Source organism: Gavia stellata, chromosome 28, assembly GCF_030936135.1.
Source record: "Gavia stellata isolate bGavSte3 chromosome 28, bGavSte3.hap2, whole genome shotgun sequence".
In the NCBI taxonomy this organism is placed as follows: Eukaryota; Metazoa; Chordata; class Aves; order Gaviiformes; family Gaviidae; genus Gavia; species Gavia stellata.
This window is the reverse complement of record NC_082621.1, coordinates 350482-613801: the sequence shown is the minus strand read 5'-3', so window position 1 is coordinate 613801 and position 263320 is coordinate 350482. Positions and strand designations below refer to the sequence as shown.

The 263320-nt window shown below is 57.2% G+C and overlaps 32 protein-coding genes across 66 annotated transcripts in view; 21 read left to right on the top strand and 11 right to left on the bottom strand.

Annotated features, from left to right (window-relative positions):
- The window catches only part of STAT3 (signal transducer and activator of transcription 3), an 18048-nt gene extending 15970 nt beyond the window's left edge, over positions 1-2078 (bottom strand). The window contains exon 1 of the mRNA XM_059830551.1: positions 2044-2078. The gene's annotated coding sequence lies outside the window, so the exon portion shown is untranslated. The remainder of the gene's footprint in view (positions 1-2043) is intronic.
- Positions 2079-4344: 2266 nt separating this feature from the next.
- On the bottom strand, positions 4345-21293 carry CAVIN1 (caveolae associated protein 1). Its single transcript, XM_059830303.1, has 2 exons — positions 20705-21293; positions 4345-5470 (listed from the first exon to the last, which is right to left on the bottom strand). Exons 1-2 carry the CDS (start codon positions 21122-21124, stop codon positions 4805-4807), a joined length of 1086 nt encoding a protein of 361 aa, XP_059686286.1. The 5' UTR covers positions 21125-21293; the 3' UTR covers positions 4345-4804.
- Positions 21294-25978: 4685 nt separating this feature from the next.
- On the top strand, positions 25979-56114 carry ATP6V0A1 (ATPase H+ transporting V0 subunit a1). Of its 28 annotated transcripts, none has more exons than XM_059830279.1 (22): positions 25979-26100; positions 26303-26381; positions 26691-26788; positions 27360-27488; positions 32371-32453; positions 33296-33422; positions 34740-34822; positions 35470-35563; positions 36929-37141; positions 37858-38008; positions 38235-38374; positions 39181-39338; positions 39778-39868; positions 40683-40801; positions 41118-41334; positions 41946-42053; positions 42791-42865; positions 45055-45162; positions 45806-45823; positions 47677-47794; positions 48265-48436; positions 54368-54497. In XM_059830279.1, exons 1-22 carry the CDS (start codon positions 25984-25986, stop codon positions 54459-54461), a joined length of 2592 nt encoding a protein of 863 aa, XP_059686262.1. In that variant the 5' UTR covers positions 25979-25983; the 3' UTR covers positions 54462-54497. The 28 variants fall into 28 exon arrangements, with proteins under 28 accessions (XP_059686262.1, XP_059686255.1, XP_059686260.1 ...); XM_059830272.1 differs by having other exon boundaries at positions 33296-33515; XM_059830277.1 differs by having other exon boundaries at positions 32350-32453.
- Positions 56115-58603: 2489 nt separating this feature from the next.
- Positions 58604-62039, top strand: NAGLU (N-acetyl-alpha-glucosaminidase). Its single transcript, XM_059830527.1, has 6 exons — positions 58604-59037; positions 59205-59352; positions 59433-59579; positions 59778-59863; positions 60109-60365; positions 60614-62039. The coding sequence occupies exons 1-6, from the start codon at positions 58604-58606 to the stop codon at positions 61828-61830; spliced, it is 2289 nt and encodes a 762-aa protein (XP_059686510.1). The 3' UTR covers positions 61831-62039.
- Positions 62040-63087: 1048 nt separating this feature from the next.
- On the top strand, positions 63088-64794 carry HSD17B1 (hydroxysteroid 17-beta dehydrogenase 1). Its single transcript, XM_059830584.1, has 6 exons — positions 63088-63184; positions 63357-63518; positions 63818-63997; positions 64095-64188; positions 64322-64505; positions 64624-64794. The coding sequence occupies exons 1-6, from the start codon at positions 63088-63090 to the stop codon at positions 64792-64794; spliced, it is 888 nt and encodes a 295-aa protein (XP_059686567.1).
- Positions 64795-65359: 565 nt separating this feature from the next.
- On the top strand, positions 65360-70683 carry COASY (Coenzyme A synthase). The gene is made up of 9 exons (XM_059830149.1): positions 65360-65981; positions 66426-66640; positions 67168-67299; positions 67585-67774; positions 68204-68268; positions 69102-69186; positions 69835-69932; positions 70024-70170; positions 70490-70683. Exons 1-9 carry the CDS (start codon positions 65360-65362, stop codon positions 70544-70546), a joined length of 1611 nt encoding a protein of 536 aa, XP_059686132.1. The 3' UTR covers positions 70547-70683.
- Positions 70684-72934: 2251 nt separating this feature from the next.
- On the top strand, positions 72935-77946 carry MLX (MAX dimerization protein MLX). Of its 2 annotated transcripts, XM_059830532.1 has the most exons (8): positions 72935-72979; positions 73387-73423; positions 73583-73672; positions 74182-74288; positions 74551-74650; positions 74923-75022; positions 75455-75656; positions 76227-77946. In XM_059830532.1, the coding sequence occupies exons 1-8, from the start codon at positions 72935-72937 to the stop codon at positions 76281-76283; spliced, it is 738 nt and encodes a 245-aa protein (XP_059686515.1). In that variant the 3' UTR covers positions 76284-77946. The 2 variants fall into 2 exon arrangements, with proteins under 2 accessions (XP_059686515.1, XP_059686516.1); XM_059830533.1 differs by lacking the exon at positions 73583-73672.
- Positions 77947-78153: 207 nt separating this feature from the next.
- PSMC3IP (PSMC3 interacting protein) lies at positions 78154-80689 on the bottom strand. 2 transcript variants are annotated; one of them, XM_059830535.1, is made up of 8 exons: positions 80656-80689; positions 80463-80569; positions 80300-80389; positions 80121-80232; positions 79854-79999; positions 79321-79374; positions 78734-78793; positions 78154-78634 (listed from the first exon to the last, which is right to left on the bottom strand). In XM_059830535.1, exons 1-8 carry the CDS (start codon positions 80687-80689, stop codon positions 78575-78577), a joined length of 663 nt encoding a protein of 220 aa, XP_059686518.1. In that variant the 3' UTR covers positions 78154-78574. The 2 variants fall into 2 exon arrangements, with proteins under 2 accessions (XP_059686518.1, XP_059686519.1); XM_059830536.1 differs by having other exon boundaries at positions 80671-80689.
- Positions 80690-81299: 610 nt separating this feature from the next.
- On the bottom strand, positions 81300-89603 carry RETREG3 (reticulophagy regulator family member 3). The gene is made up of 9 exons (XM_059830531.1): positions 89422-89603; positions 88319-88425; positions 87065-87095; positions 85905-86031; positions 85097-85181; positions 84535-84672; positions 83947-84026; positions 83452-83584; positions 81300-82926 (listed from the first exon to the last, which is right to left on the bottom strand). The coding sequence occupies exons 1-9, from the start codon at positions 89601-89603 to the stop codon at positions 82493-82495; spliced, it is 1317 nt and encodes a 438-aa protein (XP_059686514.1). The 3' UTR covers positions 81300-82492.
- Positions 89604-89886: 283 nt separating this feature from the next.
- TUBG1 (tubulin gamma 1) lies at positions 89887-97902 on the top strand. 2 transcript variants are annotated; one of them, XM_059830530.1, is made up of 11 exons: positions 89887-89947; positions 90267-90379; positions 90992-91159; positions 91385-91453; positions 92729-92808; positions 93409-93535; positions 94331-94417; positions 94670-94819; positions 96138-96290; positions 96609-96770; positions 97217-97902. In XM_059830530.1, exons 1-11 carry the CDS (start codon positions 89899-89901, stop codon positions 97412-97414), a joined length of 1356 nt encoding a protein of 451 aa, XP_059686513.1. In that variant the 5' UTR covers positions 89887-89898; the 3' UTR covers positions 97415-97902. The 2 variants fall into 2 exon arrangements, with proteins under 2 accessions (XP_059686513.1, XP_059686512.1); XM_059830529.1 differs by having other exon boundaries at positions 91385-91480.
- A 1700-nt stretch (positions 97903-99602) lies between these two features.
- PLEKHH3 (pleckstrin homology, MyTH4 and FERM domain containing H3) lies at positions 99603-106480 on the bottom strand. Its single transcript, XM_059830525.1, has 13 exons — positions 106331-106480; positions 103922-103977; positions 103155-103243; positions 102761-102955; positions 102403-102560; positions 102121-102244; positions 101624-101921; positions 101308-101515; positions 100932-101068; positions 100686-100806; positions 100138-100587; positions 99874-100065; positions 99603-99785 (listed from the first exon to the last, which is right to left on the bottom strand). The coding sequence occupies exons 1-13, from the start codon at positions 106478-106480 to the stop codon at positions 99603-99605; spliced, it is 2361 nt and encodes a 786-aa protein (XP_059686508.1).
- A 2931-nt stretch (positions 106481-109411) lies between these two features.
- On the bottom strand, positions 109412-111548 carry CCR10 (C-C motif chemokine receptor 10). Its single transcript, XM_059830148.1, has 2 exons — positions 111537-111548; positions 109412-110494 (listed from the first exon to the last, which is right to left on the bottom strand). Exons 1-2 carry the CDS (start codon positions 111546-111548, stop codon positions 109412-109414), a joined length of 1095 nt encoding a protein of 364 aa, XP_059686131.1.
- A 2605-nt stretch (positions 111549-114153) lies between these two features.
- CNTNAP1 (contactin associated protein 1) lies at positions 114154-122317 on the top strand. Its single transcript, XM_059830524.1, has 24 exons — positions 114154-114232; positions 115587-115688; positions 115960-116153; positions 116253-116400; positions 116648-116851; positions 116922-117106; positions 117192-117335; positions 117680-117941; positions 118021-118170; positions 118239-118410; positions 118502-118608; positions 118715-118834; positions 118978-119181; positions 119286-119442; positions 119588-119715; positions 119850-120017; positions 120099-120317; positions 120395-120634; positions 120737-120973; positions 121147-121274; positions 121412-121505; positions 121625-121858; positions 121982-122029; positions 122127-122317. Exons 1-24 carry the CDS (start codon positions 114154-114156, stop codon positions 122315-122317), a joined length of 3915 nt encoding a protein of 1304 aa, XP_059686507.1.
- Positions 122318-125692: 3375 nt separating this feature from the next.
- Positions 125693-139718, bottom strand: EZH1 (enhancer of zeste 1 polycomb repressive complex 2 subunit). The gene is made up of 20 exons (XM_059830528.1): positions 139700-139718; positions 138641-138761; positions 137916-138044; positions 137488-137607; positions 136305-136425; positions 135506-135679; positions 134486-134588; positions 134052-134215; positions 133108-133199; positions 132148-132328; positions 131054-131250; positions 130511-130602; positions 129880-129920; positions 129235-129360; positions 128028-128206; positions 127247-127342; positions 126756-126837; positions 126524-126604; positions 126050-126134; positions 125693-125931 (listed from the first exon to the last, which is right to left on the bottom strand). Exons 1-20 carry the CDS (start codon positions 139708-139710, stop codon positions 125871-125873), a joined length of 2256 nt encoding a protein of 751 aa, XP_059686511.1. The 5' UTR covers positions 139711-139718; the 3' UTR covers positions 125693-125870.
- Positions 139719-144451: 4733 nt separating this feature from the next.
- On the top strand, positions 144452-146995 carry RAMP2 (receptor activity modifying protein 2). Its single transcript, XM_059830537.1, has 4 exons — positions 144452-144549; positions 145666-145776; positions 146159-146261; positions 146722-146995. Exons 1-4 carry the CDS (start codon positions 144489-144491, stop codon positions 146975-146977), a joined length of 531 nt encoding a protein of 176 aa, XP_059686520.1. The 5' UTR covers positions 144452-144488; the 3' UTR covers positions 146978-146995.
- Positions 146996-147655: 660 nt separating this feature from the next.
- VPS25 (vacuolar protein sorting 25 homolog) lies at positions 147656-150622 on the top strand. Its single transcript, XM_059830538.1, has 6 exons — positions 147656-147702; positions 147908-148053; positions 148157-148210; positions 148676-148764; positions 149289-149364; positions 149933-150622. Exons 1-6 carry the CDS (start codon positions 147656-147658, stop codon positions 150043-150045), a joined length of 525 nt encoding a protein of 174 aa, XP_059686521.1. The 3' UTR covers positions 150046-150622.
- Positions 150623-157501: 6879 nt separating this feature from the next.
- Positions 157502-170805, top strand: WNK4 (WNK lysine deficient protein kinase 4). The gene is made up of 19 exons (XM_059830146.1): positions 157502-157948; positions 163995-164167; positions 164707-164927; positions 165033-165190; positions 165837-165925; positions 166003-166222; positions 166300-166624; positions 166816-166946; positions 167018-167085; positions 167178-167319; positions 167388-167504; positions 167580-167735; positions 168060-168117; positions 168260-168412; positions 168590-169176; positions 169425-169521; positions 169638-170040; positions 170258-170460; positions 170621-170805. Exons 1-19 carry the CDS (start codon positions 157502-157504, stop codon positions 170803-170805), a joined length of 3933 nt encoding a protein of 1310 aa, XP_059686129.1.
- An 838-nt stretch (positions 170806-171643) lies between these two features.
- On the bottom strand, positions 171644-172431 carry LOC132319561 (cytochrome c oxidase assembly factor 3 homolog, mitochondrial). The gene is made up of 2 exons (XM_059830593.1): positions 172224-172431; positions 171644-172135 (listed from the first exon to the last, which is right to left on the bottom strand). The coding sequence occupies exons 1-2, from the start codon at positions 172423-172425 to the stop codon at positions 172023-172025; spliced, it is 315 nt and encodes a 104-aa protein (XP_059686576.1). The 5' UTR covers positions 172426-172431; the 3' UTR covers positions 171644-172022.
- Positions 172432-172926: 495 nt separating this feature from the next.
- Positions 172927-177493, top strand: CNTD1 (cyclin N-terminal domain containing 1). Its single transcript, XM_009815857.2, has 7 exons — positions 172927-173098; positions 173201-173276; positions 173515-173689; positions 174196-174358; positions 174854-174998; positions 175403-175499; positions 176095-177493. Exons 1-7 carry the CDS (start codon positions 172927-172929, stop codon positions 176254-176256), a joined length of 990 nt encoding a protein of 329 aa, XP_009814159.1. The 3' UTR covers positions 176257-177493.
- Positions 177494-177541: 48 nt separating this feature from the next.
- BECN1 (beclin 1) lies at positions 177542-181995 on the bottom strand. Of its 3 annotated transcripts, XM_059830381.1 has the most exons (11): positions 181869-181995; positions 181713-181780; positions 181575-181633; positions 180980-181070; positions 180571-180707; positions 179859-180053; positions 179494-179640; positions 178831-178980; positions 178685-178745; positions 178091-178233; positions 177542-177740 (listed from the first exon to the last, which is right to left on the bottom strand). In XM_059830381.1, exons 1-11 carry the CDS (start codon positions 181993-181995, stop codon positions 177572-177574), a joined length of 1347 nt encoding a protein of 448 aa, XP_059686364.1. In that variant the 3' UTR covers positions 177542-177571. The 3 variants fall into 3 exon arrangements, with proteins under 3 accessions (XP_059686364.1, XP_059686365.1, XP_059686366.1); XM_059830382.1 differs by lacking the exon at positions 178091-178233 and having other exon boundaries at positions 177669-177740; XM_059830383.1 differs by lacking the exons at positions 178091-178233; positions 180571-180707; positions 180980-181070 and having other exon boundaries at positions 177669-177740.
- A 266-nt stretch (positions 181996-182261) lies between these two features.
- PSME3 (proteasome activator subunit 3) lies at positions 182262-188916 on the top strand. Its single transcript, XM_059830416.1, has 11 exons — positions 182262-182342; positions 183041-183073; positions 183400-183462; positions 183962-184066; positions 184374-184422; positions 185055-185167; positions 185701-185769; positions 186011-186078; positions 186241-186295; positions 186551-186637; positions 187152-188916. The coding sequence occupies exons 1-11, from the start codon at positions 182301-182303 to the stop codon at positions 187230-187232; spliced, it is 765 nt and encodes a 254-aa protein (XP_059686399.1). The 5' UTR covers positions 182262-182300; the 3' UTR covers positions 187233-188916.
- A 4714-nt stretch (positions 188917-193630) lies between these two features.
- LOC104263087 (membrane primary amine oxidase-like) lies at positions 193631-195772 on the top strand. Its single transcript, XM_059830145.1, has 2 exons — positions 193631-195197; positions 195720-195772. Exons 1-2 carry the CDS (start codon positions 193631-193633, stop codon positions 195770-195772), a joined length of 1620 nt encoding a protein of 539 aa, XP_059686128.1.
- Positions 195773-197951: 2179 nt separating this feature from the next.
- On the top strand, positions 197952-202741 carry LOC104263655 (membrane primary amine oxidase-like). Its single transcript, XM_059830144.1, has 4 exons — positions 197952-199521; positions 201268-201553; positions 201781-201910; positions 202457-202741. The coding sequence occupies exons 1-4, from the start codon at positions 197952-197954 to the stop codon at positions 202739-202741; spliced, it is 2271 nt and encodes a 756-aa protein (XP_059686127.1).
- Positions 202742-204313: 1572 nt separating this feature from the next.
- LOC104260156 (membrane primary amine oxidase-like) lies at positions 204314-207663 on the top strand. Its single transcript, XM_059830505.1, has 4 exons — positions 204314-205883; positions 205982-206267; positions 207070-207199; positions 207361-207663. The coding sequence occupies exons 1-4, from the start codon at positions 204314-204316 to the stop codon at positions 207661-207663; spliced, it is 2289 nt and encodes a 762-aa protein (XP_059686488.1).
- A 4835-nt stretch (positions 207664-212498) lies between these two features.
- Positions 212499-216293, top strand: G6PC1 (glucose-6-phosphatase catalytic subunit 1). The gene is made up of 5 exons (XM_009813895.2): positions 212499-212728; positions 213899-214008; positions 214789-214897; positions 215128-215243; positions 215782-216293. Exons 1-5 carry the CDS (start codon positions 212499-212501, stop codon positions 216291-216293), a joined length of 1077 nt encoding a protein of 358 aa, XP_009812197.2.
- Positions 216294-220785: 4492 nt separating this feature from the next.
- LOC104258713 (putative protein PTGES3L) lies at positions 220786-228147 on the bottom strand. 2 transcript variants are annotated; one of them, XM_059830433.1, is made up of 17 exons: positions 228128-228147; positions 227597-227710; positions 227400-227466; positions 226975-227073; positions 226469-226558; positions 226306-226359; positions 225350-225472; positions 225091-225250; positions 224508-224565; positions 223999-224155; positions 223785-223901; positions 222952-223082; positions 222709-222775; positions 222423-222514; positions 221880-221934; positions 221181-221275; positions 220786-221007 (listed from the first exon to the last, which is right to left on the bottom strand). In XM_059830433.1, the coding sequence occupies exons 1-17, from the start codon at positions 228133-228135 to the stop codon at positions 220872-220874; spliced, it is 1623 nt and encodes a 540-aa protein (XP_059686416.1). In that variant the 5' UTR covers positions 228136-228147; the 3' UTR covers positions 220786-220871. The 2 variants fall into 2 exon arrangements, with proteins under 2 accessions (XP_059686416.1, XP_059686417.1); XM_059830434.1 differs by lacking the exons at positions 220786-221007; positions 221181-221275; positions 221880-221934; ... (6 more) ...; positions 225091-225250; positions 225350-225472 and adding an exon at positions 226006-226051.
- Positions 228148-228489: 342 nt separating this feature from the next.
- Positions 228490-233311, top strand: RUNDC1 (RUN domain containing 1). The gene is made up of 5 exons (XM_059830432.1): positions 228490-228831; positions 229679-229837; positions 230118-230316; positions 230577-230684; positions 231701-233311. Exons 1-5 carry the CDS (start codon positions 228490-228492, stop codon positions 232564-232566), a joined length of 1674 nt encoding a protein of 557 aa, XP_059686415.1. The 3' UTR covers positions 232567-233311.
- A 438-nt stretch (positions 233312-233749) lies between these two features.
- Positions 233750-236092, top strand: RPL27 (ribosomal protein L27). Its single transcript, XM_059830491.1, has 5 exons — positions 233750-233784; positions 233886-233968; positions 234208-234377; positions 235022-235132; positions 236003-236092. The coding sequence occupies exons 2-5, from the start codon at positions 233888-233890 to the stop codon at positions 236049-236051; spliced, it is 411 nt and encodes a 136-aa protein (XP_059686474.1). The 5' UTR covers positions 233750-233784; positions 233886-233887; the 3' UTR covers positions 236052-236092.
- A 901-nt stretch (positions 236093-236993) lies between these two features.
- On the top strand, positions 236994-240292 carry LOC104262662 (interferon-induced 35 kDa protein). Of its 2 annotated transcripts, none has more exons than XM_059830542.1 (9): positions 236994-237039; positions 237159-237254; positions 237533-237691; positions 238035-238112; positions 238455-238599; positions 238833-238966; positions 239196-239385; positions 239668-239774; positions 240003-240292. In XM_059830542.1, exons 1-9 carry the CDS (start codon positions 237025-237027, stop codon positions 240192-240194), a joined length of 1116 nt encoding a protein of 371 aa, XP_059686525.1. In that variant the 5' UTR covers positions 236994-237024; the 3' UTR covers positions 240195-240292. The 2 variants fall into 2 exon arrangements, with proteins under 2 accessions (XP_059686525.1, XP_059686524.1); XM_059830541.1 differs by having other exon boundaries at positions 238035-238148.
- Positions 240293-240861: 569 nt separating this feature from the next.
- Positions 240862-241451, top strand: IFI35 (interferon induced protein 35). Its single transcript, XM_059830143.1, has 2 exons — positions 240862-241039; positions 241220-241451. Exons 1-2 carry the CDS (start codon positions 240862-240864, stop codon positions 241360-241362), a joined length of 321 nt encoding a protein of 106 aa, XP_059686126.1. The 3' UTR covers positions 241363-241451.
- Positions 241452-242264: 813 nt separating this feature from the next.
- Positions 242265-246943, top strand: LOC132319515 (uncharacterized). The gene is made up of 3 exons (XM_059830490.1): positions 242265-245206; positions 245548-245756; positions 246243-246943. The coding sequence occupies exons 1-3, from the start codon at positions 242312-242314 to the stop codon at positions 246310-246312; spliced, it is 3174 nt and encodes a 1057-aa protein (XP_059686473.1). The 5' UTR covers positions 242265-242311; the 3' UTR covers positions 246313-246943.
- A 360-nt stretch (positions 246944-247303) lies between these two features.
- VAT1 (vesicle amine transport 1) lies at positions 247304-256909 on the bottom strand. Its single transcript, XM_059830507.1, has 6 exons — positions 256586-256909; positions 254691-254898; positions 254163-254333; positions 253988-254077; positions 252780-253021; positions 247304-251703 (listed from the first exon to the last, which is right to left on the bottom strand). Exons 1-6 carry the CDS (start codon positions 256907-256909, stop codon positions 251602-251604), a joined length of 1137 nt encoding a protein of 378 aa, XP_059686490.1. The 3' UTR covers positions 247304-251601.
- Between the last annotated feature and the right edge of the window lie 6411 nt (positions 256910-263320).

The window sequence follows — 263320 nt, the reverse complement described above, 5'->3', positions numbered from 1 at the left end:
TGTGCTGAGTTCCCTGATCAACCCACACACCACAGCTGGCTGTTCCTCATCGCAGCTCTCCAGGGTCCATCCTAACACATAACTCCTGCTGCAGGAGCTGAATAACACAGTCACCACGCGCTCAGGGCAGAGGATGCCCAGCCACACACCCCTCCTGTCCTCTGCCACCACTGCTCCAGCAGCTCTGAAGATCCATGGGAAACAGCAGAAGAGGCTGCACCGGGAGTGACAGTGATAGCAATCGCCTTCAGGGTGGAAATGGGGGTCAACTGCCCCGGTGTGCACACACAGGCAGGGCCAGCGCCCTGCAGATGCAGAAGGGACCTTCTCAAGAGCCAGCCCAGGGCAGCCCACCCTCCCCACCTGGGACACCACCCCTGCTCCTGCCGCGCTCCAACAGACACACACAGGCGTGCACACGCAGGAACAAGAGTCATGCACACCCTGGGACAGCGCTGGGCTGAGTGGCAGGAAGGTGACGGGGCAGAGCGCAGGCTGGCAGCGGGCAGGAGTAGTGGGCACAGCTGTCGGCCCCCACAGAGCACTCGGGCATCTCAGCCACATGGCTCAAATCTTCACCTGAGATGCAGGACCCGATAGCTCTGCTCCACACCCACTCCTTGGCCACTCTGCATCGCACCTACTGCCTGCAGGGACAGTTATCGAACCAAAGCCTGGTCCAGGCAGAAGATCCCAAGCAAGACACTGCCGAGCAGTTCTATTCAAGGGATGGGTAAAGCTGCAGCCCTGAGCTCACAGCTCTACTAGAGACATCAATCAGGTCTTCAAGCCTTGGTCTGCCCAGGTGCAGGACCCTCAGCCAGGCTTTCAGTCTTGGTTATGAGTCATTTCATCAGCATGAAAATCCCACCACTGGGACAGGCTGCATCAACATCTGTCCTAAAGCCTTGCTCAGGCGATCTCGAGTTTGTGGCCCAAGTGCCATCCTACAGTTAAACGCGCAAAGCGCGCGGACTGAGTGACAGCCCACCATCCTGCCTCAATGCAACCAGACCAGGCAGGAGCTCCTCTAGCCCTGCCAGTCCGGACGTTTTTCCCTCTCTGAGAAGCCTATTTAGGCTTTGAACCTTTTGTTGGAGTTTGCATGGCATAAGCACGCTTCACCAACAGACCCAGCTCTGCAAGGGTGCCTGGGGAGCGGGGACGCAGCGTGCAGTGCACGACGATGCCAGTGCCTCAGAGTCTCACCAGCTTCTGGGAGCTGCCCCTGCCCAGCAAGGACTTGCTCGGCACCTGCTGGGAACTGTGGGAAGGAAAGAAATCCCATTTGCTGTAAGACCAGAGGATTAGGTTAATTGGTACCTCCCTAATTACGACTCCCTGGGAACACAGGGTGCTGCCCCCACCTGCTGTCAGGCGCCCCGCTCACAGCGGCACCGGCCTCGGCCCCACCGTGGGACCCGCCGCAGCGGGAGGGAGCTGCCGCCTCCCAGCAAAAGTGAAACCGCCGGGTGTCCGCGGCGCCGGCCCCGACGGCAGGGACAGGCCCCGAACCGACGGGGGAGGCTCCCGGGGAAAGACCCCCTGCGAGCGGCTGGGGCTGCGCCCCCCGCCCCCGGCCCCGCAGACACCCGACAAGCCCGGGGCGCTGCGGGAGCAGCCCCCCCGGGCGCGGGCCGAGGTGCCGCGGGGACAGCAGCCGTGCCCGCCCCGTCCCCGGGCCGCTCGACCGCCCCCACGACGGCTCGGGCCCACCGAGGTGGGCAGCCCCGGCCCCGCGGCAGCGCACAGCCCGAAGCCGGCGGCACCAGCCCCACGCCCCGGGGCCGCAGGACGGCCAGCGGCAGGCCCCGGCACCGCCGGCCCTTGGCGGCCAGCGGCCCAACAGCCCCAACGGGACACCGGCACCGCGGCCGCTGGCACCCAGCCCCGGGCCTGCGCAGCCGGGGCCCTGACACCCGGCTCCCCGGTGCCGGCCAGCCCCCGCGTCCAGCACCAACGGGCCCGGGCACCCGGCGGCCCTGGCCGCGCCCCCCGGCACCTGGTCCCGGAACCGACAGCCCCGGGCCCCCCCGCGCTCACCGGCGGTCCCGGACGGGGCGGGGCGGGGCGGCAGCTCCCGGTGCCGGCGACGATCGCGTCCGGACCCTGCCCGAGTGACGAGAAACCTGCTGCCCGCCCGGCCCCGCCCCGCCCCGCCGCGTCACGCCGAGCCCAGCCAACGGCGGCGCGGCGCTCCCGCTGCCCCGCGAGGGACGGGCCCTGACGGCCAATCAGCGCGGCCGCCCCGCAGCTCGTCACGGCTCGCGGCGGCGCGGGGGGGCTGCCCCGTGCCGGCTGTTCCCGGACGGCGCCGCCTCCCGCCGCGGGGCGGCGCTGGGGAGGGGGCGGTGCAGGGCGGCGCGGCGGGGGGGGCGGCGGCTGCCGGGAACGGCCGTGCGGGAAACCCGGCTGAGTTCCGGGCAGCGCCCTGACGTCAGCGCGCGGCCCGCGGCCGCCGCCACCGCCTCTTAAAGGGGCAGCGCCGGCCCGGGCGGGCCCTGCGCTCCGCGCCGGGGCCCGCCAGCGACCCCGCCTGGGGCAACGCGTACCGGCCCCGCCTGGGGCCGCAGGCCCCGGCCCGCGCGGGGCGGTCTCCCCCGCCCTCTGGCCACCCCTCGCGCGTCCCCGCGGCGCGGCCGGCGCCATGAAGAGGCCGCACGCTGGTGGTTTAGAAAAGAGACTTTATTAGTTGCGCTGCTCGCCGGGACGCAGCCGCGGGAACGGCCGGGGGCTCGTCCGGGCTCCCGCCGCCCCGGCCCCGCGCTGCGCTGCGCCCGTCCGGGCCCGGGGAGCTTCGTGCCCTCGGCGCCGGCTGCCGCGCCCCCGCTGCTCCGTGGGAAGACACACCCACGTGAGAGCCGCCCGTGGGCCCGCCAGAGGCTGTGCGCGGGGCAGGTGGCCCGCGGGCTGCGGGCCCGCGCGGGGCCGGGAACCGCCGAGCTGCCTGCCCCGCGGGCAGGAGGGCTGGCGGGGCCCGACCGGGAGCCTCGGGGCCGGCGGTGCCGCGGGGCTGCCTGCAGCCGCCCCCCCGCCTGCCGCTGGCCGGCACACGGGACGGGCAGGGGCGCACCTTCTCCGGGGACGGCGGCTGCGGCAGCGGGGCCCTGGGGAGGCACCTCCGGGGGCCCGGCAGGGCGGGCAGCGGGGCCCTGGGGCCGCGGGCAGGCTGGGTGCACTAGACAGTAAGAAGGAAAATGCTTCTTGGAGGAAAAGCAAGTTTATATACTCGGTTATGTCAGCAACAGCAGCCCTCCCCGCTGCGGGGGAGCGGGCTGGGGAGGAAAGCGACTGCGCTCACGGGAAGGGCTGGGCCCCGCGAGCAGGCGGGGATGACCACCACCAGGTCCCTGCCTCGCCTGCCCGCCGGGATCAGCCTCCCCGGGCGCATCCGCGGCTCCCCAGGCGAAGCAGCCGAGGCGCGCCGCCTCCTGCCTCGCTGCCCGCTCCGGCAGGGCCGGGTCGTGCTGCGGCGGTGGCTGCCTACATGAGAGCCGGAGCGCGGCAGCCCAGGCCGAGCCGGGGCAGTGCCCGCAAGCCGCGGTGTGCTACCCCAGCGCTGCCCTGCTGCAGGGGACAGAGCAAAGCTGCAGAAAGCGGGAAACGGGGAGGAAAGCGCAGGACGGGGGCACCAGCCTGAGCCGTGCCGGGACCCCTGGAGGAAGCAGATGCTCAGAAGTACTCAAGGTCCGGTGCTGGACCGGTGTCAAGGCCGCTCTCTAACAGTCAAGAGCCCCACATGGCATCAGCACATCCCATATCCCATCTGGAAACAACTTGCAGCCGCTGGTGGCTGCTCCAACACTGCTGCCTGCACGTCCCCTCTCCCTGGGCAGCTGCCGCCACCCCTGCAGGTGGAGGGACCAGATCCAGCACCCCCCCTCCGCGGTGCTCCCTGCCTCGGCAAGGACTTGCCCATGGCCACTGGGCCTCTGGCCCTGGGTTTGTAACCCAGGCAGGGGAGCGTGTGGCCACGTGTGACCTGCGCTGCTCGTGCCGCGGCCCCAGGGCTGTCGCAGCGACGGCCCCAGCGCAGCGGGGAGGAGCAGCGGGCCCCACTGTGTGATGCCACGTGGGCACCCACGGCAGTCCCAGCTGCAGGGCAGCTTTGTGGCAAAGCCATCCTAGGTACCGCCACGTAATCCAGTCCTCGGGAGGGCAGAGAGGAGCAGACCCGCTTGCCTGCCACACAGCTGGCTCAGCTTTGCCCGTACTCTGCCCATCAACAGGACTTGCTCAGCTCTTCCCTCCCGCACACTGGATGCATCACAGTTCATCTGCTCTCCCAAAGGGGCGGCCAGCTTGGTGCTGGGAGTCCTCCTGCGTGCGGGGATGGCCACGCAGCCTGGTACAGGGAGCTGGGGTGGCGTGGGCCAGTGGGCTGCTTGGCAGGAAGCTTTCTTGACACCAGGTCTTTGCTTATGGAGGACACTTGAGCTTTCCAGGTGTACAGCCGTTTATCTTGGTTTTAGCACTCTCCAGCTGGGCTGGGTCCCCGTCACCCAAAGCCCGTCTTCAGGTCTGGTGCTAGAAGCCTCTCACACAGCCTGCAGCAGGAATGGTCTCCAAGGGTGATTTAACAGTGTAAGAAAAACAGTCCCGTGTTCCTAACGTTTCTGTGTGCTAAAACTAAAATATAAAATACACCTTGTCCTAGCAGGCAGGGGATTGGCGTCGGCTCTGCAGGGTAGTAAAGATGCATTGTGTACACTTCCCCTGGGGCACCAGGGCAGAGAGAGATCTCAAAATGTGAATGATTACGTGTTCAGCCGTCGTCCACAACCCTTCCGTGCTACAGCCTGTCCTACTCGCTGTCACTCTTGTCCACCAGTACCGCGTCAGACTCCTCCGTGATCTCCAGCAGCGTGTGCATCTCGGGGCTCTCCCCACGCAGCAGATCCGAGTTTTCTCCCTCCTCTCCACCAACTTCCACCAGCTCTGTGGCTTTCACTTCCACCTCACCCTCTCTTATTTTCTTGACATGGAAAGTGAAGGGTGGCACTTTGTAGACGGCTGTCTTGGACCTGGCATAGATGGTGTGGTCAGGGGTGAAAGACTTCCTCAACTTGTCCCGAGAGGTCTTCATCTTCTCTCTCCTTTCATTAGTCACAATCTTGGTGCCCAGTTTGTTCATCCTCTTCTCCAGGTTGTGGCGGGTCTTCTCCAAGTTGTGGCGGGTCTTCTCCAGGTTTTCCTTGGTCTTTAGCTTAGTCTTCTCCATCTTCTCCTTTGAGAATGCCTTCTTAAAGTCATCCACTCTCTTCATGCCACTCCTTTTGATGCGCTCTGCCCGTGACTCTTCAATAATCTCTTCAATCTCCACCTCTTCATCCGAGGAGAGCTGGATGTGGTCCTCCTCTGCATGGTCCTCACCCACAGGCACCTCCTCGCCCTCGCCTTCCTTCTCTAGCTTTTCACCCTCCTTCAGAGACTTGCTGATGCTCAGTTTAGATGGGAGCTTCACTTCATCCTGCAAGACACAGAGTGGAGCCAGTGAGACACACACACCCAGCCTCTCCAGCCTCGGGAGCCAGCCCCCCCCCCCCCGCCCCGGGCAGTGCCGCAAAGCAGAAGCGCAGCTACGATTAATACGATTCATGGTTAAACCGACCCAGGCGACGTCAGGCCTGCACTCATCTTAGTGCACCTGATAAGTTACTGTAAAGAGGATCTGCTCTACCCGCAGCAGCTTAGGGCTCTGCTATATTTAAGCTCAGGTATACCAGCTCTGCTCTCTCTGGGCTGGTTCCAAACCCATCCGTGACTCCAGCAGTGCAGCAAGAGGCAGGCCAGCACTAAAACTGGAGACTTTTCCCTTCCTCCCCTGCCCCTGTCATAGTCCCATTCCCTCCAGTTTCATCTTCATCCCAGGACCTGGCCATCGCACACCTCCCGCTCCCGGCCCCAGCAAAGCCCCCGCCCGCACCCTGCGGTGGAGTGGTGCAGGGAACCCACTGGAGCGATGCTGTGCCCCTTTGCTCGCCAGCGCCTGCCCAGAGCACCTTCCCGTCCCCGCCCAGCCCACAGCGTCTCAGCTTCCCTCCCACGGGTGGTCTTCTCTTGGTAAGACTGCCAGCCATCCCCAGGTCTGCAGCCTGGCCAGGGTCCGGCCCGCGGTGGCCTCAGGCGCAGCACAGGGCTGCAGATGGCAGCACAGTCCGGAGCCGTGTGTCCGGCCAGACCGCCCGGCGTGCACACGCTGGCCTGGCCAACCCCAGTCTGTGCTCAGACTTTCCCAAGGCCTCCAGGATCCAGATGTAGGGCTGGGACATCTCTTGGGATACAGCAGGCTGCTCTGTTTTTCCCATTTCTCCACTGGGGAGTAAGTTAGGGAATTTGTCCGAGCCTGTATCTGAGGGCAGCAGAGACGGTGCTGCAAGGTTACGCTCGCTCTCCTCCGGACAGGGGGTGAGTTCATTCAGCTTCTCCACTCTCCCAGGTCAGCCAAGTTTCTGATCCCAGTGGCAGAGGAAAAGCATGTGCCCAGGAGAGGGGCACAGGTCTGGAGTGGGATTGGTTTTCATCTGAGCAGCACATAGCGTGCGTCCCTGCTGCAATGAATCACCTCTCTGTTCCCAGGACAGGCTGGAAATAGCCCATCACTGTATGAAGCGTCACAGCTGCCAGGCTGCAGCCCACGGCTCAGAAATTTATTGCCCAAGTGGTTTTAATCTATGGAGCTGGGTGGGAGAGGCATGGAGCTGCCGAGACGAGATGAGCACTGTCAGAAAACCAGCAGCAGCCAAAAGGCAGTGTGTGGAATGGGCACGCAGAGAGCGGAGCTGCCGGGCTGAGGTTTGGAGGAAAACCTGGGCAGCAGGACAGCCAGGCGCCGTTCCCAGCTCCAGGGCAGACAGAAGCTGAACAGAGCAAGGGTGGGGGATCGCAGTCAAACACTGGCAGGAGCAGGGCCCAGTGAAATCAAGGGGCAGACCTCAGGGTACCCCAGGCCTGAGTGCTTGAAGTATGTTGCAAACGCCAGCAGTGACTCGCCTTCCTCTGGCTCAGGGATGCCGGGAGCAGAGCTGCCCTGTGTCCCAGAAGGGTGAATTTGCCATGGTGTCTGCTGTGCAATGTGGCACACTCTGTGTGTCACGTTTGCACAGCAGTAGCCACTGCACCAACGCAGCCATGAGCTAACGAGCTATGCAGATGTCAAGAGCCAGGACACTCATGATGGTCAAACCATCAAAACAAGTGCTGAGGCCTGGCCCCAAAGAGCCGTGCTGAGTCCAGCCCCACTTCTACGCAGGTTTCTTCAGCGCTGCTGCGGCAGAGGACATCCCAATCCCTTGCACAGTGTCGGAAGGGACAGCGTGTTCACACGCCCGCGCCCTGAGCACTCTCCCAACACCGCACCAACGCGCTGCTGCTCTGGCTGAGCAAGGTCACCGCTACGCTGCTGCTCCGGCCTGAGCCCCTGGTCGGAGGCAGGACAGGACGCTCCCTCTGCAGACACAGGGCTGCTCGGCTCAGCCAGCTACACTGTCCCCAGCTCCTCCTTCCCTTACACCACTTGAGAACTGCCATGAGCTTATTGAATACATGACTCCAGCACAGCTTCACCTGGGAAAACTTTGTGAACAATGAGAAGTCAGCTCCACAGAGCACTGGGCTCAGTGACGGCGACACAGGCTGCAGTGTCCGTGGTCAAAACGCAGAGTCTGCCAGAGCAGGGGTTTCGTTCTGGGTTTTATTCAGAGCAGAGAGCTGCACTGGGCAAAGCTCTTCACCCTCTGGATCACAGCTCAGGTTCCAAATACTTTCTGGAGATTAAGGTGAAGCAGCCAACATATGTTTTCTTCATTTGATTAGCCACTTCAGGAGAAAACAATACACATGCTCTCCAGAGGGTCGGGTCAGTCCAGAACAAATCCACATCACTAGGAAGGCAGGGATCCTGTTCACAACAACACCTGCTGGAGCAATCCCAGAGACTCCCGGGGACCCTGCCCTGCCGAGCCGAGAACATCAGGAACTCCAGCCACTTCCTTCCCTCGAGTCAACACAATGAGCCAGAACAAAGGCATCCCCCTCTCGCCTGGCATGACTGTCACTGGAAACAGGCCATATCCTGCAAACTCAGATACTTATCAGCCCCTTGTTAGCTCCAGAACATGTGGGTGCACAAAGAAACACCACCTCAAAAACTCCATGTCTGCCACGTAAATAACAACCTTTCCTCGTGTTACACCAGCAAATCCATCTTCTGACCAAATTTGCTGATGTGGCTGAATGGGCTGCACCAGCAACACACCCCTCCGACCTCGGCAGCATCCTGCAACTGCTTTCCTCACAACTGTGAAGACATGGCCAGCAGCAGCTCCTGGCACACAGGACAGCTGGAGCAACCCTGTTAGGGTGGTGGTGCAGCTTTCTGTAATCCCTGCCACTTAATCCTGAGAACAGCAATTACTCGGCTGTTTGATCCTATCTCCCACAGATTGCACTCATGTACAGACCCACACTTGCGCTGTCCCGTGCACTGTCACCGCAGGCAGCTGCCCTAGGCCCAGCCCAGCGACACTCATGGGCTTGAGACTGTGCTCATGCCTCTTTCAGGAGGCATCCTAATTGCTCAAATACAGAGGCAAAGACGGAGCACATCTATTCCCACAAGTAAGGATGCCTACAATCCCAGCTTCCCCCCTTGAGACTGTTTCCGAGAGCTTTTCTCCAGCTGTGCTTGGGAAACCTTTGCAATTTTCACCCAGCCCCTTTCCTGCAAGGCCAGGGTGATGGGGGTAGCGTGCCTGCTGCAGGGCTGTCAGGCCAGCCGAGGGCCCCTAGATAGTGCGTCTCTCTTTCCTATGCCTGGTATAATTCCTGCATTTTTTTCCCCTGATTCTTCTTCAATCTGATTGCTTATCTGAGCCGCAGATAACCAGCTGGAGGACAGCTGGTGGATTTTTAGCACTGTGTGCCGTGGGTCACTTTCCTGACTCAAAGCCCTCCTGCACCTAGGGAGCATTCCTGCTGATTTAGCGGGTTCTGGTGTATGCACAGGACAGCTTGTGCGAGAACAACCACAGCTCTGGCACATCTTAATGGGGATGAGTACAATGCTGCTGAGCATCCCTCACATGCAGCTCCTCACCCACACCCAGGCACTGCCCAAATGTTAGTAAGGGTCTCCTCCTCCCTGCTTGAGAGGTGTTTCTGCTGTGGGGAAGGGGAGCTGCCCGATTGGGGCAGAATGTGCCTGCAGACCCAGCCACTTCTGCCTGCAGTGGAGGACAATGGGACCTCGCTGGAACAATCAAGAATCATCCACGGTCTAGGGGTGGCTGCTACACAAATCCCTGCTCTGGGCAAGGCACTATGGTCTGTGCACTATTTCACTCATGACTCATCCAGATGAGGCACATTTTTAACACCAGGCATTCCAACTACTCTATTTTTACTGGGAAAATGCTGACCCTTGAAGTGGGAGAGTCCAAAATCCTGGGTTTGGAATCCCTGCCTCTTGGGGTGTTCAAACCCTGGCTCCCAGTCAGCGAACGCAAACCAGTTCTGTTCTCTAAGACAGCTTGAATCCAGCTGGCACAAAGACAGCGGGTAAACAAGATTTCCCAGAAGATTTTTATACCAGCAGAAGAAAAATCTTCCTGCTCTGTGCACAAAGCAGAGCTACATCCAGCAGAAGGACAGGCAGCGTCTGCCTGTGTGCTGGGACTGAGCTCGCTGCCCTCTGATGTGCTTCACAGAAAGGTTTAGTTCCGATTCAAGTTCTATGCTTCTTTTACCTTACATTTGCAATGTTTTCCCCCCAGCCCATTTCACAATCCGATGTGTACAGCGGTGCTGTCCCTTCAGCACAGAGACCTCCCCAGGGAAGCAATTTACTTCGGGAAGCTCCGTCCCACTGGCAGAGCATATGGGACAGGCAGCCTGTCTGTCTGCAGACCTTGTGGGTGCCCGGAGGGGCCCCAGCACCCATACCGAGCATTGAAGGCAGCTGGCTGCCAGCTGACAGGGTGCTGGGCTGCTCTGTATTCCTCCTACTTCAAACAATCCAGTGCTGTTAGATTTGCCAGGCAGACCGGCCTCTGCCTTGCTCCACGAAGTGGGCTTTTTATCTGACGTTGTTTTCAAGCCCGAGTTCTCTCGCAGTGAGTCACGCAGGCAGCCCCGTATGGTCATGTACTCCCCGCCTGGTTGCTACAACACATGTAAACACTTCCCCTGTCATATAAAAGGCCAATGAGACACAAAGCTGAGCTGCATTCCCAGCCCAGCAGAGCTCTTCAAGCCCTGCAGAATTACCAGCAAATCCGGGGAACATTTCCAAAATGCGAGAGGGGCTCCTGGATTGCTCTGGAAGAGGCTCTTATTGTCAGTGTGTAAAAAACAGAGTTCCAGAACTCCCAACCACTCTGATCTCCAGTTTGAAGGTTTAATGGAGGATTTTTCACATGCGCATGCTAATCAGATATGTAATTAATTTCGTTCAGTTATTTTTACACAATTGCAACAGCACAAACAGTTGAGTTTGGTTGACATGCAGCCGAAACATGCAGAACATGACCAGCTCACATCCCCACGCTCTGCTATGACCAAAAAGGGCTGATCCCAGCTGCTGCTGGGTGAGCTGGAGCTTGCTACATCTCCTGCACCACGCCAGCCCTTCCTCTGCCCACTCAGGGCAGATCACACAAGCTCTGGCCTAGGGGAAGACTGAGGGAGGATTAAAAGCATCTGGGCATAAGACAGCCTTCCAGGTCAGATCGAGCCCTGCCAGAGAAGAAAAAGTTCTGCACTCCCATTGCCACAATAATTGTTTTGCTCTGCCAGTCCTTAAACGATGCTTTTCTGTGATGACCTTCCATCAGTGTCACGGGAAAGAGGATTCGGTTATTCTTGAGTAACAGCAGCACACCTGATAAGCACCCACAGCCTAGCAGAGCTCAGGGATGTAAAGATGCCCTGTGCAGAAAAGAGGAGGGCTGTGCTTTCTTCTCCCATGCCTTCTTGGAACAGACTTTTTCTGTGGAGACTATAATCGCTATCAGAATCTCTTGCTATATCACAAAAACCCGCCTTTTTAAAAAATCTTGTTACTCTCCTTGAAAAGGAGTTTTCCCTGGCAGCTTCCCCCAGAGACCCAGGCTGAGTTCACCGTCACCTGGCTCCTGGGAGAGTCCTGTCCACCGACCAACGTGGCTGTTCCCACCGGACAGTTCTGCACACACCACAGGGTGACCACACAAAGTGCAGGCAAGTGGAACTCCAGTAGACCCACAATAAGAGGAAGGCTAACAGGGCGCTATGCTGTTACCAGAGGCCCTTGTGGCTTGAGATAAGCATTAGATAAACAGCAGTTAAAGTCCCCATCGGCTCCAGTATGCATGCAGAAGCCTAGCTCCTAGTGAACAGCGCTGGGGGCTGCCGCTGAACAGAAATGGATGTTGCAGTGCCTACCTGAGACAACTGTAGTTTTATATCACACAGTTTGTGCTCTCTGCCTGTCTTTTATCTATTTAAAACAACTTCAAACCATTTCATAAACACTTATAAACTAAACCTTACAAGAAGCCTGAGGAAGTAGGTATTATCTTGTCTGTATTGCAGAGGGAGAAACTGAGGCTCAGAAAACAGGTAGGATTTGCCCAGTCACAGCAGAGGCCAGCAGAGCCAAATACTCCTGGCTGGTAGCCCTTCATGCAAGCCATACAGCAATTCCTCCCTCCCAGATCGTAGAGGTAGCACACGACAAGTCCTGTAATGCCTGCGAGAAAATCACAGCTCCTCACCATCCATTATATCTAGGGCAGCAGCACGCAGCAAGCAGTAAGCAGATTAGTCAACAAGCAGAGGCATTTCTGCCAACTGAAAGATCAGCCGTGCAGGTCTGAAGGCTTGCAGCAGCCACAAACAGGCAGAGAGGCAAAGGCTCTGGAATCAGCAGCTTTCAGAGTTTCAGAAGAGGTTCAAAGCAATCTTCAGGGGGTACTCCCGCTGAGGCCCTAAACTGCTGCCTCCTCGCATGTCTTCTGCTGATTTGGGCCATGGCACTTTCCGCAGCGCGGGCAGAGGGAACCGTTCCTGGAGACGGCTCAGAGGGCAGTCCCTGGTGAAGACTCAAAGCGCACACTCTGGATCTTCTCAGGCTAAGATGAGGAAAACTGTGTTTCAATGGCCAGAGGAAAGGAAACACAATGGAAAAACTTACCTGTCGCAGCTGGGAATCTGATCAGGAACGTCGCCAACAAAGTAATCCAGATTAGCATGAGAACAGGCAGAGAGAAAAGGCACATGGGTATGTTTTAGTAAAGGGAGAAGCCAGGTAGCAAAATTTGACAGAAAAGACAGTCAGCAAAGATTTATTAGAAGGAAGAGTGTCCTCCTCTAATTTACGGCAGGTCCTAGGAGATGCAGAAACCCTTCTATGGTTGCAGGCACTTTTATACTGAACACTGCCATAGGGCCAGATTCTGCTCTCTTTGCACACTGCTGTTCACAGAGTGATTTGATGTCAGCTGTTCTGGAGATATCTCTGATTTCTGTGGTGTAGCTGAAGGCAGAGTTTGCTTGTATGTGTAAGATTATGAAAATATAGTGATTTTAAAACCCTCTGTCTATTAATTCAAATACACAAGCTGGAGAGATCGAAACAGCCAGGTGTGACTCCACAACTCCATCCGCTGGTTTTGTCAACACGCTGACCATACCCTAAACCAACGCTGGACAATACCCAGCAGCTTACAGACTTCTATACCCAGTGACACAGGAAACACGCTCACCCCAAAATCAAAACCTCTCTTTTCTGCTAAATACACCCTGAGGACAGGGGGTGGCTACTCAGCACCCCTAGCAGCCGCTGGCATATAAAATTAACCCCTCCATATGCAATAGGGATGGCCTCGACTCTTATGTTCCAAAGGTTGGACACATTTTTTCTCCAATAGTGCCAAGAGGTCCATAAAAAGAGAATCCTCGAGTCCTTAGAGAGAAGACTACTGAATCTTGCAGTAGGAAGTCACCAAAGAATACTGCTGAGACAAAGGAAAATATCTGAAATGTGAGGGGGAAAAGCAAAATAGGTTGGGATTAGGTAAATGTTAAAGGGATGAGCTAGTTTGTTCTCAAGTAGTATCTCCCTGACTAGCAGAAGTCCTTCTACCCTCTGTAACTTTGTGTATTGTGCAATCATCTTGGCACTTTTTTCTATCAGGTGCATCAGTTACTCTGTGTCCTGGAAGCTATGTCCTAAAAGGCTGTATCTTCATTAGCTGGTGAGAATGAGCAGCATGGTACAGGCACTGGAGCTAGTTCAAACCTGATGGTGAAAAGCAAGGGAGGAATGGTGCAGGGAGAGGAGGAGGCTGTGTTTGGAAAAGTGCTTTTGCCTAACAGTGAGTCAGAAGAAAGGCAGGGCTGTAGGAAACAGAGAAGTAAATATATTGCAGAGTGAGAAGGCTTTTTTTTTTTCCCCTCTGACAGCAGAAGAAAGTTTTGATCCTATTATCAGTCTGTTTGTACAACTGGCTTTACTCTCAGAACTGCTCCTCCCGGATAAACCTGTCTCAACTGATTAATAACTCCAGAGTTATTTCTGAACAGCAAACCAGTAAAGATGGAGTTTGCATTACAGATGATTTGCAGATAGATCTCTGCTGATACTGACATTTGCATCCTCACATAAAGCTATAGACTAAACATCCTGAGACTTTTATTCTAAATATTTGATTTTCCCTCACTGACACTAAGCATCTTTGTTTCTGGTTTTTGTCTTATCTTGCAGCTGGACAGTGGACCCACAAGTCTTCAGGTACTTTGTAAGTGGTAGAAGATCTTGAAGAATCAAGAGGACAGCATTATCCCAAACAGGATAAGAGAGGGCTAAGCATGTTGCCGAAAAGCTTATGAGTCATTGCCATGCTTTACATGGGTCACAGATGCATCACAGTATATCAGAGTGGCGACTGCATAGTTCTCTACTCATTACTTAGATAGGGACAGCACATCACACTTCTGGGCAATGTAGCGAGAAGCAGCTTCAACAAAGATACAGGAAAAGCCCTCAATTTCACCAAGTCTGCGCCTAGGTCAAGCAGTACGTTCTTTGGAAAAATGGCTGTGTTAGACCGAGCGTGGCTGCTCACTCCTCGCGCCCTCCAGCCCAGCAGAAACGGCATGCCCTGTCTGGAGCTGGGACGGGGTGACAGCGTGCAGTGAGTCACCCACAGCAGGCTCAGTGCCTGCCTTGCGAGCAATGCTGGATGCAGAGGGACGCATGCCAACTACTGAGCATTCACATTTACATAAGATGGGGAAAATGGAGATAACATGCACGAGTACCACTTCTCCCACGATGCTCACACCCTTCCAGTGTTCTGCAGTGCCTACAACACTAAGCAGCTTTTACCATCTACCAGTCAAACTCCCACCCAGGGTACACTGGAGAGTAATGGAACTGTGTCTTTTCAGAGAGAGGCATGGTCCAAGCACTGACTGGCTTCTTGAGTTCTTTGGTTTCTAATCCCAGACCTGCAAACTTGGTTACATGCATCCTTGGAGAGTTTTTCCTGCTGTGTGTCCTTGATGGGTTAACTTATTTTTGCTGAGGGCTCGTATCTAGCTTAAGAATGGGAAAATGAGCCACAATCTCACTGGAAACTAGAGCACTCCAGCCACCTAGCCCAGTAGGCACGGCCAGCAAATTCTGCACTTCATTATAATCCCATGTGCAGTGGCCCCACTGGCATCACAGAGACATCATGATGGATGCTTAGATCCACTACTGATAGGCACAAGAGAGGCCTGAGAGAGGAATATGTGATCAGAAGGAGTATTACCTTTGATTTTATTTTCATGAACCATTAATCATCCAATCTAACCCTATCCCAACTGGCAGAGCAGCCTCTGGCCCTTTGCTCTGAGACAATTTATTGCTGCACAGCTCAGTATGTAACTATAATGCTGAAAGGATTTCAGCAAAGCAAACAGTCCTGGCACTAACTGCTTATAAATAATACCTGAGCAATGAAATATTAATGCAGTTGATTCCAGGCTGCAACAGAGAAATCCATGCTCCAGAGCTGTCTTTTGGTAGAAAGACTGATAATCTGCACTAGAAAAATCCTGGAAGTGAGAGCTATTAACACCCTGAAATTTTTTTGTGCCTACAAAGGGAGCTGCTTTTGAGTGGATTCACAGCAAAATGAAACCAGCCTTTTATTTTAAAGTATTATCAGAAAAGAAATATAAAAAACACTGGCTGCTGCAATGCAAATCTCTGCAGTGAACCCCTGGGAAAAACTCATGCTTCATACAGTGCTGCTCCAGATACAGAGACAGACTCAAGTTCAAGCACAGAGCTCTCCCAAGCACACGGAGCCAAGGTCTTGCAGGAAAAGCGTAACATGGGTGCCTAGTGCCCATGCCTATCCCCAGTACTATCACTCAAATTTTATTTGAAATTTTTATTTATTCTTTAACGCTTGTAGTTGGGCAAGCTCCACTGAATCCAAGGCATGCAACCCACACAGGCTGTTCTTTGGGCCTGCGGATCGCGCTGGCTCTCATGAACCCTCTGCTGTCATTAGGCTTACAAGGTTTTTGTTTCAGAATGATTAATTTGAAACAAAACCATAGCTCGGGGCAGCTGACATACTGTTTAGGAGGTGGAGAAAGGCTGCAGCCCAGGGGCAGTGGGTGCGGCAGCTGCAGTACACGGGTTTGTACGCCCTGTGCTCCCTGCCCCGTGCTTCTCATCAGACCCCTGAGCTCATATTCTTTTCCACGCTCTATTTTGAGGAGCACACACCTAAAAATGAGGCACTTCAGGTCTGGCCTCCGAATCTGTCACGTTAACATGTGGGTTTGAAATTCATCCCTCCTCCCCATGATCAACAATCTTGTTGCTCTCGTCCGTATAAGGCCCACTCAAGGCACAAAAGCCAAGCTGTGCTATTTATATTTCCTCGTCCAGCCCTACCTACCCTACACATTGTGTGGCTGAGATTCACGTCCTATCCTGCTCTCCTAACCGCCCGACCCTTCCCAGAGAAAGTCCACGTCTCACGAGGCTCTGAGCAGCCGCTGGAGGCACCTGAAGAGCAGAGGAGCCCCGCGGGAGCCCCTGAATCTGCCAGCATGGGGAGCAGCCCATCCGCACACCATCGACAAAGGCAGCTCTCTTTCCAACAAACAATGCCGCAAATCACGAGCCAGACTTCCCTCGAACTCGGCGCCCACATAAGCCTCAAAATAAAGGACCAGCACACTTCAGAAATTCAGTACTCAATATGTGTGCTGATTGCCTGGCTGTAAGAAAGTCAGGCCTTTGACATTTGCAGGAATAAGTTTAGTTGTTTAAAAATGTTTGGAGGCAAAATGCTGTGCTTACGTAAGTGCTGACACGTGCCATTCTTCAGATGAGCGTGGCACCCCGTCTGGTTTTAAAGCAGTAGCTTTTTGCATGGGACATCCATTACTTAACCATGAACTGTAGTAAGCAGCCCCAGATTCTTGTATCCTAAAACCAGGAGATTTGGGATGAAGTCACTTTCGTTTGTTTTTATTAGCAATCACTCTAACCAAATTTGTTGGTGTCCTAATTTCTCTGAAAGACAGGAGCCCAGGACAGACGGCACAAAGGAAGCACTGAGGAGCTCTGTTCCTGTGGGCTGCTAATAAGTGCACGTAGTCATCTGACATCAGACTTTTTAGGAAGGCAAGTCCTGTTTATGGTAAGAGTACTGAACTTCTGTTTACACAGCAGCTTGTCAAATGTCTGTCACCTTTGCTTTTGCTAGGCTTGTTTTCAAAACAAAAAGATGTGGTAATTTGGAGGGGGGTTGTTTTTTTCAGATTTTATTCTCAAGAATCGATCTAATTCTCTGCGTTAAGTGGGTACAAAAACTCTTACCTCGGTGAAATCAGACCAGCTCCTGGCAAAATCAGGTAAAAGTGTATTTGAGAGAGTGAGCAAGTCAGAAAGCACACACAGGTATATATGTGACTGTGAGTAATAGCCCGTAAACATTCTGCTTAACGCCTCGCCCTTAGCAGGCCCCAGTGGAAGTGACTTTCAGTTCTGCACTTTTTCCCCCAAAGTTTGAAACTACGAGGGCAGATGTGTTTTACGCTCATCTCGACAGGTCAAGCTTTCCCTGAATAAAATTTGATTTTCATTTCCTCCTAATCTAACAGCTAACAAAATACAACTCTTGCATGTAGTTCGACCTCTTCTCCCAAGGTGCCAAAAGGTCTTATTTGCACTCCTGAAATAGTCCCTCCATAACTGCCGGAGACTCAGTATACAACACTAAGAGAATAATCAAACGTCTATAACCAGTAAAGAGCTGATTTATCTTTACCTCCTTTCACCTCTTCATGCCACAGAATCATGCAATATTAAATCCCTATAGAGCATGACTACTGTTTTACTCAGCAATCTTGCTTGAAAATAGCCACTGCTGGTTTTATGTAATATTTTATGTCTCTTAAGATGAGTTTATCTCTTGTTCTCCAAAAGAAAAGACTAATAAATCTTTGCGCTTTTAGCCATAGCAACTGAAAATGCAATTGCACAGGAAAGTTAATCACAGGTTTCCAAAGACAGCTTTTTCTGAGTTAAAAGTAGTAATAATGTTGCTCACCATCACAGAATTAATTACATTATCAAGAAAGTAACTAACATAAACTTTGCTAGGTGGTGGGTCTTGAGAAGTGAAACACTGAATTAGAAAAGAGTTATTTTGTATTTTTTTTTTTAAATAATAGACACAGTTAGGAAAACACAGTGAATTTTCCTCACTTAAACTCCCAGGGTGGACCCCATCATAAAGTTTTGCTTTTATAGACTCTTGATACATTTTTTTAAAATTTCAGGATTATTAATACTGAAACACAGAAGGATATTAGTAATCCAGCAGGAATCAACAAGGCTTCTTGCAACAAATAGCATTGTTCAATATCGGTAAAGCAGCTGAACATCATTCTCAATTTGATAAATGCCTTTACAATGTACACACAAAATATGACTTCTTTCTGTATAGAGTTTTATCATTTAAATGTGTTAGCATTATCTGTTTTGCATAATCCCAGACAAAGTACCACTCTTGTCACTGATGTGCCTAGAATTACTGACTGTGATAAAATATTCATATGAATAAATTGGGACACAAAATTGTAACCTGATATTTTTGCAAATCTGCTGTGCAATTCCCACAGTCAGCCTGTGTTAGGAATTTCTGAAGAATGACATCTCCATAATTACAGTAAGACACAAACTCTAAAAATCCTGTCCCTCCCAGGAAAAAACAAAGCAAAATAAAAACCCCCAAAGCCAAAAGCAAAACTTCCGAGATCCCCCAAAATGCGTAACTTCTTCAGAATAAAAGGTCTCCACAAATAAGAGAGACTCCTATATAGGACAGATTATTATTCCTTACACCAAGCCATACAATTCAGGTTTCTGTACAATGAAAATTACATGATGATGTTGTTATGGAGTGCAATCTACAGAATAATGCAACTATTAAGCAACTCTATTTTCTAGATGAGAAATAATAATTAACATAGTTCTGAGACAGACTGTAGATTGATATAATCTAGAAACATTCTCTGTTGACCAAAAATCTATGTTTCCATCATACACAGGAAAGACCGGTTACACTATTGCAGAGGACTGCAAAAATATACCCCATTCTTCCAGGGGATTCCCTGTGGTCCATGTCTGCCAATCAAATTCTCATTGTATGGGTCTGTCTTTGCCACAGTAATGCAGCGCAAGAGTACTATTGATAAAAGTATTTGTTACTCAGGCACATTAATATTATTAGTGGCCTATTTCTTTCTAGTATTCAAACATCAAAAGCCCATCATGGATTTTGTTTTCCAGTTTAAGCACCAAATTAAGAGATAATCAAGAGTTTCTCCTCCAAAGAAGACCTTCTTTCGCTTCAGCAGTGCCTGTCACAGGCCTGCATGCCTGCTGCCACACCTTCCGTCTCCCCAGAACTGGGTCCTTACCCTTCGTGGTAAAGTCTACTCAGGCGTCCTGCAGAAGCGCGAGGATTTCCGTCAGGCTCAAAAGGCTCCATTTCACATGAAGCAAACCTGGAGAATTTCTCACTTGTGCTCTGTGGCCTCACAGTCAAATCACACTAAATTCCATGCCGGGAAATTGTTCTGAATTACAAATAATCCTTTTTTTTTTCCTAATATCTTCATGATTCACAAAATCCCTGCTGTAGTCCCTTGTCAACTGATCACTCAGAGGCTGTTCTGTCCTCATTACATCAGCAAGAGTGTTGCCCCTGATTATCTTTAGAAGCAGGATTGCTTTTTCATATTCAAAGAGAAACTCTACTCAACATTCATAAGCAACAGCAAACCAAAATTAACAGCTCACAAAATGACAATCTGCCAACGTTCAGGATGCTTCCAAAGGACCTAGAAGCTTGCCAACTTCCTACCTATTTCTGTAACCCACAAGGAATGTTATGTTTAAACAATTCCCTTCACTCTTCTCATTTTGCAATGTTTGTTGCTTCTGCAGTACGTTTACAGTTCTATTTTATTTTTCCATGGACAGATCCATCCTCCCCCAAAAGCCTGATACAAAGAGCTTGTAATAAATACGTATTTAAAACTGGTTAGGTTGCCGGTATGATCTGAATAGGCTTGAGTATTTTAGCCTTTCAGGCATGATAAAACTACAAATGCTTAAGCTCTGAATCAGAGTTACACAGTCCCCCGTACTTGTTAGATTCCTGAGCCTATTATGATCAGCTCTCCCTTCAAACCCTGTAGTAAGAAGCGTTTTCCCTTTTTTTCTGTTTTTCTTCTCTCTCTTCCTGTGATCAGCACTAGATGCTTCTCTATTTGTCCCTGACGCTGTCTATTATTAACCCAGAGGCTTCTAACTGAATCATTAACTATTTCACTCACTTTTCTTCCGTGGCCCAATATAAGAGTTTGCTCTGATAAGGAAAACTAACTCCAGACAGGAAAACTGATGGAAACATATTCCTCTCTTTCTTCTTGTTTAATATTAAAGAAAAAATCCAACGCTTAGCACAGGGGTTGAACATCAAGCAAATCAAAGCTGTTATTGAAACACGACAACTAGAAGATTCAAGACTCGCAGGTTGCAGAAAAAAGAACGTGGAAATCTGTACAAGCACAACGGTAAAGGCAGACCCAAGTACTACTGAGCTCAAGGAGCTGTTCTGTATTTTCTCTAATGTCTCTGTCTGTCCTAGTCTGTGAGATTAACCCCGATGCTGGGGTTACTGACTCTTGTTGTTATCAGATGCATGTCACAAATCTGAAATATTATCGCTCTCCACGTAGCAATACACATGCTGCCTCTCAGTAGAAAAGACGTTGGCAGACGGATTTACAATGCCCCCTTCCAGAACCCAGTGCATTCTTGTTCTTTTTTTAGCTAAGCAGTAAAATCAGGTTATTTTGATACTTCTGGTCCATTGCAATGAGTGCTTAGGGCCATTCTCACTATCTTCCTTAAAATTCCTGTTAAATGTAGCAAGTCTATCAAACCTTGTCTTAGAACACATAGACAACGTTGAATCATGAATGAGAGAGCTACTTCAGACCCGCCTCAATTTGGACCGCCAGGCAGTCAGGAGAGTTTGGGAGAGTAATGGACCAACCATGCAGTGTAACAGAACCCTTAGCAAAGAAGACACCCACTAACAGGACATAAAGAAGTTATGAAACAGCTCCTTACCTGGTAGATCATGACTTTGAAGTTTCTGCGTTTCAGGAGCTCCGCTTCGTTGGCCTCCAGCTTCTTTATCTGCCCAGCTTGCTTTTCCAGGTTCTGCCGAACGGTTTTCACATTGACGCTCACCTTGCGCACTTTTTCCAGCATCTTGTTCACAGTGTTGCTGGTGGTGGTGTGTGCCTTTGTCAGCTTGGTTAATTCTCCTTGGATGCTGGTCACTGCGCTATCCATCTCTTGCTGTCTCTCCTCCAGCTGTGTTTGGGTCAGCTGGATCTGATCCACTGCTCCAATGATCTTGTCCAGAAGGGTCAGCACCATCACACCATTGATCTGGTCTGATTTGATGGGTTCTTCAGGCACTTGCTCCTCAGAGGCCTCAGAAGCAGTTGGTGGTTCAATAATTTGCAAAGTAGTATCCTCCATGATCACTTGGGAGTCCTGGCTAGCAAAGCCCGGAGAAGCTGTCACTACAGGGAGAGAGAGGAGGGAAAACTAAACCCGAGCCTCAGCTAAACTCTGCACTGGGAGACACGCCAGAAATGGAGAGCACAGTGTGTGGATGTCTGTGCTGAAATTCAAATGGCACAGCTCTGCAAAGCCGTCCAGTGAAACTGCCCTGCAAAATTTTCCAGGCTTGCAGGTCATTGGCTGACTCCACCTCAGCTATATAAAAGGAGCCCGCTGCCAAATGCCTGATGACCCACCCTTTCTGAAATGATTAAAATAGTTGGAGGGGAGGCGATGGCTTTGCATGCAAACACAGGCACAGCTCAGAGAGGAATGCAAAGCTCTGAAACTACAACCACCTCTTCTTTACCGTAAGTCTAAAGGCACTATAAGTAATGAGAGGAAAAAACAAAAACCTTGAGTAAACGGTTCGGGAAGCTGCTGCAAAGAAAGCAACCCCATCTGGGCACAGCTGTATATATTAGAGGAAGGCTGGTTTAAACAACTGCACACGTTAAGGTTCAGCTGGAAAATTCAGATCTTTTGCCAATAGTTAGCTTTTTTCCAGGACTATGAGAGCCCGATTTTCAATATTTTAACGAAAGGCTACAATTTGGATTGAGTAGTTATGGCACATAACTACTGGATCATAAAAAGGCACACTCCCATGTGTGTGAATGTACACAACAGACATACACATGATATATACAGTGTGCACCAGGTCTCTATGCAGATTTAACACAGAAATAAGTATAATTCACTCCTGAAGTGAAGCAGCTGGGCACTCCCACCTAAAAGCAGCTATCTCAGCCCTGCAATCCTCTATCCATCAACAAATCTAGTCACTAGACTTTTAAATGTGGGACATGCTTCAGCATATGCCATGCAAAAATGTACTTGTAAGCAACGCCCATATACATCGTGTTTCATAATGCTTTATTGGTAAAAAAAATACTAACTGTTTCAGAACTTAATAGAGCACACATTGCTTGGGAAAACACGGGGAGGAAATAATCCTTATTTTGCTAACTTTAAACCTCAGTATTGACAAAAAGCAATTCACAGTCTTATACAGTGTTGGCAGAAGTTTATGCCTCGTGGAGCCATCATCAGCTTACTGCCTTAGAAGACACTTGGGAGGTGCTACCAAAGGCTGTCTACAACAACCCAGCAGGACCAAGCACAGGAACGTGAAGAAGGAAAATTCAGATCTTGAGAGCGACCCTGACTGAGACTCTCGTCACTGTCACTGGTGTTGGCTCAGCCAAAGGAAATCAAGCTCCCGGGGACAGATCTGCTGTGAAGCCTCTGCTGGTTTGGGCGGCAGAAAGCCCTTCCAGGCTCAGCTGAAGGGCTGTGGGCAGACTGGGAAGGCTGCAGTTTCCCTCTTGTCCTGTAGCCTTGACAACAAGCAATTCATACTCAGCACATCCTGCCTCCCGACGCCCTTGCAATTTGCCACAGGCTGGCAATTAAAACAAATGCTCTACAACACTCGGTTTCTCCAGGTTCACAGCCTACCTCCAGAAATGCTTAATTCCAAGCATATAAGCAGGGAAACCTGCAACGCACAAACAGATGCACAGGAACATTGTTCAATGATGAATGCTCACGACCGTCAGCACTTTCTGCGCCCCTGTGTTCTCTACCATGTGACAGCTCGCTTTTTACTGTTGTTGTACCCACACTGCACCATTGATCTAGATTTGGTTTCACTGTGCATCAGTAAACTGTGCTGCACCGCTTCCACAATAGCTATTATGTCACGTATTAAAAATAGGTTGCTTTTCTATACCCTGTTTTTTCCTGGAGGGACCTTTTTCCTGAGGATTTATTTCCAGTGTTTGCTGCTGATGAGTCAGTTCCATGAAAAAAATCCTCACTCCAGCCAGATAGCGTTGAGGGTCTGCAGTTGTTTCTCACTGCGGATATCTGCTTCAGAGTGGGTTTCCACAGATATCTGCTGTGGAGTACCACATACAGGACAGAATGCAGACCAGTGCTCTCTTTTTAGGTCTGCCATCTATTCCATGTGTGACTTCAGTGCAATCTCTGTGCCTTCGTTTCCCCATTTGGGAATAATTAAAAAAAAAATCAGACTGAGTCAGTCCATCTAGATAGAATCTGATAAAACAAGAGAACAGGAATTTATGTTTGGTCTCAATACTCCATAGAAGAGACAAAGTGCCACACTCAGTGCTTGCTGTGCACGCAGCAATCACACCCCAGGCTAAAATGCGATGAGTAATTTTCTATGTTAGGACTAACTTCATTTCAGCCATTTTCTGCCATGAGACATACCCGGAAAAGCCAATAGGTGGCAAACTGCAGCCTCCCCTTTGGAGCCTTCACACTGACTTGAGCGCACAGGACAGTGAAATCCGTCTCAATCTCTTCTAGCGCGAACGATTTCTTGCTGCTCTCATTGAACGGTGGATATAGTTTGATCTTTGGCTCTTCCACGCTTGCGCTATGCCTTAGCTATTACTGATCATTCCAATATCCCAGCGATTTTATAGCACCACTACTGAATTCTTTACATGGACATGGAACAGACAGTCCAAACAAAAACTAGCACATTTCAGCTTCAAAGAAAAACTCCGTCAGACGTATGCAGGACAACAAAGGAATACAATGTGCAGCATCTGCTTCTACATCAGTCCGTGGAAGTTCCTGTGACTAAAGGAAACGGCTCAGCTCACTAACTTCTTAAATAGCAAGATACAGCTGCTTAGGGCCTGTCAGAAATAAGAAATAGCCTTGGCTTGCAGTGGACAGACTCTCTGTTAAATTTCACCAAGTGCAGTTGACAGAATTTGTCCCTTTGCGCGTAGCTTAAGCACAGTGGGAACAGACTGGACAGAGAAAAAGAAAGAAAATTATCCTCTGTTTTCCAAGGACCTGGGGATAACTACAGGGGGAGGAAACGTGCAGTATGTGTGCAACTATCTGTACTGTTAGATGCATCCCACAGATGAGGAGAATTCAGCTTTATAGGCCACTGCCAGTGCAATACATTTCACAGGCACCAAACTCATTTAATGACAAATTAAGATACATGTTATTTAACCTTCTAACTTGCTCACTTTTTCATAATCAATTTGACAGATGTCAAATATCAGAATAAAACCAAAATCTGAGAGTGTTACCAGCCCTGCCACTGCCTTTTCCATCACGCAGCACCACTAGCCTCACTAACACGTCCTGAGTCTGCCGGCATAGGGTGTCGTTCGCCATGACTGCAGCCCACCACGCTGACCCGTACGATGTCATTATTTCCTTACATATCTGCAGGTGGTATTTTGTCTTGTAGGAGTTCTTAGGAGCAGTATTTGGAATTTGTTCTTCTGAGCTTGAGCAGCACCCACACACCCATCGGTGCCCCTCTGTCAGAGCATTACAAATAAGCACATGGTAATAACTCCAGCATCCTCCACTCCAAAGGAGGCAAATGCCTGTCCAAATCCCAAAGGGGCATCACACCTCCACTTTGCTCTGCACAATTAGGGGCTTTCAAAACAAAGACAACCGTGTGAAAAGGGATCTGTAGTTCAATCATATTTTCGCTATTGCAAAAGCTCTGCTTTTAATCATATCAAAACCAAGCATTTTCTCAAAGACACAGTCAGTAATTAGAAGTACTTAGAAGTTTAGTGTATTTTAAATTAAGTATCTGTGATTTTTGGCTTCCTTCCCAAGGAACCGCATTTCCATTAACAGCCTAGTGCAGAAAACCCCTGATAGACAGGGAGGATTTTTGTATGTAATTGGATTTCTGTGTTATATGTGCTATACCCATGGGTTAGCTGTCGGGCTGCTGGAGGGAATTGCCTCCGTTGACGCGTGCTTGTACAACACCTGGATGTAACCTCGAAGAGCTATTTTTTGCTCTTTCATTCCCCATAATTCTACTGACTTCAAGAAGGAAACTCTTACTTTGGGCCAGCTGGAGTGAGAAGGCAGCGAGGCGGATGCGCTCGAGGCAGGAGCGCCCAGCTGTGCCGCGGTGCCGGGAACAGGGCTCGGCCGAGCCGCCCGGCCCAGACCCTGCGCTGCAGGAACCGGCGGAAGGCGTCAGGCCAGGCACGGGCCAGGCAGGCGGCTCCGGGGGGAGCTCCCCGCCGCAGCCCCGGCCGGGCGCGGCAGAGCCCAGGAGGCCCCCGGGGGCCGCCCCCTCCAGCCCCGAGGTCGGGGGAGACCGCCCGCGCCAGCGGCCCCGGGCTCCCCAGGACCGTACCTGTGGCCGCCGCTGCTCCCCGCGGCCGCCTCACGGAGACGAGGGCCGGGACCCGCCGGCGAGTGCGGGCCGCGCCCTCGCGCCTCGGCCACGCTGCCAGTGACGTCACTGGCTGCGTCACGGCGCCACCAATGGCGTCCGGGGCGGGCAGGTGACGCCACCAGCCCCCCCGGAGGCGCGGGCCCGGCGGGGCCGGGTGACAGGGCCGGCTCCATCCCGCCCCGCGCCGTCACTTCCGGTGCGGGCCCAGCCGAGGCGCGCCGTCGCTAGGAGACGTGTCCGCGTGACACCGCCCCGCGTGCGCGGTGACGTCAGGGACGGGAGCCGCCGCGGATCAGCTGGCGGCGGCCGCTGCGGGCCCGGGCTTCGCGGGGGCTGCGGCAGGTAACATGGCGGGGCGGCGGCGGCCCACCGCGGCCGGGCCGGGGATGGGGCCCACCGCGCCGGCCGCCCTCCCGTCTGGCAGCTGCAGCCGGGGCCGCGGGCGGGCGGGAGCGGCGGGGAGGCCGCGGCGGCCCGGCCGGGCCCTGCCCCGTCCCCCCCGCGCTCCGTCCTCACGGCCCTTCTCCTCAGAGACCGCGGCGGGGCCGGCGCCGCCATGGGGGAGCTGTTCCGCAGCGAGGAGATGACCCTGGCCCAGCTCTTCCTGCAGTCCGAGGCCGCGTACTGCTGTGTCAGCGAGCTGGGCGAGCTGGGGAAGGTCCAGTTCCGCGACGTGAGTGCCCGCCGCCCCTCGCAGGGACCACCCCGGGGCGCCGAGAACGGCGACTGCCGCCGCCGCCGCCGCCGGAAAAAGGCGAAGGGGGGCCCGGCGACGCCCGCCCCTCGCTCCCGGGGCGGCTCGGGCCCCGCTGCCGGCGGCTGCCGCTGCGGCTGTGCTGGCGGGCGCCGCTGAGGAGACGTGTCTCTCTCTGCAGCTGAACCCGGACGTGAACGTGTTCCAGCGCAAGTTCGTTAACGAAGTCCGGAGGTGTGAAGAGATGGACCGAAAGCTGAGTACGTTTCTCTCTGGGTTTTGGTACGGCTCTAACTCTGTAGCTTTTGCAGAGACAGTCAGCGCAGGCTAAACCTGCAAGGCAGCGTTAGAAAACAGGTTGCTGACGGGAGGAGTGAGGGCTGCCTTTCTTCTCCGGTTCAGCCAGTCAGACTGCCTCCAGGGCTTCGCTTCCTGCTGAAAGGCGGCTTTAACCGAATGAGATGATCTTGGAATGGGAGGTGGAAGAATTCACAGCTGCTGATCGGGCTAGGTGACAGTCTGACATTGAGGTATCTTTTTAGTTAACATTAACAGCGTTGTCTTTCCAGGGTTTGTTGAGAAGGAGATTAAAAAAGCAAATATTCCTATCATGGACACTGGTGAAAACCCGGAGGTGCCTTTTCCACGTGACATGATTGACTTGGAGGTAATGATGTGTGTTAAGACTCAAGTAGTATTTGACTCTAGATGGGAACTGGGGAAATTAGCTCCATTGGTAGATACCCATTGAATTCAGTGGCAAAGGTGCATTAACCATAGTCCCCAGCTGTCACTTGAAACGCTAGCTCTACTAGCTCACATCAGGTTGATTTTGATTCACAAGCATTGTTTTGCTTGTGCATTTATCCAAATACAGTTAGAAGTGAAAGTATTTAAAAGGAATTTCACCCATTTAAATGAGTCAAAAGCTGTTGGAACTGCATGGTTTATGGTGGGTCTGTGTTGAAGTTGATGAGGGTTTTTAATGATTTGAAGAACACTGTATAAATCCAGTCTATAGAAGACAGGCTGAGTATGAAAAGCTTCAAGTTGCCTGAAGAGAATGTTGCAAATCTGGATCTGTGTACCGTAGCAGACTAGAGACGCGTCTGTAATTGCGTGCAAATTGCGTGGGGATGTAAAGCATCTTGCCTACTTTCTTGGTTTAATAGACTTAACAGCACTTATTTATGGAATTGCTTTAAGTCCTTCTTCCTTCTCCTTTTCCCATCTTGCAGGCAAACTTTGAGAAAATTGAAAATGAGCTTAAAGAAATCAACACAAACCAGGAAGCTCTGAAGAGAAACTTCTTGGAGCTGACAGAATTAAAATTTATACTGCGTAAAACTCAGCAATTTTTTGATGAGGTCAGAATACCGGGGGTGGGTTAACACTTGGGGAGCTGGTTCTTCTCCCACAAATGACCATTTTTATTCTCAAATATATTTTTAGTTGCTGTTTTGGACAGCAGGGCCATTTTTATGCTTTGTTTAAGAAACCTTCTCAAATTATTTTCCATTTTTCATGCAGTACGCATAGCTACCCATGGTTTATCTCTTTGGATGTTGTTTTGGGTTTGTTTTAGTTAAACAATTGTTTGACTAAAAATCGTGTAAAATAATTAAGATGCTAGTAGTTTCTAAAGCACATCAACAGACCAAAAATTTGGTGGTACAGTGAGCGCTTTCTTCAGTGGGTAAGAGTTTCTTTGGTACGTATGCAGATAAACAGTCATGCCTCGCTTACACAGAGGAATTACAATCAAGCTTAATTTCTCTTCAGCCTTTGAAATGTTATATGGAGATTACTCATTAGGGTCATAATACAAAGTCCACTGAAGTAATAGGTTATTTACTTATTTATTTGAGCCTTTGATCAAACCCTAAGGTTTTCAGAGGTAAGTTCTGGAGCAAAGCTGCCATTCACAATCTTCAACATTTTGTCAAATACCAGCTAGGCCAGAAACTGGTAACTGTTTCACTGGACCTGAGAAGAGCTTCTGTGATGTCATTCATGATACAGACAGGAAGCCTGCATGGGAGAAGATGTAATCCTTCATTGTAAAGCTTAAGTATCTCAGAGTCTAGAGAGTTTTCTCAAAGAGCTCCTATATGGTTTTTAGAACACTAAGGACATGTTTTTGCTGAGTACGTGTCCCGTTTCCTCTAACCCAAGGATTTGATCAAAGAGCTTTTAACGGATATGGCTTCTGGCCTTTACAAGGGCTGTGATCAAGTAGAGCTGGGCTCCTGCAAACTTCAGACCGTTTATCTAACGGTTTGGTTTTTGGGTTTTTGGCACAGGATGCTGCTTGTTCAGGCATTAAGGTTGTTCCCGTGCCAACACAAGTCTTAGTCCCTGCTGACATAGATACTGCTGCTAGTGCGATCGGTTGATGGGTCGTGGGGTTGGTTTCAGTACAAAAAAATCTTGTCTTCGAGTGTTGAATTTTCACTTGCAAGTTGCTGGGTCTCCTTGGACAAACAGCGTTAACCTGATAGTCTGTTACTTAGCTGCATTCAGGTGCCACTGCCTGCCTGTTCTGAGTATTGAGTAAACCCAAGTACAGCTAGTGCTGTGCACTTTTTTACTAATTACTGTCCTCTCTGATGAGAGCTGCCTACGGCTTTTCTTCAAGTACAGTATGATCATACTAAATTTAAAGATCTAAATCGATTTTCTACTGAAACAATCTACATCAGGTCACCCACAAAAGGGAACTCTTGTCAGACTTAAATGAACTGGCCACGGAAAGTTTAGATGTATTCCTGCTCCTGTTCGATAACTGTTTTCTGTAACAATAAAACAAAACACGAGAAATAAAATGTACAGCTATGTGTAAAAGCAACCTGAACAGCTCATGTGTGAAGTTCAGTAAAGCATAAGTGTTAAACATTTAAAACTGTTTAGTTCACACTGTAAACCGCAAACGGCTGTGTGCGAGAGATCCGACTAGTCCAGGACTTTTGAGCCTTGTTCAATCTGCTTATTATCCCAAAGTAGTGAACGCTTAATTTCTTCACGCTGTCATTTGCACAGTACCTTCAACACTTGAAGACTTCATAACTTGTAATTAAGATTGTGTTATTCATAGTAATAAGTTGCACAAGGAATGGCTTACTATCCAAAGTACTTTGTCTGTGGCATTCACTCTGGTCTCCAGACTTGGAGCGCTGGGGGAGGGAGGATGGCAAAATTTTTTCACTTGTTCTTCTTACGACTGTTCTAGTCAAAGTAGCCATTTCTTGTTTCAACATACCATGTTGATGATTATGCTCCTTTTCTCAGTCTTCTTGTCTTTGCTTATGAAGAACAGTATGAGCTGGAGAGATTTCTCTGAGAGTTTTGCCTAGAGTGTGAGCGTAAAAGAAGACTGGAAAAGTAATGGTTAATGGCATGCAGTCCCCTGTCTCTCTTTCCTCGAACTCTTCTCACCATCTGCTTTTCTCTTTGTTTTGCATCTGTCATTTCTGTCTCGGCACTGTGTTAATAAGTTAGATGGTGAAATGAATCCTTTTTAGTTCTTGTGAAAATTGATTTTTCTTTTTTTTTTTTTGTGAACTGGAAGTGGCTTGAATTGTATGGCATTGTGTGTAGCAAACCAGAGCCATTACAGAACAGAACTATAATCAAGAGTAGGGAAAATGAACCTGTTTTTCAGGCCTTGAGATTAAAGGTGCTGATCTGGGTGAACAATAAGCAATTTAAAAATGTTTAATAATGAAAGGTCTGCATTCTAATTACTGTCATGCAAATGCTTGGGTTGTTGAAATCCTGAACGACCTGAAGTAGTAAAAAATACTTCACAATAACTTTGATATTCCACTCGCTGCTGCTGAAAACTCTTATTCAAAGTAAATTTCTTACAGTCTTGTTTTTTCTGCATTGTAGTTGGATAGCTCTTTCATTTCCACATAGCCTCTCAATATTTTATTTCTGTTGAATCTTAGAACACTGCTTTAGTTATCCTTCCAGAACCAGAGCTGATGTTGCTACGCCATTTCCTTTCTAGAAAGGGTGTGATCATCAAATTGAAGTAGTTGAGAGATGAATTTAAAGAACATAGGATTTTGTTTTGTAAATAATCCTTGTGTAAGTAAGTTCTTGTTTAGTAAAACTAGTCTAATCCAAATTTATTCTAAGCTGCTTTGTCTTTAATTTCAACCCCTCTAAGCAGGACTTGTCTTTGTTTTAGACAGTGTCCTGAATAAAGGACGCATAGCCCAAAATGGTCAGAGGTAATATTAAACAATTATTAGAATTACTCTCAAGTGAGCCGGATCCAAAGTCTTCACATGTGCTATCCTTCTTTTTTGTATGTTTCATATGCTAAAAATGTGGTGCACCTCACAAAAATTATCACAGAGAGTGTCTTGATTACCGATAAATACAATACAAGCCTCTTACAATTGTAACTTTCTTACTGTTTTTCAACATCCTGAAATCTAGATATCAAACAATCACTGGTATGTTTAGTCTGTGTGTTTTGTTTCGGGGTACCAAACTTTCTTATTTTGGTTGTGTTGTCTATGAAGCAAAATTTTCATTCCGTTTTTGATGTTGCAATAAGTTGCCTTAAAGTTGGAAGGATCAGAAATTCTTCATGTTGGCTTTCCGAACTAAATTAAGGGCTCCCTTACTTTTGTAACATCTGCCAGCTAAAGCAAGTGTGTGTACCAGCAATTGAGCTGCATTTGATGTCAGCCTTGCAAAAACTTTTCTTGTATATGGTAAATACGTTTATTTGACATGCAAGTAAAATGTTACAGAGTTTTTCACTAAAATTATGATGCAACTATTGCACAAATAAAGAAACTATGGCTGAGTCATTAAATTTGCTATATACTTTTGCAAGGCTGCGCGCTGTGTGTGTGCATGCATTTGACATGTTCTGGGGTCAAACTCTACCTTCAAGTCTATTTTAGCAAGTTCCTTGATAGCTCTGTGCGGAAGACCTCCTGTATACTACAGAGGGTAGAATTTGGCCCTCTGTTTGTGCTAAGGAACTATAATTTTCGTCATTTCACTATATAAGCTGCAGAGGTAGAAATAACTGTGACACGGGGTTGAACAAAGTATGAAGATGGTGCACAAGAGGATTTGATTTGAGCATCCTTCCTGACTTGAATTGCTGACGCTTACAAGCTATATTCCCAAGAATTTTAGCCTGCAAATTAGTTGCAATGAAGGACAGTATAAATCTGCATCCTATTTTAATGCCTGGCTAGTCAAAGAATGAGCAACATCAAATTGCCCTAAGCAATGCATCTTATGTGTCTGGCAATAATAAATAAAGTGAATAAGGATAAATATCTTGAATAATTAATAGATTTAATCAGTAAGCTTGTTTTTAAGCTGAAAGTATTGTGTGTGGAGGGAGAAATTTATAAAGCCAGTAAAGAAAATTAGCATCCAGTACTTCCAGGTTTTGTTACTGATTCAGACCCTGTATCTGTGCTGATGTGGCAAGTAACATGGAATCAATCAAACTATCGTCACCTAATTCCGAAATGAATGAGGTATTGCCTTTGCTTTGGAGTGTGGCAGAAGGCTGACACGTACAGGATATGCAGGTCTTGTGTAACTTGTTGTAGGGTTCCAACCTTGTGAGGTTGCAAGCTGCCCTAAGGTCAGTAAAACTGTCTGTGGAAGACTTACCTGGGCATTGTTCTTCCTGTTGCATAGAACAAGACTCCCAGGCTACTTTACATGCAAGTACAATTTTCCAGGCACCTCTTAGAAACGCGTTTTGCGTCTTTAATATGCAGAAAATGCACAAGTAGTGCCAGAGGGAATCAGCATCTACCTTCACATTTTTCTCCATTTAAGGTCTAGGGAAAGATAAGAGAAAGGTGTGTCACTCTGGTTTGTGCCATTAAAAAATGGTTCTTGGGAACATCACTTGTATTTAAAACTTGATACATTTTTTGGAATTCTGCCTTTCTTCAGACTTACATACCCCACAGCCCCTTCGTTCTGTTGCAGCAATCTTCAGACCTTTCTTGTATGGAAGCTTAGCTGAGCCATTCCACTTTTCCTCTTGTTTTTCTCCTTCCTTGTGTGATTCTTGCTGTCTTTTCTATCATCTAGTTCCTCTTTCTGCTGTCTTATGTTCATTCTTTCTTTTTCTTTCCTTTTTTTTTTGTCTCCTCAAACTATCTTCTGGTTCCTCGTTCCCTGCATGCCACTAACTAGTTTCATTAGATATTAATTGATTTGTGAATTCAGGCTGAATTGCATCATCAGCAGATGGCGGATCCAGACCTGTTGGAGGAATCCTCTTCGCTCCTGGAACCAAGCGAGATGGGAAGAGGTGCCCCGCTACGACTTGGGTAATGGCAATTTGTGCTTTCTTCTGCCCAGTGTTAGGGTTGCTGGCTTACATTCATCCTGTGGCATCCGCAATGATTTGAGCGCAGTTGTGGAACTTTCCAGACTGGCATGTCAAGCGGATGAAGGCTGATCTAAAACTAGCTGTTGGTCTCTGGTTTTGTCCCCGTGTATATTAACTTCCCAGTTCATATTAGTGCTTTGCACGTTTCTCTGTGCACAAAAAATTTTATTAGTTTGTTCCTTGTAAATCTGTTCTGGTTGATTTTTTTTTTTTTTCAGACATTCTGACCTCTCACAGCTTTGTTGAAACTAGTAACTACTGTTGGCACACAATACTCCGAAAAATCTGCATAGTTCTATATCCTCTTCATTAGCTGCTTCCAGGCTGTCTTCGTATGTGTGTAATTCTTTATCTGGAGGTAGGGGTTTGAACCAGTGAGGTCTTCGGAAGCACGTGCCTAGAGCATAGTCCATGGTAGCCGTGACTGCTATAATCCTTGCCACGTAATGTACCTGGAACCTATTGAAACGAAGACTAGCAGGCATAGAAACTGTATGTCTAAATGCATTTGTTTCTCCTTTAACCAGTGATTATTTTTTTTTTAATAGACGATATCATTCTGTTAAAAGGCATAGCTTGTGCTGTAGTGCAGTCGTTTTTGTTGTGTTTTTATCGCTATGTATTTAGAGGACCTTCCGTTTTGCTTAAAGAACTAATTTCAAAATAAGATTTTTGTAGCTTTCGGTCTGATGCTAAACTCCAGTTGCCATCAGTGTTTTGGCTGTCAGGCTATGTATTCTTTTAGGTGCAGAACTTACGTTTATGCTGTCCCCTTTACAGGTTTGTGGCTGGTGTGATCAACCGTGAGCGAATCCCCACGTTTGAGCGCATGCTGTGGCGAGTGTGCCGAGGGAACGTATTCCTGCGTCAAGCAGAAATTGAAAATCCCCTGGAGGATCCTGTAACGGTAAAAGGAACTATTGTTTTCAGCAGCAAAAGTCTTAGATGTGTAAAAGGATTTTCCTGTAGATCTAAGCCTTTATCCCTCAATGAGCTCCATGCAGTCAAACGTTTGTGCTGCACCTCTTCACAGTACCTACTCGCATCCTCTGAGGCTTTAGTGACAAATGCTTTCCCATTTTATCAAAACAAAAATAGCAGGGTGGATGGTGAATGCTGTTGAGAAGGGGGTAAACCAACTCAAAATTTGGACTGCAGCAGGGTATAATTGTTTCTGTGGCACAAACTACAAGTGCAACTCCTGTATGCAGTTCTGAGTAAGTAGTAATCCTCCTTGGAAGAGGCTCTTTTGGACATTAGCAGTGTAACATCTATAGCTCATTTACTCTGAACTTGGACCTTTGGTTTTTCTTAATATGCTAACCAGTAATTTAAACATCTGCCTGAGAATTGTTGGCTTTACTACAAATACAAAGAGCAAATGTTGTGATTGGGCCTGTTTTTACATTCAGTGTCTTCTTTGCTCAAATCAACGGACAATGCCCAAACTTCGGGAACTCTTGCTCTTAACCAGTAAAAAGAAAGGCTGTATGTAGGCTGCACTGGAACAAAGGCAGAAGAGTTGAAACTCAGTAACTGCCTCTTTGTTTCTCGTGTAAGGCTGACTTCTTCTCTTGTCCCACTGACTGCTGGTAGTTGACCTGTTGAATTATCTGTCCACTAGGAGAGACTTTGTTCTTATTGTGCAACACTTCCTTAAATTGAGGTTACACCTAGTGTAATTATTCTTGAAACATTACGTTAAAATTTCCTAAGTAAGGTAGAACAATAACTTGTCAACAAATGCAGGAAAGGGGACCTGGCTACCAGCATGAAAACAGCTGTACAAAGAATTTGCTGTTGGCCTCTCTGGAGAGTCGATGTTGTTAAACTCCGCTTCATCTTATTTTCATTCACACTTTAGCTTTTTGCTTGATTCTGTAGGTGACCTGACTGCAGTAAGTGCTGATAAATATTTCATTGCATCTGTTCTTTTGGAGATCTTCCCAGGTTTTCCTGTTTATTGTATTACATAGAATAGATAACAGATAATCTAGAACATTTTGCTTCAGTAAACACAAGTATGGTAGGGGTATTCTATACTGAGGCTAAGGAAATTGACCGTTTCAGTGTTGTTAAGGTAGATTTTTGACTCACTGTGCAGATGTGAGCTCTGTATGTACACATTCAGAGGAAGGAAAAGTAGAACTCTGTTGTAATTTGCTATAATGCTAATTTCTGTAAATAGCTGAGCTATTACAGTATACTCTTTCTTTTGTTCTAGGGGGATTATGTGCACAAGTCTGTGTTTATCATCTTTTTCCAAGGTGACCAGCTGAAAAACAGAGTCAAGAAGATATGTGAAGGGTATGAAAGTCTTAGAGCTGGGCAGCTCTCTCAAATACGTAAAACACATCGACATGAGTTAATATCGATATTTTTCAACTCCTTATTTCACAATGACTGTAGGAGTACATATTTTGACAGCAAATAAAACATATCATAAGTAGCTGGAACATATTTTACAGTCAAACTAGCCACTCCCCTAGCCTGTAATGCTCAAAGCAGATGACTACTTTGCTAGAGAATGCCTAAAAATAAGGGAGTTCAGGTGTTATCTCTCGGACAGACCTAGTGGGATGTCAGCAGGCGATATTCTCACAGGGAAGACCAACAGTGACTGCTTCTAGCAGCAGCTGCATTGACATGATAGCAGCACCCTGAACTGGGATGGCTAATCAAATTCGTGACAGTGCCTTTGAGACACTGTCAGTACAGGGAATAGAGGATTTTCTCCCACTTCCATTTTCTTGAGCATTCAGCTTCTGTTTTGGCCTGAAGCAAGCTTCTGTACCTATTTGATTTAAAGACTGAAACTCTGCTTGGCAGTCTTTGCTGATCAGAAACTTCTCTTGAGGCGCTCCTTGCTTTATTTCTGTGTTCAGCCATCTGTTGCCCTGACTGGTTTATCTTCTTTCCATCTTTGTCACTAAGGTGGCTTGCATGTCTTTCAGATTCCGTGCCTCCCTCTACCCATGCCCAGAAACACCACAGGAGCGGAAGGAAATGGCTTCTGGTGTCAATACCAGAATTGATGATCTTCAGATGGTAAAATAACTGGGGTCAATGCCCTTTTTTTTCTCTAATAATAGAGTTGAAAACATCTTTGGATCCTATTGAAACAAGAGAATTTTTGGTCCTATTAGATGGCCATATTTTCAGCTCCAGGTAGCTTGAGACCAGCAGCTCAACAGTGCAAGAAGGATGTTTGGGGACTGTCTGCTCAGTTGTTTTCTTTGTCAGGGTTTAGGATGGTGGGGTGGTTTGATCTTTCTGGAGGACTGAGAAGTTAATTATATATATGTAAGTACAGTATCAACAGAGAACTGCATACCAGGGAGCAGAGAGGAATATGCATGTGTAAAGAGGTACCATGTTTTCCAATTCTGAAAGCATGCTTGTATCATTGCCTTTTTAATCTGCAAGAACTTTGAAAACATTTAAACTTATTTCCAAGTTGAGATAACAATGCTAACTTTAACTTAGCTATTCTTTTTTCTGCCTGTCTTCATATTTTCACGTTGTGCTGTCCTCAAGAGCTTCTGCTTTACAACTAATCTCTTGTGCAGCAGCCTGAGTGTTGGTAAAAAGTAATCAGTACACAAAACTACTGGGTGCCAGCTCTGAAATATTTGATGCTTGCTTCAAGGAAGAAAGGCAGTGTGTTATAATGCAGAAAAAATTAAGGTATTTGAGGCAAAAAATAAGAAAAGATTCAGAAATTGAAAGGAAAAATGGTTGAATTTGGACTGCTTATTTGATACGGAAGCTGTCTCAAGCTGGGAATTGTATAGTGCAGCTGTTTAGTAATTTTAAAGTAGACAAGAACTCAGAAGCAATTTAACTAGTAAGATTCAAAGCTGCATGTGCCCTATGTCCTCCCTTTCCCTGGAGTCTAAGACTTTCCAGTCTGGAAATCTGACTTGGCATGAGTTAGATATGTTCCAGTTGGAAAACACCCTCAGTAGAAAACACTTTCTCCTTTTCCCTTCAGTAAAAAAGTCTTTCATTGTAATCTTTGTGTGTTTTCTTAAGGCAATGTACACCTCATTTTTAGAACTCTTCTCTGCTCTTTTAACCTGGGTGGAGGAAAAAATGTTCTCTGTGATCTCTGAACAGTTAGTTGTTTGAAATACCCGCTGACCTTGGAGTTGGAGGAGGAAAGTAGTCAAAAAGTATCCCTGAAAAGAAGTCTTAAGACTTTCTAGCAGAACTAATTAATATGGAGAGTAAAGCATATATTGCAGGCATGCGGCCGTCTTGTGCATGGGATGGGGGAGAGGGGCTCATCCATCCATCCTCTGGTGGGTAAGGCTTGTCTTGTTGGTCAGCCCAATTTCACTGTGCACTTCTGTACACTTTGAGTTTTGGTCAATGATTTTGCCTGATCTTTATCCTACTTCTCTATGAAAGGTGCTGAACCAAACAGAGGATCATCGCCAAAGGGTTTTGCAGGCAGCCGCTAAAAATATCCGTGTCTGGTTCATCAAAGTACGCAAGATGAAGGCCATCTACCATACGCTGAATCTGTGCAATATCGATGTGACACAGAAGTGCTTGATTGCTGAAGTCTGGTGTCCTGTTGCTGACCTCGATTCTATCCAGTTTGCTCTCAGGAGAGGCACTGTGAGTAACTGCTGTACTGCTCCTGTCTGTTGCTGTTCAAGCAGACTAGCAACTGTCAGCAAACACGGCATGGATTAATTGATTTTTCCAAACTGCGAGTCTCTGAAAACCATCCCCTTGGGCTGTTTGAGTCCTCACAGAGGACAGTTTATTTAACATGCAGGAATCATGGCTTATAGATAAACTTTGTAACAAGTATGTTGTGTAAAGCTTTAAGTTCAGGAAAATGCTGTAATGGTACGGCATTTTCCTGTGTTTGAGTCCTTCGGCACATTTAGTTAACGTGACGATGCTTTGTAGTCCTGCTGTTTGGATTTATAGTGGAACTTATTGAAAGGAGCTATCCAGGACATTAGCAAGCTCACCCTCTGCTCAGATAGACAGGTAATAGAGTTGGGTGTCTTGAAGTCCTTTCATTTGCTGTTTTAAAAAATGGAACAAACTATTGCAGGAGTTTTCTTGTCTGTCCTAATCAGACAACGTTCATCCTTACTACAAGTGCTTCTCCTCCTGTGATACAAAGTGGAGAGCAGTGGAAACTTGGCAGCCTTCCTCAGCTGCTCAAGTATATTTTTCATCATGCAAGCACACTACAAAAATGCATGCTTGTAGCTTTCCAAATGCTAACAAGAATGCCAACAAGAAAGTAGTGTTGTACTCTGTCCTCCAGTGCTCTAAAGGTGGGTTTTCTAATCTTCCTTTTTTTTTTTAAACAGGAGCACAGTGGATCCACTGTCCCATCTATTTTAAACAGGATGCAAACCAATCAGACCCCACCAACATACAACAAAACTAACAAGTTTACTTCTGGCTTTCAAAATATTGTTGATGCTTACGGCATTGGAACATATCGGGAAATAAATCCAGGTAAATTCATACTTACAAAAGTCCTAGACATCTATCTCCATTTTTCAGTCATGGTGTTTCTCTGTATTGTCTGTCCTGTGTGAAAATTTCTAACAGAGTACTTAACACCTTTCAGAAGCAGAGGAGAAGCCTGGGAATTCTATTGCTAAATTGCATAAATTGTACTGTGCTAAGTCTGGGCTTACTCAAGAACAGTGCACTAGGAGCTTCATCTTTTCTCTTGCAGCACCATATACGATCATTACCTTCCCGTTTCTGTTTGCTGTGATGTTTGGAGATTTTGGCCATGGAATCCTGATGACTCTGATTGCTGTCTGGATGGTGCTTAGGGAAAGTCGTATTCTGTCACAGAAGAGTGACAATGAGGTAAAGTGGCAGGTCATGCTGAGCTTTGCATTTAAAACAAAGAGTTGCAGCTTGGTTTACTCACATCCTTCCCCCCTTGAGTTGAGAATGCCCATCTCTCCTTATATTTGAAATTTGTGAAGCACACAGACAGAGTGAGAAGCTTGCAGATTACAGACTGAGTAGCATCGTTTCGTAACAGTAGTGAGGTCCTTTGGTTTTCCTTTCAGGTGTTTATAGGAAATTATTCCTTTCAGTTGTTTGAAGGAAATTGTTTATGAAGTGTAGTAGATAAGCTGTTGTAAACAAATCACCGAAAACTTGGTTGGGTCATAAAGGGGTTCAGTCACTGCAAAACTCCTAATTTCTGTACGTGTGTATCATATCTCCAAGGTTCTTCCTATTTGCTGATCTAGGTGGGTTTTGCTTGCTCAGGGCTTAAGTTGACAGGAGGTGAACCAGGGTTAAGATACATTAACAGAGCATGGAGAAAGCTGAACGCTGCCTAGTTCCAAACTAATGCTGCCAGCTGGGGACTTGCATCAGTGTGTGGAGTGCAATTTATCCTCTTCAGCTAATCCCAGATCTCTGTGGACAGTCATGCAGCCTGTTTATCCTGTGTATTCAGATTCTGTTCTGCAGTGCCATCTCTTGCACCCTTAATACCTGCCATGGGGAAATAGAGACTTTGGGCTTTTAGTCCGTATGACTGATATTGTTTGTCCTGCAACTGACTGATTTTACTGTTTCATCTTTATGAGAGACCTTCCTTGTTCTTATGGACTTCCTTTGTTCCTTTTCTGGTTTTTGGGTTTTTTTTATACCAGATGTTCAACATGGTTTTTAGTGGTCGATACATCATTCTGCTGATGGGACTGTTCTCCACTTACACAGGCCTCATCTACAATGACTGCTTCTCCAAGTCTCTTAATATGTTCGGTTCATCATGGAGTGTCCGGCCGATGTTCTCAAAAGGCAATTGGTCGTGAGTAAATAGTTGGTAACTAGATAAAGGGTGACAGTGAGAAGCAGGTGACTTATCTTTCCCCATTGCCCTCCCAACACAGGAAAACAAAATTCTGAACTCAGGCTTATGTAGAATTGGAAGAGAAGTGTAAATGTGATCTAGCCTTTTTTTTTTTTTTTCCAGGAAACTTGTAAAGATGTAGTTTAGCACCTTTCTCCTCATAGAAATAGGAAGATTCCAGTCCTCTGCATCTTTCTTCCTTGTGAGATTGAGTAATGGGTCAAGAGACAGGTTTATTATTAATTCGGAAAAATCTCTAGGACCATGCAGGAACCTTAAAGTTCTCTCAATTTGAGATATTCCTTGCTCTCACAAGGGAAAAATGGTATTAGTTTTTACAGAAAGAGGAGAGTGTTGCTTGTGTTAATGTTTGTGTAATCTACTTATACCCAAACAGAGATGCCTTGCTTGAGAATACTCCTCTGCTTCAGCTGAACCCTGCTATTCCAGGGGTGTTTGGTGGACCCTACCCCTTTGGCATTGACCCGGTGAGAGCTCTTCCTTTGCTGTCCTTTAAGAACACCCTCTGTGTCAACAGAAAGAAAAGTGCCTGTCCAGTTCACTGTGAAAGATTTCCACACCCCAGCCATTCCCTTAGCAAACTGTTTATCAATGTTGGAAATGCTCCTGAATGATAAAATTACTTCAGTTCCTGTTGAGACGCTAGATTCAGGATAGAGAGACTTGTTCTCAGGTCTATTAAAAGCTTCTTTCTCACCCTTTCTAACCTGCAGTATTTTAATCCAATCTGGTTAGACTTGCAAATCACTTTATGAAGTTACTTTTTTACCTTGCGGTAAGTTTTTATGTATTTTTTTCAGTCACTCTTGGAAATGTAAGTTTCTGAGTAATCCTGTCATTTTGTATCTGCCTACATCAATAACACTGCTCCTAACACTGCTTAGAATATTCAATACAAAACTTGCGTGTATTCCACATTGAAGAGGAAGTGCAGAAAATGAGAACTATGTGTAATTGTTCATTTAAATGGATAATCATACCCTTTTCTGTCAAGGATGCAGCTCCCTTTTTCCTTCAACTTTTGCCTACCATAAAAACAAGCAAGGTTTGATTCCTGCTCCGACGGTGGGATCAGTTGCTCTAAGACAGTGTTCCTAGCAGAGAAGGTGGTCTGCTCATTTTCCCAAAAGATATGTGTGACAAACACATCTTTAAAAAAACCTGCTCTTACAGCCTAATACTTCCTGGATGGTTAATACTGTTTAGCTTAAAGTGAACTTTTCATTCTCCTCTGTTTTTCTTTCACTCGGTGTTTGGCTGACTCAGTGTTGTTTTTCACAGATTTGGAATATTGCCAGCAATAAGCTGGCCTTCCTCAATTCCTTTAAGATGAAAATGTCTGTGATTCTTGGCATTATCCACATGCTTTTTGGTGTCACATTGAGTCTTCTCAACCATATGTAAGCGTTTTGCTCTGTTTTTCTCATGGAGGGGGGTAACTTCTTTGGGTGTAATGTTTGTATTAGTTTAAGACGCAGGAGCCTATCAAGACTTTAACTTCTGACTGAAGGGTGCAATACATTTGTTTCTGTCTGCGTATGTAGAACTATGCATGTCAAGTAATTACTGTGTTTAAGCCCCAGCTATTGTTGAAATGCTGAGCCCCTGCAGTTTTGTTCCAAAGATGCTCTTCACATTCTCATTAAAAGTTTCTGCCTTACATATGCCTAATGCTAACCAAATGTAATTTTAAACTCTCTTTTTTTCTTTCTGTAGCTATTTTAAGAAGCCACTGAACATATACCTTGGATTTATTCCAGAAATTATTTTCATGTCATCACTGTTTGGATACCTTGTTATTCTAATTTTCTACAAATGGACAGCTTACGATGCTCACACGTCAAAGGATGCGCCAAGCCTTTTAATACATTTTATCAACATGTTTCTGTTCTCCTATAGTGATACCAGTAACAAGATGCTTTACAAAGGGCAGGTGCGTGCTCTTGCTAGGATAAGATCAGAGATCCATCGTGATATTAGAGTCTTGCATTGACCTTAATAATTGTGAAATCAAGTGTGAAACTATTTTCCTCTGTGATAGAGGAAATGTGGCATCGTTTCCAAAGCCTGATACTATGTAATGTTAAAGAAGGAAGGAATAATCCCTACACCAGGAATTTCTATCAATCTGAACATAAGACAGCTGTGGCTCCAGAACATTTGGATCCAGACTTTTAGTGGAAAGTGATTAGGAATATTGTCCTGCATCTGCAGTGTGGTGCCTCTAAGCTTAGCTAAGACACTAATGCTGTTTCATCCCAGCACTATCAGACACCTGCTAAACTGTCATTCCCTGCAGAACCTTTTGGATTTTTCCTTTATCTAAACCAGTATCAGCATTACATGCTGTGTATAGTCAGATGGGGCAGCTGCAAGCAGACATTAAGTACAGCACATCTTGCTGTTCCAGGAGGAGAGATAGTGAAGCGTCCATGTACTCTGGGAATTCAGTCGTTCAACGTCGCATAAGACCTCTTGGTAGGTTTTGTGTGTGTTTGAGCATGGACTGCCACTAAATCATCTGAGACTTGTTTCTTTTTACAGCAAGGGCTCCAGTGTTTCCTCGTGGTGGTGGCGTTACTCTGTGTGCCGTGGATGCTGGTAGCTAAACCCCTGGTCCTTCGCCATCAGTATTTGAGGAGAAAGCACTTGGTGGGTGACTACCTCTTATATTTTCAATATGAAAACTAATTACGGTTGAAAAGCTATGTTCTCCATCTTGTTCTTGGGTGTGTAGGTTCACACTGCATTATGACCTGTAAAACGTTTTTGCATATTCCTAGACATAAAGGCAGGTGGGTTTTACTGGAGACAAAGTATTGCTTGCCTGCTTCTCAGATCTGGATCCAGCATCAAATCTGCTTTTAAAACCCCTGTATATTGGTAATGATAAAAACAATGTATCTGGCTTGGGCTTTGTCAGCTGGTTTAGGAACACTGTCGTACTAGTTGCTGGATGCACATCTGTGCCTTCACTAGGCTAACAATGTAAAAGCAGAGATTTAAGCTTAATTGGCTGGCAGACTTAGCCATCTTTGTTAAAGCGGTTTGGATGGTAAAAAATAACAATTAAAAGGAAAAAATAGACTTATGCAGTCATTTTGTGAGAGGTTGTCTTCTGGGGTACTCTCTAGGTTTCCAACTGTACTGTAAAGTATCTATATAAAATGCAGGAACCTGGCACACGTGCACTGAGGATACTTGAAAATTCTCCCTGCATGTATGGCAGACAGCTTTTAGGATGTTAAGTGAGTCAAAGATCAGTTCAGTTAAAGACACTCCCTCTCCCTTCTCTGACCATCTTTCATCCTCCCATGTCCCCTCCATTCGTCTCCCTTTCTCTTTTTGTTTTCTTCCTCCTCCCTTTCTTTTCTTCCATTCACTATCAGGAAGGGCAACCCGTGGAGGCCCAAGTCAGCACAGTCCCGAACGAGCAGGCACTAGAGGCAGCAGCGGCTGCAACAGTGAGTGGATTTAAAAATCACCTGATGGATTTAAAGATGGGAGTTGGCTTTCTATCTAATTATCAAGAGAGCATGGAATGTATCTGAATTTCATAAGGGAGTGACAACTGCACCTTTAGGGTGAAAAACACTTTCTCTTGGAAAGAGCAAAGTTCTGCAAAATTGATACATTCTGGAAGAACTACCAGGCTGAAGGATAATAGTTATGTGTGCACAGAATGCAGAGACACTTCTTTGCAGGAGTGCTGCTGAAATCAAAACCTGCAGAGCAGCACAAGAATACCTTGCTACCACATCCCCCCAGGTTAAGTTCCCCTTTTTTCCTTTTCTTGCGTATTTGTTTAAGATAGATTAGGATTCTTCTCAGTGAAGCATTTCTGTTCACATTATGTGTTCCCAAACATCATGTTTATGTGATGGCCTCCCAACAACTTCATATCAGTAATTACTGGATTTTTGACACCTGTGCCCTTGTAGACACTTACTTGAAACTATTATAAAACGGTTGTGCACAAATAAGCCTCTCGGAAGTGTGGGTTTTTTCTACTTATTTGTGTCTAAACCTATAGACAGCCCTTTACTGCTAAAGCTTTTATGGCAGAGTGAAGATTGCAGCAGCTCCCAAAACTTGGTCCCTTCCCCAGTACTGCATATTTCAACTTGGTTTTGGTTGTGAATGCTGCCTAGCTAGGAAGCGTAAATCTCGCAAACTATGTGAAGTACATTGTGCACTCCACATGTCTAAGGCGCTGCGAGGCACTTTTTAGCTGTTGGCCAGTGTTTCTGTCATGACATTTTAAATAGCCTCACAGAAATGTCAGAAATGAAAATGGATCTTTTGTGCATAATCCGTTCAGTGTATTAAGTGTGTCTCAATACAAGAAGCTGTGAGGGAAGGTCTTTGTATGAGGTGTGGTTAGAAGTATAAAGTAAACGATTAGAGCTTTTGAAGCCATGTTTAGATTGGATAGTTTACAGAGAACGGATAGAAGTCAAGTGTGAGGGAAAAGCTGCAAAAGTGCAAATTCACGCAGGCTAGAAATACATAAATAGAATACCGATACTAGTCATCAGTAACTTGTAATGTTTCAAAGATGCTGAAAATCCTAATAAAAGCATTTTCTTACTTGTAAATGTTTTTTTTTTTTTAATTTTATTTCTATTCTCAGAGTGCTAAAGCTGAATGCAGGGCTTTTCTTTCCATTTGTGGCATTTCAGTTTGCCTCTCTAAGTGGGTCAGACTCACAGGTCTTAATTTATAGTCCCTCAGATCAGTCATGAGCATTTTCTGTCTTTGGAGCTCCTAGAGGGAGATAGAAATCCTGCTGTACAGTGCACAGAGCTGCTGGCTGAACAGAAATCCAAAGACAGTGATGTGCACATTAGGCCTCCGTTGTCCAACATGCGTTTACGATGCATATAAGCTCTGCTTGAGGGCACTGTCAGATGATCAACAGGTTTGTGCATCCTTTCTTGGTGGTAAGACAGTATGGAGGAGGAAGCCTGCCATAAATCAGATGTTAACTGTGCAGTGATTACAGTTGCCAAGTGAGAAGAGCTCTTGACTCTTTCAAAGATTCAACTCGGTTTGTGGATTATTCTTTTCTATTTGGAGTGCAATGGAGTTACAGCTAAGGGTCAGATGCTGAATGTCAGAACAAATGTCTAAAAAAGGAACGTAGAATTTCCAAGTAAGGGAAAGTCTGATTTCCCATGTGCAGTGTTAGTATGCCTGACACTGGTGGGGAGTGTATGTGTGTATGTATATTTGTATCAGTCTGTTCTGCTTTGAGTTCCCACTATGTGACTCGTTTCATTTACAACAGCAGTGGTGTTTCAGTGCTTGTCCAGCAGCTGCTGGGCAAAACCTTGGTCTGTTGCACGTCAGTGCCAGCAAATGTCCTCTTGAGAGATGTGCCTTTTATTTTACTTAGGGTTGCAGTTACTTTGTAGAAATGTATCAAGTATTCATTCAGACAGACTTTTTTTCCCCCCAACCCTAGCAGGAATCAGCATCTTTCCCATCCAAGCTGGGAAATAGAATTGTACAGCTGGCTTAACCTGGGCCTTAATACTTAATATTTTGCTTTCTTCTGTGAGCTGCTGCTGCACGTGGAGTCATAAGAAACATGCGCTCTTGCAGTAAAACACAAACAACACTTTGCTCTTTCTTTTTCTGCATGTGTTAGGGAACGCACAACTTTGGTGGGATCCGAGTGGGCAATGGACCAACTGAGGAGGATGCTGAGATCATTCAACATGACCAGTTATCTACCCACTCCGAGGAGGGGGAAGAGGTAAGCACCTGACCATCCTCCTTCTCAGGGCAGTGCAGAACGTGCTAGCTTTTTGACTATATTTACTGATTTCCAAGCTGTTTAAAACTAAATAGCAACATTTTCAGTGAAGTGTTTTCATAGCAGTTTTCATACAGACTATCTCTCAGTCATTCCCAGGACTCCAGAAAAAGCAATATAATTTGCATATAAAGGGAAATGTGGCTCTGTTTGTTCCCATTACAAAGAACCAGCATCTTAGGGGCTACACGGTAAGAGTTGCACAGTACTCCCAGATGGCACGTGCAGCTTATGCTCTGGCTGAAGTGCAGTGCAGTTGTGCTACCTGCTTCTCCAGTGTCAGCGAAAATCCAGGGGCTGTATTTCTGCAGCAGTGAAATCTCGTTTGTATATTCATTTTGACTGCCGGGGGTAATATTATTTGGTTTTCCTTACCTCTGGTAGAGAAGAAAAGGGAGTCAATCTCATGTAGTTTGGGAGTATTCTGATGCCTGTTAACAATTCTTCAGCGGTATCTTGCCTCTGTAGAGCATGGGATGTGTTACTGCTTTACTGTGTCATGTTTAGAAGGGAATTATTGAATGTGTGCATGATTAATGTTGTGATTGAGACACGGCACTAAATGTAAACTTATGTTTTCAAGCCTACAGAGGACGAGGTGGTAAGACTACAGCCAGCTTTGCGTTCATGTGTATCTGGACTGTTTCCCATTGGTGTAAAACACATGCTGAATCAAACATTAAGTCATGACATCTTGTTTTCCAAAAGATCTAGCTATTTACATGTTACAGGCCATTTTTAATTCTTCATGCATACATGCCCATTAACAGACCTTTAATTACTTCATCTACACAGCTTGTTTGTCTTATCCTCTGTCTGCAGATCTTTCTTAGTTTACCTGGAAAGCTCTTAAGCTGGAAGTCTGAAACTGAAAAGTTTCTGCTTTTAAACTTCCGAAGAAGTATCGTTTTGCCTTATGTTGTGTGTTTGGTAATTCTGCACTGCAACAAACTGTTTAAAGATATTTTTTGCCAAACTATCTGCCCTTTTAAGGATGATACTGGTTGTTGCCAGTCAGCAAATACAGCAAAACCAGTCCGGTTTCATACAGTTCAACAACTCAACTAACCAGTATCTTTCTGTAAAAGAGAAGCTCTGTTCTGAGAAACTGCTCATTCGTGAACACTTGTAACAAGTACGAGTATTAAAGAAATGTTTTTTTTAGGAATACTCATGCAGGATTGATTGTAGGTTTCAGCACTGTCAGGTAACCAATTTTAATACAAAAAATATAAATGCCATGAAAATAGAGTAGCTTCACAACACTGGTACTGTTGTAAATTGTGCTGAAAGTGGTTTTGCTTCGAGATCTCGTATGCATAGGTCCATCTAGAGTTGAGGGGGATGCGGAAACAGTGTGCTGGTGTACCTGTTAATTCTATGTATCACTAAACCTGTGAAAAATGTGTAAAACTACAAATACTGTGCCATAACAATCCTGCTGATTCTCTCACTGCCTAGCATAGTGGTAACTCTCTCCAGCAGTTGCATGTGGCTGTAAATTGTCATTGTTTAAATATTTGTCACATTCCATTTACTGCACACTGACTTGCCACGTGTGCTGAGAGGTGGTACTGTTCACTGGGGCAGGCTTTATTAAAGACCTTTGCAGTTCGCATTCTGTGGAGAAAGAACTGGGCTTCTGACAGTTTATTTAATGTAATTGTTTGAAATATTTACTGCCCTGGATATACTAGGGGAGAAATAAGAATATAAATAGCTTTCTGTGCATGCTTAGCGCATTAGTCACTTGCTGTATTTAAAACATCATGTTCACTTAACTTAAATATGAGCAGTTTCTGAAGCGTGGATTAAATCCAAAAGGTAGGGAATGCTTTCCCAAGCTGCAGAATAAGAAACTGTCCTACATGGCAGCCTTCCTTATAAGTTGTTCTTTTATTATTTCTGAAAATTACCAAGACACAGAGACTTTGCCAATGAATGGTGCACAGATATCACTTTTTCAAGATTGCTTTGTGCATTATTTTTGCTTTCAAAAAGGGCAAGTTCATATCTTGCAAAATGCTCTTGTTGATCCTGTAGCAAAGGTGCATACACAGTATCCACTTGGAATACTGTCTCCTTTTTCATAGTGGTACATACAGTTTACCGGTGAATTCATATGAATACCATCTTGTTGCTGAACAGTCTTTTCCTGGCAAAATCCATGGCTGAATTTGAAATATCTTACTTTCATATGCTAGAATGTGAAAACAATAATATTCAAGCCGCAGCAGTGAACTATCATTCTACGAAACCTAGCAAGACAAGAGAATTCATTTTTCATTTATAAAACTTGACATGCTAAACCAGGAGAAGACAGTATCAGTGTCTAACTTCAAACATGGTGTCCTTGGTAATAGCACCAGGTAGTGTGCTCGTTGTCCCCAGTCGGCCAACCCTTGCTGCTTGCGAGGCTCGCAGCTCTCTTCATTTTCTGTGTTCTCTTTGCAGTTTGACTTTGGCGATACTGTGGTGTACCAGGCTATCCACACCATTGAATATTGCCTGGGGTGCATTTCAAACACTGCATCCTACTTGAGGCTCTGGGCCCTCAGCTTAGCCCATGCACGTGAGTATTCCTTATGGAATGGAGGTTTGGATCTGTGTCTCTGATCACCCTGGGCAGGCAGTAGGTGAAAGGCAGGAATGCAGGTAGCCTCCCCGGAGCTCAGCTGTCAAGCACTGCTAGAGAAGGATGGAACTGTGTGTGCATTAGCTGGGACTGATCAAGTCTAAGCACCAGTGTCTACTTGCATAGCGCTCTGCTAAAAGCTGTCTGGATCTAGAAGGGAGGGATGGAGTTGAAAGTGCTGAATAAAGCCAAGAGCTGCTGAGCAAGGACTCTGCACAGTGTGCAACAGTTGGAGGCAATGTCCTGACATACTTTGCTGCAAAAGCTGTTGTCCCTCTTAAGTTTCCCACCTCACTGTAGTGGGAGTTTGCTTGACTTTTGGTTTTGCTTTATAAGTAAACTGCAACGACCCTCCATTCTTGCTGAATGTTCTGAAATGAGCCCTCTTCTCCCCTTTCTCCTGGTAGAGCTCTCAGAGGTGCTCTGGACCATGGTGATCCACATTGGCCTCAGCGTGAGGAGTCTGGGCGGAGGCTTTGGCCTCTTCTTCATATTTGCTGCTTTCGCTACCCTGACAGTAGCAATTCTCCTGGTCATGGAGGGACTGTCTGCTTTTCTCCATGCTCTTCGCTTGCACTGGTGAGTTACTGGAACATGCAGAGATTTCAAAGCTCTTCATATCAAGAAAATTGATGTCACCTGGACTGTGTAGAAATGCCATCTTCTAGAAAATTGTATTGACCCTAAAACAGGAAAGCTAAGGCTATAAAACTGGGGTAGTGGATAATATTGAGCCAAGATGAGCAATGTTCAGAAGTGCTGGAGTACCACAAATCTACCTAAACATCTAAATGTCCTACAGCAGATGTGCTCTGACAGCAGAAAGTCTTTAAAAGGATCTGAGATTTCAGTCTTTTTTCTAGTGATACACTGCTCTCTCCTGATTGTATGCATAAACGTTGCTTAGAAATTGTGGAGAGTAACTGATCTCTGCTTAAAAATAAGTTAGACTAAAGCTTTGTGAACACTGGGATGGGAAAGCTGTGCTGGATGGATGAGCGTGCTTGTGGCTTTCAGTAGGACTTTAGTGTTCTGTCTTTTGCCTGGTTCTAATGTTTGTTTTCCTTAGTGTGCAAGAGCTACTGACTGCAGCTTCCTTCAGGTGGTCTTGCTAATCTTCGTAAGACCTTGCGTTGAACGGGGACAGCTTTTCCTGTCTGCCCTTTGGGGTGCTGTGGAATAGTAGCCATTTCTTGCTGGTCTTGCTTATCGGCAGATGCTTTTGTAGCCCCTTTCCTGTGATTTGTAAGCTCCTGTGTATGCAGACAGCCAGTAAACAAGAAGAAATTGCTAACTAGAGTGCTTATTGCTTTCTCTGCACCCAAATATGGAAAGTGTTCAAGAGCTTTCTCTAATCCGTATTTAAGAGCGCTCGTTGTTCCACTTCAGATCCTCTGGTTAGTGCACTGGGGGATCAAAGGAGCAGCGTGGGAATGGGTTTTGCTCACCTAGGGTTCCCTTCAGCCTAAAGTGTAGGGGAGGGGGAGTATGTCTGTACCTTTCCTGGACAGTTTGGGTTGCTGCCATCTCTTAAGGTAGTTTGTTTCCTGGTAGGTCAGGAGAAGAAAGTAAAGTCCCATGAAGTTCACAAGGAATATTCTGTCTTGCTTAAATGGGAGAAAAAGGTTGTTAGCAGTTTTTAAAAGTAGTTCTGCAAGTGAAAAAGGAAGTCAGTGACTTAAAAAAAAAAAAAAAAAAAAATCAGCCCTGTTGCACTTTTACCCTGCTTCTGGGGAAGGAACACTTTGTCCCTTTGCCCTCTCCGTTGGCAGCCGGTGGGGTGCAGGCTGGAGTGTCCTGGAGTGCCTGGCTCTTTGTAGCTCCAGTGAGTCGAGCTTCACCCGGGGATTCAGAGGAGTAGCCATCTTGTGCTGAGGGAGCCCATGGGGGGGCCGCTGCTGAAAATGGCTGCTGGATGGTGCTTCTGTTTTTCCTGGCATCCAGCCGAGAAATCTTCATACCAGTCACTTGAGAACTTCTTGCTGACTGGCTGGTGTTTCCTCATCCTCATCCTGCTGTCACTGTACTATGCCATTGCATCAGTGGGGAAGAAAGAGCTCTGCAAACCCTGCCTGGTATTATCGCTAGCAGTCCAAGAAGAGCAGAGAGTAAGCAGTACTCTTAACGCCATATGTGGTGGTTTTGATCTGCAATTGCTTGTGAATTAGTGGATTTTCAAAGTCTTGCTTCTCTGGAATGCAGTGCTGCATGGCACATCTCTGAACAATAGCAGGTGAATGGTTCTGAACGCCTTTTCTTCTTGGCAGGCTCTGTGTTTTCTTTTTTACCCAAAGGGATGGGCTAAGATAAGAAAGCATGCTTTTCTGGAGATACCTGTCTTGCGTTAATAACCACAAACGGCACTTACAGATACCACTCACAGAGCACCTGGAACAAGTGTGAACTGGAGGTTGCAGTTCAGCCAAGGGGTGGCTTTTCACGTTGCCAGGCTATCTCTAAAGGGTGATTAAAAAATTGTTTGGAAATGTGTCAAGGGAATATGCATGTCACTGAAATGGCAAGCAAACAGAGAAAGCCAGCTGGGCAATAGCAATAAGCACATGGATCCCTGTTGCCGTGCAGGGCACTTGCTGGGGAGCTGTGGAACTATGAAGTCGTATTTTCCCTAAACATGTTTCAAACTTGTAAAATTTTAATACACATTCTCTAAGAGAAAATCTGTTCAAGCTTAGAGCCTGAGAAGCAAGTTTAAGGCCATATTTCAGATTGCAAGTAATCTGCTGAAATTATTTTGGGTTTGTTGGATTTTCGTTACCACAGTGGCGAGTAAGACACCGGCAGTTGTTCAGAAGAACATACTGTTAACATTCCTTTTTGGTTCTGAACGTGAAATCAGGATGTTTCCAATGGTAGGTGTTCCCTTTTTAGAAGGAGGGAGGGGGGGTCAAATACAGCTGTCCTGGGAGAAGCAGATTGGATTTTCTGGCTGTGGGACAAGTCACCTATCAGGAATTCTGAAGGTGTGGGTGGTTCAGCCTTCCTGGAAAGGAGGAGGAATTTAGCATGTGTCTTACTGGTCAGGAAAAAAGCACAGATTGTTCCATGTGCTCTGCCTATCAGTCCCAAATGAGGAAGATTTATTTAGTGCCTTTTCAGAAAGTATGCATTCTTTCAGCAGGCTGGGTTTTTCTGGGGTGGAGGAAGCACTCAGTGCTGCCAAGATTGCAAGGTTGTGTATTGGAGGTCTCTTGGAGCTCGGTAGCTGTCTGAGCTATACCCCACACCGTGCTGTTAACTCCTTTTACTGTAGAGTCACTGTTCTGAAATATTTTACCTTTCTATTTGCTTTTCAGTAATGTAGTTTGACATGAATGTTTAGATTAAAGTAGCTTGCCTTTTTTAAGCTAGTCAGCTCTTCTAACGTGCGTAAACGTAGACTTTGCCCAAAAGGAGACGTTTGTAACTGGATTCAAAGGGTCCCAACATCATGGGTTGATGCAGGAATATGGTTTCAGTGGAGCTGTTTTCCTGTGTAAAGCAGAATTTTAGTCCCAGTTCTAGGCCTGATTTGGAACTGGAAGCTATTCTCCCTAGAATATGTCCGCAGACCAGGCCACAGCTAGAAAGAACGGGTAGCAGTGGGCATAATACAAAGCAAATCAGGTTAATGCAGAGCAGTGAAAAGTGGGGTTTATGTTGCTCTGTAGGAGAGAGGTTGGTGCTAAATGAGCATCGTGATGTAGGGGGTTCAGTTGCAGAGTCTGGAGCAGTTAAACCATGTTATTCAGACTTGGCTCTGGTTACCCAAGTGTGTCTCTCAGGCAGTCTCCCACCCCTCAGTCCGTGTCCATCGGTGTGGAGCGGATGGGTCCTTGCCATACGTGACTACAGGTTTGGCAAACACAGAGAACTGTGTTCTGCTGCTTTTGCTAAAGGTTTCAGTCTGTTCTCTGCCTGAGGTGTAGTGTCAGCGGCTTCCTTGGCAGGTGTGTGCGCCTCATCATGGCCATACTTGATACAGACATAAACGTGATTTTTTTTTTATCATGGGTTGCTTGAGCTGTTTGCCACTGGTCCGTAAACATCCCCAGAATGAGCCTAGCCCCTTGGAGGCAGTGAAACGGATCCAAAGCAGTGCTGTCAGCTGTGCAGCGTTAGGGGCAGCTGAAGGCAGGCAGCTCACGCAATGTCTGTTTTGTTCTGAATGGCAAAGTTGGAGAGTGCTGTGGGTCTGTGCAAGGGACACCAAAATAGATTTCAAACACAGCAAATGTGGTCAACCTCAACCGTGCGGAATAAATAAAAAGCAGCAATTATGCAGTGCTTCGTGGACGACTGTTCTCGGCTGTAAACTGACAATGGACAGGCAGACCCCCCTCTGCCCAGGCAGAGCTCCTGGCCCGCTGCCACCCAAGGGGGAGTGCTGCTTTCCGAGAGGCGTGGGCGTGCTGGAGTTGCATCCCATTCGTGATCCAGTGAGCAGCAGTGGGGGTGGTGAAGCCCAGCGCCCCACCCGCGTGCCAGAATTTTATTTTTCTTTGTAAAGGTCATGAGCCAGAGCTTGTCTTTAGTGCGACCATCAGAGCACACTACTGCTCTAAAAGGCAGTCTCCAGTAAGCACAGGACAGAATGACCCGTGGTGTGGCGTATGAAACTGCTGTCCTTTTTGGGAAAGAGTAACTGCAACAATCTACACCAACACCCCTGTCGCTTTCTGACTGTAAGGTATGCTTTAGGCTGCCTTCTTTGAGGTGTGCTCTGAATCGGCATCGGCACTCACCTTTAAGAACAAAAATACCGAGTAGGAATTTGCACTTGTACTAAATGCAAGTTAGGGTTCCTCTTCAACAACTGTCTCTGCAGTTGCTTCCCACAGAACTGTGAGCTGCCTAGTCTTCCAGACAGTGCGGGTACTCTGTGACTCTGTTGGGTTGGAAAATCCACATAACTACAGTCCAACAAACACTTAAGCTAATTATTAATACAAAAAAGCTGAAGAGTGGGTTTTCTTGAATGCTGACTGCCAGAAAGCTTTCTGGTCTGTTTATTTACAGTGCAGTGCAACTGTCTAGTAAATTCTTCCGCAGGACTTCATCACTGATGAGAGAGGCACAGTGCAAAGTTTAGCAATAGAGCTGGTACACATGACAGCCAGTGATCCTGGAAACAGCAGTGTCTCATACCAAAAAAGGACCTTGGATTCTGGGTGTTCCTGTAGACAACTGCAGAAAAAACACAGAGAACGTTTAAGCCATGAATATTTGGTTAAATAAACTTTTTCACTAGTTCCCTAACCTTACAACAGCCTCTCCTCGAGCTTCAGGCATCCAGTTGTGGCCAGTTGTAACCGAGTGTGTCCAAAAGGAGCTTTCAGATGTCAGGGCCAGCTGGAACAGTTAATCATCAGGGTTAAAATTTCATTTACAGTGGGTTCTGTGTGACTCAGATACCCAACCCTCTGCCTCTTATTTCCTTTTGCTTACAAAATAGTCACTTAGTCACAGGATACTTAGGGAGATTATCAGGGTTCCTGAAAAACTGGAGCATATTGGCAAGGAGCCCTTCCTCCCACGCGGAAAATCCTGCTCATCCTAGGGATTCCTCTGCAGGGAAGTCTGCGTATCTGCATGAACAGGCAGCAGAAGATATGAGCAAAAAGCCTTTTCCTGAACGTTCGCCTCCTGAGCTCTGTTGGGAAATCACTTTTTGTCAGCTGAAATGCCAGCAGCTTTGGAGTTTACCATGATTCCTGATTTGGAAAAAAATAATTAAAGTCTGCCTTTTTGTGCTTCATAAAAATACTTCTCCTGATTTGTGTTAAATTGCTGCACAGTTTGCTGTCACTTGATTCCTACAGAGACTTTGTGTTTTTTAGTGGATCACGCGATGGAAAGTGTTTCTCATGAGGCTCATGAAACACTGTTCTTGTTTTTACTGTGAATCATGGGATTATTTTTTTCTTTCCCTATTTGGCTGTTGCTGACCATTGGACAGTTCTCTAGAATAATTCTTTTTTTAAACTGGGTTTATTAGGGGAAGCAGGCAAACAAGGCTAAGTTAATGTTCAGCTGGAGACAACAGGCACATCTCTAGCTCCGCAGAAGCAGTCATGTGGGGATAAACCAAATATGTTTAAGTAAATAAACAGAAGTAGCTGATGGAGGAAGTCTGAGCACAGCATCACACTGTTGGGGTTTGTTCTGACTAAAATGTGAACTTTAGTAATGAGATCTTCTAGAAAATGCTGTGTACTCCTAGGTGCTTCTCAGTGATACCGCCGTTAGGGAGTTCATCCTATTTTTGTTGCCCTTTTATTGGCCGTGTGGGGGTGGGATCAAAGTACCTGGACGATTCTCCTCTGCTCCGCTCCAGAAACGTCAAACAAAAATTTGGGGTTTGTGCCAATAGATACGCTGCAATGTAATACCATTTTTTAAAGCTTTATTTTTTTTATAGTTAATCATACTTTTAATGGAGTTCTTGCTAATTGCTAACTCGTATCTGAGAGCTGCATTTTTAATGAACACACACTCTTCCCTCTCTTGCAGGATTGAGTTCCAGAACAAGTTCTACACTGGCACTGGATTCAAGTTTCTCCCTTTCTCCTTTGATACCATCCGTGAGGGGAGGTTTGACGATTAAAGATCCCTCCACTCAAGCAGTGTTAAACATAGTGTGTTTATGGCTAGCTCTCTCCCGTGTGTCTGAGTTGCTTGTAATCCTCCCCTAGTGAAAATAACTTATTGCAGCACCCTCGAGTGTTACCGTGGCGTTTCAAAGCCAAGAGCTTTGACATTCTCGGGTAATGAGTGACACTGGATCAAAGAAACTTTTCCTTCCTTAAGTTTACCACTGAAGATACTAAGTGCATGAAGTGTCTGAGTTTGGTGTGTAATAGTGTACTTCTGGTGTTGTGAATTCCCTGGCAGGCTTATCGGGGCGGTATGAGAGCAATGCAGCTATGGCTGAGTGGGCATACAAGCACATGGAGAAAAGGCGTAACAACTTCAGCTTGCACAAGGCTTGCTGCTTGGGAGGAGATACTTTTTTTTAAGAAAGTTTTACATGTGGATCCTCTGTGTGTCTGGCTCTGATGTAAACAAATTAGGAGCAGTGGGCAGTTGACAATCCAGGGTGTGCTTCTCCTACCTCCAGGGCTTCCACATGTGCCATGTTTTAATCTGACAAAAACAGTGTCTCATCCCCTGCAGGGATTCAACTCTTTGAACTCTGGCTGGGATTCGAGGAGCCGATATGAAGGGGTAGGACTCAGCCTCAGCTAAGTGTATGGTGGCTCTGTGTTTGCTCTAGTGATGGGGAAACACCTTGTCCTTTGCAAGAAAGGCTGTTCCTTTCCTCCCTGGAGGAAAGGTCCTTTAACTTGTGCACCTGCGCACTCATATCCCAGGCAAAGCCCCGAGTCCAGCAGCGCAGGCCCCTTCCACCTCTTGTTTCTGGAGGCAGTGGTGAGGACAGGGGGCTCAGGCACAGGGGGCTTGGCTGCCCTGCTGTGGCCTGGGGCGAGCTGCCATGCAAGCTGTCATCTCGGGTACTGACCGCTGGCAGTGGAACTTGGGTTTTTTGTTTAAAACCAAAGCCCTGAAGCTGTAGAGTCCTAGAGGCACATCCAGATAATGCCTGCATAGACTCTGCATCAGTGGAGGCAGCTTTTGCAAAGGTGGAGGTACCAGTGACATACGTTGTCATGTACACTTGGGGTCTAAGGAGCCCTTTAAGGGAGAACAGAGGCTGAGTCTTCCCTAAATAGTTCCATGGCAGTGGAGTCTCGGTATTTCCCCACAGTAGCTGTTGCTTTTTCTCCTGTGCAAAATGTGAATAATTTCTTGTCCTCCCCAACTCGATGTAGCTGTAGGAGCAGTGGAGGGGTGTGTGTTAGTGCTGTGTGTAACTGTCATGTTTAATTGTCACAGTGGATCTGAAGTATTTGTGTATGAACAAATTAGAACGATAATGAGAATCATTGTAACCTGGCATTGAAGATGAAATGCCACGCAGTGCAGGGCTGTTTAAAATTATGTGATAAAGGTGTGTGTGCACTGCACGCTGCAACGGGTGCGTGCACGGAGCAGGGGCATCCTTGTGCTGCGTGTGGGCAGCTTCTGGGTAATCGCTGTGTTTACAGGTAGAGTTGGCTGTATGTTTACAATGGTGTTTGCAGAATGCAAGATGAAATCAAAACTTGTTGCAAGTGGAGCAGTGACAGCAGTCCTCCTGCCCAGGTGAAACGCATTGCTGACAGTCACTGTATAAATTAAAGTAACTGCACAACAAGCACTGTGGCCTCTTTTTTCTGCTTTCCCGCACTGTCTGAAGGGTGTTCCTGGGCAGCGCCTCTTCTCTGTCGGACACTGGGCAGAGCCGCGAAAGCAGTCTAGGGGGAGCTGGGACCTTCAGCTTTCCTGCCCTGGGATCCTATCACCTTGATGGCCAGTACAATGGGGTGGGCAGAGCTGGTTTGTAAAATGAGAACGGCGTGCCTGTGCCTCGGCTGAAATGTCTCTGTGCTTATCAAGCCCTGGCTGACATCCTGAGCGAAGGCTGGCTGGGGCCAAGCAGGGGCCATTTTGTCCCGGAGCCTCCTCCCTGCCCAGATAAACCTGTTAACGGAGTGAAATGAGTGGTTATGCAGGAAGAAAAACTAAGGCTTGATTAAACCTGGCTGTTGTGGATGTCCTGTCGCGGGGACTGGGGCAAACATGCTCTGCCTGCTCAGGGCTGCTGGCCTGCTCCTGGCCCCCGAGCCTCAGGGCCTGCCCTCCCGTGGGGACTTGCTCCCCACCCGCGAGGGATGTGTTTACTCAGGCCTTTCCTGCAGGGCCTGGAGCTGCCTCAGGGGGTTTTTCCACATGTGCAGGAGGAGCGGAAGGGAGGTTTCTGTGGGGGTTCGGCAATTGTGTTTTTGAGGTTGTTGCAGCCCGGGGTGTTTCCCGTCTCCTGATGTCTCTGGGAGGGCGACGAGCCGGTCTGCGCTGCCCCTGCAGCTGGAGGACGCCTGCTCCTTGTCCTCCCGCACCCCTCGGGTGAGGAGACGGATCCCCCGCTGCTGCCAGTGCCAGCTGTGTCCAGGGGATGCTCTCCCCTTTCACCCGTTCCCCTGCTCTCTGGCACCACTCCCGTGTGCAATCACAGTATTTCTGCCCGTTTCCATGGCTCTGCTTGGCCACTTCCACGGCTCCGGAGCCACGCGGGCAGCCCTCGCCGCGGGCTGGCAGGGCAGGAGCCCCCGGCCCCATCCCTGGGCTGTGGGGGGGAGCCTCGGCCCCGCTGCGGAGCAGCCCTGAGCTCGTCCTTCCCTTCTGCGCCAGAGGAGGTGGCGTGGCTGTCCCCCACGGCAGGGTCTGTCCACGAAGCGCCCGCGAAGCACTCCTGCAGCCGAGAGAGACGCTGCACAGCCTCGGGCAAGCTCCTGCCGCTGCTCCCTGGAGGGGTTCGCCTCTGCGCCCCCCCAGCAGCTCTGCGCAGAGGCCTGGCTGCGCTGCGGGACCTCTCCCGGCTGCCGCCGCTCGCCGTCTCCCCCGCTGGCGCCCCGTTGCCCGCCCGGGCGCCCCCCGTGCCCCCGCCGCAGCGGGCAGCTGCCTGCACGGTCTCTGCCCGGGCTGACGGAGGGCGAGCGCGGGGCCCGTCTGCTGGGGCGGCCCCCGCTGCACCCGCGCGGGGGCCCGAGGGCGCACAGCCGCTGCCGGGCGCGACGGCCACGGGTGCGCAGCGGGGCTGGGGTGAAGCCTCCCCTCGGGGTTCCTCCCCCGACTCCCCGCGGGTCCGCGCCCGCCCGCCCGCTCCGGCAGCAAGGGCTGGGCCCCTCCAGGCGCGGAGCACCCACCCGCCTGCGCCCCGGAGCGGGGGCCGGGCCCCGGGCCCCGGGCCGCTCCGGACGGCAGCCGGGCCTCCCGCCGCCCCAGGGCACCGGCGGCGGCGCCGCTGCCCGGTCTCGCAGCGCCCCCTTCAGGCTGGAGCGGTCCCCGGCCCGGCGGCTGCGGGGCATCGGCGGGGCTGAGCCGGCCCCGGTGGGCGCAGCCCGGGGAGCGGTCCCGCGGCCCCGCAGAGGGCCTCGGTCGATCCCGGGAGCCCGGAGCCGGGCAGCGCCGCCTCCCCGGGCTGGCGGATGCTCCGGGACCGCCGCGGCCTGGTTCGGCCCGCGGGTGCGGAGCCGTCGCGGGTGAAACATGGGCTATGAAAAGAGCCCGGAGCCACCGGTGCCAGCCCCGGCGCTGCCCGGCCCCTCCGCCCCGCCCCGGCCGGGCAGCCCCGGCGTCTCCTGCTCCCCGCGGCGGGTCCCGCTGCCCCAGGCAGGAGCTGCAGCCTCGGCCCCGCCAGCCCGCCCGGCGCCTGCCCGGGCACCCAGAGCGGGCGGGGAAGGGACCGCGGTGGTCCCGGGGCACCGGCAGCGCCGGCCTCCAGCCGCAGCCCGTCCGAGCTGCCAGCACCAGCTCTGCCCGTTGCCTCCCGTCCCGTTCGCTCCGGGTGCCAGGCGGGGCGAGGCGGGGCGCTGGGCCGGGGCGGGGCAGGGCAGGGCAGGGCAGGGCAGGGCCCCGCCCGCGGAACCGGCCCCGCCCGCCCCGTCCCGCTCCGCCCGCCCCGTCCCGCTCCGCCCGCCCCGTCCCGCTCCGCCCGCCCCGTCCCGCTCCGCCCGCCCCGTCCCGCTCCGCCCGCGGAACCGGCTCGGCCCCGCCCACCGCCCTCTCCCCATTGGCGGCCGGCGGCCCCGCCCGGCGGCCGGCGGCGCGGATTGGCGGAGCGCGGCGGCGCTGGGGCAGGAAGCGACGATGGCGGTGCGGCCGGGGCCGGGGCCGGTGTCGGTGTCGCCGTCGCCGGCGCTGTTGCAGCTGCTGCTGCTGCTGCTGGCGGCGGCGGCGGCGGCGGCGGCCGCGGCGCGGGCGGGCCCGGGGGACGCGCGGCAGGAGGCGGCGGTGCGGGCGCTGGCGCGGCGCCTGCTGGGCCCGCGGGCCGCCGCCGTGGCGCTGTCGGTGGAGGCGGCGCTGGCGGCGGGCGGGCCCGACACCTACCGGCTGCGCTCGCCGCCCGGCGCCGCCGTGGCCGTGGCCGTGACGGGCTCCAGCGGCGTGGCGGCGGCCGCCGGCCTGTACCGCTACCTGCGCGACTTCTGCGGCTGCCACCTCTCCTGGTCCGGGGCGCAGCTCCGCCTGCCCGACCCGCTGCCGCGGCTGCGGGCCGAGATCCGCGCCTCCGCCCCCGGCAGGTAACGGGGCCGCGGGGTCCCGCCGGGGCCGTCCCGTCCCGCGGGGGTGGGCTGGGCTCCGGGCGCTGCTCACGCCTCGTTAGCCAGGGACAAGGCGCCCTTACGTAACGGGAACGGGGCCGGGAACGGGGGGGCCCAGCCCGCAGCCTCCCGCCCGCTCCCCCCAGGTACCGCTACTACCAGAACGCCTGCACCCAGAGCTACTCCTACGCCTGGTGGGACTGGGCGCGCTGGGAGCGGGAGATCGACTGGATGGCCCTCAGCGGCATCAACCTGGCGCCGGCCTTCGTGGGGCAGGAGGCGGCCTGGCAGCGGGTTGAGTATCGGGGCCCGCGGGACCGGGCAGGGTAGCGGGGCGGCCGCGGGGCCGGCTGAGCTTCTGCCGCCACACACAGGTGTACCGCTCCCTGGGGCTGAACCAGTCGGAGATCGATGCGTACTTCACGGGGCCAGCGTTCCTGGCCTGGAACCGGATGGGCAACCTCCACGGCTGGGCAGGGCCACTGCCGCCAGCCTGGCACGTCAAGCAGCTTTACCTGCAGGTACCGGGGCACCGGGGCTGCCCGCCTGCCTGGGGCAGACCCCTGCGACCCCCTGCCCTGCTCCTTGGGGCCGAGACCAGGCTCACGGAGGCGTGGGGGCCAGTGCTCCCTTCCCCAAGCTCCAGCAGCGCCCAGGGGTCCCTTGCGGGGAGGTGTGGGCTCCTCTCCCCCGACTCCCTCCTGCCTTCTCTCTCCCAGTACCGGATCGTGGAGAGGATGCGCTCGCTGGGGATGATCACGGTGCTGCCGGCCTTCGCAGGCCACGTGCCCCAGGGGGTTCTTCGGTAGGTGCAGCCCCACAGACCCCACAGGGCAGATCAGCCCTGGCTGCAGCTCCCTCCCTGGTGTCTCAGCCCTGTGCCCTTCCCGGGATCCCACCTCCAGCCAGCGCCAGCTGCACAAGGGCGCTCCCGGGGCTGGCGCGGCTCCTGGCCCTCCTGTGCCCACCGTGGCTTCCCCGGGAGGTTGTCCTGTCCCTGCAGGGGCACGGCAGTCCTGTCCTGATCCCTGTCTCTGCCCTCTGGTGCAGGGTCTTCCCACGCATGAATGCCACTCGCCTTGAGGGATGGAGCCACTTCGACTGCATCTACTCGTGTACTTACCTGGTGGACCCGGAGGACCCCATGTTCCAGGTGATCGGGACCCTCTTCCTGAAGGAGCTGATCAAGGAGTTTGGCACAGACCACGTCTACAGCGCTGACACCTTCAACGAGATGACCCCCGTCTCCTCTGAACCCGCCTATCTCTCGAGGGTCAGCAACGCTGTCTTCAGGTCGATGACAGGAGGTGGGTCAGTGTGTGGTGCCAGCCCGGCTGTGGGGCTCTGGGTGGGGAGAGCCGGGGGCCAGGGGGGGAGGTGGAGGTGGAGGTGGGCTCAGCAGACCCCCTTGGTGTCAGACCCCCAAAGCCCCCTCTAAGAGGGGCGGTTGGTGGTCCCGGGGCCTTGTGGGACACCCACTGTGCTGGGAGCGTGGCGGCTGCACCGGTAGGGCCTGCCCGGAGGGGAGCCTCACTCCATGCACCTCTGTCCCCAGCTGACCCCGAGGCGCTGTGGCTGATGCAGGGCTGGCTCTTCCAGCACCAGCCGGACTTCTGGCAGCCGGCACAGGTGCGGGCCCTGCTGCACGGTGTGCCCCTAGGCAGGATGATCGTTCTCGACCTCTTTGCCGAGTCCAAGCCCGTCTACCAGTGGACAGAGTCCTTCTACGGGCAGCCCTTCATCTGGTGCATGCTGCACAACTTCGGGGGCAATCACGGCCTCTTCGGCACCGTGGAGGCCATCAACCATGGCCCCTTTGTGGCTCGCCGCTTCCCCAACTCCACCATGGTGGGCACTGGGCTGGTGCCTGAGGGCATCGAGCAGAATGACATGGTGTATGAGCTGATGAACGAGCTAGGCTGGCGCCAGGAGCCCCTTGACCTTCCCAGCTGGGTGACCCGCTATGCCGAGCGCCGCTACGGTGCCCCAAATGCTGCTGCGGCCAGTGCCTGGAGGCTGCTCCTCCGCAGCGTGTACAACTGCACTGGGGTCTGCGTCAACCACAACCACAGCCCGCTGGTGCGCCGGCCCTCCCTGCACATGGACACGGAGCTGTGGTACAATGCCAGCGATGTGTACGAGGCCTGGCGCCTGCTGCTGAGCGCCGGCGCGGAGCTGGGCTCCAGCCCCACCTTCCGCTATGACCTGGTGGATGTCACGCGGCAGGCGGCTCAGCAGCTGGTGAGCGACTACTACCTAAGCATCCGCCAGGCCTTCCAGAGCCACGCGCTGCCAGAGCTGCTGACAGCCGGCGGTGTGCTGGTCTACGACCTGCTGCCAGAGCTGGACAGCATCCTCTCCAGCCACAGCCTCTTCCTGCTGGGCCACTGGCTGGAGAGCGCCCGTGCCATGGCCACCAGCGACCGGGAGGCCGAGCAGTATGAGCTGAACGCCCGGAACCAGGTAACGCTCTGGGGACCCAGCGGAAACATCCTGGACTATGCCAACAAGCAGCTGGGGGGGCTGGTGCTGGACTACTATGGCGTGCGCTGGAGCCTCTTTGTCTCTGCCCTGGTGGAGAGCCTCAACTCGGGCCACCCCTTCCACCAGGACCAGTTCAACCAGGCTGTCTTCCAGGTGGAGAGAGGCTTCGTCTACAACAAGAAGCGCTACCCAGCCGTGCCGGCTGGGGACACGCTGGAGATCTCCAGGAAGCTGTTCCTCAAATACTACCCCAGCGCCCTGCGGCGCAGCCGAGCTGGGCCGGCATGACTTTGGGCTGTCCTTCCAGAGCCTCCCCCAGGAGGGAGGGCAGAGACCCCGCACCCTCCCGCGTCCAGGCTTCCACAGCTCCTGGCCTGATGGCTGTGTCCCAGCAATGCTGGAATGAAAGCGCGGAGCCCCTGTGGCCCCCAGCCAGCCTGGACCCGCCGTTTCCCCCACACAGGCAGCACGTGCCCTGAGAGGGGCTGGCAGCCAGATGCGGGACAGGCCCTGCCCCAGGGACCCGTCCTGCGCTGTGCTCTGTGCTTGGCCCTGCCAGCCCCACCTGGCTGCCCTGAGCCTGTCCTCGGGAAAGCTGGGCTGCCCCAGGCGTGCGCCCAGAGGCAAGGGCCCAGGGGAAGAGCTCTGCTGCCCTGGCACTTCCAGCTGGAAACTCAGCAGGAGCTGGGACTGTGCAGAGGAACAGGGCACGCCTGTCCCTGCCGCGGGGCCCTGGCTGGCTGGGACGGTGATGGCGGAGAAGCAGCCAGGGAGGTGGCAGCGGTGGGGGGGAGTGGAGCAGCCCCTGCCCCAAGGGGAAGTGGGGAACTGGCCTCACCCCTGGTGTGGTCCTGGGCCTCCCTGTGATCGGGCAGCTGCCTGCCCCGTGGACCCCAGTGCCTGCACGGCCCCTGCAGCTGCACAGCCCCAGCCACACTTGGTGCCTTTTGTATCAAAAGAGGCTTTGCAGAGTTCTCTGCGGTGGCGCTGGGGCCATGCTCCCTGGGATGGGGTTTTCTGGGCTTTCCCCCCCGCCCCGTTTGGGGCTCGGGCACAGCCCGGCCCTGATGCTGCCGGCCTGCGGAGCAATTAAAGGCCCGAATACTGAGCGTTCTTCTCTCCCGTGTTTGTCCATCTTCTCTCCCCAGCGCAGGACTTGTGCAAAACGCGGGGCAGGGGAGCGGTGCTCAGCCCCTGAGCCTGCATATAGCAGGAAAAACGCGCTTCCAGATGCATGCCGGCAGCTGGGGTGCCTGGCACAGCACGGCGCGGCTGGGGCTGGTCCCGGCTGGTGCCGACCCCCAGGGCTGCAGCTCCCCTTGTGCCCGAGAGCCGCCTCCCGCGGGGGCGTCCTGGCTCTGTGGGGTCTTTATCGAGGCAGCTGCGTGAGCATCAAGGTGCAGGGAGCCCCGAGCGCGGGTAGGGAGGTGGGTGGAGGGGCCTTGAGATAAGGCAGCAGACACAACACCCGTGGTGTGGGGCGGGGGAGACCCCCCTCCCAGCCCTCTTAAACGGTGCAGCTCCCTTGGCCGGCACTGCCTGTCCATGGAGAAAACCACGGTGCTGATCACGGGCTGCTCCTCGGGCATCGGCCTGGGGCTGGCCGTGCGCCTGGCGGCTGACACCACTCGCAGGTTCAAAGGTAAAGGGGCTACGCTGCACCGGGGGGGGCTGGCACCCCCCGGGGGTCTCCCAGGCCAGACCAGGCAGCGCCTTGCCGAGGACAGCCAGTGCCCGGGGGTGGGCTGGGGCCGGCGCCGGCCGAGCAGCTAGCTCAGTGGCACTGCTGCCCGTGGCCACACTCTCTCCCCCAGTGTACGCCACCATGCGCGACCTGGCCAAAGGCGAGCGGCTGCTGGAGCGCCTGGGGGGCTGCTGCCCCGACACGCTGGAGGTGCTGCAGCTCGACGTCACCGACCCATGCTCACTGGCAGCTGCCGTGCAGCAGGTGCAGGGGCAGCGGCTGGACGTTCTGGGTACGGCTCTTCTCGGTGCCCCTACCATCCCCGGGGGGGCTGGGGGGACCTCTCTGGGGTCGCTGACCTTCCCCAGGGCACCGCAGCAGGTGCCAAATCACGGGAGGTGCGGCAGTCCCGGGGCTGGGATGGGATGTAGTCAGCAGGGCAGGGGTGCAGGAGCTGGGTATGGGGATGCCAAGGGTCGCTGGCTCATCAACAGGGAAGGGCCCCGACATTCCTGCCTTCTGGCACCTCAACGGTGACAGGGAGTGGGTAGGGGGGTGCGGTGCCCAGCTCACCAGCACTGTGCCTGGCAGTCTGCAATGCGGGGGTAGGACTGATGGGCCCCCTGGAGACCTGCTCCGACCAAGCCATGAAGACCATCTTCGACGTGAACCTCTTTGGGGCCGTCCGCACCATCCAGGCGTTCCTGCCTGCCATGAAGCGCCGCAGGGCCGGGCGGATCATCATCTCCAGCAGCATCGGGGGGCTGCAAGGTGGGACCTGGCCCTGCTGCGGTGGGAACCCCGGCACCCTGCAGCATGGGGAGCCACGGGGAAGGGACCCGGTGCTCAGGGTGCGGCTCTGCCCCAGGGCTGCCCTTCAACGCTGTGTACTGTGCCAGCAAGTTTGCAGTGGAGGGGCTGTGTGAGAGCCTGGCCATTGTCCTGCAGCCCTTCAACATCCAGTGAGTCCCGGCAGCACCACAGGGGGCTGCGCTCCTCTTCCCCAGGCGCCGGGATGGAGGGATGCCGGGATGGGGGGGTACCATGGCAGCACATGCACTCGACTCAGAGCTGCTGCCCCACTCCCTCCTGCAGCCTGACGCTGGTGGAGTGTGGACCCGTCAACACCAGCTTCCTGGCCAACCTGCAGCGCCCAGACCCCGAGGGCAGCGAGCTGCAGGGCCTGGACGCCGAGACGCGGGGCCTCTACCACCGGTACCTGCGGCACTGCCAGAGCCTCTTCCACGACACGGCCCAGGAGGTGGAGGAGGTCCTGCAGGTCAGTCCCCGCAGGGTGGGGGTGAAGGGGTCTGGGAGGGGTCCGTGCCAGGGGGTGGCCGTGGGGCCCTGGCCCTGTGGCTGTGCCAGGGACAGGTCTGACCCCTCCGCGGTGCCAGGTGTTCCTGGAGGCCATCGGCACCCCCTGCCCTCCTCTGCGCTGTGTCACCACCCAGCTCTTCGCCCCACTCTCGCGCCTGAGGCTGGCCAGCCCCGATGGCTCCGCGTACGTCCGGGCCATGCACGACTTCGTGTTCGGCCGTGGCGAGGCCGGCGGGGACCAGCCCTGAGCGGAGCCGCCGTAACGCGGCGGGAGCCGCGCTGCGGTGCAGACCCCCGACCCTGCGGTGCCTGTCCCGGCCGGGGGGGCTCGGTCCCACCGTGTCGCCAATAAAGCCCTTTGCAGCCGCACGGCTCCCGGCTCCGTCCCTCTCGCCGCAGCCCCTCGCCGAGCAGCCCTGCCGGGCGGCTGGCCGGGGTTCAGCCCGGTCCCCGGGGGCTCCCCCTGCCCCCGCTCCGGGGTCCCGCGGGCGGTCCCCGGGATCCGGCCGTGCTCCGCGGGGCTGGCGGGGTCCGCGATGGCGCCGGGCCCGGGGGTACCCCGGGGGCACCCCGGTGCCACGCCGGTGCCGTCCGTGCGCCGTGCCGCGGGCGGGGGGCCGGGTCTGTCCGTCCCCGCCCGTCTCCTCCCTCCGCGGGCGGAGCCCGGGCCCGACGCGCGCCTGCACCGGCGGGCCCCGCGAGCTGCCTTCCCCGCCGCCGGGCACCGAGACGGGCGGCGGCCGGGCTCCCGCGAGAGGCGGACCCGGGGCCGCGGCGCGTTCCGGGGTGGCGGCGGCGGCTTCCGGCGGGGCCATGCCGCCCTTCGGCTCGGGGCTGCTGGTGCTGACGGCGCCGCTGGGCGCGCTGCCCCGGCGGGCGGCGGCGGCGCTGGCGGCGGCGGCGGGGGTGGTGGCGGGGCCGCTGTACGTGCACCTGCAGCCGGGGCTGCGCCTGTCCGCCCCCGCGCCGCGCCCCGCCGCGCCGCCCGCCTGCCCCGCGCTGCTCCGCGCCCTGGCCGCGCTCTACGCGGCGGCGGCGGCGCAGCGGGGCCTGGACCTGCGCGTCCTGCTGGGCCCCGGCCGCCGCCTGGCCCGGCCGCCCTGCGTCCTGCTGGCCGCCGCCGCCGAGGCGCCGGGGCCGCCGGGGCCGGTGCAGCTCGGCCTGCAGCACCTGGCCGCCGCCGCCTACGGCTGCCCGCCGCGCCTGCCCGCCCTGCTGCTGGGGGGCCCCGGGGAGGACCCCGAGGAGGGCGCCGGGGAGGACCCCGAGGAGGACGGCGGGGACCCCGGCGCGGCGCTTCCCGGCTTCTCCGACGTGGTGGTCGGCGGCACCTTCGACCGCCTCCACGGCGCCCACCGCCTCCTGCTCAGCGCCTGCTGCCTCCTGGCCCGGCGGCGGCTGCTGGCCGGGGTGGCCGACGGCGACCTGCTCCGCCGTGAGTCCTGGGGCGGCCGGCGCCGTGCTGGCACGGGGGGAGCCGGGTCGGGTGGCCCTACTGCGGGGACGGGGCCGGGGGGCCAGCCCGGTGCCGACCGGGCCAGGGCAGCGAGAGGGGCCAGCGCCGCGGCCGGCGTCCTGGGGGCCCCGTGGTGCGCAGGGTCCTGGTGGCCATGCACCCCAAGCGTGCTGTCCGGGCAGGGGGATGGTGGGGACCCGGCATCCCATCCGCGCCAGCAAGCGGGGCGTGCAGACGTGGAGCTGAGGGTGCAGTGGGGGCGAGGGGGGCCGGAGGAGGCAGCCTCCCAAGGTCACGGACGGGTTTTGTCTCCGTTGCCCCTTCTTGCTTTTTCGTCACTCTCCGCTTCCACGCTGGGAGCTGCGCGCTGCGCGCTGTTAAATGGACGCTCTCTTGCTTCTCCACCCTCCTGGTGCCCGGCAGACAAGGTCCTGATGGAGCTGATAGAGCCCTATGAGCTGCGAGCAGCAAAGCTGCGCGAGTTCCTGGAGGACGTGAAGCCCTCGCTGCGTTACGACATCGTGCCTCTGGTCGACCCCTACGGCCCCTCCGTCACAGACCCCGACCTGCAGTGCTTGGTGGTCAGCGAGGAGACCCGCAGGGGAGGGGAGGCCGTGAACAAGAAGAGACTTGAAAACGTAATGCCTGCACAGGAGCCCGGCGGGCTGCCCCTTCCTGCCCCCTCGCCCCTGCCTGCTGCTGGCCATGGGCAAATCAGGTCTCGGTGAGCAGCCGCGGCTGTTCGGTGCCCCAGCGTGCTGTGGCACGGGCTTGAAGGCAGGATGCCAGCGCATGCGTCTGCCAGCACCCTGCAGATGGGTGCTTTGTGCTGAGCTGCCCCAAGCCGCATGTGCCCCAAAGGGTGGTGCAGCAGCCTCTGTGTGCGGCACAACCCTGGGCAGTGCTGCCAGCCCTGCACTTGCGGAGGGTCGGGGTCAGACAGGCAGCTCTGTGGGCTCCCTTCCCTTCTTGGCTGCTGGGAATGTGCCCCTCGTGGGGACGGAGCTGCCCCCCCTCACGGGGACGGATCTGCCCCGTGGGGATGCTGGGGGTGGCCGTGGCCTCGTTTGTGCTGCTTCGTTCAGGCCTTGACCTCCCGCCAAGCCCCCTTCCATCCACTGCATCCCCGCGGCTGATGGCCCCTGCGGCTTTCTTCTCTCGGCAGGGGCTCCCTGAGCTGGCTCTGTATGAGATCTTGTTGATGAAGGACCCCGACCACAGTCAGAACGAGGAGGAGAAGATCAGCTCCTCCAGCCTCCGGCAGAGGCTGCTGGGGACGCTGCTGCGGCCCCCGCGGGTGAGGGGGGATGCTTGGAGAGCCGCGGGCTGCGATGGGAGCAGTGTGCCCGGGAGGAGGGGTGGCAGCCTCGGGGGCTGAAGAGCCAGCGTGTCCCTCTGCCACAGAGGGACAAGTTTCGGAGGACCGTCTGCCTGCCGCCTGTACTGGCCCCTGGCAGGAGCAGGCTCCTGCTCTGCAGTGCCAGGACCTTTCATGCCCGACTCCAGGCCAGGTGGTTGGGATCCTTCTCCAGCAGAGCCAGCGTCCTCTGTCTGCTGGCAACAGCTTTCCTTCTTCCCTTAGCAAGACCCTGCCTTGCCTTCGCGCCCGTACGTGATCGGCCTGACTGGAGGAACCGGGAGTGGGAAAACCTCCATTGCCAAACTCCTGGGACACCTGGGAGCATTCCTCATCGACGCTGACAAGCTGGGCCACACCGTCTATGTCCCCGGTGGCCCTGCCTACGAGCAGGTGGTGGCAGCCTTTGGGGCAGGTAGAGCCACCGAAGGCTGCGGGGAAGACTGGGAGGAGGCAGAGGAGGGAGGGGTGTGCCATCGTCTTAGCATGCCAGGGAGCCGTCCTGGCCTGTGCTCCCCTCCCTCCCTGTGAGTTTTGGGCTCCACACCACCCAGATGGGGCTCCGTAGCTGATTTAGTGATGCTTGGGCCCGAGCGAGGCAAGCCACTGCTTTCCCCAAGTCTTGGGTGTCCCATGTCAGAGCTACTGTAAACTGGCTGGTGTGGAAGGCTAAACAGGGCCTTGTTCTGGAGTAAGGTGATGAGCTGCCAGGTCAGGTCCTACAGCTCCTTTCTGGGTCCCTTTGAGAGCCCCATGCTGAAATCCTTTCACTCTGACCTAGGCTTGCCACAGGGAAGTGAGTTGGATTCATTCCTCCCAAGCCTGTTCTGCTTCTGTCTTGCAGAAATCTTGAATGAAGATGGGACAATCAACAGGAAAGTCCTTGGGGCCAAAGTGTTTGGAAACCAGGTGAGAGCAGCACAGAGACTGTCAATATTTAATCTCCTAAGTGGGGAGCTCTCCATCTGTGCTGAGGCTTTTTATTTTTCAGCCCTTTGAGCTGATGACGCCTTCCTGACTGTACTTTCTGGCAGTGACGTATGGACAGGGCAGGACACAGATCCTGCCTCTGTAGCCGAGTCAGCAGCTGTGCTGGACACACTCCTCTCACCCCGGCAGCTGCTGCTGCCTCCCCATCCCCATTCCCATCCACTCTGTCCCGCTCTTGTCCTTCACCCAGCACGGAGCAACAGCCCTGACGTGCGCGGAGCCGGCGCTTGCTGACCCTTGCGTGGTTTGGGCTTGCACCCAGTGGGGCTCAGTGACATGGCAGCCGAACCTGACCCTCTGCGCCTGGCTTTGTTGGCCGGGCCAGTGCTCAGCCCTTTGCTCAGGTCCTGCGGGCTGCCCCAGCCCAGGCATGAAGGCAGCTCAAGGGGTTCCCCCGAGACAGATGGGTCTCGCGTGGATGCTGCTGCGTGGGGAGCTTGCTGTGCTGTGGGGTGGGTCTTTGCAAAGCACCTCTTGCAGCAGAGACCGAGGTTCTGCTGTGCCTGGCAGGGCAAGGAAAATAATAGGAAAAAGCCTCGACCCCCTCAGCAGGCATGGGAGCCTCTCTTGCCAGCGTGGAAGCTTTCCTTCCTTGCGCTTAGCGAGCACGTGATGGGCCAGGTCCACCCCCCATGCTTTAGCAGGTTCTTTCTGGGTGCCCTCTGTGACTGCTGCTGCCACCAGCCGTCCCCTTGTTGGCTGCCCAGGGGTTCTGAAGGCGAGTAACCGATTCCTGTTGTGGTCCTTTCTAGGAGCAGCTGAAGAGTCTCACGGACATTGTGTGGCCTGAGATGGCCCGGATGGTCAAGGAGCAGATCAGGGAGGCAGATGCTCAAGGTAACTGGGACGGCTCCCATCACAGCACAAAGGTGGGAGCTGGGTGCGTGGTCTCATGCAGCACACCACAACCCAGAGCCCCTGGGAATCTGCTGCTTGTGGCAGCACCGTGAGTATTTTCCGTGCTCAGACCCCCCTCTTCTCTGTGGGACAGCTTGCTGGGGATTTTCACTAGCACATCTCTGAGCAAACCCCTCCACTCAGTTGGGCCAGCAGCTGGGACAGGTTTACCTCAAGCTTCCTACTCTGAAGGAGGGTGGAGGTTGCTTTCTCTTTCCCATGCGACTTCAAGTTTGGTTTTGGTGTAGTGCTCCAGCAGTGAGTCCGGTGTGTATTCCTTCTGGGAGCAGAATTTTTCCAGCTCTTGGGAGATGCTGTTGTTAGCTCGATAGGCATTTGGCTGAAGGCATTGGCTTGCCATGCCTGGGAGACCTGCCATCCCAGGTGTGCCCTTTAAGCAAACACAGCCTCTGCCTGCTGCTCTCTTTTCCATGTGAGGTTCTCTTGCTCAGCAGTAAAGCATGTGTGCTGCCAGTTTGCAGGAAGGCATGACTCTACGAGTATAAGTGGGCTGGCTGGGTTGGACCCTGAGCAGCAGTCACGCTGCCTTGCGATTGCCAGGTAATGACAAATGGCCTCGTTCCATAGGAAAGGCCGTGTGTGTGCTGGACGCTGCTGTGCTGCTGGAAGCTGGCTGGCAGGACATGGTCCATGAGGTGTGGACAGCCATCATCCCGGAGGAGGAGGTGGGCAATGTCCCTTGGGCCGTCGCTTGCTGCTGGCGCTGGTTCTCGGCTTCCCCTCCGAGTGCCTGAGTGTCCCCTCTGGTCCTGCCAGGCCGTGAAGCGCATCATGGCCAGGGACGGGCTGAGTGAGGAGGCTGCTCGCAGCCGGCTGCAGAGCCAGATGACCAACAGCCAAAGGGTGGAGCAGTCGCAGGTGGTGCTGTGCACGCTCTGGGAGCCCGATGTCACCCGCAAGCAGGTGAGCCCCGGGTTGGCTGCAGCACTGGGGTCTGCCTCAGGCAGCGAAGGGGGAGGCGGGTGACCGTAATGGGAACCGGAGGGCTCAGTGCTGTTCCCGGGTCACGCATGGTGTGCCTGGGCATGCCGCTCACCATTGAGGGTGCCTTTGGGTACGGCCACGAGGGACGACTTCAGGTATGTAGATGCAGCAGGGAAGGGACAGGAAGCGTCAGACCCTTGTGTGATGCTCCTGCCCCTGCCATGCTGTGGTGCCGCTTGCCTTGTCCCCGGCTCAGCCGTGGGCTCTGAGGTGCTGCCTGGTGCTGGTTCTCTGGCAGGTGGAGAAGGCCTGGGACCTCCTGCAGCAGCGCCTGGGCAGGGAGTGCAGCCTGTGAGGGGGTCGCGCTCCTCTTGACTGTCACGCGCTGACCGCACAGGTCACACACGGGCAGGACGGGAGGCGAGGGTCCCTGTCCTGGCACCACACGCCGTCACTGAGCCAGCCGTGCCAGGGAGGAGCGCAGCGCGGGGGCTGAACCCACCCGCCATGTCCAGCCCCGCGGAGGGCCCGGGGGCGTCCTGCCGTCCCCCGGTGAGGGGGGACACTGCAGCGGCTCCTCGGGCCAAAGGGCTGAGCCTGCGCGGGTGCCCGGACCTCCCTGTGTGACAGTAAAGAGGCTTCTCCCTCTGTGCGTGTCCGTGTGCTGGTGCTGTCCCCTGTGCCCCCCAGCCCGCCCTCGCAGGGGGCTGAGCCCCACCTCAGCAGCTGGCTCTGGGGCCCCGGCCCCTGCCCTGCCTGAGCCCCTGCCTGCCGCTGCCCGGCTCCCGCTGTGGGGCATCGCCCCCGGCTCTGGGGGACGCGGGGGTCCGGGGGGCTCCGGGCCCGGGGCGGGCCCCGTCCCCCTCTTGCCTCCCCCTCCCCGACCGCCGCCGGCAGCGGGGCCGCAGCCCCCGAGACACTCGGTGCCGCCGGGGGTCCCCACGGCCGGGGCCCCGCACGGTGCCGCCGGGTCCGTCCCGTGGGCGGGGGTGCCGGAGCGGCCGGTCCCGCCCCCGGCGCCCCGCCGTCATGTCACCGGGAGCACGAGACCGTCCCGCCCCGGTACCGGCCGGGGCAGAGCCGAGCCACGTGAGACGGGGGGGGCCGGGCCGGGCGGCGGGGCCGGCGTGGTACCGTACCGGTGCCGGTGTGCCGCCGAGCTGCGGAGCCGGCTCCCTGACCCCTTCGCCCCTCCAGCTGTCTCAGCATCCCCCGTTCCCCGCCGGTGCAGCCAGCGCGGCCGTTCCCGACCCCGGCAGGCACCAGGTGCGGTGGGTCTTGGGGCGAGTCCTCCCGCCGCCCCGGGTCCCGGTCCCCGCGGGGGCATCAGCCGGGCTGTGCGGCCCCCGGCCCTGACCGGCGCCTCTGGCGCGGGTACTCGGCAGAGCAGATGTACGAGCTGGTGGCCAACGTGGGGGAGTACCGGCTCTTCGGGCCCTGGTGCAGCCGGTCGACCGTGCTCTCCCGCCGCGGGCAGGTGCTGCGGGCAGAGCTCGAGGTCGGCTCCCCACCCCTCCCGGAGCGCTGCGTCTCCGAGGTCTTCCCGGGCTCCCGGCGGATCTGGGTAGGCAGGGCAGGACTGGGGTGCTGCCGGTCCCACTGGGGTGGGGGGTGTCAGGCTGCGCCCAGGGAGCCAGAGACCCCAACAGCTCTGTGAGGTGGGGACCTGGGGGGACATGGGGCGCTGGGACCGTCCCAGCCTGCGGATACGCTGGGCAGGCGCAGGGCTGGGCCCCGCACACTTTGGGAGCAGAGCGGCACCAGGCCACATCGCCCCAGCACCATCTCCCTGCCGCAGGCCGTCAGCCAGGGCTACCGCCTCTTCAGGCACCTGGAGACGCTGCTGGGCTGCCCGGACGGACGGACAGACGCCTGCCTGCTTGTTTGACTGCTTGGTGAGTGCGTCCCCCTGCACGGGGTCTGCCGGGGCAGGCAGGGCTGCAGGCAGCACAGGCTGCTGCTGTGTGGCGGGGGGCCGCCTGCCTGCCGTGACCCCCCCAGCACCTCCCCGCTCCCTGCCAGGTCTCCTTCGAGCTCAGGCCGGCGCTGCAGTCCCGGCTGGCCAGCCTGCTTCTGGACGAGGTGGCGGAGTGGGTGGCGTTGGCCTTCGAGGGTGGGCGCAGGCGCGTTGGGGCCTCAGGCAGTGGTCCTTTCCCGTCCGCACCGGCAGCGTGCCAGGCCTGAGGGTGCCCCGGCCGCGGCAGGAGATGCTCCTCGGCGCTCGGTCCCGGTTTCGGCCAGGCTCTGCCATCGTCCCTGCTCAGGGCCTCGTCCTATCGACGCCTGTTTAACCCACGCGAGAGACAATTTATTTTTCCGGCCCTGTGTGCGTTCCACGCTGCTGACGCCAGGACCAGCTGCCCCGCGGCTGCGCTGGCGGCCGCCGGCCCAAACGGCCTCCGTGAACGTTCGGTGTACGACGTCCCGGCAGTAACCCCGGGGTGGACGCTGCCCGCTCCGACTCACCGCCTCCCCGGGGGCTCAGGGTGGGGCCGCCCTTCCCCGCCGGCAGCCCCGCGCGGGCCCTCTGCCCGGCCCGAGGCGGGACGCCGGCATCCCCTGATCGTCAGGGCGGTTACGACAGCGCCGGGCACCGGCCGGGCCCAGGGCCTCGCGGGACGCGCCGGTCCCGCCTCGCCGGGAGGCGGCGCTGCCTGTGGGGGCGCCCCCTGGCGGCGCGGGGCGGACTGCGTTTCCCGTCGGCCCCCGCGGCGGTCACATGACCGGGGCGGGCGGAAGGAAGATGGCGGAGCCGCCCGGCGCCGCGGCCGAGGACTCGTGGGGGAAGGTGGGTCCGTTTGTCGGGCTCCGCGCCGGGCTCGGGACCGGGCCGGCCAGCTGGTCGCCGCTAAGGGCGCTCCGGGCGCGGGGGCGCTGGGTCGGGGCGGCGGGCACGAGTGCGGGCGGGCGGGCGGCGGGGCCGAGGCCGAGGGAAGGCGGGCGGGCGGGCTGAGCACCGGGTCGAGGCTAAAGGGTCGGGGAGAGCACGAGGGGAAGGGTCAAGGCCAGGGGCAGAAGCCAAAGGTCACTGAGCGTGCGGGAACCGCAGCTCGAGGGGCGAGGGGGGTGCTGCTCGGGCGGCCCGGGCTCCCGGCGGTCAGGGGGCTCCGGGGTCGAGCCGGGGCGCGGGGGCCGCAGTTTGCTGCCGCAGCCAAGCTGACGTCTCTCCTCCCGCCCGCCGTGGCCCTGCGCAAGGTGGACGCAGCCTACAGCGACAATGGCCTGGACTCGGGTAGGTGCCTGGGCAACGCCTGGCCCCGCGCGGTCACAGCAGCCACTTGTCATGAGCATGATGGTGACAGCGGCTGCCCGGTGACCGTCCACCCCATCCCTCTGCACCTGGTCACACGCTCCGGGTTTGTCACTTACTTTGTGAAACCTCTTCTTCCAGCCCTCTTTATGGAAAACGCTAGGAAAGGAAGCATAGTGTCACGAGCCAACAGTATCGGGTCCACCAGTGCCTCTTCTGTCCCCAATACAGGTGGGCCTGTGGGGTTTGTCCTCTGTGACTGTGGGTCTTTCTGCTCCCTGGGCTGCCCAGCATGTGGCAGGGCTTTCCAGCTCTCACCCCTGTGCCGAGGGTGCGAGCGTGGCTGCCTCTTGCTGGCTGGGCTGGATTTCCACCTCTAGGAGGGAGGGAAGGTGGTGGGGAACAGCATCAGGGTGTTGTAGTTTCCAGCAGTGTTTGGAGTAGGGAATCGGTCAGGTTTTGACGCCTTCCCAAGGGAGCTGCAGGCATCTTCCTCCTGCCCAGCTCCACAGGGAAAGGGAAAGTCTTGGCAGAGCCCCTTGGAGCGTTTGTCCTTGGCCCGACCTGCTGGAGCTGGCTGCCACCCTGGGGGCATGGGGCTGTCCTGGGCCTGTCCGCAGCCCATAGGGCCCAGATGGCACCCCGAGCTGTTGCCCTCTCTGTGCACCTCTGCCCCCTCCGTGCTTCGCGAGCTCACCAGTCAGGCTTCTTCACACTCAACGCGAGTTCTCTCCACGCAGATGATGAGGACAGTGATTATCACCAGGAGCCCTACAAGGAGTCGTACAAGGACCGGCGCAGGCGGGCGCACACCCAGGCGGAGCAGAAGAGGCGAGATGCCATCAAGGTAACCCGAGAGACTGTGTGTGCTGTCAGAGCACAGCGACTCACTGGTTCCTGGGGCCCTGCGGCACTCAGCACCCTGCTGTTTTCAGCACCTTCCCCTTTGTTTTGCTTCTGGATCTACCCTCCCCAGACACAAGTGTGCTGGGAGCCACCTTGGCTCTGGCTGGCTGCGTGGTGGGAGCTGGGATTTCACACGTTTTGAAACAACCAGCCTCACACGGCTGAACTCCAAATAAATGCACTCTGGCTCTGTTTCCCCACAGAAAGGCTACGATGACTTGCAGGCCATCGTTCCCACCTGTGAGCAGCAGGATTTCTCCATAGGCTGCCAGAAGCTGAGCAAGGCCATCGTCCTCCAGAAGAGTGAGTCTTGAGCGTGGGGAGAGAGAAGGGGGTGCTATCAACCCCCAAAACGCCTCACTAGAGCCATTCAGCGTGGAAGTTCTCCACTTTGGGACCTTCTGGTGTGATGATGCTCTGGGGGATCCCAGATGATGGCCACCTCCACCCACTCACCTCCCCGAGCAGAATCAGGGCAGCTGGGAGCTGATCCTGCCCAGGCTCGGGCACCTTCTGTGGGGATCTCAGGGGCTTGTATGTGCTCTTGAATCCTTACTCTGTCTTTTCATGCTCAGCCATTGACTACATCCAGTTCCTGCACAAGGAAAAGAAGAAGCAAGAAGAGGAAGTTTCTACCCTGAGGAAAGACGTGATGGCCTTGAAGATCATGAAAGTGTAAGGGAAGAGCTGTTGCTTACTGCCCTCTTCTTCCTGCTGTTTTCTCCCCATACTTTCAAGGCTCTGTGCGTGCACTCAGTGATTTGCAGACAGCCTGGCACCTGGAGTACCAAGCCTGTCCCTGCCTGCTGCCATCATTTCTCCCCCTGTGGCCCATTAGTTTGGGTCTGTCTTGGGTCAGTTGGTGGAGTTTAGTATAAAGGTGGATCTGAGTCAGAACATGAATCTGCTCCCAGTGTCAGGAGAGGCTGCAGCTTCCCAGTGTTTATTTACTTGCAGGATCTTTCGCAAACTCTTGGTCCTCCCCATCCCTGCAGCGGTTCTCAATGGCCAGTGACAGGCAGTGAGCTCTGCCCCTGCAGCTGAGCCGAAGCTGGGGGTGGGAGGCCTCACTCTGCTGCTGAACACGGGGCACTTGGTTTGTTTCAGGAACTATGAGCAGATTGTGAAAGCTCATCAGGACAACCCGAATGAGGGGAAGGACCAGGTCTCCGACGAGGTGAAGTTCAATGTTTTCCAAGGCATTATGGATTCCCTGTTCCAGTCCTTTAACTCCTCCATCTCAGTAACAAGTTTTCAGGAGCTCTCAGCTTGCGTCTTCAGCTGGATTGAGGAGCACTGCAAGCCCCAGGTAAGCGGGAGCTGTGGGTGGGCTGTTGCGATGGCAGAGGGAAACAGGGCAGAGGACATTGCGCACATCTGCACCCAGCTGGAGGGCAGGGCTGGGGGCAGCTGTCCCCTCTCCTGGGGCTTCCGAAAGGGCAGCGTGTGAGTGGTGCTGGACTGGGGCAGGACAGGGGCGTAGTGGGGATGGGAGACGGTGACCGAACTCTAGACTGGTTTGGTGCTGGAAGCTGGTCAGGGTGAAACAGAGTTCAGAAGGAGAGTCCTGCTTGGTCCCTATCGCTCCCTCAGAACACCTGAAGGTTTTCTGGGAATTAAGAAACCTCTGAGGGGGGCAGGTACGTGGGCAGGGCCAGGTCCCTTCTGTGCTGTGGCTGCCTGAGACCCTGCAGCCCAGGAACAGAGGTGGGAGCATTTCCCGTGCAGGTGTGGCAGTGTTTGGCACCGCCTGTGCCAGCTCCAGTGCCCGTGACGGGGGATGCCCGTGGCACGTGCCTCAGGCTCTTGCGGGAGTCACTGACCAGGGATGGGCCATTCTATCACTGGAACAACTGACTGTGTCTCCTCTCTGCCCCAGACGCTGCGGGACATTGTGATCGGGGTCCTGCACCAACTGACGAGTCAGCTCTACTGAGCCTTTCTGCTGCAGCACCAGCAGCTCCGGGGCTGCCGCTGCCTCCACACCCACGGGGATGGGGCATCTCCTGCCTGGGGGCCTGCGTGACGGGCGCCAGGAAGGGCTGGGCTGTCTCCCTCGTGGCTGTTCTTAAAGCTTGTCTGAATTATTTATTGTATTAACTATGAAACCAAAACAAGGCTGTGCAGACACGTCTACTCCACAAGTACTGTCACAGTCAATATTACCAAATATTTGTAGGGACTTAGCAAAGGCGGGGAAAAAAGTGTGCATTGAGTAGAAGTCTTTTAAAGTGCCAGAGTCTTTAGCTCAGGCAGGCATGCTGGGGTTTGCCTGTGCCACCAACTCTCCACTGAGGAGCAGATCTGCTCTGTAACCTCAGGCCTCTGCTACAACCCCTTCTGATCCCAGGGGAGGGGGCATGAAACAAGAACGCATGCTGAAAGCTGTTGGTTTGTTAGAACAGACTAGAAACAGGCTTTTCCCGTAACTGTGGGCTTTCTCGTACATCCCTCTGAAGCAGCTCTTAGCGGGCAGGGTTTTTTTTTTAAGTTGTGTAGATGCCTTGGGGAAGCCTGGCAGAGCTGGCTGAGGGATGAGCCCATCACTGCCAGGCAGACACTTAACTTGGCACAGCCGCAACCTCCCCGGTGCAGAGCTGGCAGCATGGGCCGGGGACTTACTAAAACCTGACCTCCTCCCCTGTAGCCATAGTCCCCCTGAAAGGGAAATGGGAGTGAGCGTCCTGTGCAGGCTTTTCCTGAGTGAGTGCTGAAACATGTCTGGCTTCATCCATCTTTAGGTTTTGATGTACTGAAAAGGAAGTAGTTCAGCAGCTGTAGCACAGCCCTGCCACAGGCTCTCGCTGCTCCTCCTTAGAACTTTTATACAGATACATACACACACATAACCAGCCTTGATTTGATTTTTGTTTTTATAAATCACTGAAATCATCCTGAAGTACTATTAGTGTCAGCTTTGCAGACAAATGCTCTCTGGGACACTTTTTAACCTGTCACACGCTGCTGCTGTCAGGATGGGTCATGGCTCTGGCCAACACATGGTGGAGCCACTGCCCAAGAGATGGTTGTTGACTGCACAGAGCGATTGTACTGGGGCTTCTCCTGCGCAGTGATGCCAGCAGTAGGCTTTGTTCTCTGGCGTAGTGGATATTTATTTTACGACTGTTTTTCCACTGTCAGTGAGGTAGCACTCAGCTCCAGGTTACGTGGTTTGAACGCTGCAGCATGAGAATGTTTAAGCTATTGCTTCTACCCCCCAGTTAGCAGTGGAGAACCCATTTGGGTGTTTGATTTTTATACAAAATTATTCTTCAAACCCTGCCTTTGGGTGCCCCGTCCAATGCAATATAAGGAAGCCCCAGAGTCAAACCCTGCGGTGATGCACATCACCCATAAAGCACGCACAGGGTCAGCTGTGTCTCACCTGGACGATGTTGCTTTGTGATGAAGAAAATCCTCTCCCGTGGGTGAGCAGGTTAGGGTTAGGGCTCTGCGGCTGAACATGAGGCACAGACTGAGCCTGTGGAGATGCTCTGCCAGAAGCCGCCTCCTGCCTTGGGATGAGTTACACAGACCTCACATGTGAAAGCGACATATTTTTCTATTGTGAAAAGTAATTAAATAAATTTTGCTGAATGTTTTAATGATGTTTCTGCTTTTATTTTGTTGCTGAGTTCCTAGAGCCTTCCCCTAGAGCTGGTCAGAGACAGACAGGTATTTTCTGGAAGCCCAGCCCAGCCATCGTGGCTCAGGTTGCCCACTCCTGGCTCTTGCCTTCCCCACCCCAGAGCCCAAACCCTTTGAACAGAGAAAAATGCCACAGCAAAGCACAGCTGAACCAAAAGCCTGTTTAATGGATCGTATTCTCGTGTACTACTTAGCTACACTGTGGGAAGCAGCTGAAATAACACAGGTAGAGCGCTGCAGCCATAACAGTCACTGCGGCACTCACTTCCTTTTCTTACTGAAACACCAGGGACTCTACAGATGTGTGCTTACACCTTCCCCTGCACGGCCCCATGAGGACACCTGACCTTGACAGCTCACTGCACTGAAGGTCAGGAAGAAATAACATTCCCTCTGCAAGTAAGACAGTCACTTGCTCCAACCACCCTTCAGCTGCAAAGCATTTTAAAACAAACACATATAAATATGCAGGACCAGCCCAAGCCCTACAAAAAGGCAGGGGGGTAAACAAACCACCCCAACAGCTGAGTTTCAGCAGCAGCTCCTTTTCCTCCCTGGGGCAAAGACTCCCTCAGCGCCTCACACAGCTGCTGGCAGCGTGACGTTGTGGTCCTCGTCCGTCTCTATCCCAACCTCCTCCTGTACAAGCATAGAGCGTCTCAGCAGGGGTGGCAGCCCCGGGCCTGGCAGCACAGGCAGAGCCGCCGCCCTGGGGCCAAGCCCAGCCTCGATACTTACAAAGAATTGCTTCTTGCTTTTGGGGTACCCCTCCAGGATGGCCTCCAGCAGCTCGGTCGCCTGGCGAGACAGGGGCGCCATGAGGGCTGTGGGTGGCTGCACCGAGCTGCCAGCACCAGGGAGCCGCAGTACAGCTCTCAGGGACTGTGCCCTGGAGGGGCATCACAAGCCAGTGCAGCTCAGCGACAGCGTGGGAGCAGCTCTCTCTAACGCGAGAAGAGTCTGCTTTCTTTCCTGAGGACAGGCAGAGCCCTGCAGGGACTCACATATTTGGGCACTGCAGGGACATGGCCTTTTCCCAGGGGATTCATCTTGGTACCCCCGAATCTTCCCCAAACCTGCACGGCCCCAGGGGCGGCACGGAGCACGGCTGGTGCAGCACTCCCTGCTCCACAGCTACAGTGTTTGCCTGAGGTCTCCTCACTCAACACTGCAGTGGCAGAAAGGCGCTCAGCTCGAACAGGGGCTGCCCCCGGAGCTGCCCAGCAGACTCCACATCCACATCAGGGCACCAGTGTCACTGCAGGACTGTCACCACCACCTCCCCAGCACTGCCCACTCGCCCTGCTCGATGGCACGACAATTACCATTCGCTTCCTCCTCCTCCACTCCTTGCAGTACAGCTTCTGCTCGCTACAGACCTGCGAACAGCAAGACAAAGTGAGAACCAACCAGGCAGCAGCCACCCCACGAAGCCCCTGTAAGCCTGAGGCGGGAAGCACCCAGTGCCAACAACCCACCAGTCGTCCCAGCTACAGCCAGAGGGTTATTTAACAGCACAAGTGGCTCAGGAAGTCCCAGTGGGGACATGAACCTCCCTGTGAAACAGTTCAGTCGAGACAGGAAAAGATGAATTGACCAAGTGGTGGGTGACTGCCTGAAGCAAAAGTCTGCAAGGAAGAGGCAGCTCAGGCTGTTTCCTAAAGGCTCCCTGAGCATTGTCACCATCGCGCATGCAGCCAAGGCTTGCGCACAGGCTCTGCGGAGCAGCCTAGGTCCCACGCAATCCCCTGCCTCTGTTGTACTGGTGTCAGTCAGATGGGGGACCTGGCGTAATCTGGGGTAATCTGGCAGAGGGTGTGGTACGATTGGCACAGCCCTGGCCCAGGCAGCTCTCTACCTTCTCTTTTTCTTCCGGAGTCACATGGTTGGTGGCAGACTTAATCATCTCCAGTTTTTCTGTGTAACTTGCACAGTCCTTCCTCAACTCCTCGATCTCTCTGACCATCTCAGAGGTTGTCATGGAGCTGTTGAGGTCCTTCAGCTCTGGAAAGGAGGCACCGATCACCAGCAGGGCTGACAGCCTGGTGGCCAGGGCACAGCTGCCCGTGCCCGTGGGCTCCCAGCCGCTCCCGGTGCCGAGGGGGGCTGGCCAGGGCATGCTCACCCGCCTCCATTTGCCGGCAGCTCTGCTGCAGCGCCTGCACCTTGCTGGAGAGCACAGCGATCTCCCCATCCAGGCCGCGGAGCTCCGCGTCGCTGGCGGCCGGGAGCTGCTCCTGGGGCGAGGCGGTGGGTCAGCGGGGGCGGGTGCCAGCGGGGGCGGCGCCCGGGGCCGGGGCTCACCTGGTCGGCGAAGTAGATCTTCTGCTTCCCGTAGGCCTTCTCGCGGACGCGGCCCTGCTGCGCCAGCTGCTCCAGCGCCTTTACCACGGCCTGCGGGACCAGCGCCGTCAGCCGGGCCCCGCGCCCCAGCCCGCCCCGCGCTCCCCGGCCCGGCCCCGCTCACCGCCTTGCCCAGCCCGTGCTCCCGCTGCAGGTTCCCGAAGGCGTCCTGGGCGCTGTACGGCCGGTTCTGCTCCCGCAGGTACCGCAGCAGGACGGCGGCGGCGGCTCCTGCGGGACAGCCCGCCGGTCACCGCGGCCGCCGGGGCCACCCGGGACCGCGACGGGAGGCCGGCGGCCGCCCGACGCCCACTCACCACCCGCCGCGGGGCCCTCGCGGCCTTTGCTCATCCTCCGCCTCAGCTTGCCCCGCTCCGCTCCCGGCCGGCGACGCTGACGCACTTCCGGCGCGCCGCCCGCTCCCCGCCAATCGGAGAGAAGGTAGAGAGGCATGCTCCGATTGGCGGGGTAAGCGAAGCCACGCCCCGAAGAGGAGGGGCGAGGGAAGCGCCGAGCCCGGTCCCGCGGGCGCCCCGCCGCGGCCGGACCCCGCTCTCCCGCAGCGCCGCGGGAGCGGGGAGGCGGCCCGAGGTTCCGCCCGACGCGGAGGAAAGCGGCGCTCCCAGGGCGCGACCGGCCCGTCCGCTGCGGGGCGAAGCGGCAGCTGGGGAGCGCTGGGCCAGCGGGCGGGGCGCTCCGCAGCCCCGGGCAGGGCCGGGCCAGACGGGAACCGGTCCCACAGCCGCGCGGGTGCGCAGCGCCCGCCCGCCGCGGGCACGGCAGCCCAGGGCGGCTGGGCCGTGCGCGGCCAGCGGGGAGGCCTACGCCCCTGTGCAACAACCCGTTACCGACCGCAGACCCCCCTTAGCCGCGGCCCACCGCACCCCCACCCCCGAGGCAGCGCAAGCAGCTGCAGGGCCAACGCTTTCAGGCAGGGGATTTAGACAAAACGAAGCAGATAAAGGGGTTTCCCTGAAGAGGTACGTTCTTTGCTGCACAAATGTGATCGGAATCAGGTTCTATGGCTTGGAAAAAGCAATGGGAAAGCTCAGTGACGCAGGGGGCCGGAGGGCTCGCGCCGTCCAGCTGACGGAAGGTCTCGGCTGTAGGCTGCTGGTTTGTTCACGTGACCGAATGGGCACAAGCTCTTCGGTCACTGGTGGCTTGGGCTGGCGTCCCCCGTTCGGCTCCTGCGGGCAGGGTCTCACCTGTGCAAGGCTGGGAAGCAGCAGGCTGTCCCCAGGGCCAGGACAAAACTGGCTGGGCAGACCAGCTCCACCTCTTCCCTCCTCCAGAAATCCCGTCCCTAGCATTTCCCAAGCGGCAGCGTCAGGGGAAGTGCAGTATTGCCACCGTCCGTGCTGAACGTGTGCTGGAGGAGCACAGGGGAATTTTAGCAAATTGTTAGTCTGTTATTCTAGGAAAGCAACACGAGAGCAGCTGCCGGATGTAGATGTTCTTTGCAGGACTCTAGTCATCACAGTAGATGTCTTATTGCCATTATGTCTCTTACAAAATAGCATCACTAGAAAGCTGGAACCAGAGATGAGTGGTCATTGCAAGTACAAACATCATGCCCATACACCGTCATGTCCACAACAGGAGCAAGGGGTTTGTTTCTACCCAGAGCTGGATATTGCTGGGAAAGACGACTTGGATTCTGTGCACATTTTAGGAGCAGGGAATGGTTGTCTTAACGCTATTCTGTCTTTAAGTCCCAGACACTAAATCTGAGGGGAAACCAATCCTGTTCACCTGGTTATGCATGAGCCCCAGAAGGTCGGCTTCAAGATTGTCCTCAGCGATGCTAAGTCGATCTGACCGGTGGTCTCTAGAGCTGCAGACACCAGATTTATTGTCTTAGGTGAGGAAGTTTGGAGCAAACAGCATCCTGGCAGACAGTGCAAGGCAATGCATGGGTGACTGTGGAGCTATCACATCAACGTCTTTTCCTATGAATTACCAGTGTAGTTTATTTTAAAATCCAAGCGAGGCTACAGAGTCACAAGTCACAGTGGTGTTCCCAGCCAGGACTGGCTGTCACATCACTCATACTCACACAGGAGATGATCTAGGTAACTGTGCAAGGCTTTTCCTTCCAGGATTCCCCGCCACGATGTGCAATAGAAAACCAGAGGGAAGTGGCGGGATTGCTTACTGGCCCCGTGAGCCAGCAGGATCCAGCTGGTTCAGCTCAGACTGATCCAGCAGTTCAAAGTCATCCCCTTCCGCATCAGTGTCCAAGTCTGAGCTGGCCGTTCTAAGGTAAGTCTTTGCACCTCTCTGGGAATTGTCGCTGCGTGAGGACCCTGGCTGAGGGGCTCCTGACAGCGCAAGCTGTATCATCCCTCTGGTGACAAATCCGGCTATGTTGTTAGTAAGATTCTGTACAGATGGCAATGTGCTGGATTCTTCCTGGTCGTAAGGGAGATGCAGATCTTCTGTTACTTGTGGGCGGTAAGCCAGACTTGGGATCCCAATGCTGGTGTCATCTTCATCATCTATGCCAGTTGCTTCTGGGTTTATGGAAGGGAAGTCGGGGAGATCCCTGGCAAAAGATTCTTCTGGGTCACTATGACCGTCCAGGTCTAGAAGAGGAGAAAGTGCTTTAAATACACAGAACATGCCAAACACCCTGCAGGCAAGGGCAGCACAGCACACAAAAGGTGGGCTGTTACTTCCCCAAGAGAGCCTGTCTCTTACCATCTCACAGACCAAACGCTCTTTCCTCTCCTCACACAGCTATTCAGGATGCCTACTGACCTCCCCGTTCACTCATGAGGAATGCAGATGCTGAACCAGACACCTTCTGCCAGAGATAAGCACCCCCTCCCAGACTGCGCTGCAACCTGTATCCCTACGGCCAGAGACTGACAGAGCTGGATCTCCCTTTGAAGAGCAGCTGTCGTTGCTCTACTAAAGCACCACAGGAATTAAGAAGGAAGCTCAATTCTGAAAAAACAGGTATTTGCATCTCATTTTAGCCAGCAAGACAGACATCAAACAGCTAGACCTCAAGGACAGAAGGCAATGAATGCATCCTCCTTCCCATCCATCATGCCGGCGCCTGCTCAGCATTCCACACCTTCCAGAAACTGCCCATTTCCTCTTACCTTCTGATCCCTCTGTCAGGGGAGTCTGGCCCCTCGAGAGGTTAAATATCCCATTTTCAGTGTAGGAAACCTCAGCATCCGAATGCTCTGAGTCAGAGATGGTTAGTTCCTTGGCGACCACAGAGTCATCCAGCTTTGAAATAGGAGATAAAATTGAAAACATCAATACTGGAAAGCTTATTCCTGTGCCTCAAGACAAAACACATCATCCAGTGGCCACCAGTTAAACCCAGTCCTCATGGGAGGATGGTATCTGAGGCTCATTTCACACTTTACTGCCCAGCCTAGAAGACTGTAGTTGGTACAAACAGCACTGGACTACTTGAGTGAGACAGAACAGGAAAGACCTCTCTAAAAGGAGAGTATCCTCATCTGATTTTCCATCACAACTCAGCTACAAAGTGCTGGATACAGGGCCAATCACTGCGTGTCCACGCAATGCAGTGAGTTTGTTCTATTCAGCTGAGCTCTTCTATTTCAGAGATGCTTCATTACCTTGGGACAGAATGCGGCAAGCTCCTCTTCACTGTCACTCCCATCATCCACAGCCTCCTGATTAAGGGATCGGCGACGCACTGCCAGAAACCAGAATCAAAGCTTATTATTGCTGCTAGGACAGGGGTCTGTACGGGACCGGCCTTATGCTGAGCAGAAAACCCCTAAACTGCCAAGTTTGGACATAACATAACACAACACAGCATGCTTTGTTCCACAGCAGAGAAATGTGATCATTTCTGACTTGGGCTGCTGCAGATCTTTGGCTGAGATGAACATGTTCAGCAGCTGTCTTGCACTGAGTCCTTTTTCTTTTTTCAGTGCAACTGCAATATGGAACACACAGTCCCGGAAGCTGAGAAACAGAGCGGCTCAGCAGCGTGAAGAGCTTACACCAGTTGCTAACTGGGAGATGCCTGTGGAGGCAGAGCTACCTCACTTCCCTCACAAAGCACTTGCAAATATTTGCCAAGGGCGCAGGAGTGACTGCCATGCCATACATGCAGCCCCATCCCACTCCAAGACCAGGGGCTAAATTCACAGGCTGTTTCAGGTACCAAGGGTCAGAAACACAGTACAGAAACTTACATTGCTTCTCCCGCTGCTTTGATATCATGTAGCCTCGAACGCTGAAATCCAGCCGCTGCAGAGCTGGCTCCAGCTTCATGTACATGCGTTGCCCCAGTCTGTGGTACACAGCAAGGGGCCACAGCAGGATGAAGAGCACTGAGGTAAGCGGGAATGCTGATTAGAAGTTTGTTCAGGATGCTACTGGGCAAACACCTTGCCCATTTTGCGACGCAGTATAACACACACAGTATGCAAGATCTGAGTACTGAAGGCAATGCTGCGGGAGGCAGTTAGAATTGGTGCAATCACCTCTGCCAGTTTAACAAAATTGAGAAGCCAACCTATTAGTGCTCAGATCTATAGTTACTAAGCACTCAAACATGTTCTCTCTGGACCAGAGACCTTAGAGTCCTGGTCAAGAACCACCACATTCCAGGCAGAATGTATTATTTTAAATTTTAAAGCCATTCACACAAGCTTTCCTTTTCAGCAGAAGAGCCCCATCCCTCGGACATTCAGATCCCATTCATCTCTACCCCTTTTCACTTGTAAGCCTGTATTGGCACAGAAATCTACTTACACAGCAAGTATGAGAGCAAGAGTCCAGGGATATACCGGCCCAGGACAGCCAGGAAAGTAAAGACTCCACACACTAGAAGGCAAAACTGAAGACATGGGAGACAGTGAGATTCCAAGGTTAAGCAGTGAATTCACGCTGTTCTTGACTGTCTTGTTCTCTCCAGATTCTAGGTCAATTCATAATTCTAACAACAGCAAAGCCTTCCTAGGGTTCAACTACCCTGCTCTAGGATTAGCGCAGACACAGGAGGTATCTGGCTTCATGGCGACAGGCAGCATACCAAGGCCTCTGCCTCAGAATATGAGGAGCTTCCCAAAGCAGGTACGCTAAAAGCAAGGAAGAGGCTAAAGATGACAGAACTCTTTGAGGTGAAAAGAACAAGGACAGTACCACCAGTGTTACAGGTTCCTCTTTGCATAAGCCTCAAAAAAAAAAAAAAAAAAGAAAAAGAAAAAAAAAAGCTTGACACACTTTCTCAACCTATTAAAATCCAGTGAGGGAGATGAGTTTGACAGACACTTTAAAAAGCTAGAAACCTCCAGAAGGAGCAGCTACATTTTCACTTCACTAGTGCAATCAACATGCCGACACTCGTTTTCTCCTCCCTCCTCCACAACCTGATTATTCTGTCTGTGCTTTCTATTCCTCTCCACCACTTCATAGCCATGTTGTTGTGGGAGACCTCCCGTGGTAAACTCCCATGCCTGAATGCATTCAGCCAAGGCTGGACGCCACCACAAAAGAATACTAGCGGTCAGCAGAGGCTCCACACCAAACATTTTATTTGCTGAGGTCTGTACATTCTTACCTTTCCAGGGTTTTGCCTCTTGAAAATGAAGAGATTACTCAAGAAGTTGGTCCCAGCCACCCATCCTTCAGCCAAATGGTGACAGAGTTCTGGCACTCCGAGCAGCCGAGGGTGAACGTATCCCCAGCTGCAGTGAAAGGAAGAATTCAGGAACAGATATTACTGCATCCAAGTCGGTGCAGAAGTCACTTGTTACAAACACTTGTCACAATACTACCTCTCTTCGCCCCCAGATGCTGGGGTCTAGAGATAAGGGTCAGCCTGCCTTTCAAAACACCACCTTCCTACTGGAGGGAAAGGGCAGTGCAGAAGCAAACCAAGCATAACCCTTTGCTTTTTCTGCATTTATTTGGACAACTGCAACCCCCAAGACTTCAGCATGAGGTTTACAAGAAGCCTTGTACCTTACTTAATATATTCAATATATTCAATTACTTTGGAGGCATTGTCTTTGGCAAGTTCTATTAGTGCTTCTTAACTGCTAGTCACAAGTACCTGAAGGTTAGGAAGAGCAATTCCTTTTGTACTGGAGCCTCTTGGGGGAAAAAAAAAAAAAAAGACAAAAATTTGTCATTTGGCAACAGCTCAAGTGATTTAATCAGGAGCTGAGCATCCAGCACGGCTCGGCAGCACAGGCAGGCAGAAAGGTGTGCCCAGAGAGAGAAAGGTGTTATTAGTAAGACAACACCCCAACATTTCTCAACCCATTATTAATGCTGCAGTCAGACCATAACTATGCAGTAACAACTTCTGGGACAAGCCTGTTAAACATTCGCTACAGAGTCTCAGAAGACTTCATTATTTCAAAAAAAATTTTCCTGCTACTGGAAGCCCACACAAAAGGAATTGCTTTTAAGGGAGCACCTCTAACTTAAGGGCGCAGGGGGGAAGTGGCAGGAGAAGTTTTACAACACTCAAGCAAGCATTATTGAAGGTCAGTATGAGGCAAAAATTAAGGATAATATTACAGCTTGGGCAAGTCAAAAACTTGTCACAATGGCTTAACAGAGTCCAGGGCTCCATCCTTCCTCCACTAAGTAGGTCCCTTCTCCCCCTTCCTTCCTTGCTCAAAGGAGCCAAGATTACAAGCACGTGCAGGTAATAATTACACGGTATCACAGCAAAATACCAAACAGCAGAGGATTCAATTAGTTTCCTACCTCTCATTGTCTAATTCGTCAGGTCTTGCCACTAAAATATTAAGAACAGACACTACATTAGTTGCAAGGAATTTGCCATGAGAATGCTTAGGTCTTGGGATTTAAGTAAAGCTTTAATGAGCTGGGGAATACATGGAAAAGACATTAACTGTAATTAAGAACTGCAGATGCATCACTCCATAACACATTTTGAATGTGTACGTGTGACAGTACGAGACTGCAAGAGTCTCCTTGTTGCTCCTCAATATCTGTTGCACATTGTCTGGAAGGCTGCTCTGGTTACAGTGACAGGTATTAGCAAAAAATACCACTTTCATCTCCCTCCCTTCCCCTGCACACACCAGATGGTGAAGGAAGAACAGCTTGCTTACAGAGAGGCATCAGAGATTTAAGTCTTTTGATACTTTATCACCCAGGCTGGGATTTGTAAAGTGACCCAGGGGTGTACCAGTTGTCCTGACAAATCGAAATCAAGGTTACGAGGGAGCTAGACAGACACTTCCTCCTCACTTCAGCTACAGAGCCTGAGCCAAGCTGCTGCTAGAAACCAAGGAAAGCTTTAGTGTCTTCCCGAGAACTACAGAGAACACAAGTTGAAGCAGAAAGCTGGGAGTTGTACTTGCTAGTTAGTTAGGGAACCACCTCTAAGAGCATGCAAACCACACACACTGCTTCAAAACCAATCTGTCCATGCAAAGCCAACAAAATCCTGAGCTGCTAAGAATGGTAGTATTCATGAGTATATCAATATCACAAATGATAGATATAACCGCTTTGTTTACTGACAGCTCTAGACTAACTTCATTAACAGCTGTTAAGATGCCTCTCCTTTCAAAGAAATCTCTACTCAACAGCAACATCTTTGTCCTAAAACATGAAGCTAGTTTATTACAGATTCTGAGGAAAAATCCAGATGTATTCCATGTATGCTTCAATTTCTTGCTCTTGTACTGAATGCTCGGAAGGTGAATCACTGCTTCAAAACCTGCACTAGTTCACGTACACCAGATGTTTCAAGATTATGAGACAAATACCAGTGTCACAAGCATGAAAAGCTCTTCTTATGTTTATATAGGTTACAATTTTCCAACTCCAGGAAGAACATGCCTACAGTGTTCTTGCCGGCTTCTAGACTCATAAAGCAAAAACTCCAGGATTTTAAATAGTTAACTCCAGGCGGTGCAGAGCCTATATACCTCTAAGGCTAAAAACAGTGCTTGATTTGCTGGTATCAACTCGAATGTTGCAACTTACCTCCAATTTCAGGCCAGATTTTGCTCTTCCACTGATCTAGACAAACAACTACTATAAGGGTAAATGCAACCAGGAACAGCAAGCGAAGAGAAGTCAGAGCAAAAAACCTGTGGGGAAGAAACAAACAAATCGGTACCGACCAGATCTGTGTGACACACACAAAAGGGGTAACACAAACTAACTCAAAACGAATCAGTCACTCAGTAACAGTTATAGCCAGAGAAAAGTGAGCAAGTGCTAATCAGTCAGCACGCAGCCTGCCCGCACTGCCTGGTGGGGAGCTTATCAGGCAGCTGCCGTCAGGCTGCTTTAGGGACCCTTATCTGCTCGAGCCATTTCTAGCACAACAGCCCTGCTTTACAGCTCACCAGCTTCACACTCACCTGTCAGAGGCGAGTGGAACCTGCCGCCCTTCCTCCACTTTTCACAGAATAGTTTGGGTTTTGCTGATTAGTTTTATGCTTTCGGATAGCAGGGAAAACATGCTGAGAGGGACAGAGCTGAAGTAGACATCAGCACTTCCAGATTCCTTCTGGCTTGCTGAAATAGGTCATGCACTCAAGCTCTTAGGCTCTAGCTGCTCGGGTTCCAACTCCAGCCAGGAACGGGGGGACCTGCCTGTTCCGCGCGAAGCAGAGGCAGCCTTCCTCCCTGGAGAACTTGCTCACCAGGTCCCGGGAGAAGGGGTACGAGGGAGCCATGGGTGTGCCGGCGGGCAGGGCGCCCGGTCGCTAGTGCCCTCCGAGCGCCGGCCTGTGCCGCCTGCGCGCCCACTCGAGACCCACTGCCACGGGGGAAAGCCCGTCAGGGCAGCGCGGCGCAGTTGCGGCAGAAAACAAAACTTCCCGCAGCCCAGGGCGCTCCGGCGGCTCCCGCACTACCGAGCGGCCGCGGAGGAGCCCACCGAGGGCTGCGCGCACCCGCGGCCCCTCCGGCGCAGTGAGGGGCCTCGGCGGGACGCGCCTTCCGACACAGGCACCGCTCCGCAGCCCGGCGCCGCAGGGGAGTAGATCCGGGGCCCCCCCGGGGCGGCCTGCGCCCCCGGCCCCCCTCCCGCCCCCCCGCCAGCCGCGGCCCGGACCCCGCAGCCGCCGCCCGCTCACCAGAAGAGGCCGTGCGCCGCCGCCCACCACAGCGCGCTGCGGCCCGGCCGCTCCCACACCAGCGCGGCCTGCGCGGCGCTCAGCAGCGGCTCGTAGGGCCCCAGGCGGCCCCGCAGCGCCGCGCTCAGCGCCTGCACCCGCCGCTGCCGCTCGCCGGACCCGCCGGGCCGCGCCGCCGCCATGGCTCCCTCACGGCATCAACATCCGGCCCCGTCGCGCCCGCGCACGGCCGCCGCCGACATGGCGGCTCCCGCCGGCGGAAGCAAGGCAGCGCTGGGCGCCGCCATCTTGGAGCAGGCGCAGCCGCCGCCGTCTGTCAGGGCGCACGCGCGTTGCCAGGGCACCGCGAGGGGCGGGGGCGAGTGGCGTCCTCCCGGAAGTGCGCCGTGCGCACGCGCAGTGCGGTTGTCGCCGGGCGGGAGACGCGGCGGGGCGGCAGGGAGTGGGGCGGAGGAGCGGAGCGGAGCCTGGGCCGCGATGCCGCGGGAGATCATCACCCTGCAGCTGGGCCAGTGCGGCAACCAGAGTGAGTGGGCACCCGGGGCGGGCGGCGGCAGGGCCGGGCCGGGCCGGGCCGGGGGAGCGCGCCCCGGGCGGGGCCGGGATGGTGTGGGGGGCGTGGGCGGGGCCCGCTGGGACTGGGGCGGGGCCTGATGCGGGGGCGGGGCCTGATGCGGGGGCGGGGCCTGATGCGGGGGCGGGGCCTGCCGGACCGGGGCGGGGCCTGCCGGACCGGGGATGCTCCGGGCTCTGCCTCGGCCCGGCGTCGGGGTCGGCCCCGGCCCCGGCCCTGCCCCGCCCCGGCCTGGCCTGGCCTGGCCTGGCTGACCGCACCCCCACCGCAGTCGGGTTCGAGTTCTGGAAGCAGCTCTGCGCTGAGCACGGCATCAGCCCCGAGGGCATCGTGGAGGAGTTCGCCACCGAGGGCACCGACCGCAAGGACGTCTTCTTCTACCAGGTACTGCCGGGTGCTGCTGCTGCCCACCCAGCCCCTGCCTGTTCTGGGACGTGGAGCGGGCACGCTGTGCTGCGGGATGTGCCTGCCGTCGTCACCGGGTGGATCCATGCTCGGATGAGTGCAGGCAGGGCTGTCTGCGACCGGTTCAGCTCTCTCCAGCAGCCCCCTGGTTCAGGGACTGGTGGACTGATGCTAACCCCTGGCTGGTTTGGGTGCCAGCCTCAGCCAAGCGCTCCTGCTAGGCAGCACGCTGCCAGGGCTCCTGTCTGCACTCCAGTTTCTGGAAATGGATCTGTTGTGGAGGCAGAAACACGTGGCTGAGGCTGCCATAGATACCACCTTACATAACCGCCGCAAGCGCAGGCTCGTTAGGGGAGAGCCACCCCCCCTCCACCTGCCCAGCATTCAGGATATACTCTGGGGCACATAAAGATGCTGCATTACCGACAGGCCATACATAACAAGTTTCCCTTTCTCCTCTTCCCTGTCAGACGCCGGCTGTGCCGTGCTCTCCCTCGGCCAGGGGGTGGCACACGCACTTGCAGTTTCTCTTGCAGTAAGAAGCAGTGCTGAGCTGCGACTGCATCATGATCTTACTGCTCCTTGTTAAAGGCAGACGATGAGCACTACATCCCACGAGCCGTGCTGCTGGACCTGGAGCCCCGAGTTATCCACTCCATCCTGAACTCCCCTTATGCCAACCTCTACAACCCAGAAAACATCTACCTGTCTGAGCACGGAGGGGGAGCTGGGAACAACTGGGCCAGTGGCTTCTCACAGGTAACAGCTCTAGTGCTCCTGGTTGCAAACACAGGTCAGCATACATAGGCATACATAGTTTCTGAAGAATACCACGTCATTCAGCAGAGACTTACACCTGACACTTTGTGGCACCCTGGGTGCAGGGTCATGATGCCAGTCAGACCTGGCTTCACGCCAGGCTTGAGGAGCTCTTCTCCATTTTCTGTGGGAAGGGAATAAATCCTGGTCTGGTCTCTCTTGCAGGGAGAAAAAATCCATGAAGATATTTTTGATATAATAGACAGAGAGGCTGATGGGAGCGACAGTTTGGAAGTAAGTAAACCAGGGGACTTGGATCCAGTTGCCCTGCTTGGTGTTTTCCGAGCCTGGCTTCTGTTTTATAAGGTCGAGCTCAGCCCGTTGGTGTACACAGACTTCCTCAACTTGCTTCTGGGGGCCGAGCAGAGAACACGTAGAGAGGGGAACTAGGGAAAGGAGGTCTTTCCCATCACTACTATATCTGTCAGGCTTCCCCAGAAATCTTCTTACTGTATGCTCAGTGGGGCATTTTTCTGCCCCAAATACTGCTTGCATTGGGCATTTCCCGCAGGGTACAGTCTGCAGGAAGAGTTCCAGGCATTATGGTGCTTTTTCCTTTCCCTCTTGCACCTCCCTCCCATGGCTCTCCCCTGCGTCAGCTGCAGCAGGACACACACTACTTGTCCACCAGCGAAGGCCCTCGTGGGTAGGGGGGCCGTGCTGGAACAAGGTGCCTGCTGCCTCTCTGCCTGCAGCAGAGGAGGGAGCCTCAGGCTGCCAGCAGGAAGGTGTTTAGACCCAAAGTTGCTGAGTGCTTTGAAATCCACGGAATGAGCGCAGGCAGCTGCAGCTTCATTTTCTCTCCAGCTGGGTTAAAGGGGCACCAGGGGTACCGACAGCTCTTCGGCTGCTTTGCTGTGTGCTTCTGGCAGGAGCTTGGCCACCATCCGTGTAAACCCGTTTCCTGTGCGTAGACAGACAGGGCTCCCTGGTGTTTGTGTCAGGCTGTCACATGGCAACAGGGGAAGGGAAAATGTGATCGTAAAATAAGCTGGCAGAAGATCCAAGAGCCCATTGTGGGACCTACAGCAGGTGGGAACTGCCCTGAAGTCAAGTAGTGGGAGTTTGGCTTCGGGCACTCTAGAAGGAGGGGAGTGGCATGGAGGGCCTGGGGAAAGGGCTGAGAACGTGTACCTCTGTTTTGTGTGACCGACTGGACCCTGATGGTGACATTGGAGCTGTTCTGAAGTCTGTTCTGTGGTGGGAGGAATCCAGGAGGCTCCGGAGCAGCAGTTGCACTTTGTGGTGTGTGCAGAGATGTGGATTCCACCCACACTGGCAGGAGTGGCCTGATGAGCATATGGCTGTTGCTGTGGTCTGGAGAAGCCAGGACTAACCTCCGCTCCATCCGCAGGCTTCAGCTCTGTGCTCTCAGTTGTCACAGGGGTAGTTCTCGCCCTGGCTGGCAAGTCTCTGCTGGAGGTGGTGGTGGTGGCACAACGTGCTTTGCTCTGCCTGCTCCTGGGGGTGAGCTGGACCTTGAGCTGCCTGCGTTCTGCTTCCTTCCAGGGGTTTGTGCTTTGCCACTCCATTGCTGGTGGAACGGGCTCTGGGCTGGGCTCGTACCTCCTGGAGAGACTGAATGACAGGTGAGCATTCAGCCTTGTCCCCTTCCCTCATGGCAGAGTCTGGCCCAGCCTGGGCACCCTGCCAAAGTAGGGAGCTGGAGAGCGCTGACTCAGAGCCACCGCCCCCACCCAAACACTCTTGTGCAATCCCTGGCACACTGCCCGGGGAAGGGATGGCTCCTGATATGCCTGGGGACTTCAGAGGCTCCGAAACTGGACTTCTGCTGTCCAAACTCTGCCTTCCCTCAGCCATTCTTATCAGGCAGCTGCCTTCTGACACCCTGACTGTGCAGGGGAGGGTGGGAGGCTTAGCTGTGGGCTCTGAGCTGCCATCCCTGCCTGTTTCAGCTTGCAGCCTCTTGAAAAGGCTTGTAAGCAGCTGCTTAATCAGCCTGTGGATGGCTCAGCCTCGCCTGTAGCTCCGTCTGGCAGCCTGCTCCTGTACTGCTAGGGTAGGCACTGCTGGGACAAATTCTCTCACTCCCTGGGAGCCAACTCTGGCATGCAGTGCTGGTGACTCACTGCTGTCCTGAGCCCTGGAGACTGCAAAGGGAGCTTGTGGGAGGACAGAGTGCTGGCTTCGTGGCATTAACCCTTGAGATGGCTGGGCTTTCTTACCAGGTATCCCAAGAAGCTGGTGGAGACCTACTCAGTTTTCCCAAACCAGGATGAGATGAGCGATGTTGTAGTCCAGCCGTACAACTCTCTGCTGACACTGAAGAGGCTGACTCAGAATGCTGACTGCGTGGTAAGAGTCCCACTGCGTGTCAGGCCAGCAGTGCAGGCAGCTCCTGTGTGGCAGCCCTGTCCCCAGCCGCGCAAAAACGCAGCCTTTCCTGGGACAAGTGCTGTAGCTGAGTGGGGCGAGCGCTGCAGCAGCGTGCAATGTGCCTGCAAAACCCCAGGCACAGCAACAAGTGCACCCCCGTCCAGAAGGACTGAGCAGATGTGGTGGCTCCGGGGACAAGGGCTCTGTGCTAACCCCTGCTGAGCTGTCCAGCTTGGCATGCCTGCCTCTGGGATCCAGCAGATTCTTCCCCTGGCAGCGAGGACTGGCAGTGCTTCCTCTGTGTAGCTGCGCTGCAGCCTTCCGCTTGAACTCGATTCCAGCATTGCTTTCAGCACCCGCAAGCCCCAGCCAGCATCTTCAGCCTCCACCAGGGCCTTCGGTCAGGTCCTAACTAAGACACTGCCTGTCCCTCACAGCTTATCTCTGCACATGGCAGGGCAAGAGCATCTGCGCTGGAGCTGCTGGGGCTGAAGGTTGTCGCGAGGTGCTGGGCCAGAGGCAGTGCTCTTTGGGAGAGCACTGGGGAGCACAGCCAAGATGGGAGGGAAGAGCTTCCATTGACAGTGTCGGTTACGCTCCACAGATGAGTCAGCTTACGGTTTCAAGTGTCTGCCACCTGCCATGGAGGGCTCTGCCAGGCTGCGGCGCTCAGGGCCTGTGCTTGGCGATCTGGTGCCCTCAGACACGTGCCCAGGGCTGCCCTTCCTCAGGCTGCCTCCGAGGCTCTTCACAGAGATGGTTTTTCTCTTGCAGGTGGTTCTGGACAACACGGCCTTGAATCGGATCGCGACAGACCGGCTGCACATTCAGAACCCATCGTTCTCTCAGATCAACCAGCTGGTGAGAAGGGCTCTTCCCTCTGGAGAAGCCGCCTTAGGGCTTCCCCACTGTCTTTGAGTCCATCTGAACCTGCTGCATGGCCTGGGTGTGGTGATGGGCAGCCTGGAGCCATGAACAAGGGTCCTCTGCCCTTCTGAGGGGTGGCCTCCATGGGCGCTCCAGCTTCCCCTGGCACGGCTGCGTGAAGCGGGTTTTAAATGCGCTCCAGAGCCATGCGGTGACGCAGATGCTGACCCCATCCTCTCCCCCCAGGTCTCCACCATCATGTCTGCCAGCACCACCACGCTCAGGTATCCTGGGTACATGAACAACGACCTCATCGGGCTGATTGCCTCGCTGATCCCCACCCCCCGGCTGCACTTCCTCATGACGGGGTACACGCCGCTCACCACCGACCAGTCGGTAAGGGAGTCTGCCAGGCACTCCTCCCCTTCCCCGAGGGCAGGAGGAGCTGCCGTACTCACCTTGTAACATCCGTTGGTCCCATGGTCTTGGTGTGAGCTGTAATTGCGTGTTCCAAATCCCAGGCCCATGTGCCCACGCCATGTGACAGCCACCTGTGATATGAATCAGATGTGAGCAGCCAGTTGTGCTTTTGCTGGGCTACCTGCTGCATGCATCAGGATGGCTGCGGCAGCTATGGGAGAGCCGACAGTATCTGATCTGACAAAAGGCACCCTTAGAAACAATCGGAGTGAGCCCAGCAAAGCGGTCCTGCCAGTCCTGCCACCCTGGTGGGCCACTGGCCCAGGCTGTTTGAGTCAGAACACTGTTGAGCATTGTCATGCCAAGACTGATTGTGGGCTCCAGGCATCAGCCCCTTCCCGGGGCTTGATCTCTGTTCTGGGACGGGATTGCCACCCCTCAGCTGCATCGAACACTGCTGCTTCCGTTTAGCTTGTCCCCAGCGAGTGCCCCCTCAGCCCTCCTGGTGAGAATGGAGCAGTTCTGTTTTGAGAGGCACTCACCTGCGTTGGCCATGTCTCAGTTCTGCCGGGAGCTAACAGCTGCTGTTCTCCTCTTGTTGTGTGCATTTCCTCAGGATGTTACTCAGAGAAGCAAATCTGAAAAACTGCTGGCTCTGAAAAGGGTATCAAGTGTGTGATCTGTCCTCCCAGGGAGGAGTGTGGGGAGGGCTCAGCCAGCAGCTCGGATGGTGCCTGGAGTGGGGCTGCCACACTGCCGAGCTGTCCTTGCTGCAGGCACTCCTTCGGGTGCTGGCCCTGGCTGTGGTCCCCGTGGCAGGCAGCAGCTGGGCAAAGCCCATGACAGCCCGGTCTGTGCACGGGCTCAGTGCAGGGTGAGGTGGGGAGCAGGGGTGCAGGGGGGAACGACCCCTCTCGTGTCCTCCAGCCCTGCTCCTTGCCTTGGCAGTGGAACAGGACAGGAGTTTGTCAGCAACAACATGAAACATGTCCCTGTCACTCTGGTCTCAGCTGAGCTTTGCCCCAGCCACTGCTGTGCTGCTGGGGGGGGCGGGGGGGCAGCTCAGTGCCCATGTGTTGGCACCTCTGCCAACACTCCAGTTCTCAGCCCGGCTGCGCTTGTTGTGTGACTTTGGGGTTTTCCCTGTCCTGCATGGGGCTTTGCATGTGGCTCCATCCTAAGCCCAAGGGCTTCTCTGTCCAGCTGCCCTCTGCTCCTCTGTGTGTGTGTGTGTGTGCAGGGCAGCGGGAGGGCAGCACACCCACTCCCTCTGACCCCCAGCTGGCATTTGCAGGTGGCTAGTGTGAGGAAAACCACAGTCCTGGATGTGATGAGAAGATTGCTGCAGCCTAAAAATGTGATGGTGTCCACAGGGCGAGACAGGCAGACCAACCACTGCTACATTGCCATCCTCAACATCATCCAGGGGGAGGTGGATCCTACGCAGGTGAGCTCCCACAGCCGTTTCAGATGCTGATGGAAAGGGTATGGCCTGCCAGGGAAGGGCACGGTCACAGTCTTCCTGTGCGGGGACCCTGGGGCGAGACTGAGCGGTGCTTGAGAACTGGCTCCAAGTTGCTCCTGTGTGGCCCTGGCCTCGTGGAAAAGCAACTAGTTCCTTGCTGTGAGGAGCCTCCCTCCCTGCTGTTTGCTGAAATCCACTTTCCTGAGGCCGTACCTCGTGTGAGGAGCAGCTCCTGGGTCTGCTGGGACCAGGCTGCTTTGCCCATCACCCTGCTGCCCCTCGCTGCTCTCATCCCGCCAGGTTCACAAGAGTCTGCAGCGGATCCGGGAGAGGAAGCTGGCCAACTTCATCCCCTGGGGTCCTGCCAGCATCCAGGTGGCTTTGTCCCGCAAGTCCCCCTACCTGCCGTCCGCACACCGCGTCAGCGGCCTCATGATGGCAAACCATACCAACATATCCTCGGTGAGTGCCTTCCTTCCCTCTACACCGCAGCAGCGCAGCGCTGGGGTCCCACAGCTGTAGCTCTGATGTCCTTTCAGTTGCAAGTGCGTCTTCTCTGAGGCTTTCACAAAGCCACGCAGGGCCTGCAGATGAGGGGAGGGTGGGCAGCTCCCAGCTGGGGCACAGCAGGGCTCAGGTCTGGTCTGGGATCCCGTCAGTCCTGCTGCACCCTGGTGCCATTCTCCCAGGAGCAGGCTGCAGCAGGACTCCCTCTCCCTGGCCAAAGGCAGCCTCAGAAGCACGAGCTGTTCCCAAGTGCTGGCTGGGTGCAGGGTAGCAGCTACTGCCCTGCCACCCTGGGGCTGTCTGCCTGCCTCCTCCCAGGCAGCAGCCTGAGGAGGTTGGACCCCTGTCCCGCGAGATCCCCGGGGAGCTCTGGCTCGTCTGACCGCTGCATTGCTCTCCAGCTGTTTGAGCGGACATGCCGGCAGTACGACAAGCTGCGCAAGCGGGAGGCCTTCCTGGAGCAGTTCCGCAAGGAGGACATCTTCAAGGACAACTTTGACGAGCTGGACAACTCCCGGGAGATCGTGCAGCAGCTGATCGACGAGTACCACGCGGCCACGCGCCCTGACTACATCTCTTGGGGTACGCAGGAGCAGTGAGTGCCCTGCCAGGGGACAGGAGGGTCCCATGGCCACCTCCACGCGTGCTGGCAGGGCTTGTCTCTGCCGTGCCCACGTTTAGCACCCCTCGGCACTGCCTGGCTGCAGTGGAGTCGTCACACCGGCTGCACACACACACTGCGCTCCTCAGCAGAAGCAGCTCTGCAGGGAGCAGCACTGCCCCTGAAGACCCTTGGCGGGGGACAGCCTCCGCTCCACCACGTGCCCTGGCCCAGGACAGGACTGGGGCAGGTGTGTGCTCTGCTGCTAGGGAACCTCCGCCTGTGAGAGCAAGGCTCGCTCAGAGGAGGATGAGAGCGAACCTGGGGGCTTGGAAGAGGCCTGGCCCAAAGAGTTGGGTGCACACGACCCCTGTGGCCAAAGGCTCTGTGTGGCTGAGCTAGTCCTTGCCCTGGGCAGGAGCCTTGTTCCTCCTTCACCAGATCAGGCCTGGGGCACAGGCTGTATCTATATTTTTGTAGGTTATTTTGCTTTAATAAAGGCTGTTCCTGCACTGATGCTGCCTGCACGGCTCCTGGAGCAAGCAGCCAGGCAGGGAAGTAGCTGCAGACACTGCCAGTGGGCCAGCCCTGCTGCGCAGCCACAGCCCAATGGCGTCCTGGCTCCGTGGGAGCGCTGAACCGGGGCCGCTGCTCACCTGCACGTCCCAGTGGTGCGCACAGCCAGCCCTGCCCCAGCCGGGAGCCAGCCGGCAACGTGCTGTCTGGGCCCGGGCAGTGCTGGGCGACTGCTGCGGCAGAGCCAGAAATACTGGAAGGACCTGCCGGCACAGCTGACCAGGGACAGGAGCCGGCACCACCCTGCCTACCCTGCCCGCAGAGCATGCGGTGCCCGCGTTAATGTTTCACCGGGGCAAGGCCCGATGCAGAAGGGAGGTCCCGAGGGGCTGTGGGTGCCCTCGCTGCTCTGGATCCAAGACAGGGGACGGCACCACCAGGAAGCACATGGGATCGGGGCTGGCTGATAGGGATGGGGGGGGTGTAGACACAGCAGCTCCACTCCTGCCCTACGTGAGGCAGGCTGCGAGGGATAGCGGTGTGGGGCAGCGCTGGAGCCGGTCCAAGCCCAGGCAGCCCAAGGTGAGAATTAGCCTTTTCCTCTGACCCTGTGGCACAGAGCAGCAGGCTAAAAATACCCGCCTGCCATGGCAGCACCAGGCTCCCACACCCTCTTTGGCACTGGCCCCACAGAGGCGCCTGCTGCTAGGGCAGTTCCCCCCGCCCGGGGCAGCCAGTGCCAGGGGGTGCCGGGGAGCTGGAAGCTGAGCCGGAGCACTGCCTGCGCTGTTGATGAAATGCCAAAGGGCACAGTGGCTGCTGGTGCTGGCCAGAGGGACGGCAGTCCCTGCCCCCAAGGACACGCTGTGCTGCTTCTCCCCGCCGTTGCTGCCTGTCCCAGGCCCTGCTGCGCTCGCAGCCCCAGGGATCAGACCGTCCCTGCCGCCCACCGCGGGTCAAGCTCTGGGACAGGAGGCCCAGCCTTTCCTTTGTGCATTTATTTAGAAAAACAAACACGCACGCACACCCCCTCACCCAAGACAGAACCAACAAACTTTACAGAGGCAACATTGAGGGGCTGAGCCCCAGCCGTACCAGCTGCCACCCCGCGGCCACCCCTGCACCATGAGCCACACCGCGGGGCCACCGCGAAGCAGCAGGGCCTAGCCACTTGGCCAGGAGGAGCCCGCTGGTCACCGAGGCAGCTCGGCCAAAAGCCGCCCGCAGCTTTCCAGGCGGGGTGGGTTCAGCGGACGGACAGACAGATGATGGCACAGCACCGCTGCCCGGCAGCCCTTGCCCTGGGCAAAGCCCCTGGGGTGGCAGGAGCCGGGGCGCAGGCAGAGCTGCCAGGCAGCACGTATGCTGGAGGCGAAGGCACCAGGATACAGGGGACAGGGACAGGCCTGGGGGCAGCGTGGGGGACCACAGCACAGCGGCCCCCCCTGCCCTCCAGGGAAAGTGCTGGGAGACGTGGGGGGCGCGGGCGTCTCGAAATAAATTAAGGAAATAACCAGAAAGGCAATGGCGGCACAGGGAGCATGAGCCCCTGTCCCCCTGCTCCGGGGAGCAGCTGGGGACCAGCACAGACCTGCCACTCGCTGCCAGGCTGGCCGCCCTCCCCACCCCATCTGTTGGGAGCACCCTGCGTGGCCGTGCTGGCCGCTGGGCTAACTGCGGAAGGAGCCCACAGGCGGCCGGTGCTGCCAGGGCCCAGCTGCAGGGCAGAGCCCCTGGGGTGGCGCGGTGGGGTCCGAGGTGGGGGGGCTGGTGGCCGGCTCCTGGGGCCGGGGCGGCAGCCAGGTGCCTGTGGAGGCGAGGTACGTGTTGAGGAGCTGGGCGATCTCATCCACCTGCGGGGCAGAGGGGACATGCTGGGTCAGCCCAGGGTGCCCGGCACCCTGCAGCCCCCAGGGGAAAGGAAGGATGGCTGCTCCTTACCTGGGAGGTCTCGAAGAGCAGGTCTCGGTCCTCCACAGAGAGGCGGAACGTGCTGCTGTCAGAGGCGCCGAAGGAGGAGATGCGGCCATAGCAGAAGCTGTCCAAGGGCTCAGGCTCCCCTGGCTTGTAGAGTGAGACGGCCTTGGCGCCGATGCCCAGCCACAGCCGCTGGGGTCCGGCCCCCACTGGGCTCTGCGGGGAGAGGGGTGTCAGGGCTGCCTGCTGCCAGGGCTGCCCACCAGCCCTGCCCCACCGGGGCCTCACCATGTGCAGGTCGACGTCGAAGAGCGTGGAGCCGAAGCCAGGCCACTCCCGCACCAGCGCCACGTAGGCAGCCATGGCCTCGGGCCGGCCCATGCCCTGCAGCAGCTTCCACTTCTCCACGATGGCAGCCATGGTGCTGGCCCCCTCCTCCCGCAGGCGGCCCCGCAGGCGCTGGTCCCGCTCGGCCCGCTGCTTGGCCAGCGCTTGCCCCCAGAGCCCGCCGGCCAGCAGCCCTGCGCGCAGCCGGGCCCCCCGGCACTTGGTGGGGGGCCGGCGGCGGGGGGGCGGCAGACGGGCGTGCAGCACATGGGGCGGGAAGAGCTCCTCCAGGCGTGGGAAGGGGGCGTGCGTGGAGAAGTCGCTGTTGAGGCTCTGCAGGCGCAGTGCTGCCAGCGTTTGCAGCGTCTCCTCCGACGTGGGCACGTAGCCCCGCAGCACCATCTCGTGTGCCTGCAGGAGGGCGGGGTGAGCTGGCACAGCACGGCCACCACGGCACAGCCACCCCGGCATGGCATGGCATGGCACAGCCACCCTGGTATGGCTCTCACCTGCTCGAAGAGGAGGGCAAACTCCAGGCTGTCGCGTGGGACATTGTCCGTATCCAGGAAGCCGTAGTGCTTGAAGCAGAGCCGGCATGGTGGGTCCTGCTCCTGCTCCTCCCCGGCCAGGCTGCAGCAGAAGGGACCGGCCCCATCAGCATGGGGCAGGGGGGCAGAGGTATCGCTGCACCGTCCGCTCCCGCCCATGGCCCCCCCAGTCCCTCTCCCCCATAGGCAGCAGAGTGGGACATTTACTTTTCAAACCTGGTGAGGACGTCAGCCAGCAGCGTGGTGCTGCCCACTGGCTGTTCCCGCCGCCGTGACTGCTCATAGAGCGCAAAGAGGTTGGGGCTCTGGGACAGCCCCAGGCGCGACACCAGCTCCCGGGCCACCTGGGGCGAGACAAAGGCAACCGACGCTGACTGCGTGTCCCTGGCCGCGGCGCTCAGGGCTGCAAAGGGACACAGACAGGTCATGGCAGGCAAAGGCAGGTGGCCCCCAGGCCCTCTCCACAGCAGTTCAGCTGGGAGATACCCAGAGGAGCCCCCCACCTCCCACAGTACGCCACCCACCCAGCCCCATGTGCCAAAATGTCCTAACCCCCCTGCCTGGCACGGATGCAGCCCCTCACCTCCTCGGCCGTGGTGTGGGAGCTGATGGCCACGCTGCAGGCAGGCGCCCCTGGGCAGTGCACTGTGCAGATCATCTCCTGCCGCCGCATCAGCATCAAGATCTCCTCCAGTGAGGGCACGCACTCCCGCCCCTTCGTCTTCCCCAGCGCCTCCCGGATGAAGCAGGCATACTTGGCCATCTCCGAGGTGGGGAACCGGCTCTCTGTCCTGCAAGAGACACCAGGAGGGTCACGGCTGCGCTGACACGATGGGGGCCCTGGCACCTGGCAAGCTCCCTGCCCGCAGCCAGCTCCCAGCGGCTTTGCCAGCACTCACCTGTCCAGGTGGAAGTGCAGGAAGCGCAGGACGGGCGGGGAGGGCAGGAAGGTGCAGCTCATGCAGGTGAGCAGCTGCCAGTAGTGCAAGTCGCCCTGCCCGCCCGGTGCCGGCGGCTCTGTGGTCTGCTTCACCAGCTGGCAGTAGATCTCGTCCACCAGCGGCGGCAGGTCCAGGCAGGTCTGCAGGACGCCCTGCATCAGCGGCACTGGATCCCGCTCCAACTCCAGCTGCTGCAATGAGTTGAAGAGCTTCACGGCTTCGTCACGCAGCGTGGTGTAGCTGTGGGGGCTGGGGGCTGGGGGACAAGATGGGGGTTAATAGCCCCATGGGCTTCCCCAGGCCCCCCTCACCAGCAGCCAGGTGCCATACCTGCACCTAGGGCTGGACAGAGCCCAGCCCAGCATCTGCCCATGCCGCCCAGCGCCCAGCCCTGCCATCACTCCCACCAGCCTGGGGTGCGGGACCAGACTTTGCAGCCCCCGCCTGCCCCTCACCGCTTTGGTCCAGGCTGCCGTAAGGGAAGGGCAGCAAGGGAGCGTAGAGGGGGCTGCTGGTGTAGCGCAGGATGGGGTTGCAGCGGTAGATCTGCTCCAGGACCTCGGGGCTGCCGCAGTGCTCCTGGGAGGGTGAAGCGATGGCAGCAGCTACAGAGGGGTTGCCGGGCCGAGTGCCCGGCACAGGCACCCACCACCGCCCCAGGGCACGTGAGGCCCCAACCGTCCGTCCTGGCCCTGCCGACGGCTGCAGGCACGGGCAGCCCCGTGCCATGGGCTCACCTCGACATCACGCATGAGCAGCTGGGTGGGCGTCTGTACAGGCGCTTTGCTGTCGATGACCTTCTGCACCGCGCATACCCAGTGCACGGCCTCATTCAGGTGCTCCGTGTACAGGCGGTAGCAATGCTTCCTGCCAAACACCGTCACACTCCAGTAGCCTGCGAGAGACATACAGCTCACCCGCTGACCACCAGCACCATAACCCCAAGGACTCCTGCCCCAGCTGGGCCGGCTTGACGCCCCAGGGCTTGGCATAGCCCCTCCTCTGGGTGACGGAGGCCCCCCGGGCTGGGAGGGTGATGCAGGGCACGAGGGGCCACGAAAGTGCCGGCCTGACCAAGGGATGCAGGCGCCTTACCCGTTTCCTTGTAGGTCTGCTTGTCCGGCCAGAGCACAGAGCAGAGGCTGGTGAGCACGAGGGAGCCCAGCCGCCGGGCCCCCTTCTCGTTGCTGCTGTAGTAGTCCAGGGAGTCGGGCGTCAGCACGAACCAGTATTTCCGAGGCCGGATCCAGGGGGTCTTCACGCCGCCCCGCACCTCCCGCTGCAGCCAGCCTGGGAAGGGGAAGCCTCAGCCCCCATCACCGGCACCATCCGCCCCACCGGCTCTCTGGCACAGGGCAGGGTCTGCCTGGCACCAGCCCAGCCGGTGCCCCCTGCCCTTCTGGGATGGGATCCAGCTACAGTCAGGGCACAATCCTGCCAGCCCTGGCTGTGCCGCGGCTACTCCGGAGGCAGAGGCCCCTATGCCCACCTTTCACGAGAGCGTCGGGGTCATCCTCCACTGGCCCCGGGCCCTTCTCCACGATGAGGCTGCGCATCTCCTCCGCAACAAGCAGGGACCTGGGGACGACACGGAGCTCAGCCCGGGTGCTGACAGGTGCCTCCCACGGCCCCCGAGCAGGGAGCCAGCCCGAGGGCTGGGGTGAGCCAGGTCCTGAGGGGGACTGGACACCCCACAACCCCGCGGTGGGAACGCAGCAGAGCCATCGGGTGCAGATGACCCTGGCTAAAAATAAGCTGTTTGCAGTCGCGGCCCTGCCAAGGAATTCGGAAAATGAACAACCAGGAAGGAATGTTGGCAGCAGCGTCGGCACTGGGAGGACGGGGAGCGAGCAGGCCCCTGTGCCCCAGCACCCCGTCTCTCCAGGCACACACAGCCCCAGGGCACAGCCTCCGCTGGTGGACATGGCCCGGCAGAGCCTCGTGGCACAGGAGGAGCCACAGACAGCACCCATCAGCTAAGCCCAACAGCAGCCAAGCCACCCGGCATGGCAGAGGGATGGAGACGTGCCCGAGGATGCACCAGGGATGGGGATGGAGCGTGGCATTCCTGGCTCTGCTGTCCCCTGCTCTGTCCAATAGATCAGCACAGCATGGTGCTGGCCCCGTGGGCAGGATGGTACAATGCACACTGGTACCAGTACATCCTCCCACTGTGTGCCAGGCCCCCAGCTCCCACAGCACCATGCAAGGGACGTGACGGGATGCCCGGCAGGCCAGAGGCAGGGGGTCACTCACCGCTCCGAGCCGCTGCTGTTGCGAGTGGGCTGGCTCAGGCTCACCTCCAGGGACCCCTGGGGAGAAAGAAGATGTCTCAGCCCCACGGTCACCACCTGGCACCCCCGAATGTCCCCCTGATGACTGCTCGCCTCCTCACCAGTCCAGTTCCAGGCCCTGAGGGACAGGCTTGCGTCCTGCTGCCACGGGGCAGGGAGCCCTGGTGCCCCCCCAGCCACAGCAGGAGCCAGGGCTGCAGCTGGGGCACCCCGGGGGGATGGGGGCAGCCACCGGGTATGCTGGCTGCGTATCCTTGGCTGACCCGGCAGGCTGAATACCGTGCAGAATTGCACAAGGTCAGTGCTGAGTAATACGCTTACGGCACAAAGTCCCATTGTAATGGGGCCACTGACTTCCTGCCCGCAGCGGTGGGATGCGGCGCAGGGAAGTCCCGGGCCCCGCAGTGGGACGGGGGCTGGTTCCTCCTCACGCAGCACAACTTGACATGGACGGTGCCGCTCATGTGATGACCCTGGCACACGTGCTGGGACACAAGGCAGGGCCCAGGCACGGGCAGGCACTGGGCTGGGCAGGGTGCCCCGGCAGAGCAGGGTGCGGGGACACAGCAGCGCTGGCGGACGCTGCCCAGGGAGATGTGCGGGCGCTCCTGCCAGCTGCAGCCCAACAGGGCAGCCGGAGGCGCGACAGGCCAGAGCGCGCCACGAAACGCCAAGAAAAAGAGACGGCTGCTAAAAATAGCAGCGGGGAGGGGGAAGCTGCTGCAGGTACGGCTGTGCCGCGGGGCAGGGCTGGGTGCCGCTGACCCATGGCATTAAGGGCACCTGTCGCATGGCGCCGGCGCCCATGCACGGGGCCAGCTTCTCCAGCAACCATGCTGCTGCCGAGGCCACTGCGGGAGAGGGCTCCACGTGCTCCCACACAGCTGTGGGCACAGAGACGGTGCCCAGCTCCTTGGCCACGGCCCGCGGGAGGAGGAGGCAGCGGTGGCCGGCTCCTTCTCAGGGATATAAATAAACGGGAGAGGAGACGCGGCAGCAAGACCAGGGCAGCTGCTCCCACGCTCCCAGGAAGGGGTGGCCGGCGCTGCGGGTTTCCAAGGACCCCCCGGCCACGACGAAGGGCTCCCTGGGGAGCTGGCGTCACGGCCGCCCACGCCAGCCCAGACCTCCGGAGCCAGCACGGCCCATGGGACGCGGGAAGCCCAAAGATGTCTCCTGCCCTTGGCACTGCCACTGGTGCCCGGAGGGCCCAGCTGCAGCCCTGCTGCTGTCCGTGATGCCCGCTGTCCCACGGGGCTGCCACCACTAGGGAAGGAGACCTGCTGCCAGGGGATGGCTGGTGGGGGGTGCTCAGGGCTGCCCCCAGCCCTCAGCAGCCAGGGCAGCCTGGTGGCAGCAGGGCCGTGCTGCAGACCCTGTGGTGGGCAGGGGGAGAGGGGCTGCAGCAAGTGGGGCTGGGCTGTCACGACCTCCCATGTCCCCTCTGGGCAGGGATGCAGCCCCATGGCTCCAGGTGCAGGAGGCAGCTGGGACAGGCAGGAGGAACCCCTGGGAGCGGGGGTTCCCCCCGCCACCCCACGCTATCAGCCGTTCCCCACGCAGCCCGGCCAGAGGAAGCGTGGGTTTCCGCCACTTTGCTTCCCTAAACAGAGGAAGCAGCCGGAGCGGGGAGATCCAGGCCTGCTCCCCGCACCCGGCACGTGCTCCCAGGGCACCGTGTGCCAGGAACAGCCCCGGCCTGCTCCAGCAGGTCTGTGCGGAGCTGCAGCTGGTCCCGAGGAACCCGTCCCGCGAGGACCCTCTGCACCCCGGCCAACCTGACCTCGGCAGTGGCACAGGGCAGGTATGACCCCTGTGCAGGATCCAGCACCGCCAGCCCCACGGCTCCCTTCCCCGAGGAGCTGGCAAGGGCAGGGCAACACAGGCAGGGCAGCACACAGCTCCATGGGTGGCTCCGCTGCCCAGCCAGCCCGGCAGCGCCCCGGCTTCGGCTGCACCCCAGCACCCAACCGGCGCCCGGGTCCCGCCACTGCGGCACCAGCAAGGGCCCCACGTCGGGAGCCCCGCACCGGGATCCAGCCTGCAGCGGCCCCCGCAGGGCCCCGCACCCCTCGGCTCTGCCCCGCGGGCTCCTGGACGCCCAGCGCCCGCACGGAGCCTGCCCGGGGCAGCGGCTCCCCCGCACCCGCCCGGCCGACCCGCCGGCACCCCGCGGAGACCCCCCCGGCCGTCAGCGGGGACGCGCCAAGGGCAGCCCGGGCGGCGGGACCAGCGAGGACGTGCCGGACGGCGGCGCCGAGCCGGGCAGAGCCGGGCAGAGCCGGGCAGAGCCGGGCGCCCCGGCCGCGAGGAGCCGCGCACCGCCGGTCCCGCCGCGCCGTGCCAGTCCCGGAGCCGGTGCGGGCCCCACCTGGTCTCCCTGGGCGCGGAGCTCGAAGGACGCCTCCTCCTCCTCGGCCTCGCCGTCCGCCTCCCGGTCCGCATCGCCGTAATCCCGCCGGAGCAGCGTGAAGCCCTGCCGGCAGCACAGCAGCCACCACAGCCCGCCCGGGAACGGCATCGCCCCGACGGGACCGGGACGGGACGGGACGGGACGGGACGGGACGGGACCAGGACGGGACCGGCCCGCCGCCCTCCCGCGCCGCGCACCGGCCGCCGCCGGGACCGGGACCGAGACCGAGACCGGGAGCGGGAGCGGGACCGGCCCCGCCGCCGCCGCCGCCGCCGCCGCCGCCGCCCCGGGCGGGCCGGCCCCGGCGCGTCACCGGCCCCCGCCAATCGCCGCGCGCGGCCCGGGGCGGAGCCAGCGCGCCCGGGGCGGCGGGGCCGCCGCTTGCGTCATCTGCCGGGCGGGGGCGCGCGCCGCACGGGGGGGAGTTCCGGGGGCGCCGCACGGCCGGGCTCTAGCGGGGCCGGTGCTCCCGGAGCCACGCCGGCACGGTGCACCGGGCACTGCCTGCACCCGGCCTGGGCACCGGCACCGTGTGCAGCCCGCCGGCGCCGGGCACAGGCTCCGTGCCGGGCAGAGCGTGCTGGTGCCGGCGGCCCCGCGGTTGCACTGGCCGCGGCGTGGAGCTGCCCCGCGGCCCCGGCCCCGGCCCCGGCCCCTCCGCGCCGCAGTGCCAAGGCCCGTCCCGGGAGGGCGGCTCGGCCCGCTGCGGGGCCGAGCCCGGGGCCCGCGGGCAGCACCACGGGCTGCTGGCGCAGGCAGGGCCCGGCGGGCAGGAGGGCACGGTGCTCGGGCAGGCCTGTCCCGCTGGCCCTCGGGGCGCCTGCCCGCCGGAGGAGCCGGCAGAAGGGGCTCGTGGCCGGGTCATGCCCGGTGCCGCAGCGAAGCGGCGCGGCCCAGCTCGGCCCTGGGCCCTGCCCGGCAGCAGGGGGTCCACGGCAGCCTCCAGCTGTGGGTGCCGTGGCCCGGGCCCTGGCCCCACTGCCGGAGCCCCAGAAGGGGTTAAGCGCATCAGCCGTAGCTCTGGCTTTGCTACAGCGGTTGGGTCAACACTGTCCCTGGGAGCCTGTGGTGCCGGGATGCGCACGCAGGAAGCGCTGGCTGCCAGCTCTCCTCCCACGCAGCCAGCGCCGGGCCTGCGCCAGGCTGCGCCGGGGGCTGAGCCCCGCTGTGGGGCCAGCCGGGCAGCTGGAGCAGGTATGGGCACCGGGGCAGAGCCCACTGGCCGTGGCAGGGGACAGGGCCAGCGTGGGGCCAGGCAATGCAGGGAGACAGTAGCATGTCTGTGGGGCAGCCCCGGGCACGGCTGGGGGAGCCAGCTGTGGGGCCAACCCCGGCACTGCCGTGGGGCCGGTGGAGGAAGGGAGAGGGGCTGCCCGAGGCCACAAGCTGGGCAGGGAGTGGGGGCAGCTGCTCTGCTGGGCCAGGTACTGCCTGAATCTGGCCCTCATTCCCCACAGGCAGCACGGTCAGCGGAGGGCTGCAGGGCATGGTGGCCCATCACCCCAGCTCTGCGGCTGCTGCGCAGGGATGCAGCTGCGGCTGCTGAGTCAGCAGTAAACGTGTTTCCGGCCCAGCAGTAGGTAAAGGGTCTGTCCGGGAAGGCTTCTCCCAGCTGGAGTGCTGGGCTAATCCCGAGCGGGAGCCTGGGGGCAAGTGGGAAGAGGCCTCCAGCCCTGGCAGGACCGAGAGGTGCTTCCCTGCACGCCCAGCTCCACTGTGGAGACCCCATGAGCAGCTGCACCGGAGCCAGGCCCTGTCCCGCTCCCAGCACCCCAAAACGATTCTTCAGCCGGGCCCGGTGCATGGGGCTGCCGCACAGCCCCAGGCGTTGCTGGCCCGTGGCCCTGTGCCGCTCGGCAGGGTGCCAGCCCCGTGGGCGCGAGGGCGTCTGGGCTGTGCAAGCCCCAGCCGCAGCACCTTGGCCCCGTGGGAGGTGGGAGCCACTGGGCCGGCGTGTGCTTGGGCAGAGGAGCTCATGGGGGAAGTGAGGAGGGGAGAGGAAAGTCCCTCTGCCCCCCCCCCGCCCTGGGAGGGGGTTTCCAGCCAGACCCAAGGCAGGTTTTTCCGGGGGGGCCTCTGCTGTCGACAGCCCAGGGACTTCTGGTCCCTCCGGCATCCTGCCCCTGGGGATAGTGGCGTGGGCAGTGCCGCCACCTCGGCCAAGGGCTGGCCTGTGCTAGGGGGGTGACCCCCGCTCCTGCCCCCAGCCCCCAGCAGCCCCCTCTGACTGCCCAGGCCGGGCCGGGCGCACCGCGGGGCTGGGGGTGCTGGGCCCGGGCCCGGACATGCCCCCACCCCGCCCCGCAGCCGCCGTGGAGCCGCTGCTGCAAGCCCCCGCGGAGACCCGCTCCCCGGCCCTGTCCCTCCGTCCCCAGCCTGTCCCCGCTCGCTCCCCGGCTGCCGGAGCCCCGGCTGGGCGCCCGCTGCGCGTCCGGCGGAGCCCGGGCAGGGCCCGGCGGGGAGCGCGGGGCTCTGCTGCCGCCTGCCGGCATCCCCCGGCCAGCGCCGGCGGCCCCCCCCCGCTCCCCGGCCCCGGCCCAGCAAACCCCCCCGCAGCCCCGGCCCGCCCGGAGACGGCGCTCGCCCAGCGGGGCTCGACCGGGGTTTATTGAGAGGGTGGGAACCAGCCGCCTGCCAGGGCCCTGCTGCCTGCACCCGCCCTCCCGAGCTCACCGGCACCGCACAGCCCCCCGCAGCACGCGTGACGTGGCACCGCCCCCCCGCAGCACACGTGACGTTGCGTGGTCCCCCGCAGCACGCGTGACATTGCACGGCCCGCCCGGAGCACGCGTGACATGGCAGGGTCCCCCCCCGCCCGGCGGCGCGCCGGGCAGCGGAGGCGCTGGCGGGGCGCGCGGGGCTGCGCTTCCCTCTGCCCACGCGTGTGCGGGCGCCGCGCGGGGGTCCGGTGCTGCCCCTGCCAGGCCGCTCTACCGGGGCCCGGCGCAGGGCCGTGCACGAACGCGGCTCTCCCTGCGGAGCCGTCGAGGGGCCGACCCCGCGGTGCCGGTCCCTGCCCCGGGCGGGGGCGCCGCGTCCCTACACCACGTCCTGGCAGGTGGAGAGCGACGTCCGCCGGCGGGGACTGGGGCAGCCGGGGCAGCGCCGGTCGAGGGGCCCCACGCAGCCGGCGTCGCTGGCCAGCAGGCACAGCTCCCGGCGGAAGCGCTGGCCCAGGAAGGCGTAGAGCAGGGGGTTGAGGCAGCAGCGCAGGTACGCCAGCCCGCCGGTGACCAGCAGCGCCAGGTCCTTGCGGCGGCTCTGGGCGCAGCTCACCTCCCAGCTGGCCAGCAGCTCGGCCGCGTCCAGCAGCACCATCAGGCTGTGGGGCAGCTGCAGGGCCACGAACACCAGCACGAGGGCCAGCAGCACCCGCAGCGCCCGGTGGGGCTGGGCGCCACGGGCCGCCAGCAGTGTCCGGGCCACGGCCGCGTAGCAGCTCGCCATCACCAGGAAGGGCACCGCGAAGCCCAGCACGACCTGCACCAGGTTGGTGGCCCCCCGGGCCGCCCGTGAGACCGCACGGGGGAAGATGACGCGGCAGAGCCGGAGGTCCTGGTGCTGCTCCGCTCGGCTGTAGATAAACTGGGGCAGCGCCAGCAGCGTGGCCAGCAGCCAGGCCAGCCCCGCTGTCAGCCAGCCGTGGCGGCGAGCCCGTGGGCGCAGGCGGCAGGCAGCTGGCACCTGCACGATGGCCACGTAGCGGTCCACGCTGATGCAGGTGAGGAAGAGGAAGCCACTGTAGAAGTTGAGGGCGTAGAGGCCCTGCAGCGCCTTGCAGGCGGCCGTGCCTGGGGACCAGCCCTGCAGCGTGTCGGTGACAGCGAAGGGCAGCGTCAGGAGCAGCAGAAGGTCGGACAGGGCGAGGTGCAGGAGGCAGACGTCGGTGATGCTGTGAGCCCGGCGGTAGCGGGTGTGTGTGAGCAGCACCAGCCCGTTCCCCACTGTGCCCAGCAGTGAGAGCAGCAGGTAGACAGCAGGCTGGTAGGTGCGAGCAAACCCCTGCACCGCCTGCTTCTCGCAGAGCTCGGGCAGCATGCCGTCCTCCCATGAGTACCCATCCTCCCAGGGGTAGAAGTCAGTGGTGGCGGTCGGCTCCGTCGAGGCGGGGTTGGGGGTCGGCTGCACAGAGGGAGTCTGAGTGAGGGATGCTTCAAGGCGTCGGCCCGGCCCCAGTGTGCAGCACACCGCACCCAGGGCAGCCCTCCTCCACCCAGCCCCGCCTCGGGGAACCCGGGCGTGCCGCAGCCCCCGGCCCTGCGCTCGTGGAAGTTTCTATCTCACACCCACCCCGAGGCAGCGGGAGGTTTGCCACGCTCAGTCATTGTGAGAGCAACCACACGCTTCCCGAGCAGCCGCCTGCGGCACAAAGCTGGTGGGGAGACGTGACCCCGGCCGCGGCGTCCCCATCACAGCACCACGTCCCATGAATTAACTGTGCACCCGCTGCAGGGGAGCTGCTCCTGATGTCCCCGGGGGCTCCGCACCCAGCCCATGGCCCTGGTCGCCCTGGCCCCGGTTCCCCTGTGCCGCCAGGCCTCGGGGCTCCGTGCCGGCATCCCCAGGTGAGTGCTTTCGGCAGGTCCCTGCACACACCCTTGGGTGCCCAAAGCACCCACACACCCATGCACCACCCTGGGGACCCCAGTGCCAGCACAGCCCCACACTGCCCAGTCCTGCTCCCAGCCAGGGAGGTCCCGGGGCATCCCACTAACTTGTGCAGGTTGCAGGCAGCTGCACACTGTGGTCCCAGCTCCTGGCCTCTCAGCCCTGCTCTGGGGCCAAGGGACAGCGCCGCAGCCTGGCACTGGACAGCCGGGACACCATTGCCACGGAGGTCAGGATCCGGCATGGCTCTGACTCAGAGCAGCCTCACGACAGCAGTTTTGCTCTGGCTTCCATCAGGAGCCCAGGTGGCCAGGTCTGATCCCCCCCACTCTGAGGCTGCAGGGCAGGTTGACTCCCCAGCAGCTCCCCCAGCCTCTTGCCTGCTCCGGGCCCCGGGGACCTGGAGCCCTGGGTGCTGCCCAGCGTTCCCCGAGGCTTTGCCTTTCAGCCCAAACCCACACAGCTCACAAGAGAACTTTTCAAAAGCATCAAGAAAAGCCAGCAAGGGGGGTCCCTGCCTGGCCCCCAACTAACCCCTCGCCCCAGCGCCCCTCACCTGCTCCTGCATTGTGCAGAGGGACCTTTCCCCCGGCTGGCTTGTCTGGAGCCGTCGGCGTCTCAGTGCTCTGCAACCTGTGGTTTGACCACGTGCCGCTCCTGATACCGAGAGCGGTGCAGAGCACAAGCCCAGCCCCGGGTGAGGTAGGCAAAGAGGCAGATGCGACCCCACACTGGAGCCCGTCCTGCATCTTTTACTTTGCGGCTAGCATCTGTGCAGCGGGGACAGAAATAGCAGCTCTGCTCAGCCCCTGTCACGCAGGGCTGGGGGAGAAGCCTGGGAGCACCTGGCCGCAGGGAGCGGGGTCTGGCCAAGGGCATCCAGAGCATGCAGGAGACCCCAGCCTGCCCCGGGGTTGTTTGCGGCCACTGTCCCACGGCGGAGACTGCCTCTGTGGGGCTGGAGGGGAGGCTGGAGGGAGTGGAGCCAAGGAGAGAAGTGTGGGCTGCTGCGGGCTGGTGCTGAGCTGGGCGCAGGCAGGACACTGGTCCGGCAGGACCAGCAGAGCCGTGTCCGGTCCAGGAACAGCTCAATCTGATGGGAAACGTGGCACTTTCAGGAACTGGGGCAGCCACTGGTGCAGGGTGTGCCCCTCAGCCAGGGGTCCCAGCCCTGCCCTACACCCCCATGCCCCTGCACCCCCCACCCTTGCACCCCCATGCCCCTGTGCCCCCACGGCGCTGGGCAGGCGTGTTGCTGGCTGTTGACAACAAAAATCCCAACTCCTCATTAAGGGGCAGATTAGTTCCTGTGGGGCAGAGGCCCCACTTTCCTCTCCCCAGGGGGGAACAAATTGATCCCCAGCTTTAATGGGCTTTCTGCCATTTGCCACGGTAATCCCTCAATCCCCCTTTCTCCTCGCTACAGCCGTCTTTGCCATGGTTTATCCCAGTTCTGCCCTCGGCCCTCCTGCTGCTTCCAGCTGGACATGGGGAGTGGGCAGGGTCCCTGCCAGCCCACGGAGCTCACTGCTGGTGCCCACGGTGCAGCAGGGCCGTGGAGCTGCACCAGATGGAGAGCGGCTGGGCAGAGGCAGTCCAGCCCCTGGGGCCCAGGGTGTCCCCAGGGCTCTTTGCTGGAGTGTCTCTCCCCCTCCCCTGCTCTTTCTGCAGTGCAAGGACACTGATTGCAGACCTCCGCTCTGTGCCAGCACTGGGGGTGCCATCCTGCACCCTGCATCCTGGAGGAAGAGGAGGGAGGAGGGTCCTGGGGCCAATGCTGGCCCTTTGGCCAGCTGTGGGTGCAGAGCAGGGATCCTGCCAGGGCCATCACAGACCTGACACAGCACAGGGACAGGACGTGGGGCTCTGGCTGGAGCAGGCAGCACCCCTGGGTTGTCGGAATAAGGCCAAGTGGTGCTGTGCCTCTCCCGGGGACAAACGTGCAGGTGAGGGTCTGGGGGACAGGAGGGCCGGTGTCCTCATCCCTGGCACACGGCTCCAGGTCCTGGTAGCAGAACTCCTGGCATGCTGCCGGCTGCCCTGTGGCCCCGCTGCACCTGGGGCTTTCTGTTCCCTCTTTCGCCCGCCGGCCCCGGCCTCGGCTCTGCCTGCGCAGGAAGCAGCCCCGGCACCCGCTGCCCACGGGTGACAGCCACGCTGCCCTGCCCGTCGGCAGCCAGGTACCCAGCGCGGCGCTGCCAGGCCTGGAGGGTAGAGCCCTCGTGCCAACGGTGCGGAGCTGCCCGCACCGAGCACAGCCAGGCCAGGCTCCTGCCCAGCACTGGGACCCTGCTTGGACCCAGCGGCCCCCGGTGCACCCCCATCCCTCGGAGCTGGGCTTGGGGCGCTGCACAGGGCTCCTGGGAGAGGGGTGCTCCCTGCGGAGCCAGGGGGACACAGGGCACACCGCGGTCTGTGGGGCAGGCAGCGTATCTAGGCCACGTGGCTGCCAGCCCCCCCGTCCCCTCCGCGGGTGTCTGGGGATGTTTGGGAACAGACGCGGGCTAAATCCCGTCTTCTGCACCACTGGAGAGACAGGCGACCACGAAACCCGCAGGCCTTAATCTGCAGCTTGATCACAAACTGCCGCCACATCTGCTGCGGGCAGGCTGGCGGGCACGGCTCCAACCCCCCCTGCGGCTGCTGCTGTGGTGGTGGGCATCTGGGCCACATCCGCGGGGGGTCACATCTCGGGGGGACACGCCTGCTGGGGGTCACGCCACCCAGCCCGGTGGGCGCTTGGGGCAGGGCTGCGCATGGCAAGGCCCGGGGGCTCCGCGGGAACCGGTGGTGCCCGGGGAGCTCTCTGCACGGCCCCGCTCGTGTCCGCCCCACGCCCTGCGCTGCCCGTGCCCCGCGCTGCCCACGCACCCCCACCCCGAGCCCACCCAGGCCACGGGCCGTGGTCCGGCTGCAGCCCGGGGCAGCTGTAACCCCGCACTGCACCCGCCGCCGAGGACCGGGGGAACTGGGGGGCCCGGCGGGAGCACCCCTCAGGGGCGCGGCAGCGGGGAGGCGGGGGGGGCCGGGGCTCTGCGCTGCGCCCAGCCCGGCCCCCGCGCCCCCTCCCCGGGGCCGCCCCCCCGCCCCGTGGGCGGAGCCGCCGGCCCCGCTCCGCCGCGCGGCTGCAGCACCGGGAGCGGCGGCGCCGAGGGCGCTCGGGGCGCTCCAGCATGAGCGCTCGCCGCCTCCTCGGGCTCCTGCTCGCCACCTGTGCCGGCCTCCTGCGCCCCGGCCCCGGCTGCCTCGCACGTAAGTGGGGCCGCAGCCCCGGGAGCGGCCGCTCCGCACTGCGGGACCGTACCCGCCGCCCCGGCCCCGCACCCCCGCGCCGCCCCGGCCCCCCGAGCCGCCCCCGGCCCCCCCGTTCTGCCGGGCATGCCCCGTTCTCCCCCGGGCGTCCCCCGGCACCCCCCGGCGCCCCGGTCCGCGCCGTCCCCAAGGTCACCGCCGGACACGGGCGTCCGGGCGCCCCCCCGCGCCCTGCCCGGGGCCGCCCCGCCGCAGCCCCCCCCGCCGGCGGCACCGCACCCGCCCGGAGCCTCCGGGGGCTCCGGGATGCGCGGGGATGCCCGGGGGTGCCCAGGGGTGCCCCGGGCATCCGCCCCGCTGCGCCGCATCCCCGCGCCCGGCGCGGCCCCACGTCCGTACCGGGGAGGGGGCTCGGGCCCCGGCACCCCCGGCCTGGCCCGGCCCCGTGTCCGGGCACCCCCGCGGTGGGGGCAGCCCCGCAGGACCCGTCCCGGGCTCCGCCAGCACCTCGGCCAGCGCCACCGCCCCGGCCCGGCCCCGCCGCGGGGCTGCACCGGGCGGGTCCCGCTCCCCGGGGAGGGAGGGGCTGGGGGGCGGCTGCCCGGGCACGGGGACGGGGACCGGCAAGGCCTCACCGAGCGGCTCTCTGCGACCCCTCTGAGCCGGGGCCCTTGGCCCCCTCCCCCAGGGCCGGGGTGGCCCGGGGACCCGCTGGCTGCGGGGGATGGAGGCGGGGGGGGATGGAGGCAGGGGATGATGCGGGCCGGGGGCGATGCAGCATGGGCGCAGCGCAGCTGCCCTCGGCCCTGCAGTGAAAGCCGGGGGTGCAGCAAACGCTCCTGGGGCTCCCCGGGCTCCGTCCGACCCGGTTGGGGGGGGCCCTGCGAGGGGCTCGGGACCTCGGAGCCTCCCCTGCAGATGCCGCGGGGGTTGGCACGGGGTCCCCCCGGCCTCCCACGCGGGACCCTGCCCCGGCGGGGCGGGGCGGGGCGGGGCGGGGGGGGGGTCCCGGCGCCCGCGTCAGTGCAGAGGCGGCTGGTGCGGGCGCCGGGGCCCGCAGAGGTGTGTCAGCTCCGCTGCAGTGGGAGGGGAGAGCGGGCGCTGGACCCGCCGCGCCGCCGGCCCGCGGAGCTCGCAGGGTCCCCAGAGTCCGCAGGGTCCGCGGGGTCCCTCAGGGTCCACAGGGTCCCCAGAGTCCACAGGGACCGCGGGGTCCGCAGCGTCCCTCAGGGTTCGCAGGGTCCCCAGGTCCTGCAGAGCCCGCGGGGCCGCAGGGCCGGGCCGGGGGGGCTGCCGCGGGGATACCGCCCAGTTCAGCACCCCGAGCCCGGCCCCCGCCCCACTGTCCCCGCAGGACCCTGCTATGATGAGCTCGTCGCCCCCCTCTACTCCTCGTCCATCGGTGCTTCTTCCAGATACAACATCTTCTACTCGGCCAGCTTTGCCCGGCTGCACAGTGAGTCCCCCCCGCGGAACCAGGGTACAGATGGGGGGGTTCGTGGGCAGAGGGTGCCCCCAGCAAGGTCTTGCCTCGTGTGGGGCGGAAGGGTCCTCGGGTGCCCACAGCAAAGCCCTCAGCATCCCCTGGAGGTGGGGGAGAGCCCTGCAGCCCTCCAGCTCCCACCTGCAGTCGGGTGCTACAGTGGGGCTGAGCAAGCAGCCCCCCTACTCACCCAGGAGCCACTGGGTGCTGGACCATGGGGCCGGCTGAGCCACTCACCCCACAGGCACCAGCGGCTGGTCCCCCGACCCCCGGGACAAGCAGCCCTGGCTCCAGATCGACCTGATGCAAAAGCACCGGATCAACGCGGTGGCCACGCAGGGGACCTTCAACACCTACGACTGGCTGACGCGCTACATCGTGCTCTACGGAGACCACCCCACCAGCTGGAAACCCTTCTTCCAGCAGGGCAGCAACTGGGTAGGGGGTGCCCCCGGTTCCCTGTGGTTGGGGGTCCCCTGGCGGGAGCGGAGACTCCCAGCCCGAAGCGAGGTGCTGATGGCAGCCCTTCATCCCCAGACATTCTTCGGGAATGTGAACGAGAGCGGGGTGGTACGGCATGACCTGCACTACCCCATCCTTGCGCGCTACGTCCGCATCATCCCAGTCGCCTGGAACCCACGTGGGAAGATTGGGCTGCGCCTGGGCCTCTACGGCTGCCCCTACCGTGAGTACCTGGCCCAGGGGCTCCGGCAGCCCTGCGTGGGGTGGGACCCTGGCCCAGCCACCCATGTGGCAGGGTGCCAGCTCCTGGCTCCGGCATGCCCAGAAAACCCATTCCCAAAAGGGATGGTGTCCAAGCAGTCTGCAGTCATTAGCTCTGTTACAAACCATAGCAGAGAGGAGTGTTCCCTGTGCCAGGGTGCCTGCTGCTGCGGGCAGTGACGCGGTTGGGGCTGCTCTGCTCTCCCCAGGGTCCCACGTGCTCTACTTCGACGGGGACGATGCCATCTCCTACCGTTTCCGGGCCAAGAGGATCAGCACCTTCGAGGATGACATCTCCTTCAACTTCAAGACACTGGAGCAGGACGGGGTGCTGATGCACGGGGAGGGCGCGCAGGGTGACTACATCACGGTGGAGCTCAAGCAGGCCCAGCTCTTCCTGCACCTCAGCTTAGGTGAGCCGGGGCCATGGGGCGGGGAGGGCGCGGGGCTGGGGGGCCGCCGGCTGAGGCTGCCCCTCCCCAGGCAGCAGCCCACTGCACACCAGCGAGGGCCACACGACGGTGGCGGTGGGCAGCCTCCTGGATGACCAGCACTGGCACTCGCTGCACATCGAGCGCTATGGCCACCATGTCAACCTGACGCTGGACGGGGAGGTCAAGCGCTTCCGCTGCCACGGCACCTTTGACCAGCTCGACCTCGACACTGAGGTGGGTGTGGCGGGTGGGGAGCTGCCGGGATGCTGACCCGTGGCATCCCCCAGTGAGGGGCTGACCCCCTCCCTCTGCCTCCCAGCTCTTCTTTGGGGGGGTGATTGACCAGGACAAGCAGCACCTCACCTACCGGCAAAACTTCCGGGGCTGCGTGGAGAACATCATCTTCAACGGGGTCAACATCGCTGACCTGGCCCGGCATCGGAGACCCAACATCCGCTTTGAGGTCCAGCCCTAGGGGGTGGCTCCTTCCCTGGGGTTCCCGTCCCTGCCATCAGGGGACCTTTTTCCCAGAGGAGGGCCAGGTCCTCAGCCTCGCCGTGGGGTGACCCCTTTCCCGGGGCCAGGTTCCCCACCCTGCTGTGGGGTGACATGAGGCCAGGCTGCAGCTGTGCTCAGCTGAGCGGTGTCGCATCGACTGCGCGAGGTCGTCCCTGGCCTGGGGCATCCGCCCAGCACTGCCAGGCAACCGGATCGAGCGGGAGCCATGGGGGCCGGGGCTGTGGGGATGGGGGGCCTCCCTGCCACAGGAGCATCCCCTTCCTCACCGCCTCCCATGGTTGTCCCCAGGGCAGCGTGGGCCACTACTGCCAGGACCAGCTGAACACCCCCATCACCTTCGCCGGCATCAACAACTACGTGCGGGTGCCAGGGATCCCGCGGAGGAACCGTCTGGCCGTCAGCTTCCGCTTCCGCTCCTGGGACACCGCTGGGCTCCTGCTCTACACCAGCTTCGCTGACCGCCTGGGATCCCTCGAGGTGGTGCTGAGCGAGGGGCAGGTCAATGTCTCCATTGCCCAGCCCGGCAAGAAGAAGCTGGAGTTTGCCGCAGGTGGGCTGGGGAGCCAGTGCGGGGCCAGGGGCGGGTCTGGCAGCAGTGCCTCCCCATGCACCCTCCTCTCCCTGTGCAGGGCACCGCCTGAACGATGGCTTCTGGCACTCGGTGCAGCTGGTGGCACGGGACGGCTCGGCTGTGGTGACCATCGATGATGACGACGGTGCCGAGTTTCGGGTGGCGCACCCCTTCCAGCTCCGCACTGGCAGCCAGTACTTCTTTGGAGGTGGGCAACGGGGTGGGGGCCAGGGGCTATGGGTGCCCGGGGGCCGCTCACCCTGCTCTGCCTTGCAGGCTGCCCCAAGCCGGCCTCGGTCACTGGCTGCCGGTCGAACCAGACAGCCTTCCACGGCTGCCTGCAGATGCTGAACGTGGACATGCAGCCCGTGGACGTGGAGCTGCTGGTGCAGCACCGGCTGGGGCAGTACTTCAACGTGCTCTTCAATGTCTGCGGCATCACGGACAGGTACGATCGTGACAGTGGTACTGGCTGGGAGTCGGGGGGGGGGACCGGAGGGCTGCGCCGGTGCCAGGACAGGAGCCCTCTGCGCCCTCAGGTGCACCCCCAACCTGTGCGAGCACGACGGCCGGTGCGTCCAGTCCTGGGACGACTTCATGTGCATCTGCGACCTGACGGGGTACAAGGGGGAGACCTGCCACAAATGTGAGCCTGGGGCCTTGTGGGTCAGGGGGCAGGATGGGCACCTGCAGCTCCTCCCGCTACCCAGCACCTGTCTTGCATTCACCCCAGCCCCATTTCCCTCTTGCAGCCCTTTACAAGGAGTCCTGCGATGCTTACCGGGTCAGCGGGAAAACCTCGGGGAACTACACCATCGACCCGGACGGCAGCGGGCCACTCAAGCCCTTCACGGTGTACTGTGATATCCGAGGTGGGGGTGGTAGCAGGGCATGGGGGTCCCTCTGCCCGGTGCCGCCGGGGACCAGCCCCTGCCTGTGTATCGGGGCCAGAGCAGGATGGAGGGAGCAGGGGTGTCCCAGGGGGAGGTTCCTAACAGCCCCCCTGCCTCCACAGAGGACCGAGCATGGACCATCATCCGGCACAACCGCCACTATGCCACACGTGTGACGGGCTCCAGCGTGGACCAGCCCTACCTGGGGCCCGTGGAGTACTGGAACGCATCCTGGGCCGAGGTTTCAGCACTGGCAAATGCCTCCGAGTACTGCGAGCAGCGCATCGAGCTCCACTGCTACAGCTCCCGCCTGCTCAACACCCCCTGTGAGCGCCGGGGGGAGCAGGGCTGTGCCGCGGGGCTGTGCTCTGGGGCTGTGCCGTTGGGCCGTACTGTGGGACCATGTCCTCACCCTCCCCTGTGCCCGCAGCCGGGCTGCCCTTCAGCTTCTGGATGGGCCGACACAACGAGCGGCATTACTACTGGGGGGGGTCGCGACCGGGCATCCAGCGCTGCGCCTGTGGGCTGGACAAGAACTGCGCTGACCCCAAGTACTTCTGCAACTGCGATGCTGACCACGCGCTGTGGTGAGCCAGCGGGGCTGCGGGATGGGGGCTGTGGGCACAAGGGGGCACAGACTGTGGGGGGTTCAGGCGAGGGTTCAGCAGGGGTGCAGGCTGGCGGAGGGGCAGAAGCCCCTCACAGCCCCTCCGACACATGCGTCATTTGCAGGAGGACGGACAAGGGTCTGCTGACCTTCGTGGACCACCTGCCCGTCACCCAGGTTGTGGTTGGAGACACGAACCGCTCCGGCTCCGAAGCCCAGTTCCTGCTGGGGCCCCTGCGGTGCTATGGAGACCGTGAGTGACCGTCGGACCCGTGGAGGGTCCCCTGCCTGCAAAGGGCCCATGCCCACGGAGGTCCCATGCCCGTGGGGTCCTGTGCCCGCAGGGGGTCCATGCCTATCCCTCACTGCCCCTCCTGCTCCCCGCAGGCAACACCTGGAACACTGTCTCCTTCAACAGGGGCGCAGCCCTGCTCTTCCCCACCTTCCAGGCCAACCACAGCCTTGACATCTCCTTCTACTTCAAGACTACCGCCCTGTCTGGTGTCTTCCTGGAGAACCCTGGCTCCCGAAACTACATTCGCGTCGAGCTCAACAGTACGGGCGGGTGGGGGGTGCAGGGGTATCCGTGGTGTGGCGGCGGGGCCGGGGGCACCTCCTGACACCGTGTCCCTGCAGCCACCAGGGACGTGGTGTTTGCCTATGACATCGGGAATGGGGACGAGAACCTGACAGTGCGATCAGCAGTGCCCTGGAATGACGACGAGTGGCACCAGGTGAAGGCTGAGCTCAATGTCAAACTGGCACGGCTGCGGGTGGACAAGCTGCCCTGGGTGGTGCGGCCGGCCCCCCCGCAGAGCTTCGTCCGCCTGGACTTTGACAGGCCCCTCTACGTTGGTGAGAGCCCCCGGCCGTGTCCCCACGTCCCTAGGTCCCCGTGTGCCGCAGGGCGCTGAGTCTCGGCCCCGCTGCAGGTGCGGCAGAGCACAAGATGCGCCCGTTCCTGGGGTGCCTGCGGGCGCTGCGGATGAACGGGGTGACGCTCAACCTGGAGGGCAAGGCCAATGAGACGGAGGGTGTGCGGGTCAACTGCACTGGCCACTGCCAGGACCCACCAGTGCCCTGCCAGAACAGTGGGCTCTGCGTCGAGCGCTACAGCCACTACAGCTGCAACTGCAGTGTCTCCGCCTTTGATGGGCCCTTCTGCAACCACGGTGAGTGGCTGAGCCTGCCTGAACCGAGGGTGGGGGCCCTCCCTGGGACCGGGATGGGGGAGAAGAGCGGGTGCTCCCATCACCCTCTGGGTTCCCCCGCAGATATCGGTGGGTACTTTGAGGAGGGCACCTGGGTGCGGTACAACATCCTACCGATGTCTCTGTACGCGGCCCGCGAGTTCGCCAGTATCGTCAGCAGCCCCTGGCAGCCCCTGCCCGGCTACAACCTCACCAGCGAGGAGGTCAGCTTCAGCTTCAGCACCACCTCAGCGCCCGCCGTGCTGCTCTACGTCAGCTCCTTCGTCAAGGACTACATGGCCGTGCTCATCAAGGATGATGGTGAGGGCAGGGCTCCCTGCCCTGGGGCTCACTCAGAGCCTGTGGGGACCTCCCCAGGCACTGGGGCCACACAGGACCCTCCTCCACCCTGATGCGAGTCACCAGCCCTATGGAGGGGGTGGACTCGCCCACCGAGAGCCCAGGCACCGCTGAAGGCCCCGCTCTGCCCGCAGGGAGCCTGCAGCTGCGCTACCAGCTGGGCACCAGCCCCTACGTCTTTGCCCTCACCACCAAGCCGGTGACGGACGGGAGGCCCCACCGTGTCAACATCACCCGCCTGCACCGCACGCTGTACACCCAGGTACAGGGCCAGGGCATCCTCCCTGCCAGGGCCTGGGGTGCTCTGGGGCTGGGGGTCAGGCTGGGAGGGGGCACGGGCAGGGTGGCAGGAGGCAGAGGAGGCTCAGTGGGTGCTGATGCCGGGTGTCTGCCTCCCAGGTGGACTACCTCCCTGTCATGGAGCAGCAGTTCTCCCTGTTCGTGGACAGCAAGCTGGATTCACCCAAAAACCTGTACCTGGGGCGCGTGATGGGTGAGCTGGGTCCTCCCCTCAGCTGCCCCCTCCCATGCTGGGATCTCCAGGGTCTCCTCTGCCCAGCACGGTCCTTGCCCTCCACAGGGGATGAGCCTTCTCCTTCTATGCCCCTTCAGAGACCGGCGTGATTGATCCTGAGATCCAGCGCTACAACACGCCCGGCTTCTCAGGCTGCCTCTCGGGGGTCAAGTTTAACAGCCTAGTCCCCCTCAAAGCCATCTTCCGCCCCACCAGCGTTGTGCGGCCCTACAGCATCCGGGGGGAGCTGGTGGAGTCGAGCTGTGCCTCCATGCTGCCCCTCACCACCATCCTCATCCCTCCCGAGATGGACCCCTGGTACATGGGCACAGGTAGGTGCTGTGGTGGGACCCCCGTGGGGAGGGAGCCCCCCGGCAAGCATCAGCTGCGGAGGGGATGCTCCAGCATAAGACCACACTGCAGCCCAGTCTCAGCCACCCGCTCTGTTTCTGCAGAGTTCCCCCACGTGCATGACGATGGCTGGATTGGAATCATCATCGGACGTAAGTGAAGTGCCTGTCCAGTGTCCCCCCCACCTCTGCCCTGGCTCTGCGCCCCCCCGGCCCCTCCCCAGCCCCTCATTGCCACCCCTCTCCACAGTTGTGACCTTCCTGCTCCTGCTGCTTGGGGGGCTGCTGGTGCTGCTCTACTTCTACTACCACCGCTACAAGGGCTCCTACCACACCAATGAGCCCAAGGCCATCCAGGACTACGGCAGCGCTGCCAAACCGCTGTCAGCGCGCAAAGACCAGAACCTGCCCCAGATCCTGGAGGAGGCAAAAGGGGACTAGTGGGGCCGGGGGGTGGGACGGGCTTGCAGCCCCCGCAGTCCTGGGAGCTGCCCGGGAACGAGCGAGCGTCGCGGGACCAAAGGGCCGAGCACACCTGAACTGCCAACTCCCGCCTCCGGAGCAGACTGGACCACACCGACGTGCCAGCTTCTCCCTGCAGCTGCCGACAACTCGGCCCCGGAGCGTGGCTGCGACCTGCCAAGCCCCAGCCCTGCTCGCCCCGGGCACGCCAGCAGCCCCCACGCCAGAGGCAGGCTACTGCCTCCTACCAGCTGCCAAATCCTGCCCTGTCTCCGGCGGGGAGCCCTGGGGCCAGGCAGCCCCCCCTCCCTTTCGCAGGGGAGTGTGCCGGGGGTGCCTGGCTGCCACCGCCCCATTAATGACGCCCACGCGTAGATTACCTGCTGCTTTGCTCGCTTAGCCAGAGCCATGAAGGAAGCCACGCAACGCCCAGCCTTGGGCACAGCCCGGGGCGCGCCGAGCAATACCCCTGCCCATGCGGGCAACGGCTGCCGCTGCCGCGCATGACGCCACTGCACTTTGCTGAAATGCTGCTTTCATACGATCAGGTACGGATCCTTTCTACCATTTTTGTTGCTGGATATTCTACTACACTCTGATTTTTTTATTCTATCAGTTTGTATAAAAAACCAAATGGAAGCTCCTGTCGGGTGTTACGTTCCGCGTGTCATGGTACGTGGTCTGTAGTTTGCTATTCCTCTGTACAAAGTGCCGGTCCTGCCGATTACCTCCAGCCCAGGGAAAGCTCCTGTTCACTCGCTGTATTGTGGTAAGATGACGTTACAGAAATGCATTTATCTACCCAAAGGCCTAGCTCCACCGGGCACTTTATTTTTAAAAAACCTGTTTTGTTGAATGAGATGTGAAGATACTCAAATAAAGGCAGAATGATGGCGTTTGACACTCCCCAGCCTTTGCTTCAGCAGCCTAGGCGTGCAGGGCCAGCAGCTCTGCTCCCCCCGCTACAGCTCAGCCTGCACCTGGGGAAAGGGATTGGCACGGACAACAGCACTTCCCACTCCAGGAGCAGGATGCAGGACGTAGAGAGCCAGAGCTGGATGCAGCTAGCCTGCTGCTATGCTCGTACACACACAACTATGTCCTGCTCTCCCCACTGCGCACCTCTGCCATTTCCCAGCCCTGAACTGGTGCCGATTTGGGCAGCCGGTGGCACCAGACCGCTCGCGAGCCCCGCTGGGCTCCAGGGTGCTGGCTGCCACGGAGGGGGCAGCCGGGCTGAGCCCACAGCAGGCAGAGGACAGGCAAGGAACATGCTGCTGCCAGCTGCTCCCTAGGGTAACAGAGGCCAGCAAGCTGTGGGAGGATGTTTGCTACCACTTTATTATGACAAAGGCTACAAGCCACATTATTTTTAAAGTGCATTATTATTCACTGTCAACAAACCACAGACAAGCCTGGCATAGTGCAGATATGGCCAAAGTGGCGGAGGATGCTGAGCTGAGAGCAGGGTTGGGGCGAGCCGGGAGGACAGAGGTGATGGGGAGCGGGGCTCAGGCAGGCGCCAGGGTGCAAGCACAGCTCCAGACAGACCCAAACCCCTCTGAGCCCCAGGAGGGCATCACGGACAGCAGGAAGGACAGATGGACAGCCTCACCTGTCACAGAGGGAGGCTGGGAAAGGGATGGCACAGGGCTGTGCCAGGGAGGGCTTGGCTCCCAGGACAGAGCCAGCACCTCTCTGCGTTCGTGGCCCACACGGCTGGGACAGGGCTGCACCTTGGCAGCCCCACAGTTCCCCAAGGAGCAGGGCAAGGGTCCCCACGCTGCTCACCTCTGTGCGGTGCCCCCAGACAAACACTGCCCCCCTAAAGGGGGTGAGGGGCTCCAGCCCCCTTGGTGCCACATCAGGGCTCAGCCGGGCTCCTTGCAGCATCCCAGGAGCCCAGTGCTGGATGCCCTGCAGAGGACCCTCCAGCACCCAGCATCAGGCCGGGCAATCGGCTGACAGCGTACGTGGCTCCTAGGGGACAGCCCCATCCTTCAGGTCACCCCAGGCCATGCTCAAGGAAGAGCCCCCCATCAGGACTGCCCCATCCCAGGCCCGGAGCAATGTCCCTGCAAAGGTGCTGCTGAGGGACGACAGCCATCTGGGACATCTGTGGTCCCTCCACCCCCAGAGCAGCACACGGGGCCCAGCTGCTGGCTGAGATGGATTAGTTTAAAGTGCTTTTTTCTTCTTCTTTTTGCATGGGGTGCTAATGCCAAACCTCACTCTGCCAGAGAACATTTCCCCTTTATCCCCAGGGCCAGGACCAGAATGTCAGAAAGCCCTAGGCAGGTTTCTGAGGAGCCTTCCCCGGGTCACTGCAGGCAGTGGCAGGTCTGCTGCGTCCTGTTCAAACCTCAGCACAGCAACATTAGACAAGTCCTGTGCAACAAAAGGATCTTGCCCCAAGGGGACCCTCTCTGCTGGCTCCTGAAGTCCCCGACACCTCCCACAGAGCCCGTGCCACTCCGGAACGGACTGTCCTGACAGAGGAGGGTAGAGGAACCAGCTCTGGTATTGTGTGGTCAGGAAGCACCTGCCTGCAGCGGTGGGTGGCCGAGGCCTCTCTCCTGCTCTGGGTGCAGCCCCAGCCGGTCAGTGGGAGTCCCCCCCCACAGCCCCAAAGCTGCCTGGCAGAAGTCTTCACGTGCCAGCCCCAGCACACAGCAGAGCAGCCAGGGACGGGCAGGAGCCAACCAGCCACCCCACAGCCACGAGAAAACGCCGCAGGCTGGAAGGGCTTCCTCAGGTCACAGGTTCCTGCTGCTTCTAGACTCCTCTTGTGCTTGCAGCAGCACCCCCGTAACATTGTCTCTAACCAGCTCAGTGGCGTTCCTACCCAAAGTGATTTTTTGCATAGTGCTGCTCTCCCCATCCCCAAGCATTATGCCACGCCAGCCATGGCTAGGCAGTCTCTGTCTCTCAGCCAGCTGGGGCGGAGGGGAAACGGAGCCTCAGCAACAGCAGCTTGGAGCCTGGGGACCACTGCAGCCACATCTCTGTGGCTTCAAACCCTGTCACTGTCCTTGTCAACAGGACAAAACAGGCAGCAAGAGGTAGCACCTGAGACCAGAGCTTATCCCAGGTGACAGGGCTGGAGGGGAGCACCAGCCCCTCTGCCCCACTTGCTGTGCCCCGGGTCTTGGTGCAGGCGGTACCTCACTTGTTCTTCCAGCAGCTGGCAGAAAATGGAAAGAGACTGAGAATTCACAGCTGTCCCTCCTCCTGCACCACAGCTTTTCTTCAAGCGCCAGCTGCCTTGGTCCACGGGCTCCCTCCAGCCAGGGAGACCACCTGCAGAGCAAGGCTCCAGAGCCTGCCCCAGCCCAGGGCTGGCAAAGCTGTCACCCCGGCAGCAGCCGCTCACACTCCTGCCCCAAGTCTCTGTCTGGGCGTCCGGATGGAAAGTAGCACTTGTGACACACACAGCAACAGGAACAGCAGCAGTCATGTCAGCGTGAAGCAAACATGGCATTGCTTACAAGGTGCAGCAGCAAGGTGTGCTGGGGACTGCCCCACACAGAGCCTAGATGATATCCGTCTCCCTCTCTATGCCGACATACTTCAGGGCATCTGCCTGGCTGTACCTACAAGACAGGAAAATCATGGCTGCTGTAATGACCTCCTACGCTCCTCAGAAACGTGTGCACAGAAAGCAGGGTCAACCCTGCACCCCAGTCCCCAGCCGGTCGCTCCCCAAGGTACCTGTAATCAAAGAAAAGCTCCTCTCCCGCCTGGATGGCCCTCTTGGCAAAGATCCCTATCCGGTGGTCTCCGTTCACCATCACAACTGCAACCAGAGAGACTACATCAGAGATGTGCAGCTCCAGCTCAGGCCAGGAGGCCCCGCAGCACTTTTGCCCTGCCTGGCCAGCTGCTGGCCCCTGGGGGCCACAGAACCCAAGCTCCTGCCTAGCAGGAACGGGGCACTCCCCAGGGAGCTCTCAGCAGCTCTCTAGGGGCGATCTCTCCTTGCGAGGCCAGGGCCACCGCAGAGCTGAGCGGGGCCCTCACCAGCAGGGATGGGATTTGCTGCAGAGAGGAGGAGAATTTTGTCCAGGTCTTTGAAGTTCTGCTGCTCCCACAGGCTCAGGGCGACTTGGGACCCTGATCCCGGAGCTGAGCAGGACCCCAGAGAACCTTCCCCCAATGAGATCTGACTGGGCAGGGATATCTCACCTTTGGCATAGCAATTGGGGTTCACCGAGTGATTGGCGAAGCGGATTTTATTTCCTTTGCGGGTAGCATCAACAACAAAATCTATTAAGAAAAAAAAAAAAAAAAGAAAACTGTAGTGTAAAGACAGGCTTGCTGCTCAGGTGACAGATGGGCTGAGACTGCCCGCCCAGCCACCAGTCCCCTGCCAGGAAGCCCAAGTCTCCTACACCCCTCGAAGCCCCAGGCGAGTTACCGTTGTTGAGGTTGAAGAGGAAGCTGGACATGTACTTGTCATAGACCTTCCCTCGCCGGTCAGCCTCATCCTGTGAAATAAGCTGGAGAAGGAGAAAGCCTTGAGAGACTCAGTGCCTGAGGGCACAGCAAGGATCACTGCTTGGAGGAGCGGTGCTCTCCTACATCCTGGAAACACCCTCCTGCCCTCCCACCCCATGGGCAAGAGCTTGCCGGGGCTCCCAGGGAGGGAACAGAGACAAGAGCTGGCTCCCAGGGAGCAGCACATGCACAACACGCTCCTCCACGGTGGAGGGCCTAGAGGTACTGAGATGGGTCCCAAAATGGTGCAAGATTCAATCTCTAAACCTGGCCAGAGTGAGCCCATGGCCACAGCTGAGCTGGGGAAGGCACGCCGTCCCCGCTGGACCAGCAGCCAAAGGAAGCACTTCCACTAAATGCAGCCTCCCGAGCGCACAGCACAGCAGCCCCAGCACAGGCAGAAGCACTGACCTCACCACAGTACTCAGAGATGAACTCATTCTTCTGCACAGATTCCTTGATGAAAGTCCCCCAGCCAGCGACATCCGATGGTGCCAGCAACAAATGCTGGAGCCAAGGTGAAAAGGAAACGGTTACGGTCAGCATGCCCACCACCTCCCAGGACACAGAGATCACGCCCCGTGCATCAGGCAGGCCAGAAAGCAACAGTGAAGAGCTCTCCACCTCCCGGCACAATTGCACATGCCGGGGTTAGGGTAGCGCCCAAGAACAGCCGTGCTGTGCTGGCTGCCATGCTCGGAGTCCCAACATCACGCGGTCAAGTAACACTGAGGAGCAAAAGGGAGCCAGTGTCTATCCAGCATCCCCTGGTTTAAGGTAACATACAGCTCCCTACACACTTACAGGTCATAGCACCATTAGGCTGGAGCTGCACATTACTTGACACCCACTAATTTGCATCTTTCTCTGAATTTTGGTCTTTTTTACCTGCAGTTCCTTGCCCTGACCAGCAGAATTCAAGACCTAACCTTTCCCTGGAGTCACACTTTACACAGCCTTGCTCTCACCCTTCCTCATGTAACTCCCATCTCCTGATTTTCACATCCGTAATCTACACTCCAGATTAAGTGCTACAGAAGCCTGGGCCAGAGCAGCTTCTCTTCCAGGCCTCCTCACTCAGACAGCTGTGGGTGGCTCACACGCCCTCTCCCACACAGCAGGAGCTCTGTTTATCAGCTCCACCCCAAAGCAGGCCCCTGGCAGCACTCCAGAGCCATGCTGCTGTCAATACCTTTTTGAGACCTCGCTGGATGCTGCAGTTCTTGCAGGAGACCACCTTGCAGTCCCAGTGCTCTGAAGCCCCACAGGTCAGGCAGAGGTCCGGATCGCACTCCCGCACGGCCAGGTAGCATGGGCACTGCTTGGTGTTGCACTGGGTTTTACAGCGGCAGCCTGGGAAGCGGTTCTGACCTGCAGCAACACAGCCCGTGGTTTTGCACCATGAGGTTTTTCAGCTCCGCAGGAACACAGAAGCTCCTGCCGAGCCAGGCCTCACCCTGGCAGGCACTGGGCAGGTACGGTACTAAGCCTGTCTGCGAGCAGGGGCCATGCTGCCTGCCCACCACCCTGCTAACATGAGGAAGGTGCCTTTGTGCTAATAAAGAGCTCTACACCCACTCTGCTCTGGGCAGCAGAGACAGAAGCCCCCAGACCACCTTCATACTCCCCGAAGTCACCAGAACAGCGCTCACTAAGAACACAAGACAAGGTGAACGGGAGGCAGCCTGGGCACCCAGGAGCTGGAAGCAATCACAGAAACACTCTGTGTGCACGGGAGCTTTAAGCAGCGCTCACACCTAGTAGAGCACAGACCACGCACAGGGTCCTTCCCATCTCCGTGGCTGGAGATGCTGATCTGGCTCTTGGAACTAACTATGTGCAGTTTGAAAATAAACAACTCGGATAATATAAACATAACAGATCAGTACAGAAACTCTTGGAGCCTGAGTTGGCTCCCTGTCCCCCTGTAGTCCTTCCAGCCCCAAGCTGTGTCATAACCCTTAACAAATCCACCCTCAGAAGCCCCACCATTGTGGGCAAGTGTGGTTATCTCCATTGCAGAGCTGGGAATGGAAGCCCAGAGAGGAAAAATTACCATGGCAGAGCAGTGACCCACCTCCCACCCTAACTGCTGGCCACACATCCTGCTCTGAGGGAACCAGCAGCATCACCCACAGGTTGTTGATGCTGGATACAGACACGCGGACAAGTGTTCTCTAACAAGAGCGTGTATCTCAGCTGCTGAGAGTCATGGGGCAGCATGGAACAGCTTCCCCTTGGACTGCAGCAGACTGCTAATCTAACTGCTGCAGATGGACAGAGCAGTGAATGCAGGGATAAAGCAGGCCTCCAGCAAGTCCCAGCTCTGCACCCCCCCTCTGGTCTGTGTCAGGAGAGCTGGCTGCTTTCCTGTCTGATAGTCCTGGGTTTCTCCTTACAGTCAGGGTTGCACTGGCAGAACTTCTCACAGAAATTCTGAGTCATGATGCAAGGGCAGGAGCTGTCACAGGGGTGCTCAGGGTGGTCACAGGGCTGGTAGTTGTACACCTGGGTAGGTGAATTATCTAGAACAAGAGGAAAAAAGCCCGCATTAGAAGCTGCACATTGCAGAAACATTTGAAAGCAGCATGCCCAGGGCTCTGGAGCAGGGAAGGTGCAAGCTCCCCGTTTGCCTGCAGAGGGCAGGGACCCCAGCAGCACCCAGCACACAGCTCCCGCAGACACATGGCTGGGATTACCGACACATGGCGCATGTCTGCTCTACCCTGAACAGCCCATTTTACAGTGGGGCTGCACGCCAAACCTCAGCCTCCCCTCCAGCTGGAGCAAGACCGCACCGCATGTACTGCCTCAGCAAGAGCACTGGCACGGCGGCGATTGCCACCACACAGCTGCAGCAGGGCTGGCCCATGGCACCCCAAGGAGCCCGGCTGGGGGGAGCCGCTCCCCCTCTGCGCTGCTGTAGCTGCAGGGCTTGAGAGCAGGACACGGCCGTCCAGCCGTGCGAGCCAGAGCTGGAGAACTCGGTCCCGCGGGTAAGCGGCCTTGCAAACCTCGCGTGATGCAGCCACAGCAAACGCTACCTTTCTTCAGCTGAATCTTCCTGCAGTGCGCAGCCCACAGCCTGGAAGAGAAGCAGAGAGGGTCTGAGGGGATGTGCGAGCCTCCGTCAGAAAGAGCCGGCCACGACTGCTCGGCACCGCCAGTCAGCACGGCAGCAGGAGACAGCCAATTCCAGCGAGGCTGTCTGGCAGCTTCATGCATTAATAACATTTGGGGGGCCGTAAAATGAAGAAAGATGAGAACAACACAGCTACAGCATTAGTTATTTAAGGCAAATGCTAGAGCCAGAATAGGGATCTGGGATCAGCACACAAAAGGTAGGTTGTAACTCAGGGAGCTGAGGCTAAGGCTGCTGTTAGGACAGCGGTACGGCCCTTCTGCAGCAGTGCAGCACTACAGCCAGGCACTGTGCTCCTATCTCCTCCAGCACTGAGTCTGGGGCCGCAGAGCTGCAGACCCTCCCAGCCAGGGCAGCAGCACGGGGGAGAGAGGCCAGGGGCCAGCGCCCAGCCAGCAGCACCAGCAGCCCTGTGTGACAGCAGGATGTGTGTGCAGATGGGAGCCAGATGGGGATTACCAGGAATGCTCTGGCACAAAAAGCAGTGGATCTGGTTGCATTTTAAGAACAAAACAAGCTTGTCCAACACTTGCCTGTGCTTCCTTTTCTTCTTCTGGGATGGATTCATTAATTCATTTGTTGGCAGTTTTGTTATAAGTGATTCTTTCACTGCAAACTGAAAGACCTAGCAAAGAACAGAAGCAAAAAGAAGAATAAAGTTTAGTGTACTCAAGTTGTTTTTATCTAAAGCATAAATACAGAGAGTATAAGCAAGCACACACAACGGGGGTCGCATCCCTGGACCAGTAAGCGGGCAGTTCTGCCCCCATTTTCACCGACCACAGCTGTCATGGCTTCTCCTGCCTGGGAAACAAGAGCGCCCGCCCTGCCAGCATGCCTGGCCTCAGACAAGGCACTCTGGAGGAAACTAAGAGCACCGGGTATGCATGGGGCTCATTCTGCAAACAGCAGCAGTACTGCAAAATAACAACACTGAACTCCACAAAGTGTTGATGCAACACATTCCTTGAGGCGGTTTGTGGCAGAGAAGAAAAAGCAACAGGCAAGCAGCGGCCAAGGCCTCCCTCCTGCCGCTGGGCCAGGCGCTGCAGTGTCTGCCCTCTCCAGGCACCCACCTGCTTGCACGTCTTTGTTCCCAGCAGCCTGGCAATCGAGCAGAAGTTGTTGAAGTAGGTCCCGTGGAAGACGCGGAAGAGTGACTCCTCGGCTCCCGTCCACTCGACAGGCTCCTGCGGCGTCTCCACCGCAAACAGCTGGGAGGTGGCCGGGCTCAGCTTCTGCTTGGTGGGGGTCTGGCAGCGGGAATTTGCCTCTGGCAGGAAAGGCAGATGTTAGGCCAAACACAACATGGAAGAACACACACTTGCAGTCACAGCTCCCAAGGGCAGCAGTCTCCCCGAAGTGCCCGACACCTTGCCTCACCCCAGCCCCTACACCTCCCAGCAGGCTGCACCACGCTCCCTGCTGCACGCTCCGGCCTCTAGTCCGGCAGCCCAGCACCAGTTGGGATGGTGGCATTGGCCCCCTCGCAGCAAGGCAGCACCAGAGCCAGCATGCCACCTTCCGCTTCCAGGGACTCCTAGGACGGAGTCCCCTGACTAGGGCAGCAGCACCGAAGAGGCCCGAGGACGAGGAAGCCATTCTCTCTCCCACCCGAGATGGGACCCAGACGTACAGGAGTGCTCTGCCCCCCCGGGAGCTCACTCTGCCCTGGCCACCACCACTTCTCCCACCACGGCAGGAGCAGCTCAGTGCTCGTCTGCGGCACTGAGGAAGCGCCTGCCCTGGCAGGTCTATGGACAAGCCCCTACTCAACAGCTCCCTGGCCACTGCTCTGTGCTGCAGCAGGGACAAGCACGCAGATCGGCGCTGCCTGGGCACTGCCCTGCCGGGAACACTTTCCTCACACACAGCCAAGCAAGATGCTCGGAGCTGAGGGCTCTTGGCTTTGCAGGCCCCAGCAAAGCTGCCGCTTTGCCTGGCAACATTCCTCCTTCCTGGGAGAGGACAACGAATCCTGCAGCAGCAAGGGCAGGCCCTGGTGTCCCTCATGTTTGTTTAAGCCCAGCTGTAAACATCGACTCTGTTTGCTAACTCTGAACTCCACACCCCTGTGCGGGACGCAAAGGCAAGACAGGGAGAGCCCCAGCTGCGAGGTGCCGCTCATACTGCCAGAGGGGAGAGGGGTGTCTCTGGGGTGGCATCATACCCGAGGAGCTAGAGGCCCACTCGTTGCCCGTGTCTCGGTCGCTGTCGCCCTCCCTTGCCTCAGCAATGGCGGAAGCCGGGGCGTTTGAGCAAGAAGCACCCACCACGTGGTGCCTCCGGCGGCGACGGCCTGAGCACTTGGACCTGGGGTTGTGCAGCGCAGCAAACTCCTTGGCTCCTTCCTGCAACCAGAGCAGAAGACAAGGCGGGTGGCAGATGACCAGGGAACACAAAAAGGCTTTTCCACAGGCCCTGGGACAAGCCCTGCCGCCACCAAGAGAAGGTGGAAGACCCGCCATGCGTGGTCACTTCAGCGAGTGCCAAGGCCCTGCCAGCTGCCCGCACTGCACATTCCTGCTTTGCTTCCTTCAGCACCGCTGCCCAGTCGGCAGAGGCTCCCTGGCCCTGTCCCTCCAGTCCGCTCCCCTGCCTCTTGCCCTGGCAATGAAATTCTCCTGGCCGCTTCCTCTGCTCCAGCCCCGCAGCTCCCCAGGACACCCCGTATCTGCGCCAGCTGACCAGCTCCAACACCACAAAGCACATCCACCTCCCTGCAGCCAGCTCATCCGATCTGCAGCTCTCATCCCCAGTAACACAGCTAGGCTTTATTTCTGGAAGATCATTTTTAAAGTAGTTTGAGACTTCCCCACATATGCTAGATTCCTTCCCCAGCATTTTTAACCCAGACTTCATTTTTCAAATGCTTCACTGACTCCAGAGAAATCATTTGTCACCACAATTTCCCATCTGCTAGCTATGAAATTAGTCTTCATTGAAGATTTGCTAAAATACACATCTGGTAAGGTCTGTATTTGGATTCACGCTCCCCTGAATCCAATGAGGATCAGAACTAATTCTGAAAAAAGATCCAAGTTGTAAAAAGGACCCACAGAGTTCTGCAGAGCAGGGCTGGCCAGGCCACTTCTCTCGTTGTTTCAAAAGCAGCAATGCAGAAACATACCAGCCAAAGGAAACAGTCTGCTCCACAAGGATCTGGCTCGATCTTGGTCTCTCTATTCTTTCGTTTGTACACATTAGGAGTAGCATGAAAAGCTGAAAAAATAATAGTTATCTTTACTATTAGCATCCTCCAAGGGTCTCCCCCCATGCTGCAAGGGACAGGGGCAGCACGAACTCAACAAAGGTAAGTGGGAGCCTGAGGCAGTTAGCAAGAGTGCCCGAGCAACTCTCCCAGCAGTGGGGAAAGAGGCAGCAGGACCTCCTGGCCAGCCCTGCTCCAACCCATGACAGGGACTCAGCACCACTGGGGGAACACTTGGGAAGGAGAGGCCATAGGAAAAAGATCTGCTTTCAGACTGAAAAAAAAAGACCACATGATCTTAATATTATATCTTTTAATAAATAATTCACTGGAAAGAGTCCTGTCACTTTCCAAAGAAGCCCTTAGACCTGGGAAACAGCAGGTCCAACAGCTAACCAGTATCCAAAAGGCTTTGGCAGAACAAACCGCAGGAACATGACTAAGATGAAGCTGTAAGTTCCAGTGAGGCAACAAAACACAGGGGCATGTCCAGACATTGGAAGTGAAACATTCATGCCTTTCCCTGATGAGCTTCTGCAAAGCAAGGGTAAAGTCTAGTTGCGGCAGTATTTCTGGCACAAACTGCCAGGAGGCTGGAACGCAGCGTGCTGAACAATGGTGAGAAAGAGGGGACGGCCACGCAGGTCGGTTTACCATCCGTTTGAGGAAATGAGTGGAGCCGTCTTTACAAAAGGCTTCTGGGCACCTGTCAGCTCCTAAGGCTCCACTGCAAACTCCGGGGAGGCACCACCCTCTACAGACAGCAGCACAGACACTAAGCAAGGTGTACAGAGGTATGAAGCACTGAGGAAAAATGAGGAGAAAAGGGCTCTAGGGAAGCGTCCGGCCGAGACTGCACTTACGATGCAGAAAACAGTCGTATTTGAAGCAGCGGCGGCAGAAGAGGGTGTGGAAGGAGTGCAGGGACTGCTCCCGCTGGACTGACTTCGCGCACGGCCCATCTATGTTGGGAGTGCACTGTGGTGGCAGCACGTTTGGGTCCGACACTTCCGTGAGCTCCCGGTACCTATGTGACAAACAGTAACACCCACAGATGTGCATGCTTTCCTAATTTGGGACATTTTACATGACTACATTACTATCTGGGCCAGTAGGACTCTGGCCCAGATACCTTGAGGCTAAACTAAAGTTTCTAACGCTCAAGAACCATTCTGCTCATGGTGCCTGCAGCCAACTGAGCTCTACTTTCTGGTTGGAGCACAGTGCTGCTTTCTGAGCTACAGATTTCAATTGTTGCTAAGACAGGTAACAGACAACTTAAGTAGAGATCTTCTACCTCTCTTTCATATCATCTGGGAAGCCATATTCAGGAAACATAGAAGAAATAGCAGTGAATATCATGTCATTTGGAAACCGCTTCTTTGAACACTTCTTGTTACCTAAGAAAAAGAAGAGAGACAATCCCTCAGTTAAGCTGGATGTGAACGTGTCTTTCCTTCTTCCACAGAAAGTGATTCCAGTAGGTGTTCAAGATTGTATTTTAAGAGACAGAAATGCAATCCCATATACAATGGATAAACCCTTTGTCCTGCAACTAGGCTAAGGCATTTCCAGATGCAGTACACTCTGCCACTTTCAGAGTAGCATAATGTGTTGATGGAAGTACCAATGATATCTTAAGGTCTATTACTATTTATTTTTACCAAGACAGAATTTGCAGACAATGCTTTTCTACATCTACGAAAGGTCCTGGTATTTGTGCTACCCGTATCACTATAAACCAAAGACAAAGACGAAACTACCACTCAGCATTCCTAAGGTCATACAGGACACAAGAAACTCCCTCAAACCAGAGCTTCCTCTATGCAACAAGAACTCCAGGTGGCACAGGAGAGGGAAGAAGAACACTAATACATGGAAAATGGGTCTGGAAGGGATTTGAAAAGGTTCATCTCCCTGGCCTACAGCAGAATGAGATCTGCGCACAAACTTACTGACAGGTGCTTGCCAGACCAGCACTTTAAAACCTCCAAGAGCAGAGATCCCACAGCCTCCTCAGATAATACCCTACTGCTTTGCTAATCTTACCATGAAATATTTTTTCCAGATGACTCATCTAAATTCTTCCTCGCCACACTTTAAGCTGATGATTTCTTATCTTATCCACAGGGGACAATAAGAACAACTGATTTCCCTTCTGCTTTTGACTACTGTACCAGAACTTGCCAAGCTGGTTACTGCCCTTAGTGACGCGTTAATAATTAAGAGTCATGGCAGGAGAGCAGTGGCCAGCTACTCAGGCAGGGCATGATGGAAACATGACCAACACAGCCCCGATTTCTGTGGCCAAACCCACCTTCCGCTGCAATTCGCTTTCTTTTCCTTGTGACTGGCAGCTCTTCTTTCCCATCCTCTTGTTTAACCTCAGAATCATTGTGTCCTTCCTCTTCCTCATCCGAGTACTGATTCAGGGCATTCACTAACTCCAGGAACACAGCATCGCTGATGAGGACTGACCCTGAAATCATTTCTGAAACACAGAGATGTCAGCCAGTTTGTGGGAGTGCCATCATCTTTCACGCTCCTCGTGGTGGTAAATCACAAGCCAGCCACACGACATCGTTAGCAACTAGAACCTTTCTCTCAATTTTGTAGGGATAGGTGGTATTTTAATACTAGACATGTAAGAGGGGTGTATCATTTCTAGCAATCTGAGGACAAGCCATAACAGAGTTTTCTACTGTTTTCCTCCCTCCAGGCAGAGTTTTATGATGGGGTAGGCAGCACTGTAGGGAAACACACTGGCTTTTCCATTTCTGGAAAGATTGATTAAAGTCTTCGCTAAGGTCACAAGCAAAACAAGGTTGCTGAGCTCCTCCTAACCTCTAGCGCATTTTTCAGCACCCCAGAGCACGCCTGCGAACCCCCATGAACAAGAGCATCGGCTCCAGAGCACCCCAGGCCTAGAACGGAGCAGGATATCAAAAGGCAGGACTGTGTCTTTGCAAACTAGAACAGCAGGCATGTTCCTGTTTTTCTGGTCTAAGAGCTCCCACAGAAAAGGTGGTTACTGCTGCCACCTTTTGACTTCGTAACTACTTTGATGTGTTATTTGCAAGAAACTGAATGGACATTGCTGACTGCTCCCAGGTTACCTTCCTCTCCATGAACCTTCCCGTCATAGTTATTAATAAGTTCTTCAATGAAAGTTTCATCTTCTTCCTTCACCTCATCTCCCATGTAAGGGATATTGCACAGAACAGTTTCATCCTCCACCTGGAAAGAGATCAGATACAATTCAGAAAACCAGTGCTTGCTGATTCCCAGCCAGGCTGTGTGCCTGAGGCTGCTCCTGTCCATTCAGACCAGCACACAACACAGTGCAAAGCAAAGGTTCAGCCTCCCCGGCTGGAGTTTCAGATGTCTCATCACTGACATTTCATTGTTATCCCATGCCAGCAGCATAACTCTGACCCCTGAAATTGCAATTTGCTTTAAAAAAGAAGAGCCGTGCCTCCAAGGCTTACAGAATCTCAGAAATGCACACATTGCCAAGAATAATAAACAGCCAAAAAGTGTCAGAGAGATTGTATTCAAGGCAGAGTAGAACCGGAACAGTGAAAGGCAAACCGGTAACTCACTCCCCGGAGGAACACAGCCAAAGCTGAGGAGCATTCTCGTGTTAACCACAGGAGCAAGGACATTGGACCTTCATTGCCATGGCACCACCGGCTGACTCTTTGCATTACAGTCGCTGGTGTCACACTACTCCCCCAGTCTGCTACCGCAGCCTTCAGAGAGCCCTGCAGGTTGCGGGAACACACCCACACCAGGCAAAGAGCCAGGCTAGCCACAGACCACCTGTTTGTTTAGCAAATAGTCACACCAAAATCTGTGTTTCAATCACTCCCCTCACTGCTATGATAGAGGAACTAATCCTCGGTAGCATCCTTACAATGAGACCAGCAGGGTAATCCAGTCACAAAGGAAAGGACCTGCCTAAGAAATAAAACTCTTTAACTTAAAAGGGAAGAAAAATCTTAAGGGGAAAAAAAAACCCACAAAAAACCCCTATTTACTCCTTGAATCCTGTGAAATAACAGTGGCCCTATCAAGGAGTCAGATGTAAAGGAGAGACTAGCTGGGTAAGACAGCATGGATACAAGGCTGTTTTACAGGATTCAACAAAACAAGCAACTAAAGCAATACTTTCAGTCATCTCTTGAGTGGACATCGCTTGAAACCAGTGGGCTGAACAAGGCATAATCACTCCATAACCACGCAACAATTACACACTAATCGCACCAAGACCTTGCGCCCCAGAGCCTTCTTACATACCATGAAATTCTGCTGAAGAGGCGACCAGGAGTACATAATGGGCACCAGCGCCACTGTGTTCAGGGTCCTCATGTACAGCGTCTGGCTTGGAAATCCCGGGAAAATGCTCTCAACAGTACACTGGAATACAAGTAAAGAGAAGGGCAGTGAGGAAACCACCCCTGGGAGGTGGTGACAGACAGAGGGAAATCAGACTTCAGGACAAACACAGTGAAGCCCCGCGTTCACTCTTTGGGACTCCTTCACAGCAAAAGCTTTTGGGTTGTTTTTTTTTTGCCTGTTTCTGCACCCCAGAAGAGTGTGAGGCACGGCCTGACGCTGACATAGGACAGCGCACACAAAAAATGATCCTGTATCCTCACAGCTCCCTGCAAAGCCCTGGTTCTAGTGCACCCTTGCTGCTGCCGTGCCCCTTTTCCTCTCCATACCTGTTTTAGGAACGGGTGCCCGCTGACTGGCTTCATCAATTGCACCGGTTGGACTCGAAGCTTCTTCCAGTCTTCATTCAGAATTTGAGTCTTTTCATGAACCTTCGCAAAGTTGGCAACAAACAGAGCCTGAAATGAGAGACAGCAAAACTCAAAGTTTAAGAAATCATGTTGAGAACACTAAAACCCCTCCTAAGATTTTGTTTCAAGTATCAAAATGTATGCAAGGCAGAGCACTGAAATTGATGATACTCATTAGAAGGAGTTCTAATTAAACTCAGCACTGGTACAAAACCATGCTGAAAATCTACCCAACAGCCAGTAGCCTTTGATAACTCCTGATCCCAGCCGACCTCTTCTAAAATCCTCCCTGCCAAGGAGGGCAACATCAGAGTAAGTCATCTGAAATCCACTGGCACCAAGAGGGTTCAAGCAGGGAGATACTTTAAAGAACGAGTGGAAATGAGTCCTCTTACTGCAGTTATGCGAGCACCCAACCAACGGACTCTCTGACTGTACAACAGGCACTGACTGCACAGCTCAAGGCTAATGATGGAGCATGAGGAGAATTAGTATCTCTTCCAACTGATCCAGTTTGCAACTGAAATATAGCTTTGCAATTTGCAGGATGAGCACCCATCTGACAGCTGCTCAAACACTATAAGCTAAAGCGAAGCACTTAGGAGATACCCTTTCAGCTACAGCTACCACCGTTAGGTCTTTACCTTAGCTCCCATGTTCGCCTGAAACCTCTTGAGCTGCCGGAGACGCATATATTCAGACTTGACTTTTCTTTTCCAGTATATAATACACTTTGATGTTGGAGGAGTGGCAATTTCCATTTTTCTATAAAAATACAGAAAGAATAAATATTAAATAATGGAGAGCTGAATCCTGTAAACAAGTGCTATCAGAAAAAAAAAAATCCCTGTGGATTTTAACTGCATCACAGACTTTAACTAGGAAAAAACAACTGCGTAAATCTGCACTTGTAGGTACGGCACAGCCCCCGCACGAAGTGCACCGAAAAGCCCGGGGAGCTCGCGGACGCCGGCCGCAGCGGGGGCCGAAACGGGCTGAGGGGATGCGGCCGCCCCTGCCGCCGAGCCGCCGCGACCCCGCCGCGGGCAGAGCCTTCCGCCCGCCCGCGGCAGCGGGACGGACCGCGGCCCGGGCGCCTCGCGGCACCCCCGAGCGGCTCCGGGGGCGTTCGCTGGATTCCCCGCCCTCCCCCGGGACACGGGGAGAGCCGCGGGGGCAGCGGCGAGTCCCGGACCCCCGGCCGGGCTGGGAACGGGGCGCGGGGCACCCCGCGGCCTGGCTCGGCCCCCGCGCCAAGCGCTGCTCCCGCCGCCCGGCCCCGCGGCGCCCCGGGCTGCGCTGCGAGCCCGGCCCGGGACCGCCACGGCAGTGGGGCCCCCGCCCGCCCCCCCGCCCGCCCCCCCGCCACTCCGGCCGGGCCCGAGCGCCTCCCCGCGGGGCCGCGCGGCTGCTGCGGCGGCAGCGCCGAGCACGGGCCCGCGCCGGGGCCCGCGGCCCGGCCGCGCCGGTGGCACGCACCGGAGCGGGCCAAGGCCGGCCGGCGCCGCTGGAGCGGGGGCGCGGGACCCGGCCCCGCCGCCCGGCGCGGCCACTGCCCCGGCGGCCGCAGCCCCGCCAGGCCCCGGCCGGTTCCACGGGGACCCCGCTGCCCCCCGAGGACTACCCCAGACCCCGGGCTGCCCCCAGGGCCCCCCGGCCCCCCCGCGCCGCCGGCCCGGGCCCCGCCCCCGGTCCGCACTCACTCCTCGGCCATGGTGCCGGGGGGAGGCCGCGCGCCCCTCCGCAGCCGCGCCTGCGCCGCGCCCGGCCCCGCCCCGCGACGGCCCCGCCCCTGCGCTGCGGCCCCGCCCCGCCCCGCGACCCCGCGCCGCGCCCCCGCCCCAGACCCCGCCCCCGCGCCGCGGCCCCGCCCCAGACCCGCCTCCGCGCTTCGGTCCCGCCCCAGACCCCGCCCCCGCGCCGCGGCCCCGCCCCCGCGCCGCGACCCCGCCCCAGACCCGCCTCCGCGCTTCGGTCCCGCCCCAGACCCCGCCCCCGCGCCGCGGCCCCGCTCCCGCGCTTCGGTCCCGCCCCAGACCCCGCCCCCGCGTTGCGGCCACGCCCCGGACCAGCCCCAGACCCCGCCCCCGCGCCGCGGCCCCGCCCCCGCGCAGCAACCCCGCCCCCGCGCTGCGGCCCCGCCCCGCTCTCGCGCCGCCGCCGCCGGTACCGGTCGGGCCGGTTGCGCCCAGGGCTCCCCTAGCGGGGCGGGGAGTGCGGGCGTCGGGGCGCTCTGGGCCCGGACCCGGACAGGCAGGACCCGGGCGGAGCCCCGCGGGGCGGGCCCGTTTCAGAGAACCCCCCACCTGCTGCGGGGAACGGGCCGAGCCCGGAGGCTCCGAGCCCGGTGCCCAGCCCGCCCCGGTGCCCGCCCACGCTCGGGTGCGCCCGGCCCCGTCTCCCCGTGGGCTCTCCCCGACCCTGCTGCGAGCCCGGCCCGGTCCCGCGGGAAGCGCTTGGTGGGGCAGCGCCCGTCCCCGCCCCGCCTCTGCCGCCCTCCGGACCCGGGGGGAGCCCGGGCCGGTGGTGCCGCGCTCCCCGACGAGGCACCCCGGCGGACCCCGCTCCGGCGGCCGCGGCCCTTCCGTCCGCCGCCGCCGGGGCCGCAGAGCGGGCAGGGACGGGCCCGGCGCCCCGGGGGCCGCGGCTGCCGCATCGCTGCGGGACGACGGCGGGGCCGGGCCCCGCGGCCGGGCGGGCCCCAGGCTTCCTGCGGCGGCGCCGAGCGGGAAGCGGCTGTTGGCGGCGGCCTTCCTGCCCCGGGGGCCGCGGCGGCGGGGAGCAGGGGCTGCGGGGTCCTGCCCCGGCGAGGGCCCCGTTCTTCCGCTCCGGTCCCGCCGCACGCCGCGGTGCGGAGCGCCGGCTGCCCCGGCCCCGCCGGACGGGGGCTGCGGGCTGCCCCGGGGCGGCGGCTCCGCGCCACCGGGCGGTCCGGGGCGCCCCTTCCCGGCGGGGGGGAGCGGAGAGCGGGCGGCCTCGCCGGGGTGACCGCGAGGGACGAGCAGGGCCGGCCCGTGCCCGCAGCCCCGCATCCCGCCCGGGCCCGCAGCTGATGCCTTCAGAGCCTCGCTGAGTCAGGCGGGGCGGGAGCCCGGCGTCCCCCCGACCTTCCCAGGCATTGGCTCGGGAGCAGGCGGGCAGCGCTGGGACGGGCGGGGGACCGGGATAAATCCCCGGGCGCAGCCCCAGCCCGGCCGCAGCAGGGCCGGCGGTGGGAGGATGCTCCTCGGGGTGCGGCTCCTCTGCTGCCTGCTGCTTCCTCTGCTCCAGCGGGGTAAGGGCAGCCCGGACCCGCAGCCGCCGGGGCTGCACGGAAGCGTCCAGGGGGTCGGGCACAGGGTCTGGTAGGCAGCGAGTCCCCACAGGGTCCCTGGCCCGTTTCTCCCCTCCGTCCCAACACATCCTTGCTGGGTGGCAGCTCCCCTCGCCCCCCCAGCCTCCCCTCGGAGGATGCTCTGGGCAGGGTTTGCTGCACGCTTCCCTGCCGACAGGGTTGGTGTTTGCTCTGAAACTGCTCTGCCCTGGTTGCAAAGGCCAAGGCAGAGCCAGGAGCCTCCTGCTCCCCTTCCCTCCCCTTGGCCCAGTCACCTCTGCTGTGCTCAGCTCGGCCTGGGAGGAGGAGGGGTCTCTGCTGTACTGGGACCACCCCGGCTCGTGCCCCAAAGCCGGCTGGGCACTGGGGTTGTCCCTGGTTGTGCAGCCCTGGCACCCTGTGTCTCCTTGCTGCAGGGCGTGGGGACACCGAGTACGGGGACCTCGAGGACAAAGGTAAGACCCTGGTGCCATCATCCCAGCGCAGCTCTGACGCCGGCTGCTGCAGCATCGCTGTGGCTGCAGGCTCTGCTGCTGCTGGAGGCGGTGTCCACACCCCAGGGGATGGGGCCCTGCCCTCGCACGGTCCCGCTGCTCCTGTCAGCACCAACAGCACCGTCTGTCCTTCCAGGTCACTACCTGTACCTGGATGAGGAAGGTGAGTAGAGCTGCCCTCCTGCGATCCTAGCTGTCCTCCCCATCCACCCACAGACCTTGGTGGGCCCCGTGTGACCCGGGCTGGGGCTCACAAGAGCCCAGGTCCCAGCTTGGCTGAGCCCGTGGGGCCCCTGCAGCCACAGGCCGCCCCGACAGCCCCAGCGTGGGACTCCCTGGACTGCGCGTTGAACTCCTGCGTGGCAAACGGGGCACCTGGCCCACACTGGGCAGAGCTGGAGGCGTTCCCCAGGGGTGACTCCAAACAGCCTCCCCAAAACCGGGCTCAGGGGGAGAGCTGGGGGCAGGGCGGCATCCTAGGGTTTGGTTGGTGCTCTGCAGGACTGCCGGAGGTGCTGGGGGGGCCGGCCCGCTGCCAGGACACCTACCGGGACTGGATCTCCCTCTACTGCTGGGCCCCCTTCCATGCCACCCTCATGGTCACCCCCGAGGGCAGCCGCTGCCGCTGGGACCAGATCAGCAGGTGGGTCAGCGTCAGCCCCAGTGGTGCTGAATGCATGCTCAGACCGGGGCCTTTGCGGGGCTGCCGCGGTAGACGTGTGCCCGTACCGGCAGGCTGGCCTCATGCCACCCCCTCCGCAGCACCTACAGCGAGCTCTCTGGCTGCACCCAGCTGCTGGCCCAGCTGCTGTCCTGCCCCTGGCCCGGCGCTGTCCTCGACACCTTCTTCATGCAGGTCCATGCTGAATACTTCATCAACTGCACGGGGGCCGAGCCCCCTGGGCTGAGTGGGCTGTCCCCTGGGATGGCCGTGGCTGCAGCCGTGGGGCTTGGCTGCCTTGTGCCCCTTGCAGCCGCCTTCACACTCAGCAGAGCCCGGAAAGGGGCTCAAACCCCAGTGGGCAGCTGCCCAGCCCCTGCCTGCCCCCACGACTGCGAGGGGCTGGCAACAGCCCCCTTCCCTCCCAGCCCTGGGAACTAACGAGTGGGACAAGTGGGCTGAGGGTGAGGGGGACAGGGCAGAGAAGGGACAGGGGTCTGGGCATCCCTGGGGATGGAGCGGGTCCCATGGCACGGGGGGAGGCTGGGCCCAAGGCTCCGGATGCCTGCATCTGCCCCAGGGGGGAGCATTGGGAGAAGGGTCCCGGACGCCGGGGCCCTGACCCTGCATAGGCCGAGCCCCTTCCTCAGCACCCCGGGGTGGGGGATGGCAGGGAGCACCGGGGATGCCAGGCTGGGCGGGGGAAGCCCCAGGCCTTGGCTGGCAGCCACCGTCCTGTCCCATCCCTTCCCGTCCCCTCCAGACGCCCCAGGAGGGGAGCGGCCATCCGGGTCCCAGGGCCACGCTGAGATCATTGGGTGTCTCCCTGGCAGAGGCTCCTGCCGCCTGGCCGGAGGCTCCAGCGGCTCCAACAAAGAGCAGGACCAGGGGGCTCCAACCCTGCAGCCCCCAGAGCGCCAGAGCCTGATGGCTTCCAGATGTGGCCGCTCGCCCGCAAAAGGTCCCGCGGTGCCCTGGAGCAGTGCCTGCCGCAGCCTGGGGAAGGTCGGGCGGCTCTGCCAGGACGTTTGCCGGGGAGCGTGAAGCCTGGCGAGATTGTCTTTCCGCCGCAGGGAGGGTCCTTCCGAGCTGCACTTCGTCCCGCTCCGATTCACCCTCTGCGCATCCCGTGGGTGGGCTGTTAAAGGGGAAGCTTTGGGCTCACACTCTGCCCCAGGCCAGAGGTGACATGAGCTCACCCGGTCTTAGCCCGGTCCTCGGGTGGGAACGCTGCAGACCCACAGGGCTGGGGTCGGCCTCGGCGGTGCTGCTCTGCGGGGGGCGCGGGCCCTGCAGGCAGGAGCTGTGCCAGGAGCGAGGGGCTCCAGCAGAGCTGGGCGGGCGCCTGGTTGGGTGGAGCAGGAGGAAGGCATTGGGGCTGAGGACTGGCAACATCGGCCAAGTCTCTGTGCTCTCCCCACCTCCCTGCCTGTGTTGGCCTTGCACCCACAGGCGGGTCGTGCCACCACCCTTCCCTCCCCAGCTGCAGGCAGGGGCCGGGGCTGCCCCAGCGATGCTGGCCATGGGGCAGGTGCCGGGGTGAGCCAGAAGCCGCGGTATTCGGGCCATGGGTCCCACCACCACCCCCACGCCTGGGCGGCAGCGCCTGTCCGGGGACATTATGCTTCCCGTCCACTCCCCCCGGCTGCCGGGCTGCCTGCCCTCCACGCAGGAGACAAGGGATTTCACAACCCAGCCCAGACAGGATTAAAGAGAAATACACAAGTAAACAAATAGCGGCCTCGTAAAACTGGACGTGCTGCGCGGGGAGCGGAGCCTCTGAGCCGCCGGGTGAGGCGCGGGCTGCCCGGGTGCTGGGGCACGGGAGCGATGCCCGTGGGGGCTGGCACTGCGCTGCGCAGCGGCGGGGTCCCACCGAGAGAGCCGCTTTAAAGCAGTGCTGAGCAATCTCATTTTTCACACGTCTCCTGTAGTCAAACTGCTCCTGTCAGAGGAAAGGAGTTGCTTCCTGTTATTTCCATTGAAATACTTGTCCCGGTCGTTAGCCGGCAGGCTTTTGCAGGATGGCACCACGCGTGCAGACGGGCTCCGGCCAGCTCTCCCGAGGGCTCCTGCTGCTCTGGGGTAAGTGCGCGGGGGGCAGCCCCGGGGCTGTGGCTGCCGGCGGCAGGAGGCTCCACGCCTCGCACCACCCCGCATGCGGCCACCCTCCCGTGTGTGGGGCCCGGGGCCGGGGTCTTGGCTCAGCCCAGCCCACCGCCCACCCCGGCACAGGGCCAGCCTGGAAGTGCCGAGGGTGGCTGGGGTGGCCGTTGCCTGCATGGGCAGGGGCTGGTGGCAGGCAGGCACTGGGCACTGTGGGGCATCCCCCACCACGCTCATCCCTGATCTTTTTGCAAGTGACCCAGGGGAACAGCTGGGGAGCCCTGCGAAGCCCCGGGCTGGGACAGAGAGGGGCTGGACGGGGCCGTCAGGGACAGGGACCAGGATAGGGTGGACTGCCCTTGCCACAGCCACTGTGCCAGCCCGGGAGCACCCCATGGCCGGTGCGTGGCCATGCTGGAGCTCCACATGAGCTGCCCGGGCAGGGCCCACTGGTGTGGTTCACCATGCGACCGGAATCACTGCCCCCTGAGCCCTCGGCGGAGGGCGGAAGGTGGGCAGGGCGGTCTCCTCGGGCCGTGGGGCTCGGGTTGGCCAGGTGGCGGACAAGCGGCTGGCAGGGCGGAGGAGGCACATGCCCCACGCCCACGGTAGGCTGTGCTGGGTGTGGGGCAGATGGCTGGTTGAGGAGCTCTCCGGCAGTGCCGCGCTGAGGCCAGCGCTTCCTCTTCCTGCCCCAGCCCTGTCCGGCTGCAATGCAGCCACCCAGGGCGATGGGGCGGCCCCTGCGCTGGGTCCCCACGGGTGGGGGGCATGGCTCGCCCCTGTGCTGTGACCCATGGCCCAGGACCCACAGTCCCTACACAGCCCCTCCGAGCCCTTGGGCATCCGCCTGCAGGCTGGCTGGCCCCCTCCCCACAGCCCCTGCCCATACAGGGGGCTGGACACCCTGGCCCCAGTGTGTGCCAGGCTCCGAGCAGCACAGTTCCCCGTGCCATGACCACCAACTCCAGCGGGCCCTGAGGGACACCCGAAACCATTTCGCTCCTACAGACCTAGCCTCTGCTGGGGCAGCTCCCGTGCACAGGGCCCTGCCAGCACCCGTCCACCGCTGACCCTGTCCCCTCTCCTCCGCAGCACTCCTGGGGACCGGGTTCTGCCACGTGGGCGCCGAAGCAGAGGGCTTTGGCCAGGATGCCGGGACAAGCCCTCCTGTGGCCGTGTTCAACTGGACGGCGCAGCTCGTGGGTGAGTGCTGGGGCTCGGCGAGAGCCTGGCAGTGCCACAGGGCTGACAGTGCCCTGGCCGGGGCTGGCTCTGCACCACAGGGTGACCCCCCACTTTCCCCTAGCCACGCGTTCTCTGTCCATCCCCAAAATAGCCAGGCTGTGCCACAGAGCCCTCCTCGGCAATGGTGACAGTGGGGGCAGCTGGCAGCAGCCTGCCCTCCTGCTATGCTCCCGGGCATTGCCTCCGGGCTGCTGCAGGGTCCGGCCCTCCACCGTGCCTGCATTCCCCGCCACCGGCCTGGGCATGGGTCCGGGTGCCAGCTGTCACCCACCGGCAGCTGCAGGCAGGGACGGGCTCTGGCAGGGGGGCGCTGCCTGTGCTCAGTGCCTTGCCCCTGCAGAGGAGACATACACCAACATCACGCAGAAGTGCTGGGAGTTCTTTGTCGACCTGATGAGGAACGTGACAGCGTCGGAGCTGTGCGAGTGGAAAGTCATCAGCAGGTACGGGGCGGTGAGACGGCCAGAGAGCCCTCCCAGGCAGCGCTGCAGGGGAGCAGGGGCTCTGACCAGCTCCGGGGCCGTCCCTGCCTGGGGAAGCCGCCATGGGGACCCTTTGGTGGGGGCATTTCCTGTGGCCCCTCTGTCCCCATGGCCACACGAGTGGAGCAGCTCCCAAGACGGCGAAAAGTGTTCGATGGGGGCAGAGCCCCCGGGCCATGCCGACAGGCCATCAGCTCCCAGCCTGAGGGACCCGGGGCCACCTTCCCCGCCAGCAGCTCCTCCCTGCATGGGGCTGGCTGGTGCAGGCAGCGGGGCGCATGGCAAGCCCTGGGCAGTCTGGAGGGGTGCTGCTGGGCCAGGGGGGGTTCGGAGCCACCCAGGGGGTCCGTGCCCCTGGTGTCCCGCAGCCACCCCATGCCACGGCACGTCCCCTGCCAGCACCCCGCGGCTCTCTCCCCAGGCCCTACAGCTTGCTACAGGCCTGCCTGGAGGGCGGGGCCGACCACCTGCACTACGGCTACCCCAACGCGCTGGCGGAGCAGTACATCTTCCAGAGCCACCACCACTACTTCCACAACTGCACCCTGGAGCACCAGGTCTACTTCGACCCGCCCGAGGACGTGCTGCTGGCCATGATCATCGCCCCCATCTGCCTCATCCCCTTCCTGGTCACCCTGGTCATCTGGCGCAGCAAGGACGGCAAGGCCCAGCCCTAGCGCCGCTGCCCCGGCACCCGCGGCCGCTCGCTGGCCACCCCGCCCTGCTGCCTGCGGCAGGCAGAAAGCGGGCAGGCAGCCGGCCGCCCGAGCAGCCCCGGGGCGGGCCGCCCCGGGGGAGCTCCCGGGGTTACCGGCACACGCTGCCGGGGCGGACGGTTCCCGCTGTGCCGCGGGCGGCGCCCCCCACCCCGCTCAACCGCCGGCCCCGCGCCTGGGGATTAAACGCTTCTTCCCCCACGCGTGGCGCTGGTTCTTTCGCTGCTCGTTCCCGCCGCGGTGCCCGGGCTCGGGCCCGCTCCCGCCGCCAGCGCCGCCCCGCCACGGCCTCGGCGGCAGTGGGCAGCGCTCGGCGGAGCTCACGCGCGGCGCGGCGCCGGGCACGGGCAGGGGCGGAGCGCCGGATCGCACCGCCCCCGTGCTGGCGGGGGGCGGGGCTCCGCGGGGGGCGGGGCTCCGCGGGGGGCGGGGCTCCGCGGGGGGCGGGGCTCCGCGGGGGGCGGGGCTCCGCGGGGGCGGGGCTCCGCGGGGGGCGGGGCTCCGCGGGGGGCGGGGCGGGGTCGCGGGGCGGTGGAGCTGTGTCAGGGCGGGGCTCCGCGGGGGCGGGACTGCGTGGGGGCGGGCCGGAAGCGGGGCGGGGCGGGCCGGAAGGCGAAGGCGGCGGTTCCGTCGGCGGCGATGAGCTTCGCGTGGCCCTGGCAGTACAGCTTCCCGCCCTTCTTCACGTGAGCGCGGGACGGCACCGGCACCGGGGGAGCGGGAGCGGGGCTGAGGCCGGGGCCGGGGCCGGGGGCACTGGGAGCGGGGCGGGGCGGGCGGGACTCGGGGGAGTGGGGCCGGGCCGCGGCTGGGGTTGGGCCGGGCCGGGGGTGCCGGGTCCCTCCACGGAGCCGCCCGGCCCCGGCCCGGCCGCTGAGCGGAGCCCCGCAGGCTGCAGCCCAACGGCGAGACGCGGCAGAAGCAGCTCTCGGCCTGGTGCGCGCTGGCGCTCGCCTACAGCCAGCGGCACCGGCTGCCCGCCATGACGGTGCGGGAGGCCCAGGACAGCCCGCTCTTCGCCAACCGCCGCCTGCAGCGTATCCTTTGGGGCCCGGCCCCCGCGCCTCTGGGCCCCCGCCTGCCGCCCCGTCCCCTCCCTCTCTCCCCTGGTCGGTGAGCGCCTCCTTAACGCCCGCCCAGGGAAGCTCCCGCTGGAGTCCATCCAGGTGGTGCTGGAGGAGCTCCGCAAGAACGGTGGGTGCCGTCTGTCTGTCTATCCGTCCCACCTGCGGCCGGTGCCTGACCTGTAGCTAGCAGGGCAGGAAGGGCAGTAGCCGCTGGGCAGGCTCCGTCCCGCTGCCGGGAGCCGGGCCCGCCGCTTGCCCAGCCCGCGGGTGTGGGCTGTGCCTCCGCCCGGGCAGGGTCCCGTGGGCCTTCCCTGCCCACAGCTCCACAGCATCGCCCGTGCGTGGGAGCCAAACCGCCGCCTTTCCAGGGGTGGATAAAGCTGCAGGAGGAAGAGGGGGCTCAAAAGAGAAAGTAATTTCTCTACGTGTAGAGATATTTAGGAAGTTGGCGCGAGCAGTCATGTGGTGGGGAGAGGCAGGTACCTGAAGCTACCTGGGGGCGTAACGTCTAGCACGTGTCATGAAATCTGCGGGTTTGATCGTTACTGTAGGCTTGTGCTCTGATTAAATACCTTTTCCCTGTTGATTTTAGGGAACCTGGAATGGTTAGATAAGAACAAAACCAGTTTTCTGATCATGTGGAGGAGACCAGAAGAATGGGGAAAGCTCATCTATCAGTGGGTGAGAATGTAGAAGCTGTCTCATCCCACAGACCAGGCCTTCTGTGTCCGGGAGGACAGGTGGTATTGGCTGCGATTTGTGAAAAAGACCACTGTAATATTTTTCTCTTGCTTCCTCACTGCTTTTACCTTTCTTCTTCCATTTCTCTCTGTTGCAGAGAAACATAGAGACGTTAACAGCTTTTTACTTGCTGTAAGATGCAGTTTGAGCAGCGGCTGCAGCCGTCCGCTCCCACTGCAGTTGGCTGTTCCATAGTGAGGACGTTGCTGCGTTGCCTTCGTATGGCACGAGTCTTTATTGCAAAACACATGGACAGAAAGAGCAGAGGGTCAGGGAAAGGAACCATCTTAGTTTCTTTAGGCATCATTTCTTGACTCTCCAGTGCCCCAGAGTGTTTCCATGGTGTTTTTGCTCATCAAGTGCTATCCGTGTTCCATTTTGCTTTCACTGAGATGTACGAGAGACCACGCCAAGGATATTAAATCACACGAGTGACGTTTGCTATATTGCTTTTATGTTTCCAGGTGTCGAAGAACGGCTTGACCAACTCTGTGTTCACACTGTATGAGTTAGCCAGTGGAGATGATACAGAGAATGAAGGTAATGTCGTGTGTCATGTTGCGGTGCAGGTTTTCAGAGCACGCGTGATTTGTGCGCATAAATAGTTGATTGTCAAATTATAGTTCTGTAGATTAAGTATTTTAAAGTTGCTTACGCAAGCTCACACCCATCACCACTAGCAAATGCTGCTCTGAAGGCTTTTTTACCACTTTGCATGGATATCTTCCTTTGTTATCACTGTTTGCATTTTAAACCTCGCCCCGTCCCACAAGCCTCCCTAGTGCCCAGCTCTTTATCTGGCGTGAGGTGCAGGGTGTTTTGGTTTTACGCCTAGCTTCTGCGCTGCTTTTGAGACTGCTGTGACTCATTCCCTTCTGTCTGTTGACCTTCAGGCTTTGTTCCTGATGCAGCAATGTAGTGATGAGTCTGTCAGTGTAGCCGTGACTCTGGATTTGCCATAGTGTTATGGCGCTGGAGTCTGAAAGGTGCTCTTCAGAGCCCTCTGCTTCACTGCCACCAGTCCCTGGACTTTGTAAGCCTGATTGTTTCCTGATGTGATTTTTTTTCCCCGCTCCCCCTGTTGATGCGGATCTCTGGCCCTCCCTAGAGTTCCATGACTTGGATGAGACTATGCTGCTCCGTGCCCTGCAAGCCTTGCAGCAAGAGCACAAGGCTGAAATTATCACGCTGGATGATGGCCGAGGCGTCAAGTTCTTCTGATAGGAGCCCTTCCCTTCCACTCTTCCCTGGCTGCTGAAGCAGTTCTCGCTGTGAAGGTTCGCTCTTCTGGCCTGGTTTCAAGCCGTGACTGCAAGCAGCTGCATACTCGGGATTTCTTGGGGCAAGGAGAATCTGCGAAGCCTTCCAAAGACATGGCTTCTTAGAAATATTCAGAGATCCTCTGTCTGTCTTTTCTCCCTGTTGATTGTGTTTGAGAGGCTAAAGCTGCTCTAGGCAGTTCTGAGAGGGACCACCCAGAAGTGAAAGAAAGGGACTGCTCCTGTTGCTGATCCCCGTTCCTGTGAAGGCCACAGAGCGGTCTCTTCAGCTGGCTGGTCGAGCTTGGCCTCGAAGGCACCTCCTTCCCTCCTGCCAGCTGTGCGCTTGGGCTCTGCAGTCCCCACTGCGTTGCCAGGCAGGATGAAAGCAAGCACAAGGAACTCGCTGTCGCTGCTGTGGTGTAGAAGACCTCAATGGCAGAATGATATGTGCTTGCTGCAAAGCAGGCTGTGCAGTGGGGTGGGGGTGGATGCCAAGGAACTAATTTGAAGTAATTAAAATGAGATGTATTTATAGAGCAGCCTCAGTGGTTTTGTCTATCTCTATTTTTCTGTCAGAAACAAACCAGCAGTGTACCAGATTCTTGCCCTTCAGCTGCGTTTCCTTCCTGCACCAGATGAGCACAGCAGCGTGCTGGGGAGAAGGTGGGCCTGCTGAGCCACCCCACCCGAGTGAGAAGCAGGCAGCACAAGTGCTTTTTTTCACATGCCAGAGCTACAGACTGTGTTGGCCCTTACTGCCTGTCTTCCGGGCAACATTTACTTTCATTTTCCATGTACAGCCCACTGAAAGCTAAGGGGTTTGTTGCAGAGGTGGTGGTGTGAGCTCCGTACAACAGTGGCTGGTAGAGGGTATGACTGAGTCTTCAGATTCTCAGTGCTGATAATGAAGTACCCAGTTTGTCAGAAACCACGACCCAGGTACAGTCTTTGACCCAGTAAATCCTTAATCGCTGACCAGGGGAAGCTGGACAACTGTGCCAGGGAAGGACACACTTGCCTTTCCCACTCTTTGCCTGAGCATTCAGTGCTTGTTGCAGGCAGAGGTGCGGTGCTGCGCCGGAGCGACCTTTGATCAGACCCACTGTGGTCGTTCTCAGGATCCAGCAGAGCAGACGGTGCCTGCTCCCCGGCACACTTTAGCCCTCTGTCCCCAACTGGTGTTGAACAGCTTGTCCTGCCTGCCCTGCCCTTGGAGAACGACGTGGCATTCGTCCAGCTGCAGTGCTGCTGACAGCCGTTGTCAACAGTAGGTAACTTTCAGTGTAGACAAGATGCTGGAGTACAGGCTGAGTTTGTGAGGCTGTGAAATTTAGAAATTTCCTTTTGGTAGCAGGAGACCATTGACCTGAACTCAGCGGGATGTGCTGGCTTGATCTGGGCATGTTGCTCTGGAGCTGTGGCTGAAGGCTGGTGACCAGGGTTCCTTTCTGTGCCAGTGACAGCAGTGCTGCGGAGGAATTCCCGTGTGCCAGCACTTCTCTGCTGGAGAAGGTCACCGGCGGCGCTAGTGCTGAGCCACTGACACGCTGGGCTAACGTGGTCTCTGATCCTTTCTGGAGACCATCATCCGTACAAGCATTGAGATGACTTACGTGAGTGAATGGGATGGCGCAGCCTGCAGTGAGCGCATCTGCCCCACTCCCGCCGGTGCCGCAGCAGCCTGGGGGCAGCCCAGGCTGGTTTCACGTGCCCTGCTCTCAGGTGCCTGTTCTGACAGCCTGGGCTGAGTCCCCACCTGAGCTGTGAGGTTTGGGGGCAGAGGATGGACATGGCAGCCCTCGGGGAAGGACACAAAGAGCTGTCTTGGTGCCCCTATATGCTGTCTCGCTGGGGAACGTCTGACGGTAGCTGAGCAAGCCCAGCTCCCCGTGGCCGCTGCCAGCCATGTTTGCAGAAGCAAAGGCTGGTGCAGACTGTGCCATACCATGTGCTGGGAGCCCTGCAGTGTGTTCCAGCAGAGGCAGCATGCATGTCCCCGCAAGCGGCTTGCTCTGCTCAACCTGGGGCTCACTGGTTGGACAGGGGTCCTCTCTCTGTGTTTGCAGCCAGAAAAGTCTCTGTGTAGGAATCATCCTCTACCAGTGTCTGCCCTGGGCTTGTTTCAATGTCTGAGAGCTGCCTTTTCGTCCCTCTTCATGCCACTCACATTGACTCCTTCCCTCTCTGGTTGCTGTGCCCTCCCCTCTTGCTGCTTTTGTACCCCTGCAGTGAGCCGTGTTTCTGTGCTGGCTGTTCTGTGCCTGATGGCATCTGCGTTTGATCCTGAATAACGAGCCTTTAGCAGCCAGGCCCAGGATGTTTGTATTTCTTGCTCTCTGTAGACGTGATGCCGACTTCTCAGCATTGTGTTCCGAGCTGTATGTGCTGTATGTAACCTGACTGTCCTTGAGTGAGTCTGTGTTCTTAATTAAATTTGCTTCCTCCTTAGGAAGTGGCTGATGTGACATTAGATAAGCCTAAAACCATCCTTTTTCTTTCCAAGGCGCTCCTGGCAGCGATTCACTGCTCTTTTTTCAGCTTCCTACTTAGTTGCTTACTTAGTGAGAGGAGCAGGAAGAGTATGTTCCCCCCCCCCTTCGAGAATGGACATGGTGTAAAATTCCTTTTCCCGCACCCTCTCAGCTGGTTATGAAAGGTAGCATCCAGCCATGCCTGCGAGGTCCTTGCAGGACCAACTCCCTGTGCCAGGCACTACAGCAAGGCTGCAGGATCAGCGAGGTGCTTGCAGATGCTGCTGTCTGGCAGCAATTGCCCAGGGCCGTGGGACAGGTCCTGGGGCTGGAAGAGCTGCTGCTGGCTGGTGCTGCCGCCCTGGAGGGAGCAAATGCTCCCTGGCTGTTCCCTCTCCGGGGGATGGTGATGTAAGCTCCTGCCAGCAGGTAAAACAATGCCTTTTAATTGTCCTCTGAAACTGGCTTCCTTCTCTTTATTCAGTGCTTCATAGCATTTGATGATGTAATCATGGGATTGGGACACCAGAGCCAGCCCAGAGGTGCTGCGTGATGCTGCTCTGGTGTGGAAGCCCTTGGGTGCTGGGTTTAAACAAAGGAGATGTAATTAGACTGCTCAGAGGGAGAAAGCGTGGCAGCCTCCAACCATGATATTCCCGTGAACGGGAGCAGTCACCCCTCTTCCTGGTGCTTCAGACACAGCGTGAGAGCTGCAGGCGCTCCCGGAGCAAAGCGAAGGGCAGGGGAGGCCTGTGTTCATGCCAGAGTACGGCTGAAACCCGTCTGGGCGGCTCGCTCGCCTGCCGCTTCTCTGCCTTCGCTGTGCTGCCTGGCGATGCCTGCGGCAGGTGACTGCCCGCCCCATCGCTGTAGTGGGGCTGATCCCTTCTCATGGGGGTTTTGGCATTATAGGGTTTAAAAATCCAAACCCAAACCTCTCTGTGCTTCCAGGCATACCATCACAGAACGGTTCAGGCTGCAGCACCCAGAGGCACTTTCAAGCCTGGCCATGCAGCCCCATGGAGGGGCCCACCAGAGAAGGTGGCATTTCTGCGGGGGGAGGGGGCTGGCGTGGGCCCCTGCCTCCGGCCTGTGGCTGCTCTGAGGTCATTGCCACATCTGGCCACGGTGATTAGGGCTCGCTGGCCAGGGCGAGGCAGAGCTTGGGGGGGCTGGTGCTGAGATAAGGCACTATCAGGCCATGCACACTTGGATCCTGCTGGTTGGGGAAGGGAAAACGCCGGGAGGTTTTTTATTTAACACGGCTAGTTTGGAGCAAGAGTTGTTTCAGTTTGATAAATTTATATGTTGGGATAAACTTGCACATGCATTACATCTGAGGATTTCCTTAGCCCAGAGTTAGAGAAGTTATCTGCCTGGGGTCAAAGCCGCAACTGAGGTTTGGGTGACATCTCCTCCTCCCTGAACTCATGTGCACTGGGGCAAGGAGGAACATGGCAGGAGGAGGCTGGGAGCTCCCGCAGGCACTGGGTGCTGAAGCCAACCATGAAACGAGCCCTGGGTCTCTGCAGAGCCCTCCTCTGCTCTGACCCTTCCCGGGACGGGCACCCATGCCTTGCAGCCCGAGCTGTGCATCCCCCATCTGCGGGGGCCGCCTGCATTTGGACCTGTCCTGGCCCCTCCGTGATCCTGCCCTGAGCACCGGGATCAGAACAGACAATTCCTGGCAGGGCTCGCTGGAGCAGGGAGCTGAGCAGGGCTTTGATTCATGATCTAATCCCGAGGAGAGCGATTATACAGTCCCCTGTTCTCTTCCTGGCAGCCAAATGCAAGTGAGAAATGGGTTACGTTGCCTGATTGCAGCGGTTCCTCAAAGCGGAGGGCTGGCGCTGGCACCCGCAGCCCAGAAATGTCACCCTGATAACAGCCGGGAAGCTGTGGGCACCAATGGAGTGCTGCGATGGGCAGCTGATTGCGGGGCAGGAACCTTCTGGTTTTGGGCCCAGCTGGCTCCAGCTTGGTGTCCTGGGCCAGGCCAGGAGGGGACCCGCACCCCTGCCCAAGCTGCCTCCCCCCTGCCAAGCTTACGGTGTGGGACAGCATCTGGGGGGGCGGTTGGGGAACTTCTCAGGCCGTTCACTGGAAGGTGTGGGAGGGCAGCAGTCGGAGCAAACTTCACCCCTGATTTTCTCTCCTGTCTGCAGGGGCCTCACTGGGACAGGGACACTCCTCTGCTCCTGTGGGATCTTCTGAGGCGTCTCATTTCACAGTGAAAATACTTGATAAGGGGACACGACCCAACCAGAGACCAAGCTGAGATCCCTGCCTGGCTCCGTGTCTCTTGCCAAAGAGCTGGGGCTTCCTGCCAGCCTGGGCCGTGTCCCCGTGCCTGGGCAGCGCGGGGCCCCTGGCAGGGACCCCTGTGTGGGGGTGGCCGCAGAGCCAGCCGCAGGGGCTCGGGTGGTGTTTCGTCTGGCTGTGGACGGGAGCCGTGCTGCCGCTTGGAGCTGCACAGGTTTGGTCTCCCTGCCCAGCTCAGGGCTGGCTGCCCTCGGGCCACCGTCACGGATGTGCCAGGTCCATCCTACAGCCGCCCTGCTCCGTGCTGTGCGGAGGGAGCGAGGAGCTGGGACTGTTTTTCTCTCTTTGGGCTCCCCAGGCTGGGGACAGCCAAGCTGAGCGCCCCTGGAGCACACGCCTGTCCCGGGGCGGTGGGAGCTCCCAGCACAGCGAGCACCCTTTCCCTCCCAGGACGGATCTGTTTTCCTGTTTAATTTAGGAAGCCATCAGCATGCACTGGCCAGTGCTGGGATCGATCCTCCGGCAGGCCCCGCCGCTGCCTGAGCTGTCAGGTTTGCCTCCGCTTCAGCAGCTGCAGAACGAGACGTGGCACTGCCTGTCCTGTAGCTCAGGCTGAGGATTTTCAGCCAGGAAGGACTGAAATCTCCACCTCTGCTGGAAGCTGTAGTCAAGGACAGGATAAAAATAAAAGCAATTACTTTTTAAGCAGGGAGGTTTTTAAACCTGACATATGTTACATGAGTAAAAGCTGCAGCCTTGTGTCCTGTGACGGGCTCCAGAGGAGAAGCAGAAGCTGAAGGACAGCTCTTCGCACGCCTCCTCCTGCCCTCCTGGGCTGGGACAGCAATTGCCTGGCTCCTGCGTGGGCTCCTTACTTTGTGCAGCCTGCGAGGTGCTCGCGGAAAGAGTTCAGCAGGAGCAGGAGCCCAAGGGATGCAGCATCAGAAGCAGCTGTGAGGGGATCACGGGTGCACCCCTTTCTGGCAATGGATCAGGAGAGAAGCAGGCATGTTCTGGGCAGGTCTGGGGCAGGGTGCATCCGAACAAAGCCCGTTGTTTGGCAGAGGTGCGTCAAACTGTCTCGCATCTTACAACACGAGAATCTCCCATGCCAGGGCCAGCGCGAGCACCGCACCCATCAGCCGTCTGTCCCGGCCTTTTGTCTCTGGCAGCCATGGACTCCCCGTGCTCTGGCCGAGGGGCCGCCTCTCCCGCAGGCAGCAGGCAGAGCCCTGCAAGGAGGCAGGCGCTGAACACGCGTCTTTCAGCTGGCAGTGGCTGTTCCCCTGGGACCGTGCCCCACGCACGCTCCAGGGCGCACAGGGCTGGGTGAGGATGCGGTCACTGCTCTCTGCTCACCAGCCGGTGCTGCAGGCGAGTGGCTCTCAGCAAGGCGACATGGGTCAAAACCCTTCCTGGGGAGGTGGTACCTGGCTCCTCTGGTAAGCTGGAGAGCAGGGCTGGACGAGCGGGGTCGTGTGGAGGGAGCAGAGCCTGCCAGCACACAGGAGATCAGCGCTGTGACACAGCCTAGCCAGGGCTTCTGTAGGAGCCCCGTTTCATTAAACGCTTCTCCCTCCTCTCGCTGGACAGGGGGGTTTGTGGGGCTGCAGCTGCGTGGGACGTGGCCTGCAGCTGTACTGTGGATCCAGCAGTCCCGGATCAGCCAGTGTCACCCTGCATGTGCCAGGTTAGCATTTGAGGAGGACGTGGCTGTGCTCCTGTCTCGACCCTCTCCTTAATGTTTCCGGTATGGCTGAGTAGAAACAATCTGACCTTAGGGAAAAGAAATTAGCGCCAGCCTCAATTGCTTTGTGTTTTGTGTAAACAGCCTCACCGGGTAGAACAACCTCCTCGTTTAACCTGGAGAGACAACAAGCTCTTGTCCGGGCTTTTGGCTGGCGCAGGGCTGACACACGCGTTCGTATCTTCCTATTTGCATGACCCTAATTTCAGGATTTCGGACCGCAGTAAACCTGAAGAGCACCGACTGTCTGGGATGGCGCAGGCAGTGCGGGGGCTGATCCCGCAGCCCGGGGAGCGGGACGGGGCTTCTCCTGGACACGCTGCTCCGGAACCCGAGGAAATGTCTAAACCAGGCGCTTTCCTACGGCTCGACTTAGGCCCCGAAGCCCCCTCGGGGGCGGCGGGCAGGGAAGGGGCCGCCCTGCGGGGAGGGGAGGGCTCGGAGCCCCCGTGTCAGCGCCACGGCAGCGCGGCTTCGGAGCTCCGGGTGGGAGCCGGGCGGTGTCCCCCCGGCCAGGGCCGAGCGGGGAACACAGCGGGGGGGATGCCCACCGTCCCCGCGGGCCAGCCGGGGCGGTGCCGGGGCTGCGGGGCGGCCGTGCGCGGTGCCAGGGTGCGGGGTCTCTCGCCCGCTGCGCGCAGCCCGCCTCTGCTGCCGCAGCGCTGGGCGCGCGTCCCGGTGCCCGTGCCCGGCGCCCGGTGGCGGGGCCGGTGGCCCGGTGGCGGGGCCGGTGGCGCAGCGCAGGCGGGGGGCGGTGGCCGCGCGGGGGCGGGCCCGGGCGGGGCGGGGGAGGTGCCGCCGGGCGGGGCCGCGGCGGGGCCGGCGCCGGGGCCGGTGCCCGGGCCGGGGCTCGGCCGTCGCTCCTGGCTGCGGGGCCGCGGCGGCACCAGGTGCGAAGCTGCGCGGGAGCGGCCGCCCCGGGCCGGGCTGAGCCGATGCTGGCGGCCGAGCCCGCCGCCGCCGGAGTCATGTCGCAGCCCGAGGCGGAGCGGGCGGGCGGCGGTTCTGCTCCGGAGCCGGGGCCGGGGCCGGGGCCGGGGCTCCCCGGGCGGGCCCCGCACCGCAGCCGCGGCCGGCGGCCCTCGGGGCGCGACTCCCGCCGCGCCTCCTCCCGCTTCAACCGGCGGAGCTCGGCCGAGCTGGAGCTGCTGGGCTACCCGGCGCCGGACGGGGGGCGCGGAGGGTCGCCGCCGCCGGGCGCCGCCGGGCGCCGGGAGCCGGAGGAGACGGAGAGCGAGGAGGTGGAGACGCGCGCCGTCGCCACCTCCCCCGACGGCCGGTTCCTCAAGTTCGACATCGAGATCGGCCGCGGCTCCTTCAAGACCGTCTACAAGGGGCTGGACACGGAGACCACCGTGGAGGTGGCCTGGTGCGAGCTGCAGGTACGGCCGCCCGCGGGGCCGCGCTGCCGGGGGCGGGGAGGCGGCCGCCCGCGCTCTGTCCCTGCCCGCGTCCTGCCCGCTCCCGCAGACCCCCGCCCCGGGGAGGGGGCGTCGGCAGGGGCAGTCGGGCCCTTCTCCGTCCAGTTCCTCTGGGGTGGGCAGCCGCCCCCCCCGGCCCTCAGCCCCTCTGCCCGGGCTGCCGTGTGGGACCCGCGGGGCATCTCCCCGGGCTGGAGCCCGTCCCCGAGAGCGCAGGGACCCGAGATCCCCCGTTTCTGCCAGGCACGTCGGCGCCCCTCCGCAGCCGGGCTGCAGCAGCAGAGCGGGGCCGGGCGCCTGCGGCCGGGCTCGGGCTCCCCTCGCCGCCCGGCGCTGTGCCCGTCTCTGCCCGCGCCTCGGCGCTGCGCGGGGCTCCCGGCCCGGGCCCGGGCTCCCAGCTTAACGCTGCTGCTCCCGGGCCTCCTGCCCGTCACGTGCTGTTTTCCATTTGCCTTCCCGCTGCCTGCCGTATGGAGCACACCGGGGCGGCTGCGCTCCCGGTGCCAGTCCCTGCTCCGGGGGTTTACAGGTGGATCCAGGACCAGCTGCCCGCACTGAGCACCCCACTGCATTTTCAGTACCCATCAGCTTGCCGCTTTCCCTTTGGAAGGGCAGCGAGGGCAGGGATGCCCTCTCCTGTGCTGGCCTCCGCATGCGTGCCTGTGCCAGTGCTGGAGCTGGCTCTGAGGGTTGCTGTGATAGCCCTCGGCGTGTTCTGGGGCACGTGTCTACAGCGAGCCTGGGGCTGGGCGTCAGTCAGGAGCAGGGTACGGCGTGACCTTGGTGCGCGCCGGCTGCTTGTCCTTGGCTGAAGTGGTGTCCATGGGCACCTGCGTATGGTTTCTGCGATGCTGCCAGGGGCTCTCTGCTGGGAGCACCTGGACCTGGGGTTTTCCAGGTCTCTGAGCAGCGTTCCCATCTCCTTTCTGCTGCCGCACTCCTCCGTCCCCTTTGCCGCTCTGCAGCCCGGCAGCGGGATACTAACAGAGGGACGCTGAGGGCAGTGGTGAAGGCGTTGGCTCCACAATGCCTTCTCTTGCCCATTGCTTTTGATGGGCCTGATCTCGTCCATGGACGTGCACAGCGAGAGCCATGCTGTGGGGCTCCCTTTTCTCCTTGGAGCCCCTGGGGAGGGGCTTTGGCGAAGTCCAAAGTCTCCGACAGGCTCCTGACCCTGGGGGGTGCTGCTGTGGCTGGAAGGTCCAAGTCCTTGTTTACACGGAAAAACGCGTCTTACGAGTTTGTTGTCGTGTTCCTAAAACCTTGGTGCAGCTGCAGGTGGCTGCCCAGGCTGGGTCCCTGGGGTGGCTGCAGCCCAGTAGTGCAAGAAGAGATCCTGAGATAGCAGTGGGTCATTTCTGGAGGAGCTGACTGTGGCCTCTTAGCGAGGAAGGTGAGGTCTTGGGCCTCCGCCTGCCTTCGTGGGTTGCACAATTACTTCAGCTGGCTGCTGACAGCCGGCTCAGCGTGCGCTCCCTCGCGCGGCCCCACGGCTCCATCCGAACGCCCCTGAGCTCTGTTTGAGTCCCGCGTCCCTTTGGGCAGCGGGGGAAGCGCCAGCCTGCTGCTGGCAGGGAAGGGCTCTCCTTGGCGAGCCCAGGACCTTCTCTGGATGAGTCAGCCATGCCTGGTGCTTCCCGCATAGCTCGCTCCGTGTCCCTCCCTGTGGGTCTTCAGCTCCTCATCGCAGATGTGCCCCAGCTCCCTTGCGCTGGCCGCCGGCACGCGTAGCGGGGCTGGCAGCACGTCTCGCTCCCTACCCTCCTGCTTGTCCCCACAGCCAGGCCAGGCTGCACTGCCCTGTGGGGCCCCTGTCCCCACCCTAGCTGTGTCAGAGTGGCTCCCGTGTGTTCGCTGGGGCTGGATGTGGCTCCCGGTGCCATCCTGCGTGCACACAGCCCTCTGTTTGGCAAAGAGCTGGCCACGGTCTGGCAGCGGTGCAGGCAGGGTGTGCCTGTGGCTGCGCACGGGCAGCTCTGGTGTCTTGCGAGGTGGCTGCTGGGGGGATGAGGCTGCACCCTCCCAGGTGGAGGAAATGGGGTCAGGAAGCAAAAACGCTTCTGTGCCCGGAGTCCAGCAGGCACGTGCTGGCCCCATTGCCTGCCCTGTGAGCCTGCCGTGCCGGCACAGGCTGTGGCCGCGGCAGCCACTCACTTGGCCCACGGGGAGGTTGCGGGGGACGTGTGCGGAGAGACCGAGCTCCTGCCAGGGATGGTCCTGTGAGCATCCCGCGGTGTCTGGGAGACCTGGCAGACCTGGCTCCCCTCTGCCACTTGCCGTCACCCTCACAGGGGAGTGCAGCCCAGCTGTAGCTGAGAGCCCCTCGAGGGCTGGCTGGCGCAGGCAGCCCTGGCCCCGCTCCTGTCCCACGCAGCCCCGGCGCCTGCCCCCTGTCACTCCCTCCCCAGCCCTTTCCCTTCCCCACCTGGTATTCAGCCCCGTCCCACTGACTGCTCTTTAACCAGTGTCTCTTGTCCCCAAATCCACGTCCCACAAGGGGCTGAGAGTACAGAAGCAGACTTTTAAAAGTGTTTTTTTCAGCAATCATGCAAAGAATCAGACACTGTGACACAAATACGGGATTTGGAACCGCAAATAAAAATGGTTGTGGTTCTGCCCTTTTAAAAATAGCTTTGTCCTGTGTTTTTCACAGTTCTCCTTTTATTGCCTTTCAATTCTAAATGAATACCTAACCTCAGCCCTGACCTGTTCTGGTCCAGAGAGCCTCGTCCAGCTGCCGTGATGGCTCCCGATCCCAAATCCCAGCTCTCCGTGCTGTCCTTGCCCTGCCCTTCCCTTCCTGGTGCCTGGCAACCTGGAGGCCATTTTTGCCTGTCCCCTGCCTTCCTGTGGGACCCCTCTGGGGACGTGCCTGTCCCTGTCCCCCTGTGCCACTGCGCCCCAGTCCTGAACGTGGCATCTGTCTTTGCCTTCTGCCCGCATCCCACAGCCCTGCCGTGACCTGTTTGTGCTTTCCAGCTTTAGACTGGGGACTATTTCTGTTGATAGGTGCTGTGGGCAGTGGGGAAGGAGGAAGCAGGGAGGAAACCGGAGGCCCGGAGTGGGATTGAGCTGTAAATACCTGGCCGTGAGTGGTTTTCCTGTGGGTCTCCCTGCAGGCGAGAGCAGCCTGGGCAGCGGGTGCTGCCGTGCCTCCCCCAGCTCCCTTGACCAGGTCAGGCAGGTAACCTCATCCATCTGCCCCAGGGGCTGTGGGGCACCTTTCTTTCCAAATTCCTGCATCTTCCCAAAATCCTGTCCATCACATGTCCAGCTCATCCTTCCTGCACTGTGGTTGGGAATCATGCTGTGACTGGCCCTGGGGCAGCACCCAGGGCTCAGCCCTGCATGGGGCCGGGAGCTCTGCCTGTCCAGGAGACAAACCGAGGAGACGGGGGGGGGGGGGGATGGGGGGGTGGGTGGGTGGGTGGGAGTTTGCTCGACAGGGGCCCTGTGGGCTTGGGAATGCGAGTGTGTGCGTGCTTGTGCACCTGCGAGTGTGTGTATGTGGTCACTGCTTGTCAAGTGGTGCAGGGCAGACCTACGCGGAGGAGCGGTGGGGTGCGGGCACCCACTGCTGCTGTAGTGCCGGCTCCACTGCCAGGGAGCTGGGAGGCTTGGGACTTCTCTGTGGCTGGAGGTGCTGTGGCCATGGCCAGAGAGAGGGTGCTGGGCAGTCTCCAGTGCCTGCTCCGCGCCCCGCCAGAGCATCGCTATGAACGTCCCTCCAGTGCACAAGTGACCCTTTTCCAGGCGCGACTCCCAGCCCTGCACAACGGGGCTTTCACAGGCTGCCACCAGCACTCCCTGCCTGGGGTGTTGCGGAGCCGGGGCCCTGCGAGGGCTGCGGATTCTGCACTGAGCACCGGCACTTCCTCATGCTGGGAAGAGCCTTCTGCCGCTGAGGCAAGAGCTGTCCTCGGCCACTGTGCCTGGCCCTCCCTCCTCCCATGCTGGCCTCAGCTCCCGCCGTTGGCCATGCCGGGCTTCCCAGCAGCCAGCTCCTGGCTCGCAGGATGGAGCTGGATCGCTGCCACCCAGCTCCTCGGCCACATGCTGCCATCCCCAGCGTCCTCCTCTGCCCTGTGCGAGGTGCTGCTAGGAAAGGACACGGTGTCCCTGCGTGCGGGGGGCGTGGGGTGGCAGGACTCTGTTGGCAGCCCTGCCCGCCCTGCCCTCCCTGGTGCCCAGTCCCTGGATGAGCAGCTCCTCTGGCCAGGCTGGGGCCCGACTGGGCTCTGCTCCTCACTGCCGGCACTCAGTGGGGAGAGTGTTGGGACGCCCGTCCACGGGACTGGCTGCCACTTCAGCTGTGCAGAAGGAACAGTGCTGGATGAGCCCAGCAGTGCTGGCACACGCTTGGGGGACGAGCTTGGCTCCCCCAGCCCTTGCTCCAGGCACCCTGGGAGAGGTGGCCTCGTGCCGAGGGTTCTGCCTGGGGTTGGGGGTGTCATGGTGGGGGCCGTGCTGGTACAACCGCTGCAAGCGGGGTCCCCTCTCGCTGAGCTGGGAGAGCCATGGCTGCCCGTGACTTCCTGCCGCTGTTCGTAGCCCATGTTGGCTTCCCCTGTGCCCTTGCAGGTTTGTGGGGTGCAGTGAAGCCTCCAGGCTCCTCGGTGGGGAGTGGGGGGCCAGGGGGTCCGAGGGCGGCTGTGGCACTGGGCAGGGCAGCCGGTGTGCCGCTGGGCCGTGCAGGGGCTTCGGTTGCTGTTTTCCTCCTTGGGTATGAAAGGTCCCATTCATCCCGCTGCAGCAGGGCTCAGGTTCTCATCTGGGCTGAGTCGGGTCCCTGAGCGTGTGTTAAAAGCAGAGGGGATTATGGAGCGGCTCCAGCCTGGCCGTGGGGCCGGCTGTGATGCAATGAAAATATTACAAAAGCTGCCCAGGCTGATGGATGGCGGCCACTGGCCAAGGAGCTGAGCACAGCTCTGGCAGTGCCTGGCGGTGGGGGCACAGAGGCCGCCTGCGGCAGCTCGGGTTTCCTCCGTCCCGCGAGCGTGGGCTGGGGGTCCTGGCTGGGCGTCCTCCAAGCTCTGCAGTGGCCGGACCGTTTGGGGTCCTGGGCTGCGGTGGAGTGATCACAGGGGATGCTGCTCTGCTCCTGCCCAGGGCTTGGCACCCAGCACTCGCAGCTGCCGGGGCTTGTGGCAGGACCCGGCTCCTTCTGGGTCTGGCTGGCCCGCTCCCCCCTTCCTGCACTTCGGGGCTGTGTCCCTCCAGGTCGAGGAGGGGTCTGCGTCCTCCCCGCTGGCTCCCGGCCCCAGCTCCGCACAGTGCCTGTGTCAGCGCTCGGCTTCAGTTTCCATTTTAATTAACTCGAGCAGGAGGAACATGGAAAAACCTGGGCTGGAGCCTCCCCCGCCTGCTTTCCCCAACAAAGGCCTCATTGAGGTTGGCCCGGCACCCTGCCATGCCGGTGCCTGGTGCTGGGAGCCGGTGGTGCCCCGGCGGGGGGCAGGGCTGTCCTGGGGGGCAGAGGGGCCGCGGCCGCTGGGTCTGCACGGGGCACACCGGCAGACAGCGGCCGTTGCAGAGCCCCTGCGTGTCTTGTCAGCTGGGTGGCTGCAGGCTGGGGATCCCCGTCCTGTGGTGGGCAGTGGCTGGGACCTAAGAGCAGTGGGGACGGGCGGCCCTGGCACAGGGCAGTTTTCACAGCAGGGAAGCCCACGGGCTTCTCGGTGCACCACCTGTCATGGGAGACTTTGGCCATCCTTCCCCAAACCAGGGGAGAGCGGCTCCATCCAGAGCAGCGCCACAGAGGGCTGGGGTGCAGGGACCAGCCATGTGGGGTGAGACCATGTCTGGGATGGCCTCAGCCCCATGTGAGCCCCTGTGCTGGGGGACAGCAGGTCTGACCCCAGCTCTGTGCTGGGGCCACGGCAGCCCCTGCTGCCTCGTACATAGGGAGTGGGGACGAGGACGTGAGGGTCTCTTGTAAGCCAGGGTATCCCCCTGTGCTCGCTGGGGACCCTGTGTGCCCCCCTCACCTCTCCACTGGCTCCCGCAGACACGGAAGCTGTCAAAGACGGAGCGGCAGCGGTTCAGCGAGGAGGTGGAGATGCTGAAGGGACTGCAGCATCCCAACATTGTCCGCTTTTATGACTCCTGGAAGTCGTCTGTCAAAGGCCAGATCTGCATCGTGCTGGTCACAGAGCTTATGACGTCCGGCACCCTGAAAACGTGAGCAGGGACCGCCAGGTCAGGGTGTGCAGGGGAGGGGATGGGGTCCCTGTGGCGACGGGGAGGCGAGGAACAGGTCTGCACCCTCTGCTTGGGCACTTGATGTGGCCATTCGGGTGGGGATGGCGGGCTGCGGTGGACTCACGTGGGATTTGGGTGGATGATGGGGCAGGGCTGGGAGCTGGAGGTAGAAGTTGGGGTTCACTGCTGGATGTTTGGAGACCCAGGAGCTTCACTGGCACCATGCTCTGCAGGGACGGTGTGGCCTGGGCACCGCGGTGCCAAGCAGGGCAGCAGCACTGGCTGCTCGCCCCGGCTGGCTCCTGGCACTGGCAGCTCAGGGAGCTTGGCTCCTCCTGGGCTGCCTTTTCTGGGCTGCCTCTGCCGAGCCCTGCCAGGGAGGGGACTGGGAACCCCTGACTCCCAGGTGCTCTTTGCCACTTGCCCTGCATGGGCACCCACGTCCAGACAGGCTCAGCACGGCGGTGGGAGAAGGGTGGGCTGGGGCGTGGGTCTGAGCCCCATGGGTCCCCCGGCAGCTATCTGAAGCGGTTCAAGGAGATGAAGCTGAAGGTGCTGCAGCGCTGGAGCCGGCAGATCCTCAAGGGATTGCATTTCCTGCACACCCGCTCGCCCCCCATCATCCACCGTGACCTCAAGTGCGACAACATCTTCATCACGGGCCCCACTGGCTCGGTCAAGATTGGGGACCTGGGCCTGGCCACGCTGAAGCGAGCCTCCTTTGCCAAGAGCGTCATAGGTGGGGTCCTGGCGCGGCCCCGGCGGGGCAGGGCTTGCGGCTGCCCCGTGGTGGCTGCGGGTGGGTCGGTGCCCCAGGGGTGCTGAGCCCCGCTGCTGCCCCCAGGCACCCCTGAGTTCATGGCACCGGAGATGTACGAGGAGAAGTACGACGAGGCGGTGGACGTCTACGCCTTCGGGATGTGCATGCTGGAGATGGCCACCTCAGAGTATCCCTACTCCGAGTGCCAGAACGCTGCCCAGATCTACCGCAAGGTCACCTCGGTGAGCGGCCCCAGCCCCTGGGCTGGGGGTGATGCTGCTGGCTGGTGCCGTGGGGACGGGAGCTGTGGCAAGGGGGCGGGGGGGGGCCTCACTGGTCCCTAAAAACACATCACCGTGCAAGTTGTGCAAACAGCTAAAAATACTCTGGGCAGTGAGAGGGTGCCGTGCCAGGGCACGGGGCCCGCGGGGGGCAGGGGAGGTCATGGCTTGGCCAAACCCCGTGTCCCTCACCCCGTGCCAGGTGCTGCCAGCACATTAATGGGGTGGAACGGGAGTGGGTCATCTTGGCCAGCCTTGCCGGGGCACCGCGACTGCTCCAGCTGGTCCCAGCCGGCTCCTGCCTGCTGGGGTGGAAACCTGGAGCCCTGGGGCATCCTGGCCCTGCCTGCCTGTGCAGGCACATGTGGACCGGCCACGGGAGCCATAGCCGGGCTGGTGGGGCCCTGGGTTGGGAGCCCTGTCCCCACATGTCCCCACTGCTGGGAGGGGCTGTGCTTAGGAGTGCTGGGGGCTGCAGGGCTATGGCTACCTGGGGAGCGTCCGGTGGCCCTGGGGCCCTGCAGAGCCTGGGTTCAGCCCCGAGTCCTGGAAGTCCAGCGCCGTGGCAGGGTCTGGCACAGGAGGCGCTGACGCCCGTCACCCCCAGGGTCTGAAGCCCAGCAGCTTCTACAAGGTGAAAGTTCCGGAGCTGAAGGAGATCATCGAGGGCTGCATCCGCATGGACAAGAATGAGAGGTGGGGAGGAGCAGGGGGCCTGGGTGGCATACCCCCTCCCTGGCCCCCGGCCCCGTGCTGAGCTGTGCTCCCCGCAGGTATACCATCCAGGACCTGCTGGAGCACTCCTTCTTCCAGGAGGACACAGGGGTGCATGTGGAGCTGGCTGAGGAGGACGACGGTGTCAAGTCTGGGCTCAAGCTCTGGCTGCGCATGGATGACACGAAGAAGCTGCACGGCAAGTACAAGGACAACAACGCCATCGAGTTCCTCTTTGAGCTCTACAAGGACGTGGCGGAGGAGGTGGCCCAGGAGATGGTGGGTGCAGGGACAGAGGGACCCTGGGCGCCGCAGGGTCCCTGTGCCCCCAGTGTGATGAGCCCCCTCCCACGCAGGTGGTCCTGGGCTTTGTCTGCGAGGCCGACTACAAGCTGGTGGCCAAGGCGGTACGGGACCGCGTGGTCGCCATCAAGCGCAAGCGGGAGAAGCTGAAGCGTGCCCAGGACATGCCATCGCCTGCGGAGCCAGAGCAGCCGCCGGGCGTCCTGCGGCTGCTGGAGGACCTCAAGCCCCCACTGCCATCTGGTGCCCCCACGCCCACCCCGGCCACCCCTGGCTCCGGGGACTCCATCTTCAGCAGCGCCTTTCCCCCGGAGCCTGAGGAGCCAGAGGCTGACCAGCACTTCGCCTACCGGCACACCAGCTACTCCTCAGCCACCTGTGCGTAGGCGCTGGGCGAGGGGACATCAGGGCAACCCGGGGCAGGAGGCAGGCGGGCGGCGGTGGGGGGGAATGTCCCTCCCCACCTCCAGCTGTACCATGCACCCAGCCCCAAAGCGGTTTCCTGGGGGTGCAAGCCGGGAAGGGGGGGCTCTGGATCCAGCCGTGCTCACATGAGCGCTCCTCCGCAGCTGACTGTGAGACAGACGGCTACCTGAGCTCCTCTGGCTTCCTGGACTCCCCAGACCCGGCCCATCGCAGCTTTTCAGCAGGGGACCCTGCCAGCCCACCGCCTGCCCGCCCTGTGCGCTGCTTCCCCACGGTGAGCAGGGCCCCGCAGGGCTGGGAGTCAGGGTGGCTGTCGCACCAGCTCACGCTGTCCTCTCCCCACAGAGCATCGCGGTGCAGCTGCCCACTGAGCACCTTCCCCCCGCCAGTGGCTTCTCCTCCCCAGTGGACAGGTGAGGTTGTGGGGGGCCAGGCAGGGGCCGGATAGGGAGCGCAGCAGCTGGGAATGGGTGCGCTGATGCTCCGGTGCTGGGGTTTCCCACAGCTATGCCTCGGACGTGGCGTCCGGCATGAGCGACGGCTGCGAGGGCCTCTCGGCCAGTGAGTGGAGCGCCAAGCTGCCACCCAAGCGGGCCTCAGGGAAGCTGCTGCGGCGCCGAGCCCGCTCCAGGCTGCGCATCACCAACGTGAGTGTTGCGGGCGCCGGGTGGGCAGGCGGGCACTCCCCGGGCTGAGCCAGCCCTGCCGCCCACAGATCTCTGACAAGAACGACCGGGTGGTGGAGTGCCAGCTGCAGACTTACAACAACAAGATGGTGACCTTCAAGTTTGACCTGGATGGGGACAACCCAGAGGAAATTGCAGCCGTCATGGTGAGCACGGGGTGGGGGGGCAAGGGAGAGGGCTGCCTGTCCATGCTGGATGCTGACTGGCCCTTCTGCCCCCAGGTCCACAACGAGTTCATCCTTAAGTCAGAGCAGGATGGCTTCATCCACCGCATCCGGGACATCATCCACCGCGTGGAGACCCTGCTCCGCAAGGATGGGCGTGGCACTGCTGAGCTGCCCGAGAGCCCCGAGGCTGAGCGTGGCGCAGGCAGCCCTGTGAGTGCCCAGCCTGGCCCCACCAGCACTGGGGAAAACACTGACGCTGAGCGCTGCTGGGGGTGCTGCCTGGGCCTGGGAGCCCAGCGGGGAAGGGGCTGGGGTGCAGGGTTCTCCAGCCCTGGGCAGGAGTGGCCCTGTGCCTGTGGCTCTGGGTCACTTGCCCACTCCTGCAATGGGTCATGGTGCCCCCCCCCGCCTGGCGGAGCTGCTGGCTCCTGTCCCTGCACGTGCTGGGGCCAGGGTGGGGGCCAGCGGGGGCTTGACTCAGGCGGTCTGGGGTCTCTGCCCTGGTGCTGGCCTCAGCCACATCCCCCTCAGCAGGCGGACCTGCACCTGCAGGAACTCTCGCGCTCCATCTCCTCCTCCTCCTCGCTCAGCGGTACGTCTCTGCCCCTGTGTGGGCCCTTCCCATCACCCCCCCAGCTCTGTGCAGGGCGGGTGATGGCCCTGGCTGAACCTAGGGTTTCCTGCGGGGCACGTCCTGCCTCGGCTGAGCATCGACTATCACCCCTGTGCCACAGACCTGGGCTGCACCAGTCCCAGCCTCTTGGTCCAGTCCCCTGTCCTGCCGTCGCCGAGCAGCTCCGTGTCAGAGAACGACCTCGCCAGCCCAACGGAGCTGCCGGCAGCCCCAGCCCATGAATTGCGGACGATGCTGCCGGGCTCCTCCGCAGGTACCAGCCCTGGCAGAGTGAGACATGTCTGTTCCTCTGGGGCTGCTGGCTGCAGCCTGTGCAGCCGCTGCACCTTGGCCGGTCCCTCACGGGCATGGGGCTTGGAGCTGCCTGGGCAGGGGGGTGGAGAGGTCTCGTGGGGATCAGGGGCTGCTCCTGACACTCCTCTCTCCACAGGCTCCATGCAGACTTGGCCCCTCATCTCGACAGCTCCCTCCTGGGTGACGGCATCGCCGGTGTTCTCACAGACCTCCCCGAGCACCCCAGGGGGGCCTGTCCCACCAGCCCTGCCCCAAGCCCTCCTGTCTCCGCTGCCACTCCCCACATCCCCTGTCCCCAGCGGGCCTAGCAGCCCCCTGAGCCCCACTGTGACCAGCACGCCCTGGTCCCCCACTGCCCCCCTCCTGTCCTTGGCCAACGTCTTCTCCCTGGCAGTGATGAGCGTGGCTCACACATTGCTGCCCGCCGTCTCCTCCATCGCCAGCTCAGGTGGGCACCTCTACCCCCCACTGCTGCTGCGGCCACAGAGCCTCGTCCTGGGACCTCCACGCTTTGTCTACCCTGACCCTGCCAGCATGGCCAAGCCAGCCCCAGCCTGCGGTGGGACCCTGGAGTCAGCGGGAGCTGATGTCCCCACTGCTGGGGGGCCCATGCCATTCCCTCCCCTGGCACCGGCCCCACCGTGCCCCGCAGGCATTGAGGCTGGGGAGATTATCCTGCCATCGCTGAGCACATCCACGCCAGGGAGCCCAGAAGGCAGCACAGTGAGTATGGGGGTGGCAGGGGCTCCCCAGGGCTGCTTGAGGTGGGGCTTAGTGCTGGGGGGGACCAGGTTGTCACTGCGGATGCCATCCTGGGATGTGACGGGATGCGCTGTGGCATGGGGAGCCCCTGGGATGCAGGGAGGTCTGAGAGGGCGGTGGGTCCCAGAGCATGGGAGCAGCAGCGGAGGTGGGCAGGAGACGTGGAGGGATGTGGGGTGGGGTGGCTGACAGTGCTCGGGTGCCTGCAGGGGCCGCCCGGCTCCCCCAAGCCCAGCCACTCGCTCATCGTCTCGGAGTCGCCAGCTCCCAGTGTGCCCAAGGCCCGGCTCTCGCCCATCAATGAAGGTGAGGTGGGGAAGGGCCAAGGCTGCGCTGTGCAGCCACGTCTGTGCCGGGGCACCACGATGTGCCTGCCAGCCCACGTGCCCTGAACCCCACCAGCTGCCCCCTGTCCCTGGCAGAAGCCAAGCCCCAGATCCTGGGCCGGTTCCAGGTGACACCAACCAAGGACCCAGCAGCAACCTCCCTGGTGCCAGACAGCAGCGAGGGTGAGCAGTGCAGTGCGGAGGTGGCAGTGAGCGGCTCTCCTGTGCCCGTGGCCCCCGACACAGGGGGCACCTCAAGCAGCAACTCGGACTCGATGCTGGAGATGGCAGAGCAGGACCCTGAGGCCGAGGAGGGCACAGTGGCACCAGCGGAAAGCGACCGGGAGGGCCCTGGGGAGGAGGGCACAGAGAGCGCACCGCAGGCAGTGCTGAGCCAGGTATGGCTGAGCTACTCCCGCAGCTTGTCCTACCTGAGCAGTGATGACACCGAGAGCGAGGACGAGGAGATCTGGGAGGAGCTGCAAAACCTGCGCCAGAAGTGAGCAGTCCCGTTGCAAGCTGACCGGGGGGCCCTACGGCTTGAGGGGGAGCAGGGTGGTGGGCTGCACCCAGGAGGCAGCGCAGGGGCTACAGGAGGGGACAGGTCTTCCCACCCACCCCAGGTGGGAGGATGATGCCCCCTCCCTGGAGGCCCTGGCTGGGCTGCGTGTGGCATGGCACATGGCTCGTCTGCCAAGCCTCCATCTCCTCCCCAGGCACCTGGCTGAGGTGCAGCTGTTGCAGAGTGCCCAGAAAAAAGAGATCGAGGAGCTCTACCTGCGGATGGGGAAGCAGCCACCCCTGGGCATAGTCTCCCCCGCCGCCATGCTCTCCAGCCGCCAGCGACGCCTCTCCAAGGGCAGCTTCAATCCCTCCCGCCGCAACAGCCTGCAGCGCCTGGAGCTGGCACAGCCCCCAGGTGCCAGGCTCTGCTACCCCAGCTCCCTCCTGGGGCCCCTGCGGGCTGGGTGGGGGCTGCGGGACAGTGACCCCTGGGGCCGAGGGGGGTCGGGCCTGCAGGAAGCATAGCTCTGCACCCCCATTGGTGCCCCCTGCTCAGGGCCGGTCTGTCCCAGCAGGCATCATGCGCCGTAACTCGCTGAGCGGCAGCAGCACCGGCTCACAGGAGCAGCGTCTGAGCAAGGGGGTGACCTTCGCCGATGACTTCAGCCGGATGGTAAGAGGCAGGGGGCTGATCCCACTGCCGGCAGCCCCACTGCGCTCCCAGCGGGCCCCAGCTCACTGCTGCTTCTCTCCCCAGTAGCCAGCTGGCCAGGAGAGACTTCATGAACTACCTCAACCAAGTGCCTGCTGCCCCAGGAGCGGGCGAGAGCCCCTGCACCTCCTGGGAGGACAACGCTGGCCCTGGGGGCACCCAGGACCCTTGGGCTGAGCCAGCTGGGTGCCTGCCCTGGGGATCCCAGCCGCCGCCTCCACCTCTGTGCCCCTCAGCTGTGCACCTGCAGCAGGGTACCTCTTGCCTCTGTATCGGAGGGCAGGCCTGTCCCACACTCGTCCTCCCGTGTCGTCCTTCCTTGAGCCCCCCCCAGCCCCTTCCCCACCGTTCCCAGCCCGTTTGCTCAAGCCTGGCCCCAGCTGCAGGACACATGCGAGGCGCCGCCATCCTTCATGGCTTTACTCTGAGCTAAACCTGTACAGGCAGAACTGGGCCCCATAGGCACCCTGCCCCAAGCAGCACCACACCCCCACTGCGTCCCAGTCACAACACATCCCCACCCCTGCCACCACACGGTCCTCCAGCTCTGCCCTGGGGCTGCTCCAGCCTCGCTCCCTGTGTGGGAACACGTGTGGGACCCGAGACCACCGCCCCAGGGCTGCCCTGGTCACTGCCACCCTCATCTCGCTCTGTGCAGCCAAGAACGAGCCGGCTGCGGGGCGGGAAGAAGCTTCCCTTGGCCCCCTAAGGTGATGGAGCTGGTGCACCAGGAATGGCAGCAGGTGCACTTTGTTACAAACTGATGTCTGGAAAGTGTTTTCATAAATACGAATTAAAATACAAATGGGGTCTGTCTATGTCTGTCCAGCGGGACTTGTGGACACCATCCTTGCTGTTGGCTCACGATAAAATGAAGAGCAAAATAGAAAATTCCCCCATCTCAGCAGACACCTGAGTGGGACTCTGGCCACCAGCTGCTTTAATAACAGGTGCTGATGCAGTCTCCAAACAGGGTATTTATTATGGAAAGTGAAGGGCACCTGGGCACCCCTGCCCTTCCCAGGAGCAAGTCCCTGGCAAGGACTCTATTCGCTCTCCAGGAGAAAGGCGGCTGCCTGCAGGGGAGCCCTCCCAGTGCATTTCCCTAGACCGCACTGAGCACCGTGCAGGCCCAGACCCCCACAAGGGCGGCTGCCCTGTGCTCAGGGCCAGGCGACTCCCCTGTGCTTGAGGCCCATCCTGCTCCGCGGGGGCAGCTCACTCACGGGGTTCGCTGGGGCCGGGCTGAGCCAGGCCCTCCCTGCTTAGCTCGCTGCGCTCTCGGCCCGCGCCTGTGCCCGCGCCCGTGCCGCCTCTGCCTCCTGCTCCAGCTCATCCAGGAACCGCTCCTGGGACACCGAGTAGAAGGTGTAGCCGTCTGGGGGGGGGTGTTAAGGAAAACAGCGGGCGCAGCCCAGTCGCGGCGCGTCCCCCCGGTCCGGCCCCGCCCCGCCGCCGGAGGATACAGATGCCAAACGCCACCGCGCCGATGCCGAGGGCCAGCAGCGCGTTGCGGCCGCGGAGCCGCCGCTGCAGAGCGCGCTGGCGCTGGGCGCGCTCCACCTCCGCCATGTGAAGGCGCTGCTCGGGGCTGAGCCCCGGCTCCCGCGCAGGGTCGATGCGCCGCGCGAACGCCGCCTCCCCGCCCGGCTCCCGCGGTGCCGCCATCTTCCCAACCGCCGCGTCCGTACAGCGCGGCGACGCCACATCCGGCAGGGAGGCTGGCCAATCGGAAGGGTGCAGGTGACGCAGGCTCGCTACGCGCTGGGACAGAGGGAGCAGGGCGTCGAGTGGTTGGCTGAGGCCCGGCGCGTGGCGGGCCACGGAGGAGGCGCGCCCTGATTGGCGGGACCGGGCCCCGTGACCAGGAAGGCGCTGAGGTGGGGCCGTGCAGAGCGCCGCCGTCCTCGGCGGGAGCCGAACTTGGGCCTGCACTGAGGGTGGGTGACCGACCGACCGACCGACCGACCGACCGACCAGCACGGGCCTCTTCCTGAAAGTGGTCTCATCACCGAGGGGGTTGCAGCTTCCTGATTGCACTTCCTGGACCCCAAGGCCCAGCATGCCTGTGGCGGGGGCTCTCAGGGCCCTTTCCCACCGGTGGTGATGAAGCACCGTGGTGCCATTGAAATAATTATCGTCCGTAAGGTCTCTAACCTGAACTGCTAAATGGGGTCGCAGGTGCAAGCAGCGTCACGGTGCCGTGACCCAGGCCCCATCTTTGGCAAGATCACTCCTGAGATTATTGAGGATACGCTGATCTGTTTGGCCACGGAAAATGAACAGTACCTGAGCGAACTCTCAGATCAGGCTGGATGCTTCAAAGAGACACAAATAGTGGGTGAGACTCTCTTTCTCAACTACAGCTAACTCCTGAGATGGTTAATAGCTGTATAATTAGTTTCAGTTGACTGAAGTGAATGACTGTTGCGCTTTTTTGCAGAATTTATATTCCTTTTGTCTGAAAAATGGCACTTGGACCAATCAGCAAGGTACCAAGCGGTAGAGTTAGTTGAAAGGTAATAAATATCCTGAATGCTCAGTGCATTTCTCATTTCTCTCACGTGGTTGTGCTGTGCCTGCTCTATACCACTCATTCGAACAATGTATACTTCTTTTTGCATGTCTAGAGCTGTCTCCTTACTCATTTAATTCAAATTAACAGCTATCCGTATATTCTGAGTACATGCAGAATTGTTTTGCTTCCTTTTCCTTAGTAGAAGAGAACTGTTTTCTGAGCAGTTGTGGTTTTTGTAGGTTTATGATCAAGCAAGTAGAACAAATCCGTAAGTCCTCCAGAGACAATGTTAAAAGTCGTGAACAAGGACAAGGCAGCAGCTGGAGCTCTCTGAAAGATCAGATATACGACACGTTTGTCCTGCGACTTGTGTCGTGCATTCAGCTTGCAAGCAAACTTTCCTTACACTATAATGTAAGCCAGCTAAACCTTTTCCTGTAGCATTTTTTTAGCAGTGTAGTAAATTATGTAGTATATTAATCTCTCTTAAAAAATAGATTTCCTTTCTGAAAGGCAATAGTGATAATGAAATGCAAAGGATGTTGAAATGGAGACCTAAACCTCTTCTGTTTAGGGCAGATTAATTGTCGCTCATAAAGTAACAATTTGTCAGGAAATGTTCCCGGTACTGGGGGAAAAACTACAGGCAGCGGGAAAACTCAGCCTATGGTTGTTGAAAATTGTGTGGCTAGAGAGGGTTCACGCCTGTCTGGGGAAGGTTTGTGGAGTAGAGGAAACCTGTGGGAAAGAAGGTCCAAGCTGGATTTCTCATGCCAGCTTAAAAGGCAAGTTAGACAGCTGGGTTAGCAGGCAGCAGTGGCTCATGCTTAAATTCAGTGGGAGGAGAAAAGCAAGAAAGTGCTTTGTTCTTAGCAAGTTCCTTATTGCCTAGAAGATAATGTCTTTTTTTTCCTCTTCAGCTAGTTAACAGTGACACAGCTTTAAAATTTCTGCAGTCCTTAAAATACTCATACACTAAACAGGAATTACTTGAGTCGGAGCTTGCTGTTTTAAAAACTCTGCACTTCCAGATCAATGTGTCAACTCCTTTGGCTTACGTGGAATTGCTTCTAGAGGTTTTAGGTAAGAGTACGAATAGGAGAGACTGGGAAAGAATTTTTTTAAGAGCGTAATAGACCTATTACTGATCTGAACCAAAATGTCTCATATTACAGATTTTTGCCTATTGTGAAGGCACATAAAACTTTTCAGATTGTTCAGGGCTTTACTTTTCAGATGAGAACTTTGTCTTCAGTAGAATCTGATGATTGGACAGCCAGTTGTGACTCAGCCAGTAAAAGATGAAGAGTTTAGAACCCCCAAAACCTAGCGTAAGGCCACGTTTTCTACAATGACTTACCATTTTCTTTGTGCAGGTCTGACAACCTGTATTTCAGAATGAGTGAAATTATACTGAGACTGAGAAAGCCTATGGCATGAGAAGGCCTGTGGCATTCAGAAACAAAGGGCAGTTGTCACCAGAAATGTGCATCCCTTACTTACCGTAACTAACACTCCTTTCTAATTCAGTTTAATGACTCAAAATGTATGGCTGATTATGTATGATCTCTGTGCTAGGACATAACGGCTGCTTGCTTCCTGCAAAACCATTACATCAGATGTGTATGCAACTACTAGACTTCTCCTATCTTACAAGAGATACCATCTACAACACTTTGTTGAAGATTGCCATTGAAAATTCAACACCAAGCAAACTGCAGGTGTAAGTAGCTTACATTACTATTGCTTAAAATAACAAGTTGAAATTAAAACCCTAAACCCCCCTAAGAAATAGTAGCATAATTTGCATTATGCCATTTTTTGGGCATGTTTTTAAAAAAATTAATTTTGGGGGCTTTCAGCATTGTTTATTGATCTTAATATACAAGTTCAAAACAACGTGCTTCACCACATTTGCTTTAGGGGCAAGCTAGGAAAGTGTTTAACTTAATCGTAAAAATCCAGCTTTAGCACTGTCAATTAAATTTAACAATATCAGGCTTTATTTGGACTGAAAGACTGAATAAGCTAACATGTCCATAGGCTGTATAGCGATTACAGAAGCAGGTACTTCTGAACTGTAAAACTAGCATCATTTTACACCAGAAGATGCTTTTACTTCTGCAGAGCAAAGTTTTTGACAGTAAAGGAAGATTTCATGCTCTTGGCTGTTGGAATCATCAGCACAAGCGTGTTCATACTAAACTCTGGGCATTGGAAGCAGGTACAGTCGCTTATAAACACAGCTCTACATGCAAAAAATGTGAAGGCTGTTTATACGTTTAAGCGCAGCAAGAAGACAGGTAGACTTTACTGGGAGTAGTGTGAGGGAGGTGACATCTTTCAGGCTTTTTAGCAGGAAGCATGTGTACTTTTACTTGTAAGAGTGTTACGATGGTATGCGGGCAATTCTGCAGGAAGGCTTGTCCTTGAACTCGCGTGAGCTTATCCTCACGCTTCAGCTTCTTTACAGCCAGGACAAACCCACACAGACACCGTTTCATTGACAGGTGGAGAAGCAATCCCATGTGGACCCCTTTCTGCCCAAACTGTTACTGAATACTACAACAGCCTATTACAGACAGTAGCTTTTTCATTTTACTTCTTTAGTAGAAGCAATTAAATTAAAAAAAAAACCCACCAAGCAAGCAAGCAAGCAAAAAACCCCACTTCAGAGGCTTCAACTTCTGTCAGAGACCCGCTAGTGTACGCCCAGGGAGCACTATTATTCTCGTTAGATTTGGAGGGTTAAGAAGATGTCTGTAAACTAATTTCTCTTGGGCACTTTACGTAAGTGTGTTTTTTGGTTTTTTTTTAAGGTTGTGGAGCATTTAAACTGTATCACTGGCATTACTTCACAAAGTATCTTAGAATTTTCTTATGCAGTACTGAAACACATCGTTGGCAGTACCGCTCCGAAGCAGCACTATAGGAACTGTGGAACAAAAGCTCCAGAGAACAGAATTATGTCTCTTAAATAAAGCTATCTTCTGTGGCCAGGCACTAGCATATCAGTAGCAAACTGTTACGCTGCTGCTAGTAGTCCATCTTCTGTGATACTGCACAGGGCACCCAACACAATTTGGTTTTACTTTTGGTTTTGAACACCAGGTGTTCTGTAACATTTTGTATGTTACGTGTTAATTAGAAAAGCTCATCCTTTCAGGCAATGCACCAGTGCTGTGAAGGGAGGCACACAGGAGCAAAGTAGCATTTAGAAATACCTCTTTCAGCACCAAAAGCTTTATTGTAAGAGCTACATCTTCTAAGTTATGAATATGTTTCCTTTGAATAAAGAGAAAACTCTTAAGAAGAGTCATGTTTTGAAAAGGCATTAATGTGCATGGTATTCTGCTTGGTAATCTGTATTGCTAGAAGCAGCTCACATGCCCAGTCATTACAAGCAGGGCTGTACTTTATTCTTCCGCTTGCTGCTTTTTAAAAAATCAGGTATTGTCTCAGGCGGCCTGCTGCAGCCAGGCTGCTTATTACTGTGTTCCCTCTGCCAGTGCTCAGAGCCTGCTTGCTCTTACCCTAAGAAAGCCAGCTAGTTGACCAGTGTTGTGAAAAGGACAGAATCCCACCAGTTTTGAAAGCGATGCAATTGTCACAACAGCAGGTGCCTATTCAGCATGTCCATGTAAGTGCCAGGGGCTGTTTGTGCTGTGCCTGGCATATGCTAGATGAAAGCACTCTTTGTGTAGAATAGTGTTTTATTATTTACTCAGTGCAACTCTGTGCAGGAACAGGCTGCAGGAAGTATTACAAATAGTTAATATCGCCATAGCTAACAGTATTTTAAACAGTATCAAACCTTGTGTTCAGTGGCACAAAGAAGTGCTGATATGACTTAGAAAATATTTTACTTGAAACTGTAGTTACTCTCTAATGCCAAGCAGAGCTTCCGTGAGTTCTTCCGTGTTATTCCCTGCGTTTGTAACATTTCGCTTTTCTAACCTGTGTGTTAAGCTGTAACAGAGTAGTATCAAACTCACTGGTGTTTTGAAGTTCGATAGTAATTTATACACATATCTATAAACCCCAAAAGTACCAGTTTAGCATCTATTTAATAGCTGATTTTTTTTATTCTGTTCAGCTCAATGATATAACTTTACATATTGCTTTTCTATATACTACTTTGTAATAATGGTATTTTAAATAAAGTGTCTTGTAGATTTTTGGGATTTTTGGTATTGTAAACATTTTGTACTGGTTAATATTAAGAGACATCTTAATTTGACTTTCTCCAACGAAACGCAGACACTCTACAGCTGCCAGGACAAGTTCTTTACATGATTACTTGTTATAGAATTGGGATGAGACCCAGGCAAGACCCCACTTCAGGTTAGTTAACATGAATTTTAGTGCTTTTGTCCATTGCTCCTCAGAGTTAAATTGTGTTTTAATAGAGTAAGAGCCACCGCTGCCACCTGTATCTTCAATCTTCCCTTTCTCCACGTCCATCCTGTATCACACACAAAGTTTTATTAGCATGTTACTATTGCAAGCATTTAATCTCAATATGACGTCAAGTACTAAAGTTTAAATCTGACATTCATATTATTCTGTGTAAGAATACTTTGTTTTTAAAGGAAATCTAGTAAGCCTCAGGTCTTCACCTGAGGAACTAGCTTTAAATTGCAATTAAACTAAGAGCAAAGGTGGTAATCCTACCCATTACAAAGAACACTGGATGATTCCAGAAAGACAGGACTGAAACAGCAAGCAGTGCTGCAGACTGGTCCAGAGGTCAGTTAGTGCTGCGCAGGACAACATACAAGGTGTTCATTTGACGTGTTATATAGTGACACTCACCTATAAGGCAAACAAAACCGAGTTTCGCCTTTTTCCACTTCCTCTTTAAATTGCTGCACACAGTCCAGGAAAGCCACCATTGCGTGATCAAACTTATTGTCCCAGAAGAACCTTAGGCCTCCAGAACAGTACAAGGGGAGCTCCTGGAAAAGAAACTTGTTTCAGGCACCCCAAGCACTCCATTTTAGATATGATCATTGCAGCTCTTTAGTCTTGTGCAAGTCTTAAATTTGTCATAGGATGCTTAAAAATGGTTTGTGGCACATGTGTGACTTGTTTTGTGATAAGTGCCTACTACATGCCAGCTTGGGTTCCTAATCACCAACCATCAATCCCAAATCACACCATCTTCCTCTGGCCAGCTGTGGTGTATAGTTCAAGAGTCCTATAATTTTTAATGCTACTGGATGGCAGAATGAGTGGCTTAATAGAGGATATGGAGTGAGATATTACTATGCTGGAGAAGTCAGGGCAGCTAGCTCTCCTGTACCATAAAGTCATAAAGAACTGAGTTTGTCTTCTGCATCCCCCAGCGTGACCAGGGCTCTATGGCATTCGAGGTCAATGTCCTCCGATTTGTGCAGGATCTCTTACCTTTGATTTGTCTGTGAGGGACTCTAAATATGAGTGGTTGCCATATGGTACAAGACGGTATCTGAAAGGAGATACGATTCACAGGCAGATGAGTATAACTGTCTTTATCCGGGTCATAAGTGAAATGTGTATTATATTGCATATACCTTTGAAACTTCAGGCCCATTTTGTTAGCAAGGGCATGTAGCAACAGCACGGTCTGCCCCCAGGCAGCGTTGATCTCATTCCATTCTACGGGCACGCTGGGGAGACGGCCAAGTCTGAAGTTATTTATTGTGCCAAATTGACCACTGTGCCTGTGATAAGAGGAATTATAAATAAGCGCACTGGGGCAGGAACAGCTTCTACCATGCTAACCAAACAAGGGCCACGTACTAACAGTTACAGAACGCACACTGCTAACCGAGCAAAAGGAGGGTTTGGGGGCTCTGGTTAAAAAGTGTATATAAATACCAACCACTTGTTCTCTTTTTATGACAGAGTTCATTTGAAAAGAAAACAAACCCAAAAACCCCCAACCAAACCCCCAAGCCCCCTGAGCTACCTGCTCTGTAAAGCCTGACCCTAGAGCATTACTGTTGGCTAGTACAGTCAGTCCTGGTTCCTTAACAGGGCTAGTGAAAGAGCCATTTCACAGTCTGCTTGGACATCTGCACAGCATCGCAAACATCTCTCAGCTGACACAGTTGCTTTGTTGTGGGGTGACTATGACTTGCCTAGCACCTTTCCTGTCAAAGGCAGTATTACTTAAATGCCACTATGTTGCAGATTCTTATCAAACTGACGCAGGATTCCAGTGTCTACATTACCAGATGTGAAACGTTGCATTGAACACATTGGTTTTCTTTAATTTATCCAATTGCATCTGGGCATAGCGCATTTGGTTGTCCACACTTTTCAGCTCATCATCTAGCTCCAGTTGCTGCCTCTTGAATTCACAGTATTCTTTCTGATACCTTTTAATAAAAGCAAGACAAGAAAAGCTAAGTGCAAGCTTTTACAGAGAAGTGATGGCTCACATGGTATACTAGGGTTTTTTTTGTCTAGCCAACTTCAATTTTGCAAAGAAGCAGCCAGTTGCATTTGGGCATTATTTACAGGTTTCTCCACATTATAATCTCATTCATCTGTTCTCTAAAATCCCTGCCATAAACTGCAGTTGTAGTTCACTCACTGAGCTTCTTCCTGCTCCAGCCGCTCTGCCTCTGCCCTGACTCTCTCAAAGTCTTCAGCCACAATCTTGCGGTTCTTCTCAACATCCTCTAGCTCCTGAATCAGTTGCTCTTCCTCCAGTGCAAGTTCTTTCAGTTCTGTTTGCAGTTTCTCCTTATCATCCTCATTCATTTGTTCCAGTATCTCCAGACATCTCCTAAAGCAGAGTGACAGGATTACCAAAACAGGGATCCTGGGAAGCCGCCTGCCAAGAGTCCCCAGTTTCATGATAGCCCACACACGTGAGCAGAGGCGCAAACAGGGACTCTGAGCTCACGTGCACCTCTTGTTAATCCCAAACTCTGCGCATTGATCCCGCACCATGAGTCAGGAATGCACACAGGAGAACAGGGGAGCGAGATGGTGACCGAGGGTCTATTACTGCCTGTCAGTAACCATCTCGGTGAAGCCCTTGATGGCCCAGGAATGCTGCCACATGGGCATCGTGGGCAGGGTGGTGTCAGTCATTCTGATGGGCTCACAGCCTTAAGCTGGAGAAGCTGTGTACCACAGGACACTCAAACAAAAATTTTCATCTCATTCAGACAAAGAAAACCAAGTGCTGAAGTCAGGGATGTCTCTTACTGATCACGGAAAGCTGAACCAAGGCTGTATTCTTTCCCTAGGCTTCAAGCTAAAGCAGCTCAGCCTCAGGTCACCTCTGGATCACTCACTTGTAGTTCTGGCACTCGTTCTCTGTGATATTAAGCTGGGTGTCTAGCTGGTCTAGCAGAGTGTCTGTGCATTCCTCACACAGAGGGTGATCCACGTCTGTCTGCCCAGACATAATGTCGAAGAGGTCCCCAGTGACCTGCAGGAAGAGCTCACTGTTAGCTCAAGTGAAGCCACAGGCAGCTGCCAGCTGGTTTTCAACAGACAGGCTCGTGCTTCTTCAGTTGGCAAAGTGTTTATTGCAGGTCAGAGCTTGATTTGAAATAAGCCAGCTTTACTGAACTACTCGCCAACAAAAATACTGGAAGGCCAGTGCTATGGGAAACTTTGCAGTTTAATCTTGCAGAGCATCTAGAAAAACTGATGCTCCATCGAGAAGTATTTGAGTTTACCAGCTCACGTAAAACTTGCCTTCAGTCTCCGGCTGAGGTTTTCCATCGTGCCACCATCTGATGCCTCTCCAATCAGTGTGAAGCTATTGGCGCTTTCTGTTGACATCATTCTTGGAAAGAATTGTATTAAGAGTTGAGTGCCGAGAGTCTAAGGGAGCTGGCTCTAGCGCTAGACTTAAATCTGAGCCTAGTTCGAGAGTCAGATAGGAAGAACACGCAAGACGTACTTGCAGAAGAACAGGGCAGCCTGCGTTTCAGAAGAGCTCTATCAGACAGCACTTTGTGTTAACCCGCAGCTAATACGCAGCATCCTAAATACCGTGCATTTACGTATATTCAAATGGCTACGCCACTGCCCGCTGAGGAGCCCAAGGGCCACGGGGATCCCTTAGGGGAAGCTCTAAGGGGGTCACACGAAACAGGCTAACGAGTGCCCCTCCGGCAGAGATGACGGCCTGCGAGGGGACCCTTTCCCCGGGCAGTTCCTCAGCGCCGGCTCGGGCTGCCCCTGGGAAGCTGCCGGGGGCTGTGCGGGACCCGCCCGCGGCCGGGCTCCGAGCTGGGGCGGGGCAGGCCTGGCAGGAGGGAGGGCAGGAGCGCGGCGGCGGCCGTACCTGGCTGGCGGGATGAACCTCCTGGACACGCCATCCTGCCGGTTCTCCGCGAAGGCTTCCTGCGGGGCAAGGGGACACCGTCACCGGGGAGCCCGGGGGGCCCGCCGCCGCGCCCCGTGCCGCCCGACCCCGCCGCACCTCCGTCAGGGCGCTCTCCTCTTCGTGCGCGTCCCCGGGCCGGGCAGGGGCGGCGGACAGCAGCGGGGCTGCGGGAGAGGAGGCGTCACCCGGGCCCGGGCCCAGGCCCGAGCCTGGGCCCCGGCCCCCCGCCCCCGCCCCCCGCCCCGCCGGTACCGGTGAGCTCCTGGATGGTGAGGCGGTCGAGGATCTTGAAGGAGGTGTCGAGCTTCAGCGGCTGGCTGCAGCGCTGGCAGACGAAGCTGACCTGCGTGGTGCAGGCGGGCGGCCGGCTCCCCTCCATGCCGCCGCTCAGCCCCGCTCCGCCATCGCCGCGCGACGGATGTGACGCAGACGGCAGGGCACGGTCCTGGCAGGGGTGTAGGGGCCGCGGCGGCCATTTTCTCTCGCCCCGCCCCGCACGGCCGTGTGAGCGGTCAGGACCCGGCGGCGCGTGCGCACGGGGGGAGGGTCACGCGGGCGGCGGGCGCGCGCGGCATTGGCAGGCGCGCCGCGTGAGGTCAGTTCCGGTGGCGGCGACGCCGGTGGTGGGGCAGGCGGCAGCGCGGCCCCGCGCCAGAGCGAGACCCCGACCCGCCCGCCGCCGCCATGGCCTCACTGCTCAAGGTGGACCCGGAGGTGAAGCTCAAGGTGCGCCCTCCGCCCAGGGCCCGCCGCCTCGCGGCCCCGTCGGGCTGGGCCGGCGCCGGCCCGGGCCTCGGGGCGGGGCGGGCTCGGGGCCGCCCCGGGGCGCCGTCCGGCCGTTTCGCCCCGGCCGTTGGTCGTGCGGCCCCCGAACGCGGCCTGCCCGCCCTCGCGGTCCAACCTCGCTCTGTCCCTCGGCGCCGCCGCCCCCCGCGCGCCTGGCCGCCGCTGCACCGCGGCCCCGCAGGAGCGCCGGGAGGGCGGGGACGGGGACGGGGCGGCTCTGCGGCCGCCCCCGAGCGGTTCCTGGCGAAGGGTGGCCGCTGGCGCAGGCACGGGCTGCGCGTGTCCGGCACGGTGGATCTTGCTCGCCGCCCGCCGTGCCGCAGCCAGCCCGGGCGGGAGCTGCTCGGTTTTCAGTTCCCCCCGCTGCTCTGCGCCTTCCCTCGCGGTTCTGGACTGACTGCAGCACCTGTAGGCGAGACAGACAGGGGGCTGCTCCTGGCGTCCTTTGGCAGCTGCTGCTCATTGTTTATAGGCTCTTCCAGCTCTCGGACACTTCTCATGAGGACGAGAGCTGTACCTGGAGAGATCTGGCGTTCAGGCTGTAGCTGGACTCCACAGCTGCAGGGTGCAGTGCTTGGCATGCACTGAGCCTTGCTTTTTGAGAGTGGCTCTGAAATGTTGCTTTTTTCCTTGTGCAGGTTGACTCCTTCAGGGAGCGGATCACGAGTGAGGTGAGTATCCCTCTGCCGCTGCCCAGAACATGATAGGACAGGAAAGAAGCCATTTGGCTATATCTTTCTGACAGACTTGATTGCTGTTTGAGCCTCTCCTGGAAGCTTAGCAGTGCTGAGAGCTTCAGTCGCCGACTGGAGTGAGGTTATGTAGCCTCATGGCTCTCCTGGCATCTTCTCATCTTGGCTTAGCGTGATGGTGGGCAGCAGGCAGAACCTGTGTTCTCTCCTGTTTCCTGCCTCTGGAGAGTTGATTGCCCTGGTGTTCTTGCCCGCTAGCGGGAACCTCGTGGCATTGTTTGATGTCATTGTTCTTTCTCTCTCAGGCTGAAGACCTAGTGGCAAACTTTTTCCCAAAGAAGCTGTTAGAACTCGATGGGTTCCTTAAGGTAGGCTATATGTTGCCCTCTGTATCCTTTTTTGTTTTCAAGCTATGTGTTGAAAGTGACATGGCAGGTCTTGTCCTGTGTATTTTCTTGCGTATTTCACCTTCTTACAAAGAGGTGAGGCAGTGGCTGGGTTGCTTGCGTGCATTTGAGTGCTGTTAGCTCTAGAGGGGGTGCTTCCTTTATCAGTTTTCTTTGTGTGATCATCACGTTTATCTTTCTTACATATTTGGCAACTTTGGGCTGTCCTTCGTGATGCTATGGTCTCACAGGGACTCCAGCGTTGCAGACAGTTGACAGCTTTCATCACAGTCTGGAGCTGGCATGCTGTTCTTGGGTGGAGGGAGGTCTTGTCACAGGCCTATTGTTAAGCGCTTTTTTCATTCATCCTTATTTTATGGTTGGATAAGAGAGAGGTCTGAATCTTTTGTCTTCTCATTGTGTTTGGTGTGACAGAATTTGTTAGTTCATAATTAAATAACAAATCTGCTTTATTTTCCAGGAGCCTATCCTGAATATTCATGATCTCACTCAGATCCATTCGGACATGAATCTCCCAGTGCCTGACCCAATTCTTCTCACGAACAGCCATGATGGGCTGGATGGGGTAAGGTTACTCTCTTGGCTGTGATCCCTACTTCTGTTAATTAAAACTGCATGGCTTGCTCTGTGCTGGAGTAGGATATTCTTGTTTAATAACAGGCTATGGCTCTCCCAAAGGCTTTAGGAATTGGTCTCTCGAGCCTGGGAAGTCTGCTGGAGGTAATGCTGTACTCTGTGGTCCTCCTTTGTTTTTAAAGAAGGATGCTTAGAAACCAGAAGCATAGCAGAGGCTCTAAAGTTTTCCTTTTTTCCTTTGCAACACTGTTATAGCTTGCGACTAGTTTGTGAGTAAAACATTTTGTATATTTTAGCCAAATATGAAAAAGAGGAAGCTGGAAGACCGTGAAGAGACCTTTCAGGGTAAGAGTCCCCAAGTCTCTTGTGTTGCTGACTGCGCCTTGAACCAGTGCACCATGTCTTAGGGGTATGAAATCATGTGAACCCCACTTGCCCTGGCCTGACAGCAGCTGCTGCTCATGCAGGCCTGTCCCTGCAACCTCTCGGAGCCTAACCTTCGGATGTTCTGTTGTAGAGGAGTCAGGTTCCAGCTCTTAGAAGCATGATTAGGACTTCTCTGATAGACATAAGTAGTACTTGCTTGAGCCTGGCCTGCTGACAGAGGCAGCTGATCTCCCTGTGGCTCTGTGCTGAAAGCTCTCCTTGTCTGGAGGAAGATACCAGGCTTTGGATTAAGCTGAAGCAGAAACAGCTCACACACGTGCATCAGGAAAATCCTTTGTGCCCAGCCTCAGCAGCCTAGAGCTCTTCAGCTCTTGTCTCTGCTCTGTGTTTCCTCTTTTCCTTCCTTTATGGTAATTGCTGTTATCCCATGTCAAATTTCCCCTTCCCCACAGGTTAGCTATAGCCTGACTCAGTGTCCACTACTAGCCTTTGCAGGAGATAAGACGCTCAGGTGGACCTTCGGTCTGATCCCCTGGTACAGCTGTTCCTACGTGTTACTGATGCAAGGTGTTTTTCTCCTCTGCTGCTAGGTACCAAAGTGTTCGTGATGCCCAATGGGATGCTGAAGAGCAACCAGCAGCTGGTGGACATCATTGAGAAAGTGAAACCAGAAATCAGGCTGCTTATTGAGAAGTGTAATACGGTGGGTATGAGCGCTGGAGCAAGTGGAGACAGTAGGATGCTTTTGCTCCTGGAGAGGCAAAGCTGCTCTGAGTGGAAGGTTCAGGCCCCTCTCTGTTCTGTAGATGAGAAAAGGCAGGATTCGTATTACAGTGTCTAAAAGTGGCTGGGAGGTAGGTGTAAGGAAGTTAGGGTTTTCTGAGCCCTTGGGGACCTCTGTAGTTCACCTCCTGAAGGAGGATGATGTCTGTTATGCAGGCTCCTTCCTTGAGGCTTTTCTTCATCCTCCTTTTGCACAGTCACAGACACCTGCTGAGAGCTTCTGTGGCACAGTCAGGAGAGCTTCCCATGGGAAGCTGTGCTTGTGTTGACTTGTGTGGCGTCCCAGCCACATGGGAAGTGATCTCAGAAGTGTTGCATGAGCATGAAGGACCTGCAGTTTTATCGTGAACTGCATGGCAAAGGCAGGGTCCTGGGAGGCTTTTGGTAAAACTTTTGAGAGAGGTCTCTCTGGAGATGATTGTTTTGATCAGTGTTGTGATCTTTCCGCCACAGGTGAAAATGTGGGTGCAGCTTCTCATCCCCAGGATAGAAGATGGAAACAACTTTGGTGTTTCTATTCAGGTGAGGCACCACTGGCTCTATGCCCTGCTGTAGGAGAGAGCTGTGCTCCAGGGACATGGATCTCTTGGGTTCCTCTGAATCTTTCATTTGATGGTATCCAGCAGCTGCAGTTATGGGGTTGGTTTAAGTTTTAAAACCCAAACCTGAGCTTGACATGGCATTGCTGAGATATGTTGCTTTCAGAGCTCTGAAGGCCAGCTGCAGTCTCATGGAGCTAATGGCTTCCTTGTCTTCTGTGCAGGAGGAAACAGTTGCTGAGCTTCGAACTGTGGAGAGTGAGGCAGCGTCCTACCTGGACCAGATTTCTAGGTAGGCATGAAAGAACAGACCTCTTTTTTTTTTTTTTTTTGGATTCTCTTGGGAAAAGTAAAGTGCTTGGGGAAGGTCCCCCAGCTTTTCTAGGGCAGCTTGGGCCTGAAAAAAATGTTGGTGCTATTTATCTGACCTTTAGTCTCTCCCTTTTCCTACCAGATATTATATCACAAGAGCAAAGTTGGTTTCCAAAATAGCTAAGTACCCTCATGTGGTAAGTAGATGGGGAAGTGGAGATTTACATGTCACAGGCTGCTACTTTTTGGGACTCTTTGGGCCACTTCATCACTGTCCTTTTTGACCTGAGGATGCTGGGGGAAAAGGGGGGATTGTACAAGGATGCAGGACATCTGCATTAGAGGAGAGCAAGCTGAAGGGGGGATTGCTTTGTAAAAGGTAGGACCTTTACTTGGTGTATGGGAGGCACAGCTGAGCTCAGGCCACTCAGCCGTGCGTCTGCTCTCTGTAGGAGGACTACCGCCGCACAGTGACAGAGATCGATGAGAAGGAGTACATTAGTCTGCGCCTGATCATTTCAGAGCTGAGGAATCAATATGTAAGTGAAAAACTGGAGCTCGCACTGGCTCCCTGCACAGCAATGGAGAGAGCCCTTCTGATCCTGCTGCTGCTCTCCCCTTTCCTTATAAGTACACTTAGTCCTGGCAAGAAGCCTGTCTCCTCTCCACTCCGCTTTGGCTCTAACAAGGAGCCAACTGTTGCCTCTCCACCATCTCCTAGAGATGCAGGTGTTTCCAACTGAGCGTTCACAGGAGTCTAGCACAAAATATTTCTTCCACCTCTGTGGGAACCTGTGATCCTAAACTCTTCATGCAGTACAAGCCATTCCTGGGGTCTGTAAAGAAATCTTCTCTTTTTGGTGTTACATGCAGTGGCTTCTGTAAAGTCTGGCTGAAAGAAGCCCTTATCTTAACTAGGTGTGAGATTGCACTCAGGGGTTGAGGGTGATGCCAAGCTGAGCTGTGCTGCTGTTTTAACCAGTGCTCATTGTGAACGCTGAACACTGGATGACTTCACCCTTCTTGTCTGAGTCCTGTTCTCCCTTTTTGCAGGTCACTTTGCATGACATGATCCTTAAAAACATTGAGAAGATCAAGAGGCCTCGGAGCAGCAATGCTGAGACCCTCTATTAAGTGTCAACGTTTGAACTTGAGAACTGTTCAGTCAACTAAAGACCGTCATTGCCTTGGTTTGTTACGTGACTATCGAGATGGGAAACTGGCTGGAAATAGTATCGCATTCTTAGTTAAACTCTAAAGAAATTCTCGCCTAGTTCTGTGATTGGTTTTGTTCAGGTCTCAGGAGCTCTCCCTCCCTCTAGTAACTGGTAATGAGAAGGCCGCTCTGCTTTGGGGTGCCCTAGAGGCTATGGCAGAGTGAGAGCACCAGCCAGGCAGGAACATTCCTTCATGCCTTTCTTCCTACCTGAGTAGGAATGACACTAGAGACCAAGCCCTTGTCCTGTCTCATCTCTTGGCTGGAGGCTTCACTGGGGTCTCTGGGAATGGGGCAGACAGTCTTCAGCATGAGAGCAAGCCCAGGGGTGGTGCAGCGGTGGAGAAGCTCACTCTTCACTGCTGGCTGTAGCTGGGCCCCTCTGCTGCCAGTGCTCTCCACTGACCCATTGCAAAGGCAGGGGAACCTGCCCCTTCTGGGGTGGTGGCAACAGCCACGCTCCAGTGCTGCTCAGCGGTCTGCACTCCTTTTCTGGCTCTTTTCTGACTCAGCAGAGCCTGCCCCATCTGTCTCAGCCTTGTCAGTTCTGGCTAGATCAGTGCAGAGCACAAGGTGGTGCTTGAAACTAGGGCTGGTTGCTCTCCTGGCTGGTCGTGAGCTCAGGTGGCTTCTGCTCCTGTTTGCGATTTGACTAGAGCCACTTTCTCGGCTAAAACCAATGTTACTTCACATATGTCCTAGTCCCCCTTCAGCATGAGATGCTTTTGCCCAGGCTGAGAGAAGGGAGGGGCTGGAGGTCCGATACTAAAGTCCTGATAGTCTCCACATGTGGTCAGACTGAGACCCGCTGTCTCCTGGCAGTGCTTCCCACTGCCTGGGTAGAGCAGGCCAGCTGCAACAGTTGGTGCTTGGGGGTGAGGATGGCCGATACCCGCCCGGTACCATTGCAGACCTTGTAGTCTTTTCCCTGCAAAGGGCACGCTTGTGTGCCTGGTGACTCCTCTAAGCTGCCGGAACGTTTCATGGTCCATTACAAACCCCTTTGGAAATGACTGGTTGTGTTGCGTCAGTTTTTGTGTGTGGCAAGTGGGCCCATAACACTGCAGGCTCCAAAATTTTCTTATTTATAGTATTTCTACTTAAGTCCCTTATTCAGGGAACTTTAAATCATTTGTTTCAGGAACCTTGCTGTTTCCCGGGTCTTGCTGTTACACCAGTATATACTTATTGTGCAGTAGCCTTAATAGTTGTGTTAACCTCATTGTAACAACAGTGACAAATGGAATGAACTTTCTCCCCTTCTTTTTTTACTTTGTTTTTGTTTCTTCTGCTTCCACATCTAAGAGCCATGTTGTCTCTTGCTGGTTTCCCAGGGATTTGCCCAGAGTGTGGAGGGCCACTGGCCCTTGCTATAGACTCTTTTGTTGTTGTTTGTAGTAAGTCAACTCTTAGTCTTCCCGCTAATAAATATTCAGTAACAAACCAACTGCATTCTAGCTGCTGTCTGGGAGCAGCACTTCCCCTTGTGTTTCTTTGTATTGATTCCTTTTAATTTGTTCAGCTCTCTTTGCCAGATGAAAGTATGTAAACTTTTACCATGTCAAGAAATTAAAATAAGGTACTTGGAATTCTTTTAAGGTAGCCCCTTGCGTGTGATACTGAGCTCTTAGGTTGTGCAGCATTAACGTCTGTTCTGGTCCTGCCTTTCTCGCATCCAGTTGCTCCTTCCCTGCGTTCTCCTCATGCCTCATTTTGACTGTGTTGTAAACTGCTATGCACTGCTTTGTAGGTTGTTTCTGTTCCTCTAGCATGCCTTATGTTAGGCCCACGGCCTTGGGTTTAATGTGATCTGTCCCATCTCAGCCCAGCGTGCAGGACTTGGCAATCTTGGTTAAAACAGACGCAAGAGAATTGCGTGGTGTTTCTCTAAGAGTCTGCAGCCTGCTCTGTGGCTGCTCCTGCACCTCTGTCAAGCAGGTGTCTGCAGCGCTGTCCTGGGGTAGGCACCTGGATGCCGCACCTGGTGCCTGTGTTCGGTGCATGATCCGCTGTTCTCTTGGCTGCTCTGTGCACGTGGTACCAAAGGAGACGCAGGCCGCCCTGCAATCAATCCCCCAGCCAAAGCGTGCTCTGCTCTCCCCAGGGGATCGTCCTTGTTCTTGTTGCGCTTCCTCCCGTGCCTGCTACACCGCAGCCCGGGGTGCAGAGACCTCTCCAGTGGCACTCCTGTTCCCTACGCCTCCTGTCCGCCAGCTGCTGGGGTGCAGGCCGCGCTGTGAGCCTGCACCCGGGGACGGGCAGAGCTCGGCGCTCGGCCGCCCGTCCCCTCCCGGCCGGGGTGCCGCTAGGCGGGGCCCGTGCACAGCCCCGGGAGCGGCCGCGCAGAGCGGGGCTCCTGCCTGGCACCTCCAGCCTCGAAATCCTCAGCTGCTGAGAAGCAGGAGCAGCCGCTTGCGGGCAGGCGCTGCCTGCCTCCCGCAGAGCCGCCTGCCCCACGGTGCTTCCTGCGGTGTGGGAAAGTCCTGCTGGTGCCCGAGCCGCTCCGGGGACGGTGGGGATCGAGCTGGAAACGGGTCGTTGGGCGCCAAGGTGGCTGGAGCGAGAGCTCAAAGGAAGGACTGTTGCTGGCAGGACTGGATGTGGTACAGCACAAGCGGTGCCTCCTCACCACAGCCAGAAGAAACTGAACTCCCAGGAGGCCTGTGCCAGCAGTTCCGTGGAAGGATGGAGCATCCAGGACAGTTGTGTTGGCAGGGGACATGGTTCACCCGTAGGAGCAGGGGAGGGTTTGTCATCTGTGATCTTCACCCCTCAGTCTCAGTGCAGTGGTTTCTGCTTTGCTCTCCAGGAGAAGTGGCAGTGTGCCGTCAGGGCTCTACTTCATAGGTTTTTGAGACGTCCCAGCTTATATGCAAGGACCATTAAAACTTTGAGAGGAGAATAAAAGCACAGCAGTTGTGTGCAGACACAAACACTGCCAGAAATGCAGCCAGCATGGGTAAGGGTCAAGCAATTTCCACCCTTCTGTTTTACACAAGCTGACCCTATGAGATGAGAGAATGGGAGTGGGAGTTTTCCAGTCTGAGGTCTGGCTTGGGGTATGCTTAAGACTTGCCTGTGTCAAGAGAGTTGGCAAGGGGTTTTTGGTACCGTATTCTTTACCCAGCTGTCTGGCAGTCACTCTGAGTTTCCCTAAGGCAAAAGCTGTCTGTCTCTAGTTTTGGTTTCTATAAATTTCAGAGACTATTTTTTGCCACCTCTACCTTTCTGTGCGAGCAAAAACCAGCAAACTCCTCTATTCCTTGCTTTGTTTGGGAGACGTGGACGATTTAGCAAATATAAGATGTCCTGATGCACAGTACCTAAAAGCAACAGCAACCGTGTAGCCAAAATAAACATCGGTAGGATGTGAATTCTCCATATTAGGTGTGGGACAGAGTGACGGGCTAATCAGGCTGGCGAGCCGAGTTGTGGGAAGAGGTATGCGCATCAAACAGGTCACAAACAAGTTACGCTGCTGTTAGTGAGACATGTAATTTTTTAAATTCTAGGTTGGCTTTAAGCTGCTTCAGGCTTCTTTGGAATCATAGAATCATTTAGGTTGGAAAAAAACCTTTAAGATCATCAAGTCCAACCGGAGGAGGTATACAAGCAATTCAGTGGTATGTGTGGCCCTTAAAGATCCTGATCACTTTTCATGAGTAAGTTATTGACACAGGTTTCGTGGCTGTGCAGGCTCAGTTAATTACTCTGCTTCCTGAAATTTCTACTGCAAGGTGGAGATGGATTTAGGGCTGTTCTGTTTATTCTGAAACAGAGCTCCCAGAAAGTGCAGGCTGATTCTTGTATCACTTGTAATAGGCTTCAAAGTCCTCAGCTTGAAAAGTACAGCAGAAATGGACAGCATTAAATAACATGGTATTAGACATGGCATCCATGGCACGTATTCTGTAGCGGGGCAGAGGCAGCATAGAAAGCTTCGTTTGTGTCATCTGTATCCTGCAGACCTGGGGTGTGTGCTGTGGGTTGGTTTGTCATGGGGATGTCATTACAGGTTAGGGTTTCTCTTTTTTTTCCGAACACCCAACATGCACAGAACTAAGAGTGTTCCCACACTTTATTTTCAGACATCTCCTAGGCAAGCTGCAGGGTTGAGTTGTGATTTGTGGGGCAGTAAGGCCTGTGGAGTTTGTCCAATTCTCTTAAACTACTGCTGTGCTGCTTAGAAAATGACCATCTGTAATTGCAGCCTGTGCCTTGACTGGTAGGGACTTGGGATGCAAAACCAAGAGGCGAAGTCAAAACTAATTGATCTGCTCTTTTTGTATTTCTTTAAGGAAGTGTCAATGTGAGCATTGTGCATGCAGCTTCAGAGTTTTGTGCAGCAGTCTGGGCTTGGCTGTGTAGGTGTGTGTTGCAGCAGAATGCTTGTTGAATTCCTGGGAGGCAGGAGGTATGTCTTGGTTCTGCTCTAAACCTTCTGCTCTAAACCTGGGGCAACAGTGCTTCCTCTCTGCACTCTGAGTGAAACAGATACCATGTTCTAGGCTTACCCCAAAAGGGAATTTTTCTTTCAAGCCTAACCCCAAGTAATCCTCAAAGCCTTGTTAACTTTAGGGATTGAAAGACTGACTTGGAAGTCAGTGCTTCTTTGCTTAATGTGGGGCTACTCAGAGGCATCTGATTCTGCCGCTGGAGGCCAGTTAAAAGTTGATGAGAGCAGGGTACCTCTGAAACCTGTAGCTGCGGCATCCAGTGTAGCCAAGGCTCTGTCCTGTCTCTCCCCATTGCTCGTGTCCGTGCCACAGAGTAAGCCCCTCTTCTGACACAGTGGCCGCGTGAACTGAATGCTGTGGCTCTGCAGGCTTTGCTGGCACGACAGCCAGTGAGGCAGAGATGACGCGTGCTGGCACGGAGTGGATGTGCGTGTCCCTGGCCTGCACAGCTGCAACCTGGGCTAAAGAAGGCTGAGGCTGCCAGTGGTGGTGAGGATAATGGAGTGTGTCCTATGGCAACGTGGCCTTCTGCCTACCAGTGTGGTGTCTTGTAAGCACGACCGGAGGACCACGGAGGGGCTGAGTCCAGGGCAAGATCCGCTGCAGAGGAAGAACTGGAGGCAGTGCTGAGGCTGTGGGGGGGCTGTCTCCCACTGGGAAACTCTGACTGGAGGAGGAAGAGAAGGCCAGGGTGAGGTGAGGTGACGCTGGCAGCAGGCGTGGAAATGTTGGGTTGAATCTCCAGCCCTGGTTCTCTTGGATGCCTTGTGCTTCTCAGCACCAGCTCAGGGACAGGCAGGGATTGTAGCTAAAGCGGTGTGTATTGTCTACCCCAAGCATCTGCCGCATGGCAGGATGGAGCACCGAGTCCTGTTGTCTGGCTGCCTCGCTCTGCCAAGGACTTTCAACAGGGCTGTGAGACCAGCAGACACACCTTTTGAGGGGATGGCAGAGGGCAGTTGTCACAACCTTTGGTAGACATCCTGGAGGTGGCTCCTCAGCCTGGGCAGCGGTAGCCTGGCAGCACAGTGAAAGCGGGCGCTGCCTTCGGCTGCCTGCTTGGATGCCACAGGTTGGGGGTGGTTTTGTCCTCGAGGGAACTTCTCAGAAGCTGCACCTCAGTTTATCTTTGAATTGGAGGCAGAGACAAAAGCTGCGTGGTCTTGTCTCAGTGGAATGCTGGGGGATTAATTAGTTCATAGCTGTTCAGAGGTGCAAACTAAGAGCTAGTTGTTCCCAGTGCATTGGGGCCTGAATCTCATCCTGAACTACATCTCTCCATGCCTGCCAAAGTTTTTCTACTACTACACAGATGGATGTGTTTTCAGCAAAGGCTTCCATGTGGAAGATTTAAAAAAATAAAGTAAAAGGTAACTCCAAGCTTGGAATCATGCTGCCAGGGGGAATGTTTACAAGGAAATAGCCTGATATACAAGGAAATTCGGTGAGTTGCAAAGAGGTGAAATTCTACAGTGTGGCAACAATTCCCAGCTTGTCAAAGCCTCACAGTGGTCCCAGCCACCTCAGGCTGACTGCAGGATCTTCGTTTTTACAGGCAACCTCAGGAAGCTAGGTTGGACTGAAAAAGTAACAGAATTATGTGAAACTTGTCTGAGTCACTGACCCTGCATCTCCACTAGTTCTTTCAGGGCACTGCTTGTGGAGGACAGAGAAGGCTGCAGCTGAGAGAGGAGATCTGCCCTTTCTGGTTACCACGAATTTCAGATCTCCTCCCCTAGCCTCTCCCAGTCTTTTGTACTTTCCGTGCTAATCCATCCAGTGCAGCGTAAACTGACAGCGGCAGCAGCTAGAAACCCTGCTCTGAAAGCTGCTGTGAATGCCTCAGGACCAGCAGCAGCATGCACATGAAAACAGTGCTCATCCTCCTCATTCTGGCTTTAGCCACGATATTTGCTTTAGTCTGTGTGTTGCTGACCAGAGGAGGGGCCCCCAGCACCTGCCAGCACCAGCCCCCTGAGCAGGAGGACACCGATGACGGCCAGAGCCTGGTCTTTGCCGATCTGACGCCCGAAGAGATGGTGCAAGTGGTGCGGTACCTGCAGGGAAACCTTGGGGTGCAGCTGGTTGATGCCTCGCGTGCAAAGCCCTCTGACAACTGCATCGCCTCAATCGACATGCAGGTCCCCGCCAAGGCAGAGGTGCTGCGGTTCCTGGATGGTGGGGGGCCTCGCCCCCCCCGGGAGGCGCTGGCTGTGCTGTACTTTGGGAACCAGCCAGACCCCAACGTCACGGAGTATGTGGTGGGTCCGCTGCCAACGCCGGTGTATCACCGGGACGTCACAGTGCAGAAGTATGGGGGGAAGGTGCCATACCACCGCAGACCAACACTGGCTGTTGAATACAAACAGATTGCAGGGTTTTTAAAAAGCCAAGTGTTCCCCACGGCTCCATCTTTCATGCGTCAAGTAATGGAGTATGATGGAGCCAGTCTAGCAGCCCTGACAGCTGCTCCCCGTGGATTCCAGTCTGGAGATCGGATCACCTGGTTTGTTTTGTTTCAGAATGTGAGTGGGTTCTTTGTGCACCCGGTGGGGCTGGAGGTGCTGGTGGACCACAGCAGCCTGGACATCTCCCGGTGGTCAGTGAGCAGGGTCTTCTACAACGGGCAGTACTACAGGGACATGGTTCAGCTGGAGAGTGCCTATGTGCAGGGTCGCATCAGCGTGGAGAAGGTGGGGAAAGCACCGCGGGATGGGGACTTCTCGTCCATGAAGCCCCGAGCACCTTCGGCTGCGCTGTTCCCTCTGCAGTATGAGCCCCAGGGTCCCCGCTACAGCATCAGGAACAACCACGTCCTCTTCCAGGCCTGGAGCTTTGCCTTTGGGATGAGCGTGAACAGGGGCCTGCGCCTGTTTGACATCCGACACAAGGGGGAGAGGGTTGCCTATGAAATCAGTGTCCAAGAGGCGTTGTCAGTATATGGCTCCAACTGCCCTGGAGGGATGTCCACGAGGTACATGGATGGGAGCTTTGGCATTGGGCGCTACACCTCCCCCTTGGTGCGAGGGGTTGACTGCCCCTATTTAGCAACGTACCTGGATGTGCACTACCTTGCTCATTCCCAGGTCTCTAGAATTAGTAAAAATGCCGTCTGCATTTTTGAGCAGAACCTGGGCTCTCCTCTGAGGCGCCACTACTCCAACTTGCAGTCGCTCTACTACGGGGGACTGGTCAACTCTGCTCTGGTGATTCGGTCCATTGCAACTGTGGGCAACTATGACTACGTGTGGGACTTCATCTTCTATCAGAGCGGGGCCATTGAAGGCAAGGTCCAGGCCACGGGGTATGCGAGCTCATCCTTTCTCCACGGGGATGGTCTGAGATACGGCAATAGGGTTTGGAAGCACACGCTGGGTACGATACACACCCATTCCATCAACTATAAAGTGGATTTGGATGTGGGAGGTAGGTCTGGGTCTTCCTTTAATGTCTGCCATTATACTGGTAAACCCCAGAGCTTTGGGGGGGATTGCATCCTAGTCTGTAGAATACCTAATAACTGACATCTGAACTCTGCTTTTTCACTCTCCTAACATTATCTTTCATTGCAAAATTATTTTTCTGTGTATAAAATAGCCTGTCAAGGTCATGGTGTTGAAGGCAGTGTGAATTGTCTGGGACCTCTGTGTTCAGCCCAGGGAAAGTATGAAAGGTAGTAGCTGGAAAATGTTTGTGTTTCCTTGAGGCCTCACGTCTGGCACGGTGCGTGTTGCCATAGGCATGGCCAGGCAGACAGGGAGACACAGCCCTGTCTGCAGGGCTGAAGGTGTGAGCCTGCTACTTGTTGCGCCTGTTGCTGGTCCTGCTGCTCCTTGTAACTTGGAAAATTCCGTTTTGTATCTCGACTGCCCAACATAAAGCAGGGTGGCTGGACTGGTGCTCTGCAGGGCTGAGCTTGTGCAGCTCTATCCCTGCTTCTCTTTTGAGGAAACACGTGTAAGTTGGATCCTGATTCTCGGACTTCAAAGCCGCTGCAGTGAGCCAGTGAATTCCCCTGCTCCTGCACAGAGTCACGGTTTTTGGCGGCGGCTTCCTGCAGAGGGTTATTTGAGTCCAGGAGCAGCTCCTTCTGCACCGTCTGGCGGACTGAGCAGTGAAGTGCTGGCATCAACCCTGGGAGGTGCAAGGATGCTCAGCCTGAAAGGGCAGCTCTGCTTCCCCTTAAAGGCCATTGCAGTCTGGGAAGGTGCAAGGGCACTGGTGGTGCTGGGTGCACAGACTGGCAGCATTCGGTGTCTGTTATTGAAACCTGCTCCTGTAAAAGGTAAGGGAAAAAAATGTTTTACATCTGCATGGGACCAAAGAGATCGCTGGTAGGCAGTGGACTGTATCTGTACCAGCCCGAGGAGCAATGCAGCTCCAGTAACCTGTGCTGTCTCCTGGACTGCAGGGAGTAATTGGAGAACTATGTATGTGAAGCTGCAGCTGACTTCAATGCAAGTGTTCAGTCCTGGCACGTGTCCTCTCTTGGACCTGCCTGCGATGCAGTGGTTTGTGTGGCCTTGAAAGGTCCTGCTGCTGCCATTACAGTCGAAAACGGGGCTGATACTGGTTCCCTTCCTGTAAGCAAGGCTCAAAAACATGCTAAAATACAGTTCCTGCATGGTGGCAAGGTCCTTTTCCGTGACTGGTGTGCCCCTCAGTTCCCTGCTCTGTTTACAGCCCCTGAGCCCTGGCTGCTGCAAAATGCTCTTGAGAAGAGTTGTGTAAAATCCCAGACTTGTTCTCCTTAGCGAGGGAGGGGAGCCCTGTCCTGAGCAGCAGGGCTTGAGGCCATGCAGGGTGCTTGAGAGGCACCCTGCAGAATCCCCACATTCTGAGCGCAGGGAAAGCAAAACTGCAGCACAGCAAAAATGGGTCATCTCCCACACAGGTTTCTTGGATCCTGATCTGAGGCTGGTGTGGGACCTGCAGGGAAAAAGTGCAATTATACCCTGGCTGGAAGTGGGAATGAAAACATAAGTTCCTAAATTAACATGATCGCAAGAGTGGTAAATTGATCCAGCGCTGTAGTGGTTTCAGCCCCTGGCCAGCCCCTCCTGCCTGTGCCTCAAAGTGTCCCCACCAGAAGGGCATGAAGTGGACCACGATCTGTGGAACGCCATCCTCAGCTGTCGGTGATTTATCGCTGCTGCCTCAGGAGGGGCTGGGCGCAGTGGAGCCAGCCTTGCAGAAGCTGGTGGCCATGCAGGAGCAGCTGCCTCACACCACGGGTGGGTGGCCCTGGCCCCCTGCTCGCTGCCTCCGAAGGGCTGCTCGCTGCTCTCCTGGCCAGGGAAGGTCTGTCATGCGGTCAGGAGTACTGAATGGTTTCCTGACAGTAACTGTTTCTGTCCATGACAGCTCTTGTCCACAGATCGTGTCCTCTGCACTGGGGTTGGGATGGCTGAATGGGGACAGCTGTGTCCTGTTAGTTGTCCTGGTGTCCTGTTCTTCCTGGTGCAGCTGCTCCAGGTACTGCTTGTCGCTTGCAGTTGCTGCCAGGGGTTTGGCGAGCGCTGCCTGTTCTCGCTAGGGAGCTTCCTCCCATCTCAGCCAGTCTGCCCACAGCTGGGGCTGGGCTGGAGCTGCCAGGTCCTTTCCCTCAGGGTTGGGCGGGACTTGGAGGCGACAGAGAATGGCGACAGGGAGAACAGACACATGGAGGTTCTGGGGAGCCAGCAGGTCTTGGGCTCTCCTGGAGTGCCAGCCTAGACGAGCCCTTCAGGGGAGCAGGGCTGGTCCTGGGGCACTGGGGTGTGAAAGGAGCAGGGCTGGCTGAGCCTGCCCCCACGGCATTGCTGCGCTCCCACATAAGACGGGATGGGGTGTCCTGGGAGATGCTGGGAGAAGCAAAGGCCCCTTGGGCAGACTGAGGCCGGGGATCTTCGTGGTGTCACCCTACAGTGGAGAAACCCATCAGTAGCTTGGGATGTGAGTCAGGCACCGGCTCCCCAGCTGGCTTCCTCGGTGTGTCTGGGGTGGGGAGGAAACAGGCTGAACTGGCTGGGACCTGTGATCTGCTCTGAGTCCCATGCAAGCTCCAGGCTCCCTCCCCACCTCACAAGTGACGCCTTTACGCCCACAGTCAGCAAATGAATTAAGAGCCTGGTCTGCAGGTGAGGGACGTATTCTGGATGCTGCAGCCAAACCCCACACGCTGTATCTGCACTCGGAGAGATGAACCCCAAACTTCCCTACGGTCTCCTGGTCGGGGCGGCGGTGATAATCTTCATTCTGTCCTGCGTGCTGTTGAGCAGGGGGAGGCAATCACCCAGCTGTGGATCCCAGCCCCGCATTGTGGAGAAGACGGGGTCCACGAGCCAGAGCCTGGTCTTTGCCGATCTGACACCTGAAGAGATGGTGCAAGTGGTGCGGTACCTGCAGGGAAACCTTGGGGTGCAGCTGGTTGATGCCTCGCGTGCAAAGCCCTCTGACAACTGCATCGCCTCCATCGACGTGCAGGTCCCCGCCAAGGCAGAGGTGCTGCGGTTCCTGGATGGTGGGGGGCCTCGCCCCCCCCGGGAGGCGCTGGCTGTGCTGTACTTTGGGAACCAGCCAGACCCCAACGTCACGGAGTATGTGGTGGGTCCGCTGCCAACGCCGGTGTATCACCGGGACGTCACAGTGCAGAAGTATGGGGGGAAGGTGCCGTACCACCGCAGACCAATGCTGGGCAGTGAGTATGAGCAGGTGGGAGCATTCTTAGAGACAGTGGCATTTGCTGCAGCCCCGACCTTCCTGAAAGAAGTGTTTGAGTACGACGGCACCAACGTGGCGTTTCAGACCACAGCCCCTCACGGGTTCCAGTCTGGAGACCGTAAGTCCTGGTTCATCATGTTTCAGAACGTGAGCGGGTTCTTTGTGCACCCGGTGGGGCTGGAGGTGCTGGTGGACCACAGCAGCCTGGACATCTCCCGGTGGTCAGTGAGCAGGGTCTTCTACAACGGGCAGTACTACAGGGACATGGTTCAGCTGGAGAGTGCCTACGTGCAGGGTCGCATCAGCGTGGAGAAGGTGGGGAAAGCACCGCGGGATGGGGACTTCTCGTCCATGAAGCCCCGAGCACCTTCGGCTGCGCTGTTCCCTCTGCAGTATGAGCCCCAGGGTCCCCGCTACAGCATCAGGAACAACCACGTCCTCTTCCAGGCCTGGAGCTTTGCCTTTGGGATGAGCGTGAACAGGGGCCTGCGCCTGTTTGACATCCGACACAAGGGGGAGAGGGTTGCCTATGAAATCAGTGTCCAAGAGGCGTTGTCAGTATATGGCTCCAACTGCCCTGGAGGGATGTCCACGAGGTACATGGATGGGAGCTTTGGCATTGGGCGCTACACCTCCCCCTTGGTGCGAGGGGTTGACTGCCCGTACTCAGCCACCTATGTCGACACACACTCTCTGTCTGAGTCCCTGAGCCCCAGGAAGAAAAAGGCTTCCCTCTGCATTTTTGAGCAGAACCTGGGCTCTCCTCTGAGGCGCCACTACTCCAACTTGCAGTCGCTCTACTACGGGGGACTGGTCAACTCTGCTCTGGTGATTCGGTCCATTGCAACTGTGGGCAACCACAACTATGTGTGGGACTTCATCTTCTATCAGAGCGGGGCCATTGAAGGCAAGGTCCAGGCCACGGGGTATGCGAGCTCATCCTTTCTCCACGGGGATGGTCTGAGATACGGCAATAGGGTTTGGAAGCACACGCTGGGTACGATACGCACCCATTCCATCAACTATAAAGTGGATTTGGACGTGGGAGGTAGGTCTGGGTCTTGTCTCCTTTGTGCTGTCCTTGAGTACTTTTAGACTTTTGGTCCTTATACAGTTTTTTCTCCCTGTGTGTGGGTTAAGATGGTGTGCTGACACAGAGCTGTCTGCCTTCTGTTTTTAGAGCACTGAAAAGCTGTTGTCATGCAGGGAGAGGTTGCCCCTCTGTCCCATGCAGTTACCCCTAAGTGCTGTGCAGAGCTGCGGCTTCCTGGGCTGCATAACGCCAGGACCACTGTGCACCCAGCCCCTGCCCCTAATGGGAAGGGGTCCTTCCCCTCCTGCCTGGGCAGACAGACCGAGCCCTACCCCATTGGCCTTGACACCTCCAGGGCTCTGCAGAATTTGGGATTTTTCCCTCTGTGCCCTGTCCCTGTCCTGAGCCCCAAATGATAATCGGAGTCGATCAAACTGTTTTGGTGGGATGTGGTTTCCAGCTCACATTCCCACTTCTTACAGCTTTTTCAAGTTGTTCCTGCTGTTCGTGTGCGAGTGGGACAGGCAGCTGCCCTCTCCATAGGGCTGTGGGCACAGCAGGCAGATGCTGGGCTGGTGGCCAGCTCTGAGCTTAGGGCTGTACTGCATTTTGCCAGGGGTACAAGGGATCCTTTGCTCGCAGCAGCAATGGGAGTGTCAGCTGCAGTTTTCTAGGTCTTCCCCTACCATTTACGCCCAATTTCATTTTAATTGGGAAACACAAATTTAAAGACTGTTCCACGTGGTTTTAGGATGAGTTTTGAGTACTTAGGTAAAAATGGGGGATTGCAAAACTGCAAGAACAGGGAAAAGGTGGATGAAATCGGAGTGTCGCTGCTATCACTGGAAGGGGAGGTGTGGATTTAAAGTATTGTTCACATCGGAAAAGGGAAGAAAATGTGAATGGGCTGGTTGCTGGCTGTGGATCCTCTTCCATGGGGCTCTGGTGCTGACCTCGACTGCAGCCCCGGAGCTCAGGCCCAAGGCGCTGCTCAAACTTTTCAGGATGGCCAGAGGTTCAGCTCTGAAATGGTCTTTATGCAAGCTGGAAAGTTGCGTGGGGCCAAGGGGAGCGGAGCACGGGAGGGCATTAGACCATGCGCTCCGGCTGGGATGGGCAGCAGGTCTTGAGCACTGGCTCCTCTGCCAGAGCCGTGCTGGTGTTGGCCCTCGAGCACTCCAGCCAGCTCTTTGCCATCTTGTCCCTGGATTTATTTCCTCTTGTGCCCCTCCTGTTGCTCTGAGCCTCTGGCTCATGACTCTTCTTTGTGGAAAGACCTGAACTGCACAGCACTGCTCCAGTTCTGTGATGTGCAAATGTGCTCAGAGCCTGGGCCCTTCCTAGTGCTTTCCAGCTCCCAGGACACATGCTGATGAGCGCACAGTGCCTGGGCCATCAGGCACTTGAGTTAATTAGGCTGTGCTTGCACTGGGAAGCAAACCTGTTCTTCTGCACTAGGACGAGGCTCTCTTCTCCCTTGTAGAGGGCAAGAGTCGCCAGGGATGGTGATGTCTGCCACAGCGTTGTGTTGCCTGGGTCAGACAAACATGCAGTTGTACAGCCATAGATAAACGTGCACAACGTCCAGTCATGCTGCTGTGGAGCTGCAGAGCAGTAACTGCTCTCACAGGCCGGACCCAGTGCTCAGAGCCTCAGGTGCAGAAAGGGAGGATGGGGAGAGCGAGCTCTGGCTGCAGTGACATCTGTGGGGAACAGAAGACTGCGGTGATGCTCCTCAGTGACTTTGCTTTTGCTTTGCAGGGGTGAAAAACTCCCTGGTGGCCCACGACATGGCATTTGAGATGACGCGGGCTCCCTGGAGCCTGGAGCGGCAGATAGAGCGGCCACGACTCACCAAGAAAGTCCTGGACACAGAGGACCAGGCTGCCTTCCGGCTCCAGTCAAAGATGCCCAGATATATCTACTTTGCAGCCAACAGCAAAAACAAGTGGGGCCACCAGCGTGGTTACAGGATCCAGATCACGAGTTTTGCGGGGGAACATGTCCCTGAAGCCAGCTCCATGGAGAGGGCCATCAGCTGGGCAAGGTCAGGCTGCTCTGACCAGAATGGCAGGTTCTCAGAGATGCCCCCAGCCTCACCAGCTGGGGAGGCATCGCATGGATGTTCCTTGATGGGGAGGCACAGGGCAGATGCTCTTCTGGGCTGGGGTTACTCCGTAGGGGCAGGCTTGTGCTCTGCAGACTTTCTGGGGAGCTGGCTTTTAGCTCTGCCCTGCCCCAGGGGTCTGCTCCCATCTCTTTTCTTGTCCTTAGGTACCAGCTGGCCGTCACCAGGCGGAAGGAGGAGGAGCCCACCAGCACCAGCATCTACAACCAGAACGACCCATGGACGCCCACCGTCGCCTTTGCCGACTTCATCAACAATGAGACCATCACCAACGAGGTGGGCCGGAGTCCCCTGGGCTGGAGCTGTAATACCCAGCCCCAGGCTGAGCGGGAGCCCCAGAGCTGCCCCAGGGGCCGAGCAACCCCGGCATTGCCCGCAGGACAGTGGGCTCAGCTGGGAGAGCAGCAGCCCCAGGGAATGAGGAAAGTGGGTTTGACCATCCCCTTTTCTGTGTATCTGCTTGGTGCTTTGGTCAGAGCGCATAATTAGAGTGCAGAGCAGGAGTTTGTTTCTCCCTATGGAGAAACACTGGCAAAACATCAGGAAAATCTCTGCGAGGCCAGGGCTTGGCCATGGGGGTCAGGGCAAGGGCCCTTCTGCTGGGTGCACCTCTGCGGCCATGGCTGCAGGCAGGTCTTTGGGGAAGGGAAGGGATCTTTACCAGGAGGGGGGGAGCTCAGCATGTGGGAACATGGCCAGGCTGGTGCCCGTGGAGGTTCCCTCCTCGTCTCCTGTAACTTTCCATGGCCCCTGCACAGATTTCCATCGCTGCTGCTGCAGGCTTCTGAAATAACAGCGGTCTTGTGACTCTTCCCTGCCTAGGACCTGGTTGCCTGGATAACCGCTGGTTTCCTTCACATCCCACACTCTGAGGATATTCCCAACACTGTGACAGTGGGAAACTCAGTCGGCTTTCTCCTGAGACCCTACAACTACTATGACCTGGACCCCTCCATATACTCGCATGATGGTGTGTTCTTCACCAGCGAGCAGGACTTCACGGCGTGTGAAATCAACCCTATTGCATGCCTGCCCAAAACTGCCTCCTGTTTGCCAAACTTCCCCCCATTCACCTATGATGGTTTCCAAAATATGAGCAGGCTTTAACGCTACAGGACGGTGTTAGGAGACACAGTCAGAGGCACCAGATTGACTGTTCTGTCTCAGATTTTCAGTTTTTTAGTGAAGTTGTCTCAATTTCCAGTTGTGCAATGACTTCACTTTTTATCATTGCTTTTAAAATAGTGCTCTTTAAAAGGAAAGCATAGTCTTCCTGGCATTATACCAGATGGGAGTCTACATTATCTCTGTTAATTGCTGAATTTGAGTCTGTTGCAGGAGGAAAGTGAGGAGAAAATACTGTTCCTCTGCTGTAGAAGCAAGCTCTGTGTAGTGCCTATCTCAGGTTAAAAAAAATGAAAATTATTCTGGTCCAGTGCTCTCTTGAGTGTCTTGTTCTTACCACTTACAGCAGCATCTGTTGGGGGCATGATGCTGGGTCTCCGCCGTTTCCTGCATCTACAAACCAGCCCAGCAGCGAGGCTGTGGGCACCCATCCAGGCACAGGGACGGTCCAGCCGGAGGGCAGGAGGGACAGCTGGGGAGTCCCGGGGCTCTGGGGGGAGGACCAAGTCAGGCACGGGCACCGAGCTCTGTGGGTGCTCAGGATGAGGACAGGGACAGAGCCAGGACCTGCTTGGGCTGCAGATCTTGGGCACTTGCTGCTGCGTGCAGGTGAATGAAGAGGACTATTGCAGGGAGGGGTCTTGCTGTCCCTGCGCCAGCACTGTCCCCATGGGCGCTTCTGCATAAACCAGCTGAACCTCAGCCACGCGGGCAGCTCGTGGGCCAGCTCAGCCCCTCGCAGCCCGATGCTGGCCAGGTTCACATGAGAGCCCTCCTCCAGGCTTGAGCCAGGGCGTGGAAGCTGCGCAGCTGTTGGCGGTGCAGCATGGCCAGTGCCGCTGCCCGTTTGCCAGGATGCTCAGTGGACTTTGGAGCCCTCATCCCCCTCCTCGCAGCCCCATCTATGCCAGGATGTAGCCCAGGACCAGGAGGCACCTTTGATGGGCTGACAAGCCACTGTCCCCTCCCTCCAGCCTGCAGGACCGGTTTCTTTCCATGTGTGGGGTCGTCAGCTGCAGCCTGCCATGCTGCAGTGTCTCTGCACTGGCTGTAGAAGTGTGGCTGGTAATGGCAGGGCTGTGGCAGGATGGGGTCATGGTCCTGTGCTCAGCAGTGCTCTGCACAGTGTGTCATCCTTGTGGTCTCTGCTGCCTGCCTGGCTGTTTGCATCTGCAGGGTTAAGAGAAGGAGGTGCAGGGAGATGCATTTATTTCCCCAAGTGACTTGATCTATCCTCTCCAAGGTCTGCAGTGTAGCATGTGGGACAAGAGGGGAAGGACAAATGCAGAAGCATTAAGTTTACTTAAAATTATGACCCACTGGGGGAAGTATAGCAAAGTTGCCTTTTATGGTTCCCAGCAAATCCTGGGCATGTCTGAGAACATACCCCTGTATCCTCCCTGTGAGCTCCTCCGTGCTGTTCCCTGTCAAGAAAACGAGGGAAAAAACAAACGCAACCAAACCCAGCCCCTTCTGTCAGCAGGTCATTGGGAGGATTCTGCAGCTGGAAACCAGCTCTGCCTGACTGCGGGAGTTTTCAGTGCCTTAGCAGACATGAACATGAAAACTGTGCTCATCCTCCTCATTCTGGCTTTAGCCACGATATTTGCTTTAGTCTGTGTGTTGCTGACCAGAGGAGGGGCCCCCAGCACCTGCCAGCACCAGCCCCCTGAGCAGGAGGACACCGATGACGGCCAGAGCCTGGTCTTTGCCGATCTGACGCCTGAAGAGATGGTGCAAGTGGTGCGGTACCTGCAGGGAAACCTTGGGGTGCAGCTGGTTGATGCCTCGCGTGCAAAGCCCTCTGACAACTGCATCGCCTCCATCGACGTGCAGGTCCCCGCCAAGGCAGAGGTGCTGCGGTTCCTGGATGGTGGGGGGCCTCGCCCCCCCCGGGAGGCGCTGGCTGTGCTGTACTTTGGGAACCAGCCAGACCCCAACGTCACGGAGTATGTGGTGGGTCCGCTGCCAACGCCGGTGTATCACCGGGACGTCACAGTGCAGAAGTATGGGGGGAAGGTGCCATACTACCGCAGACCTGTTACTGGCAAGGAGTATATGGATATCAATGCCCTCATCCAGCGGGAGCTGAGAAAGGCACCACGCTTCCTCACTGCATGCTGTGAGTCCAACGGGACTGACCTGGCCATCCTCACGACAGCCCCACGGGGCTTCAAATCCGGCGACCGCGAGACCTGGTTTGTTCTCTTCCATGGCGTGGCTGGCACCGGCTACTACCTCTCGCCAGTGGGGCTGGAGGTACTGGTGGAGCACAGAGACCTCCACGTCTCCCGCTGGCAGCTACGCCAAGTCTTCTACAACGGCTGGTACTTTTCCAGCACGGAGCAGCTGGAGAATGCGTTTGTGGCCAACTTGCTGGAGGTCGTCAGGATTGAGAAGCCCCAGGCTGAAACCGTGCTGGGCTCAATAAGACCCCGGCGCCTGCCCAGCTCCCTGGGACCACTGCAGTACGAGCCCCAGGGTCCCCGCTACAGGGTCAGGGACAACCGGGTCACCTTCCAGGGCTGGAGCATTGCCTTTGGCATGAACCCCAACTCCGGCCCACGCCTCTTTGACATCAGGTACCGTGGGGAGAGGATTGTCTATGAGCTGAGTCTCCAAGAAGCCTTAGCCCTATATGGCTCCAACTGCCCCGGAGGCATGTTGACCCGCTACCTTGATGGGAGCTTTGGCATTGGCAGGTTTGCCTACGAGCTTGTCCGGGGCCTTGACTGCCCCTACACAGCAACCTACGTGGACCGGCACTACCTGGCGGAGTCAGAGACCCCCAAAACCAACCAAAACTCGCTCTGCATTTTTGAGCATGACGCAGCCCTCCCTCTGCGGCGCCACTTCTCCGACTCTCAGTCCTTGTACTACGGCGGGCTGCGGAAAAACACACTGGTCATCCGTGCCATCTCCACTCTCATCAACTACGACTACATCTGGGACTTCATGTTCCATGGCAGTGGTGCCGTGGAGGCCCGAGTGCATGCCACTGGCTACATCAGCTCCTCCTTCCTCCATGGCCGAGGTACCAACTACGGCAACAGGGTTGGGCCCTACACGCTGGGGACGATGCACCTCCACCACATCCACTACAAGGTGGACTTGGATGTCGACGGTAGGTCTGGGCACCTTTGTGTGTGGCCGTGGTTCGCTGTGGGCTGCAGGTCTGCCTGGGACACCGAGCTCAAGAGGGTTTTCCCTTCTGCTTCACAGGGCAGCTGAACTCTCTGGAGACTCAGGACATGGGGTATGAGCTCGTGAAGGATCCCTGGAGCATGCAGAACACCATCGAGCGGCTGTACCTCCGCAGGGAGAGGCTGGAGAGGGAGGATGAGGCGGCGTTCCCGCTCAACGCCCCCATGCCCCGCTACCTCTCCTTTGCCAGCCCCAAGCCCAACAAGTGGGGGCATCCACGCAGCTACCGGATCCAGATCGCCAGCTTTGCCGGGGAGCACCTGCCCGCCAGCAGCCCCATGGAGAGGTCCATCAGCTGGGGCAGGTGGGTGCTGGGGCTGGGACGTGCGTGAGCCCCAGCCCCTCTCCTCCCACCCTGCCACCGAGTCCCCGGCGGCTCCTGCCTCCTGGCAGAGGTGGGGGGGGGGTTGCTGCCTCCCAGCAAGCCTGTGCCGGGCCGCAGGGAAGGGTTAAAGAGCGAACATGCATATTTTTTGGCTCTGAAAATCCCTTGAAAAGTTGCTCAATGACATCTGTTCATAGTAGTTCACAGGCAGGAATCTGACCCCAGATAAGATTAATTTAGAGCAATCCCATGTGTTTTTCCCTGTGAAGGAAACCAGGCTGTAGGACAAACTCCCAAGGGAAGCACTGGCATCCCCAGGTCTTGACATCTTCATGTGAGGACAGAATGTCTTTTGGAAAATGCTTGGGATAAACACAGAACTGGCTCACTGCCAGGGTGAAATTTAGCAGCTCTTGTTCTGGGGGAGGTTGTAGGAGTTAAAAAGGGCTGTGGCTGAAGTGAGTGTGTTGGGCAGCGAGCAGCAGCATCTGCACCTGGACGCGTTTGTGTTTCCCGGCTGTGCTGGAGCAGCTGCAGGCAGCGAGCGATCCCCTGCGAGCCCGAAGGTGCCGGAGCTGCTGCCTGTTGCTACCACGCTGGTCCATGCCAGCCCTTCCCCCCCGACCCAGGGCAGACCGTGTCCCTGGCACACGCCAAGGATGCATCCAGCCCCAGTTTGCCAGTACATCCCCAGGCAGTGGTGCCGCAGTCGCCCTGCAATGCTGCAGTTGCCCTGCCCTGCGCCAGCAGGGACAAGCCCCTCTGCTCCCCATGCTGGCAGGTACCAGCTGGCTGTCACCCGGCGGAAGGAGGAGGAGCCCACCAGCACCAGCATCTACAACCAGAATGACCCCTGGACGCCCACTGTCGCCTTTGCCGACTTCATTGACAACGAGACCATCATCAACGAGGTGAGCTGGGGTCCCCGGGGCAGAGGGTAGCTGAGCACCATGGGCGCCGCCCTGGCTCCTGCCCTGGCCAAAGGCTTTACCTGTCCCGTGGCCGAACTGGGCTGCCGGGCTGGAAGGGTCCCGCTCAGCCTGGCAGGGCACCCGCCTCCCCTCCTCCCCAGGACCTGGTTGCCTGGATCTCCGTGGGATTTCTGCATGTCCCTCATGCCGAAGACGTCCCCAACACGGTGACTGTGGGGAATGGCGTCGGCTTTTTCCTGAGGCCCTACAACTACTTCAACGAGGACCCCTCAGTGGACTCACCTGATGGTGTCTACTTCAGTGGTGAGCAGGATGCCGGAGCATGTGGGGTCAACCCCCTTGCCTGCCTGCCCCCCGCCACTGCCTGCGCCCCCCACCTGTCCCCCTTCCACTATGGGGGCTTCCTCAACCTCAGCCTGGCCCCACCGCCTGGCGGGCTCTGACAGGGCTGGGGCCACTACTGCCCCCATCCCCACCAGTGCAGGCGGTCTGTGTCCGGCTGTCAGGTGCGTCCTTGGAGGGGCTCCGGCAGCGGGCACGGGCTGGCTCTGCCGCTGCACCAGGACCTGCCCTCCCCATCCCTGGGATGTCGCGTTCTCAGGGTCAGGTTTTCGGAGGAGCTCAGCTCTCATTTTGGCACCGCAACACTGCCAAAGGCGGACTCAAAGCCTCTCAAAAACAGCCCCTAGGAGTGATTTTTGGAGACTGCACCCAGGAGGCCACCCAGAGAGCTGTGAGGTGCCCACAACCACTCTTCTCCTCTGGGATTGGGGCTCCTGCCGCCTCCCCAAGGTAGGTCGGTGCACACAGAGCAATGGTGCCGGCCAGGGCTGGGCACTGCACAAAGCTGCATCTCCCCTTGGAGCCATGGTCCACCCCAAGGTTTTGCCCAGGGTGGTGGGAGCGGGTGGTGTGGCAGCTGCTGTGGCCTGGCCACAGCCTGGGGGTGTTGGGCTGTGGGGAGCCAGCAGCTCCAGGGTGCCCAAAATGTCCACCACAGCCCCGCAGCCGCTGCAGCTCCAGGGCTGCTGAGGCCCAGGTGACGCTGAGCTCTGGGGATAAGAATGGTGCACTGGGCTGCACTGGGAGCCCGCGGGAGGAGCGCGCTGCAGGACCGCGGAACAGGCACTCCCTGGGCTGAGCTGCCCTGTGTCCACCCTTCCCCAATAAACAGGCACTCGGGTGCTTTCTCTGACCAAACTGTTGCGTAGCTCATGGGTGCTGCTGCAGCTCCTGTGGCTGGTGGCCAGAGCCCTGGCACTGCTGACGCTGTGGGTGCTGGTGCCCTGTAAGAGATTGTCCTGGCTCAGCTCTGTGGCGCTTGCAGGGGTCCAAGGGCCGTGGGGCCGGCACAATGCCCGGCAGGACTGCATAAGCGTGCACTGGCCGTGCTCTTGGACTGCAGGTGCTGGCAGGAGGCTCCTGCTGGGAAATGTGGGACAAACAAGGGAGTTAATGTGTAACAGCTATACCGAGCCACATTACTCTGTTCTGGCCTTGGCTGCTGCCTGGTGTGCTTAGGCCCCACCGGCGCAGGGACCCTTGGTTCCGCACCCCTGGTTGCGGGCACAGCCCTGGGCTGTGGGATCACACAGCCTGCACCCAGCCCTAGCACTTGGCTGCAGATGCCAAGTGCTGGCCAACGTCTCCCTGGGAGCGTAGTGGGCATCCATCCCCTCTGAGCCCTTGCCGTGGGAGCTGGATCTGCCCAGGGCCATGCTGCAATGGGCCCGAGAAGCCCTAACAGCAACGGCATGTCCCCCCGGGAGCCAGCTCAGCTCACTGCAGCGCAGGGAAGGGATGTTGGGCAGGAGTGGGCAGCTCGGGGGCATGGCTCAGGGCGAGGCTGCAGTGGTCCCTGGGTGCCCTAGGGTGACAGCGGGGGCCATGCCCCAGAGGCATCTCCTGGGGCTCGGGAGGAACGCTCCCTGCGAGGGGAAGGTCACAGCTGGCCCGAACCCTGCCTGCCGCTGTGTGCTCACATGTTTGCAAGTGCTGCCTGGACTCTGCCCCTGTGCTGACGCAGGCGAGACCAGACGCGCTCCTGTGCTGGCAGCGACCCGGCTCACTGCCTGCTGCCCAGCTCCAGACCTTGCAGCAGGCTGGGAACCTTCTGGTTGAAACATTGGCACCACATGCGGCACATTACGTTACAGCACCTGCGTGCAGTGTGCCTCCTGTAGCTGTATCCGGTGCCTGGGAATCACAGGGACACCGTGTCCCGGAGCCAGCGGCTGCCACTGCAGGCGCACAGCTCCTAGGCTGCCAGCTGATCCTGGGGTCATTGCGCGCAGACCTCAGTGCAGAAATAAAGCACCCCTAGCCAGGCCTCGTTCCTCCCCTGGGAAAGCCACCCCACCAGTTTGCAATGCACGTCCCTGGCCAGCAGTGCTGCCAGTGCCACTGCCAGGTGCAGGGGACGAGCTGGAGCCTGACATGGTGCTCCCAGAGCTGGTGGCCAAACTGGCCAGGATGCAAAACCCCACGCTGCCCAGGAGGTCAGCTGCCCCAGCTCTGTGCAGCGACTGCAGGGCCAGGAATTTACCCAAAGCGCAGAACACGGAGCCGGTGCTGGGAAACCTCTGCCGTGTGGACCCCAGCAGCTCCAGTACAGACCTGCCCTGCAGCACGTGCAGCCTGGCTGCCGCGCAGGGGGACGCTGGCCCACACCACTCTGCCAGCAGCACAGCTCTATCAGCAGCACAGCTCCATCGGCAGTGCTTTGTGCTCACTCCTGCGCCGTGCTGGCCCCCACTGTACTGGGAGGGAGGAGGTGGCTGCTCCTGTCCCATTTCCAAGTCTCTCCCCACTGCGGCCCCAGTTTTCCTGCAGTGACTTTTTCCAAGGGGACTGGAGCATGCTAGTCCCCATCCCCCAACACCTTTTGCCCCCATTTTCTGCTGTGAAGTCTCTCAGGGAGAATTTATTGCTGACTGTTTCAAAATATTTTTGACGTGGAAGCCAAGTCTGTTGCATTCCTTCATCCTGGCCAAAGCCACTCTTGGTTGAGAACCCTGGAATGAGCTCTTGGGGAATTTGTTTTGCAAGAGTAATTTCATTTCTGTACAAACTTCTGCTTTGTTGGTTTGGGGTTTTTTTTGTAGGTTGGGAGCTTGGTCCAGGGGCTGGGACGCCTGAGTCCGTCTCCCCTCGGTGCAGTGAGGCCGGGCTAGGAGGGACAGGGAGGAGCAGCCTGGGCAGGGATGTGCCTACAGCCAGGGCTGATCCTGGAGCATTTGTACTGCTTCCTCTCCTTCACGTGCATTTCCCATTCACTGATGGCAGCTGGGAAATTGCTGCTCTGCAGGACTGGCATGAACCCCTCTGGTGCTGCCTCCCCTATGTGCAGCCCCAGCCGCCCTGGGGCTCCCCTGGCCCCGCTCCCCAGCAGGACGGGGCTGTTCCGGCTGCGCTCCACCCCCAGGCATGGAGTTGGATCAGGCCAGCCTGGACCAAGGATGCTGAGCGCATGGTCAGGCTTTGCCTGTGCCCAAGTTTCCCTTTGCCCGGGAGCATCAGCCCCAGTGTAAAGCGAGGATACCAGGAGGAATACCGGCTGCCACTGCCTGACTGGCAGCTCCTCAGGGCCAAGGACAGGCTGTCCACAGAGCATGCACGTTGCTGGTCTATAACTGCAGATCTGCCCTGGCAGCCCCAGCCTTGCACTGTTAAAAGCGAGGCAGATCGAGGCAGATCTCTAATCATCCAACTGCCTTCAGAGCACAGGCATTTGCAAATACAATCCCTCTTCTTCAGCCTGGCAGCTCCAAGAGCAGTCCATGCCTGTATTCCACAGAGGAAGGTTTGCTGTGTTTTCGCCTTTTAGACCCTGTGGCTCCCCGGGCTACATTCAGGCAAGGGGGCAGGATGCTGCCCGCGGCCCCCGCTGCACTGAGCCTGCTGTTTGTGGGCAGGACCCTGCACTGGACACCTGACTTCTGCCTGCTCTGCACCATGGCAAACAGCACATGGGTAGGTTCAAGGATCTTGACCTGAACTTTCTCGAGGAGGGAGATAAGTGATGCATTTTCACTGACTGCTAATCATTAATGCCTCGTTGCCTGTTCCCCCACGCAGGGGCAGCTGCCTGTTTTGCTGTGGCGGACTCTGGCTGGGCAAACTGCGCCGCTGCCGCAGGGCTGCATGTCCATGCGCCAGCAGCCATGATGGCCAGCCAGAGCTGAGGAAGGAGGTTTCTCCTGCCAGGCTGACCCTGTGTCCTGAGGCTACTGGAAATAGCTCTCCATGTTACTCATTCACCGTTACCTCCCGGAGAGGAACAGCATGATAAAGCTGTGGTGCCAGCATTGCTGCCAGTGGCAGCGCAGTGTGGCCAGGGTGGGGAAAGGCACCGGTGGGACGAGTGGTGTTTTCGGCTCGGTCCCCACAGCTGAGGTCTGACGAGGCAGTTTTGTACAGGAGGGGGTTAATCCAGGGGAGCTGTGCTGGGAGGAATGCCTTCCCTCCCAGGGGACCTCATTTGCAAAGGTCCTTTAACCCCACACCAGAGATCAGAAAAACATCGATGGCAGCCAGGAGCTCCCAAGCCTCACTGGCTGAGGCTGCGGGGAGCTCCAGAAACAGCGTGGAAAGTTTGCTATTATGCAGAGTCCTGGTTAGATCAGCCTGGGGAACGCCATGGCAGCAAGGTGTTTTTTCATCAGCTGGAGGTTTCAGCTGATGTGGGGGTGGTGGGCAGCCTGCCCCCCATGCCGCACATGACCCAGCCCATGGTCCTGGGCATCCCTGCGATGCGCCGGTGGTGCCTGGGGTGATGGCAGAGGGATGGGAGAAATGTCACAGCTTGGGGCCGCAGCGGCTCTGCAGTGCTGTTCACACAGAGCGCAGGTGCTTGAATCTCCTCCCTGATAACAGAGCAAACGCTGGGGTTCAGTAGGAGCAGCTGAACTGTTGTATTGGGTAGCAGGAGGAGCAGGGGCTGCAGGAACCCCCCAAGTGGGGCAACCGCCTGCGCGCTGTGGGGAGCGGACGGTGCGGGGAAGGGTTAAGGTGCTGGTGCCGGAGCACCCCATGCTCCACGCGGCTCCATGCACCCTCAAAGCCTGTTCTTCCCTTTTACGTAAGTTTGTTCCAAACATGTTTGTAACAACCCCCCGGTGATGCACCTTTGGCAAAAGTGGTTTTGGGTCCAAAGATCAGTGCTGGGACAAGCGACCTGCCCGTGGCAAACAAGAGCCCGCAGAGTATAAAACCCCGGCGGCACGGTGGAGCGCAGGACAGCCTGAGCCGTGCCGAGGGGCAGCGGCTGCAGAGGAGGATGGAGGCCAGCATGAACCTCCTGCACGACACAGGCATCCAGGCAACGCGCTGGCTGCAGGAGCACTTCCAGGGCTCCCAGGAGTGGTTCCTCTTCATCTCCTTCGCCGCTGACCTCAGGAACGCTTTCTTCATCCTCTTCCCTATCTGGTTCCACTTCAGCGAGTCGGTGGGCATCAGACTCATCTGGGTGGCCGTGATCGGTGACTGGCTCAACCTCGTCTTCAAGTGGTGAGTGGCCCTGTGCCACGGCTCCCTCTGGGCATGTTGGCACAGCTGGACTAATGCGGGCCAGATGTACACTCTCAGCCTTGACACTGGTGTAAAACAAAGACCAGAGTTCAGCCCCCAGCTTGGCAGTGGTAATGGTTGCTCCTTCCTGAGCTGTGCAGCAATGGCTCTCCCCCCTTCCTAGAAGCCAAGCAGAGTGATAGAGCCTCCTGCAAACAGACCCCTTTGCTGTCAGCCGGGGCTGCAGTTCTGCACAGGGGCTGCACAGAGCCCCTCACCACGGGGAGACTGTGGGGGTGGTCTGGCATGGCTCTGATATGCGGGATCAGGGCTTGGTGCTCCCCTGATCTTTTAGGTGGGTGTTTCCCATGGGTAAGCCAGGAAACTGATATCCCCTTCCTTTCCATGGTTGGTAATGCTGGCATCACTGATGCAAAGGGAGCCATGACGGGGTGCACTCAAGGGACCCAGCCACCACTCCAGGCACGGGATGGCCTTGTTGGCATCGTCAATTGTACCATGGAACTGATCCACCCTGGCATCACATCCCGGCAGGGTTCAGTGTAAGCTGGTAGCTGTGGGTGCCGTCCCCGTTGGCAGTGGGCTGTGGTACCAGCGTCCGCAGAGGTGGTGGACCAGCGCAGTGCCATCCCCGCAGCTGAGTTTCAGTGTCCCAAGGTTTTGGGGCTGCATGCACCCATGTGCACAGGCTGTGCCCCACGTCCTTGCAGCAGGACCCAGCAGTGTGGTCAGGGGGTTGTGCTGCCCGCCTCAGCTCTGTGCCTGCCCCGTAGCTCAAATCCCCCGGGATGCCCACACTGCCTGCACATTTGACAGGGACGGGTGGCCTCTGCCTCTGATGCCACCAGACAGTTTCTCTTGGCCTGAAGAAGACTTAGAAGGAACAGACACCACTCCTCTTTCTCAGCGCGTTGAGTTGCTCCCAGGAAGTTCTTGCTCTTCCCCTTCAGGGGCCAGGGATGGGGACGCGGACAGGCAGTCGGCTGTTGGGACCAAGCAACCAGCTGGATGCTGCGTCTGTTGGGACGCCCTGGACCACTCAATGGTCCTTCATCTCTTCCAGCTCCCAGGCCAGAGCTGAAACCACAGCCGTGCCCACCTGCTCTGGTGCCCAGGACCCCTACAGCCCTGGTTCTTCTTTCTTTTCAGGATCCTCTTTGGGGAGAGACCGTACTGGTGGGTCCACGAGACGGACTATTACAGCAACACCTCCGCCCCACAGATCCAGCAGTTCCCGCTTACCTGCGAGACCGGCCCTGGTAGGGTCCCCCAGCCCCGGAAGGGGCAGCAGGCGCTTGCCCAGGGGGACCTGCACATGCAGCTCCCCACTCCAGGTCTCGGTTCCTCCGGGGAGGGGGAGTGCTGGCATGGCTGGGGCCATGGCTGGTAGCTTGCCAGCGGCACACACCCCTAGCTAGCTTTTGAAAGAGGGACGATATTGCTGAGCCACCGCGTTGGCCCCCACCATGCTCCTCGGAACGCCAGCCGTGCCTGCAGCAGGTGGAGGCAGGGCAGCTCCTGTGCGGAGCAGACCTTGACCCTCGGCGCAGACGTGGCGGTGCAGCACAAACCCCTGCCTGTGCTCAGCCACAGCCTTGGTCCATGCTGGGGCCATGCTCTGCCCTCCAGCCCAAATCTGGGAAGCCACTCCATGGGGATGGAGCTTGCCCAGTTCTGGAGCAGCTCTGCCTGTACTTTGCCCGCGGATTTTCATGGGAGCCGGAGAAGGGCTGCAGGCATCCCCAGCACACTCAGCGCGAGCCATTGGGGATGGTCAGTGCCCTCTGCCCAGTCTTGCCCGGCAGATGGGCAGTGGAGCCAGAGCCATGCTCCCACACTGCCCCTGCTGTGCTGTCCCCTGGTCCAGCCTTGCCTGTGGGACGGAGCTGGGCACCTGCCACAAAGGTGGCACCATAGCTGCTGGGGGACAGGTGCTGGGTGCCGTGCCACCCAGTGCCACAACCCCTGGGGCCCCCCAGGCACAAAGGCACAGCCTGCTCTGAAATGGGGGTCTGACCTGGGGCTCTCTTCTCGCCCAGGGAGCCCCTCCGGCCATGCTATGGGTGCAGCAGGCGTGTACTATGTCATGGTGACGGCCTTCCTCTCCACTGCCATGGGGAAGAAGCAGTTGAGGACGTTCAAATACTGGTAAGCTGTGTGCCAAAATGACCTGTGCTGGGCAGAGGTGCTGATGGGCAAGCAGCTGAGCCCATCAAGGCAGAAGGCTGTGGGCAGACAGCCAGGCTGTAGCACCCCAGGTGGTGTATGCATGAGGATGGGCTCAGCGGGCAGCCAGGCACTGCTCAGGGTATATGACGGCGGCGCCCCGGGCAGTGTGAGCTGGCCCTGGCACCGATGTGGCTGCCTGCCCCTCGCAGGGTGCTGTGGACGGTGCTTTGGATGGGGTTCTGGGCAGTTCAGGTCTGCGTCTGCCTGTCCCGAGTCTTCATTGCCGCCCACTTCCCCCATCAGGTCATTGCAGGAGTCATCTCAGGTGAGTGCATTGGACCCCCCTGTCCCCTTCCCCGTGGCACCGCAGTACTGGACTGCAGCACCTGCAACACTGGCCAGGAAGGGTGCACGGCCTGATGGATGCATGCGGGATCATGACGCAAAGCTGCATCCATGGCTCTACAGTTACTGCCCTCATCATCACGGTCAGGATGCCCTCCAGGATGTGCCTTTGTCCCTATCCCATTTGAGGCATGAGTCCCAGTCAGGCGGGCAGGGCACTGCCAGCCACTCCTGGGCTCTGAGGGACAGTGAACGTGGCCCAAAGGCACAGGCAGGGCAGGCTTGAGGTGTGAAAGGGTTATCACTGCGTGAGGGAGCAGAATTGGTCATCTGTGAGCAACGAGGTGCAGCAGTGGCCGTCAGGGCAGTCAGTACCATGTGGGAGTACATGGGTAGCCCCCGGCACATGTCCCCTGCCAGAGCGCTCAGGGCTGCAGGGTCTGCTTGGCTACACTGCCCCAAGGCAGGCAACTGCTCACTGATCGGCACCGCCTCCTCTCCTGCTTCGTTACTGCCAGGGATGGCTGTGGCCAAGACCTTCCAGCATGTCCGCTGCATCTACCACGCCAGCCTCCGGCGGTACCTGGGTGTCACCTTCTTCCTCTTCAGCTTTGCCATGGGCTTCTACCTGCTGCTGCGGGTACTCGGCGTGGACCTACTCTGGACGCTGGAGAGGGCGCGGAGGTGGTGTGAACGCCCCGAGTGGGTCCACATTGACACCACCCCCTTCGCCAGCCTCCTCCGTAACCTGGGCATCCTCTTTGGGCTGGGGCTGGCCCTCAACTCCCACATGTACCTGGAGAGCTGCCGGGGGAAGCAGGGCCGGCAGCTGCCCTTCCGCCTGGGCTGCGTCGCTGCCTCCCTCCTCATTCTACACCTCTTCGATGCCTTCAAGCCGCCCTCCCACATGCAGCTGCTCTTCTACGTCCTCTCCTTCTGCAAGAGCGCGGCTGTGCCTCTGGCCACTGTCGGCCTCATCCCCTACTGCGTCTCCCAGCTCCTGGCCATGCAGGACAAGAAGGCTGTCTAGGGGCGTCCCTGCAGGTGGTGGTGTGCCCAGGCAGGTGGCTGCCCTGGCTCTGGGCTCAGGGGCAGTCCCCGGACCATGGGTACACCCCAGCCACTGTTTGCTCCCCACTAAATCTGCACAGACTGACTCCACACCGGGAGTGGACTGCAAAGGCTGGGCTGGCGGCGCTGCGGGATAGCTCCCATGGCACAGACCCACATTGCCAGTCGTGCCATAGGCTCGGGTTGTCTGCGGCCAGCTGATGGCACAACGAGCCCCACGCTCCCAGGGCTCTCCTGCTGTCCTTGCCATGCCCATGGCTGGGGGTCATCAGCCCAGGACCCCGTGGCAGCGGTGGCAAGACCCTGCACTCCCCTGCAGCTCATGGGGATGTGCCACCTTCACGCTGCAGGGCTGGGGATGGCACCGCTGGGAGCAGGGTGCTCACCCATGGGTACTCAGGGTCTGCTGGCGAGGCAGCTGTGTTACAGGAACGGGCAGACACTGTGATTTGGAGACAAAGCATTGGCTTGCGGGAGGCCCCCCAGCCCTGAGGTGTTTAGTATTCACTGCTGTGTGAAGCAGCATGAGTACATACATGCATATGTGTGTATACATATATAATGCATATCTGTATACACATATACATATGAGTGTGTCTGTAAACAAGAGGTATTTTATTAAAGCTGAAGGTGTGTTTAGCTGGTGAGTTCGGACATCTCGCTGGCCGGTGAGACGGGATGGGAGATCGGCTCCCGTGCGCCTGGACTGCGGCAGGAGCTGCTGTTGATGTTGGAGGAAGGACATTTCTCCTACTATCACCTGCAAGGCACAGACAAACCACCGGGAAAGGCAGCACCAGGCTCCCCCGGTCCTCGTCGCCTTTCACCCTTGGGTGCAGTCGGACATGGCCAGCACAGCAGGGGGGACAAGCTGCTTTCTGTGCTGTTTACCCAGGGTTTCTGGGTGTACCTTGTGCCAAGAACAAGGACATACTTGTGTCACCTCGCTGCTTACAGAAACAAGCACGGCTTTCAGACCGACCGGCTCGGCTGGGGCTGTGCTGAGCCCTTAGGCTGCGGGGCAGAGCTGCTGTTTGGCTGCCGGCTGCGTTGCAGGGTCAGGGCCTGGTGGTCAGCAGTGGCTCAGCCTCCAGACACCATTCACCAGAACGCAGGGTCTGGCTGGAGTGCAGGAAGTGGCTGCATGAATGTGGGGTCAAGCTGCTTCACTGCTGCTGGCTCAGCTCTCCCGGCAGATGCATCCCAGCCCTCCTGCCTTGGCGCTGCACTCATTAGCAGGAAGCCGGCTGCGGGCTCGCCCTGCTGACTTCAAAGCCATACAGGCTGTACAGCCTGCACTCAGTTAGTAAACATCCTCTCTCAGTCTGAGATGATAGTTTAAAATAGATACTAAGGTACAGATCCTTTCTTCCTGCCAGACTGTATGTGTGCATGTACAGTACCTCCCCCAAAACACCAGTTCCTGCAGCATTTACTCCATGCCCAGCTATAAGCATCAGCGGTGTTCTCTGTCGTGGTGCACCTGAGAAATGGCATCTCCCCTGCCCAGATCTTGCAATGCCTTTAGGAGATGGTGTCCAGCAGAGTCATGGTAATGTCTGTTGTCTTGTTGCGGCTTGGATGGACCTTTACTGCATGTGGCTGTAGAATGTGCAGCCTTTGCAGCCTTTCCCAGCCCTCTGATGGGAGCCCTCCCTCTGCTGAAACACCGAGAGCTGTTAGGCAAGAGAGCACCTTCCTTCTGACCAAACTGCACATCAGCAGAACCCCACACTAAAACACCTTCCACGGCAAAGTTTGCTGTAACTCTTGCTCGGTACAGAGCTCAGCTGTGGACCTAATTCTCTGTAGAACGCCTACCTAGATCAGCACACCCCAGCGCCCACCCCCCACGCCTCCGCGCCCAGTTTCCTCCAGCTGGGGAGTGGGCAGGCTTGGCCCAGCGGTTATCCCAACTGGGAAGGATTGGGACGGGTCAGCCAGACCCCACGGAGGTGGCCACAGAAGGCCCCTCTCTGGGAGCCCGCTGTGTGCAGTTGGAAGAAGGGCTGCTGGCCCCCCCACAGCAGAGTCCCAACAGGTGCTGATGGGTGGCGCAGCCATGACCCTGTGCCTGCCGCTGCGCACCAACAGCTCAACAGCTGGCAAAGGGCTCTGGGCTGAATGGCATCCACATTTGTCCTGGGCGGAAACCCTGTGTGCTGGGGTTGCTGCTACCCTCTGTGCTCGTGACAGATAAACCTCCTTAGGCTAGAGGTTTCTTTTCTTCTGTTTCTCTGTTTATTATCAACATCTGGACCAAACCTGTTATGCTATTTCTAGCAAGAAGGGGGAAAAAAAATTCCCAAATTGCCTGTTGTGCTTTTCACACTGTGGCTCCACAGCGCCCTTTAGTTTCTGCAGCTGAGATTGCAACAGCTCCAGGAACCACCCTGGCAGAAAAGGGAAGCTGAGGAAACACTGGGGAGTAGCTCTGCCTGATCCCAAGAGAGTTTACATCTGCATTAGCCAGAGAAACTCCTGATGTTCAAGAACAGACCAGTAACAACTGCACACCAACAAGCGAAAGGACTGATACATGAAGGTGAATGATTTCCTGCCCATGGGGCACCCGCTCTCCCTTCCAGCTGCTCTCTGCCCTGGCTGATTCGGGATTGTATCCTTTGCTGTGCTTGATCAAGGCTGAGGAAAGCTTGCCACTATCCAGGCTGGGGTGTCAGGTGGGGAACAGCTTCCTTTTAGTGAGCGTTAGTGATGATACTCTCAGAAATTAGTTTAGTTGCTGGAGACTCCTGAACTCAGGTAGTGTTCTTGTGATGGGAGCTCGAGGAGGATGGGAACGGACACAGCTGCAGAGGGATGGGAGATGAGAGTCGGGGGTGATCATGACCTTGCTCTTCACTTCAAGAGCTGCCCTGCTGGAGGACAGCTCAGGGCTCAGTTCCTTTGCCAGCTACCCCACAGCGAAGGCCAGGTGTGGGAGTGCTGTAGTAGACCAGGAAGATGCCCCCCCAGTAGTGGTGAAGACAAGGAACTACCTGCACGGCCTAGTGCCGATGTACCCATGCACAGAAAGCTGCAGTTGCTACTTAGGGGGCTGCAGAAACAGCTGCTGCTCCGAAGGAGAATGCTCAGGAGCTGTAGGTATGAGCTTGGACAACGTCACATTTTGCAGACTAGCACAGAAAGCGGCGTGAGTCAGCTGTATACCAAGACCCAATCTGTCATTGACAATCGTAACAGTACAACCTAGCCCGGCTTGTTCAGAGTAATGTTTGGGCCAGACTACTGCTTTTCTATAGAGCCCTTTCTTATCATGTAAAAGAGCCAAACATAAGATACTATTGCAGAGGCACAGGAAAGGCCACTGCTGGGAGGTGGGGGGGGGGGGAGAGAATGCTAATGAAAGCTCAAGCTTGTGGCAACAGAAGTGAAGGAAATGTTCAGGCACACACCTACAAGAAATGCCCAGTGTACAGCTCAAACAAATGACTTTAGTACAGTTTTCTGTCTGCCTGCAAAACAAAGCACTAGGTGGCTGCTTCTATCCGTATTTAACTCTCACATACAAAGAGTTAGCACGTGTGTGTGTGAACGTGGTTCTGCCAGGCCAACTACAAACGGATGAAATTCCCTTTTGCAATAATGTACTTGATGCTACCGCAGTGGAGCTTCGGGACTGCAGCGACGAAGCCAGCGTTACCCAACAGCTGCTCCCGTCAGCATCACAGCTGGGTCAATAGTGACTGCTGCCTGAGCGAACCGCTGAGTCCAGAGATCAGCGGCAGCCCGGCATGTTGGCCAGCAGCGAGGGGCCCTGGCAATGGCATTAGCACAAACCTCTTCAGACCTCCAGCATCTGCAGATTTTTGAGTAGCCAGGGAAAAAAGTCAGTTCCTTTTTTTTTTTAAAAAGGCCTCACGGAGACTTGTCCTTTGGTGCCCCCTCCTTTCCTTGTTCACAGGTTTGACAACAGCATCTTGTCCTCTTGCCTCCCAGTTCTATCTCAGGCAGCCATAACTGGTGGCCAGCTTAGTCTGGTCTTTTAAGGGGGATTTACTGGTCTGAGCACCCCTTCAATTCCTGCCACATTTCATTCCTTCTTCTCCCTACAAAATTTCAGTAGCAAAAGCTTGATTAGTTTTCTCTGCAGTTGTTGGCAAATATCATACTCAAACCCTTTGCTTCTTACTAGTATTCTGATTTTTTTAAATGCATCCAGCTTATTGTAACTAAATAAGCTCACAAAGCAATTACTCCTCAGCAACTGGTACAAAGTAAAAAGCCACAACGTACTGCAAACGGGAGGGCCCCTCTCTCAGCTTTAGGAAGCCTACAAAATGGTTAGATAATGACTACTTTTAATCACTTAAGAATGTGTACCATTTGTCTGGGGAAATGACAGAACCCTTGCAGCAAAGCGTGGAGGGCCCCCCCCCATTTTCCATGAGCACCAAATGAGCTCACGCAGAACATATGCACACCAGCTGTTGGTTTTATGTCTTTATTCTCTGGGAGAGAAGTTGGTGGAGCTTATGCAATGCAGGGAAGACAGCCCTACTTTGAGAATTGTTTCTTACGCTTCAGGGCTTCGATGGCTGATGAATTCCTGGAGCAGAGCTTGCACTTCTCCTCGCCGACTCATCTTGGTTGCCTTGCCCTGAAAGCGGCCTCGCTTCCCAGCTCCTCTGCCTCCCAGCAGCTCTGCCACCCTGCAGTAACAACAGTACAGGCTGAAGGCCACTCACTTGCAGAGAAGAGAGTGGCCTGGCCTAACCTGCTCCAGAAAGCATACAAGGATCCAGGCCCTAATTATACTGCTCAGCTGCTTAGTCTGCAACATTAGAATTCTTACTAATTTTAAAGAAACCATATAATACGTTACCTGGGACCTAAACTCTCAACTGCTTCAACAGGTCCAGCTAGAAGAAAGAGTCCTGCTTCTTTTTCATCTCCCACAGTCAGGAACAGCAGGGTTTCCTGTGGACAGAGAGATGGATCTTGCTCCAGAATAACCAGTGCCCTCCTTGTCCAGGAAGAGGACAGAGACACTGGCCACAGGACCCATCCAAGCATGCAAACAATTGAGAAGTTTGTGTCTGTTACTGAGACAGAGACTCAATTTGAAGAAAGTAAAAGGGAGGGGGGATTTTGAACCTTTTATGCCCAATCATATGTTGTGGGGGACAGAACGGGTACTACGGTATCCTATGTTAAAAGGATATGGTTGGCAGTTGGACTAGATGATCGTTGTAGGTCCCTTCCAACTGAAATAGTCTATTCTATTCTAGTCTAGTCTAGTCTAATCTAGTCTAGTCTAGTCTATAACAGCCAATGAAGTTCTGCACAGCTCTTTGGGGGACAGGCTCTTCTACAGCGCTCTGAATTTTCACTGTTGTACTTCTTGACTGTTGAGGATTCCCCTGCAGACTGAGGCTGCTGGGGACAATAACCTCATGTAACTTTTGAAAGGAAACAGACTTGCAGCTTGTGACTACGGTACAAAGAGAAGCCTAGCCCTGCCTGTGCTACAGCTTGAATAAAAAAGCCAGTGGTGTCAGGTTAGTCTTCATCAGTGACTCACCTCTGTCCCAATCTCATTAGCGATGATATTCATAAATTCAGAGTCACCCTCTTTCCTGTATGGATGGGTTAAAAAAACACTTCAGAAAGAAGCAAAAATCCCCTCTAGAGTCCAAAATATCAATGAGAAACCAAAGTCCTGATCAAGCCTGGGGTTTTGGCCTCTTGCTGTTAGGATGGAGATTATTTTTTCCTATATATCTAAATCCTCATTGTGCATTCCTGTGGACATATTAGGAACTATTTAAGTGTTTATCTTTAAGAAATAGAGCTCCCCTCAGTTTTATTTGAAAATATCAAGGGCAGAGAGAAATCAGATAGACACAGGTATTTCTTAGCTATAAAACTAGAATAATTCAGTGACTGGATTACTAACACATTCCTTTAATTACACAACCTTCCAGCACACTGAGGCGGTTTAATATTCTATTCACCTTGTTTATATTCTTCCTTAAGAAACAAGCCTGAATAGGTGTCAGAGAGATGTAACTGCCATAAAACGTGTAAGATACCGTTTTACCCTTTTCCCTGAACTCCCCCATACCTGTGTAACACAAACAGCTGACTTTGTACAGGTTTGCTCTTGAAGTCCCGGGCTATCAAAACAGCAATGTCTCTAAGCAGGTTCAAGTTATTCTGAAAGAAAGGCAAATAAACTGTATTGCAGATGGAGAAGTCAGCGTGAACACTGAGTTGCGTTCCCAGAGATGGGAGCAGTTTTCATAATATCCACAAAAACTGATGTCTACAATTCAATTCCCAGTTATCATAACTAAAGCTCAGGTGTACAGGAAGCAGCCACAATCTGCTTTTCTCAGTCATCCTCATACCTTCTGAAGCAGTTTCACAGAACTCTGTAGTCTCTTCACAGCCTCTACGTGCTCACCTGGTCCATTTCTGAAAGAACAAGGAGAATTTGGATTGCCATTCTGAAGGACAAAGAAAGGATTTCTTAAAGGAGCAAACGCAGGTAACATCAAAAAAAAGCACCGCGTAGATGTACCCTGAGGCTTACGGGGTATTTGTCAGAAGGAATAGTAAAGACGAAATAATCAAAGTGGAAAGGGTATTACTTAAGCAGTGAGGTTAGAGCCTTCTCAGTACTGTGACTTTGTTCGATTGACTTCAGCACTCTGTTTCCTGCGAGGAAAACCAAGTTGGTTTTGTTCTTTTTCCCTTTTTCTGTGCCAAGGAGTTTAATAACCTTAAAAAGAAAATCACCCTGGTCAGAAAAGAAAAGTACTTTGCTTATACTCACACAGGTGGGCAGTTCCTACTAGGCTATGCCTTGTTGTGAATATTGGCTCTCTGACAGTGAAAATAAACTGATTAAAATCAGCCATAAGGTCAACATACAAAAAAAAAAAAGGATGGTGATACAGTGGAATTAATATAATTTGCTACTCATGGGCTACACTCTGCAGTGCATCTGGATGTCTCTGCTGGGATACAGACTCCAACAAATGACTGAAAAGACAGAAACACTTAAAGGCAGCTCTACAATTTCGTCTCCACCTCCCTCCACAGAGGATTTCTCATTCATGACGAACGCTCAAAAATATCAGGGCTTTAAGTAGAGGGAACAAATGGCTAGCAACCCAGCAATGCACTGCCAAACTGGCAATATACCACATGCCCTCCACAGAGGCATCGGCAGTTCAGAAAATATCATTGCTACAGACAAGGGCTGAGTTCTGTTACAAAGAAAGAAAGGAGCCTGACTGACTGGACAAAGACTGATGACCTATGTGCAGTCCTGTCGGGGCTCACGCAGCACAGGGCTTCCGCCACCCCCTTTACCATCGGGACAATTTCCAGCAGACCCCGGATCTCAAAGACATCTGCTATGCTAGGTCTGAATGTGTGGAGCGAGGCTCCCAAAGGCAGCTCAGCTGCAGCCCCCCACCTGCAAGTCACTCAGGTTGGAGACATGAGTCCCACAGCACATGTTGGAGTCTATGCCTTTGATGTCAACAACTCGCACCGGCCCCGTGTGGTCATCTGGCAAACCACGGCTTCTCACCTAGCAAAAGGAGGACAATGGCAAACAAGGTGACATCCATGCCGCAGTTATTTTGGTCATCATCATGGATATCATCAGTTCTCTCCCCACCACTCACTGTTTCAATTTCAGGGTCATCTGCAGCCAGTTCCCTCACTATCACAGGCACCCTCTCCCGGATTTTCTCATTCACACTCCTCTCCAGGGCCTCTATTTGCTCTGCTGTCATGGAGGGGGTGTCCAGCTCAATGACACTTCGCTGACGGGCCAGCTCCCTGCACCGATGAAGAACATCTGCTGCTGTAGCTAAGACCAGCTGGTAGGTCCCTCTGTGCCATCCCACTGCTGGGAATGTGGTGACTGAAACAAAACATACTTCCCTCCTCTCCCTGTTATTTACAGAGCACCAGATGCACACCAAACACTTGGAGTAGGACAAGACAAAGCAAATACTTTGCACAGCTTCTCTCCAGTTCAGTCACCTCTCCCAGGGCCTCTGAGCTCAAGTGAAATGTCCAAGGGCAAACTGCTTTTCATTTATCAATGTTCAGCTCCTTGTGGCCCAGCATGGTGGCACACACCATACAAGGTAAGACTGGGGTCAAAAGGAGCCTTTTCCCTGCTCACCATGAAGTTGTCTTGAATCCAAACATCTGTTCTGCGATGGCAGTGATGAGATGCTGTCCTGGAAGAGACGTGCAAGCAACAGCTTTGAGTGCCACTGGACACAGGAAAAGACATTTTCAGTCAGACTGTATTTTTTCTGCTGACATTTCCCATGACATTTGCAAATGCCCAGACATGTGCTCGGCGCTGTGGGGCTTATGCTACTGCTTAGGAGTAGACAGAAGACAGCCGTCGCCTCACGGACCTTGGGACCCTGAGCGCGCCACAGTCCACGCTGAAGACTTCTAAGCAGGTTGAGCTTTTCCTTCCACACCTGTTTGCAGTGGGCTTGTTTACAAGCCAAGGAGAGCCCGCAGGGGAGGCGCCTGCCTTCCCAAGTGGCCCCGGGACGGACTGTGCCTGCAGAGCTGTCGGGCTTCCCCCTCCCCTGAGCAGGGTGGGGACAAGCTGGGCACTGACCGACCCCCCAGGCCGGGGCGCGGGTGAAGCCAGGCGAGGCCGCCCCGGACGGGGCCGTGGCACTGCTAGTCGCCCCTGCGGCGAGGTGTTACCGGATGCCCCTCGGCCGGGCCGGGACACCGACCTGAATGCTGCTGCATGTGGTCGAAGCGGCGCTCCCAGTCCAGCGACAGCAGCACCTCGGCGCCCGGCTCCAGCGCCGCCTGCACGAAGTGGACAGCCTCGGGGCCCCGCCGGGTCACGCGCAGCACCGGCACATCGCCGATGAGGCCGCGGTCGTCCGGCTGTGGACACGGGGCGTCAGTGCCGCCGGCCCGGCCTTGGGCCCGGGCCCGGGCCCGGGCCCGGGCCCGGCCCCCCGCCCGGCCCGGCCCGGCCCGTACCTGCCCGCCGCCCTCGGGGAAAAGGATGGTGTCCTCCAGCACCACCTGGAACCCGCGTACCGGCTCCCCGCCGCCCTCGGGCCGCAGCTCCGCCGCCCGGCACGACACCACCCTGGTGGCGAACTGCAACAGAGACGGCGGCGCCGTGAGGACCGGCCCGCGCCTCCCCCGCGCCGCGCCCCGCCGGTCTCGTCGCTACCTGCCGGGCCCAGCTGTCCCGCTGGCACTGGAACACCATGGCCGCGGCGCACCGACGGCGGCGGGCGAGACACGGGGCTAGCAACGGCGGCTGAGGGGGGACACGGGGGTGGCGGTGACGGCGGCCGGGGAGGGACACGCGGCTGGCGGTCGCGGCCGCCGTGACGCAGGCGGGCGGGGCCTGCAGGTGACGCGCGCAACACGCGCCCGGCGGCGGCGGGCGGCTCCCCGGCGCCTGGCGCGGCGGCCCGAGCGGACAGCAGACGGCGGCGGCAGCAGCTCACGTTTATTGCCCCGTGCCCCGCGCGGGTAACCGGCACGGGGAGACCGAACGGCTCCCGCCGCCCTGGGTCGGGGTCCGCTGCGCTCGGCGGGGACCCGGCCGGGGCGGCTCCGCTTCCTCGGAGAGCCCTGCCCGCGCTGCTGGTCGGTGCGTGCTGCCGGCGCACTGGCAGGCCTCCTGCGGCCGCGGCGTCCCCGGGGGCCCGGGCTTCAGAGGTCGTCCTGCGGGAGGGAGGAGCGAGGCGGCAGGGAAGGGGCCAGCCCGCGGCCGCAGCGGCCCGGCAGCCCCCGGCAGCCCTGGGGAGCGGGTCCCCCGCTGGCTGCCGGACGGGCTGCCCGAGGAGAGCAGCTGGAGCTGCTGCCGGCAGCCCGAAGCGAGCAGAGGGCCAGAGGCTCAGCTCCGATTGCTCTGCTCTGTGGGGGTGGCTGCAGCGTGTAGCAGCGTCTGGGGGTCGCAGCTCGCAGGCAGTACTTACGTCCAGGTCATCCATGGCCGGGGGGGGGCCTTTGTCCGTCACCTTCTCCAGGAGCTGAATGGGAAACAAATGACTGTGGGAACTCCCAATGCCCAGCTCTCCCCCATCCTGAGCGCCCACCCCACACGTGCCCCGGGACCCTGAGGCCTGCGGCCCGGCTCACCTCTGCATACTGCTCCACCATGGCCCTCTCCACCTCCTCATCCCCTTCCCAGTCTCGCCAGTTGTCAAAGTCCACAGAGAGCCAGGCCGGCTGTGGGCAGAGAGAGCATCCCCTGAGGGAGGGAGCGGCACGGAGGGGACCCGGCAGCCCCATCCTCGCAGCCTAGGGATTGCTCTGTGAGGTGAGCACACACTGCACCTGCACAGGCGAGGGGACTGGGTGGGCTGGGGAAGGGCAGGAAGGGGAGCGTGTCCCTTCACCCATGGGTGCTGGTCCTGACTGTGCCTGCGTCGAGGGAAAGGGGTGCCACATCCTTCCTGGAGGGCAGAGGCCTGCAGACTGGCAGTGACCATGAGGTTGGTCTTTCTGGGAGCTCTGTGTTGGGGTGCCCGTGTGAGGCCCTTGGTGTCTGTCCCGGGGCAGGTTGGTCCCCAGGAGCCGTGAAGTGCTGCATGGGAACAGCACACACACTGAGGCTGGTCCTGGCTGCTGGGTGCCACACACACCTTGATGTTCTCCTTGGTGATGCGGGGCCACGCCACCTTCTCCTTCCACTTCCTCATAAAGCACGTGATGGAGCGGTCGGAACGCTTCTCCCGCGAGTCCTGCCAAGAGATCAGGGATGCCTCACCTCAGTGTCTGCCGGACTCCTCTCTGTAACCCACTACAGACACACACAGGATTAAAGCTCAGCCACGTGCAGGCTGTGAGACACACAGAACCACGGAGACAAGTTGTTTCTGGCCCAACACAGCATTGAGAGTGCCAGGCCCAGGGTCAGGGCTCCCAGGCTTGTGCTCATGCCCCTCATGCTCTTGGGAAATGGGCAGGATTCAACGCTAAGCGACATTGCTCAAGACTGTACAGGCTGGGTTTAACTCTGAGCCTGACGAAGGTTGTTGGAGAACAGTTTACTGGGGGGAAGCCTCACCTTGGAGTTGACCCTGGCATACAGGTTGATCTCGTTGTAGAACTCCGCGCCATCTGCATTTTTGCAACTGCCAAAACACCGTAACAGCCTGGCTTAGGAGAAGGCTGAAGCCACACGTGCTCTGCCCTTACAGGGTCCCCCCGACCCACCCCCCGTTCAGGGCCGTGTCCCTGGTCAGCAGGGCAGCGGCAGCTCACCTGAACACCAGCCGCTGGTCCTCAATGACAACCTTAACATCCGTGCTGTCCTCGACACAGAACTCCAGGTAGACGTACCGCGGGCGGTCGTACCACAGCGTCTTTGCAGGTTGCCTTGGGAAAGAGCAGACCAGCGGATATCTCTATGGTGCCCACCAGCACTCTGCAAGGACCGCGTGAGGCACGGGGTGGGGATTGGGGCAAGGAAGGTGCCCCAAACGTGTACCCTGCCTGGGCCGAGCTGAGGGCTGGCAGCAAGAGCGAAGTGGGTGGCAGCAAGAGCGAGGCGGGTGCAGGGCCCGGGCCCTCTCACGCCCCACACGGCCCCCCGCCTCGGCAGCCAGCAGGGCCCGGCGGGCCGGCCTGCCCCCACTCTCCCCTGCCGTTCCCGGCGCCATTCCCCCGCTGCCCCGGGCTGGAGGGTCCTGCCCGGTGGTGACTCAAGCTCCGGGCTCTGGGCGGGTGCCCGGGACCCCGACCAGGTGCTGCCGCGGGGAACGGGCGCTGCCCGGCCCGGCCCGCCGCGCTCACCTCGCCATGGCTGTGCCGGCCCCGCCCCGCGCTATTTCGGGCCGGGGGCGCGGCTGTCGGCGGGGCCGGGAGCGGGGGCCGCGAGCGGGGGTCGGTCCGGCCGCCCGTGGCGCGGCGCGGCCACCTCGCGGCCCCGTCGCCGGCCCAGCGCCGCCCCGCGCCGCCCGCGCCCCGCGTCGGGCCAGACGCCCCGGCCCGCGGAAGCCCCGAGACCCCCGGGAACCCCGGCCCCGCCGCAGCCGGCCCGCCGAGCCGCGTGGGGGCGCGCTGGCGCCGCGCAGGCCCCGCCCTGCACTGCCAGGCCCCGCCCCGCGCCGCGGCGGCAGGATGGTGGCGGTGTGGGGACGCCGGTAGTGGCGGCCATGGAGGCGGAGGGCGGCCCGCTGGGCCCAGGGGAGCGCTGGGCGCCCGTGGGTGCCGTGTCGGCGACGACGGAGGAGGACGACGACGACGACGGTGATGAGGAGGCGGCGGCGGCAGCGGCGGGCGGGTCGCCGCAGTCGGTGCCGCGGCTGCGGGCCGAGCGGCGCCGCCTGCACGGGGCGCTGCTGGCGCTGGCCTCGCACTTCGCCCAGGTGCAGTTCCGGCTGCGGCAGGTGGCGCGGGCCGGGCCGGCCGAGCAGCAGCGCCTGCTCCGCGACCTGGAGGACTTCGCCTTCCGCGGCTGCCCCGCGCCGCTGGCCCACGGCCTCGGCGGCGCCCCGGTGAGTGCGCGGGCCGGCCCGCGCCGCCGGCGCTGTCACCTGGTGCTGGGGCGGGCGGCGCGGGCCGTGCCGAGCCGGCTCTGTGGGGCCCCACTAGCGGCAGAGCGATGGCTTTTGCTGGGGTAAAGAGAATACCGTCTCCTTTCGGATAAGGGCGTCGCGTGGTTTTCCCTTCCGCGCTGTCTGCCCCGGGGTCGGTACGTGCGTCCGACCTGGCTGAAGCCCGTTGGCGGCAGCTGTGATCCCGTTCACCCCTGGGACGTGCGGAGGGGAGTTCTGTGGCGAGGGGCAGCTGTTGCGGCCACCTAACGCCGCGCTGTCCGGGGGTGCTGCGTGCTCTGCTGTGGGTTGTGGCCGGCTCCGGGGAGAGACCGGGGCAGCGGTTTTGCACGAAGCTCAGTTACAGGAGCACGCAGGTCCTTGGTGACTGGGAGCCAGCTCACGGGAACACGCGTTAAAGCCCTGCTTTGTGTGTTACTGCTCCGCTCCGAGATACAGCGGTGACTCAGAGGATCTTTGATACGTATGCGTTATTTGGCTTCTTGCAACAGTGCTTCCTGGATCCCAGCCTTGTGAGACGGGGCTTGCGTGCAGGAGGGCTGGAGGGGCTCTTCCTTTGTCAGATGAGGTGATGTGGCTGGTAGCGCTCCTTGACGTGCAGGCATATCTTTTTCTTAGGCTGGTATGCAGTGTTCACTAGTTAAGCGCATGAGCTGAAGGAAACACTCCTCATGCCATGATCCTGCTCTCTGAGGATACATTGATATATATATATGATATCAATATATCTCCTATATTGACTATGATAGTAAATCTTCCATTTTATTTACTGGTAACTTTTTCTCAGAGTGAGCGAGAGAAGCAGGAGCAAATTGAGGTCCAGAAGGCAAAGCAGAGAGAGCTGATCCTGCAGCTCAAGACACAGCTGGATGACCTGGAGACGTTTGCTTACCAGGAGGGCAGCTATGACTCTCTGCCACAGTCTGTGGTTATGGAAAGACAACGGGTAAGGCTCGCAAAGTCCTTCTGCCTGTATTTCTTCTTAGCATTTGTGAGCCTCTTATAGACGGTAGGAGTTGGTCAGTCCTTATTTCTCGCCAGCAGCTGTAATAGAGTATCAGTAGTTTGCCTGCATGTGTAAAACTGTCCCGTGTCTTCTCTTGCAATTTTCTGTGTGCAACAACGGTGGCCTGTTTCCAAGGTAATGAATGGGTAAAGGAGTATTTTGAAGCTCATGGGCAGCAGTGCCACACAGTGAGATTATGCTACTAACTCATGTTTTGCAGATGATTATAAATGAGTTGATAAAGAAGCTGGACATGGACTTGAGTGAAGATATTGCAACGCTTTCTCCAGAGGAATTGCGACAGCGTGTGGATGCTGCCATAGCACAAATTGTTAATCCAGCCAGGGTGAAGGAGCAGCTGGTGGAACAACTGAAGACACAGATAAGGGACCTCGAAATGTTCATCAACTTCATCCAGGGTCAGTGCTGAGTTTTTAGATAAGCGGATTGAATTGCTTTGTAATTCCCTGACAAAGTTATGAGGAGGGGGGGTCACAGATGTCAGAGGATGCAGGAAGGGTTTCTGGGTCATGGGGAAGTACAGATCTCTGAACTGATGGTGGAGAGAACGAGAGACTGACAAAAAAGGTGCAGAGAGGTCTAAGAAATATTGTCAGTACTTGGGATACGCAGCTTAAATTCGCAAGTGTGAAATAATAGTGTGAAATTCTTGTTCTAGATGAAGTTGGAAGCTCTGGTAAGGCAGAAGATGGACACTGTGAATGTGCAGGCAGAAAAGATGGCGGTGGCTCCCACAAACCAAATACACGGCCTTCTGGAAATAGAGGTGGGCACTGCTTGGCTCGGAGCTTTTGGCACTGCTCTGCTGTCACTCATTTGAAGTTCGGCAAGCATGAACCACCATCCAGTCACGCTAGGCTGCTTTGCTTTTTTCCTGACAGTTGGTTTCTGTTCTTTCCTGCTCCCACTGACAGAAGGCCTGTGTCCAGTTCCTTTACCCTTCCTCCATGGGATCATTATAGTAGTCGCAGAACCTGAACGTGTAGCACAGCGGGTGGGATTGATCCTCAGCTGAGACCAGGAATAGAAGCGACTTTTGATACTTAGTGCAAAATGCAGACAGAATGAGCAGCCTTGTCTCGTACGCACTGTTGGGCTGCACTGTAATTAATGCTCTTTGAGTTCTTAACTCTGTGAGCAGATACAGTGAGCTGGATGGATTCCAGTGTTCTTTGTAATTTGAGACTTGTCTGCTTATTACAGGAATTTATTGGAGATAGAATAGTATACTAGAGGAAATACTACAATACCTTTACCTTCTGAATTCTGAGGCATCTTCTGCTAGTCAGAGATAGAATACTGGTCCAGGTGGACTTTGGGTCTTACACAGTGTGGCTACTCTTGCAAATTGAATTTAATAATGGCATCAGGAGTAAGCAGTGTATGTTAACCTGCTGAGACAAGATACTTCTTGAAAGTAGGCAGTGATCTCCTTCAGCAAAGGCTTTGGTATCTCCTAATTACCCGTGTGATACCGTCGTGTCTAAAGAATGATCTTTCCTCACTACGTATGTGCCCACTAGGAAAGCTGTTGTAGGATTTCTTCTCTGTAAGATGACCTGATTGTCGAGAATAGGCCATGCAAATGTTTGCTTTTCTGATTGGCTTCAGTGCTTTGAAACTAGAAAAAGTAGCATCAGCCCTAGTGACAAAAGCTACCAAGGAGGAGGAGAATCCATGATGGAGGAGGAGCAGATGTTTGTGCTCCCATTGTGTGCATGAAAGAGGGTATCTGTTGATTCCTTAATGAGAGTATTTTTTTCTCTTTTCTAACCTGATCAGTGAACCCAGAAGATGCCAGAAAGATGCGAGAAACGGGCCTGCACCTCATGCGTCGCATGCTTGCTGTGCTACAAATATTTGCTCTCAGTCAGTTTGGTTGTGCTACTGGTCAGATTCCTCGCACCCTCTGGCAGAAGGACCAAGCCAACAAGGACTATTCCCCCTTAATTAAGAAACTGGAGTTGTCAGTAGAGCGGGTGAGGCAGCTAGCTATGAAACACCAGCAGGAAGACCACGTTATCAGTTCCTCTGATCTGCAGGACATTCCCTTAGGAGGCAGAGATGACCTGACTCTAGCTGTGCGGAAGGAGTTGACTATTGCTTTGCGAGACCTGATGGCTCACGGGCTCTATGCCTCTTCTCAAGGAATGAGCCTGGTATTGGCACCCATTGCGTGCTTGATTCCTGCGTTCACCTCATCCCCGCAGACCATGCACCCCTGGGAACTCTTTGTGAAGTATTACAACACTAAGAATGGACAAGCCTTCATGGAATCCCCGGCTCGCAAGCTCTCCCAGTCCTTTGCCTTGCCCGTGACAGGAGGAGTGGCCATTACCCCCAAACAGAGCCTGCTGACAGCAATTCACACTGTCCTCACGGAGCATGACCCCTTCAAGCGCAGTGCGGACTCTGAACTGAAAGCTCTGGTGTGTATGGCACTAAATGAGCAGCGTCTAGTCTCCTGGGTAAATCTGATCTGCAAATCTGGAGCTCTGGTACAATCCCACTACCAGCCATGGAGCTACATGGCAAACACAGGCTTTGAGAGTGCACTCAATGTTCTCAGTCGCCTGAGCAACTTGAAATTCAACCTCCCGGTTGACCTGGCTGTCCGGCAGCTGAAAAACATCAAAGATGCTTTTTGATGTAATTTTTATTGTAGATCATCCATTTTCCACAAGTAGGCAGCTGTTGGGCTCAAGAAGCCTGGCTGTTTTAAGGCCAAGTTTAGCTCTTTGATATTTGCTTTTAGGGAAATCTTACAGTGTCTTGATGCTGGAGATCTGTGTTTTACAAGGCTGCCACTGTAAAGCTGCTGGAGGTTGTGTGCTGTACAGCACCTCACCCTGCCCCTGTTAACGCTGCTCTGAAGAGCTAACCTGCTTCGCTGGTGGGCAGATGCCAGTGAGCGTTCAGTGTGTGGGGCTGGCTGCCCTGAGTGTGGTGGAGGCCTGGCCACAGAGCCTACGTGTGGGGGAAGGCCCCTTAGAACGTGCAGCTTAGCTCTTGTGCTGCATCCGTGTGGTTATTTCTCAAAGGTTGTGGTCTAAGTGACGCCCCTACGAGACACCTGTCACAGCAGTGTGAGGCAGGCTGGCAGGCGTTTGGTTGCCCCAGGGTTGCCTGCTGGCGAGTGATTTGCCCTCCCCAGTATGAATGTATGAAACTGGGGCAGATCTGCCAAGCGGCGGGCGCAGGGGGCTGCGCTGCACCAGCGCCGGCAGCTCGGCAATCCACAGAAGCAGCCTCATTCTTCAGGCCAGGTGAGGGGCTGGCGCCGTGACTTTGTCCAGCAATCCCAGAGTTCCTTTTCAGAAGCTTTTGTGCAATGGTGAGTGCGCCAGCAGCCTGGTGTTGTATAGGGGATGCATTAAATTGCTTTAGCACGTGTACGTGGGGGGAGAACCCATCTCCAGTGACCGTGTTTTAATTTGTGTTTGTTACTAGCGTCAGTGCTGCGGCTCTGCTAGCTCACTTGGTCTGTAACGTTTATAACCGGAGTTTAAATTAACTGAAATTCCTGCTGGGATGGGGAGTCGCTCTATGCTGGCTGTAGCAGCGGCACGCTCCCGGGTAGACGTTCCCGGCGCCCGCGACGGGACCCGCCTTCCCGCGGCCACCACGGAAGGCCACGCGGCCGGGGATGCGCGGGGGGCGGCCGGGGATGCGCGGGGGGCGGCCGGGGATGCGCGGGGGGCCGGCACCGCCGCCTGGTTGCCCGGCAACCGTGGCGTAGCACTGCGCATGTGCGGGCTGCTCCTCGAGGACGAGCCGGAAGTGATCACGGTGGCACGAGGTGAAAGGTCGAAGGAGCGACGGCTGTTTCCTTTTCCGGTCTGGGCGCCATCGTTGCGGGAGCCTCGGTGAGTGCGGGGCCGGCGGCGGGATCTGCCGCCATCCACGGGGTCGGCGGGCTGGGGGCGGTCGGGGGCCCGGCTATGACTGCTGCGTGCTGTCTCCGCAGAGATGGGGAAGTTCATGAAGCCGGGGAAGGTGGTGCTGGTGCTGGCCGGCCGCTACTCGGGGCGCAAGGCCGTCATCGTGAAGGTGAGCTTGGGGCCGGCGGGGCTGCCCTGGTGGGGCTGCCCTCGCTGCTGGCCTGCGGGCGCCCCTGGCCGCTTCTCCCGAGCGGTCCTGCAGAGCGGGCAAGAGCCCGGAGCGCTGCTGCTGTCTGCTCCTAGAGGCGTCCGTACAAACGGGGTTCTCGCTGGGCTTGCGCGGCTGCCTGGCGCGGTGGCAGCCGGCGCTCCGCGGTGCCATCGCCGGCTGCGGTCGGTGTGTTTCAGAACATCGACGATGGCACTTCTGACCGGCCATACAGCCACGCCTTGGTGGCAGGCATCGACCGCTACCCGCGGAAGGTGACAGCTGCCATGGGCAAGAAGAAGATCGCAAAGAGGTCCAAGATAAAGTCCTTCGTGAAGGTTTACAACTACAACCACCTGATGCCCACCCGGTGAGCATTGCTGCTGGAGTGGTGCCAGCGGGCTGCAGTCTGCTGCTGGCAGGGCCAGAGAAATCTCATCTGTTTTCAGTGATCAGAGCTGTCGTGTGTTCTCTCTAGTAAATGCTGAGAGTCACTGAGGTTCTTAATTACATGCTGAACGAACGTGGGGCATACACTCTGCAAAAACAGGGACTTGGGGGGGTGTGAGGCTGAGGGGGAATATTAGTGAACTTCTGAAATAAGGCACCTGGCTCTTATTTCAGCCACACTTGCTTTCCTCTTGATGATGGTGTGTCAGTGGATGAGCCTTTGAGACAACCATGAGGATCTGGGGGTGCTGGCAGAGCTGTTGTGGCCCAGTGATGTTTCTTCCCGTCCCCTTGGAGCTCCTGCAGGTGCAGGCTGCCAAACAATGTGGTGGATAGAGCTGCTTGTCTCTTGTGAAGCAAGTAGCTGGTTCCTTTATAGGCTGAATTAAATGTTTTTGGATGCTGTAGTGCTTTGGTGATTTCCAGAAATGAGAAAGCTTTAAGAGCTGTAGTCCCTTAACCTGGCACTAATACGGGTATTTGACTAGCTCGGGCTGCCTGCTGTTCTCTCACCCTTGTGCCAGGTACCGTGACTGTTCTGAATCTTGCTGCTCTTTTGCCCAGGTATTCTGTCGATATTCCTCTGGACAAAACAGTCGTCAATAAGGACGTGTTCAGGGACCCGGCTCTAAAACGCAAAGCGAGACGTGAAGCCAAGGTGAAGTTTGAGGAGAGGTGAGTTGGAAGCCCGTCTCTTCAGTGGTGTCAGCACCCGTCCCTGGGGCAAGGACTCAGCACGGTTGTGCCGCAGCCTGGGTGAGTCCCAGGTTGGACACTTCTGCCCCAACTTTTTTGAATATGTTTTTGGTTGAGTGCGTTTCTCCTCACCTTCCGTGCCTGTTGACACAACTGTCTGTTCAGGGAGTTGGTGGGTTGAGGTGGGGAACAGTTTACCAATAGCTATAGACTTGGGCTGACGTTTATGATGATGGTGCAGCCTCATGCCAGCGCAACTGGGGCCTTCCAGGTGCCAGATGATGATCTCTTGGCATGTCACTGCCAGTTCATCCGCTGTCTGTCACTGGGCTTAGTGGGACAAGGCAGTGCTGACACTTTGCTCAGGGGTGTTTGGGTTAACAGTCCTTCTTTTCAGTTTGCTGTTCAGAAACTCCTTCAGCAGAAGGAACTGTGCAGCCTCAGTGGGATGCAGGGTGTCTCACAGGCAGGCCAGGGCGTTGGCTGTTTCAAAGCGCTCTGTCTGTGATCGTGGGCTGTTCTCCAAGGGCATCTCCCGGGGGTAGATGAGATGTCTAGTGGGACTGCCATGCACTGCTTTCGTCTCTTGGGGTGGAAACGGCCGTGCTGTGGCTGTCCTTCACTAGATGGCTTTGTGAGAAAATCTGGCAGCTGACATTTGCTTCCCTTGGCAGTTTAACATTTAAAGTGGGTCTAGTTGCAGCCTGGGCTTCAGGGACCAGGGGAGTTGCATCTGGGTAAGCTGGGCACTGCGTCCTGCCCACAGGAGGATATGTACAGCTCCGCGCAGGCCTTCTGCTGTTGCCTGCTGGTACAGCGTATTCTCTAACCTTTGTATTACTCTTTCAGATACAAGACTGGCAAGAATAAGTGGTTCTTCCAGAAGCTGCGCTTCTAAAGGTGTAACAAGCTTGCATCAATAAATGTTTATTAAAACGGTTTTGTTCTCTGGTGTGGACATTGTTGCTCTGTGTGTCTGTAAGAGCTGGGACAGCCCTTGCACTCCAGGCAAGCTTCAGAGCATCTGCGGAGCGCTGTGTGGCCTGAATTGTGGGTGAACGTGCTGTCGGGGGGACTGTCCCGTGGGGGGTGGAGGCTGCTCGTTCCCCTTCCCCCTGCCCAGGGGTGGTTGGTGTCATTCCTGCCCCTGCTGGAACTCTCTCATTCCCAAAACCGCGCTAACCCCTGGGAGAACAGGGGTGGGAGAGGGAAGATAAAGGGTTCATTCCAGGTGTCTGCTTCCCTCTTCTCTTCCCTGGCTGGGAAATACAGTGATGCAGAGGGCGACTTGTGCAGTGATTGTACCCGTAGAGCATTACAGTTGTGGTTACCTTCGCAAAGGTTCTTTGTCCCGCCGCCTGGGGAGCGGGGGGGTCGGGCTGTTAAACACATACGGGCGCGGGCCAGGAGGGGAGACGGTGGTGCCCGGGCTGAGGCGGGCCGCGTTGCTTCGGGAAAGCGAGTTGCGCGGGGAGGAGGGCGCGGGGATTGGCAGGCGGCTGCGGGGCAGCGCGGGATGAGGGGAAGGATCAGGTTTCGGGTCAGCGCGGCCCGCGGGCTCTCCCGGCTGGGGGTGCGCGGGACGGGGCTCCCGCCCCGGAGCCGCCGGGCTGCACCGCCTGCCGCGCTCGGGGGCGGGGCTGGGGCGGGGCCGGGCCGCGAAAGCGAAAGCGAAAGGGAAAGGGAAAGGGAAGGGCGGGAGGAGGCGCGGGGCCGCACCGGCAGCGGGGCCGCACCGGCAGCGGGTCGCACCGGCAGCGGGGTCCCCGGCAGGTAGGGCGGCGCCGGTGCTCGGCCAGCCGGGAGGGCTCCCCCTGCTGCCGCGGCGGGGCCGCCTGACCTGCCGCAGTTCCGCCCCCCGCGCCGCGGAGATGGATTCGGAGGAGGTGAGGGGCTGAGCCCCGGGGACCCGGGAGCCGACGGCGGGCGGGGCCGGCCCGGGGTGAAGCGGCGAGGGCGGCGCGGGGCTCGGCGCAGCGTGGCTGAGGACCCCTCCTCCCTTTAGAGCTCCTTCATCCACCTGCCCCTCCCCGGGAGCCCGGAGGACGGCTTCCCCGAGATGACCCCCGAGCAAGTCCGGCAGGAGATCGAGCGTTGCAAGGTGCGTCCTGCTGCCTCCGTGAGAGGTGGATCGGGTCGCATCCGACCCGCCCCGGCCGGCCTAGGCTGTGGTCTTGAGTTTATTTCATCTTGGACTACGAGCCGGGAGTGGCAGAGAGGGGGTACCCCACGGTGAAGAGAGCCTGTACGGGGGACTGGGGTTCCACTCGGGGAGCAGCCTGCCTGCTTCCCAAAGGAGCAGCGTGTGCTGGGGCTGGACAGCCCGTGGGGGTGGCGCGATGTCTGCAGGGTCTTGCTGGCTGATGGTACCTCTCACAGGAACTTTGTAGTGCTCTGGAGCAAGACCATGCAAAGCTACAGATGGCCAAGGAAGCTGTAGAGCAAAGGACACAAGAGCTGAGGAAAGAGGGAGAACTTTGTCATAAGTATCTTGAGCAACAAATGTCTTCAAACAGAGGTGAAGAGAAATCCTGCCAGGTTGGTGGTCGGAGGCGTTGTCTTGGGCTTGTAAAGGTGGCAGTGGGTGGTGGGGCTGCATCACTTGGCTCACTGCTCTGAGATCACTTTGCTCTGGACCTGGTGGAGGTTTGACAGGATGTCACATCAGACCTGTGCTGAGAAGTGAGCTAGTGCCGCGGCAGTGGAGGAAAGGCTGTGATCAAACACAAGGAGACAGGGCAGGGCTGCAGGCAGTCAAGAGCAGAAAAACAGTGTGGGTGGAGCCGTGTCCAAGCATAGTGCTGTGCTTAAAGTGGAGAGCATGCTGCAGCCCCTTGTGTCCTGGTCGTTCCCTTACTGCCCCCTCTTTCTTTCCTTCCAGGTGGGCATTTTTTTAGCAAAGGAGGAGAAGAACAGACTGAGGCAGGAGAAAGAGGTGCTGAAAAAGAAACTGGAAGAAGTGAGGAAGAGGGCCCTCTGGGAGGATCCGGTGATGGTAACAGTGTGTGGGCACTCAGGTTTGCTGGCAAGGGGTGCCAGCCTGTCTGGAGAGGCTGCAGGCGAATGCAGCTGGGCACCGTGTGACAACTGGCACAGCTTCTGCTAGCAGGTGGCTCCTCTGCCAGCGCCAGAAGCTCCAGTTGTGGCTTTGGGACTCCAGGCACAGCAAGACCCTAGGAGAGACTCTGCTGAGGGTCTCCAGCTGTTTATTTTGAGCCATGAGCTTACTTCTAGTCTGTGGATTGGCAGGGACAGGCCCTGTCCAGTCTCCTCCAGGTGCTGTTTGTGTACTTGAACCTAGATGCTGCCTGCCTTGCCAGAGAAGAAAGTGGTGTTTAAGGGACTTGTGACAAACAAGGAGGATGTGAACAAGCTGATGCTTACCCCACTGGTCCGCTACCCTCTGCCAGGGGGCTCAGCTCTCATCACCTTTGAGAAAGCAGAGGGTAAGAGCAAGAAGAGCACTGCGACAGCCAGGTGTCCTTGTTGATAGGCTTTGGGGCCTGCCCTACAGCCCCTCTCTGGGCCAGGGCTCAGAGCTCTGCCCTGTCTGCTGGCGTTGTGCGGGGTTATGCCCCCCCCCCCCCCCGCCAAAGCATTAGCTGCCCTGTGTCCTGTCCTGCGGTGTGGTTGGAGCAGGCGGTCAATCCCCTGTGCTGGGGGCTCTCCCTGCTTGCAGTGGCTCAGAGGATCATAGAGGCGCAGGAGCACACGGTGGAGCTGAGCTACGGGGAGGAGCTGGAGGAGCTCGACCGGTGCAGAGTGCGAGTGCAAGCAGCGCCGATGGACATACTGCTGCCATCTGCCCTGGAGGTAGGTCCCAAGGGCCCCCTGCTCCCTGCATCGCAGAGAACCACAGAGCTGCCCTGCACAACGCACCAGCTTTGCTGTTCCCTGCCCCGCCACTCCTCGAGCTTGCCTCTGCCGGGTCACTGGTACCAGCCCAGCTCAGCACATTAGCGCCGCAGCTCTGTGCGTCTCCCCCGAGCTCTGGGGCTGGCCCTGCCCTGCTCTGGCACTGACTGGCCTGTGCCACCCGCAGATTGGGCTGGCTCGGTGCAGCAGGAGTATCCTCGTGTCTGACCTGCCCAGCCTGGGCATCCCCGAGGAGGCACTGCTGGACAAGCTGGAGCTCTTCTTCAGCAAGACGAAGAATGGGGGTGGCGAGGTGGAGAGCAGGGAGTTCCTGGACGACACTGGCCAGGTGGTGCTGACCTTCGCGCAGGACGGAGGTGCGTGGGGCATGCTGAGCTCAGGCTGCCAGCAAGGGGGTGCAGCCCAGCTGCCGGGGGCGGGGGGGGCGGCACAGGTCATGTCCTGAGAGCAGATGGAGCTGTGTCTGTGGGGAACAGGGAAGACAGTGAGCCCAGGCTGTCCTGTCTCCCCTGAGACCATGCTGGTGCAGGTGAGCTGGGGCTGGGCAGTGCCAGCCTTGGTGTCTGTGCCAGGGACGTAACCTCCCCTGGAGCTCAGCAGGGGCCTGGGCGGCTCAGGGCTTTCCTCTCCATCTGCAGTGGCAGAGCCACTAGTTGCGAGAGGACACATCCAGGTGGTTATTGGGAAAGGACAATACGAGCTCAAAATATCACCATACATGAGTGGAGACATCACTAACTTGCAGGTAAGGGCACAAACCCTGGTGCCAAGCAGCACCTGCCAGCCCAGGGTGAGCCAGTATGGGTGGGGGCTCCTGAAGACTGGGTCCCCATGCGGTTCCTGCAGGCGGCCCTGAGCAGAGCAGACCTCCACCCTGCTCAGCAAGTGCCCTGAGGGGACCCCTTCCCTGCGTGCCCTCCTGCTGCCCCGCGCAGCACAGGGCCCGCTGTGGCTCACCCCCGGCTCTGCCCAGCTCCAGCCCTCCCGCTGCCCCAGGACCGTCCTGCTCTTGGGAATCCCAGACGTGCTGGGTGAGGAGCCCATGAGGGACACCCTGGAGATCCACTTCCAGAAGGCCAGCTGCGGTGGGGGAGAGGTGGACACCCTTGCCTATGTCCCGGCGGGACGATGGGGGGTGGCCGTTTTCACGGAGGACGCGGGCTAGCCCAGGCCAGCACCAGCAGCCAGCCACGGTGGAGTTCTGCGCGGCCAACGGCCCCTGGGCACAGCGGGAATTAAAGCATCTGCAGGGAAGGCCGTGTCTGTCGTGCTGGGGACGGGACGGGGATGAGGATGGGCCCTGTGTGCAAGAGCCGTGGGCACGGCTGGGCCCTTCCCGGGCACGGGGACGCTGGGGGCCGGGCCCCCGGGACAGGCTCTGTGGGCACCGGGGCCGGGCTCTGCTGGGCCGGGCCGGGCCACGCCGGGCCGAGCCGTCCCGCGGCGCTCAGCGACGCCCGGGGCGGGCAGGGCCCGGGGCTCGGCCGGGCCGGGCCGGGGGCGGTGCTGGCCGAGGCGGGGCGGCCTCGGTTTCGCTTTCGTTTCCCGGCGGCGGCGGGGCCGGAGCGGGGCGCAGGTAGGGAGGCCGGCTGGGCCGGGCCGGGCCACAGTGCTGGGGGCTGCGCGGCGCTGGGGCCCGAGGGGCCGGGGCTCGGCGGGCGGGTGGGGCCCGGGGCCGGGCAGGGGCTGCGCCGGGCCTCGGGCGGGCGGAACGGGGCGGGTCAGGGCCCGGCGCGGCGAGGGGGGCCTGGGCCGGGGCCCAGCCCCGCGGGGCGGGGGCGGCTCGGCCCGGCGGCCTGGGGCCCGGCTGCCCGCGGCCTCTCTGCGCAGGCATGGCGGGCCGCACGGTGCGGGTGGGGGGCCTCCCCGCCGACCTGCCTCCCGACAGGGTGGCCGACAAGCTGACCATCCACTTCCTGCGCTCCCGCAACGGCGGCGGGGAGATCGCCGACGTCCAGGTGCTGGCCGGCTCCCAGGCCTGCGCCCTCATCACCTTCGAGGCCCTGGAAGGTAAGGGCCCTGAAGGGCCACGCTTGCCGGCCCGTGGTCTCTTCCCGCTCCCGAGCACACAACCCCGTCCTCCCCTGCCCTCCCGCCCCGCGTCCCCGCGTGCTCAGCACAGGGACGGGGCTGCTGCTCCCCGGCACGGGGCTGGGCTGATGCGGGCGGCCGCTGGCTTTTCCCACCCAGTGGCCCAGAGGATCCTGAAGGCGAAGAATCACGTGCTGTCGATTGGAGGGAAAAAATACCCGCTGGAAGTGACGGCGCACGTCGCAGAGCTGAGCCCCGATGAGGTAGCGAGGAGCAGACAGCTCCTGCCCAGGCGGCTGTGACAGCCCCAGCTGGCTCCCAGGCTGGCTCTGTGCCTGGCGGACACACTTGGGAAGGGAGACCTTGCTCTCTCCTTTAATCTTAACTAGACTTAAAGCAAATCCATTGTTATTCATATTCAAATGAGGAATTATTTTTTTCTGTGCTGATAACCCAGGGACAGCCAGGTAGGCTGCGCACTCAGTTGTTTGGTATTTGTGCCTGTCAGAGCAAGGAAGAATAGGCTGGAGGGAAGGGGTGCTTTTCCCAGCCCATCTGGTGACACACAGGGGATCCTGTTAATGCCTCCACCATGTCATTATCTGGACACACACAGCATGTCAGGAGAGCCTCTCAGGAGAGCTTAGGAGACGGACATGCTGGTGTCTAGGAGGCACTGGAGAGTTCTTGCCTCTTCCTCCAGTTTCAAGAGAGTATGGTAGTAGCCACGTCTTGTGTTTTCATGTCTGAGCACTGAAAACGAGGGTGTGGGAGTTAGCCTGGCATTGCAGACCTTTCTGCAAGTCTGTGGTGCCAGATTGCTTGAAGGTCTGCAGCTGAAGCTCTGGGAGAGCAAGAGGGCAACTGCATTTCAGATGCAGAACAGATAGTGGCTTTCTTGGGTTTGGGCTGTTTGCAGAGCTCCCAGCGCGTAGAAATGGGGCCACATCTCTGTGCAATTTGCCCCTCGCATTCCTTGTTTGCAGAAAGCTTTTGACTGTGGGTACAAGGTCCAAGAGTTGCTTTGGGCTGGCTGGGTCTTTCAGTCCTGCCTGTGTTATGCTCTCATCTCATTTGAAAGCAGGATGCTGACAGAGAGAGGTGGTGGATCATGTCACCTCTTTGGTCATAATAATGCAGGGGCTGTGGCAAGTGTCTTTTGTCTCCCCCTGTGCCTTGGAGGGGGCTTGTTTTTGGTCCTTGCTCTCTCACTCCCTTGCTATCTACTTGCAGATCTTCATACGCGCTTGCATGGTAGTTGACTATGGCAAGCTTCCTGCTGGCAAAACCCTCCTGAGGAACTTGCATAAAAGCTACAGCAATATGCAGTTCAGCTTTGACTCCAAGAACACACACTGCATAGTCAAGGGACCATTCACTGAGCTGCAGGCCTTCAGCAAACACCTGCTGGGCAGCCTGAACCTCAAGAGCCAACCCGTTGAAGAGATCATCCTGCCAGGCTCCAGCCATGTGGCCGAAGAGACCAGTATGCATGATCACCAGCAAGTGCCTGACTCCACTGAGTCAGCACGAGAGACAGCAAAGCTGCCGAACTGGGACCAGCTGTGTGGAAAGGCAGCTAAAGTCCCGTCACCTCGGGGGCAAGTGGATGGGGAAGCTGTGGAACAGCTGGAGGACTTTTCCCTAGTGATGGACTCGGACATTTACTTGTACATGCAGAGGTTCTGTGCTGCCAAGTACCAAGAGGTGCTACGCCAGCATTGTGTGGACGTGGTGGATGTTAGCAGTGATGGCATCGCCATACTGTACCTCCAACCATCTGCAGGTATGTCTGGGGACATGGATGCTTTGCGACAGGCCCGCCTGGCCCTGCAGCAGCTTTACCAGCAGCTGGAGGTGAGCTTGCGCAAGGAGAAGATCACCAAGGGGGGACTGGATATGGACAGCCAGGCGCTCAGGGCTCTGACACATGAGCTGCAGAAACTGTATCCCCAGTTGCTCTGCCATGAGGATGAGAAGCAGCTTTATCTTATTGGAAACCTTGTTGATGTCTCCCAGGCCAAGCAATACCTTCAGGTTTCCAGCACCAGAAGAGGTGCCGCACACACGGTTGGCATGCTCAGAAGCTCCCTGCCCTCACACCCAGCAACCTCCCGCACCACAGAGGCTGCACTGCACGAGCCCAAAGTGCCTGTGGACACCTTAACCTCAAGGCTCAGCCCAGGCAGGCTGGAGCTGAAAGGTGAGCTCAAGCTAGCTGCCAATTTCAGCAGTCTGAAAGCTGACAGGTCTCAGGCCAGCCGGGGCCTCTTGCTGGATCAGGACTCTCCACCGCTGGGACAGGCGCAGCTTTCTGGAAATCAGTTATCAGAGACAGATGCTGTAGGGCCAAGTGACCCAACAGCACTGACCCAGCAGTACCAGCCTTGTATCTCTACAACAGATGTGGTTTTGGGGTCAGCAGCAGAGTCTCAGCAGAAAGACCCCAAAGAATGGGACCATGTGAAAGGAGGTGCCAAGCTTACAAGGCACAAGGCTCTGTGTCCCTTTAGGCATAAAGAAAACAGCACTTCACAGCATCCGGGGGACTCTAAAGGCTCAGGTCCCATCGAGCACCACCCCCTTCCTAGCACGCCTAGTACCTTTGACACGACAAGGGTCTCTTCTGCTTTAGACTCTAAACCTTCTGAGTCCAGGCCTCTGCTGCGACGTTCCAACAGCTTCTCCCTGCCAAGGTCAAATAAAAGCGACAAGCCCCAAGACGCTGGCAGGGCAGGCAGTGGAGGCAGTGGGGTGAGTGAAGAAATGAGCCTGGACTCGCTGCAGTGGTCTTACCTGAAAGACGCTTGCTGCGCTGCTATTGATGAACTGTGCAGGGATGGAGGTGTGCAGATCTCAGAGCATCGTACCGGGGACTGCACTGTGCTGACGCTACAGGCAGCAGACAGGAGCAAGCTTTTCCAGGCTAAATGGAAGGTGGAAGCTCTTGTGCAGAAGTGTCCTGACCTTGTATGTCAGAGCATGAGCTACTCAGAGCTTGCTGTAGATGGTCCAGATGACAGTGCCCTGAGTGAACTGTGCAGCCTCTTGCGAGAAAACTCCCTGCAGGTTGGACTCAGCAAAGACAAGTACAAGCTATATCTTGCCTGCCCCAAGGAGATGCTGCCAGGAGTGACTGAGGCCTTCCACGTGTTTTCTTCGAGGAGACTCTGTGCCCTGAAGTCTTCATCCTTGTCTCCAGGACCAGAAAGTATAGGGCACTCAAGTGTCAGCCAGCCGAGCAGAAGCCAGGACACGGTGCTGGGTGCAGCCCTTCCCAGCAGCCTGGAGTCCCTACAGATGGGCCTGCAGCACCTGAACATTAGTGATAAAGCAGACCACGCAGATGTGCTCAGGCCTTTCCGGCTGCCAGAGGCTGAGGAAAAGAGGTCCCCCAGTCCTTGGAGATTCCAGCAGGCACGGGGGCAGGAGGAGGCCAATGACCATGTTGATTCTGGGGCTGTGCACGGTGGAAGCAGCCTTCTCAGCCCTAGCATAGTGGATAAGCCAAGTCCTGCCAGTTTGAGGGAGTCCCAGGAACAGCCAAAGACCAATCTGTCTGTGGGGGAGCCTGACATTGCACGACTAAAGCAAGTTTTGCCAGACAGATTCCAGTTTGCAAAAGGCAAGAGCAGAGGAGGCCACAGTGAAGCAATGGGACAGCCGTGGTCACCAGTTCCTGCAGCAAATGGTGCTCCTCACTCCCTGCCCACCTGGCTGTACAGGACTATGGCTGCTGAGCCACCTGAGGCTGCAGCCAAACAGTCATCTGCAGCAGAGCCCAGGGGCCGGGAACAGACCCTGCTCCCAACAGGCAGCAACAATGTGCAGGAGGAGCCTGACCTCTCATCACAGCAGACAAGAGGCCCCAGCCTTGGACAGGAAAGCGGCAAGACTCCTCTGGGCCGGTGTGATGCTTGTCAGGGCTCAGGTGTGACCTGCCAGGCCCCCTGTGGTCATGCCTTGTGCAGGACATGTTTTGCAGTGGACAGTATGCAGCCAGCTTGCTGCAGCTCCTCCTCGGTTGCCCCGAGCTGCAAGATCTTGGGAACATTCAAGATCTCCTCCCTGTCTCAGAGTCTGCCTGGCTACTATCGAGACTTAACGCTCCAGCTTGCCTACAGTATCCCTGATGGCACGCAAGGGGTGGGTATCCACCATGTGGGCTTCCCCATCCCCTGCAGGACATGCAATCGGTTCTGTCAGTGTGTCGGGGGGGTGGGGGGGTGGGGGTGGTGGCTACAGCTCCATGCCTCACACGGAAAGCAGCAGATGTAGCGTCCCGTGGAAGGCAAAAAGCTCCACACCAGCTTTGGAGCAGCTTGTTGCTTCTGAGGAGTGGGTGACCTCTGGCTTTAGTTCAAAGCAACTAGCAGCCCATGGGGCCACAGTCATCTGGGTATTTTCAAGCTGGACACCATCTCAGAAGCCAGCTCTGAGGCACAGCACTGAGGTGGTTTTTTAAAATGCTTTCTTCCTGTTCTAAGGTTGGTGACCCTCGCCCAGGACAGCCTTACAAAGGGGGGAATTTCTATGCCTTCCTGCCTGACAACAGGGAAGGGCAGAAGACAGCAATGCTGCTGAAGAAAGCGTTTGAGCATGGGCTGACATTCCAGATCAAGTCCTGCAATGGGGAGGAGAGAGTGACATGGGGCCTCATCCCACACAAAACCTCCTGGGATGGAGGCAAAGCCAGGTATGGCCCAGCTCATCCTAAGCTTCCAGGGTTTGGTGGGGTGGGGTTTTTTTTCAGCAATCAGAAGAGGAGAACCATGGGCTCCAGCTCAACAAATCCTGGCATGGGTGGCTCTTCCAGGCTCCCACAATGACAGAGTTGGTGCCTCCGTTTGCTTCAGCTCACAGGGCAGCTGTGGTGTGGCCAACCAGCCCTGGCACCCTCCAGCTGGAGCTAAAGCCCTTACCCCTCCCACACGTGTAAGTTCGTTCCCCATGGACAGTTAAGTCTGGGCCCTGTTCACTTCCAGCTTTCCTGGCTTTTCCCATGACAGCGCTCTGCAGCCAGCTCTGGGTGCAAGCTGTGCCTGCAGGCAGCAGCAGCTCCCAGGGAGCAGGACTTCCACCCTCAGCCCCTGAAGGGATGGGGAAAAAATAAACTGCTGCTCCCCTCAGTGGTTTTAGCACCATCAGCAGGATTTACACCACTTCCCCCTCTGCCCCACAGGAACGGCTATCCAGACGCCCAGTATCTCCGTGAGGTTTGCACAGTACTGAAGAAACTGGGCATCGCCTGAGACTCCCTGCCTGAGCAGCCAAAGCCCGTACCTTCGCTTCACCTTCCTTTCCAGCTGACAAAACCGCAGCTTAACACAGACAGCTCAGGAAAAAGCAGGTGTTTGTCCAAGGAGCTCCTGTGTCCCCAGAGGTAGACAGAAATCTGCATGTTAGTGACAGCAGCACCTCCATCTGCACCCCCTGCAAGCCTCAGCATGGATCAGAGCTTCCCTGAAACTCCAGCTCCTCCTGGATGCATGTACTCACTAGCCAGTTATGCAGCTTGTTTCAACACCAGCTCCAGCCTGAGCCTTGGCATGGCTTTCAGCAGCATAACCCAAACCTGGGCAGGAGCCTGTGTGTAGTCCAGCCCCATCTTCTGGAAGTCTCTTCCCCCTCCAGCCCCTATAAGCAGGTTCCAGCTCAGCCACTGCCGGAGCTAAGCTGTCATTAATTTCAGCTGTTTACTCCAACATTGCAGTCCTTGAGCAGACAGCCCCCAGCTACAGCCCCTCCCCAGCACCTGCTCAGAGGCCAGCAGGCAACTTGATGTGCTCTTGGGGAGACCACTAACAGCTTTCAGTGCCTAGGACAGCTGCCTCCCATGAGAATATACAGGCATGGACAGTCTCTAGTGGAGAAACATAAATAAACAAGATTTATTCTCACATGTTTCAGTAGTGGTTGTTCACACCATGTCTTACCCTCACCCCAGGCACCCATTTCAATCTCAACTGGCTACAGAGACACCCAGACACAGAGTAAAGTGCAGAGGCCAGCTAAGGACTTTGCAAACCCTCCAGAACAGGGCATTAGAAGATCAGTGCAACACTCGAGGCAACAATTAACAGTTGCCCTTGAGAGAAGAGGCATCTTCTTACCCTGGAAGAGTTAGAATTTCTAAACTGAATGTGTCTACTCCCTGACTGCCGGGAGAAGCACTAAAAGTGCCTCAGAGGCCAAGCTAGGGGCAGAGGGTTCATTCCAACAGAAGACTGAGCAGCTTACCACTGAGGGTTTTGTTATGCTTTTAATTAACATTTGAAACACATAAGGCATATGGTAACATTAGACAGAGGAACATTACACATTATAGTCATGTAAACAGCATTGGCACACTTGCTTTCTGTCCAAATTGGTTACACGCACAAAGCAGAATATATTTTTTTAAACAAAGATTTTCCATGTGTCTGTAGGATGAGTATCACTCACATATCTGCAAATCAACACGACTCAGACAGCACAGACCAGACCATATGTTGCAAGAGGCTCAGAGTCTAATGCATTTCACATCACACTTACGTACTACTTGCCAGTCACACTTTGCCATCACCAAGGCTTAGCACACTAGAGACTTCTTTAGGCAGCAAGAGTGGTTTTACACCTATGACAGCAGCTGTAAGTGGGCCAGGATCCTGCACCAGTTAACGCCTGAGGCCCACAACACTTCTTACTTCTCCCTTGTCAATCAATTCTAGTTTAATACAGGTGTCCAAAATGAAATGTACAGCTAAACTCCTTCCCCCATATCAAAGTACTTGGCAGGGGTCATGCTCCTCTGCGCAAGCTGAGGCTGCTTCCGCTCCCTTCCTCTTCTGCAGTTAGCATGCAACACAAGTGAGCTTGAGAAAAACCAGAGTCAAAAACGTGACAAAAGCTGCCTGGTGATAGCAAAGGAGTTGCATTTTGTCCAAGACCAGCAGTACCAGCCTGGGAAGGCAACTGCAGTAATGACACAGGAGTGGCACTCGCACAAGCACCCCTGTGCTGAGCAGCCCCCCGATGGCACACCCCAATGGCAGCAGGCAGGGCTGGGGACCCCTCTCCTCTGCTCATGAGCTCCTTACTCACGCTTTCCACTTGGACTCCTCACGGCACAACCTTTGGGTCAGACAATCAGTAAAATAAACATTAAATTGCACTTCCGATAGCTGGAATGGCACATGCAACTTAAGCACAGGAATCTCCCATTTCCTCAATAGCACAACTTTGCCCTAAACAGTTAAGCAACATTGAGTGGAGTGATTTTTATCCTAGGGTTTTTGTTTGGTTTTTGCTTTGGTCCTTAGTATACAAACCTGCTGGTTAACTTGAGTTAAGACACTTGAAGTTGTTTGTTTTACATAGGTTCTATACTTATTGGCCCATAAAATGTTTGTCCATAAAAAAGTAAACCAATAAAACAAAAAAAACAACCAACCACAACCACCTAGAGCAGAGCATCGGTCAGTGAGGCAGTGAAGAGCAAGGTTACATTTAATCTTGGTCTTTTTGCAGAAAACATTGTTGCTACTAAGGGACATAAAACAGTCAGTGCTAAACCGTAACAGATAGTAACTGCTTAGCACTCAGGAATTTGTGGGTAGAAGATACACGAGCAGCTACTCCAAGGGAGTCGGGAGCCAGGATTGTTTCCAGAGAGCCAAGCCTGGGGCAGCAGATAAAGCCTCAGTCGAGGACTGGCCAGAGCCAAAGAGCTGCCCCCGGGGAGACAAGGGCTCTACAATAGCTCTTCTGGACTGGGCGGCACAGAACCACCAGGACGGCCCTGGAAAGGCTGTAATACACAGAAAGGGAGCGCTTTATTCACGGTAAGTCAGACTACATCACCAGTGTTCACAAGAGAGCTAGCAAGAGTTGTAACAGGTTTTTGGCAATACTTTGAAAGGCCAGAATGGAAAAGGCTCCAGTGACTTCCTAGTCCTTACAGGCATGTGGAAGAAGGCACTGAGATACGGTTTTCTGTGGCGTACCGCAAGGCAGCATGTTAGAGATGTCCTACGGGAAGCCGCAAGACTCCTGCTTTCCTCCACGCTGCATCGGGAGGGACAGGCTGCGAGAGCCTTGCTACGCTGCCTGATCCAAAGCCATCCAAGTAAGGCACTGAGCATGCACTTAGCTGAGAGAAAAGCAAGGAGAGGATGTTACTGTGAAACACAATTAGATAGTTTTCCCCTTTACAAGCGTGCAGAACCTGAAGATGTGCAGGGTTGTGTGCCGTTTGAGCACGCTGCTCTTTCATCAAGGTGAAGTCCAGTTTCTCGGAGGAACAGGTCCAGACTTCCCATTTCAGCAATTTAGACAGTCCTTCTGTTGTCAGACCTGGTAAAGCAGCATTAGACACTGTTGGATTTAATCTAAATTAGCATGACAGGGCAGGCTGGAAGGAGAAGCAGCAAGATTTTGGATTCAGAAAGGTTAAAAGTTGTGCTTGTGAGTTTCATCAGACCATGTTTATGAAGTTCACATATCAAGTGCAAGAGATGGACTGACAAGGATCTGTGACAGGGCTCCAGCCCTCCTCTGAGCTTGTAGGGAATGGGGTTGTTTTAATACTTAAAGTTAGCCAGGGCAAGTCCCAGAGGGGCTGTGCCTACGCATTTCTAAAAGGCGGCAGAACTAGGGACTGAGCCCAAGCACCTGACATACAAGCTGCACTGACAGATAGGAGCCCTGCTGGAGGACAGAGCTGGCCAAGGAAGAAGCCACACTCCTCACCTGCGCAGAAACCCCCAGCCCTGCGCCGTGCCTGGCTGCTCTTGAGCAGTGTAGGGGCTTCACACACAGGGCCCTTCCCCCAGCAGGCACCTTCCCTTCTTGGGGTTTGGTTAAGCAGAACTCCTAGTAGCAAAGTTTTGCTCCTGGAGCCTGAGCTCTTCCATGATGGGCAGCTCTTCTTGGCACCCTCAGGTTTACCTTTTCAAATCCAAAATGAAGCATAAAAGGCCCACAGCACCTACAATCCATGACAAAGCCTCAAAGCAAGCACAAACAGCACCACAGTCACTCAGGGCTGCAAACAGGGTCCAGCAGGAAGGGGGGCACCAGCTGGGACTTTAAGTGCTCACAGAACTAGGCTTGGGTCTCTGCACAGCTACATTTCCAAATGCACAGAAGAAAGAAAAGAGGAAGGGAAACTGAGTTCTGGTCTGGGAGGCGCACCCCAGGCAGTTCCTAAACCCTCGGGCTCTCTTCCAGCACAGAGGGCCCCAAGACTTACAGTTTCAGGGGAAGAAGAGTGAAGCCCTACTGCAGCACTGAACCATAAGGTGAGAGCTGGTTTGAGTGGTATCTAACAAGCTAGCTAGAAGAGAATGGAAAGCACAACTTAAATCGCTCAAGATGCCCAGGCCAAGAGGCTTGACAGAGAGCTGGGCAGTTTACCACCTACACTGGTAACCTGGCAATAGCTTTACTGAGCAGCATGCCACAGAAAGAACCAGCCCAGGCTCCTGGGAAGCAGGCTTACAGGACTGGTTCTTGCAAGTTACTTCCCAAACTGCAACACCTCCCCAGTGCACAGCACAAAGCAAGCATTAACAGGGGCTTATTTTGTTCCCATCTTGCTGAAGTCTGATTCAACACTGCAGCCCTTGGAGATACAAACACAAGGGTGAAGTTTAGCCTTAACAATACCAGCTTGGAGCCCAACATTAATAAAGCACAGAGCCAACATCAATTGTTCCAGTCATTTGAGACACAGTTGAGTCCTTATGGTCTCTAAAAATCAGACACAGTTTAGATGTCCCTATACAGTTTGGAATCAGAAAATGGACAAGATCAAGTAACCCAATTGAAACTTTTCTTCTGTATTGAGACACAGACCAGACCAGCCTGTCAGGTTATTTGCCGACTGCACGGAGAAGTGACTGCAAATTAAGTGCAATATGCCATAGACTCCAAAATGCCAGGACGGTTATTTACAAGGCAAAGACAACATGACCTGTTACTATCTGACTGGTGTTAGAGGCCTACGAAAGCAGAGGGGAAAGAGCATGGTTAGCGTAAACAGAAGAGTAGCCCATGCTAGAATTAAACTAGGCCAGCCGTGCTTTTCCTCTGGCTGTTGAGGAAACATCCTAAGTTTGGCCCATTCTCCTGCTGAACAAGCTTCTCAAAGGTGACAGCGCAAATGCTTCGGCAAGGCTCGGTTTCTGTGGAGATACTTGGCAGTTGCTACAGTATGTTACATCTTGACTTTACAGTGACAGGCTATGCAGTTGTTAATCACCAACTGCCTGGAAGCTTCAGCTGCGCTGCTAGAGAAAAATAAGGTTAGTTTGGAAATTCAGTAGAGAAACAAGTGATTAGAAAAATGTATGAAATAAACAGGCTTCAAAACAGAGAGCTAGGGCAGGAGGCATATCTGGCAAAGGGTCAGTCACAACGAGAGCATGCAAACCTCATCTGAACTTTAACCACGATGTTCTTGTACTGGTGAAGATGGAAGCTACTGATCTGTCCATTTCCAGGTCCCAAAGATCAGGGAGTTAAACCATGAATTCACAATCTGCACACATCTCTTCTCCTTAATTCTCTTCTTTTTTGGATTCTTCCTTGGGTGCTTCAGGAACCAGGATGACCTTTCCAACATTCTTCTTCTCTTGCATCTGCCTCATGGCATCTGCCACCTGGAAGCAACAGGAATCTCGTGAGACCCACACCCACCGCAGTCATGCCCTTCCTGGGCCCCTTGGTCCACCCAGACTAGTCTGAGGGCCACCCAGGAGGCAGCTTTCCCAGCAGTCCAAGCAAGTGCCAAGCATTCAGGTGCCTCTGCACAGATGCATTTTGGACAGAGTTGGGCAGCTACCCCAGTCTGCCCATAGGAAACTGTCCTCAAGAATTCACACAGACGAACCATAACATACACAAGGATGCTCTGCTATGCAAACCATGGAAGAATGAAATGTGTGTCACCACAGTTTCCTTTCCAAACAGAGGGGAGCACTGCAGAAACCCAGCTAACAGCCAGAAGGACAATGCTTCTACCATCTACACAATGACAGAACAATACATGCACAGATCTTTATTATTATTTTTAGGCAAAACACCACCTGGGCCAGGCCTGGAATCAACAGTGTTTTCCTTAAGCATTTGCATCATACTAGTTCTCGGGTACTAACACCAACTGATTGTTACCAAGTCCTTTGCTCCCCTGCAATAAGTCCTACCCCAGCAAAGGATTTCCAAGGGAAGAACCTGACTCTGCCTGGACACATCGATGCAACAACACTGAGCATAGCAGAGCTGCTGAAAAACCTGCTGCTCCCTTCCAACATCTTCATTCTGCTTCACTGCCTGGGCTCTTTTTCAGTCATGCAAGGGCAGCATCAACCTTCCCAGCTGTCTGCTTAATTACAGGGTGCAGACTCAGGGCAGCCTCCAGTCTGATGCATAACCCAGTCCTTCCATAAGCTGCTGCTGCCCACAGAGCACAGCTGAGCACCTGCCTTACTCCACAGGGACGCTGTCTGGCATTGCCCAGCTCTGTGCACTGGAGCAGAAGGGCCCAGCCACTTTGCTCCCCCTTAATATCTTAAAAGGAAAAAGGCACTGAATGCCTGAGAACAGATGGTTATTAAACATTCGCAACAGTTCAGCCCCCATGAACAAGGTGCTCACACTGATCCAGAGCTCACTGTGCAGAAAACAATCACCCAGTAATTTCTGGATGTTGCCAGCCTATATATTAGCTCAGACTCACCTGATCGAAGGGCCATACAGAGTCTATTTTAGGCTTGATTTTGCCTTGACTGTACAGGTTAACCAGCTTGGCTACAACACCTCCAACAAGCTCAAATTCTTCATCCATATATCCAAGGTGGTAGCCACACACAGCCTTGTTATGGTGTAGGAGCTGCAAGGCATTGATGCTGAACTGGTTCCACCAGGTTTTAGCCATAGCCATGAGGTTCTTCTTCTGCCCAGTGAGCAGGTTTGCTACCCCTAAGAAGAAGGCAAGCCACAGATGAGCTGGAATCAATACAACACAAAAAGCAGTGGGCATCCCATGTAACAGCTCAGACAACATGCAGGGCAACAGCCGCTCACAGTGATGGAGGACAGAGGTGAGAACTGGATCACATCAGGATCTGCCCAGTCGACCTTCAATGGAAACAGGTACCTGCCTCGGCCTCAAGATACACAGAATTTGGATTATTGGCACCCATATATTGCAAAAATATAGAACAACTCCTCTCTTAGGAGGGCAGCAGCAGCACAGCTAGACTGGAGTGCTGGCAGAGGCAAGAGAGGGTTACAAGTCACATCCAGCCGGGCTGGCAGGACAGCACTCCCCTTCTCCTACAGCCAAGCTTCTTCAGGGGAGCCACACGCTGCAATGACTGGAACAGAAGCAGCACACTGGTGCAAGTGTCTGGAATCCCACTGGGGGTTGTGTGAGGGCTTTGTCTGCCGGACAAAAATCACAGTGTTTCAGGGCTGGGGAATGGAGAGATAAGTATTCAGTAGCCTCAAACCTCATCACCCACACATCCTCTAGAAGAAAAGCAAGGCTCTATTAGTGCTGTGCATTAAGTCAGCCTGGACAAAGCAGCTGTGCCAGCGTTCCTCCGTGAGGACATTCCAACTTCCCCTGCAGGCACCGGCTCATACTCGAAGAGAGATCTTGCCATGGGAAGGAAGAGCCTTGGAGTCTGTGACCAGAGCTCTCAGGACAAGGCACAAATCTCACTCCCTTCAGTGCCTCACCCAGGCAAAGCATCCTAAAGACCTTCATGAAATAACAGAACTACAACACACACAGCAGTCGGCAACAGTGATGCTCCCTCACGGCTGCACGTCCAGGCACGGAGAAGTGCAGAGCATTCCCATGCAGATCCACACCCACCCTGCCATCACACGGTCCCTCCTACACAGGAGCTGGGGTTTGGTCACGCTACTCACACTTACCATAAGTGATGAGTTTGCCCATCGGCTTCAACAGGTTAAATGCTTTGGATGTATCGGATCCTCCCAGGGGGTCCAGGACAATGTCAACACCTAAAGGGAATTGAAAGTAACTAGAAGTTTCTTTGCACTTGAAAGAAATACAGGACAGTTGTAGAAGTCCTCCATCACATGGTACCTTTGGGAGAGATTTTCCGGACCTCCTCTGCGTAATCCATTGTTCGGTAGTCAATGGGGTGAGTGACTCCGCTCTCCTTGAGTGAATCATGCTTGGAGGCAGATGCTGTGCCAAAAATGGTGACATTTTCTACAGTCTTGCACAGCTGGATGGCAGCAGTTCCCACACCACCTGAAAACCAGCAGCGAGAAAGACTTAGAAGCAAACAGCCTCAGAAGTCAGAAAAGCCTCTGGATGATAATAAAATTATCCCTGCTTGTACTGATCACATGGTGCCGGGAAGGTATGGAATAAAGGCTTTGCCTGGGGCAGGCTGACGCCTGTGGCACACACTGTGAGAGACCAACTCCGGCTGCTGGGAAATGGGTTCAGCATTTGCCAGCGCCTGGGTCAGCATACAGCCTGCATCTCTGGAGGGCAACGTTTGGCAGTCCAGCCCCATTCTGATCGCTTCCTCAGCCGCACCACACATTCAGAAGCTGCATATTGAGGCCAAGAGTCTCAGCATGGGCTGCGAGAACTATTTACCTGCGGCCATGTGGATGAGGACACTCTGGTTGGGTCTCAGGTTTCCAAAGTCAAACAGGATCATGTAGGCAGTGATGTAGTTGACAAGAAGAGCAGCCGCTTCCTCGAAGCTCATCCCCTCAGGCATCAGGAAAGTCTGACTGGCTGGCACATTCACAACTTCTTGCCAGAGCCCAGACCTAGCCAGTACCATTACCTTATCGCCAACCTAAAATCAGACAGAGGACAAGGTGGTCTGGGAAAAGCCCCAGGCTAGAAGTCATCACACCCTTGCCCTCTGTACACCAGAGCCAGGTACATGTGTGCAGTTCTCTGTGCAGAAGTCTGCATGGACTGCAGCACCCCTGGGCTTGGGCGGGAGCCCACAGCCTGTGCTCCAGTCATTGGGCAAACCACACTACAGCACAGCACCTCTCGCCACGGACCTGGGCACGTGCCAGGGACCTCAGAGGGACTGCAGGCACCCCAGGCTCTGGCTTGCACCCAACGTGCTGCCTGACTGCCAGCTGCCCAAACCAACAGACTCCCAACAAGGTAAGAGGGATGGGGGTCATGTGCTGCGCTCCCTGCCCAAGCTGGGAACAGCACTCTGAACACCGTGAAACACTACTGCTGCCCCTTGCAAGGATCGTTCTGCCAACAGGCAGGAGGCTTGGGGCAATGCTTAACAGGATCAACCCTGGAAAAAGCACGTCCAACCTTAGGAAAACCTCCCAGGTCCAAGCCCCAGGCCTGAAGTCTGAGGGATCCCCCAGAATCTGCTCTTATCCCACTGTGCAAGAAACACCTGCTTGCTGTGCAATGGTAAGGAGACAGCAAAACACCAAGCAGTCACATCAGCAAGCAGACAAGAGGCAGAGCCAAGGCAGGGAGCAGAAAGGCTCCTTGGTGTGTGGGTTTGGCATTTACACTTGACTAAACCAAGATGTTTTCCTGGAGGGGAGGGAATCGTCTTTGACACGCTGAGGTTTTTTGAGACACTTTGTTTTGCTAGTTGTGCACCCAAGAATCATCTTAAAGCACCGTAACTGCAACAGCCCGAAGACCCAAAGGTCTGAGACACACAGAGCCAACTCCTCTTTCCCCCGAGTTGCTAGAAATGCAGCAGCCACAGGCTCACGGGCCACCAACCCAGCACCCAGAGCAACTAACCTACTCACGCCCACACCTCACCACCCCCAGATGGCTCTGGACAACCCTGCAGCAGCTGGAGCTGTTTCCTTCCACGTTCGTGCGGTTTAAGAGGCCGGTCACAAACGTGTTCAGAAACAGCAGAGTCATGCTTTAGCCCAAATCCTACTAGTACTCGTCACTAACAAGAAAATTCCGTGCAGCTGGCGGTCCCCAAGGCACACGACCGCTTCCAGCTTTTCCCCACAACTCCAGACCCCGAAGACCCCGGCCCTGAGGGTGGGCAGGCAGCGATGCTCTTGCCGTCCCGGGGCTGGGTCAGCACTCGGCAGGGCCGGGGCCGCAGGAAGCCTGGGCCGGGCGGGCAGGGCCGGGCTGGGACGCGCCGGGGACGTCCTGCCCACGCAGCGCCGCGCGGCCCCTTTGTCAAGGGGCTTTGTCTGCTGCCCGGCCGCCGCGGGAGCCTCTGCAGGCGGGGTCACGAAGGGCGCTTCCCGCGCGGCCCCGGGCAGGGAGCGCGGCTCTGCCGGGGCCGGGCCGCCCTCCCCGACGGGGAACGCCGGCCGAGGGATGGTTACCAGCGCGCCGCCGCCTCCCGCCGGCGCGGCGGCCCGGGCGGGGCTGCCGGCACCGGGCCCTCCGGGGGCAGCCGGAGCCCGGCGGGGCGGCGGCGGGGCCCGGGCGGGGCCGCACCTGCTGGACGGCGGGGCGCGGCCACCGCAGTGCGGCGGGGCCGGGCCGAGCTGGGCCGGGCCGCCCCTCACCTGTCGGTCGCGGACGCCGTCGCCGAGGGCGCGGACGGTGCCGGCGCACTCCATGCCGGGGCAGACGGGCGGCGGCGGCAGCCGGTCGTACAGGCCCTGCCGCGCCATCAGGTCGGCGAAGTTGAGGCCGCAGGCGCGGACGCGCACCGAGACCTCGCCGGGCCGCGGGCCGCCGCCGCGCCGCGTCTGCACCTTCACCTTGTCGTAGCCGCCGAAGCCCGTCAGCACCAGCGCTCGGTGCTCGGCCGCCTCCCCGCCGCCCGCCGGCGGCTCGGGGCTGGGGGCCTGCTCGGGGGCGGCGGCCGGAGCCGGCTCGGCGGACATGGCGGAGCGGAGCGGCGGGAGCGGCTGCGGGCGCGGGGCGGCGGCGGGCGGGGAAAAGCCGGGGCGCGGGGCGCGGCCGGGGGGCGGAACGGGGGCGGGCCAGGCCGGCGCGGCGGCGGGCGGGGCGGCGCGGTTCCCGGCCCGCCTCCCGCTCCCGGTGCCGGCCCGACGGCAGCCGCTCCTCCGCAGCCCCGTGTCCCGGGGGAGGCCTCGCCCCGCCCCGCCCCGCCGCGGCCCGCCGCCACCGCTCCCTCCCCGCGGCCGGCCCCGAGGGGCCTCCCCGCTCCCGCCGCCCCTGCCGAGGGGACGCTTCCCCCGGCAGGTCTGAGGCCGATGCCAGAGGAGATGGGAGCAGAGTAGGGACTGGCTGGAACACCCTCCGCCGGGGCGAGCGGAGCCGCAGCAGCCTGGGTGTTAATTAATCAGCGCTCCCTCAGGCCGCAGCCCTCGGCATCTGCGCTGCGGATGCAGCTTTGCGGAGCCTGGCCACCCTGGGTTCCCTGGCCGCGCTGTCTTTTCCTCCACACCACCTTTTTTTCCTTTTTTTTTTTTTTTCTTCCCCCCCCGAAATGATTCCTTTCAAGCAAAAAAACTGCTTGCATCTTTTCTGGAGACATGCTTGAAATGGCTGTTTTGCTGGAGTGTCATCTCGCTGGGTTGCTTCTACAATTTATTGTGAGTAACTGATGTCACTTGCAGGGAGGTTTAATAAACATCTCTCTGCTCGCAGCCCTGACATGGCTGCATGTAGCAGAGATGAGGCACGAACTGGCTCACAGACAAGAGGGAGGAGTAGAGCTCTAGTCCTGTAAGTAAAGGCAAATAAATAAGGCAGGGTGTGTAGACAGATCGATGGATCCAGCCTCTCGTCCTCCTCGTGAAGCATCTGCCAGCAGACAGCAGCCTTCTCCATAAATTCACTACTCGGATCTGTGTCCAGCTCCCGTGTATCGCACTTGCCATCAAGACTGCTGATTGAGTGCAGTTTTGTGTGTGAAGAACGCAGTCAGATCCACGCCTTGCTTGTCCACTGTCTGGCGAACACATCCTCGTCCCTAATAACCCGCAGCCATTGCATGGTGACTGCTCAAGCATACAAGTCAAAAAGCCCCTGAAAAAGAAAAACATCCACCCCAAAAAAGAAAGCAAACACCCCCTGAAGGATAATCAAAACATGTACTGGGGAAGTTTCTGTATCACTCCAGCACTCCAGAATTCCCAAGCCAAGCAAAACCCGGCACAATGCCTGCTTTGGGCAGGGCACTCCCAGTGCTGCTGACAGCATTTGATGTAAGGCTCCGGCTGGCCAGCAGATTAGCAAACCCCGGCGTTTCCAGGGGCTTTGTTTGCGACAGCAGTCCCACTCTTCACGCGAATGCAGTCTGCTGACTGAGGCCAGCAGGAGTTTTGCCTGAATGTGGCTTTGTCCCGCAGGGCTGCGCCCCAGGCTGGGCTGGCCCTGGAGCCGTGCAAGCCGGGCTGGGGCTGGGGCTGCTCAGGAAGTGGAGCACAAAGGCAGGAAAGTGGCCAGGAGGGCAGAGGCCTGGAGCAGGCTGCACATCATCTGTCTCTGCTGCGTGGCATATTTATGGGTGTTTGGATGGCTGCAGTGGGAGCAAGGAGGAGGCTCATGTCCAGTTGCACGACAGGACCATAGTCTGGCTTGGACAGTTATTTTACACCTTTGTTTACTGTTGCTCAGCTCTGAGAAATACAGATGTGCCTTCCTGATGTCTGGGCATCTCCCACGCCTAAAATTAGGAAGCAGTCAAAGGACAATCCTCTGTCTCCTACTGCTCTTCCTAGGAACTTCTCTAGCATTTGTCCTTTCAGTGATTTATTTTCACGGTTGTTAGGGCTCTTGTGGTGGATGAAACATGCTGGCCAGGAGGGAGCCGCTATAGACACCTGAGATAAGGGGCTGACACCCAAAGGCTCAGAGAGTGGTAGATGAAAGCAGTGGGATTTGGGAGTCAGGCTCCTCTTCTGCTAGACTGCTCCAGCTGTATGCAGCTCTAAAGCAGATTAGATAGAGGTTATTTTTGCATTAGTGGCAGGCCTGTTTGATTGGGCAGGCTGCTCTTGCTGCCTTTGTCTCTTTCATGCTCCTGAGTCAATCTTTCCTTATCAGCTCAGTTTAGTAACATTTTCCCTGTAAATCTTACTTTACCCAGTTCATTTTGTGTTCTGCTGTGGTAGTTTTTCCACCGTATTTAAGCTGCAGATTTAAGAGGGACAGTTCTGGCTAGTTGCTGCTCTGGAGTGTTGGTGTGGGTGAAGTGCTGCCATTTGCGGGGAGCTGATGGGGAGATGTCAGTGCACGTGCTTGGGCCGCGCATTCACAGCTGGCACGCACTGAGCTTGCAGGTCTGCGATCCCCAGCACAGCATGGCAGCTGGCTGCCACTTACTGGGGATGGGACACTGGCGTGGGCTGGCAAGGGGAAGCATTAGCCAGAGAAAACAAGTTTTCCCAGTAGGATTGGTCCTCACTCCTCCACCCCGTTTTTCAGCAAGCGCTCCAAATGTGGGCTTTCGCTGCACAGGAGCACGCAGCTGAGGTGCTGGGGCCTTCTGAATGGCGCTGATTTGTGATTTACAGCCAGAGGTAGACACAGGCCACAGAGCAAACTGTTCTCATTATCACTCCCCCAGACGCTCAGCTTTCCAATAGCCCTGTGCCTCACCCTGAGCTCCCTGCCTGCTTTTTCACAGCCTCCGGCTGCTCCCCCTGAGCCTCTGGCCGCAGGGCCAGGAGGATGTGCCTGCAGCAGGCGCCGTGCCAGCCGGCCCTGCCCGGCTCTTTGTTCCACCTCCCTTTATTTTCACACAGGGCTCTAACAGTCCCTCTCCTCTGCTCTCAAGGACACCGGAATAATGAACAGGCAGGAGATAAGAAAGCCTGGCACGGTTTGCCGGTCAGCAGTCAACTGCCTGTGGGAGCTTGGCCTTGGCCCCAGGGCTCACTCGGGATGGACCCCGGGAGGGCCAGGCCCACGAAAGCTTTCCCTCACCTGGCGAGGCTGCCTGACACCCAGCTTGGGGATGGAGGCTGACTGCCTGGCTGTGGGGTGTCTCCACACCTGGCCGCGGGCGAAGCGCTTGGAGCTGAGGTTTCCCACTCCCGCTCAGGCCCTGACCTGGTGCTGCCATCTCCCCGCTTCTGCTCTGCTGGTGCTGACATGCTCCCCGAGACCACTTGCTCCCAGGCCACCCCCAGCTGCAGACGAGCACAGGGGGTCGGCTCTGGAAGGGGCTGTGGGGCTGCGGTCAGACCCCACAGGGTGCCAGGGCCCAAAGTAACATTTTCAGGGCTGTATATTTTGGCACCTTGGATCTACAGCAAGTGTTGACCTCGATCCATCTAGCTGGGTTTGTCGGGAACTCAAGAGAGAGATTCTTCCTGCCTCCAGTCTGCCTTTTCCGCACCTGTGTTTGCAGAGGGTTGAGATGCACACAGAGGTAGACAGACAAGATCTCCCAGCTGCACCACACATACCAGGAATGCTGTGCCTCCTGGATGACACCGTGCCTGTATCAGAGTAAATTACATTTAGATTTGACAGGTAGAGCAGCGGGTGAAAGAGATCTGACACAACCCCTCAGACGGACCTGCCACTCACAGCCACAGTTCCCTGCGCTGCTGTTTTGATCACAGAGACAATGGAGGCAATTGTCAAGTGGTAACTGATGCTTAGTGAACGTCAGTTCACTCCTCATGGTGACAGCAGACTGAAGAAATCTTCCCAGCATAGAGTATAATTCCCACAGAGAACACCGCCTTAGCTGGGCTGAGGCTGCTCCAGCATCTTCCCCTGCACAAATCCAAACAACAGAGGCTGAGGAAGCAGCACAAGCAAGCAGCATGGCTGGTGTGAGGCTATTTTCCAGGTTTGCACAGAACAGCATCCCACCATGTCCTCCTCTGGAGGCAGGCACCTTCTCGACTGTGGTCCTTGGAGAAACCCTGTGAAATGAGAATCCTTCTCCTTAACTTCAAACTTCCACCACAGCATCAATAATTCACTGACAATTACAGTCCCAAAATTACAGGCTTAGCACATCCACATGCTGTGCACCCATTAGAAGCCGATTATTTGGTCAGCATGTCTTACCTCACTGAAAATGCACAAACTTCCCCCCCATGTGCTCATTGTGGCTTTCAAGGGACTAGGTAAGTATACAAGATGAAGGACTGGGTAGCATGCTGTGTGCGTTGCAATGGGAGACGGTTTTCTCTGCACCACTGAAAACTCTGCGGCTGCTCAAGGGCCCCGGTTCCTGGCAAGTCCCTGCACTGCTGCACATCGACGGTGCCAGCTGCTCGTCGTTCCCCTGCGTCACCCCAGGCACATAAGCTGCTTTGCAAGGAAAAGCGAGCATGGTACTGAAACACAGCAGGGCGCAGCAGCGGGGCAGCAGAGCCCGAGACCCTCACCTGTGCCCAGCCCGGCTGGAGCTCCAGCCCCCGTGGGAAGCCCCATCCCTCAGACCGCAGCAGGGACCTTCCCGCCGGCCTGCAGCCCCACGGGCTTAAGGGAGGGACCCAACCGAGCCCGGGCACACGCAGCCTGTAGAATGCTGCCTCACTGTGTTGGGCCTGCTTAAAGGGAGACTTTATAAAGAAAACCGTTTTCTCCCCATTTGTGTTCAGGATATGCAAGTCATGTTTGAAATTAGATGGAAAAGAAACTGAAGTTTCAGGGGTTTATTGCGGTTCATTCCCTGCCCTCCCCATCTCCACCACTCTCCACAGGAAAAAGAATTGCAAAACTGAAAAGATTTCGTTTTGACGAGTGATTTCAAACACGGAGGTGGTGGAGATCGCTCCTACTGCTGGAGAAACCACCTCCACCGAGCACTTCTGCCAGGGTGCGTCTGGCTGGGCTTGCTCCGTCACCCCAAAGGCCGGTGCTGTGTGCCAGAGCCAGAGCTGGAGCTGCAGCCGTGCTGGCAGTGGCTGGCAGCCCTGGCTGAAAGGGCGCGATGGGAACGGCCATGTGGGTGCTGCACTGCCTCCACCCAGGGCAAGGCAAGGGGAAGGCCAGCGCAGCGGTGGAAGCTGCATTTCAAGTAGCTGGATCCGGCGTGGGAGGGGACGTGCGTGGCAAGGAGGTTTCCACACCCAAGGGGACAGAATGAGAGAATCAGCCATTTTCTTCCTCCCACCCTGACCCTCTTTGTGTGCCTTTCGTGCTGCAAGCCCCTGCCCCTCCAAGGGGCCTCTTGTTCCCTGCAGGAGAGTGATCAGTCTGCAGCCAACCTGTGGAGTCCCCCAGATCCCCACATGTCTCTCCAGCTGCTGCTGGGCCTGATGAATTGTAAGGAGAGGTGTCCTTGGGAGAGAGGGGGAGAAAAAAGGGAGCTGCTTCCCTCCAGAGGAGAGTTACAGAGGCTCCAGATCATTTTCTTGATACAGAGAAATCCACAGCAGTAATTGAGGTATTGTGCCTCCTCAGCCTGTAACACACATGCTCCGACTGCAGTCTTTCCAGCAGAAGCCTTGTGAGTTGAATGCCTGCTTGCTTTAATCCCCAAGATTGCTGAAGGATGCTGCTTTCATTTGATAGCATTTATGGACTGTTATAATGAGCTTTGGCTTGCTGAGATAAATTAAATTGCTCACCCAGAGGTGCAAACTTCATTAATGCCAGCAGGGAGTCAGATCAGTGTTACTCTAGCACAGAATGTAAGCAGGCTGGACACATGAAAGGGGATTTGGCTGGGATTTTTTTTCCTTTCTTTTAACCTTCCTAATTGGTGTTGATTTGTATCTTTTTGCTGCATGTGTTCAAACTCTGCTGCTTCTCCACCTCTTCATCTTCTAGGGGCAACCATCAAATAACACACCATTCGGGACTGAATGATTTAACTGCTGACTGTTAACAGTTAGCAATACTCTGCAGTTTTGCCTGGCACGTTTCTAGCTCTTTCACGTATTTGACAAGTCCAAAAAGATACTTAAGACTAGATCTGATGAGAAATTAAAGTGTGTCCCTTATTTCTGTCCCAGTTTAGAGGCTTACCAGTAGAAATAAGACGTTGCAGACCGAGACAAATGGCACAGAAAAGATATGTATGAAGTTAACAATGCATGCACCATGAAAACACAGAGAAAGTGTCACTGCACAACGTGATGGGCATGAGCTCTGTCTGGGTCCTCAGGGGTGACACTCACGTGCCTCTGATTAGGTACATGTGTGCATCTTGCAGGGGTCATGGCCGTATGACAGAGTACAGGAGATTCCTCACTCGTTACATTCAATTGCTTCATCACATCTAAAATTAGGTCCAGAGCCTGTGACTGGCTGGAGAGGACCAGGCTTGGAGGCTCTGTGCAGACACAAGAACAAGATGTCACAGGCTCCAGGTTTCAGACTGCGGGTCCTTTGGTAAAGGTTGGTTTCCCCCA

Excerpts from the sequence above, each read along its gene's own strand:
- CAVIN1 (XM_059830303.1), bottom strand. The coding sequence starts at position 21,124 with ATGGAGGATACTACTTTGCAAATTATTGAACCACCAACTGCTTCTGAG. Across the intron at positions 5,471-20,704 it reads TCAAAGTCATGATCTACCAG|GATGAAGTGAAGCTCCCATC; the intron begins GTAAGGAGCTGT and ends TGTGTCTTGCAG.
- ATP6V0A1 (XM_059830272.1), top strand. The coding sequence starts at position 25,984 with ATGGGGGAGCTGTTCCGCAGCGAGGAGATGACCCTGGCCCAGCTCTTC. Across the intron at positions 32,454-33,295 it reads GGTGCCCCGCTACGACTTGG|GTTTGTGGCTGGTGTGATCA; the intron begins GTAATGGCAATT and ends TCCCCTTTACAG. Across the intron at positions 37,142-37,857 it reads TTGCTCTCAGGAGAGGCACT|GAGCACAGTGGATCCACTGT; the intron begins GTGAGTAACTGC and ends TTTTTTAAACAG.
- NAGLU (XM_059830527.1), top strand. The coding sequence starts at position 58,604 with ATGGCGGTGCGGCCGGGGCCGGGGCCGGTGTCGGTGTCGCCGTCGCCG. Across the intron at positions 59,038-59,204 it reads CGCGCCTCCGCCCCCGGCAG|GTACCGCTACTACCAGAACG; the intron begins GTAACGGGGCCG and ends CGCTCCCCCCAG. Across the intron at positions 59,353-59,432 it reads AGGAGGCGGCCTGGCAGCGG|GTGTACCGCTCCCTGGGGCT; the intron begins GTTGAGTATCGG and ends CGCCACACACAG.
- HSD17B1 (XM_059830584.1), top strand. The coding sequence starts at position 63,088 with ATGGAGAAAACCACGGTGCTGATCACGGGCTGCTCCTCGGGCATCGGC. Across the intron at positions 63,519-63,817 it reads GCAGCGGCTGGACGTTCTGG|TCTGCAATGCGGGGGTAGGA; the intron begins GTACGGCTCTTC and ends TGTGCCTGGCAG. Across the intron at positions 64,506-64,623 it reads AGGTGGAGGAGGTCCTGCAG|GTGTTCCTGGAGGCCATCGG; the intron begins GTCAGTCCCCGC and ends CCGCGGTGCCAG.
- COASY (XM_059830149.1), top strand. The coding sequence starts at position 65,360 with ATGCCGCCCTTCGGCTCGGGGCTGCTGGTGCTGACGGCGCCGCTGGGC. Across the intron at positions 65,982-66,425 it reads CGACGGCGACCTGCTCCGCC|ACAAGGTCCTGATGGAGCTG; the intron begins GTGAGTCCTGGG and ends GGTGCCCGGCAG. Across the intron at positions 69,933-70,023 it reads CCATCATCCCGGAGGAGGAG|GCCGTGAAGCGCATCATGGC; the intron begins GTGGGCAATGTC and ends TGGTCCTGCCAG.
- MLX (XM_059830532.1), top strand. The coding sequence starts at position 72,935 with ATGGCGGAGCCGCCCGGCGCCGCGGCCGAGGACTCGTGGGGGAAG. Across the intron at positions 74,651-74,922 it reads GGCCATCGTCCTCCAGAAGA|CCATTGACTACATCCAGTTC; the intron begins GTGAGTCTTGAG and ends TTTCATGCTCAG. Across the intron at positions 75,657-76,226 it reads AGGAGCACTGCAAGCCCCAG|ACGCTGCGGGACATTGTGAT; the intron begins GTAAGCGGGAGC and ends TCTCTGCCCCAG.
- PSMC3IP (XM_059830535.1), bottom strand. The coding sequence starts at position 80,689 with ATGAGCAAAGGCCGCGAGGGCCCCGCGGCGGGTG. Across the intron at positions 80,390-80,462 it reads AGCACGGGCTGGGCAAGGCG|GCCGTGGTAAAGGCGCTGGA; the intron begins GTGAGCGGGGCC and ends CTGGTCCCGCAG. Across the intron at positions 78,635-78,733 it reads AAAGCAAGAAGCAATTCTTT|GAGGAGGTTGGGATAGAGAC; the intron begins GTAAGTATCGAG and ends ATGCTTGTACAG.
- RETREG3 (XM_059830531.1), bottom strand. The coding sequence starts at position 89,603 with ATGGCGGCGGCGCGGCCCGGCGGGTCCGGCGAGCGGCAGCGGCGGGTG. Across the intron at positions 86,032-87,064 it reads GACGAATTAGACAATGAGAG|CTGGGGATACGTTCACCCTC; the intron begins GTAGGAAACTAA and ends CTTTCACTGCAG. Across the intron at positions 85,182-85,904 it reads AGAGGCAAAACCCTGGAAAG|TTTTGCCTTCTAGTGTGTGG; the intron begins GTAAGAATGTAC and ends CCATGTCTTCAG.
- TUBG1 (XM_059830529.1), top strand. The coding sequence starts at position 89,899 with ATGCCGCGGGAGATCATCACCCTGCAGCTGGGCCAGTGCGGCAACCAG. Across the intron at positions 90,380-90,991 it reads AGGACGTCTTCTTCTACCAG|GCAGACGATGAGCACTACAT; the intron begins GTACTGCCGGGT and ends TCCTTGTTAAAG. Across the intron at positions 91,160-91,384 it reads GGGCCAGTGGCTTCTCACAG|GGAGAAAAAATCCATGAAGA; the intron begins GTAACAGCTCTA and ends TCTCTCTTGCAG.
- PLEKHH3 (XM_059830525.1), bottom strand. The coding sequence starts at position 106,480 with ATGCCGTTCCCGGGCGGGCTGTGGTGGCTGCTGTGCTGCCGGCAGGGC. Across the intron at positions 103,978-106,330 it reads TCCGCGCCCAGGGAGACCAG|GGGTCCCTGGAGGTGAGCCT; the intron begins GTGGGGCCCGCA and ends CTTTCTCCCCAG. Across the intron at positions 100,066-100,137 it reads TCGACGTCGACCTGCACATG|AGCCCAGTGGGGGCCGGACC; the intron begins GTGAGGCCCCGG and ends CTCTCCCCGCAG.
- CNTNAP1 (XM_059830524.1), top strand. The coding sequence starts at position 114,154 with ATGAGCGCTCGCCGCCTCCTCGGGCTCCTGCTCGCCACCTGTGCCGGC. Across the intron at positions 115,689-115,959 it reads CAGCTTTGCCCGGCTGCACA|GCACCAGCGGCTGGTCCCCC; the intron begins GTGAGTCCCCCC and ends CTCACCCCACAG. Across the intron at positions 120,635-120,736 it reads TGGGCCCTTCTGCAACCACG|ATATCGGTGGGTACTTTGAG; the intron begins GTGAGTGGCTGA and ends GTTCCCCCGCAG.
- EZH1 (XM_059830528.1), bottom strand. Across the intron at positions 135,680-136,304 it reads GAAGGTTCATGGAGAGGAAG|AAATGATTTCAGGGTCAGTC; the intron begins GTAACCTGGGAG and ends TCTGTGTTTCAG. Across the intron at positions 134,589-135,505 it reads AAAGCGAATTGCAGCGGAAG|GTAACAAGAAGTGTTCAAAG; the intron begins GTGGGTTTGGCC and ends TCTTTTTCTTAG.
- RAMP2 (XM_059830537.1), top strand. The coding sequence starts at position 144,489 with ATGGCACCACGCGTGCAGACGGGCTCCGGCCAGCTCTCCCGAGGGCTC. Across the intron at positions 144,550-145,665 it reads AGGGCTCCTGCTGCTCTGGG|CACTCCTGGGGACCGGGTTC; the intron begins GTAAGTGCGCGG and ends TCTCCTCCGCAG. Across the intron at positions 145,777-146,158 it reads CTGGACGGCGCAGCTCGTGG|AGGAGACATACACCAACATC; the intron begins GTGAGTGCTGGG and ends TTGCCCCTGCAG.
- VPS25 (XM_059830538.1), top strand. The coding sequence starts at position 147,656 with ATGAGCTTCGCGTGGCCCTGGCAGTACAGCTTCCCGCCCTTCTTCAC. Across the intron at positions 148,054-148,156 it reads CGCCAACCGCCGCCTGCAGC|GGAAGCTCCCGCTGGAGTCC; the intron begins GTATCCTTTGGG and ends ACGCCCGCCCAG. Across the intron at positions 148,211-148,675 it reads GGAGGAGCTCCGCAAGAACG|GGAACCTGGAATGGTTAGAT; the intron begins GTGGGTGCCGTC and ends TGTTGATTTTAG.
- WNK4 (XM_059830146.1), top strand. The coding sequence starts at position 157,502 with ATGCTGGCGGCCGAGCCCGCCGCCGCCGGAGTCATGTCGCAGCCCGAG. Across the intron at positions 166,947-167,017 it reads CTGTGCGCTGCTTCCCCACG|AGCATCGCGGTGCAGCTGCC; the intron begins GTGAGCAGGGCC and ends CTCTCCCCACAG. Across the intron at positions 167,320-167,387 it reads CCAGGCTGCGCATCACCAAC|ATCTCTGACAAGAACGACCG; the intron begins GTGAGTGTTGCG and ends TGCCGCCCACAG.
- LOC132319561 (XM_059830593.1), bottom strand. The coding sequence starts at position 172,425 with ATGGCGGCACCGCGGGAGCCGGGCGGGGAGGCGGCGTTCGCGCGGCGC. Across the intron at positions 172,136-172,223 it reads CGCGGTGGCGTTTGGCATCT|ACGGCTACACCTTCTACTCG; the intron begins GTATCCTCCGGC and ends ACCCCCCCCCAG.
- CNTD1 (XM_009815857.2), top strand. The coding sequence starts at position 172,927 with ATGGGGTCGCAGGTGCAAGCAGCGTCACGGTGCCGTGACCCAGGCCCC. Across the intron at positions 173,277-173,514 it reads GCGGTAGAGTTAGTTGAAAG|GTTTATGATCAAGCAAGTAG; the intron begins GTAATAAATATC and ends TGGTTTTTGTAG. Across the intron at positions 175,500-176,094 it reads ACTCTGGGCATTGGAAGCAG|GTTGTGGAGCATTTAAACTG; the intron begins GTACAGTCGCTT and ends TTTTTTTTTAAG.
- BECN1 (XM_059830381.1), bottom strand. The coding sequence starts at position 181,995 with ATGGAGGGGAGCCGGCCGCCCGCCTGCACCACGCAGGTCAGCTTCGTC. Across the intron at positions 179,641-179,858 it reads CTGGAGCAGGAAGAAGCTCA|GTATCAGAAAGAATACTGTG; the intron begins GTGAGTGAACTA and ends TTTTATTAAAAG. Across the intron at positions 178,746-178,830 it reads ATGGGCCTGAAGTTTCAAAG|ATACCGTCTTGTACCATATG; the intron begins GTATATGCAATA and ends ATCTCCTTTCAG.
- PSME3 (XM_059830416.1), top strand. The coding sequence starts at position 182,301 with ATGGCCTCACTGCTCAAGGTGGACCCGGAGGTGAAGCTCAAG. Across the intron at positions 183,074-183,399 it reads GGGAGCGGATCACGAGTGAG|GCTGAAGACCTAGTGGCAAA; the intron begins GTGAGTATCCCT and ends TTTCTCTCTCAG. Across the intron at positions 183,463-183,961 it reads AACTCGATGGGTTCCTTAAG|GAGCCTATCCTGAATATTCA; the intron begins GTAGGCTATATG and ends TTTATTTTCCAG.
- LOC104263087 (XM_059830145.1), top strand. The coding sequence starts at position 193,631 with ATGCACATGAAAACAGTGCTCATCCTCCTCATTCTGGCTTTAGCCACG. Across the intron at positions 195,198-195,719 it reads AGTGGATTTGGATGTGGGAG|GAAACACGTGTAAGTTGGAT; the intron begins GTAGGTCTGGGT and ends TTCTCTTTTGAG.
- LOC104263655 (XM_059830144.1), top strand. The coding sequence starts at position 197,952 with ATGAACCCCAAACTTCCCTACGGTCTCCTGGTCGGGGCGGCGGTGATA. Across the intron at positions 201,554-201,780 it reads AGGGCCATCAGCTGGGCAAG|GTACCAGCTGGCCGTCACCA; the intron begins GTCAGGCTGCTC and ends TCTTGTCCTTAG. Across the intron at positions 201,911-202,456 it reads ATGAGACCATCACCAACGAG|GACCTGGTTGCCTGGATAAC; the intron begins GTGGGCCGGAGT and ends TTCCCTGCCTAG.
- LOC104260156 (XM_059830505.1), top strand. The coding sequence starts at position 204,314 with ATGAACATGAAAACTGTGCTCATCCTCCTCATTCTGGCTTTAGCCACG. Across the intron at positions 206,268-207,069 it reads AGGTCCATCAGCTGGGGCAG|GTACCAGCTGGCTGTCACCC; the intron begins GTGGGTGCTGGG and ends CCATGCTGGCAG. Across the intron at positions 207,200-207,360 it reads ACGAGACCATCATCAACGAG|GACCTGGTTGCCTGGATCTC; the intron begins GTGAGCTGGGGT and ends CCTCCTCCCCAG.
- G6PC1 (XM_009813895.2), top strand. The coding sequence starts at position 212,499 with ATGGAGGCCAGCATGAACCTCCTGCACGACACAGGCATCCAGGCAACG. Across the intron at positions 214,898-215,127 it reads TTGAGGACGTTCAAATACTG|GGTGCTGTGGACGGTGCTTT; the intron begins GTAAGCTGTGTG and ends TGCCCCTCGCAG. Across the intron at positions 215,244-215,781 it reads CATTGCAGGAGTCATCTCAG|GGATGGCTGTGGCCAAGACC; the intron begins GTGAGTGCATTG and ends CGTTACTGCCAG.
- LOC104258713 (XM_059830433.1), bottom strand. Across the intron at positions 227,074-227,399 it reads ATGCCAGGGTCAACTCCAAG|GACTCGCGGGAGAAGCGTTC; the intron begins GTGAGGCTTCCC and ends ATCTCTTGGCAG. Across the intron at positions 226,360-226,468 it reads TGGTGGAGCAGTATGCAGAG|CTCCTGGAGAAGGTGACGGA; the intron begins GTGAGCCGGGCC and ends TTTCCCATTCAG.
- RUNDC1 (XM_059830432.1), top strand. The coding sequence starts at position 228,490 with ATGGAGGCGGAGGGCGGCCCGCTGGGCCCAGGGGAGCGCTGGGCGCCC. Across the intron at positions 229,838-230,117 it reads TGGTTATGGAAAGACAACGG|ATGATTATAAATGAGTTGAT; the intron begins GTAAGGCTCGCA and ends CATGTTTTGCAG. Across the intron at positions 230,685-231,700 it reads ACGGCCTTCTGGAAATAGAG|TGAACCCAGAAGATGCCAGA; the intron begins GTGGGCACTGCT and ends TAACCTGATCAG.
- RPL27 (XM_059830491.1), top strand. The coding sequence starts at position 233,888 with ATGGGGAAGTTCATGAAGCCGGGGAAGGTGGTGCTGGTGCTGGCCGGC. Across the intron at positions 233,969-234,207 it reads GCAAGGCCGTCATCGTGAAG|AACATCGACGATGGCACTTC; the intron begins GTGAGCTTGGGG and ends GGTGTGTTTCAG. Across the intron at positions 234,378-235,021 it reads AACCACCTGATGCCCACCCG|GTATTCTGTCGATATTCCTC; the intron begins GTGAGCATTGCT and ends TCTTTTGCCCAG.
- LOC104262662 (XM_059830541.1), top strand. Across the intron at positions 237,692-238,034 it reads GTGAAGAGAAATCCTGCCAG|GTGGGCATTTTTTTAGCAAA; the intron begins GTTGGTGGTCGG and ends CTTTCCTTCCAG. Across the intron at positions 238,149-238,454 it reads TCTGGGAGGATCCGGTGATG|ATGCTGCCTGCCTTGCCAGA; the intron begins GTAACAGTGTGT and ends ACTTGAACCTAG.
- IFI35 (XM_059830143.1), top strand. The coding sequence starts at position 240,862 with ATGGCGGGCCGCACGGTGCGGGTGGGGGGCCTCCCCGCCGACCTGCCT. Across the intron at positions 241,040-241,219 it reads CACCTTCGAGGCCCTGGAAG|TGGCCCAGAGGATCCTGAAG; the intron begins GTAAGGGCCCTG and ends TTTCCCACCCAG.
- LOC132319515 (XM_059830490.1), top strand. The coding sequence starts at position 242,312 with ATGGTAGTTGACTATGGCAAGCTTCCTGCTGGCAAAACCCTCCTGAGG. Across the intron at positions 245,207-245,547 it reads TCCCTGATGGCACGCAAGGG|GTTGGTGACCCTCGCCCAGG; the intron begins GTGGGTATCCAC and ends TCCTGTTCTAAG. Across the intron at positions 245,757-246,242 it reads TGGGATGGAGGCAAAGCCAG|GAACGGCTATCCAGACGCCC; the intron begins GTATGGCCCAGC and ends TCTGCCCCACAG.
- VAT1 (XM_059830507.1), bottom strand. The coding sequence starts at position 256,909 with ATGTCCGCCGAGCCGGCTCCGGCCGCCGCCCCCGAGCAGGCCCCCAGC. Across the intron at positions 254,334-254,690 it reads CCTCATCCACATGGCCGCAG|GTGGTGTGGGAACTGCTGCC; the intron begins GTAAATAGTTCT and ends GCTGGTTTTCAG. Across the intron at positions 251,704-252,779 it reads CTGTATGGCCCTTCGATCAG|GTGGCAGATGCCATGAGGCA; the intron begins GTGAGTCTGAGC and ends TGTTGCTTCCAG.